Source organism: Patella vulgata, chromosome 1, assembly GCF_932274485.2.
Source record: "Patella vulgata chromosome 1, xgPatVulg1.2, whole genome shotgun sequence".
Classification (NCBI taxonomy): domain Eukaryota; kingdom Metazoa; phylum Mollusca; class Gastropoda; family Patellidae; genus Patella; species Patella vulgata.
Window position 1 is genome coordinate 36,964,417 of NC_065879.2, and position 242,840 is coordinate 37,207,256.

Sequence of the window (242,840 nt, forward strand, 5' to 3'; positions counted from 1 at the left end):
TACGTGACAAGGAGCGGGGTCGCCACTTCAACCTTGTGGGTTTTCTCCGGGTCTTCCGGTTTCCTCCCACTATTAAAGACCCCTACGCGCAAGCGAATTAATGAAATAAAGTTGAACCATATGTTAATCCCGAAATGACCTAGTTTGTGTCGAGTGGATGTTAAAGCCCATTCTCTCTCTCCATCAAGGCATTCACATAATAAACACCTACACCAAGTTTGAACATTCACCTCAGACAGACGGACAGACTGATCATATGATGGCATGTTCATGGAAGGAATATATATCGACAACCTACAAAGACAAGTGTTTATTTAAAAATATATACACTCCTATAGACAATAAAACTAGTTGAGTACATGTTGTTTGACCTATAGGAATTATGTTAACGAAGGGGGGGGGGACAGGATCTGTCATTGAGTCAAGTGGCGTGGTTTCGATTCATCGGGATTCCTATCACTGCTATAGACCCGAGCGCAAGCGTAAGCGAATTATTGAAATAAAATTAAACCATTTGTTGGTCCCGAAATGGACCAGTTTGTGTTGAGTGGACGTTAAACCTTCTCTTTCTCTCTTACAATTATGTTCACTGGTTACATTTGGCATACAATGAATGAATAAATGAAATGGGATTTAACGTCCTATTGCAAACGTATATAATACAAAACTACTACCAAGGGTTTATAAGAATTACACTGCCACAGTATCTAAAGTCTGATGCATGAATGAAACAAAATTGAATAAAATTTCTTAAAGATATCTTGAATGGTTTCTGAAATATGCTGCGGAATAATCATCGCGTGGATACTAATAATTAAGCCAAATAAGACTAACAAAATATTTCATAAAGATATCTTGAACGGTTTGTCAACCAAAATTTACAACAATTTTGAACATTTAACCGAAATTAGAAGCAGGGTTACCGTATGTCTAAATTTATATTTTCTTAGTTTTATTTATTTTTCGTCTAATTTTTATTTATTTTTCGTCTAATTTTTGTGGTAGTCAGCCGTTTGAAACGTTACCGTTCTAGCCACTAGGAGGCCCCCACTTTTAGAACGTATTTGTGATCTGACAACATGACTAGTCCAATATAATTGAGTGTTGGGTCTCTAGATATAATCTGACGACTTGTTACTCTGGTATATATCTCATCACCAACATCTAACTCAAATACACCAGAGATATAACTTGAGTGGAAATCAATGTTACTTCTACGTTGTGTTGATATCTCTGTCAAGGTGTGGACACTTTGTAATAATTTCTCTTCCCCATCATTAGGTAGATTATCATTATACCTGTCTACAATATGACTGATGATTTTTAATCCATCAGGCCAGTTAACATCTTCAATCAGTTTAAAATAAATCTGACTGTAGACCAAATAGATACCTTTAGTTTGAACAATTAGACGATCGTGTTGTAATTTAACACCTGATAATAAAGATAATGATCTGGTAGGTAATAAATTGTGGACAGGTGGAAGGTTGTCAACATCTACAAAAACAAAACAAGAAACCTTTATTCAAAGAATATGTGCGTCACTTGCACTTTTCAGAAAATATCAAATTTTCCACGGCTTAATCCGCGCTAAAATGTACTGCAATTGATTATTTAATGTTTAATTAAGAAAACAAAATCAAAATATCAACGGTAGATAATCCCCCGTCTTGGATTAGGAGGTGGCTCATTAAACGATTCTGCCACACATATAGGTGGCGCTTGCGTGTGTTGACAAGAAAGTCTATATATGGTCTACAATGGACGGGATTCTTTTTCCCCCCGGGGTTTTTTTTTTTCTATCCGCACTGATGACGCCAAACATCAGTCAGCTGGACCTGTTTTAACATGTTTTTATTATGGCAAAAGGAGAAGATGACCCGCCCTCTCTTCTCACGACAGCTATTTTATAAGTGTGCTTTATATTGACTTTTTTATATACAAGGACTTTTTATTTTGTGTTTTTACCAATTTTAAGGAGACTTTTGATATACACGGATGTTTGTATTGTATGCTTTTACCAATTTTAAACCCATTAAGTGTAAATAATTTAATAATCAACCTGTCCATCTATCTATCTATATATATATTTGTGACTGTCGTTTGTCTGTCTGTCTGTCTGTCTGTTCGGGGTTGGCGGCTACACTAGGTCTGCCCCGAGTCTGAAATTTGGGGTATAGGGGAAGCTAGGACCGGGGAGTAACATAGGCCAGGTGGCGTTAGTCTACCACTTCCAGTTTCGGAGTTATGACCCCCGAGCGAAGCCGGGTATCCTGCTAGTAGTATTATATTTAATATATTGGACGTTAAATCGTTAATAAACAACAACAACTTTCACAATATAGTGGTTTGCACGGGATTAAAGTTCGTCAAATGACGTTCATATTAGCAAATATGTCTCAAATCAATCTGTATGGGGTTATGATTGGGACATGAAAACAAAGGATGTCACAATTGCGTTGCACGTTTGAAGTTTACAACAGAAACAATAAACAGATTGTTTAGAGGGTTTTGCGTTGATTACTTTACAAGACCAATAACTACACAAATAAATGCTACACGACTTCAAATTTCTATAGGATCTTTCATGAAGAAAAAAGCGGAGGCTTCGGTGAGCAGTACCACAACTAAAAAGCGACTTGGTTCGTTCTTCAATCAATCGTAGCAAGTTTACGCAAAATAAAACCAGACTTATAGCTAAGTAAAATCGATCTCAGAAAAGGTTTGAAAACCGGTAGTGGTTACCACGCTCAAAAAATAAAGATACATTTCCGAAATAGGTTGATATACGTACCATTTTTTCTTGGATTGTTTTGATGATCAGAAAGATCAGTACCAATTAACATGTGAGCTGCTACTGGTGCCTTATGTAATAGACTAAAGGTCACGTCTTCTGTTTCTTTATTGGGATTATCTATATTGGATTAAAGAAGAAACGAGATGATGCAGCTGTTCTTTCCCCACCCCCACCCCAAAATCCTAAAGATAGGTTGCCAGGCAACGAAACATACGCCCACAGCAGCTAAATCGTCCGGGCAGTCAACATGAGTTGTCGCATATTTTTACTTTTTTCGGTAATGAAACATTTATAATACACTAAAATCTGATTAAGAGCAACAACTCAGAAAACCATTAGAATTTGTTTGGTTTTTATAAAGTTCTGCCCCATGCTAACGTTTTGTATACAAAACTTTTAATACTGTATCATGGATTTAGCTGTTCCAAGTCATAAAAATTCATTGAAAATCAATATACTTGTTCGCCTCAAGATCTTAAACTCTGTGTATCAATCCGAAGTCAATCGGATATTAACTTTGGCCTCTAGAGTGTCCACAAGATTTTTTGAAGTGATTAAGGGCCATAACTCTGGCAGTAATTATCGGAAATCGCTGAAAATCAATAGGCTTCTTCGTCTCATGACCTTAAACACTGTGTATAAATTTAAAGTCAATCGGATATTAACTTTGGCCTCTAGAGCGTCCACGCGATTTTTTGAAGTGATCAAGGGCCATAACTCTAGCAGTAATTATCGGAAATCGCTGAATATCATTAGGCTTCTTCGTCTCATGACCTTAAACACTGTGTATAAATTTAAAGTCAATCGGATATTAACTTTGGCCTCTAGAGCGTCCACGAGATTTTTTGAAGTGATCAAGGGCCATAACTCTAGCAGTAATTATCGGAAATCGCTGAATATCATTAGGCTTCTTCGTCTCATGACCTTAAACACTGTGTATAAATTTAAAGTCAATCGGATATTAACTTTGGCCTCTAGAGCGTCCACAAGATTTTTTGAAGTGATCAAGGGCCATAACTCTGGGAGTAATTATCGGAAATCGCTGAAAATCAATAGGCTTCTTCGTCTAATGACCTTAAACACTGTGTATAAATTTAAAGTCAATCGGATATTAACTTTGGCCTCTAGAGCGTCAACAAGATTTTTTGAAGTGATCAAGGGCCATAACTCTGGCAGTAATTATCGGAAATCGCTGAAAATCAATAGACTTCTTCGTCTCATGACCTTAAACACTGTGTATAAATTTAAAGCCAATCGGATATTAACTTTGGCCTCTAGAGTGTCCACAAGATTTTTTGAAGTGATTAAGGGCCATAACTCTGGCAGTAATTATCGGAAATCGCTGAAAATCAATAGGCTTCTTCGTCTCATGGCCTTTAACACTGTATATAAATTTAAAGTCAATCGGATATTAACTTTAGCCTCTAGAGCGTCCACAAGCAATTGTGGACGCCGGACCGACGGACGGACGGACGGGGGCGAAGACAATATACGACCACATTTCAATGTGGGCGTATAAAAATGAAACATTAATTTAATGAGATAAACAAACGAATAAAAATAACAGTATGCGCTTTTCTTAGAAGCCAAAGCTCAACTTTCATAAAACCAGCCGGATGAGCTAGAGCGTTAAGAGAGAGGGGCATTATTAAGAGTTCATGGAGCCTATGGCTTATAACTTCTTTATGTAATATCATAGCTGCTGTGAACTTTGTATTAGTGGTGTATTACTGCAAAGACGTTGTCAGGGAATTTCAGAGCTGTGGCCGGTATCGACAATCTTGAAGAGCATGCCAATTCCCTCGCATACACTATGCCCGGATAGTTCCAGAGATCGAGGGGCGAATTATTACGGCAGTAGACAATAGCATGGGATCAATTTAATATTTGACTACTTACATTTTCTATTTTCAAAATAATCACCAGTTGCAGTTTTTGGGCTTTTAATCGACAGGTAATCAAACAAACTAATTTTTGGATATGTAAAGTTGACCCGAGCCTTGAGGCTTTACCCTCTGGGCGCTGGTAAATATACCATAACCCGATTTCATTTTATGTAATCCCCACTCCCTCGCCCACCTCCTTTGGTTATTCTTACAGGCTTTAAGGCACTTGACGGCGAACCCCCAACTGGAACATCGCTCGCTCGCTACATACATACATGTAACCTCAATTCACGCATAAAAATCACTCCATCCATCCATTAATCCATTCGTTCTATAAAATACAGATGGAATTAAACATACTTGATACGAGCCTCTTCAGTTGGAGACTGTCCAGCATCTGCAAGTAAAAAAGGGTTCATTTTAATTACACTCCCAACTGCATTCAATATAACAAGTTTTAAACAAATGCTCAAAGAATTAAATCTTGTATAAACCAAAATAATCGATGTATCTTGAGCTCGGTCTATCATTTATAATGCCGACAGCCCTACTGAACAAACTGATGGTTACTTAAATTTTATACCTTTTTTATATATCAAGACAGCTCCACCCACCCTCTATGGCACTGTAATCATTATCGTAAAATCAAACTGAGAAAGTTTTACAGATATAAATTCGGATATGAACCCTGACCAGTAATCATGGAAATTACCCGTCTGTTGACTATTGGCGTCTGTGAAGAGTTCCACCAAAGAAATAAAAGTTCGTCCTGTTACGTTCACAAGCTGTGCTAGGATTCGACAAGGTTTGCCACATCCGTTCATTTTTGTAACATAGCTCATATAAATACAATTTAAAAACATAGGTTGTCACCCACGAAATATCAACTAAAACTGTTGAATCGTCCAAGCAATATCAGAAAGAGCGGATCATAATAAATGAAGCCTCGACGTGTTATTACGATTACCTGTATTAATACATCATACTAAATGTTAAAAGAATTTATCATAATTGATACTAACATTTAGATATTATTTGGCTTGGATATATATGGAAGACTGCTATTATTGTGCAGGTAGGGTTGATCGTACTTGGCTTAGTCAAAACATGATTGACCTAAAATATTTTATTATTTTATTCATATGGAATCAACAGAATTCTGTTTACAAGTACATGAAATTGGAATGAACAGGGAGGGTATAAAATCAGTTCTATCTCCAAAGTCACAGCAACATCTTTGGGCATTTCTGTCGTACTGTTTGAAATAGCTTAATTCATATTAATCACAAAGAGATTTCTTTACCAGCTAACTATTCTTGTACTTTCTTGGTCATAATTTTATCTTCATATTTAAACGAACTGAAACACAATAAGAAATATTTAAATGGGGGAATGAATTATTATTTTAGAAATGGCTTCGTATTATTATTATTATTATTTTTTTGCTATGCATGCTCAATTACAGTACACTATTTCTGTATTATTATTATTTTTTATGATCATTATTATTCATCGTGCATAATAAAAAAAATTTGAATATCAAGATATATTAATTCAAGACTTACCAAGTAACAGCACCATCTTATCAATCTAATACTTGTCATCTAAGATTCATGATTAGTTTGATTGATGTACATGTATGTTTAAAATAAAAATAAACTCTTTGTTTTTACGCAAAGGTTAGGTGTATGCTTCAAATAAAACTGCTTCCGTTATCCTCGAGAATATATTTCTTTCTTGTATCATATACTCAGGCGTATTTTTAGGAAATGACGCGAAGTTTTTTTGTTTCTATTATATATAGAAGAAAGCATTGACAAAGGCAACTAAACATAGTACGCCCAATAATCGTTGCCATGCGGTTCACAATGGACAAATTTCAATCTTTTTGTTCATTGTATGTGGAAATTGTTACCGCAATGGAGTTTTATAAACAGCCTATCTTGCACGCATACTTATGCAACCCTTTTTACATTCCGTTTCTTAGAACTAAGATACGTTTCTCGGAGATTTGCAATTCTCGGTGCACGCGATATGTGATTGTATTGACTGAGCTGTATATTGATTATGTGATTAGGTAATATAAGGTGACATTAACTGTACAATGTCAAAATGACCTTGAATATATAGATTGAGTTTATAGGTCATCAATAATGGGCACACTGCTGGCCTGGGGAAAGATAAGATGAACAATGATATGATTTTCAAAACAGTCACTGACGCAAGCAATCTACATATAACCTACATACTATTATACTGTTATACAGTTTCACTGTTCCAAAAGATATCCCTTCAAAATAGAAGCCGCGGTAGCTCAGTGAACCTGGAAGTCCTGCGTTCGATCCTGGTGTATATCTAGAAGGTTCATCGGGTTTTCTGGCGTGGTTTTCCCTTGGTCTAGCAAGGAACAATGTATAGTGGTTCGGATAGGGCGAAAAACCGAGGTCCTGTGTTCAAATTGGTGGGAAAAAAATAACCCATAGCACACCAGCGTATTCCCGTCTTTATTATTAGCCCAGTCGGAGTAGAACCGTAAGGTCCTAAACTCCATTCCATTTCATTTCCCAACAATAGTCAGCAATACATTTCTACAATGTAGTATTAGCTTAAAAAAGACATCCTAAATGTAGGACAAGTTCCCATGATTGGAAATGGCTAAGAAATTAATACTTTACTGGCCCTGAAATGGGAATTAATGGGATTTGTGAACTAATGGGAATTAATGGGATTTGTGAACTAATATTTTCATGGCAAGATTGGTGTTTTCCTTAAATATCAACTGTAGATAAGCGATCCATACTTTACTCATTTTAAATTTCTCAATTTTAGCGCTTCTTAATTAAAGGGGCATTAGGAAAGATTAGCTAAAGAGCTGGCAGTTCTCGCTATAATAGTTAAAAAATAGATAATGAAAACAGAATATGCTAAACATTTCAGTCGAATTGCTTCACTCTGAACTGAGATCTCAGCTATTCACTTTTAGGCTTGCCTCGATCATCATTACTAACGTTGGTAGTATAATAAACAAAGTCTCGATTACCCACTTTGGCGTTAAATTATCCACCACAAAATGTATTCAGTTCCACTAAATATCGCCATCGGAGGCTAACGATGGCATCGAGAGTTGATTATGGTCTGGATATGTTAATTAATGTCTAATTAATAATTTAAATAATATATCAGGTCTAAAGAAAGACCTGCAATAGTCAGATTTAGCTCCTGCATAATGCATGTTTAATTGTTTGCTAAAGTATGATTTCGGCTAAACTATGAATCATACGTATTTGGGCTATTTGTACAAAATATGGACTAACAATATAACAGATCATCTTTTGGGATTTAAATACCTTAAATAAACCTACCTTTTTCATCAACAATGGATATTGTTCTGATGTTCTAGCACAACATCTTAACTTGTTCTCATCTCTTCTAACTTCTACAGCGTACTTCTCATTGGTGTTAATAGAGCTGGCATATAACTCTGAACATTCAATACAAAACTCTGGTAAATCTTCTGGCGCTGAAGCTTTATCATTAGTGTGCATCTTCATAGCCACAACAATAACAACAAAACCAACAGTGACAATGAACAAACAGATAAAAACTGAAAAAAGTGTGCATCTCAAAAAAGACTGTGTGGTTCTTATAGGACTGGCTTTTGTGTATACTTCTTTTTGCGACAATAACAGAAATCCTCCATCTTCAGAATTGGTAGGGCATGTAACCTTTGGCAATCCAAGTGACGGTTTACCCATTTCATGTGCAGCTAAATACCAATTCTATTGGAGGATTTAAAAATATTTTAAGTTGCGTTCTCTGAAAAAAAAACAAGAAATGATACGATAAACGGCCTTGTCCGGCAAAACTTGATTTGGCATTTTTATTTAAAACTTGTTCAATGTTAACACTAATTTTGAGCGTCGGAAGTTGTCAGAATGATATAGGTACAAAACTTCTTGAATTATTCCACCGTGGTCGTTTTTTCTGGGCCACCGATATATATACATCATTTGAATTTCCTTTGTAAACAGATAAACACATCAACTAACATTTTCAAAAATATATAAAGACAAAAATAAGATATAATTACCAGTCCACTTAAACTGGGTTTGCTATCAGCACAGACTAATATTAAAGTGTCATTAGCTTCCTAGTTTCGATTTGATAACACATTTCTCAGAAAATATAATTTTCGGGGAATAAGATTCTGTAAATTATATTGTCATTACAGACGCTTGTCATTGTGAATTCGTTTGTCATTTCAAACGCGTTTTATTAGGTCAAGTGCATCGGTTGCATGAACACATATATAATTATGTATCTAACGATCGAAAACTAAATCTAGCGTGTCTGCTATGTTCAGAATGACATCGCGTCATTAATTGATTTAGAAATATTCTAGAAATAACAAGTGTCTACCTATTTTGGGGGGCGCCTATACAAAAACAAATCAATTGCAGTCATTGCAGAAGTAGTTTGATTATGCATGAGCTATTTATAGCCATATCGTGCACAGATACGACTTGCACAAAGTAATCTAGGCCAGTTGATATTCATTTTATTTTCAGCTATAAGCAGTCCGCAACAGCTTTTCCATACCCGATTTCCACTTTCAATGCTTCTTTCATAGCGGAATGACACTCCCTTCTTTAAACAAAATTTAATAAATATTATTTTTTTTAAAAATGACACTCCCTCGTTTCTGTGAAAGAGGATTGGTTATGCTTACCTGAAAACCGTTCTGCCTCAACCGAGCTAAGTAATATGTTAATTTACACATGATGTCACGTGACAAATTATCGTGACGCGTCCTAGTCATAGTGGCCTCTATTTTCCAATTTTATACGCCCACATTATGCGTATTATGTCATCACCCCGCCGTCGGTCTGTCCGCCAACAGTTGGCTCGTGAACGGATTATTTTGGCTGGAAGCATTGGATCATAAGAGAATGAACCATATAATTATTTTAAGGGTTTCGCAACTGTTCGTTTCGAAAATCTTGAGAACGGGATACAGCAATGACGTGGAAAGACCGTGCTAGCTGTTAAGAGTCGATGGCAAAGAAACACTGACTTCTAGCCGTGGCAGAAGACATCCAGATGGCGCCGGTTTAATATGTAGGCCTAGGCTAAACGTTACACTTGACGTCTTCTTATTCGTATAAAAATGATTCGTTTATCCTGTGCACGCGAAACCTCCGAGAATAGAAAGAAGGACATTACTTTTCGTCAGTAAGTCATTTTGAATAAGATCATGAAGGTCAAATAGGCTAGGCCGGGTCTTGGGCACAATATCCTATTGCAATGCCAATAGGGCTGTGCCTAATCTAATAACACCAGACTAATGCTACTTCCACCTTTAATGACACCATTCGCAACCAATAATAGCCAACCTCACTACATACACCATAAATATAATCTTACATTAATATTAATCAAATTTCTAGGCCTGACAATGAGTAACAAAGTCAAAACAGGCCCTATTATAATATGAATCGATTTACTTAAATGCTATCCGAATTCTACGGTTGTACAGTTCTAAATTGATGACTAGATTTTAAAAAAATTTTAAGGATTATATTATATAATTTATTTACATCCGCATATGCAATGGGCCTATTGATATAGGCCACTGTAAATGCCGGTACCAGTATCATTAATCATTGGCACAGACATAATAATATGATAGAAATAAATGTGAAAATATTAGAAATTAGTCCGTGAAAATATGCATTTGGCACATGATTGTCACTTTTACAGTGTAGCATGCAATGAAGAGTAAAATCTGTGTGCTAAAAATAAGTTGGAAAAAAAATATCCATGTGATTGTGGATTTGTACCAAAGTAATTAATTTGTCATAAAAAAAAAAATTATTGGATGTGAATTTGGTGATGGAGACTATTTTATTCTTATACGCCCACATTTTCGTGTGGACGTAAATTGTCGTCGCCCCTGTCCGCCTGTCCGTCCGTGTGTCCGTTCACAATTTGTTTGTGGACACTCTACGGGTCACAATTTTTATCCGATTTTAACGAATTTGAAATATAGTTGTATCTCCGAAAGATCTCGGTTCCTTTCGATATTGGCATGTATCGAACCGTAACTTCATGGATTATGGTCCTTGATTGTACGAAAAATTACGGTTTTAGCTTGTGGACACTCTAGAGGTCACAATTTTTATCCGATTTTGATGAGACTTGAAATGTATGTTTACAATCCAAAGATCTCGGTTCCTTTCGATATTCACGCATATCGTTCTGGATTATGGCCCCCGATTGTACAAAAAGTCACGTTGTTAGCTTGTGGTCCCTCTACATGTAGAGATCACAATTTTTATTCGATTTAAAAATCCCTTTAAATATATCATCGTCATAATGAGGTCACAATTTTGATCCGATTTTGATGAAACTTTAAATCTACGTTTATACCACAAAGATCTCGATTCCTTTCGATAATCACGCATTTTGGAACGGAACTTCCGGGATTATAGACCCCGATTGTTCGAAAAATTTGATATTGATGAAACTTGAAATGTGTGTTTATAAGCCAAAGATCTCTTGCTTTCGATATTCGTGCATATCGGACAGTAACTTTCTCTAAATTGTGCGAAAAATCAAGGTTTTTTTTAGCTTGTGGAACCTCTAAAGGTCACATTTTTTTCATCTGTTTGATATGCCCCCCCCCCCCAGTGGGAGAGTGACCCTCCCACACTCTTACTATAGCGTCACAGATTGTCAACATTTGCGCCCCCCCGCCCAATATATAATTCACGGCTACGCCTCTGGCTACTTGTACGCAAATATTGCAATACCAATGATGTGGGCAATGTGGGCCCTCTATAGAAGTCACAGTTTTTATCCGATCTTGATGAAACTTAAAATATATGTTTATATCCAAAAGATGTCGGTTCCTTTCGATATTCATGCATATCGGGTCGTAACTTTATTATGGCCCCTGTTACAAAATGACATGTTATGCCCCCTGCCATCTTGACATGTGAAAGTAATTTGAATATCAAATCCACCTGCCGACCCCTGTAGATCTTGGTAGCATTATGTAACTTATGTAACTTTAACTTGTTGATGGCATGTCTTATCTTACTTCTTTGTCTGATAAACTATACTGAACGTTAACTGATATGAAACATCATACATTATAGCAGATGCCTAATGAGATTCCTTTGTGTGTGGAAAGGTTTATAAACCCAGATTAAGAAACAAATAGACGGAGAGAGGTCCAGGCAGGACATGAGAGCAGTCGGAGGCTAGGCGACGTCTGGTAGTTAACTCCAGGCCACGCTGGTTTGGAGTTAAGACCGGACAACGGCCAACTAATGTAATTTAGTCCTGGGTGTCTTTAACATTACGATGTTTGTACATAATATGTTAGAAGCAGAATAAAAGTATTAATAGAAGCTGAAACTAGTCTTGTCATCCGAACCTGAATAAAGAACTAATACTGTCACATATTAATTGGTGCCGTGACCAGGATAACGTTTGAAGTCCACCACTAGAAGACCACAGGCCACAGATATTAGTCTACACGGGTAAGTCTTTTTCTAATCCTACCATGGCCGGTTAATAATGACATTGTGCTATAATGTATTACAATTTAACTGGGAAATCAGCAGTTTATCATCACGCTTTATTAAATATCATGGTGTAGTTACTTAATTTAATATAACGTTCAAGCTAGTAGTGGAACAGTCCTCAACTATTTGTAGGAAAATGACTAAAACAAAATTGTATATATATTGTTTGTTTTACAATGGGTCATGTTGTTTTTAAAAGATTATAAATTATAATTGTTTGTTTTGAACACATATTTTGGCATTTAAAATTAGTATTAATAGGTTAATATCGAAAAGTAAAATGTTTTGTGATTGTTTAACTAGAATTGGGTTAACAGTATCGTAATTTGAAATTTAACCCAATAACATTCACACAGTATTACCGCGTTTATCTCTAAGGTTTTTTATTTGTTTTGTCTATACGTGTATATTACCCCAAGTGTTAATGGGATGGCCCGATATTTACGGGAAAGATTTTATTCGTGTTTAACGTAGTACCCCAAATGTTAATGGGATGACCCGATATGTACGGGAGAGATTTTTTATTATTTTTATTTTGTGATACCCCAATAATATAGATTGGGAGGTCCCGATATGTTACGGGAAAAGGTTTATGTGAAACCCCAGTCAGGTGGGATTGGTTTAACCCCAGGAGAGGGTCGTGCTCAGAATTAGGAGCGAACGTATTGTCTTGTTTTGTGTTGTGTTTAAAAATTATAGAGATAAACCGTTATTAATTTTGATACGTTCTTTCAAAATATCTTATTGAAGATTGGTAAAATGTGTTCAGAAAAAAACAAAACAATATGACATCCTAATTTCAATTCTATCCATGTAAATAATAATGTAAATATCGTTAGATAGCTAATTAAAGTCTGTTCCACTTGCTAATTTGATTAACTATTAATTAAGTTCACTCCATGATATGATAAACAGATGATAAAACTTTCGCATGGGTGGCAGTTATAATACTCTTCATAGCACATGTCGCACCGTTCCGGCCAGGCGGTATGGAAAAGATAAGACTACCGAAAAACACTGACCCCTTGCTATTACGGAAAACTTATACAAGAAGAAGACGACGGAATAAAGGAAGAAGAAAAAAATGAATTTGTATCTCCCTACAGTTGACCACAACGACGATGTACGGAAGAAGAAAATGGATATAATTTCTACATTGCGCGTGTGACCATTATAATGATATATATTATATATTCGCGTGTGTTATGAAAACAATTTATATAGATGTGATTTCAGTAACTCGCGTGTGTGCAAAACAGAATAGTGTGCGTTATATGCGATTCCAAGAACTCGTGTGTGTGAACATTAAAATTATCTGCGACATAATGTATGAACATTCTAGTATATTTTCAACCAGTGTTTTATTCTTTGCCATTTAAATTTTTATTTTTGTTTATTTAACTTTTAATCAGTATATTGTAATTTTTCGTATTTTTGTTTATATTTTAATTAGGGTAGTTATTCTCGACTCCATTTATATTTAAGTTTGTAACTGTCTTAAAATAAGTTATTTCATATAATTCATAACTTTATTGAAAAAAGGGAAGGTATGTTACAAAATGACATGTTATGCCCCCTGCCATCTTGACATGTGAAAGTAATTTGAATATCAAATCCACCTGCCGACCCCTGTAGATCTTGGTAGCATTATGTAACTTATGTAACTTTAACTTGTTGATGGCATGTCTTATCTTACTTCTTTGTCTGATAAACTATACTGAACGTTAACTGATATGAAACATCATACATTATAGCAGATGCCTAATGAGATTCCTTTGTGTGTGGAAAGGTTTATAAACCCAGATTAAGAAACAAATAGACGGAGAGAGGTCCAGGCAGGACATGAGAGCAGTCGGAGGCTAGGCGACGTCTGGTAGTTAACTCCAGGCCACGCTGGTTTGGAGTTAAGACCGGACAACGGCCAACTAATGTAATTTAGTCCTGGGTGTCTTTAACATTACGATGTTTGTACATAATATGTTAGAAGCAGAATAAAAGTATTAATAGAAGCTGAAACTAGTCTTGTCATCCGAACCTGAATAAAGAACTAATACTGTCACACCCCTGATTGTACAAAAAATCGCATTTTTGTTTAGCTTATTCTTAGCGTATCTTGCCTAGAAACCACCGGTTTTATTGTTAAATTGATTTACTGCATTTTATGATCGAATTTTCATTAATTGTAAACATTTTGATTCATCGATGCTTTATAAAAAGACAAATGTGAAATTAATTCATTTGTGTCATCTATTTATTTGGGGATTGCGGCGAGGGACATCAGCCTGGCTGTTGGCTTGTTTATAGTAGACCCTGGGAGCCACGGTGGCTCAGTGAGTACAGCGCTGTCTCGCTAGCCTGTTGTATTATGCATGTATTAGCAGGGATATTAATAATTAAGATGGAATACAATTTATTATTTTTATTTGTTAATTCTCATGAATAAAATCTAATATTTGTCCATATTTGTATTCATTGTGGGTTTTTTTTTAGAAAAATCATTTTGGGTTAAGAAACATTTGCTTTCTTTATTGGAAAATTTTTTTTCAACACACTTATATTTATTTACTTATTAACCCCCGGGGCTCTTTACGCTGGCCGTTTCGGAACAAATTACGGAGTTTACAATAATCCAAGAAACCGTAATCGTAAACAAACACATGTATTATTTTGGGGGCCTGAGTGTAAAACAAATGTAATAAAGATTTCATTAAATTATCCAGTCCAAGGCTAATTAAACTGAGTGTCTCATGAACGTAGCGCTTGTAAGTCACTTTCACTATTTGTCTATCTACATGTATATATACTGAGCGCCATGGAAAACGCATCACTTTTTTTTCCCCAAATATTTTATTAGGTGGTTTTGTATGTATAATATTATGCAATACTATGAACTATTGTTTCACACAATGCTCCCAAACGCAAAAAATATCGGCCCGTGTGCAAAAAAAAAAATTGCACGAGATGCACATGAAAAACCCAATATTCGCATTGTGTGTGAGCCCTTTAAAAGCATATTTTCAACTTAATGTGCAGTACATGAACTGTGAAACGCCAATCTGTCGTAATTTGTTGTTGGACGTGTGAAGGAATCGAGCTAGAGATGCCGAGACTTACTGAAAATCAACGGAATGAAGCCATGGGAATGTCTAGGGCTGGCATGTCTACACGTGCTATTGCCAGACACTTCAATTGTCATCAGTCCACCATTGTAAGGTTGGTGGAACGTGTTCGAGTTACTGGATCAACACGTGACCGTCAACGTCCTGGTCCACAACGCGTTACAACCCAGGCTCAAGACCGCTACATCCGGGTCACATATCTGCGTGACAGATTCCGCCCAGCTACTCGAACAGGTGCAGCAGTCGTCGGAAGACAAGGTCCAGTAAGTGCCAACACCGTAAGACGTCGTCTAAGAGAAGAAGGACTCCGTGCACGACGACCTTATGTTGGAGCTATCCTCAGGGATCATCACCGTCAGTGGCGTTTGATATGGGCTCAAGGACACCAGACATGGAGAAGAGTAGACTGGCAAAGTGTGCTCTTCAGTGATGAGAGTCGCTTTCATCTTTATCACGCTGATGGCCGTCAACGTGTGTGGAGACGTCTTGGGGAACGTCTTGGAGACTGCTGCGTCTTCGAAACGAATCGATGGGGTGGGGGAAGTGTAATGGTGTGGGGAGGCTTCACATTTCATCATCGGACCGCCCTACACGTTTGCAGGGGTCGCGTTAATGCTGTAGCCTACTGTGATGATGTCTTGCAACCAATTGTTGTTCCGATGTTTCGAGCGTACCCACAACTTCAGCACTTCCAACAGGATAATGATCGTCCGCATACCGCCCGTTTTAGTATGGACTACCTGGCTGCTAACAACATCAATTTCTTGGACTGGCCAGCCATGTCTCCGGACATGGCACCGATAGAACATGTCTGGGATGAGATTGGACGCCGCCTGTATCGGAGACCACAGATGCACACCATTGCTGCTTTAGAAGCTGCTCTTGTCCAAGAATGGAACAATTTGCCGCAGGCCTTGTTTCAAACATTCAGTGCCGGACTGGTGGGTCGAAGGCCCACCTGTCAGGTCATTGACCAAGGCCCACACAAGTCCGCGCCGAATGCGCGTCACGAGCGCGCCGCAGAGGCGCGAGCGTCCAAGGGGGGTCGGTTGGGGGGGGGGTCGGGTTTCTTTCCAGGAAAGTTTTGAAAATTGACAACCGCAAACCCATTTTCCAAACATTTCAGACCAAAGCAGAAGAGGAAAATTTTTGATTTCCTGATACAATTAGATAAAAGAGTGACCTAAGAGCACTATCATTAGATGAATTTGAGAATTCTCTTCAGTGTCAAAAACAAACATCTTTTATTCTCAGTTTTTGGCAATTATTTCGGCGATAATGACTTATGAAGAACTAAGTAGAGGTTAAAAGATGAATTACACGGATCTCGGTATAATGAGGTCTAACTCATAAAGTTCTTTCCTTGTAGTACACTTCTTTTTTGTATTTTTAGTCAGTAATTTTTTTTCTATCTTGTCTTTCCTTTGTCCTGTCCTGTCCTCTCCTCCCTTCTTTCTTTTCTTTCTTCCCCCTTTCCTTTCTTTCTCTTTTCTTTCTCTTTTTTTCTTTTTTCTTTATAGGCTTAGGCCCACGTTTGTTTAATGAGATTAGGCCCACCTGTCACGGACAGGTGGACAGGTGGGCCCAGTCCGGCACTGCAAACATTGGTAAATTAAATGCGACGTCGCTGCACAGCGTGCGTAAGAGCCCGTGGAGGACACACGCGCTACTGACATCTGTGTCGTACTTTTGGTTTTGACCCCTCTGACTTTGTACCGTTGATTACAGATTAAACATCCATAAGTGTACAAATGTGTTGTTATTGATGTGTTCCCATTCGAATATTGTTCACAATAAGAAGCAAAATAAATAAGATATGTTTACAGGATCATTTTGTTATACGAAAAACTAAGTGATGCGTTTTCCATGGCGCTCAGTATATCTACGTCATTAGGATATAGAGGCTATAATGTTTAAAGGATTTTGTCAAATCTGGTGGGAAACATTGGGGTCGAAGGAGGATGAAACATACTTATTTTCACCCCTTTGCCAAAAATCTTGTGAACGGGATAGAGGGTTAATATAATTAAGTTTGTCATGTGAATAAATGTCTGATTAATAATTTATGTGAAATTTGAGGCCAAAAGAAAGGTCTGCAGTGGGCAGATTTAGCTCTTACACAATGCATCTTTAAGAAAATAAAACCAAAATATCAAAGGCAGTCCATAAAATAATACTGGCTAACGAATAGGGCCTATTTATATGTCGCGATGGCTTATTTATAAGGAATGTGTCAGAGCATATTTTTTTCTCCTATATTCATGGAAATAACGTCGAACAAACATACCTAAATGGACAGAAAATTATTGTCTCGGAGATTATACAGTCGAGGAAGAAGATGAGACAGATGAAGCTTCAGAGGGAGAGGGTGACCATTTAACTAATAACAAACGTTCTGTGTCAAGGAAAACACAAACATTCAATGACGAATTTTGTTTGCAGGCTCCTTTACCGTATCATCACAGGTTTTCGGTATCTCATCTGTTATCAAAGTCTAATACTTCAACTAAAGAATATAAACTGTTTACTCATTTCACTGGATTCAATTCTTATGATGCCTTCAAGAAGACTCTTTTATTTTTAGTTCCTGATCTAGACAGGAAGCATATAATCTATTGGGATAGTGCAACCGGAAAATCGAGTCGCATTGATACAGAAAGTTTGTACGAGTATGGATCTCCCCATGCTGACTGTATGGATGATTATATCCCTCAAACTCGGGGCTTTTCAAAACTAGACCCATGGCCCATAAACTTACGCTGGAAGACGAATTTTTACTCACTCTTCTCAAACTGCGAATGGGATTATCACACATAGATTTGGCCGAAAGATTTTGTCTTTCGGGAGGTACCATTAATAACATTATTATTAGTTGGATTAATTATTTATATCTCGTATTAGGTAGTTTGAAAATTTGGCCACGTCGCGATATAATTATTGAACATACCTCACGTGAATTTTTAGAGCAATATCCAAATAATTTAGTTATTATTGATGCCACAGAACTAAAAGTTCAAGTCCCTAATGCCTTACAGAAGCATAGTGAAAGTTATAGTTCGTATAAATCTCACACGACATTAAAAGGATTGAAATGAAATGAAATGAAATGGGGTTTAACGTCCTACTGTTTTGCTCCGAACTGGGCTAATGAAGACTCTTATATCGAATTCCAACTGTCAAGGGATCTTTTACGTGCACGCCAATGTGTACACGGGACCTCGGTTTTTCGTCTCATCCGAATGACTAGACATCTGTCCTTGTCAGGCCCTCCGTCCTGCATCACTGACAAGGGGGAACCACGCCGGAAAATCTGGATGAACTTTCTCGGCCAATGCAGGGATCGAACACCCGACCTCCAGGCTAGCGAGCCAGCGCCTTACCCACTTAGCCACCGTGATCCCCCATTAAAAGGATTGTTGAGTGTTGATCCTAATGGGGGTATTATGTTTGTGTCTCAATTATTTGAGGGATCAATAAGTGATAAACAAATTGTTAACAGGTCAGGATTTTTAGAAATGTTAAAGCAGAAACTACTTGTAGGTGAAATTTTAAATGGCGATGGTATTGTTGCAGATAAAGGATTCGAAATTGGAAAAGAACTTGGTATTCTGGGATTGCGATTGAATATTCCACCTTTTCTTAAAGACAAAGTTGGATTTAACGAGGACGATGTCATCAAAACTCAAACTATTGCAAGGCACCGAATTCATGTCGAAAAAGCAATTTGTAAGATCCGGAGATTTCGAATTTTTAATTCTATTATCCCAATTTCAATGTTTGGTGTCATTAACCAGATATGGACAGTTGCCTGTCTTCTTTCTAATTTCCAAAACCCAGTTCTTAATACGGAAATGACCGAATAAATGGATAAAGAAAAACATTGTAATTCATATCACAAATTCGTCGTATAATAGACAAAGAGTTAAGCTGTTTCGTTTTGATTATTTTAATTCAATGATACATTTGTTTATATTTATAGTTTTCAATATAACATTTTTGTGTAATAACTGCATGTCATATTTCATACTCAAGAATTGTAACCCGTGATTAAAGTAAAACATTGATAGTTTTGGTAACAACTTGTTGGTCCAAAAATTACAATCAAAATAAATTCTGTCTATGCACATTTCTTTACAGTCAGATAAAAACACACAAAAATCACACCAGTTTATACCAGTGAGTGCCAACTGACCCTGGACTTGACAATAGTATTCGCTATCGACCTTTAATTTGATGGTATCTCCTATCTTTTGCAAATAAAATCCTGGATCTAAGAGAGCTTGTTCTAAAGTTTCATTTCTTTTACTAAATGGACATTTTATTTCTAGAAGCCTATAAGGGTCTGCTGCAGTTGGATCGAAAATTGTTCCGTCGGGGCTTGCTCCCAGATATGGATACGTTGAACTTATACATAAACCTGCATCGAATATTAGAAAACCTGTCTTCTGCATATTATATTTGGCATAAATATCTTTTGCTGTACTTTCAGTTCGTTTGCCATGTGATATGGCTTTTACATAACCTAGGTCTTTAGCTTCAAAAATGGACTTTAACAATGCCTCCGTAGGCATTTTTATTCGCTTGTATAACTTGCCAAAATTGGACGCAGTTAATCTAACTTTATGTTGATTAACCCACTCTAAACAATCACTTTGTAAAACCTGTTCTCTTTTCCAAACTAATAGCATCTTCGACAGAAATCAAAATATTATTAAGTAAAAATTCCCTGCAAACATCTGAAACACGAAATACCCCTAAATCGTGGTCAAGATCGAAGACTTTATTATCTCTTAGAATCGGGATGTCGGGAAATGCTGAAAAAATATGATTTATGGAATCAGTTGGCGCAGGTTGGTTGAAAAAAAATTTAGGTGGTTCTCTACCAAAGTCTTCCAATTGATATGATAGACAGGATCCAACAGGCATGTAACCAAACACAGTATCAACTACAAAAGTGGGTTCTTGGTCAAGTAATAGATATGAAAATGGAGGTGGGGGTTCTTTATTCTTAAGATCCATTACATGGGAATTTATGTGCCCCGTTTTCAATCCACATTTTGCAGCAGGCCCCCTAGCATCATACAACTTCGATTTGACAGGATCCCGTTTTCTTTCGTTCTGATCTGTTGTGGAACGAGCAAAATGTGTTCCCATCACAGGTAAGGGGCATATGCTTTTAGCTCTTGGAATGTGCCATGTTTGGGGTTGACTAGTACATGACATGTTATTTAAGGGAATATCTTTCATACCAAGACTGGAAAAATCGTTAAGCTGGTACAAGAGGGCAAAAACATGATTGCAGTGTCCACCACTACCTCCTTTACATGAGCAGTGGGCGGTACAAATCTCGCCAAATTTACCATTATCGGATTCCAAACGACTAGACTCTTTTAAAGTTAGAAATAAATGGTGAGGCTCTTCGTTTTTCTTCATTGAACGATAACATCTAGCTTTAACATGATTACTAATATCTTTTACAGAACCGATGCAGACATCGTAAACATAGTTTTCACGGAACAATTTGTAGCTCTTTTCTCCGACGTTTTTTTTTACCCCCACCCTTCTTTAACCAGTTAGCCCACGTAACCGGACTAATTTTAGGGGTGTTTCTGAGGGATTTGGTCCAAATGATATGGTCATTCTTTAGAATACATTGGCAACATATCACATGCCATTTACAACAGGAGCATGAAGATGCGAACGGTACGCCTGGATCTGTTGACGACGGCGGCGTCGCCATGATCAACGTAGTATAATTTATAACTTGTAGTTGAATAAATGAAGTCCAATTACACTCAAGATGAAGAAATTTAAACGTTATTTGTTCACACGAAATAGTTATTAAACAGTATAAATGCTGATCAAAACAATAAAAGTTATGAATATGCAGTAATATGAAAAATAAACACGAAGGCAATCACGTTACTTTAAATGAAATTTAACGGTTCAGTCAGGACGTCACGTGACTTCTTAGCTGAATCGGTCTATCCCCTAGACCTCACGCTAAATTTAACATCTCGTGACCCGTCTTCATTAGCCCGGATGTTCGGAGGAGAACAGTGGGACGTTAACCCCCATTTCATTTACATCTCGTGAGCTATGACGAAATCTGCAATGTGCCTTAGCTTTTAGTCCTAACCTTTCGCACTCGGCAAACCTCGGCAGAAGGGTACTGGAATCTGCTGAGGTTTGCCGAATGAACCTTTCGCAAACGTAGATACTTTATCCTTGACCCCGCAACCTTTCAAGTTCCGGATGAACAGTTACACCAAACAAAACAACTTGTTTGTCATCCAATGATTCGGCGTTTTCTTACAACCATGCCGCCGGTAAGCAAGAAATTCGATTTGATAGTAATTGGCGGTGGTTCTGGAGGACTTGCAAGTGCAAGAAGAGCTGCAGAATTTGGTGTCAAGGCAGCAGTTGTTGAGGAGGGTCGATGGGGTGGCACGTGTGTGAATGTGGGGTGTGTTCCCAAAAAAATTATGTTCAACACCGCTTTGCACGCAGAAATGTTACCGAATTATCGAGATTACGGATTTGATGTGGAGATGAAAAAGTTTAATTGGAGTCATATAAAGTCTTCACGTGATGCCTATATCAAAAGATTGAATGGTATCTATGATTCCAACCTTGATAAATCGAAAGTAGAGAAAATTCTTGGTCATGCTACTTTGACACAAGATAGGGGTGTTCAGGTTGGAAATGATACTTATTCTGCTGACCATATCTTAATTGCTACAGGAGGTAGACCAATTTTTCCTGACATACCTGGAGCTGAACATGGTATAAGTAGTGATGGATTTTTTGAGCTTGAAGATCTTCCCAAGAAAACTATAGTAGTTGGGGCCGGATATATTGCTGTGGAACTCGCAGCCATATTTGCCTCACTTGGTTCAGAAACATCGATTTTTATACGACATGATGAAGTTCTTAGAACATTTGATACTTGCATTAGTCGAACAGTGACAGAGAATCTTGAAAATGGAGGGGTTAAAGTCCATCGTCAAACCAATGTCAAATCTGTCCAGAAGGAAGCAAATGGTAAATTAACCATTACAACTGTCGCAGGAGATGTTCACAAGGATGTGGAATGCTTATTGTGGGCTATTGGTCGTATACCCAATACAGATAACTTAGGATTAGAGAATGTTGGAGTAGCTTTAGACAAGAAAGGGAACATACAAGTTGATGAATATCAAAATACGACAGCTGATAAAATCTATGCACTAGGTGATGTCTGCGGTAAAGCTCTGCTTACACCAGTAGCGATAGCAGCAGGTCGACGCTTATCGCATAGAGTATTCAACAAAGAAAGCAATCTTAAACTGGATTATGATAACATTCCAACTGTGATATTTTCTCATCCACCTACCGGCACCATAGGACTGACGGAAGCCGAGGCTGAGAAGAAATATGGAAAAGACAAGCTTAAGGTTTACACCTCCAATTTTACTCCAATGTACTTTGCTGTTACCCAACATAAAGAAAAGTGTCTTATGAAGTTAATTTGTGTGTTGCCGGAAGAGAAAGTTGTTGGCCTGCATATGGTTGGACAAGGATGTGATGAGATGTTACAAGGTTTCTCTGTGGCAATTAAGATGGGTGCCACTAAGAAACAATTTGATGACACAGTAGCCATACATCCTACATCATCAGAAGAATTAGTTACTATGAGATAGTCAATCAATATCTAATTAGAACAAAAATTAACATTTATTCAATTAATTTTAACTATGTCTTAACTATATTTCAATTTATTAATTAATTAAATTTATGCTTTTTTATAGTTTCATCATTTATCCTGTGATTATAAGCAACAGCCAACATTTAATAAATTAGTAACTATAGTATCCCTAATATCTTATCAATATTATATTTAAATACAGAAAATTGAGCCAGTGTTATGTCCTCTAATGAATAGCTTTAGTGTAGTTATCTCCCTTATATTTATTAAACCATAGACCTGATTGAAAACTTAAGCTCATATTTTCGATAGTGGGTTAGTGCTAATCATAGATTTAATCTCCGATTTTCTGACCAGTCATATTCTGGAAGGCTGACTAAATTTTAAACTCCGATTTTTATAAACTTTGATTAGGCTAATCATTGAGTTTATCATTGTTTGAGAATACAATAAAATGTGATATTCTGAAACTTTAACTTGTACTTAATCATTGATTATATCACCTCAAAAATTAGTCATCTCAGGGGGCTAGTTTAAGGAAGGATTAAGTGCATGGATATGCCATTATGATGCATTCACTGTCTATAGAAATGGATATTTTTCATAGATTTCAGGCAAATTGCACTTATATTATGCCTTGAAAGCAACACATCCACACTCACCATAAATTTTGTTTGAAAAGATTTATAAAATATTATACATTATCTCTAATATGTACACATGTAAAACACGTATTATAAGTATTGTTATTTTATTAACTCAAAATGAATACACTTTTTAACAGAAGCAATCCAAGGGTACAAATCAATCTCTTAACACAATAGACTGGAGGCTCAACGCTGCAGGGGTGTCCATCAAATGGGCACAAAACCAGACCCAACTTTTCTATAGTAAAATTTTGCGTAGAATATGATGCCGAGTGGTATTTTTGAAACAGGTTTCGAAGTGTTTTGGTTCTGTTATGCAAGATCTTTTTCGAGGTTCGAAAGTAGAAGTTCAGCATAAGACCACCTAAATATACATTTTAAATGTTCCTATTATTAATTAGAACAGGTTTCGCTTTAGTTTTTTAAATTTTACGCTGATAGTTGTTGCTTTAAATCTTCCTAGTGCTAAAACAGAAAATTTCACCTTTTGACCTCCGGGGTCACAAAGAAGAAAGGTGAATTTAGCAAGTTTACATTTTTATTGAAAGGGTAATTACTTTCGATCATTTTCAGTTTATTTTCATGATACAAGAATGGCTGCGCATTCACTTTCTGTGCAAATGAACTCATTTGACCGTTGACCCCGAATATCTGGAAAACGTCCCAACAGCTGACTGATTACCACCCCGCATCGTATTCTACGCGAAATTTTACTATAGAAAAGTTGCGTCTAGTTTTGTGCACATTTGATGGACACCCCTCCGCACTGAGCCTCCAGGCTACAACTAGAGCATCCCTAACGCTGCAATATATGTTCACATTCCTGCTTTCATTGATATGGTACTTTTTAAAATGAAGAGAATGAAATATGAAATAGCTGCAATGACTGTAATATGACAAGAAGCAAAGAAGCTAGTCATTGGGTTTCTTTTGCCAAATTTAGAGAATAAATATTAACAAAAAAGTGGGTGGGTCATTCCATGTCCAGTGGGCCAGGGGTGGGAAATCGCCCCCCTCGAAAAAATCTTTACCTTTCTAGTGAAGATATACAGCTCAAATTTGGTAGCATGATAGAACTTTTTGTGTAGATTACGAATCTGCAATCAGATTACAGGTTCGCATGCTACTTGGCTCTAAAAACCGAAAATAATTGATGCAACTATATATTTTCTGGATTTTGTAGTGCTCCAGGACCTACAAAGTAATAGACCCAAATCTTGGACTATCCAGAGATTGTCGGTAGTTCTACATTAGAAACATATGAAAACGCATCAGTCTTCACTAGATACCCAGAAAACTGGCCTCGAATATGGTTTTAGACACAAATTTTCGAAAATTGCCTCATATTTTCGAGCCGATAAAACCCGGTAGATGAGCACCTAAAAATCTGAAACTTGGTGGAATTATAGTTGGTACTAATGTCTCCAACATATGTTAAAGCCATTCTTGTCCCATGTCTCAGTGTTTTTTCGATTTTTTTTTTCAAAATCTGTGTTTTGGGTCATTCCATGTCAGTTATCACCCAATGAGTTAAATCGCACCTGAACATAACCCAGTAACCGATAGGTCAAAATTGTTAGAATAAGTATTATTTGTGAATGCAGCTCAACAGTCTAATTGGATGGTTCGAATTCAGGTCGGTAAATCTAGAAATATCAGATAATTTTTTACAGAAAATGGTCCTGTGACGCATAGGCGTACGACAGTACGAGCTCGATGAATGTTTTAAAATTGAGCTGTCTCAAACGCCTTTTCCTGCTATTCAAGCCCGTGAATACAGCAACTTCAATGTGGTCCAATATATTCCACCTTAGTTGATTTACCTGAATCCCAAATCCAAAACAACCAATTAATCGTTTTTATACGCCCACATTTTCATGTGGACGTAGGGGGGTTGGATGGCTGAATGGTTAGCGTGCGCGCGGTGTATCATAAAGTCTGTCATTTAGTCGACTGGCGTGGTTTCGAATCCCCGGTTGTACGTGACAAGGAGTAGGGTCGCCTGTCGAACCTCGTGGGTTTTCTCCGGGTCCTCCGGGTTTCCTCCCACTGCTAAAGACCCCTATGCGCAAGCGAATTATTGAAATAAAATTAAACCATATGTTAGTCCCGAAATGACCTAGTTTGTGTCGAGTGGACGTTAAACCCCATTTCTCTCTCTCTCTCTTTCATGTGGACGTATATTGTTGTCGATCCTTTCGGTTCCTTTCCATATTGGCATGTATCGGACCGTAACTTCATGGATTATGGCCCCTGATTGTACGAAAATCGCGTTTTTAGCTTGTGGACCCTATAGAGGTCACAATTTTCATCTGATTTTGTTGAAATTTTATTTCCTTTCGATATTCGCGCCTATCGGACTGTAACTTCCTGAATTATGGCCCCTGATTGTACGAAAAATCACGTTGTTTAGCTTGTGCACCCTGTGGAGGTCACAATTTTATTCCGATTTAAAAAACGTTTGAATATATCACCGTTACACCTTAATGACAGTTGAGTTCGAATTTCATGAAAATCGGACCAAAACTGCCAGACAAAATAGCCGCCACTCGAACGCAAACAGTGTAAAAATATGGTATATCAATGTTCTGGACCCTCTAAGAGCTCACAATTTTGATCCAATTTTAATGAAACTTGAAATACATGTTTATAACCTAAAGATTTTGGTTCATTTCAATATTTGCGCATATCGGATCGTAACTTCCTGAATTATGGCCCTTGACTACGAAAAATCGCGTTTTTAGCTTGTGGTCCCTCTAGAGGTCACAATTATTATCTGATTTAAAAAATCGTGTGAATATATCACCGTTACACCGTAATGATGGTTGATTTTGAAAATCTTGAAAATACGACCAAAACTGACGGACAAAATGGCCGCCCCTCGTATAACGCAAATGGTGTAAATAAAGGCCAAATTTTTTTTCTGATTTTGATGCAACCTTAAATTTTATGCTTATATCACAAAGGTCTTGGTTCCTTTCGATATTCATGCATATCGGATCGTAACTTCCTGAATTATGGCCCATGATTGTATGAAAAATTGCGTTTTAAGCTTAATGTGGTCGCTCTAGAGTTATAATTTTTATCCAATTTAAAAAAAAAACGTTTGAATATATCACCGTTACACCCTAATGATGATTGAGTTCGAATTTCGAGTAACGGATAGGTTAATAAAGGGACTAGGTGATACAGACTGCAACAAACAAAAGGAATTCCTTTGACCTTATTTCGTCTTACTTCCAGTCCGTCGAAGATACGAATAGCCAAGTGAGCACGCTTCAAGTTTGATTTGTAATTAATAACGCTGTAAAATGACCAATTTATTTTCATTGGAAGGTGTATAATGATCAAATAAAGTCTCGTTGGCAATAAAAATGACGGAAAGTGTTAGAACTAGTGAGTATTCTGAGATGATAGCAGACGAAATATCTTCAACGATTCAAAACAATATGGTGGGTGATTGACTTTGTGTTATTAGTAATACTAGTGAGTCAAACAGTAGTAAGAAGTTTTATTTTAATCCCTTCAAGTGCCTGTGCCCTATAGTGATCGGCCCACGTCTGGGATCTCATTAACATAGATATAATTTATGCATAATGGACAAATAATGGTAATTTCGGATGTTAAAGGAGCTAAATCGCTAACATTTGGGACCTAGAAATTGACACAAGTGGGTCGCAACTCGTATAATACTGTAATATGAATGTATATAAACTGATATACATTCAATGGTTTCCGTTTTTACTCTAATTTCAAATCAGTTATGTTCCGCGAAATAAACCAGCAATCTCAATCGAATGCAAATTTCTAGCGCCTGGTTATTCCAGTCTACATACGCCATTTGGTTTGGTGCAATATGTCTAGCCTCATTCCTCGAGTATCTTGCTAGAACTGGGGCTGAAACGCATTATGGTACACGATTCGTGTACCAATGGTAAAATCTTTATTTTGTCTTAAATATTGGATATCAGAAGCCAATCTTTTTCCGGTAAGATCACAGCATCAATGTTGATTTAAATTGACAAAAATTTGTGTTTTCAATGTTGAAGATTTTGGATGATATTGAGTTAGAGACTTAGCTACTTTAATCCGAGATAATTTTTCATTGTAGCGAAGATAATTACATCCCCATTGTGAAATGTGACTCAGATAACAATTACTAAAATACATGTACATTGTCCAAATACTAAAAATTTCATACCGGTACTCTAATTAGCATGGCTTTCTGTTTCATGGACCCGTTTTTTTCCTGTTTACCCTTTACTGATCCCTTTGACTTCGCAAACCCCAGGTTGTGAAATGGGGAAGAATTTCATAAAAAAACAGGATATGATTTATGAAATATGCAAATGATTTTATTTCAAGTAGATAGTTCAAATATAGATAATGAAAATTTCATATGCTGAAAATTTCATTCAAATTACTTTATTCAGAACGAAAATTATGAGTGAAATCAAGACTAAGTTTTGCTTATCCATTTTATCAAATTTTCAAATCATGCGGGTTAAGTTTAAACAATATTCTATTCATTTGAAAAGGATTGAACAACAGGCAAAGCCAATATAAGTTCTTTCCCATGCGGGTGTTCTACTCTCAGCCATCTGATGATCTAGAGAGTTGGTTATATGCTTGTCGTGTGATTAAAAGTTTAAATGATAGTTCATATAACATTTGAAGCCAAAAAAGACTACAATAGTCGGGCAAAAGTGTCCACAAGCTAAAAAAAAACATGATTTTTTGTACAATCAGAGGCCATAATCCATTAAATTACAGTCAGATGCATGCCAATTTCGAAAGGAACTGCATTCCTTGGGAGATTTACCTATATTTCAAGTTTCATCAAAATTGGATACAATTTGTGACCTGTAGAGTGTCCACAAACAAATTGTGGATGGACGCGGAGCGACAACAATATGAAAATGGGGGCATATAAAAATACATACCTTATATAGGCAAGAATGGATGTCTTGATTATTCTGTCTACTGTAGATAATATCTTGAACTCAAATCCGTTACCAAAGATCATACCTCCAAGTGTTAGCAGATTTTTAAATGTACTTATTTTAACCAGGATAATATTGCTCACAATGATTACTCACCAAGTCATGACTTCCTAGTCGACAGTGATATAATAAATTCATTATCATTGTAATTATATATACTGGTATAGCAAGTACAGCCAGTTCTTTATCTAAATCTTACATAATGCAACTTTAAAGGGGAATTATGTAAGATTTAGATACAGGGCTGACAGATTTTGATATAATTGTTTTTTTTAAAAAAAAGATAATGAAAAGGGAATATATTGAAAATTTCAATGAAATTACTTTATTCTTAGCCGAGTTACCGACATTAGAAAAACAATGTAGTCTCAATTGTCATTGCTACTGTTGTTAAAGTAATAAACAAAGTCTCTATTATCCATTTTTAAATTAAATCATTAACCATCAATCATATTTAAATCTGTTGACAATGTCACGTATCCGATGGCATTGAGAGTTGATTATGGTCTTGGTAAGTTAATTAATAATTTACATTTAAGGCATAAAAAAAGACCTGCAGATTTAGCTCAATAATGGCCCTTTAATTCTAGGGGGTTTTTTTGCCAACAATTAATAACACTTCCGAGTATACAGTACACCCATTACTCATAAAGAATACAGCACTGAGTGTGTGGACATAAATATACATCCTGGTAAAACCATGGTCTAAAAAAAAAATAAAAGTCTTTGACTGTCTCTATTGCACATTTGACTGGCCCTGCATGTCAACAATGCAATACCTTCACCGTCAAAAAAAGTACATCATAGACATAGTCAAGCTAATCATCTAGGAACCGAAGGCAAGTGTGTTTGTGTTCAACTCTTCCCGTAACCTGTCTTTGTATGTTTGGATCATAGCACTTATTAATGCTTAAGACTGAGCTAGTAATGCTTAATACTGAAATATAAGTTGGGTTTAGATTACCATGAGACTAAAATATAGTAAATCTTTAATACCTTATTTTTTTCTTGCTCACACTCTTTAGTAATGAATGCAAAGGAATCCAGAATTTTAGACAGACAGCCCTCCTTCTTGTCCTATACACATGATCAGGAATGATTAAACAAGTAAAATATGAAATATAGCTTTATTATCAATGTCATGATTACAGTGATATATGTAGAAAAAGATGTTTTAACAATTTAATAATATTAAAGAAAATGATATTGATAATTGTATTGTTTCCAAAATCAATATATATAAGATAATCAGGTTTTTTTTAGAGTCTTATTTTTAAGCTATGCATTTATTAATAGGCCTGTACATCCGTGATCATATCCTGAATGATCTGAATAATATACATGTATTAATGGCTCTTTTCAACTAGGATGTAAACTTGAAAAGATCAAAAAGATCAACTAGGATGTAATCTTGAAAAGATCAACTAGGATGTAACCTTGAAAAGACCACAATATATTCTAAAATTATAATTCCAATCCTTTCATGCTCGAAGTCATAGATTGGTTTAGTCAACAAATCAGGTTTATAAAGAGGTAAGAATAAAGAACTAAAAGATGTATTTAACAAAACTGTTAAAGGTTAAACAAACACTTCCATAATACAGTTTCAATGTGGGATTTAACTTAAAACTTGTATTGCTGAGATCCACAAGGATGTATGATTTGAGAAAAATATAAATAAGTAAAAATTTCAAGGTTAAGCACCATACTTTAAAATTAGACTCTTGAAAAGACAAATTATAAATAATAATAATAGATTTCACATAAAACTAGTGAGAGATTATCAGTTTCTTATTAATGTTATCTTACAATGAAAGTATAAAAAAATGTGAACATTTAAAAGACAAATTATTTATAACTAGTTGATTGGTGAATTTTTTTCTCTAAAGATCTTTATCAACAAGCAAAAAAAATGTAATTACCACAGATTTCAGTTTAGAAAAGTAATTATTTTAAATTATAAAGATTTCACACATGTTTGAGATTGAATTTTTCTTCATTTCATTTAACATACATGAAGATAATTACTAAAGCATTTCAGCAATCAAGTCCTAATTTCAAATGATCTTTCAGTTCCTCGTAAAAGTGGAACATCAGCATTACTGTAAGGGTGATTCCCAATACGATTGGTCAGTATAATTTTATGTTAACCAATCATATTTCCACTAGCGACTTACAGTGTTAATACTGATGACACTTTATACAGATGAATTTTCTACAAATGGAGTCAATTTAAACCTCTAATAATTAAAAGTAAGCCTATTTTATACTTCAGTCATGTAGGAATTCAGTCATATACATACTATCAATGCCTTATATCATTAAAACAACATTAAGAGATGATGCATGTAAATAGCTACATATTACATGAATTAAATTAATTTAATTAACATTAAATTACAATTATAATTGTTATCAATCATAAAACCAACCATCATTATATCTTCAGGACTATTACTTTTATATTATAGGGGTATACCATAAATATATGCGACATATCTTCACAATTTGTAGAAAAAAGTTACGAGAATCTATATGTCCAGAAAAGTTTTGATACCTAAAAGGTTACAACAATCTGTATTTCCAGAAAAATTTAGATACCATTATTTGAAAATTAAGGATATTAATTACATACAACACTAGCAATTCAAGTACATGTAGTTTGTATTGCTAAAAGGATATGAAGATAATAAGTTGAGAACAGGTTTTTTCCACTAACTGTTTTATCTAGCAGGCTTATAAACTAAATACAATAGCATATGCAAAGTGTTTAATTACAGAAAAAATCGTTATTGATACATCAAATTTGGTTTTTAATTTATACTGGCAAGATATCAATAATGGAGTGGTCCACAAAATTTATAACACTAATAAACTGAAGCTTAATACTTTATAATATATCTATTAATAACAACTACAAAAAAATATATATAATATATATCTTAATAATATAAGCCTAATTGCTAATCCCCAAAAATCTCTCCAAAACTAATAACAAAAGCTCTGTGTCTATTTGTGGCAAAATGGTGCAATGTCATCTTCTGTGATATCAGAAAGCATATTCATCTGATTTTTCTTCTTGTAAATAGGAAGTAACATGGAGGAGATAGATCCATCTGCTTTACTGAGTTCACTTAGATTGACTCGATGACGTGTATATGGAATCTTTTCATCAATTACCTGTTAAATAAGCAAATAAGACCATCAGTCATTTAGCTATATATTGAATAAAACAATAATTAATGCAATAAACAAAACCTTTCATGACTCAGATTGATTTTAATATGCATTTCTGTTCTGTAACAGATTAAAATATGTCCTAGTTACAAGTACTACGTAAATAAACATGATGTCTTTCAAACCAATAAACAATTATCTGTGATAAATATTCTATAGTTGTTACATATGGGATCCCCTGAACCATGGGTTCCATGTCGACCATATATGCCGGTAAAGACCTAGGGCTATGGAAAATGACCGTGACTAGATCTGACCCATAGTCATTTTGCACGCCGGAAAAAGAGCGTTTTTTTTTCAAAACTCTAGAAAATAAGGGTCTATGTTGGTAAGTAGTGTTTACCGGTAATAGTATTATTTTTACACCTTCATAAGAAGTACCTTTATACACTTGCTGTAGTGATCATCGCAATTATGAAGTTATGTACAATGTAAATAAGTTCACAGTTATATTTCAGTGTTCGATTTAGGTACTTAAACCTACTTTAACTTCCTATCCCTGTGGAATCTGGGACCTCCCTTTAATAGTGTATACTATTTACATTACAACCAAATATCTTACTGCTTTTTTTCTTCTTCAGAAAATACAGTACCAATTTTTTTAATAATATGATAATTACTAGAAAGAATGTGGATATTTACAGCTGTTGCAAACTCATATTTAGCACTAATTCTGGTAAATAATATTAACAAATTAGAAATATTTAAATAAGGAAGCACAATGACAATTCTAAACTAAAAAAAATCATCTTCAGTAAATAAAAATAGAGACCATGACACAATGGAAAGAAAAGGGCTTCTAAATGATTTTTAAAATCAAAAAGGTTATGCATAGCAAAGCTTGCCTAGATGGGAATTAACCTAAATGTGACACAAACAAGGTCATCTTGGGATTAACATATGGTTCTATTTTATTTCAATAATTTGCTTGTGTATAGGGGTCTTTAGCAATGAGAGGAAACCAGAGAACCCTGAAGAAAATCTACGAGGTTGGACAGGTAACCTTACTCTTTGTCACGTACAAGCAGGGAATTGAAACCTAGCCGCTTGACCCAATGACAGACCTTATGAAGCAAAGCGCATGTGTTAACTGTTTGGCCACCCCCCACCCCCTATTTTCAAATACCCCTACTTATATCTGTACAATAAATGTGGAAAAATAGATTAAATTCTTAAAAACATATACATTACATAATCATATCCGCATTGACATGACATTTAAGATTTTGTCAATCTAATACTTCTATTATTCTGTAGGTAGAGCAATGTAAAACTTATATGACCAAATTCCTCCTTGAAATGGGGACGAGAAAGACCAATACCGAATGTTGAAAACGTTCCATGAAAATCAACACATGTGCATACCACAAAATTAAACCTGACCAAAAGTTGTACAGAAATACAACAGGTTCTAAAAGAAACATTAATTCAGTTGAGGTTTTTATTATCTACTAATACAACAGCAAATATATATTTTACTGAATATCTGAGTAAAAATTTTAAGTTTTCAAATAGAATTAAATAGCAATTTGAAAAAACTTTGATTTAGAAAGCTGGATTGATATTTGTAATTAGAATCACAAATAGCCTGGGATTTTTTTTAAAAAGTACACGTAGACCCAAATGAAATTGTTTCTTTTAGAATATGAACTGTATTGAATTTGAAGTGTTTTATTAATGCTCTAATCTCAAATGAATTAGATGCATTGTCCACATGGGATTTGGCTTATAAAAAGATCAAATGATGGACAGTAAAAATATACTAACTCTACATGTATAATTAAATCAACAATCATTAAATATTTGCTCCTGACTTCCATAGATGAGCAGTTAACAGTGTATGGTGTTAATACTAATTAACTGAATCCAATAATCTGTATTAGACAGTATATTAACTATAATGTGATATGTGCTGTTTTTGTAAGAATAAGAAGTACTGTATATGATCATGGAGTAAAAGTAACATGACAATTTTGATTTGAAGGAAACAATCACATAATCTGTCCACTAATTTTTGTAACATATAGTATATGGCTAATATAAGTAGTTGACAAATTTTAAAGTCTAGCTTAAAGATACATTATGTACATGTAAAACTAAATCAGCCTATTGCATGTCTTTCTTCTGACCTCAAACGTTATATAAATTCGACATTATGACAAGCCATAATCAACCCAGATGGTTGCGATTTTTAATGGACTGAAACCCGATTACCATTTAATCATTTAAATTAAAAATGTTGCATTGAAAATCGTACTACATTATTCTTATCAAAGCTTCAAATTTCACTCAGAATAAAACAATTTGACCGAAATTTTCAATATACTCCTTAACCATTATCTATTTTTAAACTATTACAGCGAGAACTGTCAGCTCTTTATCTAAATCTTACGCAATGCATTTTTTCAGTAGATATAAAGAGGATGGCATACAATTCAAAATTGAGAACGAAAATATTTCTTGGCAATCTAAAATCATTTACAGAAAGAGTGGATTTAAACCATTAAACATAAAAAAGAGTCAATTTATGTTTATAAATATGTCATAGGGATACCAATCACAAAATAAAGTTTTTTGTTAATACTGATACTGGTATGAGAGGAAATATTCAATTAAAATTATGGGATTATCTTCACTTATCAATTATACCAATATAAATATGGTATACCATAATCTCAAGTTCAACTGAATTAAAGTCTCTTATAAAGAGAATGAAAATAAAATTACTACCATGTTCTATTATTACCTCATACCTAAAACACAAACATGCTAAACATGTACACTAATATAATACCTAATTTACAATAATGCGGACGTTATATTCTTGTAATATTTCAGCTTCAAAACCATTAGTGGTAAAGCTGAAAATCTATTAGCTGTCTTGGAGAGTTCAGATATAGATATTTCATGTCGATCTTGGCCAAATGTTTGCACCATCTCCTAGCAGGGAATCAAAGTGGATGTAGAAAGTCACAACTTTCTATAAATTTGTATTAAAATCTAGACTGGCCAGTGCAAATAATTCAATATGTAAGATTGTAAAGACTATAATGATAATCATAATGATAATTTGTTTTTATTGACATATCAATCACATATTTTCTAGTTTTCTACATGGCAAAATCATTGATTATACTGGTAACATGCTATCATTTTCTTTCGATGTTAAAGATTCAGTTCTGCTTTATTGTTATAATCCCCTACCCCCAATCATTACAGTCTCTTCCTTCAGAAATTTTGATTGAGAGAAAAAGCCACAATAATAAAAGTCTAGTCTACATGTAGCTTGTGGTTAAATAACTTGCCTGTATAAATAATCATAGCATTACTAAGCAATGAATATGCTTCGACCAGCAGTTTTCTGAAGAGCGGTTTTCAAGTTTTGCGTGGTACACAACTCATAAATGGTGTTATAGTCTGAATTGTGTTAAGTTTCCTCATTATTATTATGTAAACAATCTCCACAATTTTGAAAAACAAATGAAAAAAAGTATGACCTATTGTCTTTTACAAAGTTTCAATGACAGGGCCACTAATTGCAAAAAGTTGGGTTTATTTTACGACAATCTCACAATATTTGAAATAAAATATCAAAACCTCTAACCAGTAGAGCGTTACCAAAAATCGTAGATGGACCAAACTAGGGGCGATTATACACTTATCAAATGCAGATTATATTATCATTATAAAACTTCGGAAAATATGTGATCGATTTAGAAAATTACACAGCACCAGTCAGATTGAAGGTGTTAGTACAATCAGTCACAGAAGAGTTACCTGCCCTTCTCTGATTATGGTACACCAATACAAGGCATATATGCAGTAAATGCTTCAAAACAATCGGTCTTTATTTATGGGTTAAGGTTCAGAAGAGATCAAGTTTTAATACTGGTATGTAAAGAAATCATTCTTTAATATTTGTAGGATCAAAGACTATTGGTATAAAAGAGGATGATTCTAAACATTAAATACAGGATTCCTAACATCTACACACAAAGACAACATAAAATACACTGCTACTAATGATCAACTACAAAATGGAAACTACAGGTATACTTAAATCTCAGATTCTGAATTTAATATTGGTCATTGTTATTTAAAAACTTTAGGTTATCCGATGGGTTTATTTCTGTTGTTGAAATTTCATTCGAAAGTAGCGTGTACACTGGGACCTCACTATACCATGTCTGAGCCGATTTCAATATAATTACATGTATATATGGCAAGCCCACCAACAATGGTATAGTGATGTCCTCATGTAATTCTTACATCTAAGGAATGGATTCACGAGGAACTGTTAAACTACAACATCTATTTTACAACAATCAAATATATATCTACATGAACTTTCATTTCTCCTAATTTACTGTAAATAAATATTCACAACATATAACCAAAAGTACATTCACATTCAATATTGCATATAGTGCAACCCATACAGCATACCATTGTACATTTTAAATATCATTCACTCATTTATTAATTTATATTATTAAAGTACATGTAAAGTGTAAGTCCCTGCCATTACTGCATATCAAAATTTGACACATAATGTGTATCAATAAACAATCTCTATCAAGTCTTTCCAAAATCATCTTTTTTTAAACAGAGACATACATGTACTGTATGCTTTTATATACTAAGCAACAGAAGAAACGTCAGGTTGGTATGTTACTCTGAATAGACGCATTGCATAAAACTTGCCAAATGTTTTTATTGTATATTTGTGACCACATCTCCAACTTTACCTGAGCAATAAGGCTCCTTCCCAAACACAGAATTGAACCCAGGAAATGTTCTTAAAAACGTAACCTGACTTCTGAGATGGTAATGTGTTCTCCATGATTTTCATGTAACTCATGCTGCACGTGCCGTTAACCGGAACCATCCCTATAAAATGCACCCCTATACCCGGTTGAATCATTGCCACGACTCACAACAGCTCAGGGGAACCAGGCACTTGGAAGACTCGACGCTGCCCAGACTACCCAAACCGCTGCCAATCACTTCCAGGCTTCAGCAACGGTTTTGGACCACCTACACCACGGATGATCTCCCCGAACTGGTAGACCAAGGGTTACCACAAGGCGACAATGTATATTATTATATACATTAGATGTAATATAAGCTTTACAATTCAGGAGATAACATCAAATTTTCATTGTCAAATCATATGATGTGTAAATAATTGAATGTAAAGTTATGAATTTTTCTTACTCCATAATTTTTCTCTCCCATTTCTTCTCGAGTTCTATGTATTAAACGACCATTAATATATAACATATCAACACCAGCTCGATTATCTAGATGTAGAACTCTATATGTATACTCAGCCAAACTTTGCATTTCCTAAAATAGATACATTATTGTACATATAGTTAACAATAAAATGGCACCATGAAAATAGTATCAATATTATTCTTTAATCAAACTTCTCAACAACTATTGAATTCCAGGTAAAAATAGGAGTCAGAATTAATCACTCCAGATCTATATAACATGTTAAAGGAGCAAAATCTCAATTTTCTGAGACCTGGAAATGGACGCAAACGGGTAGGAAAATATATATTAATGTAATATGGATGTATATAAACCAATTTTCATTCAATCATTTATGTTTTTACTGTAATTTCTGATCAGTTATGTTCGGCGAAATAAGTGAGCAGTCCCAATTGAATGGCTAACATAAAATATAAACAAGACTACATGTACATCAAATAGAATGTGTTTCTTATATATATTGGGCTATGCTAACCATATATTTTATTGGCTAGTAAACAGTTCTTCAACCAAATGGCTTTGTGTAAAATGGAATAACGAAAAATGAAAGTAGTCATATTTTCACGATTTCTTCTGGTTGGCAAAATTAATGCAATCTGATTAAAATACAGATCTATATTTCATACTTATACTTTCAATGGCCTACACTACATGAAGATCGGACCGGTTGTAGTAGAAGGTCACGTCAGGGGTTGTACGAGCGGCTTTTGACCCTATGACGTCAGACATTAATTAATCAATCTGTGTCGACGTTTCTACTATTTCTAGTGGTTTATCCACAGTTACGTGCATTGCACGCCAAGAAATCGCCGTAATAGACCGTTTCCTTAGTTAATCCCTCACTTCAACCAGAATGTGAGTTATATAACAACTCTTCCAGATCCTAGAGTTGTGAAGACAAGTAAAATCAAATTTTGAACTATAAAAAAACGAAACGAAATAGGATCTGTGTTTTAATCAGATTGAAATTAATGCAAAGATTTAATAATATGGGTAATAAACAATGTAAACAAATCAGTTTCAAACCTTCATAATATAATTTGCATCTTTTGTCTCAGCATCATTTCCACAACCAACAGCTACAATATTTCTGCCTGCCATATTAACAACATCTTTCAGATGTAAAAGTGTTTCACATTTACCAATTTTGATAAGATTCACATTGTATTCAGGAAAAAATTCTGCTACAGCTTGAGCACCTAAATCATTTGTTCTTTTACCAATACCAACAAATATTTCTTTACCTGTAAATATACAACATACATTATACACAACCCTTGGTATTTCTTTAGCTACATATATAGCTTAAAACTTTGACTTAACATTTAGACCGACTCAATAGTTCCTTTCGTAATCATTTCTCGCCACATCTAACAAAGGAATTTTGCAATTCAGAAACATAAAAGTCTGTGGTCTTTTGTTTATGTTTTTGAATCGCAAAATTCTACCGGAACATAGTGTTGGATTATTATGGCGAGAAATGATTCTTTTTGGCGAACAAATAAGAATTACCGTGATAAATATTCTGACCTGTAATAATACAAAGCTCACTATAGAAGGATACATAATAACAAACCAATAACTGATTTGCAGGGGGAGCTAACTAGAATATAATTGGACAATGCCCCCTTAGACTGTCCAAAAAGTCACAAGAAAAGGGCCATTTGCGCTATTCTCCACTGGACATACACTCAAGCCGACTTACTTATGATTTTAGTGTAAAGGTATGTACCATACACATTGGTGTGTGAGCTATATATAAGGTAAGTGGGTAAGATGCTGGCTCGCTAACCTGAAGGTTGTGTGTATGATCCCTGCATTGGCCGAGAAAGTTCATCCAGATTTTCCGGCGTGGTTCCCCCCTGTCAGTGATGCAGGACGGAGGGCCTGACAAGGACAGCTGTCTAGTCGTTCAGATTGGACGAAAAACCAAGGTTCCATGTACACATTGGTGTGCATGTAAAAGATCCCTTGACAGTTGGAATTCGATACAAGTGTAAGCTGTAGTGCCGCTGTCCGGGCAAAATTTCCCTCATAGCACACTGTATGATGTATGCCCGTCTTCATTAGCCCAGTTCGGAGCAGAACAGTAGGACGTTAAACCCCATTTCATTTCATTTCTATTTATAAGGTACAAGTATTCGTGGGTGTATGAGGGTTTTTATTGTTGTTGACCATTCAATGGTAAGGATATAACAAAATAATAAACTGTCAGAGATATCCCTTTCTGAAGCAAACTAACGTCCATCATAACATGTATAATAATCTTTTACAATATAAACTGTAAACAGAGATACTGTAACATTACTGGGAGAAATACTATTAATACAAAATAAACCTGTACATATGCACAAAATAACTGGGTTATTTAATATAATTACTTCTATTTCTCCTGGGAAATCTCTTTTATAAAATATATGGTTGTGGCCTTTTAGCTTTTCACCTACATGTCCATGTAACCTCTCTGAATCATACCCTAACCATGCATGACAAAAGCTATAAAACCACATGCTACATGTATATATTACAAAAACTGGGTGTTTGTTTGTTTTATTCATTAATCAGTAACTGAAGGAAACAGAAGTTTAAACTGGATATAACAAGCCAACAGTGAGGCTGATGTCCCCCGCCGAAAAGGAAAATAATTAGAGGACACATATAAATTTATCACAAATTATCTTTTACAAAGTATTGAACAATCAAACAGTATATCTTTACTTATAGTCTAACAATCAAAGTAGGAGAGTTATTGTTTTCCAAAGTCTCGACCAATCAAATTGCGTATCGCTCTGCTTACCCTGAGCAGAAAATGCTCATTATCAAACTTAGTCAAGGTATTACTGTAATGAAACTATACACCAAGTTTCATCAATCTCACTTAATTAGAACTAAAGTTATCGTGTCCCAAAGCATCAACCAATCAAATTGCTTATCTCTGCTTACCCTAAGCGGAAAATGCTCATCTTCAAACTCCATCAAGGCATTGACCTAATCAACACATACACCAAGTTTGAACATTCTAGCTCAATTAGGAAGAGAGTTATCGTGCCCCAAAGTATCAACCAATCAAATTGCTGCTTACCCTGAGCAGAAAATGCTCATTATCAAACTTAGTCAAGGTATTACTGTAATGAAACTATACACCAAGTTTCATCAATCTCACTTAATTAGAACTAAAGTTATCGTGTCCCAAAGCATCAACCAATCAAATTGCTTATCTCTGCTTACCCTAAGCGGAAAATGCTCATCTTCGAACTCCATCAAGGCATTGACCTAATCAACACATACACCAAGTTTGAACATTCTAGCTCAATTAGGAAGAGAGTTATCGTGCCCCAAAGTATCAACCAATCAAATTGCTTATCTCTGCTTACCCTAAGCGGAAAATGCTCATCTTCGAACTCCATCAAGGCATTGACCTAATAAACACATACACCAAGTTTGAACATTCTAGCTCAATTAAAAGTTATCGTGTCCCAAAGCATCAACCAATCAAATTGCTTATCTCTGCTTACCCTAAGCGGAAAATGCTCATCTTCGAACTCCATCAAGGCATTGACCTAATCAACACATACACCAAGTTTGAACATTCTAGCCCAATTAGGAAGAGAGTTATCGTGTCCCAAAGCATCAACCAATCAAATTGCTTATCTCTGCTTACCCTAAGCGGAAAATGCTCATCTTCGAACTCCATCAAGGCATTGACCTAATAAACACATACACCAAGTTTGAACATTCTAGCTCAATTAGGAAGAGAGTTATTGTGTCCCAAAAAGTGTGACGGACAGACAGACGGACGGACAGACGGACAGACAGACGGACAGACGGACAGACAGACGGACAGACAGACGGACGAACCCATTTTAATAGTCCCCTGCTTTCTTCGAAAGGCGGGGGACAAAAATATAAACTCTGAAATAGAAGAGTGAGGCTGATGTTTCCTGTCTCAATCCTAAAATAAATAGATAATGCTCATCAACTACCTACACATTTATCTTCTTAGAAAGCATGAATCAATCAAAGTTCTTATCAAGCTACTTAGTAAAGGTATTTATGTAATAAAAATATACCCCACGTTGTATCCCATGGTTAGAATTCGAGTTATCATGTTCCAAAGCGTTAACAAATCAAGCCTAACCAGAATATTACTCATCATCGAAATTAGTCAAGGTATTGATAAAAGGAAATTACAGCAAGGAAATTACAGCAAGTTTCATCACTTTCACTCAATTAGGACCAAAGATATCATGTTCCAAAGAATCAACAAATCTATTTGCTTATCTCTGCTCAGCCTAAGCATAATAATATAAGCTCATCCTCGAACTCAGCATGAACCTCTACACCAAGTTTATTATAAAATAAATTAAGATTCAGTGCCTGAGTGAAAGCGATAATTCTTTTTTAACTGAGTGATGTAGAAATTTAAATTTTATAGAAAGAAAATAAGACCAGATTCAATTCTAAAAGAAATGAAATGAAGTGAAATGGGTTTTAACGTTATACTGTTCTGCTCCAACTGGGTTAATGATGACAGGCATACGCCACAGTGTGCTAAAATGGAAATTTTGCCTTGACAGCAGGACTATGGCCTACTCTTATATCCAATATGAATTCCTACTGCCAAGGGATCTTTTGCATGCATGCCAATGTATACACGGGACATCGGTTTGTCCTTGTCAGGCCCGCCTTACTGCACCACTGAAAAGCGGAAACCACATCGGAAAATCACAATGAACTTTCTCGGCCAATGCAGGGATCGAACACACGGCCTCCAGAATAACAAGCCAGTGTTCGGTCTAACCCACTTAACCACCGTGGCTCCCAAATTTTAAAAACCTCTTGATAAGAACATGTTCCAGTACTCCAGTGGTGAACTCTAAATGTGTGAGATTGTGGAAATGGAAGATATTTTGTACATGTATGATATATTTGAAAATAGCATGATAATAACGATTATGTATTGTTGGAGATGATACATAATACTATGTAATAAATATAACCAGATATGATTAATAGCATATAATCTAATAACAGTACTTTTATATATAATCATTTGTAAAGCTATGTTTAAAGGTCCACTACATACATGTATAAATGATGTAGGCTACTTGAGAAACCATATTTCAATTTCCTTGTTAAAGTACTGTATGCTGCTGTCTCTTTAACCCATTAGGTACATATACAAATACCAAATTGCCTGCATTATTCTTCTACTTTTGATATCAGAAATTATAGAATCGCTATTTACTGACTTAAAATCTGTTTGTCATGACCAAGTGGTTGTACAATTAAATTATGACCACAGAAATGCACATACATGTACATAGTGAGTTACATGTCTTAAAAAGATATTCAAGGATTAAGCATGACAGAAAATTTACATACATGTACAAAAGAGAAATCTACAATTTCTATCAATATTGTGGCATTAAAAATATATTATACATATGTAGTACAGAAGCTTCAATAATTTTTTTAAATCCTTGTATCCCAGCATTTACATGTAATGCAGACTTTTAATATTTTCCAATGATGCTATTAATGCAACCAAAACTAATATGTGTTGTTTTTCCATTTTATCATATGTACATGTAGCGATATTACTACCATTATATAGCAAAAGAATATACCGTACTTGTAGTTGCAAGTCTGACATATAAGTAACAGAGAAATAAACAAAAGAAGCGGGAAAACCGTAAAATCTTATAACTTTTTAAAAGTTGCCATCTCATCTACATGCTTGTAACATCAAAGGCTGGGATGCAAAAATCTATGCAGATGAGGTGTTTTAGAATGTGTCATGGTTTCAAATACTCGTTAATCTCCAAAATTGTGAGTCAGTTTTGTATTTTTCGTGGGAAGTTCAGAACCAATTTAGTTCACTCAAATTTTAAAATTCCTTAGAAATTGGTTGTAACCCACTTTTAGACAATCAAAACAGGGAAATCGACAAATGTGAATACCTTTAATTTCTTCCATTTCACATAAGACATATTTGGAGCCTTTCTCATTATTTTCAATTTGTTTATGACTCAGGATATTTATAATAAATATATTCTAAAACTGCACAATACACCATTGTTGTAATTTTGGTGTTGAATTGACTAAAGAACAGATTGATAGTACATGTATACATGTATTAAAGTCAAATAATAGCAAAACTCAAATATACATGTATAATTGGTGTTTCCCCACTCTGATTAAAAACAACATTTTTCAATTATTTTCAAAGTTGTGTAAATATATCAACGATTATCCATGCAATATTATTTTTGAAACCTGGCTGAGAGAATTGGTGTCAAGTTTGTAGTTGTACTGCCAGTAATTAAATCTTTTGTTGTTACCTTTGGCAAGAGGTAATATTTTAGTACATTTCATTACTATTTCGTTGTAGAACCTTAAATCGATAGCAAAATATAAATATTCATTATTATTATTATTATTATATTGAATACGGAGCAAAACTACATTTATCATATACCTTAACCATTGATTTTTCATTAATGCTTACAAAATCGATAGATAAACCTAAAACATGCTGTTTCCAATTACATTTGTAAAAGTATGTATCTATATGTATATTAACTTTATTTGTTTTTTGTACAAATAGTTGGTCCCATTAACTAGGTGCCGAGACATGAAGGTTGTTAAAGTATGGTACCTGTAGTGTATGTAGCACAATTTTGACTAATTAGCAAAAGATGGGTTGCCAGACAACAAAACATGTGCCTAATAGCTAATTTGTCTGATGTGACTATTATTGAAGTTGTGGCATCATTGTGCTGTTGATAAATATTTGCAACAAGCACAATCTTTATACTGAAAAAAAATTGCTAGCTCGACAAGACTCTACAACATAAAATCATTGGTAACAACAACTCTAGAAGTAATTATCAGGAAATGTTCTCATAGCATAGACTTATTTATCGTAATAATCTAAGCAATGGATATTATGACTTAACTCTTGATAATAATAAGACGAGTAAAAGCTACAATGCTTTATTTTACCTAATGACCAATAACTTTACCTGAGATAATGGACTCTCATTCTTAAAAAAATATACATGTATATGTACACATATGTAAAAAGTGAGCAGACGAATTTAGAAAAAAAAGATAATTAGGAAAATCTCAATTTCTTTTAAGAATGCCATGATACCAAATTGAAAATATGTACCGGGGTGTACAGTGGATAATTTTTAGTAAAAGTAATATTCAAGTACATGTACATATTGCTTTGTAAAACACGTGCCTGGACATCAGTGGTGACTCATAAAGGACAAGCCTTATCTTTAGGTATTTTTTTTTATTGTAAGCCATCTTGTCTATTTCCTGAACAGATCATACATGTACATGTATCAAAGAAACATGTCACAACCAGGACAAATATAACTCAACAAGTTATAATTCATATTTTAAATAAAGATGTGCTTATTGTGTCAAATTGTTTAATTGTTACTTCATTTCAATTACATGTGTATTCTTTTGTAAACTTTTAATAATTTATTATAGGTTATAAATTAATGTCAGTGTCACAATGACATTTATATAGGCAACATTTTTTTTAGTACTAGTATGTGGATAAGTGTAATTTCTATTGGATTCAATTTTGTGACTAACAGTATAAGTGTGTCTGGCTTTCATATTTATTTGAAAACAGGACTCATTTTTAAAAAATATTATTAATGTGTAAACATAAAATTTGAAACCCAAGAACTACAGATACACATTGTACACATTGTAGAAGAATATTCAACAATGCTCAATAGTAGAGCACTTTTCAACATAATTCTAGCTAGGTTTTTCCCAACCTTTACTGGGTGTGTAGTATTATAATAATCATTAACTGGTAATAACAGCCAAACTCCTGGGAAAATCAAACATTGTATTCAAATAATTACCAGATATAACTAGGTTAAAAATATTTTCACACAAGATGTCAAAATAAGCCCTATTAAATTTATATTTTTGTATTTCACAGCTTACTGGTGATTATAAATAACTTAATCCATGAGAAAATTAAACATAGTTATATCACGAAGGCCTATACATGGGTGTATTAAAACAGGTATATGTTAGTAAAATTGTATACATTTGCCAGTCAATACATGGTATATGCCATCATTGACTCATGTTTACAAGAATATTTAAAACTAAATTTTCCACACAAAATATTAACTAACCCTAATATACAGGATGTTCTTTCTATCCATTACTCACCTGTGAATAAAACATCTCCCCCATCTAATGTTGCTTTTGCATCTTTTATTTCTTGGACATTTAATTTTAAGTCATTCTTTAATACCTTTCTTATTTCTCCAACCTAAAATATGTCAACATTACATTAATCTTGTTTTTGCTTTTTTTGTCAGTGATTTTCAAATTTGGTGTGGCCTTTTATAAAAAGAAATATACCCACGCTATAGCATTGGCCAGTGTACATCGGAATGTCAATACCTGCATAATCGAAAATGGATCTGTCGATGTAATAAATTTAATTTCTTGAAATCTTAGATACGTTTCAGTAACTTTAACAAATGTGCTATGTTTTTAGCAATCAATAATATATTTCTCACCTCTCCTTGCCTGGTTGTGTGACCTGGCCTGGCAATTAAAGCTGTACCCCCGATACAAACTGCACAGTCTTCAATGAAACAGCAGTCTGGATAGTTTTCGTCCTCTTGCAGTTCAATCACATTTACATCACAATTCTTTAGAATATCGCGTAAATCATCGTACTCCTTCCTCGCCCTATCTATATCTATAGGTTTTCCTGTTTTTGTCCGGAGAGCTTTGTACTGAAAAGTTTGAGGTATGCGGCATATAATCGCATAGTTGTACTTAAAGGTTTCACCGTGCGCCATGTTGAACTTTTAAAGTAGGTCACGTAACTGCTATAAAATTATCTCCCCTTAATGGGCGTGGCCAGGTATGAGTATTACTAATAGTATTTCGGCATGATAATCGAATCAGTAACACAGGAAAAGGGAGTTATATAATTTAAAGCACTTTGTACAAATATTTAAAAAATAATGCACCAATCTTTTTATACGTCTGTATCATGATTTTTTCATATTACAAATTTTAAAGCCAGTAATTGGCATCTACGACTATTCATTTAGATTCAGATTCAGAATTGTTTCCAAAGGATACAGAATTTTATTTCACGGAGACATTATTGAAATGAATGAAATGGGGGTTTAACATCCTACTTTACTGCACCAACCGGACTAATGAACAAAGTCATTTGCCTGGACTTGCAGCAAGGAAATTCCAACTGTCAACTGTTCTTTTACGTGCACACCAATGTGATGTACATAGGACCTGTTTTTTTCCTCCTTCCTGCACCTATGACCTGCAGAAACCAACACTAGGATCAAACCCCAAACACTTGGTTAGGGAGCCAGTGCCTTACATACTGAGCACAGAGGTTGCAAATATACACCACTACATGTATATCAATGTTAGTCTTAAATTTACACAATGTCTCAGACTTGCATGCTTTTTCATTACTACCTGCAAGTTGAAATCCTATATGGAAAGTGGCTCGGTAAAGCATTGGCTTGCTATCTTAGCGTTACTGTGTTCAATCCTGATGTTGGCCAAGAAAGTTCATCAGCATTTCTCGGCATGGTCTCCCTTTGTCCATGCAAAATTTCCTTCATATCACACAGTTTGACATATTCCTGACTTCATTAGCCCAGTCGGTGCAGAACAGTAGGGCATTAAACCCCCATATGGACAACATAACCTGTATACCAAAACTCAGTTATTCAAATTTTATTCTTAAATGAAAGAAGAAAGAAATAAGATCAAATGTAAACTTTTATTATTAATAAATAATATGATGATTTATAAAGTAAATATATAAGTTCTTATTCCATACAAGAGCATTATTCAACAGAAATAAAGGATATAACAAAATTTATTAGGCTTTCTAGAAAAAAGTAAAACATGCCTTGCAGATATCCTCATTTAAGACACACAACCAAATGAAACAATGATATTGCTTTGAATTTTGGATTCAACTAAATGGACATGTAGGCTACTCCAGGAGTAAAACGTTTATTAAACATACATTATGCAAGAGCTAAATCTGCCCATTGCAGATCTTTCTTTAGGCCTGAAATGTTATTTAAACTATTAATTAGACATTAATTAACTTATCCAAACCATAATCAACTCTCAATGTCATCTTATGCGTCAGATTTTCACTGGATTTGAATCTGATCTTCTGCTCAATGCTTAAATCGAGACTATGTTTTTTATCGTACCAACTTTAGTAATGATCGGGGATAGGCTTATGATTCAAAAGCTAATATCTTGGTTCATAGTGAAGCAATTTGACTGAAATTTTCAACATCTTCTATTTACGTTATATATTTTGTAACTATTATAGCGAGAGCAGTCAACTCTTTATCTAATCTCCCATAATGTATGTTTAAATAAGCAACTTTCGAATCACATATAATATATAAAATCCAATAAAATCGATAACTTTATTTTGAAATCAAATCAAGAGGTCTAGTTGTGTTACGAGAATATATATTTAAAACTAGATGTTATTTTCATTTGATGTATTTAGTTTGTCACTCATTGAACATCTGAAGACATGTTTAAGAAAAGACCACTCTGGGCCTTTGACGACAGCATAATAATTTCTTTTGATCAGACATAAATCAAATGTCTTAATAATAAAGTCTTTCAATTTTAAATAAAATGAATACAAGGCTACAGCCAAGTTCAGGTTTTGTCTAAATGATTTAAGGGAAATAACTCCTTGACTAGGAATTCTCTCCACATTGACTTTAATATTAAATCGATGACATTTCTTGCCCTATAATAATTTTATGAAACTTTCGATGATCTTAATTTTCATAACTACAAAGAGTTCAAACATGTCACAATCATCTTATAAAAATACTGAAGGGGGTTGACCATTTCGATTTTTTCCTAGGCCTGGTCAAAAGAATCTCTAGGCAGTGACAGCATTATCATTGGTGACCACCCTAACTCATGTCTGATAGCATTATGATTCTTCCGCCTCAAATCATGAATATTCACCAAAACCTGCAGAAAATGTAAATTTAAACACTTTTCTTTGATTCCAGATCAAAAAGTCAACAGAAATTGCCATGCAAAATGCGATAGAACTGCTATCAATAATTGTACTACATTCATCCATCATGCAATCAGGGGAAACAATTATTATTCTTAGTTCATTCTCATATGAAAAATTGCATTTTGAATACTACATTCATCCATTATGCAATCAGGGGAAACAATTATTATTCTTAGTTCATTCTCATATGAAAAATTGCATTTGGAATGAAATTTTTTCAGCTTAGTTCATATATTTTTCACTGAAACAAAAAATCCTTATAACAACTAAATAATGTCACTTTAACAATCCTGAAATATTAAACAAAAACTCAAAACAATTGTTACACTGATAAAGAGGTTAGAATTCATACATACTGTGCCCATCAGAAAACCAAATATACATAATAGCAATTAAATATACATATAATACATGACTATACAATGAGATCAATATATACATAATTATATTTATATATTATATTAACAATGTGAATTTTTTGTATACTTGTAAGATACATGTATCTGTTGTCTAAATGAGTTTCATTTTGAATTTGATCACAAATCACATCTTCAAGTTGCCACAAACAACCAAAGATCATTCTGAATCTGGAATAAGTTCACTTAGTCCGTGGAATATAGTTGAAGAAATGTATATTGTTCATGATATATTTCTCAAAATGATGGTTTATATTTTTTAACCTCCACCATAACATGATGAATATTTATGAGTTCATTTCTAATTTGTAGATTTCTAAATGGTCCTTGTGATAAAACTTTCTGAAATCTGTGATAGTACTGTATTAGCTGTGTTAATGCTCCCTGAAATTATACAAAAAAATACGGGACTAACATACGGTACAATTTTATTTCAATAATTCACTTGTGTATATGGGTCTTTAGCAGTGGAGGAAATCAGAGGAACCGGGTAATACCCACAATGTTAGGCAGCTGACTTTACTCCTTGTCACAAACAAATGTGGGTTCTAAATCACATCATTTGACCCAGTGATAGACCTTATGATCTAAGCCCTCAAGACCACCCAACCTCTCCATTCTACATTGTGTCCATATTCTGCATGCCACATCTGCTGATAATGATTAGATTATAGGACTGGAGGTATTTCTTATATGTCCTATACATAATAACCAGGTAGGCCACACAACCTCCCAACCTATCCATTTTAAATAACTCTTACTTTTTTTCATTCTACAGTGTGCTTACATTCTGCAGGCACCATCTACCAATGATCATTAGATCATAGACTTGTAGATATTTTATATACATCCTATACTGTAACAAACTTTAGTCGCCATAACCTAGACAATATTATTACCATTGCAAATTGAAATATACATATAGAATGGTCACTACCAACAGCCCTACCTGTAAAATTTGGGTTCCATTTTTAAAGTTAGTAAATGCTCTCATAACATCTTGATTGATTAACTCTAAAGCTCTCTTCCAGTCATTGTTAAAACCTCGAACAATCATCTGAACTCGCTCTACAAAATATAAACAAAACTGTTGTTTCTGTGTAATTAAGACCAGCGGCTGCCAGGCAGGATACGCCCACATTTTCGAGAGATGGATTGAGAACAAGATAACAAGAAAGTGATTTTTCCTACTATCAAGGGCCATAATTCAGGAAATTACAATTCAATATGCGCGAATATCGAAAGGAACTGAGATCTTTGTGTTATAAACTTACATTTCAAGTTTCAACAAAATCAGATAAAAATTGTGACCTCTATAGGTTCCACAACCTTGATATACCATATTTTTACGCTATTTGAGAACGAACAGCGGACATTTTGTCTGTCAATATTGGGTTGATTTTTACGAAATTCGAATTCAGTCGTCCTTAAGGTGTAACAGTGATATAATAATACGGTTTTTTAAATCGGATAAAAATTATGACCTCTATAGGGTCCACAAGCTAAAAACGCAATTTTTCATACAATCAGGGGCCATAATTCAGGAAGTTACGGTCCGATATGCGCGAATATCGAAAGGAACCGAGATCCTTGGGTTATAAACTTACATTTCAAGTTTCAACAAAATCAGGGTCCACAACCTTGATATACCATATTTTTACGCTATTTGAGGACGAACGGCGGCCATTTTGTCTGTCAACTCAATTTTGGGCCGATTTTCACGAAATTCGAACTCAGTCATCCTTAGGGTGTAACGGTGATATAATAATACGGTTTTTAAAATCAGATAAAAATTATGACTTCTATAGGGTCCACAAGCTAAAAACACAATTTTTCCGTACAATCAGGGGCCATAATTCAGGAAGTTATGGTCCGATATGCACGGATATCGAAAGGAACTGAAATCTTTGGGTTATAAACTTACATTTCAAGTTTCAACAAAATCGGATAAAAATTGTGACCTCTATAGGGTCGACAACCTTGATATACCATATTCTTACGCTATTTGAGAACGAACGGCGGCCATTTTGTCTGTCAATTTTGGGCTGATTTTCACGAAATTCGAACTCACTCGTCCTTAGGGTGTAACAGTGATATAATAATACGGGTTTTTATGCGCGAATATCGAAAGGAACCAAGATCTTTGGGTTATAAACTTACATTTCAAGTTTCAACAAAATCAGATAAAAATTGTGACCTCTATAGGGTCCACAAGCTAAAAACGTGATTTTTCGTACAAACAGGGGCCATAATCCATGAAGTTTCGATCCGATACAGGCCAATATTGAAAGCAGCCGAGATCTTTTGGAGATAAACCTATATTTCAAGTTTCGTCAAAATCAGATAAGAATTGTGACCTCTAGAGTGTCCACAAACAAATTGTGGACGGACGGACAGGGGCGACGGCATAATACGTCCACATGAAAATGTGGGCGTATAAAAATGAGAGCATGAAACAATTTTTATGAAGAATGAGCTGTCTTGCACAGAAAAAATAGCAGAATCATTAAGATATTTTTTGTCAAAGACATCAAATGGCCATAACTAAATATAGAATAGATTTGAATTATATTTTTACCACAAAGTATTAACCAAAGTTATTCACTGAAATATACATGTATGTTGGATTTCTGCTTTAACATGCATAATTAAGGGAGCTAAATCGCTAATATTTGGGACCTTGAAATTGACACAAATTGGTCGCAACTCGCAACGCATATAATAATGTAATATGAATATATATAAACTGATTTACATTCAATCGGTTCTATTTTTAATCTAATTTCAAATCAGTTATGTTCAGCAAAATATGTGGTAAGTCTCAATCAAATGATAACACCGGTAGTATTTATTGCACATTCTCTTCAGATAAGAATATATACAAATCTTGATAAAAAAAGAGGGAACTTACTTTCTTCACGTTTGAGATTTTCACCTTGACCTCGTTCCAATACAACCTCGCAATCTTTAACAAATGAAATCATTCCACCAAAATGAGGTGATAAAATCTCTTCTATATATTCCTGTGTTCTACCATTTAATAAATCTTTGAATACTTCTGATTCTCTAGAATCTTCTGCTGTTCTTTCCTGATTTCAAAGAAAGAGATGGCAATAATTAACACTAGAATATCCTAAATTTGAATACTAACATGGGCAAAAAGTACAGTTTGGTTCTCACGTCAGCAGCAAAGTTATGTGTATGTGTGCTAAATTTTGAAATTCTACAAGGTTTTTCCTTATATACCCTAATGAACAATCCCATTGAGCTTCAAAACATTCCATCGAGAAATTTCTCCTTTCATTAGTTTTAATATAAATGGTGAGATAAGTTTCGAATCTGAATAGTGTTTTACCCTATGACCAAAGAAACCATCCCTGCAAATTTGAACAAGCCAACAGTGAGGCTGATGTCCCCCGCCAAAATCCGAAAATAAATAGATGACACATATTAATTTATCGCAAACAAAAGTATCAATCAAACAGATTATCAACTATACACTTAGGAAGATCTCGCGGCACACCTGTGTGCTGGTTGAGAACCACTGACCTAAAGCATCGACCAATGAAATTGCATAGCTCTCACCTAATAAACAACTACACCAAGTGTGAACATTCTAGCTCAATTAGAGTGAGAATTATTGTGTTCCAAAGTCTCGACCAATCAAATTGCTTATCGCGAGGCGGGGAACAAAAAAAAAATAATCTGACAAGTGTAGAAGGACAAAAACAAGTCATTTAGAACTGCCTGAAGATAATTCAATACAATTCAATATAAGTACCATGAGAACACCCAACATCATGTCATAATTATTGATGAGGAATATTAACTGTTCTTTTCTTTGAGGGAATTCAGCTGCCATTTTTAATATAAAGTTTTCTACTTCTCCTTGTAGTTGTCCCAATATTTTATCAACATGCTCATTAGGGAAAGACTGGTTAATACCAACAATAGCGGCAGAAAATTCAGCGTATCTGCGGGTTATCTGTAATTAATGAAATAAATCTTCAGTTATTTATTATAACATTATAAATATCATTTTTTAAGCTATATCCTTTAAGATGAATAAGCAAATATATTTTCTTCTGCAAATGACAAATCTAGTGGCAATCGAAAAATATCATATTTGAAATAGTTGGTGTGACTCAATGTTGCATGATTTCAACAGTCGTAAACCTGTTCCTACTACCTTAAAAGTTAACAGTAATTTGATTCGTCAACAATCAATATGTTTCAATGTGTTGCATCTTTCAAAGTTTGTTATAGAAACAGTCATACAACTTTCTCTTTTAATAATTAATATCATCAAAATATGTCAATGCTATTTCAATGTATCATGGTTTTATGACATCTGTTTTACACAAGTTCTATAAAATTTATTTTGTGAAAAGATTCATATAAATTCTGTTAAAATATCTACAGGCTTGGTGCTAGTTAATGTCACATTAAACACATTTTACGTATAGCCATTCTTCAGTATATGCCAAGCACATACATAATTACAGAAATGGTTAACTGTGATAGTAGTCCAAATGAGTGAAACGTGACATGAATCAATCATGTCTAGAAAACGTTGCTACATACTAGATACCAAATTATACTAAAACTATTAAATGCAGACAAATTTAATGTAAGAAAATTTACAAATATCACTTAAAAATGACAACTTACATAATGAGGTCTAACATCTATTTGTCCTAATTTTTGAGGATCACAATCTCGTACACTCTGTATATTCAAGTTAATTATATATTCAAACCTTGGCCATAAAGTATTCAATATAGCATCCCAATATCTTTAGAAAATACATGAAAAATAAATAAGTAAACTGTGTATCAAAAATGGGTTTAAAAATACACAATCAATGTGTCCAAGGATTCTCTTCCAGAGGATAATCTGCTAACAGAATCATATATTAAAGGGGAATTATGAGAGATTAGATAAAGAGCTGGCGGTTCTCACTATAATAGTTAACCAATGGCTGCCAGGCAAGATACGCCAACATTTTGCGAGAGATGGATAGAGAACAAGCTAAAAACAAAAGCGATTTTTCGTACAATCAGGGACCATAATCCAGAAAGTCTGAAATTATGTGCAAATATTGAAAGGGACTGAGATCTTTTGGATAAAAAGATATATTTTAAGTTTCATCAAAATCGGATAAAAATTGTAACCTCTAGAGGGTTCACAACCTTCGTATTACATACTTTTACACATTTTGCGTACAAAGAGCTGCCAGTTTGTTGGGCAGTCCGTTTCGATTTTCCCCTTCATTATGGTGGAATAGTGATATATTTAAACGGTTTTTAAAATCGGATAAAAATTGTGACCTCTAAAGAATCCACAAGCTAAAAAGCACAAATTTTCGTACAATCAGGGGCCGTAATTCAGGAAGTTACGGTCTGATATGTGCAATTAGCGGATAACAATTGTGACTTCTAGAGTGTCCATAACCTTGGTATGACATATTTTGACACTATTTGCATACGATGGACGGCCATTTTGTCTGATTTTCACGAAATTCAAACTCAACCATCATGACAGTTTTAGAAATTGGTTAAAAATTGTGACCTCTAGTGGGACCACAAGATAAAAAAACGTGATTTTTCTTGCAATCAAGGGCCATAATTCAGCAAGTTACGATCCGATATGCACAAATATCGAAATGAACCAGGGTCTTTGGGTTATAAACATGTATTTCAAGTTTCATCAAACTCGGATCAAAATTGTCCACAACCTTGATATATACCATATGTTTACATTATTTGCATACGGGGAGCGGCCATTTTGTCTGGCAGTTTTGGTCCAAATTCAACCTACATTATGGTGTAATGGTGATATATTCGAACAGTTTTTTAAATCGGACAATTGATGTGACCTCTTGAGGGACCACAGGCTAAAAATGCAATTTTTCGTACAATCAGGGACCATAATTCAGGAAGTTATGGTCAAATATGCGCGAATAATATCGAAAAGAAACAAGATCTTTGGGTTATAAACATGCATTTGTAGTTTCGTGAAGAAAATTTTGAACGGTTTTCCGGAAGGAGGGCATAATACATCCACATGAAAATGTTGGCGTATAAAAATAATAAGTAAACCTAACCTGTCTAAACCACTAACATTACGTTTCTGCATGATAGATCTATATCTAAATACTATATGTATAGATAAAAATATAGCTATAGAATCATAACAATCATTCGTGTAATCTTCCATCTGTTTCTAAAAATATATAAATAAATAAATGAATTAATTAAAATTACAAGGAACTTTATGATATCCCATGGTTAGATGCAATGTAGACAATGTACGAGAAGTGGGATCACAAATGTTATGTAGGCCAGCATGTGGTCAGTATACTGTTTACATCGCATTAGCAAGATGTTTTTTCCAAAGAATATTTAATTCTTTAGCATTATCCCAATTTTTATATATATTTTTAAGTGTACACATTAAAGCAATAAATCTAACTGTATTTATTGTGTCTGTAGGTTAAATTCTTTGAAATTCTAATTAAATGATATGGATAATGACTGACAGATAAATTCTCCAGTGTGTCAATTTCATTGACAGTCAATCAAGATTGGCAAATAGGACTGAAACAAAAGCACAGGTGTCAGTTCTCAAACACTATGCTATGGTTGGACTTCTGTAGGGTCCTTCTAACCTATTGTAGGACATTATCATTTTCCACAGTCTGCAGATGATAATTAAAAAATAATCTGTACAAACAGGTCCCATAGTTTTTATTCTTTACTTACCATAAACATTGATAAAGTTTTCCCTACAATGGCATCAAAGAGATTCTGAGCTGATGTTCCAGACACCATAAAAAAATCCACTAAAAATAAATACTCTCGACAACAATTATCCATTAGGGAAAAATGTAGACTTCGAAATAAACTTTCAAACGAGTACTGAAATAGATAAAAACGCAATCTTTATACATAAAAATCATTTGTCAATTTTTAAATTCTTATTAAGACCAGTATGCAAAAATGCTTCAGATGATTTTCAATTCATGAAAACCTCCAGTATCCTGCACATTGACAAAAGATTGAATTTTTTATATTGTAACTTTTACAATGTTTTAGTATTTTATATAATTTACTTCTTTATCAGTTCAAATTCACGGCAATTGCTTATAATAAATCAATTTGTTTGCCAGAAGCAATTTCAGAATTGACAAATAATCTCAAACCTTGTAAAATAAAAACCAAATAACCAACCATACCAAAAATTTTACCCAGTGCAGACATACACAAGTAACAAATTACATTAAAAAAACATTACAGATATTTTAATGTACGAGCATTAATGTTAACAGGACGCATCCGTTATAGAAAATCAAATAATTAGTAAAAATAGTGTGCATAATACACTGGAAGATATGGTGGTCAATTTGAGTCTCTAATTTGATTTTTCCTTGTCAATACAAATATTATACTTTAAAATAAAGATGGGTTGCAGCTAAAAGTCTGGGCAGTCAACAAGGGTTGTTACATATTTTTTCTTTTGTCAGTAATGAAAACATATGCAACACACTAAAATCTGATAACAATTAACAACCCATTAAGTAATTATTAGAAATCATTAGAGTTTGTTTTGATTGTTTGTCTCCTGACCTTAAACACTGTGTATAAATTTATATCAACTTTACAAGATTAGGTAATTGTTAAAAATCAATACACTCATGACCGTCAACACTGTGTATAAATTTAAAGTCTATCAGATATTAACTTTAGCCTCTAGAACATCCACAAGTTATCAAGGGTCATAACCCTGGCAGTAATTATCAATAGACTTTTCTGTCCCATGACCGTAAACACTTTGTATAAATTTAAAGTGAATTGGATGAACCTCTATAGCATCCACAAGATTTTTCAAAGTGATCAAAGGCCATAACTCTGGCAGTAGTTATCTGAAATTTTTGAAAATCAATAGACTTCTTTGTCTCGTGCACAAAAAAAAACTTTGTTTCAATTTAAAGTCAATCGGATATTAAAGATACATTATGGGAGATTAGATAAAGAGCTGATAGTTCTCACTATAATAGTTAAAAACTAGATAATGTAAAGGGAATTTGCTGAAAATTTCAGCCAAATTGATCCACCCTGAACCAAGTATTTATAATTTATAGCGATTGAATTTGGTCCTAGCCTCGATCATCATTACTAAAGTCGGTACAATAAAAAACATAGTCTCGATTATCCATTTTTTGATTTAATCAGAAGCAGCAGATCAGGTTTTAATCCAGTAAATATCGCAGGCTAGCGATGCCATCGAGAGTTGATTATGGTCTGGATAAGTTTAGTTAATAATTTAGATAACATTTCAGGCCTAAAGAAAGACCTGCAATTGACAGATTTAGCGCCTGCATAATGTATGTTTAATTTCAGTCTCTAGAGCATCCACAAGATTTTTTAAAGTGATCAAGGGCCATAACTCCGGCAGTAATTATCCGAAATTGTTGTAAATCAATAGGATTCTTCATCTTAATAGATTAAGCAGAAATAACTGAACAACAAAACCCCAGAAAATGGATAATGACTCAGCCTTCTGACATAAAAATAAAATAAAACAAGCCAACAGTGAGGCTGATGTCCCCGATCCCCCGCCGAAATCCCAAAATAAATAGATGACACATATTAATTAAATGCACATTTATTTTTTTCACTAAGTTTTATCACTCTCTATCAGATAGAATCAAAGTTATCTTGTCCCAAAGCATCAACCAATGAAATTGCTTAGCTCAGCTTAGCTTTAGCTCGAAATGTTACTCATTGAACTCAGTCAAGACATTCACCTAATGAACATCTACATCAAGTTTAAACATTCTACCCCAATTAAAAGTACAGTTGTTACATTCCAAAGTCTTGACCAATCAAATTGCTTATTGCTCCTTATCCTAAGCAGAAAATTCTCATCATTGAACTTAGTCAAGGTAACGATATAATGAATCTATACTCAGAGTTTCATCCCTCTCACTTAATTATAACCAAAGTTATTGTGCCCTAAAGCTTACAGTAAGCAGACAATGTTCATCATTGAACTCCATCAAGGTGTTCGTCTAATGAATGCCTACACCAAGTTTGAACATTCTACCTCAATTAGAAAGAGAGTTATTGCGTTCCAAAGTCTCGACCAATTAAATTGCTTATCGCTCTGCTTACCCTGAGAAGAAAATGCTTATTACCGAACTTAGTCAAGGTATTGATGTGATAAAACTATACACCAAGTGTCCTCACTCCACTTATTTAGGACTAAAGTTATCATGTCCTAAATCATCAACCAATCAAATTGCTTATCTCTGCTTACCCCAAACATCTTCGAACTCCATCCAGGCATTGGCCTAATAAACACCTGCACCAAGTATGAACATTCTAGTTCGATTAGAAGGAGAGCTATTGAGTTCAAAAGTCTCGGCCAATAAAATTGCTTATCGTTCTGCTTACCCTGAGCAGAGAATGCTCATTATAGAACAAAGTCAAGGTATTGATGTAATGAAACTATGCACCACGTTTCATTACTCTCACTTAATTGGAAGTAAAGTTATCGTGTCCCGAATCACCAACCAATCAAATTGCTTATCTCTGCTCACCCTAAGCAGAAAATGCTCACCTTCGAATTCTATCAAGGCATTGACCTAATAAACACCTACACCAAGTTTGAACATTCTAGCTCAATTAGAAGGAGAGTTATTGTGTCCCAAAAAGTGTGACGGCCGGACGGACGCCCCGACAGACAGGCAGACAGACGGACGTACCCATTTTAATAGTCCCCATCTTTCTTCGAAAGGCAGGGGACAATTACTAATAAAATCAAATGTCAAAGCGATCAGGTGACCTAATTTTACTCAAGGAACATATCTTTAATTGTCATAGAATTATTTTCATTGAATACAAATGTGTAATTGTATAAGAAAATCTGGGTAGAAGTGAGAAAAGTACACCAAAAGCTTAGAGAAACCCATGATGGAAGTTCTGTAAAAGAAAACCTTATGTTGATAATGTGTCTGCTCAATATTAGTAGTAGATGTAGGAATATCGACACTTGTAATGTTACTATCAGATGTAAAAGTATAACAAGATACTGATGTCCAGTCTGTCTGAAATAATTTACACCAAAAATTATAGATTTAATGAATAAATTCTGTTGTGATGGCTAATAGACAAATTAAGGGTTAAATCGACTGTTGTTATGCTCAGATATTGAATTACATGTACAAATGGTCGATAGACAAATTGAGGATTCAATTGTTTGTTGTGACAGACAAATATGAGATTACAAATGGCCAATGGACAAATTGAGGATCACAGTAGCTGTTGTGATGGACAAATATGGAATTACAAAAGAAAGTGACTCAACATTACAAGGCAAAGTCATACAAAAAGAGAGCACAGCATGCACTAGACTTCATGACTCATCACTGGCCAATTGCTTGATGCAACTAAATAAATTTAATTTCTTATTTGCATTTCAGAATTTTGTTCTTCATCCACTGTAAAATATGCTGATGTTCAAAAGAAATATTACTAAAATGATTTAAACTGCTTTATAGGTTAGATAATACAATTTAAACTGTTCTTAAAAATATGTCATCTCTATGTTTAAATTTCCATCTATATTTCTTGCAACATGCCACATGGTTTTGGTGTTTATTGAATAGCTTCTCAAAGTCTTGGATCAAGTTTTTATCCTAGTTATGTGCAACGATCCGAAACTCTATGATACTTTTTGTGCATGATAAATACTTATAGCTACAGTACTATTTTCTACAATGAAAAAATTAAGTTTGACAGTGTATTCTCACCCTAGAATCTGATTTTTGAGCAGCATGTGGTACTATAACTGGTGCTTCTAGTTCACTAGATAAAACTTCACCTCTATTACCCAATGTAAATACAGTAGATCTATTTTTTAATGTTGGCTTGGTTGAGAAAAAACTTACATATCATTAAGGAAACAATGACAATAGGGTCAAAATATTTCTTCATTATTAACAAACACGTGTAAACCCAGATCATGATTAAAGTTGACAACACCGTGTTTTGTTAAATGCGAAATTAACGTAATTAAAAAATAAAACATTAATGTTTAAGCTGAATCGACCAAAAGTTGTTCCAGCATTTTTCTTGCCATACATTGTATATAGAAAGACTTTTTTTCATTCAATCTTTGACCAATATCCAATGATATACAGAACATGTGCCAAACCTGTGGCTACACTAAACTACTCTATCAATGTAATTCCAGATACATTACTGATCAAAATTTGATAATTGATAAACAAGGTATTAAACAGAATTACATTTATCATCCCTATATCAATACTTCAATAAAAAGATATTTTTCTTGGCTGTATCTTCATATCCCATTAGATCATCTTTAGCTGCTACTTCTTCAAACTGTAGTTTCATTAACCGACTAGCATAACTCTTGAAGTAAGAATAATATAGTTTACTCATAGTGTCTATATATTCATCTCTAATCTCTTTAGCTATATGTCTCTCATTACCCATTAAAAACTCATTGAAAAATCTGAAATATTCAAATAGATAAATAATCACATATAGGATAAATCTGATGTTTCTAGTTGAAAATTTGAAAATAACAATAGAAATAATTGTCAGAAAAAAATGAAAAGAAGGTAAGTTTAATGATTCATTCCACATTAACATACATTTTTTTTCAGGTTGCAAGTGAGCTTTTTTTGTATATTGGTATTGGTATTCTGTCACATCGAGATTACCCATCTTATAGCAAACCATGCTACAGTGAGGTCTCTAACAATATTACATAAATTCAATGTAAATTTACCTGAATTTTAGCATGGTATTCTGAGGTATTTGATAATTAGCCATAGGTTTACGGAAAGAGTAGATTTTTTGTAGTAGAAATTCTCGGATCTTAGCAATAGCCTGAAATAGGAAAAAAACAGTAAAACCCTAATGAAACTGGGCCCTGTTTCACAAAAACTTAAGTTAAAATCACTAAAATATATTTTAACTAAAATCAAAATGAAATTTTAAAATTTTTATGCATTTCACGAAGATTGATTGTAACTTAAAATGCAATTTTAATAGATTTTAGTTAAAATATTTCCGGTGCAAATACGCGTTGAAACTGAAAACTGTTGACAGGTTGAACTAACAGTTACAATACCAATGGGCAGAGTTTCATACGTTGTAGCAATGTTTGCACATGGTCAGACAGTCATAGTGAGGTGAAATACATGTGTTTATTGCATATTATTCATTGCGTAATGTATCGTTGAATTGGCCTTGAACTTGCATCTGCTTTCGTGACCTTGGCATTTAATTTACCTGCAGGCTTCATTGGAAATAATGTGTATTATAGACACAATTGCTTGAATTTCGTAGTTTTATGGTATTTTGGATACCAACAGAAACTATTGAGAATTGTCACAAACATATACTAAACAGCAAAAAAACGTCAGTACCATTTCAAAATCAGAGAGGCACTTTAATCAAATCATTCTAGAAAACGACTTACTACATGGATCAAAGCAATTTTTTGTGAACAGTATGTTGACACATTAGTGAATAATTCATTACAATTCCAAGACATTACAAGAAGGTTTAGCGTCTGTACACAGTCTATACATAAGTATCTGGTGTGTCCACCGCAAGTGTCAATAACAGCAGCGCAGCATCTGTACATGGAGTAGACCAGTAGATTGATGAACACCATTGGCAATTGGCACCAAGAACCACACTCTCAGAAAAGCCTGGCGCAATCCATCGACCGTTTTTGGTCTTGGTACAATGTTATTAAGTCTCCTCTGAATTTCATCCCAAAGATGTTCAATTGGGTTTAAGTTTGGACTAAGGGCTGGCCAGTGCATAATGTTGACACCGTTCCGCTGTAGAAAGACCCAAGTAACTCTGGCAGTGTGGGCACGGGCGTTGTCATGCTGAGAAATGTTTTTTCGATGACGTGCGAAATGTGGTATGACATGGGGTCTGAGAGCTTGATCGATGTAGCGCACTGCTGTGACTGTGATGCCGCCTCCTCTCCCGGGCCAAGATTTTGGAACACCTCAGGACCCACTCTCCGGTTCAGACCGATTCCACCCCAAACCATTATGCTTCGACCTCCCAATGAGTCTCGTTCCATGACACATTGGTCAGAATAACGCTGGCCACGTCGACGCCATATTCAGGTCCTGCCATCTGCAGTTGATATGCAATACCGACTCTCATCTGTGAACAGAACAGTTCTCCATTGCCTGTGTCGCCAGTTCTGGTGTTGTTGGGCAAACTGTAGACATTCACGTCGATGGTAAGGGGTGAGAATTGGTCCATGGTAAGGTCTACGGAAATGGATGTTCTCTATGGTGAGACATCGGCGCACTGTTTCGGTACTGATGGGTCTTCCGTGTGTTCCCACTATCTGACGTGCTGTCTCAGATACCTGTATAAAGGGATTCTGCATGTGCTGTTGCACAACATGGCAGTCTTGTCGCCTTGTGGTAACCCTTGGTCTACCAGTTCGGGGGCGATCACCTGTGGTGTTGATGGCCCAAAAGCGTTGCTGAAGCCTGTAGATGGTCCGAAAATTGTGGCGTCATCTAACAAATTGTTTAAATTGCCTTACAATAAAATAAACAGGTGGGTCGTAGCTGTATATCCCATGCAATAAAGGAAATTAAATGAATTACCTTTATTTTTAATTTTTCTAAGATATCTTTTACATCTTGACATGATCTAGCTTCACGGAATGATTGCTCTTTAACAAAATTGATCTTATGGTTTAATTCATGAAGTTGTTCTAAAAATTCTCTTTCTGTGACTGATGTCTGCAGAATATGACTGTAAAATGGAAAGAATATTCAGTTAAAAGAAATGGAAAGTATATTTATTTAGTTAAAAGAAATGGAAAGTATATTTATTTAGTTAAAAGAAATGGAAAGTATATTCAGTTAAAAGAAATGGAGAGGATATTCAGTGAAAAAAAATGAAAAGGATATTCAGTTAAAAAAAAGGAAAAGTATATTCAGTTAAATGAAATCTTCCTTTGAGATTAATCAATTTAAAATCATGTCATCAAGGACCAGGAAATATAAAATGACAGACCTAAGATGTTTTTTTTTTATAAAATAACAATAGTATTTCTGTACGTCAAACATTACAATAGCAGCCTTTTGAATACAAGGGCAAGATCAGAGACAGTACTGGTCAATACGTGTTTGGATATGGTGTAGTATAGTAAACATTGAAGACAGCACACAGGAACATGTGACGAACAGCCTGCACAACTGTTTAAAAAGGCAGTTTATCTAAAACTCTCTAAGACAATAACACATCTAATATATCTATAAATAAATTAAATTACCAGCCAAGTCTTGTCTACTTTATACCTTTATATGACTCTAGATTTACTAAGTACATATCATGTAAAACTGATGGGGAGGACAAAGAAATCAAAGAAAAGATTGGAGGGAAACAGAATATTAGACTTAATAATTTAAATTTAGATATGTTAGAGGAATGTACAAAAAGGAGATTAGGCTAATATATTTTATGCATCTTTCTCCATTCCAGACACAGTACAGGTACCTCATTAATAAGTTGATATGCAACCAGTGATATACTATGTACCTACCTGATCATATGTTCTGGTATAACCATCTCATCAACAAACTGACTTAATTCTCCACGGATAGCCTATAATATAATCATTAATACATCTGTATAATAAACAGCTTACTCATTTTTGCAGCTAATAGCTGTTACCCTGTAGTCTAATTAAGAACTTATAGACCATACACAAACAATTCTGCCTAGTGTAACATAAATGATGTACAGAGTTTGTTGATGTTACCTGTCTGTTTTTTAACTTTATGTTCATGGCTATAGACTGTTCTTGTAACGTCTGGATTTCATTACTTATACTACTTAGGTCACCTTGAAAACCATTTAACATCTGCTCCATTCTCTAAAAATATAAACAAAAAATGATTTATTGTCTTTAAAGCCCATTTTCATCTTCCTCTAATCTTGTAGACTGGGGACTGGGAGGGACGTCTTAAGTGAAATAGCCTAGGGCCTCTCTTCATCTTAATCCTGCACTGATTCCAATACAAGTACACTACAAAATTACCAAGACTGTAAACCTTATTTGGGCCCATGAAAGAAACAAGGCATGGCTTATGGGAATAGGTTTCAATGCATCTCATTAAAGAAGATAATCATACTGTCCATAATATACCAGACTGTAGGTAATGGGCAAATATGGAATCATCTTTACTACATTTTATTAAGTGTGACTTACCTCCAATATGGTATCACATGCTGATATCTGTTTATGTAAACTGGCAATGTTCTGACTTTCTTTAATATCTAATTAATAGTTCAGGGCAATTATAACCATTTCAATATTGCATAGTGCAAAAGAATTAACCTGTACAGAATGGCACCAATGACACCCAGTTATGCAATACATATTCTTTCACTGCTTTATCGAGTTAAAGCAGAAACTCTCTAATCAAGTCAGTAAGATGTATATAAAGTATGTACACTGAATTTCATATTAATTAATATCTGTACTGTTCTGGGGTTTTGTTGGGCAGTTAATGCTGCATGTCTATTACATCCATGCTACAGATTCACTTTCATTTTATTTTTATAAAGCAAAATTTTTTAAAGAACCAATAAATACATTTGTCGATAAAACTTATTGTTAATGGCATGTTAGTGTTATCAATTATTTTCAAACTAAAGGATACAATCTTTGATGGAGGCATTTTCAACTTGCAGTAAATCTTTCTCTATTTCTTTTGAATATTGTCGTAAATCAACTCCCTGTAATAGTCAAACAATAAACAGGAAATAGTAATATTAATATTAATGTTTGTATGTACTAAAACACTGGAGACAGATTAATATCCATGTCCAAATTCTATTAATAGCTGTCCAGGATTAGAATTATGGTAAGAGTAAGAGTCATATAATCACTCCTAATTTCTATTGTGTTAGTCCTGAAATGGCCTCTTAAGATGCACATTATTTAAACTATCTCGAGAAAGATCTCTCTCTCTTTTGACCTGAGTGATTAAAGCACTGGCTCACTAATCACGAGATCCAGGGTTCAACACCGGTGCTGTCCCAGAAAGTTTCCCCCGTTTCTATTTGTCAGTTTTGTCAGTGGTTCAGGACAGAGCACCTGGCAAGAAACAGTGTCTAGTCATTCAGATGGTATGAAAAACCGAAGTCCTGTGTTCACATTGGTTTTCATATAGAAGAACTTCAAACCCTATTTCAATTTCTCTTGACATAACTACTTTATTTCTCAACCTGATACATACCGTTTTCAGAGCTTCTTTCACAATATCATCTTCTAAGTTTTGTTGAATATGAACTGAAAACAGAAACATTATTATAATTTCATCAAATATTTAACACTTTCGAAAGTTTCAACATGTAGTTTCATCCCTACAATCCCACACAACTCATCTTTTCTGTAGCTTACTAAGAAGGGAGATAATTTGATAGGTGGTCAAGTTGTATGTCTACACATCTTGCTTCCGTTTTTGTGATTAAATTACAAAGATAACGTCAACAGGAGAAAATATATGATGATGGGGTTAAAACTAAATTTATAAAATTTTGATTAGCATTAATCAAAATTTAAAGTTAAACTTATATAAGTAAATTCAAATTCATTTAAAGCAAACATTTCTATATAATTTCTATATAACATAAACCATCTATCTCTTATAGTTTTATTACTACAGACCATCTTCCCAGTCCCAAAGTTATTGTCTATCAAATCACTGCATACTATAATTGGTAGAAAATACAGAATCTGGTTTGTCCTATAATTGAAAATTGTTAACTTGGCAGGGTATTATTACATATCTTAGCATAGTGAATTACTGGTGGAGATGTCCAATATCTGGTGTCGAAAAATGCCCAAAACCAAAAGGGTTTCTGACAATCTCTTTATTAAAGAAAGTGTTTGGTAAGAATTCATTTCAATCAAACACTACAGATATCCTTCAACACTCTCCATGAGCATGAGTTTTTCACAAAAGTATTTCTAAAGCTTGCGATAAAATTAAAAGACGTACCATCTACTTCATCAAGTAAAAAATCTTCTGAAGTTAAATCTAGTTCTCCAAGATTTAAATTAACTTCTTCTATACCCTTGAATATATCAAACACGAAAAAGATTAGTACTGGAAAATATATCAGCTGGAAGGTAAATTCAAGTAGTATCAGTAGTAGGCCTACAGTACAGTGAAAGTAGTCCTACACATAAGTAGGCTAAGCAACTACTGATCAAGCAGTCACTAGCTGCCATATTGTACCCGTGTCCTGTCTTGTCTGTGGCTACAATTGATACACTATTCGAGGCTTTGCACAATTAAAATTAGGTTCAATTTCAACATTTTCAACACATATCATCACAGTTTGCATGGAAATGAGTAATTATGCTACAAATAGTGAACAGTGAATTGCTGAAATCTTAATCTTATCTTACCCAACAGTTTTTCTGTATTTTCGAGGTGATGTGAAATCATGTCTGTGTTCTAATTCTGGTTCGGTGGCCATTTTAAAATGGACAGAAATTTTGCATAGCAGTAGGGATTTATAAAATCATCGGCAAGGTTTCACCTTTATTTCAGTGGGAATTGGTTTATTATGTTAAAAATACATTATGGGAGATTAGATAAAGAGCTAGCAGTTTTCACTACGGTATAATAATAGTTAAAAACTTGATACCGGTAATTTAACGGGAATTTGTGGAAAATTTCAGCCAAATTGATTCACTCTGAACCGAGAATTTAGCGATTGAATTTTGGGCCTAGCCTCATTCATCATTACTAAAGTCGATACGATAAAATACACAGACTCGATTATTCATTTCTTTATTTAATCATCAATGAGCGTAGAGCAGCAGCTCGAATCCTAATCCAGTAAATATCACAGGCTAGCCATAATGTCGAGAATTAATTATGGTCTGGATAAGTTAATTAATGTCTAATTAATAATTTAGATAACATTTCAGGCCTAAAGAAAGACCTGCAATAGGCAGATTTAGCTCTTGCATAATGTATGTTTAAGCTATAAGCAGTACAGTTTAATTGGATATTACGGGAGTTATAGGCCAGTAACTTTTTTGTCATCAAATCATGACAAAACCTGCTAAAAGGAAGTCCTTAGAATGATCCACTACTGTGGCTGGAGCAAGACGGAAGACATCAGTATAGTGAAACAATTTGTATCACTATACATCTATTGGTTAAAAATACATTAGTTAAGAGCTAAATCTATTGCAAGTCTTTCTAAAGTCTTCAAATGTTATAGAAATTATTAATTAGACCTTTATTTACATAATTAACAAGCCCAAAATCAACTCTGTAGACCCTCGGATGGCTTGGATATAACCTGGATTTAAACAGTCCATTTATTAATTAAATCATTAAATGGCTGACCAAGCTAACAATTACCGATAATCATTGATGCACTCCCAGAGACTGCCGAATTAAGGACTGATAATCAAGGGTACCGTGGGCAATGAGAATGTTACTTGATAATCGAGAATATGTGGGTGGGGTTATCATCTGTCAATCAAACGATCAGCAATTCTCGGAGAAGGTGCAGCGACAGTTGATGCCTATTTCTAGTCTAAAGCCCAACTCCATCTCACGTGATCATACGTCACTTGCCATTGCCTTCATGTCCATAATTATATGCTAATGACTTTAGCATGGGAAAAAATGCCCCAAACAATAATAGACTGTGAACAAAAGTTGATTATTGACTATGTTGTTCAGAAGTCGGATGTAATGGGCGTCTTGCCAACTGGATTTGGCAAATCTGTAACATCTGTCATGATCCCATATTCTCCGATAGTAATTACCAAGCGTAGTGACACGGCCTTATAAGGTAAGCGATGGGCGGGGTTAACTCGTCGTGGTATTTGGCGAGATTTCATCTGGCTGGTGTCATGTCGGATTTCATTATAAAAGAAATATCGCTTTGAAAATGTAGAACGCATTACCACAAAGAAAAACTGTTGGGTAACTATTTTAGTGGTCCAGTCTTCACTATTTTTGATAGAATTACCTATGTCAATACAAACTGTTATGATATGTGTTGACAATTGTGCTTTTGAACCTACATGTATTTCTACTTGCATAAAGAGTCTTATAGCCTGTATCAATTGTAGTGTTAAAAACACAGTTTAACTGTACGACATTTGTAGATTGCCATTCGATTGAGACTTCTGGCGTATTTCGCCAAATATAACTGATTTGAAATTAGAGTAAAAACGGAAACGATTGAATATAAATCAGTTTATATACATTCATATTACACTATTATATGCGTTGCCCCGTTGGCCGCATTGCGACCCATTTGTGTCAATTTCTAGGTACCGTAGCCGTAGGTCACAATATGAAATAATGAAATATTAGCGATTTAGCTCCTTTAAAGACGATAATTTCAGACGAAAGGGGTTGCCACTGGAAAAATCTTATAACTAGATTTGTTGTGTAACTATATAAATATATGTCATAATTCTATTTGTCATTTTCATTGCTTATTACCTCATCAAAATTAGAATTATGTTCAGACAGAATTTTATCATCTGCTAAAGTAGACATCTTTACCGGATATTCATTTTGCGCAGCCGTGACAGATTCTCACACTTCCTTTTCCGCTAAAACTTCCATCATGGTGGGTGAAAATATTGTTATTCGTTTCCAAAATCGACTCAATCCTATAAATTATATACAATTAAACCACTTCTTTCCCTATTGAAATAAAAATAATGTTTTATATTTATCAGTGTGTAAAATATTGAGTTGATTCGATTATGTTAAAAAGGCTTTTGTGCAGTCCAATTGTCAATGGATATTGGTTCATTTTAAATAAAATGTAAATAAATATAAGTGTAAATTTTGTTACTTGTCAGGCTTTCTGCGATAAATTTATTATATTATATCATAGTGGTGGTAAAAGCAAAAATATATTTATGGAATACGGGATGCTACTCAGCTGATGTATTCATAATAAACAGTCCTGCCTACTGTAGCTAGCCATTAGTCGATTAGAATAGTTAGAAATGGTTCCAGTAGTTCCACTTCTGATACTGAGGTCTTGCTCCAGCCAAAGTAGTGGACCGTCCTAAGGCCATCCTTTGAGCAATTTTTGTAGTCACTTGACTTAAAAAAAAGTTACTGGCCTAACACTTACCCAAAACTGTACTGTACATAGCATAACAATAACATATACTCTTCAAAAAAGGTAGGGGATATCCAAAACCAATACAAAACTGCAGAAATGCACTGCTGTTTTTATTAGAGGTGACCAGTGTATGTTAATAACAGGCCAATTGCCTACACATGAACATAAACAGTTCATATGGGCGGCTTATCTGACGACCCCATTTCACTTGCAAAGAGATACGCCGTCAAAAGTGAAAATAGACGTTTTTGATTTTTGTCTTAATATTTATTAATAATGAAGGGCCTGACAAGGACAGCTGTCTAGTCCTTTGGATGGGACGAAAAACCGAGGTCCCGTGTACATATTGGCATGCACGTAAAAGATCCCTTGGCAGTTGGAATTCGATAAAAGAGTAGGCGTTAGCGCCGCTGCCCGAGCAGAATGTCCCTCATAGCACACTGTATGGCATATGCCCGTCTTCATTAGCCCAGTTTAGGAGCAGAACAGTAGGACGTTAAACTCCATTTCATTTCTGTACTAAACCAAAAAGCTGAACTAATGTCATTGTATGTTAGGGTTTGGTCCTCACATAGGGATTGTGAAGGCCTTCTTATACCTCTGTTCTGTATAAAGTTCATATGCATTTATTGGCTGATAGCTCGTGCAATATTTACAGGTGTGAACTGTATCCAGATTCAACCACCTGTATTTATTTTTCTAAAACTTCAAAAAAATGTTTTAGAATTTAATTTGCAGATGGAAAAAAGCTGATTAGGCTGCATCAATATCATCTCTCTCAGTGATTGTAGCGGTCTAGCAAATATGCACAGCTTATCAGCATAGGTAAATTGCCTATCCGTGATGCTTTTCTGTTACTACACCAAGGGTAGGGGTCTTGCTTATGCTAGTCATGGAAGGTCAATTTATATCTTGTAAGCCATATACCAAGCAAAATCTAGTCATTGTTGAATATACTGGTAATTAAGGCCTAATTAGACTATACAATTTATATTTTTTTGTGATCTCTTAACCATTTAATTTCAGGCGTTGGTTATACCAGAGAAGTTTCAGCATATTTTGCGTGTACAAAATACCAATATTGAAGGTAAAAGGAAAATTATGTACGCCATGACAGCCGTGAAGGTAATCATTCATTATTACTATACTTCATTTATTGTAAATTCTTTTCTGGCTTTCTAGTCAATAGGCAGGACCATCCAACCCATTATTTCTGATGAAATGTATAGCAACAAATGTATGATTAGGACACTGAACTAAAATCATACAACGGCTTGACAAGTCTTGGTAATAATTCACAAGGGCTACTATCACTATAAATTTATGTTAAATTTAATTATTTCATGATTCAACAGATTATGTGGTTCTTTTCAAATTTCAGGGTATTGGTCGACGATTTGCAAACATTATGTGTAAAAAGGCCAATATTGATATTCGTTTAAGGGCTGGAGAATTGTCCGATGAAGATGTAAGTAAAATAAACATTGTATTAAAGGATAAAGAGCTGACAGTTCTCGCTATAATAGTTAAAAAATAGATAACGTAAAGAGGATATGCTGAACATTTCAGTCAAATTTCTTCACTCTGAGCCCTGAAAACCTAATTGCAAAAACACTGTTTCCTTGATTGTCGTTTCTTACGATAATAAACAATGTCTCGATTATCCATTTTTATGTGCCCACATGGAAATGTGGACGTAATTGCCGTTGCCCCTATCCGTTCGTCTGTCATCCACAATTTCTTGTGAAGGCTCTAACTCCAAAGGTTATTATCCGATTGTTTTAAAATTGATATATGTGGTTTACATTAGTGAGATGAAGAAGCCTCTTTAATTTCAATAATTTCTGTTCATTACATCTAGAGTTATGGCCCTTGTTTTACTTTATTGAACCTTGTGAACACTCTTAACGTCAAAAGTTATCACCCGATCTTTGTTAAATTTATATGCATGATTTAAATTAGTGAAACAAAGAAGCCTATTGAATTTCAAAAATTTCCGTCAATTACTTCTAGAGTTTTGGCACTTGTTTCACTTTGTTGCACCTTGGGAACGCTCTAAAATTAAAAGCTATCTGCCGATCTGTATGAAATTGACACATGTCATTTAAATTAATAAAGAGAAGAATCCTATGGAATTTGAGCAATTTCCGTTTAATATTTCTAGAGTTATGGCCCTTGTTTCTCTTTTTTGCACTTTGTGAGCGCTCTAACCTCTTAAAGTTATCTGCCGATCTGTTATGAAATTTATATGTGCCATTTAATTTAGTAAAAAGAACAATCCTATGGAAGTTCAGCAATTTCTATTTATTACGTCTAGAATTATGGCTCATGGCTCGTTCACTTTATTGAACCTTGTGAACACTCTAACCCCAAAAGTTATCATCTGATCTTTGTGAAATTTATATGCATTATTTAAATTAGTGAAACCATGAAGACTATTGAATTTCAGCAATTTACAATAATTACTTCTAGAGTTATGGCTCTTGTTTCACTTTGTTCAAACTTCTTAATGCTCGATTGATGAAAGTTATCATCCAATATGTACATATATGAAATTTATAAGCATCATTTAAATTTGTGAAAGAGGTCTATTGAATTTCATCAATTTCCGTCAATTGTTTTTTGTGGAAATTTGAAATTAAATTAGAGATATATGTGATTTTATTCTGAAAAAAACAAAGTTGATGGACCAGGACTGAACAGATGTAATTGAGCATTTTTTTTTTGTATGGTTGTCATGAAATTGTTTACACCACATGCATGTAATAGTTAAAATAGAATTCTCATAGCAGGGAGAAGGATCACAATTTTTATAAAGGACGTGTATTTTCAGGTTGAAAGACTTATAACTGTGATGGGTAACCCTAGACAATATAAAATACCTGATTGGTTCTTAAATAGACAAAAGGATATTAAGGATGGTAAATTCTCACAGATTCTCTCCAACGGTCTTGATAATAAACTTCGAGAAGATTTAGAAAGACTTAAGAAAATCCGGGCACACAGAGGTCTTCGTCATTACTGGGGGTATGTACATTGCTTTATTCTATTCTCTGTAGGCAGTTTTTGCAATTCTGGGACAAGGATCCTGAACAATTAGATTGCCCGTAGGTTTGATTTACTGAAAGGATTTGAACATCGTTTTTTTTCCAACTTCTGTTAGGCCAAAATTAAAAGATTGTCTGTTTGCCCAAACGCGACCGACCCAAAAAAAAGCCGCTGAGTCAAATTCTTTTATTGCCGTTTTTGAAGATTTTTTTTTTTTTTTTTAACAGCATTATTTTTACGCTTGGCAATGACACCCAAACGCAAAATAATCGGTCGGGAGATTGAACAGCCACTGTCATGTCTATACATAGTAACACCAAACTCGACACATGATTTTGTAAAATCTAGTTATTTATCGCGATAGTTATTGTTAAGGAACGGTATGTGTCATGGCAGACAATTACTTTACACTGTCGTCTTCGGTAGTGATAAAAACCGAAAATAAAGTAAAACCAATCGTTTCGAACAAGTTGCAGCGATTTAACAACAGTAAGACATGGAGGGAGGGACGTCTTTGATGTCACTGTTGATGAAATAGACACGAAGACAACGGACAAAATGGTTGTGACTGTTTCAACTGTTCTTGTTAGGCCTAATAAAAAAGTTAGAGTTTAAATATTGTTTTGTTTTTGCACTTAGTTCTCAAAGTCTGGTCCTCCCCCCCCCCCCCAAAAAAAAAGAATTTGCCTACTCACCTACCCATACCTAATCATCATGAGTCGGGTTTGGGCAAACTGAAATATTTTTAACCCTGGCCTTATGTATTTGGGGAAATAAGGACAGATAAGAAAAAGATGTGTCTAATAAACTGAATGGATCTAAACCAAGATTTATGTTCACATTTTGCAATGCATGAAAAATATTGTGCTACAATTGGACAAAATTTTCCAGTGAAGTGTTGAGAAGACATTAAAGGAGATGGTTCACTTATTTCTAGCAATAGATGGATAACAACGACAACTACTTGAATCTGCTTTTAACAGTTTTCAAAGAAAAACAATAAATAAAAGATAACAGAATTTGCAATGACAGTTTAAAAGGGTAGAAGCGCAACTAATAAAATTTTGACACAATAATTATACTGATTTATTACAAACATCCCCATTTTTATGACCTGATTATGAAAGAACTAGGGGTATTGATGATGTTGGTTACTTCATCTTTAACTTGGGTGCCTAAGATTTACCTATCTTTTGTTAAAATTTAGAAACAAATGGACCGATTTTATCCTTAACGGTAAATAGTATTTTTTTATTCACTCTTTTATTTCAGTCTTCGTGTAAGAGGTCAAAGAACCAAGACTACTGGACGACGAGGAAGAACTGTTGGTGTTGCCAAGAAGAAGTAAATTAAAATAAAATAAATCAAGAAAAAACAGTAATGTGTTTGTTGTGCTTTAATTCTGGTATACAGTGAACTCTGTCAAATCCGACAAGTACAGGATCGTAACAATATGTCAGATTAGCAGTGTCGGAATAGTCAGTTTTCTCAAAACCGGAGGTATTATTGTAACTTTGAAAACACGAAAGTATTATTATAATTTAGCTTCGAATCCCCAGAACGTTATTCCCTTTAAAAATGATAAACCATTCTGTACATTCAAAATTTTATTCCATTAATTTTTATTTCATTTAACATGCATAGGCATTTTGAATAGGTCAAGTCTGTCGTTAATTTATCTTCTTCATCGTCTTCAGTTGATCGCACACTTGTCTTTGGTGTCACGTGTTCATTGATAATCTGTCGTTCTATGTCCAGGTCGTCGTCACACGGTTCAGATAGATCCGTATGGTGAACAAACTTAGGTATTCAGGTTCAATCGGGATGTGCAACGAATGTTTCCAACAGGTGCTAGTGATATTTTTACGACTGTGAATAATTTGTGGGAAATTTGTGGGTATTCTTGAGTATTGGTCACAACTGTCCTACAAAAGATGGGGGGGTTGGATGGCTGAATGGTTGGATGGCTGAATGGTTAGTGGCGCGCGCTGTATCATAAAGTCTGTCATTGAGTCGACTGGCGTGGTTTCGAATCCCCGGTTGTACGTGGCAAGGAGTAGGGTCGCCTGTCCAACCTCGTGGGTTTTCTCCGGGTCCTCCGGTTTCCTCCCACTGCTAAAGACCCTACGCGCAAGCGAATTATGTAAATTAAACCATATGTTAGTCCCAAAATGACCTAGTTTGTGTTGAGTAGACGTTAAACCCCATTTCTCTCTCTCTCTCTTACAAGAGATTATAAAAATATCAAACTAATCAACAAAGACCTACGCGAGTGAGTTCTAATCTCACCGATAATTGATTGGTGATTGCTTGTTAATCTTTTGTGGCTTCACACCCACCGATTGAAGGCCGGATTATACAGTGTTGATTTAATGGAAATCGTGTGACGGGACGGTTGATTGATGTCATAAGTACGGATTACTTAAAGATTTTTTGGCTGAAATAATAAGGGAAATAAATCAGGACATGAAAATGATGTCGGATTTCACAGAGTGCCGGAGTATTCAGAGGTCCGATGTGACAGTCCATTGTATATATAAAACTTTGGTAGTGCTGCTGTCCATGCAAAATTTCCCTCGTAGCACACTGTATGGCGTATGCCCGTCTTCATTAGCCCAGTTCGGGGCAGAACAGTAGAACGTTAAACCAGACATTGTATTTCGAGACACGTGAGCTCCTGTCGCACACCTAAATGTCGACCGGGGGGGGGGGAGAGGGCAGCTCCCTCGCCTTAAAATTGAAAATCGCTCTCTTTATTTGTAAATCGTGGACATGTGTATTTTTGTCCCCCGCCTTTCGAAGAAAGCAGGGGACTATTAAAATGGGTTCGTCCGTCTGTCTGTCTGTCCGTCTGTCTGTCCGTCTGTCCGTCCGTCTGTCTGTCCGTCACACTTTTTGGGACACAATAACTCTCTTCCTAATTGAGCTAGAATGTTCAAACTTGGTGTATGTGTTTATTAGGTCAATGCCTTGATGGAGTTCGAAGATGAGCATTTTCCGCTTAGGGTAAGCAGAGATAAGCAATTTGATTGGTTGATGCTTTGGGATACGATAACTCTCTTCCTAATTGGGCTAGAATGTTCAAACTTGGTGTATGTGTTGATTAGGTCAATGCCTTGATGGAGTTCGAAGATGAGCATTTTCCGCTTAGGGTAAGCAGAGATAAGCAATTTGATTGGTTGATGCTTTGGGACACGATAACTTTTAATTGAGCTAGAATGTTCAAACTTGGTGTATGTGTTTATTAGGTCAATGCCTTGATGGAGTTCGAAGATGAGCATTTTCCGCTTAGGGTAAGCAGAGATAAGCAATTTGATTGGTTGATACTTTGGGGCACGATAACTCTCTTCCTAATTGAGCTAGAATGTTCAAACTTGGTGTATGTGTTGATTAGGTCAATGCCTTGATGGAGTTCGAAGATGAGCATTTTCCGCTTAGGGTAAGCAGAGATAAGCAATTTGATTGGTTGAACTGTTTGATTGTTCAATACTTTGTAAAAGATAATTTGTGATAAATTTATATGTGTCCTCTAATTATTTTCCTATTTTGGCGGGGGACATCAGCCTCACTGTTGGCTTGTTTTTTTTTAAAAGAGTGTGAAAGACTAATATTCCGATCGTCGCCATGCAGACTATGTTATCATTTATATAACCATGAATGACACCTTACAGACAGGGGGGGTTGGATGGCCGAATGGTTAGCACGAGCGCGCTGTATCATAAGGCCTCTCATTGAGTCAACTGGCGTGGTTTCGAATCCCCGGTTGTACGTGACAAGAAGTAGGGTCGCCTGTCCAACCTCGTGGGTTTTCTCCGGGTCCTCTGGTTTCCTCCCACTGCTAAAGACCCCTACGCGCAAGCGAATTATTGAAATAAAATTAAACCATATGTTAGTCCCGAAATGACCTAGTTTGTGTCGAGTGGACGTTAAACCCCATTTCTCTCTCTCTCTCACCTTACAGGCAGTTATTGATCTTCAGAACCATTTTCCATATACATACAACTAATCACTCTCCTTAATTTCTAAAACACTCTTCTTATCAAAACTGGGTGAGCTGTTTTAGGGGAGCTTTTTCGGCTCTTCTCTAAAATCAAAAAAACAACTGGTTGAACTCCATTTCATTTGTTTTAAAACTTCCCCTGACAAGGACAGCTGTTTAGTCGTTCGTATTGGACGAAAAACCGAGGTCCCGTGTACACATTGGTGTGCACGTAAAAGATCTCTTGGCAGTTGGAATTCGATATAAGAGTAGGCCGTAGCGCCGCTGCCCGGGCAAAATTTCCCTCATAGCACACTGTATGGCGTATGCCCGTTTTCATTAGCCCAGGTTATGAGTAGGACGTTAAACCCCATTTCATTTCATTTCCATATGGACCTCATTACCTGCTATGTGATTCTCACAACATGCACCCACAAGGGTTAATATTAACTACTTATAATGCTACAGTGGCAATTAAAACGTATAGCTGGATATCACAAGATCAACGTTTGACATGAATTGTTTAACGATTAGCCTAATCTTAAGATGAATAGCGATTCCATCTCTGTATCCCCACAGACAACTGTCTGTTTATAATGGCACGTTAGAGAGAAAGAGGTCTATAAATCTTATAATTAAACACTTTAATGTTAGTCCCATAGATAAATAAATATATTGTGCAGTATAATGTTTGTTATGAAAAAAGAACAATTTGTTGGATAAAGTAGAGGAAAATATAATGGCATGTAATACGGAGAGGTGGATAAAGACCGGTATAAATCTAATAATTTAACACTAACTTTATTTTTTGTCCCGCAGACAAATAAATTTATTGTGCCGCATGACACATTGCTGAATAAAGTTCGCAGGAAAATATTCTTCGAAATAATTAAATAAGATAAATAAGCTCGAAATGTTAATCAAGACATTCACCTAATGAACATCTACATCAAGTCTAAACATTCTACCTCAATTAAAAGTATAGTTATGTTCCAAAGTCTTGACCAATCAAATTGCTTATCGCTCATTAGACTAAGCAGAAAATTCTCACCATAAAAATTAGTCAAGGTAATGATATAATGAATCTATATTCGGAGTTCCATCGCTCTCACTTAATTATAACTAAAGTTATCGTGCCTCAAAGCATCAACCAATCAGATTGCTTATTTCCACTTACCATAAGCAGACAATGTTCATCTTCAATCTTAGTCAAGGTATTGATGTAATGAAACTATACACCAAGTTTCATCACTCTCACTTAATTAGAACTAAAGTTATCGGGTCCAAAAGCATCAACCAATCAAATTGCTTATCTCTGCTTACCCTTAGCAGAAAATTCTCATCTTCGAACTCCATCAAGGCATTGGCCTAATAAACACCTACACCAAGAGTGAACATTCTAGCTCAATTAGGAGAGTTTTGTGTTCCAAGGTCTCGACCAATCAAATGGCTTATCGCTCTGCTTACCCTGAGCAGAAAATGCTCATTATCGAACTTAGTCAAGGTATTGATGTAATGAAACTATACACCCCGTTTCATCACTCTCACTTAATTAGAACTAAAGTTATCGTGTCCCAAAGCATCAACCAATCAAATTGCTTATCTCTGCTTACCCTAAGCCGAAAATGCTCATCTTTGAACTCCATCAAGGCATTGGCCTAATAAACACCTACACCAAGTTTGAACATTGTAGCTCAATTAGAAAGAGTTATTGTGTCCCAAAAAGTGTGACAGACAGACAGACGGACGAACCCATTTTAATAGTCCCTTCTTTCTTCGAAAGGCGGGGGACAATAAACATGTCCATATTATATTCGGTTCGAAAGTTTAGTTGTGTTCATGGGACATCTCCATTTCCACAATTTACTGCATTATAGGAATCAATATTCTGTAAATAACATTTCAACAAACTAAAATATAGTAGATTTGCAATATTTTAATTCGTATATGTACATATTTTAATCCATACAAAACTAGTTTATTCTTTATTTCTTTTAAATCTATCAAGAACATGTTTTGGACCTCTTTGATTCAGTAGTTTCTTCTCACGATTATCTCGTCTTTTTTCTTTCAATATTTCCTTAATATCATCTTTAATCACTCGGTTTTTAACACCTTGTTTACGATTCTCACGTTTTAATCCACTGCTCTTACCCTTCATTCTATATTTAGGTGTATAACTGATCTTCTTTTCCTCCAAATACTGAAATACGGGGGAAAAAATATGGCATAGATCAAATACTGAAAAACACAACAAAGTCACAGAGTCACATAGAATAAATCACATGGTAAATACTGTAATACTAAGAATACATCCTGAAATACAGATAACAAAAGACTGCTGCTCAGCTCCGGGCCTAATTAACCAGGCGGCGTTGTCAAATTCCACATTTCCGGATGCAACCAGTCTCGTTCTGATGAATGAGGGGTATTGTAAGAAATGCATATATCCAGGACACCAGTGCTGTGATTTAGCCTAATCCTGATGGCCCCTCCCGATATTTTGGTACATGTACATGGGAAGAAATGTCATTTAGGCTCAACGGTTCCACTTGGACTAATTCAGAACTCCTCAGATCAAGCCCTCATTCATTGCATTTTGCGGGACTGACATTGGTTGTGGGGGTTGGAGCCCCTATCCCATTGTCAAACCAGGACTGGCTCCGCTGCATTCAGTAGACACAATTTAAAGTGTGAAGACTCCCTTATCAGATAACTACTGAAACAAGATATAAATACCAACCCTTAGTTTGTTTCTTTCTTCTAAATCTCTTCCCATGGTAACAGTATCAACCTTTGATAAAGCTGTGTTGTCAAGAGTAATCATTTCTGGTTGTACCTGGAAATTATAAATACATATCATCAGGAGTTATATTGAACTGATATCACAAGATATTAAAACTGTGTTTAATTATGCTATTTACCATGGAGAATAACAGATGATGTTAGCTAATGGTCCCAGATATAACCCATTCTCATCAAATCCCATTCTCATAAGCGATTTGTCCATATGCATCAAGCGCCATTGTCATATGTGCATCAAGCCAAGCACTTAATCAAGGTTACATGATTATAATTAATAGTTATAATGTTTTCAATTAAAATAACTCAATTTCACCTTTTCTAATAACATCTTAACTTCTGCTTGACGTCTCTGTTTCTTTGTTTGGTAAGGATTAGCTTCAAAACCATCAAAATTAGCTTCACCAGCACCTGGAAATAATTATTACGGTATATACATGTAAAGGAGTATGTTTTTAAATAAATTTCATGAAACATCAAAAAATTGGAATTTCAAAAATAACTAGCCCCTTCCCTGTGCCAACTTACACATTTGAAAATTATTTCATGCCCATTAGTCTACCTTGAATTGCATTGATTTTGTTTTTGGTGTAAACTGTTGATTGTTTAAAGATACTTTCCTGTGTACGAACTGGGTGATTTGATGATATATTCAAACTAATTAATCTATCAAAAATCTGCTTCAAATCCCTCTCAAAACTTTATACCTGCAGTGAGATACCTCAAGCTATAAATAAACTGTCGTTAGAAGCCATTACTGTCTCCTCACTTTATTGAGGGAGGGTCCATTTCTCAGAATGTATTTTTGCTAGTACACACTAAGCTGGCAGACAACAGTCGGGTTGCCAGTTAGTGATACCCTGACATTTTGCCCAATGCTTGCCCCATGGGTGTTTTTCACCAGTATTTTTCAAGTAAGATTGGGTGTCTATACTTTCCATATACAGTAGAATCTGTATTAAGCAGCCATTCACAGGAATGTTCATGACTGTTAAATTTATAACTAAAACAGTGACCACTGTCCGCGTCAGAGGAGTGACTGTTGATTAAAGAGATGAAACAACAGAATTTCTACAGGGGGGAATTAATCGTGACCGCTTACAAGGAGATATCGCTGAATAGGAGTGGTTGCTCATACAGATTCTACTGTATAACAAACTAACCATACTTTTATTGGAAATAACCACTCGATAAATACTTTCGGGACAATGTGTCTTTAACAAAAAATCAGTTATATTTCAATATGTAGACAAATACCCACTTTACAAAACAAATGGACATGTCAAATTTAATTCAACACATGTACTTTTACCGAAAATTAAAGTTTGGGGAATGAACCAGAGTTTCAATATGAATTATCTTATTCTTAGGTAATTAAACAGAATTGTTGCTTACAAACAGAATGTGAGAAAATACTACAATCAGCCTACCTGGAATTAGTAGACTACTAAAACCATTACTATGTCCCACACCTAAAACATCTTCATAATTACAATACTGTAAACCTGATATACAACTGTCTAATCTATGTATTAAATAAGGGGATTTAATCTTCTGTCTGTACGCATCACTGTATACCTGAAAATATAATTTAACATGGGTTGTAAGGCAAAGATACATATGCCCACTCCAAACTTAAATGTCAGTAGAGCCATAGAGCTTTATCATTTTGACCAGTCAAACAATCCCAGGAAGTTTGAAAAAGATTGTAAAAACATTGATCTATAGGGCATGATGGAAGATTTTAATGACTTATAAAGCTGGTATAAAATCTATTAGACTCTTTCCTCTACAGATGAAGTATGAATAAGGAATGTCTGGTATCAGTGATAGTATGTCATAGCCATAGGCAATAACTCTAGATCTCTTTTTTTCCAAAAACAGTTATTACAACAATCAGCAAGAGGCAATAACTCTGGTACTATTTTTGCGAAAATGCACAATCTATAGGGGGGGTCCTCTTTTTTGATCAATTTCACTGCAAATCAGTCAAGACTCGAAATTATGATTGAAATGGGGGCCCCATGCTCTACCCATCATTTTGCAAAATTCATCTGTCAATGAATCTTTTATATTCACTTCAAATGGCTAGAAGCAGTCTCATTTTAACTTTCTCTGGATACCTTACGTTTTACACTGGTGATAAAGACACCAATATTACTAACCTGAACAACACTACCCATAGATGCAGCTAGATGACCAGATTGACTGAATGATAAATGGCCAGCTCCTGATTGTATTCTGTATTTATGTAAACATTTATAATTTCTTAGATCCCATAACATTAACTGCCTATCCATTCCAGATGTAGCCATATAGCTAAAATAAATGTTGAGAAATACATAAAATATATAGGGTCAGAAGTTAAAAGAAAAGTTGCCAGGCAAGGAGGTGTATACCTCTTTCATCGTTACAGATTACTGAAATTGCCTATTTGAAACAGGACTCTTTTGCGTCAAGATATGCTTAAATTGACTTTTGCCCTGGGCCCTTATTCACGAAAACTTAAACTAAGATACAATCGAAATTTTAAGAAATACTGCAATTCGATTGGCTGACCAGTAAAATCACTTTGCATATATCCAATGAAGTTGCAGTATTTCTTAAAATTTTGGTTGTAACTTAGTTTAAGTTTTCGTGAATAAGGGCCCTGGGCACACCAACTTTTACTATGACACTGAACAATACCAGCACTTTTGAAACATTCTTCCTGAATTGCCACTCAGAGGGCAATAAAAATATTTAAAAATCTTTCTTGTAGAGCAATTACGAAGTTTGTATGACTAGTGGAAAAAGATTTTATGCAATACTCAACAGGGTTTATTCTTATTACCAGTCAAGTTGGTAAAAAAAAAACACCCCTAAAAACTTTGTAAATTTTGTTTTTGAACTGCTGTTATGTTATTTGTTTCGTTTTTATTGAGAATAGTAAATATGTTAAATGGAAAACTTACGTTCCACTATTATCTACAGCTACTGATGTCACACCCATATGATGACATAATAACTTCGCTAGAGGTTTTTTAACATTGGGTGACCACAATGTAACAGTACCTTAGTTAAAAGAAACAAAAAAAATATTTTGTCAACATTCTTTGAAGAGCTCCTGACTGAATTCATTCAATGTGATTTAGACCTATTGTCAAGACTTAAAATGGAGCTCAAATGTGACTCAAATATCAACAGATTCAGACATTAAAAAGAGGAAAACTAGTAACTGGTAAATCAAAACAAAATCACACAATTACACTATGTACAGATAATGACTAACCTCCTGCATGACCAAAATGTATAACAGCGTTACTAGGATTTTGACACATAACATCTAATCTGTTATAACCTGTTCTAGTACTAGTTACTAGTTTACCAACAGATACATCTAAATATGATAAAAACCCTTCAGATGACTGAAATATAAAATAAATATATATACATTTAGATTTAGATATGGTCAATCTTAAATCTTGCAGACTGTTGAGTATGTCAGACCGACAAGTTAAATTATTGTTTTACATCAATGCATGTCTTACATCAAATTATATCAATGACATTTATAATAAGCTTTACTCAAACCAGTAAGGGATATGTCAAAGTGCCACACACTTGTTACCCTGGTATCTTGGACACAGAGAATCCCATAACCTCTGCTTTCTATCAACCTATTTACTATAAATGTTTCATGCTTATTTGCACAAAATACTCACACAACTACATTTTTATACCGGTTATTACCCTTATAATCATGGTTGGTTGTTATCAAGTAAAATCTTAGACAATGAAAAAGAAATATCTGGTAGAATAGACCATTTATATTTAGGCTACACAAAAATAATATTCTGGTTTTCAGACAATCCTTCAAAAAAAAAATCTGATTCAGGAGGTAGATTTTTATTCTTGTGTTTTCATTTGTCAGAGGATCAAGACACTAATGGGCTAAATGAATTTCAAGTCACTACAAGTCACTTCCTGCCGTTTACAGGAATGTATGATTACATGTATCTAGTGTCATCTATGTTTGTCAGTAACATTTACATGAGGTCATTACTGAGAATTTTACTCTTTGAAATAAAAACGGGTCATGCAGCCCTTTTTAAGTGACACAGGAGTGTCTGAACAAGAATATTTTTTTGTATGGCCTTAGAATCAACTTACACCAGTAGCCAGTAGAAAGTGGTAAGGTAGAAACTCCATTCGTAGAGGTTTATTTAAAGCTTTTAAACAATGTAATTCAATGCCTTGATTATCGTAAATATATGTCCATTCTTTCTGTGCTACAGCAAACATAGTCTCTATATGTAACCATCTGAAACACATAGACAGTAATGAAATAAATTGATCATTCTAATCATACTGATATTAAACAGGACAGGGGTCGCTAGGGCTTCCCATTCCACACTTTTTTCAAACAGATTTTCAAGCAGAAGTATGATTTTTGGGCAAATTTTACTGATCAATTTCGACATAAATTCAGAGAAATCCTTCAAATCATGCAAGAACATAATATTTCTATTGGAATAAAATTTTGATTGTATCATATAAATTAGTATGTTCAATATTCCTTTGCGTTTCTTAATTCAGTTTATTGGGACACTCAAACCTACTGTTCTGCTCCGAACTGGTCTAATGAAGACAGGCATACGCCATACAGTGTGCTATGAGGGAAATTTTGCCTGGACAGCTGCACTACGGCCTACTCTTATATCGAATTCCATCTGTCAAGGGATCTTTTACGTGCACATCAATATGTACATGGGACCTCGGTTTTCCATCCCATCCGAACGAGTAGACAGCTGTCCTTGTCAGGCTCTCCATCCTGCATCACTGTCAAAATTGAGACCACACAAAAAAAAATTCTGGTTCTTAGACAATGCTTACCAAAAATCTGATGCAGGAGTGAGGTTTTTATTTTTGTGTTTTTATATTTTTGTCAAAGGATTACTACTTGGCTACTTCTATATACGCATCAAAGTGTTGTTTATAAGAATGTATGATTATCCAGCATCATTTATGATTGTCATTAACATTTATCGATGAGCCTATGGATTCATTCAATTTTTTTATATATAGATTTGCTTCCTGTAACCTGGATAAAAATATTTACATGCAGCAATTAATGAGTCTGTTTTTATTTTTAATTTTTTAAAATAAAAACAGGTCATGCTGCCCTTTTGAAGTGACGCAGGATTATATATTATGGTAAGTGTATACATCAATACTCACTTTACATCATGCGTTCTCTCCATCACGTTCATTTCACACATAAGTTTTTTAGTCTGCCAATCAATAGCTGCCACATGACCTTTGCCTCCACCCAATAACAGAAATCTATAAAATCAAGTTAATATCTTAATTATGTATTCCAACATAAGTTTATCTGAAATTCTTATATGTTTATTTCATCGACTAAATTCAGTAAGTGCAAGATGTCAAGGATTAAATTTTCATTGCATTAGTGATTACAAATTTTAATTTCATTTTTAGACCTCCAGTGTGGGTTTTATCTATGAAAGAATTTTCATTCATTTTCATCTCAAGCAATTCAGCAAAATGCCTCGGAATAACAATAAGCTTCTTTGTGTTACTAATTTAAATAATGCATGTAAATTTAATACAGATCAGACGACAAATTTTGTAGCTCGAGCGTTCACAAGGTTCAACAAAGTGAAACAAATGCCATAACTCTAGAAGTTCTAAGCAGAAATTGCTGAAATTCAATAGGTTTCTCTGTTTTACTAATTTAAATAATGCATGTAAATTTAATACAGATCGGATGATAACTTAAGTTGTGAGAGAGTTCACAAGGTATAAAAAAGTGAAACAAGGGCCATACCACTAGAAGTTATAATTGGAAATCGCTGACATTAAATAGGATTCTTCAAACAATATATATATATATTTCAGACTGATCAGATAATAAATGTAGTCTGTAGAGTGTTCACAAGAAATTGTGCATGACGGCCAGAAGCAACGATAATATACGACCACATTTCCATGTGGGGGTATAAAAAGAGGATACAACTCCATCAGTCTATCACTGACTTTTGATTCTCACAAATAATGTGTTACTAAAGAACTATAAACATACCTTCCATTTCTACTGTAGTTCATATGATATGGACCAAACAAGGGTAGTTTCAAATCAAAAGACTGTAAATTAAACAGAGATGATCTGTATAAATCAATAAACCAATAGATGGTTGTAGAATGGATATGTCTAAGTTGAGTCACTGTGTTGTTAGTGCAATCCCAATAATCACTAATGAACTGCACTAGGTATCTGGCCCGTCAATTTGTGTCATTTGTTAGTCCTTTTAGCAAAATAATACAAATACAATGAGTTGAGAGCATCTCTATCACAGTAACAAAGGGACCATGTACTGGATTATAAAGTGAAGGGGTTGCAAATGACCACTGAGCAAGAAATAATACTAAGGGTTTGGTTGGATGGCTCCTTTGATCCTTGATTCTGTACATTTCATACACAATCAAAATATTTTTTTTAATTTGGGAATAATCTTTTTTGCAACACCAAAGATTGGAAAGAAGGTGCTGCTTAAACTTTCCTTATTGGTAGCTCATGAATACAACCAGATGATATGTGTAGACTATGATCTTCAGTCAGCATACATGTTGTAGTGGCTTTTTGAATATGGAAAATCATAATCAATATCAAAATGAAATTATTGGTTCTTCAAGGGTATTTTACATTGTTACCTTAGAAGCACTAGTTATATCAACAGCATTTATGATGTCATACTGTTTTAAATCAGCTGTATCTTCTCCTTCTTCAGCTTCTATACCACTACAAATATATTACAACATAACAGTATAATATCATATATATTGTAAATTATACAGTACATGTATAATTGTATAAAATGTATGGTATAATATCCCACATAGTAATATTATCATCATTTTACAAATATACAACTATTTTACTTTCTCTTCAGTTTGTTTTGGATTTGTGGGATATAACTATTTTTACTTAAACTTGATAAGAAAAAAAACATACAGAAAACATTTAAATTCCAAAGATTGAATTTATTACCTACCCAGAATTATCTGGTAATAGAAAATCTGATCTAGCTGATAATTCTACAGCATAGTCTGTTTTAGCTTTAGTAAGTCTCATCTCTGGTTTAGCTGACAACATTCTAGCTTCTTTCTGTGAAACAAATTCAATAAATTCATCACATATATTTTTGTGAGCTTGACATTTGTACATCTGAATATATCAGAATTATTGCTTTTCACTACAGTATATCAAATTCAGTGGTATCAAACCATGCATTGCTTTTCAGCTCTTAAAGCTTAAGGATTACAGTCACCTCATAATCTTTCCATCTGCCTTAAAAACTACCAAAAGGTAATTCAAGACCTATAATTCTATATTAAACAGTAAATATAGACTTGAAAATTTATCAATCATAATGCAAAGTTCATATTATTTTCTACTGATTCCACTTTGCCATCTGTAATTCTTGTAATGGTCTGTCGATATGTGAACAGGAAATGAAATGGGATTTAACATCCCATTTTTCTTCACCAAGTTAATGAAGACAGGGAAGTGCCAATGACAATCTTCATCTTTTTGTTTTATTTGTCCACATTGTCAATTTCAAGATAGCACTTGCTGCATATAAAACAACACCCCTTTTCAGGCTTTCCTGTTTGCAATAAACATATTCACAATATATTTACATACTACCAGTAAAATATAATTACCAGTTCATCCGTATCAGTTCTTCTATATTTCTCTAGCTTTTTGGGATCAACCGGTGCATTTCCAGGAAATGGATCTTCTAGCTGTAAAAATCAAAACAGTGGATATTGCCAAATTATGTCATATACAATATAATATATGACGAGTCAACTTCTTACTAAAAGCCATAGTAGTGGGTGAAAAATCTCTGAAACAGTGCAAGTCAGCGTGGATCTCAGTGATACAGTAGAAGTGAGAATATAATATGATTAGAAATTTGTCATGCCTATTTTTATTTTTTTCTAATTCTAATAATAGCATACAGGTTTGTTTTCAAGCAATCGTTATGAATAATTTGAAACTTTTTTTCTGTCCCATCAAAAATACTAGAACGTATCTTTGTTATTCTTAGCCATCACTCAGGGTAAGTAAAACTTACTTCTCTACTGATTTGATAATCTTTATTCTTTTTATCTTTCCTCCATTCTGTTGCATTCTGTTTTCGCCTTTTTTTTGTTTTTGATTCAGGTTTGCCAGGTTTATCATCTGATTGTAGCCATTTCTTTCTTTTAGACCAGTTATTGACATGATGCTTGACCTTTGACTCACTTAGTTGTCCCAGATTTATAGTAAACTCCTGTACCATTTGATCATTGTCTGTAGAAGTCTTATTATTATCTGGAAATGGGTTGACGTATTTATGAGATATAGAAAACCGATGACGTCTTCCTTTGTGACTGCTGCCAAATTTATCTTCAGCACTTGTTTCATACTGCACTGATTTCTTCCCACTGGCCTGTAAAATAACATGAAACAAGGACTAGTTTTAAAGTAGCTAAGTCTCTAACTCAATATCATCCAAAATCTTTGACATTGAAAACACAAATTATTTGTCAATTTAAATCAACATTGATGTTGTGATCTTACCGGGAAAAGATGGGCTTCTGATATCCAATAATTAGGACAAAATAAACATTTTACCGTTGGTACACGAATCGTGTACCATGGTGCATTTCGGCCCCATTTTTAATAAGGGACTCGTAGAAAGAGGCTAGATATATTCCACAAGACATGTCAAATGGTGACGCCATATTCTTATCTGGAGAGCATGCGCAATGAATACTATCGGTATAGAGTGGAATAACCAGACGCTAGAGAGTGCCATTCGATTTAGACTTCTGGCGTATTTCGCCGAACATAACTGATTAGAAATTGCAGTAAAAACAGAAACGATTGAATGTAAATCCATTTATATACATTCACATTACATTATTATATGCGTTGCGACCCATTTGTGTCAATTTCTAGATCCAAAATATTAGCGATTTAGCTTCTTTAAATTATTATATAGACAAAATATCAGTTTCCTTGTACATGAGACTCGAGAGTTAACTCATTATTGTTTCCCTCATTAACGGTAATGGTACCTATTTAATAACAGCCAAGAATTGAATTATCCTGTTGCTTCATTTTATTTTCATTGTGTTATTCTCTGCTTGAATGCTTTTTAACAACCCCAACTAAAATTATTAGTATAAACCTTTGATTTGATGTTATCTATTGATATCTTTTTCTTTTTAATCTGACATACCAAGCACTGTATTATTTTAGGCCTGTCATTTAGATCTCTTAATTTATAACTAAATAACATAAGGTACCATGCCAAATATAACATGCAATATTTCCACGCGGTCATCATTTATGGCTTTTATTATATTTATCCGAAGGGTATTTTCCACTACACCAAGGGTATGTATACAACCATACTCATAGGTCACTAGGCCAAGAGACCCTCGAATGCGAGCAATCCATGAGTTGATAAAATGGACCAACTGGTCTTCTTTCTTGTATTATAAACAATAACATATAATAAAATCATTCAGTGTTTGTCATTTAGTATCTTGGTTGTCCTGAATCCCTTTTATTAAGGGTTAAGGACAGTATCTAAATGGGGAGCCTTGGTGCCTCAGTGAGTGAGAGAGAGAGAGAGAGAGAGAGAGAGAGAGATGGGGTTTAACCTCCACTCAACACAAACTAGGTCATTTCGGGACTAACATATGGTTTAATTTTATTTTAATAATTTGCTTGCGCGTAGGGGTCTTTAGCAGTGGGAGGAAACCGGAAGACCGGGAGAAAACCCATGAGGTTGGATCCGTGAGTAAGACATTGATTGACTCACTTATAACCGGAGGTCCCTTTGATCCCTGTACAGTTGACCAAGAAAGTTAATCAGGATTTTTCAGTGTTTTCCTCTTGTCAGTGGAGTGGTGCAGGAGATAGGGCCTAGTTGGCAAGTGAGAGCATATAGTCGTTGGGATGGAACGATAAACCGAGGTCCCGTGTACACATTGGTGTGTACGTAAAAGAATCCAGTTAGAATAAGAGTAGGTCCTAGTACTTCTGTATGGTGTCAGAGCAACATTTTCCTCATAGCACATATATATATATATGATGCCCATCTTGATCTTATCTTCATTTTGAACATTTTGTTCATTAGCTCAGTCGGTGCAGACTGTCATCTGTTTCAAATAAACAATAATGGCATGAATTGTGAGATAAATATACCTTAGGTTTCGATTTAAATGTCTTTGACTTTTTACTTTTGCTCTTATCCATAGTTAATTTGTTTTATTTGGAAGTGTGATCGATAAAAATATAATTGCCAAGTTGAAGTTTGTTGATGTTTTCTGCAAAACACGTGTGATCCACTTCCGTGCATGCGCTCTTCGAAAATAGAGACCGGAAGTTTATATTAATCTGGCGCGTAATTCATTTTTTACGTGTAGGTAAGGGGGTCATTGTTTGTTGTTTTATTTTTATTAGTTGCATTAATAGTATAAAAACCTGTGAAGACAAGACGACATTGACAGCAGTTGAACGGAGTTAGTTTAGAGGTAAAGCACTGCAGTCCGTAGACTATTGACCGTAAAAAATGCTCCATATATATATATGAATGATATAATAATGTCCATTGATAATAGATAATGACCAATCCGGAATCCCGAGTCTGAGTCTAGAAGGAGTAGACTTGGCCTATCTAATCCCAGTTCTTTGGAAAACTTTCGGAGGTATATGGTTTGTGTCCTCCACTATCCGGAACTAACTTCCAAGTGGTATTAAGAGTAGACTACACTTACATGTGTACAAGTTACAGACTGAGACAGCAACATACTTTAACAATCCAGTATGAGTATCCACCGAAACTAGTCTGCAGGCAGTGGATGTTACTGTGGCTTATATTAGTGGCTAGCTTACCTGCAATTTTTAGCCGTGATAATTCTTATCTACGGCTGCAATTGATACAATATTCTAGGCTTTGTTGAGCAAGTAAAATTAGGTTCTATTGCATAATTTTCAACATATCCTCACAGTTTGCATGGAAATAAGGGATGCGGGTCTGTTCATCCCATGTCGTTTCACCCCACGTCGTTTCACCCCGGGCTGTTTCATCCCAACCTAATTTTCTATCGAGCTGTTTCATCCCCCTTGTTATTATAATAGCAGTTAATTAACTGAGTTGTATTTATTGTCGAATAAACTGTTAAACACTTACTTATTGTTCAATAAACATGTACTTTATTGTTTATTATTAAATAAACATGCAATTAATTGTTATGGATTAGTAATAAAAACATGACGTGAGAGTTGAGTTGTATTTACACATTTAAGTAAGAAGATAGATACATGAACAATTAAAATTAATTACTTTGATCTAAAGCGTTATCTAGCTATAAATATGATCGAAATTGAAAGATTATCATTCATCTTTTAGATTTATACCGAAAATAAGTAATAGTGAAGGGTGGAACACTGAAATCATAATCTTATCTTAAGCTTACCGAACAGTTTTTCGAGTAACATGACACCCTGTGATTTTAATCTGAACAGAAATTTCGCATAGCAGTTGGGTTTAATCAAATCATATAATTATACGTTAAGGTTTCACCTTTACTTCAATGGGAATTGGTTTATTATATGTTAAGCTATATACAGTACAGCTTGGGGTCAGTGTTATTGGAAATTAAGGGAGTTACAGGCCAGTAATGAGTAACTTTTATTAGTCAATTGACTACAAAACTTGCTCAAAAGAAGGCCTTAGGTTGGTCCACTACTGTGGCAAGAACAAGACGGAAGAAGATCAGTAGGGTAGCGAAGGCATTATCGCTCTTATCGGAGTGCTTGATTGACAGTCCAAAGCAAATTTGGAAGTTGTAACCAACATAACAAAACATGAATGTCCATTTGAAAAACACTCTGATTTTAAATACAAAATGTCAATTTGGCATAAAGAACTGTAAATTATCAAGAATCAATATAAATTAATTATTAATGTGCTAAGATGTATTCAAACATTTCAGCTACTGTATGTTGATTGGTTGAGATGGTAATAAGTAGCACGGCATTTCAGTCCTGCAGCATTTCGGACTCAACAGTTTGACGATGGTCACGATGGTTCAGACTTACTTGATGACTTTTCGGACTCAGTTGAATTATCAAATTATCAAAGACTGTTGAAAATTTATGGGATATATAATTTAAACATCTGTTTTTTATACGCCCACATTTTCATGTGGAGGTATATTGTGATTGCCTCTGTCCATTCATGTGTCTGTCCGTCCATTCGTGTGTCTGTTCACAGTTTGTTTGTGAACACTCTACAGGTCACAATTTTTATCCGATTTTGAAGGAACTTGAAACATAGGTCTATCTCCCAAAGATCTCAGTCCCTTTCGAAATTGGCATGTATCGGACTGTAATTTCATGAATTATAGCCCCTAATTGTACGAAAAATTACGTTTTTAGCTTGTTGACACACTAGAGGTCACAATTGTTTTTGGTGCATGCCCAACCCCCAGAGACAAAGCCACGTCCATTTTCTTTTTGTGTGTTTGTCTGTCGCCTACGGACCGCAATTCTTAATCGATTGTCTTGAAAACTTTTCATACTTATTCCTTATGCACTAAGGATGATCTCTATTATCTTTGGTGCATGCCCGACCCCCTGGAACAGGGCCACACCCAGTTTTTGGGTGTGTCTGTGTGTTGCCTCCATACTGCAATTTCTAACAAATCCTTTTGAAACTTTGCATACTTATTCCTTATACCCTATTGTTTGTAGTGCATGTTCAACCCCCAGGGACATAGCAACGTCCATTTTCTTTTTGTGTGTCACCCACAGGCTGCAATTCTTAAAGATACATTATGTAAGATTTAGATAAAGTTCGAAAATAGATAATGTAAAATGAATAATTTGAAAATTTCATTCAAATTACTCTATTGCGCCTGAAGATATTAGCCTTACTGGTTGTTCAAAGCTAAGTGTCGCTCCTCAATGTCACCTGCCCAAGTCCAAAACGTCAAGGCCATATTTTTTTGAGTTTGAAAGGTTGTAAGTCTGAAATGTTTCAGGATCGAAATGTCATGTAATCGTATAATATGTTGTTGAGGCATGCCTTGGTACTCAGAATTCTAATGTTTAGTTGATTGAGGGATTGAGAGAATTCAATTCCAACTTGTTCAATCACTTATAATATTAATATATATTTCATTAGTAGTTCCATTCAGGGGGTTGAGTGGCCGAATGATTTAATACATTCACAGTGTAAGGTTGTGTAGATATAGGGCTCAGCAAGCTTACCAAGTACTTTACAAGAACTGTATCTGAAAATATTATAATAGAATATTTATATTGTTTTCGCCAGGTTAATTAGAAGATATATTATATGAAGAACTTGAGGTGTACCAATAAATTAATTCTTCACAGAGAAACACTACAATATAATCCAAATCAGTCCATATGTCGAGTACATCTATTTTAAGTTCAATAAGTATTCCAGAAGGTGCTTATGGTCAAGAGTGTGGCATCAAAAGGCAAAGAGAATCATTCCCTTCTTCTCCAGACCCTTTACCTGGTAAGATTTGTTTTAAACTTTTATTAATAATCCAATAAATGCTCAGTAGACATAGCTTCAGTATGTGGCACAAGAATTATTGTTTGAAATTTAAAGAAGAAATGAACTCTGTATCCCATATCCCCAGTAAGTATTGTACTTAAGTTATATAAATGAAATCAGATCATGGTTCTCATATGTAGCACAATAATACAGAGGTTAAAATTACACTCGTCTACTTGTGGAATCCAAGTGATATTTTCAAATGACAAGTAGAAAAATAAGATGTTAAACCCGTTTTCCTCTCACTTTATCAACTGCTGATATTATACATGTACATGTGCCCTGTACTAACTGTACTAAATCATTTTGAGCGTTAAATAAAAAAGTACAGCAAAAATTGTTAGCAATAAGTAGTCCTCAAACAAGAATCTAACACATTCCAACATTACATAATTAATTTTCTTACCATGAAATGATTATTTTATATTTTAAGTTGATGTTCAAGAAGAAATAGATTGTTTATATGAGTTTGTACCTGAAGTATCTGAACATTTTATAGTATTAAACAAGATAGGAGAAGGTTGGTATCCATAGTATATGTATCTTATTTGTTAAATAGTAAAGTTAGCTTCATAAATACTGAATTTGGTGAATTAACATTAAACCAGTTATAATTTGTATTATAGGATTTAACTGAAAATATTTAATTAATGAAACCAACTTGTGATCCATCGCGAGCCTTGGTGGATCAGCGCGCAAGACGTCTCTACACTTGAGGTTATATGTTCGATCCCTGTGTTGGCCGGCAAAGTTCTTCAGGATTTTCTAGCATGATTCCCCTTGTCAGTGGTGCAGGATGGTGGGTCTGGCAAGGGACATTGCATAGTTGTTCGGATGGGAAACAAAACAGAGGGAGGTCCTGTGTCCACATTGGCATGCACGTAAAAGAACCCTTGACATTTGGAATAAGCTCTATAAGTAGGCTGTAGTGCTGCTGTCCGGGCAAAATTGCCCTCATAGCACACTGTATGGCATACATCCGTCTTCTTTAGCCCAGTCGAATCAGAACAGTAGGGCGTTAAACCCCATTTCATTTCATTGTGATTCATCGTTTTTCAAAACTATTATAGACCATACAGGACAAAATACAGACCAAATAAACAATACAGGAACATCTTACAAAAGGTTACAGATACTGACAGAAAGAATTAAATGAAAATTATTTGATAAGAAAATCATCTATTATCAGGGAATGTTAGAATAAGACATGTGAATTGAACTTTCTTGTATTTTAGGTACTTTCAGTTCTGTTTTCTTAGCTAAATTAAAGAAATATCCTGATGTAGAAGAGAAATTTGCTTTAAAACATATTATACCTACTAGTCATCCATCTAGAATAGAAGGGGAATTAAGATGTTTACAAGAAATAGGGTAAGCTCACAAAATGTTCAATGAATAAAAATTGATGGATGAGTGATAAAGTGTCATGGTTGTGATATTGCTCTTCTCCATGACCTGTTTCCTTACACAGCTAAAGACCCTCTGTGCAAAAGCGAATCATAGTTAAAAATGACCTGGTTCATAATGTGAATGTCAAATCTCTCTCATTTGTATACCAGTCTTATGAAGCTCAGACCAAAATCTTTGAAGGTAGAGATGACAGGGATCAAGAATTTAGTTCAATAGAAGGCTTGATCTCGCTTTAACTCAGTAAATCTTATCAAGCCCTTCACATAATACCCTGCATATTTCAGCACTGATTTCGATTTGCCACCGATCTAGCTTTCCAGCTAAAATGTCTACCTGTGATAATAGAGTTGCAAAGTTCAAGGTTCGTTCAATGTCAAGGTTTCCGTGGAGGTCGCCATGTTTCATTTGAGTGTGTTTGTGTCACAACCTCTGATTGGCACTAATTTTGATTGGCCACCGACCTAGCTTTCCAGCTAAAATGTCTACCTGTGATAATCGAGTTGCAAAGTTCAAAGGTTCGTTCAATGTCAAGGTTTCCGTGGTGGTCGCCATGTTTGATTTCAGTGTGTTTGTGTCACAACCTCTGATTGGACTCTACTGTTCACATGTCTGCGGTAAAAGGGAGATAATGTAACTATTAGTTCGAAAATTGTATACCAGTCTAGCGACATCTAGATGTTTTAAAACTCGCAGTGGTTGCTTCAGGAACATGGTAATTGAATCCAAATAATTTTGAAAAATGAAAAGTAGATAAAAAAAAAAATCTACCCCTGAGATGAGATGTTTTTACATTAAGCTCCATTGAAATAGGACTTGCCTTTACTAGCATATAAATCTAGCAACTTTATATTTTAAAAGAACAAGAATATACTGTAAGTGACAATAATTTTACATTATTTCACTTTATGATATTGGAATTTTTGTGTACAAGTAGTTAATTAAATAATGTTATATTTTTGTACATAGATAACTAAATAATGTGATTATTTTGTTTACAGTGGATGTGATAATGTTATGGGTGTAGAATTATGTCTAAGGAACAGAGATCACGTTGTTATAGTGATGCCATATTTCCCACATGAAAAATTCCAGGTATGCAAAAATTCATTTTACATGAATGAAACTAAGATAATGTGCTTTTACTATGTCAACTTTTTGTTTGCCGAGAGTTTAAATTGTGGCACTGATTTTAACACTTAAGCTAATGAAAAGGCAATATCCCATATATATATATATATATATATATATATTAAATCTATAAGACCTGAGATCCTTTTCTGTAAAGCATGAAGCAATATATATTCCTATTGTACAATTTAACTGAATTATTTATCCAAGCAACATAAATTATTAGCAGTGTGAAACCTGTCAAATATATTCTGATACTAAGTATACCCTGTCTGGTGTATGATACATGTCAGTAAAAGTATTAGACTGTGACTAATTGGGATACTGGTATATTATTATTGTAGAATTATGTAATGAACATGAGTACAGCAGAGGTAAAGAATTATATGAAGAATTTATTATTATCATTACAACGAGTACATCAGTTTGATGTTATACATAGAGATGTTAAACCTAGTAATTTTTTATATAATCGAAATACAAAACAGTACGTACTTACTTTATTATTTGGAGATTTGTATGCACATGTCTGCCTTTCAATCTAGAATTTGTTTTTTCACAGTAACTTGATGAAATAGACATCGACACACTAACTGCTCAACTTGTGTCGAGATAACACATATTTTTTACATGTCGGCCGTGAAAGTTCATCAGAATTTTCCATCATGGTTCCCCCTTGTCAGTGGTGCAGGACAGAGGGTCTTGCAAAGGACAACATATAGTCAGTCCAATGGGACGGAAAACCGAGGTCTGGTGTAGACATTGGCTTGCACGTAAAAGATCCCTTGACAGTAGGCCCTAGCGTTGCTCATAGCACACTCTATGGCATATGCCCTTCTTCATTAGCCCAGTCAGAGCAGAACAGTAGGATGTTAAACCCCATTTCATTTCATATTTTTTACTCAGTTTTCTATAAACCTGGCATTAAAGATAACAAAATAGCCATGATCTTCATCTAATGCTATTCCATAACCTTTATTTTAAACTTTGATTTTAACACCCGACCAGAACGGGTTAATTCAACAGTGTTTTATATACCCGACATCTGCCATATTGTGCAAGAATATTAAACTAAAAATCGATTGTTAATGATGGATAGATCAGAATGTCTATAAACACAATCACTGCTACGTCTACTTTTTACTTTCTTTTGTTTAAACAAGAAAGATTACTTTATGGCACGATCCCTAATATAATATATCAAGTATATTCTATTTTCAGATATGCTCTGGTAGATTTTGGATTAGCTCATAAAGCTCCTGTTTTACTCAAATCTGATAATGCAGGTGGTGAAAAGATAGATGAAAAAACATGTTTACGACAACCTCTGTCCCCCACGAAAGTTTCCAATAAAATGATCACATCAAAGGTAGATTTAATAGATATTGAACTCCCTTTCACTGAAAACCATTTGAAGTGATATGTAAACATGCAAAAACATTTTGAAGAAAAAGCACAAATGCCAGATGCGGATGTATATTGCCCTCGCGTCTGTCCGCCCCTCGTCCAAATTAGTGAGATGAAGAAGCCTATTTAATTTCAATAATTTCCGTTAATTACTATTAGAGTTATGTCCCTTGTTTAACTTTGTTGCACATTACGTCTAGAGTTATGGCCCTTGTTTCACTTTGTCCAACCTTGTCAATGCTCAACCGACAAATTTTATCATACGATCTGTTAGAAATTTATATGCATCATTTAGATTAGTGAAACGAGAAGTTTATTTAATTTCAGCAATTTCCGTCAATTACTTCTAGATTTATGGCTCTTGTTTTACTGTGACCCCTGTGAATGTTCGATCTGTATGAAATTTATATGCATTATTTAAATTAGTAAAACGAAAAAGCCTGTAAATTACTTCCAGAGTTAAGGCCCTTGTTTCAGTTTGTATAACCTTGTGACCCTCAAACGATGAAAATTATAATATGATCTGTATGAAATTGTCTTGTAAATGCCCCCAATTACCTACAAAAGAATAAGTATGCGACAACCCTTGTCGACCAGTTGGACAATTTAACTGCTGTGGGTGTATGTTTCGTTGCCTGGCAACATACCTTTGCATTTATTATTAATATTATTTTGCTCTAGATAGAATTTACGATGTAGAGAAATTGAATTTCAAGGAAATATTTTAAAAAATTGAGCAATATTGCTGTTTCAATATAGATTAAAACTATACAATATCTTTTATTAATTGTATTTTTGTTTCTGCAGGGTGAAAGTTTATCATCAAAAGAAATCTCTAATAAAAATAGTCGATTGGGATCAAGAGAGAACAAAGTGACCCCACAGATAAAGAAATGGTCAGCTAATCATAAGCCATACACACCTCCTACACCCAACATGGATTCTTTAGCTTTTACCAAAAATGTCAAATCACCCAGGCGATATCTTCTCGCTAAAAGAGCTCTTATGGTTAAAGATAAAGAAGTCACATCACAGTCAAGAGTTTCAAGTAACGGTGCTATGGCAACCAATACGTGCCACTGCCATGGTCAGCCTATGATATGTAGTATTTGTACATCTAGGTAAATATGTATGACAAAAAGGTTGATTTTATATTATATTAGCTTGTTGTATTCTGAAGGCCTACAAATTGCTAATGCCTTTTTTAAAATAGAAAATGAAATCCAAAAAAGAAAATTTTAATAGAGACAGACCTATTTTACATTTGATGAACAGACATTCATATACAGAGGGTTTGAATAGAATCTGGAAGTACAGGTACAGAAGATTCATGTTTATGATTGAGCACTGTTACATGTTGCCAAGAATTTGTTTTTGAAGGGTTTTGCAATTGGTACTGATCATAAAGAAATGTGTTAACAAATATCAGGAATCTAGATATGGTAATTATATTTATGATTGCTACAATAGTAATATATATCTTATTATATTAACAGAAGTAACCAGACAGCACCTAGAGCGGGTACACCCGGTTTTAGATCACCAGAAGTTTTAATGAAATATCCTGATCAAACAACAGGTACATATTTATATACTCCCATATTTATGTGTAAATAAATGAGAACTCAAATGAGTTTCAATTTGAACAAGATTTATCATTTACACATTCCAATGTGTGAACACGATTTCATTAGCTCTGACTTCTCTCTCCATACTAAACTTACCTGCCTGTCTACAGTTAGCTCCGCTTGAGAACAGACACTAAGCTTGTTGACCGACACTCAAGAATTATGAGCAGTTTTAATTCTGCTTCCATGTTTATTTAGTCTATATGCGTACACCAGATTTGAAACAGAGTAGAACCCACATTACAAAACAAGATACTAATTTTTGGATATGGAGGCAGATATTTATCAAAAAAATTTGGAATACGGCGACAGATATTTATTCTGGGAGTGTGAAGTAGATGGATCACTATGTACAGAATGTTCTCTCTCCTTACATATGGTATTTCCCAGCGAACTAATCCTTACTTGACCACTACAATTTCCAAATCTAAACAGGCAAACACACATCTACTGTCTGAGTCTTGGTAAATTTTAAACGGATTTCTTCGATTATGAACAAACTACTTAACTTTGGTTATTATAAACTTACCTGTGTGTTTGTAATGAACTCCCGTTCGATAAAATCCATTGCACAACTAATTATAATAACGATGAAAACAAGTTCTCTCTTGAAAAATTGAAATATAACAAACTTTTCCCAGAGAAAAATACCAATATGGAAGATGGTTACGTCACTCTGCGGAAGATATTATTTCGTATTAGGGGTGACAGCATAGGAAATTCAAGTACAATTACGACAAGAATCCATGACCACTCGGACCAAAGACCACTCGGTTCAAGACCAGTCGGACCAACTGATAGACCACTCAGCCCAAACAAATAGACTACCCGGACCATACAAAAAGACTATTCGGACCCAACAGAAAGACGACTCGGACCAATAATAAAGTGTTGTTTTAATAAATTGATAATTGCGTTTGTTTTAAAGGGACAATAACACTCTTGCTGGCTTGAAAGCTCCAGAAAATAAATAATATCTCTATCTAAGTACTAGATGTTTAAGTGTCCTACCTGTTGTGTAAATTATCCATTACATCCTATTTTACTTGTCCAGAGGGTTCGAAAATATTTTTAAATTGAAGTTTCATTTGAAAAGGTTTATGTTAGACGTTTCAAACCATTATGTTGAATATTTCAAAAATTTTAAATGAGGTGTGTTAAGATGAAATTTGTATCATCAATTAATTGAAATATTCTAAAATAGTACAATTTGTTGACCAGAATAAAGATTGGGACATATTATTCAGTTCAGTTAACGCATCAAGGGCGGATAACTTGAAAACGTGTCTCTCTCTCCCCCCCCCCCCCATATATAGTAACCCAGGGGTTAGTGGGGTAGAACGGAATGAAACCACTGGGGATACCGCGAATGTGGAAAAAGTAAAATTAGGCTATCAGACAAGAACAGTATACCCGTATATGTAGAAACTGTCAAAAGTCTGGACATACCGAGTCTCATTGCAAGAGTAAATAAGAAAAATTAGATTGATAACGGTGAGAGTAACCTCATTGAAACGTTGCAGTTAATAAACCTAGTGAATGTCATCCATAAAGCTGTCTGTTATTATATATCACTTTCACTAAATGCCTTTCAAAGACAACATAAAGAAGATAGGATATTTATAGTTTATACATGACTTTATTTTTACGAGTATCCGTGCAATCAGTGATATTTTAATTGTGAAGAAAATTTGATAGACTGGCGATCAATGGTTTCCATATAAATCTCCTATGTAATTGCCTTCAATTGATATTTTTCGTCGCCCAAACCCACATACGATCAAAAATGATCGCGCTGTCAAACTATCTTTCAATGTTAACCAACCCCCGCAACAGGTATATTGGAATCGACCAATACGTCACGAAGACATTGTTGACATCGACTCTGTCGAAATTACAAGTAAATTTTCAAATTTTTCAAGAGAGAACTTGTTCTCATCGTTGTGATAATTAGTTGTGCAATGGATTTTATCGAACAGGAGTTCATTACAAACACACAGGTAAGTTTATAATAACCAAAGTTAAGTAGTTTGTTCATAATCGAAGAAATCCGTTTAAAATTTACGATGGTTCACACAGTAGTACCATTCTACCACCTACCATTTCATGAACAGTCTACAAATAGTTTTAGCAGCAAATGTTCATAACAATTTGACACTAGTCCAGCTACTCATATTTTCCTCTCTGTTTTTTATACGCCCATATGGAAATGTGGACGTATATTGCCGTCGCCCTTGTCCGTCCGTCGTCCTCCTCAATTTCTTGTGAACACTCTACCTCCAAAAGTTATTATCCGATTGTTTTAAAATTGATATATGTGGTTTACATTAGTGAGATGAAGAAGCCTATTTAATTTCAAATTATGGCTAGAGTTATGGCCCTTGTTGAACGTTGTGAACTCTATTAGGCCAAAAGTTATCATTTGATCTTTGTGAAATTTATATGCAGTATTTAAATTAGTGAAACGAAGAAAGCTATTGAATTTCAGCAATTTCCGTCAATTACTTCTAGAGTTATGGCTGATCTGTATGAAATTTACATGGCCCCTGTTTCACTTTGTTGCACTTTGTGAACGCTCTAACCTCTAATGTTATCTGCCGATCTGTATGAAATTTATATGTGCCATTTAAGTTAGTAAAAAGAACAATCCTACTGAATTTCAGCAATTTCCGTTGATTACGTCTAGAATTATGGCTTGTTTCACTTTATTGAACCTTGTGAATGCTCTAACGCCGAAAGTTTATCATCCGATCTTTGTGTAATTTATATGCATTATTTAAATTAGTGAAACCACAAAGCCTATTGAATTTCACCAATTTACAATAATTACTTCTAGAGTTATGGCCCTTGTTTGATGAAAGTTATCATCCGATATGTATGAAATTTATATGCATCATTTAAATTTGAATTTCAGCAATTTCCGTCAATAATTTCTAGAGTTATGGCGATTGTGAACCTTGTGAACATTTGAATGACAAAAGTGATCATCTGATCTGTATGAAAATTATATGCATTATTTAAATTAGTAAAACGAAAAAGCCTGTCAAATTTCAACAATTTTTGTAGATTACTTCCAGAGTTGAGACCCTTGTTTCAGTTTGTAGAACTTTGTGAACCCTCAAACGACAAAATTTATAATCTGATCTGTATGGAACTGTCTTGTAAAGGCCCCCATTTACCGACAAAGGAATAAATATGTTTCGTTGCCTGGCAACCTATCTTTTTTTCGGTGAGATGTATTTTGTCTTGAATTGAGCTACTCATATTTTCCTCTCTGTTTTGTTTTTTTGGTGAGATGTATTTTGTCTTGAATTGAGCTACTCATATTTTCCTCTCTGTTTTTTTTTTCGGGGAGATGTATTTTGTCTTGAATTGAGCAGATAATACAGTAAACTTCGCATAAGTCGGATCTAAATGGACTGACCAATTTTATCCGAGTTATGCGAAGACCTAGTTCAGCTCTGAATGTAGGTACATTCAGGAACCGTCCTATTGAATCCTTGTTGAAATAAAATCAATTCCCAGTCAATTTTACTGGGCAACTTTTTACTGCTAAACACTCGTGTGTCAGTCTCTGTGAACACCTGAACAATGTAATGAAACATTTTAGTGAGAAGATAAGACCTTGCTTACCTCGCTAGAGTCAGTATGTGCAACACAACATGCTGTTAAAAATGCGTCCCCTTCTGCTAAACGGCTTTGGCGGACGCCATTGAGGTCTAGATGTGGGGTGGCGTACGGATTTATGTGCCTCGGCCATGTAAGATGAAACGAAATTTTGGTAAGCTGGGGGGGGGGGAAAATTAGAATCGTTGAAAAGCTGAGAAACTTTAGTCAATTATTGTTTGCCTAGCCCAATTACCATCAAATTTTTTCAAAAATTCCAATTTCGTTTCGTCTTATATGGCCATATGGCACTGTATTTGGATTTCAATGGCGTCAGCCAGGCCGTTTGGCGGAGGGGGAGTATTTTTAACAGCATGTTGTGAACATACTGCCAATCCGTCTTAGGTGAAGGAAAAAAGCCAGAATTAGATCAAATGGACCGAAAAACGTGCCAGATCAAAGGGTCCAAACGATTTTATCCGAGTCGAGCAAAGATCCGACTTATACGAATCTGACTTATGCAAGGTTTACTGTATAACATAAAAACAAATTTGCAACAACATTTTCATTGTTATTTATTTCAGCTGTAGATATATGGTCAGCTGGTGTAATATTTTTGTCTTTACTAAGTGGAAGATATCCTTTTTTTCGTGCAAATGATGATGTTACTGCTTTAGCTCAGATTGTTAGTATTTTTGGCAGCGAAGAAGTCAAAACGGCTTCAAAGTCATTTGGTGAGTAATTAACTAAAGGCATTTATTTCCTTTTATTGTGTGGTTGTTTGACTTTGATATGGTAGAATGGCACCTGTAGCCACTAAAAAGGTTTAATGTTGGCGCGACATATCGTTGAATCGATCTATCACGATTCACCTTCTCACGATTCGCTTATTGAATTACAAGTCGATATATCGCGATTCTTTTTTATGTTTTTTTTTGCTTCATAATCATGTCACACATTATCATAAACACTCTTAAATTGTTTTGGTCCTTATTTTAATCAACATCAATATTGTGATATAAAACAGTTTTATTTCCTTGACATCGGTAGGACTAAAAATATCAATTATTCATTTATCCTGATGTTTTCTTGGTAAATATTGACCTGATTATGAATCGTGATACAAATCGTATCGTAGCACCTGACTTCAGTGGCAATACCCAGCACTAAAACGGTTAGCAATCATTGTAGTCTGTGCCCATAACAAAATTCCCATCCAAACATGCTGTTTTTGACCTGACCCTCGGTTCTTCACCACAGCGCTGGAAAATTCAGGGAAGCTTTGTCTACAAGACCGGGATCGAACCCCTGACCTCCTGGTTATGGCCCTCGACATTAAATGTTTTGTATGCAAAGCGTTAGTATAGGGCAGAACTAGAAGCCAAACAAATTTTAATGATTTCTGATAAGTACTTAATGGCCAATGGGTTGTTACTCGTAATCAGATTTTAGTGTGTTATAAATGTTTTCATTACTGACAAAAGAAAAAATATGCGACAACTATGTTTCGTTGCCTGGCAACCTGTCTTCACGTTTTTATTTTGTTTTTCAGGTAAAATATTAGTATGTAATCCACCTACCTCAGCTCTTAATCTACAAACCTTATGTAATAAATTACGTTCAGTCGCACCCTTCAGATCATCTAAACATCAACGTAAAGACATGTCACAAAATAAAGAAAATATTAAAGACTGGGAAAATATTTCCTCAAATGCTTTTAATTTATTGTTTAAATTATTGGATTTAAATCCAAAAACAAGAATAACAGCAGAAATGGCATTGAAGCATCCTTATTTTAACAGCAGTTAACAAGAAATGTATTTAGCAGTTTGAAAAAATAGTGTTTGTCAATTGTCTCTGAAGACAAATGATCTATATAAAGCTCAATTTTATTTTCTCTCAAATGAAATAATTATTTGAATGTTAAAATTGGGAAGTTTTAAATGTAATTATTAAGAATTTTAATAGAAAATGAAATATTAGCAGATTGGTGGATTGTTACATTGATGACATTTGCAAATGACACAATATTAAAAATTTCAAACTTATTATTTCACGACTTAGAAATAAAATCTGAGAAGAAAATATAAAAATAAAAATTCGATAGAATTAATTTATATGACCTTAAATTATTATTACAGATATTCAAATTTTAAACTTTTATTTCATCGTCAGATGCAAATTTTGTCAAAAGATAAACTACATGTCTTGTAAATAGTCTGGTATTACAAAGGAAAGGGTGAAACAAAAGTTTATATAATTTTGACAATGAATTTTCAGTGTTATATTACAAATAACATCTAGACAGTAAATTATTTTTTCAACAAGTTATTGTTATATTCTTTTCAACATAGATAGTGGGAGCCACGGTGAATACCTCACTGGCTTACTAAGCAGCAGTTCCTTCGTTATTACAGACATCAGACTGCATTGCATATAACCCATTTTCCTAAGATTGTTTACACTGGATACTAATTGCTATTGGTAATGGTACCTACAGAAACTTGTCTGTGGTCAAGTCCACATACTTTCACCCCAATTTCTCATTTTGTTTTCATGGAATTTATTGCCATCAATTGTTCACCATTATTCCTAGAATACTTTGATTTATCTCACTCTCCATAAAAATGGGTTTCTTAACTTCACCGAGATTGTTGTTAAAAAGTAATTAATGAGCACAAGTTGAACCATGATTAGAATCTATACGGAATGTAAAAACCCTATCTGTTAAAATCTAAAATGTTTTAACCTATGCTCATCGTCCAAACTCCAGCAAATGGCAGTATTTTTATATGCCCGTAATTCTGAATGATTATCTTGGAACTTGGTATACTTATTCCTTATACCCTAAGGACGGCAACTATTGATTTTGGTACTTGGATCCCCGCCACACACACACTTTTGTCCACAGGCTGCAGTTCAGAATGAATCTACCTGGAACTTGGCATATTTATTTCTGTAATAAACAACTATTTATTTTGGTACATGTCCTGACCCCCAGGGGTGTGGTACCACATCCAATTTTTTGTCTGTAAATACTCTACAGGTTGCTATAATTAACAGATTTTGTTCAAATTCAGCGTATCAATCATTTCAATAACAGGGTGGAGCCTATTTATATTGTTCCAAATCCAACCCCCAGGGGCAGAGCCATGCCCAAGGCTGCATTCCTGAATGGATCATCTTGGAACTTTGTCTATTTATTCCTTATACCGTAAAGACAGCAACTATTTATTTTAGTGTATGCCCCGATCCCCTGGGGCGGTGTCACACCTATTTTTTTGTTAATATTTGGTCTCAAAATTTGGCAAAACAAACCCAAAGCGTAGCCTTTTTTGCCTCTTGTTATATTACAGTCATTGCAGCTATTTTATATTTCATGCTCTTCACTTTAAAAAGTACCATATCAATGAAAGCAGGAATGTGGACATATATTGCAGCGTTAGCGATGCTCTAGAGGAGCTAAACCTGTAACTCTATTTATGCACAATATTCAATATTAAATATATGAATTAAAGAGTTATCTTGCCGTGAAAATACGGTATCCTAATATCCCACATTTAAGACACGTGATTATTTTGAAATCGGTACAGGAGTCCTGTACTCTTGTGGGTTTTTTGTTGCCATTAGTAATGAACAAAACAAAACATATCCTACAAGACAATGCAGAAATAATTAGTTATGTGATCTTTTGTACAATCAGGGGCCATTATCCAGGAAGTTAGGTCATAAAAGACAGCCTGTTAATTAACTGCCGACGACCATCAAAATTTTCTAAAAAAAAAACATTAACACAATCCAGAATAGGGACTATTATTTTTTTGCACACACATAAAATCTTAAATATTTATGATTATAAATTCCATAAAGATTGAAGATTTTACGTTGGTGCAAATGTAATAGTCCCTATTCTGAATTGTGTTAATAATATCTTGTATTTTGAGAACAGTCGGCGGTTTCTGTTTGTCGTCGGCGGTAACCAGAGGTGAAAAGGCACCCTGTTTTCTCCGGTTTCCTCACACAAGCAAGTTTGGAAGTAGTAACCAAATCCACCATTATTTTAAATCATATGATAATAATTTATATCGATATTTGATAATACATGTATACCGTTCTTTATGCTAAATTGTCATTTATAATTTAAAATCGTAACGCTTTTGTGTCAAAATCCCCCCTCAAACAAAATACGATTTCTCAGCAAGTTTGGATGGTGTACCAAGGGACATAACTCGTGCATTGCACGAAATCACTTGCTTGGAAATTGCATTTTGAAGCAAAAATGTTATGAGTTTAAATTAGAAATGACAATTTGGCATAAAGAATGGTATATTATCAAATATTGACATAAAATATTATTTTATGAGTTGAAAATAATGGTGGATTTGGGTGTTTTGGGTAAATCGTGCTACCGAAATTTCATTGCTTCGCGGCTCAAAATGTTCTCAGACACTCTGGACTAATGAATTTGCTATTACAGATGGCTTAGGCCTACCAAAGATGCCTGACACATATATTTTCCACGTCAACATCACTTTATGTTTAACATTTTAATTTTCACGGGGATAGGGGTGTTTAGGCGAACGCACGATCTCCTTGGGCTACACAAACTTTAGCTCCACTGCGCCTATTAGGCCTAATTATGATTTCATATACTTTTAGATATTTAATGTGTATCTTTTTGTTATGTTAAGGCCAATATATTTTTTATATCTTCCCTTTAGTGTATAATTAGTTGTGTAATAAAGCAATAATTTGTGAAACGTGAAATAATGATACTATAGTCTATGACCGAGCGGAATCTCTCACCCGGACTCGAAATGAAATTAACAAACATATTCCTAGGTTATATATCTCGAAAAGCCAGTATAGGAGGCTTCTGGAATTTTACAGTCTAATAGTTTGTTCATCCCTTGATTCTCTGTGAAATAAAAAAAAAACATTTTGCCACAAAAGCTGGTTTGTGTATTTTGAGATGCAGCTTGAGCTTACCCTTTGTTTATTGAGCCCACGAACCTCGCCTCGAATCCGGGTGGCGCTAGGAACTTTGCGATGATAAAACCTGATACGCCAACATAAAAAGTTAATGAAATTTGGCTTATTCATACCTTATGCATCTGTCGAGTTGGTGAAATAAAGATCTTGGAGCCATCAAAGCTAGTTTAGGGGTTATTGTGTGTGCAGTGAGCCTACCCTAACCCGATTCCCCCATATTTTTAGTATGTTTTACGGGTTATATATCTCGAAAAGCCAGCATAGGAGGCTTCTGAAATTTTGAAGTCTAGTATTTTATTCATCCCTTGATTCTGTGAAATAAAAATTATTTTGCCACCAAAGCTGGTTTGGGCGCTTTGAGATCCAGCGTGAGCGTACCCTTACCCTTTGTTTATTGAGCCCACGAACCTCGCCTGGAATCCGGGTGCTAGAAACTTTGCGATGATATAAATCGAAACGCTAACATAGAAAGTTAATAAAATTTGGCATGTTCATACATTGTGCATCTGTCGATTTGGTGAAATAAAAATCTTGTAACCACCGAAGCTAGTTTAGAAGTAATTGTGTACGCTGCAGTGAGCCTACCCTAACCTGATTCCCCCATATCTTTGTATGTTTACGGTAATATATCTCGAAAGGCCGGCATATATAGGAGGCAACTGGAATTTTGCAGTCTGGTAGTTTATGTATCCCTTGACTCTGTGAAATATAAACTTTTTTCGATATTTTAGTATGTTTACGGTAATTATTTTTGTGTGGGGGGCGGGAAGGAGTCTATTATATATACACTTTGCATTAATATGTCTTGAAATGTTTTTTTTTCTAATATAATTTAGGTTTTTGTTGACGCTAGGAATATTTTTGTTAACTTCATTTCGAATCCGGGTGCTGGAATATGGTGAGAGATTCCGCTCGGTGGTACCATGTGATAAAAGTGCTATATATTGCTTAATGGCTGGAAATCGTGTAATAATGGGAAATTGTTGACGGTATATACAATTACTTTGTAAGATATCTTCTGTTTCAAATTAAAATAAAACTGTCCTGTAACTGTTCATTTATGGAATAAAAGTTCCATAATTGACATTGAGTCGTGGACTATGTTCATGCGTGATCTGAACCCGTGACTCTTCAATCAAAGTAATCAAGCAAGCCAAGATGTCGCAGACTGTTTCATTTCTCGGCCCTTCGTGTCCAACTTTTCTGACTTCTAATTTCCTATATCGCTTTCTCTTTATTTCAACTTTCACTCATTTTTTCTCAAATTGACAAAATACTTGACGTTCCCATAGCGATATGATAACTGCCAATAAAAAAGGAACGAAGGAACACCGAATTCAGTCAACCGTTAATGATCTACTTGGAATAATTAAACTGAAAATAGACCGTGGTGTCACTTTATCACGAGTGACGATACGGTTGTCATCTAATCATGTTCGTTAATTATTAAAGAGGGAGTGGCACCAGAAATTAAAAAGGTTTATGCCACTCCATTAGCCTACACAAAATTCGTATCATAGGCATTGAACATGTTATGTTGTGAAGAGACATTTTGAAAATGGTTGGTACATTCCAAGTATATACATGTATACGAGTATAAAATAATAAATCTCCCCTATTGGAATAAGGCTGCTCATTTTATACTCATGTCGTGGGCGAGTTTCGACTGGTAGATTCTGTACCATTTTTTTTGTTAACAAAATATAGACCATCGGTCTACATTTTAATAGACAAGAAATACAACGGTAAATCATTGATGTTTTGTAAGATTAGATGTTCGGTTTTTGAAACAAACAAGTTTTAAATAGAAGCAATTAAAACAGAACGCTAAACATGAATGATGCTCTTACGCTCCAATCACATGAACAAAAAATAGATACCCTTACCTTTTTTTAATAATGTGATGATATCGTATTTTGATTAAATACATGTCTCTTGACCAGCCAGTGGCATAATCCGCTTATTCTTTTTGAAATTCCTACGGGCTACGGTCGATGATGAACAATTAAATGGTACAACAAAACACTTTAGCTTTGCAACAATAAGATTCGAATGTACAATTTCGTTGTCGGGTGAAACCCTGTCTTTGTGATAACTCCAATTATGCGAAGGTTTTATTTTTCTTTCATTTTAGGAATTGTCCTTAAACCGCAAGGCTATACAGTTGTGCAGAGGCATCGATCGTGATTGTGTTATTAAATAGGCTAACGTCCACCTCGGGACTCTTTTGTCAAATGATATAAAAAAAACATTTGTTAATGACCAATAATGCCACCAATTACCTTGAATGTGGCCTAAATTTATGAATGTAAAAATGTTATGGAGGAGGCAATAAGCGGTAATGTTAAACTTTGAGAATACGAACTGTAAATGGTGATAATAATTGATCAAATGCTAATAATAATTGATTAATTGCTAATTAGAACTGATCATTGCTTATAATAACATCCAATCTAATTCAAATCGCGTTTATAATACACAATATCCAGACGTGTTAATTAAAAATACCAATAAACATTGATCTAGTGTGTATACCCCGATAACTCGCAATGATTACATATAATACGTCTTCAAAAAGGCGAGGCTACATCATATCCTGAATTAGTCCTTCGTATAAACAAATAAAAAGTACTATGGGCCCTGTCCAATTTTCAGGAATCAAAGAAATATAGAAACTGGATATAGATATTTAAATGAAAAGCTCAAATATTTGAAATACGGTACAAGGGGTTCTCGGAAATGGTAAAATTTATCGAGTCTCATAGGAGTCACAACGAATTTACTACATTTACTAACTTCTTCCTTTGAATTCTTTTCGAATCATCCATTATTCGAATGCCTTTAGAATAAATAATCAATTCAATTCAAATGACAAATCTTTGGAGTGTTTCTGGTTAATTTTAGATTTACTACATTGTATTTCTAACTTCTTCCTTTGAATTCTTTTCGAATCATTCATTATTCGAATGCTTTTAGAATAATCAATTCAATTCAAATGACAAATATTTTGAGTTTTTTGGTTAATTTTAGATTTTTAAAATTTGTGAATATTTCAAATGAACATATTTTCGTTTGTCTGTTACGAGTTTTGGAATATTAGTTGATTTCATTCAATTAATATCGTTAAGTGGCATCGATTAATCAATACCAAGTAATTTGTTCTAATACTGTGTCAAGTCCTTTAGATGGTACGAAAAATCCGTGTACACGTTGGCATGTACGTAAATTAAACTGGACGGTTAGAATTCGATGGAGAGTAGGTGGAAATGCCGTAGTCTGGGCACACTGGATGGGAGAGAGAGAGAAATGGGGTTTAACGTCCACTCGACACAAACTAGGTCATTTCGGGACTAACATGGTTCAATTTAATTTTTATAATTCGCTTGCACGTAGGGGTCTTTAGCAGTGGGAGGAAACCGGAGGACCCGGAGAAAACCCACGAGGTTGGACAGGCGACCCTACTCCTTGTCACGTACAACCTAGGAATCGAAACCACGCCAGTTGACTCAATGACAGACTTTATGATACAGCGCGCACGTGCTAACAATTCGTCTTCATTGGTGCGGCTGGTGTAGAAAAATAAGACGTTAACCCCCATTTCACTTCATTTTCATTAAACAAAAACCAAAAATAAACCGGGACTCTACTATCAATAATATCGAGTGTTAAATTCATAGATAAGAGAGAATATCTTGACTGTGGTTATACGCATACATACACACACACACACGCATTTTATTACTATTTAGTAAAAATCGCCTCTAAATTATCGGATTAACTGTAGACTAGATGCAATAAATACTTCTCAATGTTGAATAATTAATAAATATCAAACGGTCGTATAAGTATTTCAATCCATTATTTGTGAATAAAATAAAGTTCTAGAGAGATATCTCCCATTATTCTGCTTTGTTAAAAAATAACAATATTTTTTTAAAAGGATGTCATGGAATTCTGTGAATGTGATAAAAATTATAATCCTGTCTTTGGGATAATAATAATTTATACTTTCTTTTGACATTTAAAAACATGTCGGTAGTATACATTATATTATATACATGATCACAACAACCAATGTATTTACTACTGAAGGTTAGCCTATCATATTATTCAAAATTGATAATATCTATTTTTTGGGTGAGAGTGATACCGCCTGTTTAAAATTTAAATACACTCAAGTAAATAATAATTCATGGATGCAGGTGCCCATAGAAGCTAAGAACCTCCGCGACGCAATAGTATTAAGTCCCGCCTTCCCTATGTATGTTGTTTACTAGAATATTTAGGTTGCGCGTATGGAGTAGGTCAATTTTGTAAGAAAAATATATACGGGAAGTTATGAAACAAATTTACGATCAAAATGTAGCTGGTTTAATTCCAGGAATAAATATCGCGCTTGCTGCACTCTGGTGGTGGAAAATCCGTGCACAGCAGGTGCTTGTTCCACTAGTTACCGTTAGACGGCGCTGGCATAGAAGATCATGACGTCAGAAATCCATATATGGAATGAGGTTAATTAGATCCTAAGCAAATGACAACAGTGTTCGAGGGAATAACATACTGAAAAACGCGTTTTAGATGCAATTCACAAGTTGACAGTTATTGTTTATTGTCAATTATTTAGTGAAGTACATATTGAAGAGGTTATTGTTTATTGTTGTGTTTCAATGTGACTGGGATCAATGTGAATACACGTGGTCCACCAAAAAGTCTTTTTTTACCGCTCAATGTATTTGGGGCATCGGAGGCAAAATCCTCAAGTTGATAAAGGTTAGTTAAGTTGTCAAATTGTTTATGTTTGTGCGTGTTTGCATGTTCAATGAATACGTTATCGAGTATGTATGTACTACTTATGATTTATTGGGTAGCATGCAGAATGTTTTGCAAGCGTAATTCAGTAAGAATAAGACGTAGTTAATCGTTAACGGTCCATTTTGCGGTCAAGCTCCGCCATGTTTTTCTTCATGACCCCGAGAACTTGGAGAAGCCTCGATTCTGATGTGTTGACGGGCCTTATATTATTTTTTCTGTTTATCCTAGCCATTTCAGATCTTTGCTGTATATTTTAATTACGTGCGAAGCAAATAGTTTTTTTTATATATATATATTTGTATTCTACAGAGTTTATTATTTTGTTTTCTCCTTTTTTTAAGAGGACGATCGCGGCATATCGAGTGGTTTCTTCCTTGCTGGCCTATGTCTTTATTATTGTTATTGTTTACAAAAGGACACATTCCTTACAATCCAAATATTTTTTGTGTTTCTTTTCTTCTTTTACAATGAGTATTGGTTTAATGTGTCTAATTATAATCAATGGTATATAGATCTGTTTAAACATAATGCAGAAAAATAGTATTTCTTTTTTTCTTTAAGTTACTTTAAGGCAAGGATAATAAAACATTTCATCACCCCATACAATGACAAGTAAAATTCAAATCCATTCAAAGCTGGATTATCCTCTTACAATGTCTGTATTTGGTTTATTTGACAAAATTATTCCAGTTATATTGGCATTGCATTAAATTTAAACTTTACTTAGGCCTGCTGGCTAGCTGGGCATGGTAATTGAGACAATTTTATTAAGACCCATCTAAACAAAATCCACACCCTTCAATGTTTACAATTGACAGAATGTTTACATTCTCATCTCTCATTGAGATACATTGTATCACAGACAATATTAATCGATAACTAATTTTTACAGAAAATAGCTGTGTATTAATATATTTCAGGAAACTTCAAAAAGGATTTATCATTACACTTTATTTATACCACCAGATTATTTATTGCATTTGAAAATTATTTTGTAAACAAAAAAATAAGAGTATAATCTCAAAATTATAAAAAAAAGTTTTCACGAACTAAGGTTATTTATCAGAATATAATTAAATTTTACATCATTGAAATAAACCAAAGCTGCCTTAAGGTTGAAGTCTAATGCTTACATTTTAATTAAGACACGATTGACAGTAATACATGTACCTGATACATGTACATGATGTATGTATCTCTATAAAACTTGAAACGAGATTTGCACTTCATTGATTGCATTTTACAAGGTATATATATAAGGGGTTATGGACATAACGGCCATAAACAAAACATGTGGTAAAAACGGTCAAACATTTTAGCCAAAACAGCCAAACAAAATTCAACCAAAACAGCTAAAGCTAATGTAATATTTATTTAAAAATTAGACAAGGAGGATTATGTTAACATTTCTTGTGAACTACATTTACAGTATTTAGCAAAATATGCCCAGAAGAAAATGATATGGGTTTTTACCAGTATATGTACATCACTTAGTTCTTCTCTTTAATAGTTTAATACCCTCTCTTTAATATTCCAAATCTTTTTTTATTTCCAGGAAACCGTCTTATGCTTCAGAATTTACTTCATGACTCACTGTTTGTGCCCTAGCAAGGAGCCAGGGCTGACTGTTTATCAAGGGCAAAATGTTGTCCAAATATCGATGTTTACTTTTAATATTGTATTGGAGTATTGTCTATGTGGATTGTGCTAAAGGTATGTTTTTAATTTTATTAATTAACTTAATTGGTGCCATCTTTAGAATAATGTTACATTTGCATTCAACAGAATATAAGTAACATTGGCATCCTCCCAAATTTGATCAACTCTAGTCTGTGGAGTAAAGGCCATTGACCCAGAGTTCTGTATGATCACATGTTGTTGCTTATTACATGGTAAAAACTGGGAATGTATAGATGCAAAAAGTGAGTCGGCCTTGGAAATAATGATTATAGTAGGCATAGTACCTAATATTTTAAACATTTTGTGGGGCATTTGAAAAAAGCATTAAGACACAGAGAAGGGGAATTTGTGCCAGATAGCATGACAGGCACCAGTGGAATAGGCACTGACATAGTCTGACAGAAAGAGGGGAATCTTTAGTATTATCAGAAATAAATTTTCTGGCGAATGGTCACTATTTGATAATTGCCATCTAGGTTAACTGTTTTGATAAAATGCATCCTTTGCTTTTCACTCCAAGAAAATTGAATTTCTTTGGCTCCGAACCATGTTGATTAACACTTGGTAGGCTACACACTTTACTAATGTCTTTTATACGTACAGCGTAAAAAATAATCTCAAGTTACTCTTTGTACGTTTACAGTGCATAATTTGAATGCAAAATGATTCATTAATAATAAAAAATGAAATACTACTAAACCTCGATACTAACCATTGATAACCTTTTGTTATTGATAAAGTAAGTATACTCACCAAAGATAATGAATTTTCACAAAGACAAGTCTGGTAGTTCTTCTTGATTGTCTGAAAAGTGCTGAACTTGTTTAATTCGGGTTAAATTAAGAACTTGAACCAAGCTATTCATTAAAATCAGACAAGAAATGTACTTCTACCATTTCTTTGTTACATGTATGTATTGTTATTGTAAACTTGTCAGACTGAGAAATAATAATTTTATTTGTATGGTACTAGACAAAATGTCAGTCACTGTGACTATTGAACTAGTACATGTTATTTTTATACACCCACATTTCAGTGTGGGTGTATCATATTTTCACCCTGTTCAGCCATGGCCATCTTTAGCTTTGTGCCAAATCTAAATTATAAATATTAATAAATATCAATAATACACAGAAAAATGACAAGTTTGTGTCGGACATACATGTACTGACAGCCACTAGAGGGATGGTGTCGGACATTTTCTGTGACCGGTGCCTTATTTCCAGGCTTAACACTTTCATGTACTACAGTAAAATCTAATATATTTACAATATTTGTATTCATTTGACCTGACCCGAACTTTCATCTACCCAAATAAAAAGTACAGAAATTGTTTAAAAGAAAACCGAAAATATAAGGAAGTATTGTAGGCATATTAAAGTAACGGTGCATCATTGCATTTTTTGCTAAATATCAAATTTCTCACAGCCTAATCAACACTAATATGTACACAAATTGATTGTTAAGAAAACAAATCAAAATACTAATGCCAGGCATGGATTCAATCAGATTTAAAACAGGCCTACTGGTACCAATAGATTTTTAGATTATGCCAGGTTACCACTGTCATGCATTGCGTTACGATAGGAGTGTCCCTATTGGATCCATGATCTGCTATGTGCAGATATGTTAGGATATTATTCGATACAGTCAACACGTTTGCTACAACTGACCTAAGTATATGATAATACCTTATAGTTATCACCATGATTACTTCACAATTAAAAACACAATTTCAATTGTAGCATGAATTGTGATAGTGGGAACCTAGCTTGACAATAAAAATGGCGACAGACTTGTATATAGAGAAGTACAATGTAGCATAGGTGGATGAAAGACCAATGGCATATATCTGTAAATACCAAACAGAATATTCAACCATTTTTGTGCTGGAATTTTAATTAGATAATATTGTGTTTTGCAAGTGATACATGTAAATGTACCTATAGTCGTAAAATTGCACACCAGGACTCAGATACTCATTATCTTTTAAATATTTCTTGGATAGACATTAATCAATCTGTAATACACAATGTTTTCATTACATGTAGCTACTAAACAATACCCTATTCTGTCCCTTTTTATACGCCCACATTTAAATGTGGTCGTATATTGTCGTCGCCTCTGTCCGTCCGTCCGGCGTCCACAATTGCTTGTGGACGCCCTAGAGGCTAAAGTTAATATCCAATTGACTTTAAATTTATACACAGTGTTTACGATCATGAGACGAAGAAGCCTATTGATTTTCAGCGATTTCCCATAATTACTGCAAGAGTTATGGCCCTTGATCACTTCAACAAATCTTGTGGACGCTCTAGAGGCCACAGTTAATATCCAATTGATCTTTAATTTATACACAGTGTTTAAGGTCATGAGACGAAGAAGCCTATTGACTTTTCACTGATTTTCGATAATTACTGCCAGAGTTATGGCCCTTAATCACTTTGAAAAATCTTGTGGACGCTCTAGAGGCCAAAGTTAATATCCGATTGATCATGAGACGAAGAATCCTATTGATTTTCAACTATTTCCGATAATTACTGCCAAAGTTATGGCCCTTGATCACTTTGCAAAATCTTGTGACGCACTAAAGGCTAAAGTTATCATCCGATTGACTTCGGATTGATACACAGAGTTTAAGATCTTGAGAGGAACAAGTATATTGATTTTCAATGAATTTTTATGACTTGGAACAGCTTAATCCGTGATATTAAAAGTTTTGTATACAAAACGTTAGCATGGGGTAGAACTTTATAAAAACCAAACAAATTCTAATGGTTTTCTCAGTTGTTGCTCTTAATCAGATTTTAGTGTATTATAAATGTTTCATTACCGAAAAAAGTAAAAATATGCGACAACTCTTGTTGACTGCCCGGACGATTTAGCTGCTGTGGGCGTATGTTTCGTTGCCTGGCAACCTATCTTTATACAGATAAACAAGTGAAACTTTTGTAGTTTCCTACTTTTCACACACAGGAATTTTTTAAACTTTTGAAAAGATACATTGGTTGGACACTGGCTACTGGTCTTTGAGCTAAAAATCCTTAATTTAAGGTAAATATTTGTGGGTTGCATTTGTATTCCCTCACCTAGGAAATAATATTCAATACCTTTTTATTGTTCAGGACTGTTAATTATTTATGACAAGTCTAATACTGGAAAGATTTATTGTTTATAGAAAACCAGACAAAACAAACAAAGCTTTTCATAGATTTCACCATTTCTATTTATGTCTGATTTATTTTTATATTTATATTTTTATGTGTACATTATCATCTGAAATCAATAATTTAACAACTTCATTAATTTTAAAAAATATCATACAAGGCACAAAGTATAAAATCAAATAAATTATTTTCAACAAAATGTATTAACATTTACCTGAACATTATTTTATACAGCTGAACATCGCTTATACATGTACATACATGTAATGTATGTATACTTATGTCCAAAAGAAAGTATACACAATAAAAAATTGACTAAGTTTTATTTAGATTAAAAACATTTGATAAAACATTACTGAGTTTGTCTCTTGCGTCAAAACTCAACATTTCTAAGCAAAATAAAAAAGCAAAACAAATTGACATTGTACCCAAATGCGGCATACGATGGAAAACGACTTTGGTTGATGCAGCACGAAATGCACAGTGTATACTTTCTTTTGGACATTAGTATATACATGTATTACAAGATGGTGCTTCAGATGCATGTGTTACTTTATAATGTACACGTAAACTCTATCACCCATACAATTGAAAACTTTCAATTTTGCTAGATAATTGATAAGGGAGATTTATACATGTACCCCTTAGATTGAACAATCAATCACCAATGTTTACACGTATGTTTACATGTATGTGATGAGCACAAGGTATCTAGAAAAGAAATATAGTTTGTCAAATTTACTTCAATTGCATCTTATTTCAATAACATCAAGTAGTGTGAATTGGTCATAGTTTACAAATTAAATTCGAGAAATAAAATGAAATGGGTTAATGAAGACGGGCATATGCCATACAGGGGTAATTTTGCCTGAACAGCAGCACTACTGCCTACTTTTACATGTATATCAAATTCCTACTTTCAAGGCTTCTTTTAGGTGCAGGCCTGTGTGTACACACAGGACCTTGTTTCTTTGTCCCATCCAAAAGACTAACCTTTGTCCTTTGCCAGACCCTCCGTCCTGGTTTATTGACTTGATTTTGAAGAAGTTCAATTTTGAGCCATGACAGGCACAATTTATAATGAACACAACTCTTATAATCTATTGGAATCCTGTTTATTCAATCACAGAATAATTTCAAGGAGTCAGTAGGCTATGTCTATTTTGTATTAGTTTTAGTGCACCAACACACAACATTTTGGTTAAAAAGAAAATAATTAGATAGATGATATGATATGGCCTACATTCTTTAGAATAGAATTTGACCTCCAGTGCACTGACAAAAAAAAGATGGCGGGTGTGTGTGTGTAGCCTACTTGCATGTAAATACATATAATTGTGAACATTTGGTTTGTTTGACTCTCATCATAAGTGTGTTATAACTCAACCCTTGTAAATTAGTAAACCACTCGATGAATAAAAAGCTACATCTAACTGCTTCGTAATTAAAGAAATACTTCAAGTTTTGATTAAACAAAAAAATAGGTTATGAATGATCTTTTCATGTGAAAATGTACTGTGACATGTATCCCATTTGATAATCTTATGGTGTGTAGGCTACATGTAGATATCCTGTAATACATGTAATGCAATAAAGGGAGTATAGTTGTAGATTGAATCTCCCTTATTATCCTTGTAATTATGCCTTTAGAATTCCTTTGATTAGAAAACAGTCCTTCACCCATCCAGTATAAAGATTTCCACTCTCATTTCCTCAGAAATGTTTGGATTTGCACCAAGTTGTTCGGATGGTATGGAAAACTGATGTACATGTACTGTGGTGTGCTCATGAAAGAACCCCTGACAGTTGTAATTCAATTATGTTTGTCTTCGTTAGTCCAGATGGAGCAGAACAGTAGGAATTTAAACTTCATTCATTCATACAATAATAAATGAATACATTATCAATTTTGAATTATCATAGGTTGGGAGTCAGATATTTACATACGGTAAATCAATAGCTGTAGCCTTTTTGTTATACGCCCACATTGAAATGTGGTCGTATATTGTCGTCGCGTCGGTCCGTCCGTCCGTCGGTCCAGCGTCCACAATTGCTTGTGGACGCTCTAGAGGCTAAAGTTAATATCCGATTGACTTTAAATTTATATACAGTGTTTAAGGCCATGAAACGAAGAAGCCTATTGATTTTCAGCGATTCCCGATAATTACTGCCAGAGTTATGGCCCTTGATCACTTCAAAAAATCTTGTGGACGCTCTAGAGGTCAAAGTTAATATCCGATTGACTTTAAATTTATACACAGTGATTAAAGTCATGAGACGAAGAAGCCTATTGATTTTCAGCGATTTCCGATAATTACTGTCAGAGTTATGGCCCTTGATCACTTTAAAAAATCTTGTGGACGCTCTACAGGCCAAAGTTTATATCCGATTGACTTTAAATTTATACACAGTGCTTAAGGTCATGAGACGAAGCAGCCTATTGATTTTCAGCGATTTACGATAATTACTGTCAGAGTTATGGCCCTTGATCACTTTAAAAAATCTTGTGGACGCTCTACAGGCCAAAGTTTATATCCGATTGACTTTAAATTTATACACAGTGCTTAAGGTCATGAGACGAAGCAGCCTATTGATTTTCAGCGATTTACGATAAGTACTGCCAGAGTTATGGCCCTTGATCACTTTGAAAAATCTTTTGGACACTCTAAAGGCTAAAGTTAATATCCGATTGACTTTAAATTTATACACAGTGTTTAGGGTCTGAGATGAAGTCTATTCATTTTCAGTGATTTTCGATATTTACTGCCAGAGTTATGGTCCTTGATCACTTTGAAAAATCTTGTGGACGCTCTAGAGGCCAAAGTCAATATCCGGTTGACTTTAAATTTATACACAGTGTTTAAGGTCATGAGACAAAGAAGTCTATTCATTTTCAGTGATTTTCGATAATTACTGTCACAGTTATGGCCCTTGATCACTTTGAAAAATCTTGTGACGCTCTAGAGGCTAAAGTTATCATCCGATTGACTTCAGATTGATACACAGTGTTTAAGAGCTTGAGACGAACAAGTATATTGATTTTCAATGAATTTTTATGACTTGAACAGCTAAATCCATGATATTAAAAACCAAACAAATTCTAATGGTTTTCTGATAATTACTTCATGAGTGTATTATGAATGTTTCATTACCGAAAGAAGTAAAAATATGCGACAACACTTGTTGACTGCCCGGACGATTAAGCTGCTGTGGGCGTATGTTTCGTTGCCTGGCAAACTATCTTTTGGTCTGTAGACACCCCCCCCCCCCCCCCCCAATTTCGATTTTATTGAAGGTGTGCTATTTATTATTTTATAGCTACATGTAACAAGAGATCTTAGCGGCTTCAACACACTCATTTATTAAATATAAAAACCTAAAAGCCTTTTACTTCTATTTGTTATTTGATCTTTTCATTGATTCGGGTCAGAATTATGAATAGTGTCTAAATTAAAAAAAATATTTGCCATTTCTCTATAGTTCTATTGAATGGTGTTAACACAATGTCAAAATCTAACTTTATACATTTACCGTACCCTCATTATATTGATATACATGTACCTTCACAAACGGTTAAAGGTGGACCCATGGTTTAAATCCTTGATAATTGAGTGCACCTTATTAATGTATTTTGTGTACATTGTTACTTCCTTTTCACAGGTAAACTTTTTATGCATATTATATTAAGCATCAGCTGATTCATTTGTGTGATTTATTAAGAAACATGTACCTGTGTGGTACTATCGCAAAATATAATGTACATCTACAGATATTTAACATTTACTGGCACTCCATGAAAGGATTTTTAAAAATTTTGATAAGGATTTAAGTTAACCCAAATCATGGGTCATTGATGATTCAAATTAATGTTTCATAAATAAATTATAAAAACAATAAAGTTAACTTATTATCAACTATTATTTGAACATTGTAAAATGCTGATTGAACAAATATGAATCCGGTATTGCTGTTGATATACCTAAAACCGGTCCGACTATACGTGTACATGTATGTGCCATTCAGTATTGGGTGAATACTGATCAATGGTAATTTGTTTCTCTAAAAACAATCACATTTTTTATTCACATTTGTACAAAGAATTTGTAAATTCAACTCCTATATGGGTGAATGGACAGATTATGAAGAAAACTGTTCTTATAGAAAATGTGTAAATAATGTAAAACAGTCAGTGTATGGTTATTTATTTCCATCCTATTGTCCACCAATTTGTTTGCATTGGTCAGTTGTAGGGTCAGTTTTGCTTGTACATGTATGTACTCCAACTAACCAGTGTAAAATGCTTGCCTAAACTAATTCAACTTCCTCTCATCCTGGCCCTTGTTTGTTTAATGAACTGGTCAGATTTGAACATCGGCCAACATTTTGTTTCCAAAAAGAAAAGAGATTGTAACACATTATGTAAAAAGTTTTCTTTTTTGTTAAAGTGGAGTTGGCCTATTTGCCAACAAATATATACAACCCTGGTACATGTACATGTACATTTGAGTGCCATTAGTTACTTGCTTTTAATGTACATTTTGGACAAGTACAAATAGGTCATATTCCTAATGAAAAGTACAGCACACCTTTATTACATCCTCTGTATCCATAGTGGTGTCGTTCCGTTCTATTCCACTCTGGGCCCATTCACAGGGGAGACACATCGTCAGATTACACATGATAATGTGATTGCTGATATGGGTTAGGCTTTCTGTTAAATTTATTTTGAATTTGACAATGTAAGTAATAAAACAAAAAGCAAGGTTATTTATCTTTCATGTACATGTACATGTTTAATGGTTGTCATTCACTGTGTTAGGTGAATTTAAATTTTCTTCAAAACTTCAAATAGTAAGCCTGTCAACATAACACTTTAATGTCTCAATAAAACATGCAGATCTCTGTATGTGTAAGCTTATCACTACAATTAATAGTTGATGACTGTGAATCCTGGTGAAAAACCACCAACCTTGTTGATTTTAGACTGTATACATTATACATATAATAACCACTTCGAGATGACAGAGAGCGATCATAGCAATTTCTTAATTTATAACAAAAGGGTACATGTAAGACAAAATGTTCATTGATAAGCCAAATACAGTGTACATGTGATCTATGACAGCAATACATGTACATGTATATAATGTCTTGATAAATACAATCAACAAGAAATTAGGACTATTAGTTACCGGAGCTGGAACTGTGTGGATAATATAATAGAAATTACTCACAGATATTGTTTTATTTACATGTACTACTGTTATTTTGTTAAATCTGTGTTGGGTCATTTGTTTGATCATGACAAAATGTCCTTGCCTATTGCCAGCATACATGTAGATTGACTTCTGAGAATTCTGTAAAAAATAACAATTCTTATTAATTAATCTTTATGTCCATGTAATAACAGTCTTGGTTAGTTTTGATATGCTGTTTGTTACAATGTACATATACTTCAACTTTGAATGCAATCCTTCACATTTAAGAAGCGCTTTCGCTCTTGCACCTCCCGGAGCAAATCGTATATTGTTGTCACCCCCGTCCGGCCGGCATCCACAATTGCTTGTGGACGCTCTAGAGGCTAAGGTTAATATCCGATTGACTTTAAATTTATACACAGTGTTTAAGGCCATGAGACGAAGAAGTTTATTGATTTTCACGGATTTCCGATAATTACTGCCAGATTTATGGCCCTTGATCATTTTGAAAAATCTTGTGGACGCTCTAGAGGATAAAGTTATCATCCGATTGACTTAAGATTGATAAACAGAGTTTAAAGTAGCTAAGTCTCTAACTCAATATTCATCCAAAATCTTCAACATTGAAAACACGATTTATTTGTCAAATTAAATCAACATTCATGTTGTGATCTTACCGGAAAAAGATGGGCTTTTGATATCCAATATTTAAGACAAAATAAACATTTTACCATTGGTACACGAATCGTGTACCATAATGCGCTTCGGCCCCAGTTGTATCAAGAGACTCGAGGGACGAGGCTAGACACATTGCACCAAATCAAACAGAGTTTAAAGTAGCCAAGTCTCTAACTCAATATTCATCCAAAATCTTCAACATTGAAAACACGATTTATTTGTCAAATTAAATCAACATTCATGTTGTGATCTTACCGGAAAAAGATGGGCTTTTGATATCCAATATTTAAGACAAAATAAACATTTTACCATTGGTACACGAATCGTGTACCATAATGCGCTTCGGCCCCAGTTGTATCAAGAGACTCGAGGGACGAGGCTAGACACATTGCACCAAATCAAACGGCGTATGTAGACTGGAATAACCAGACGCTAGAAATTTGCACTCGCTTGAGACTGCTGGCTTATTTCGCCGAACATAACTGATTTGAAATTGGAGTAAAAACGGAAACCATTGAATGTACATGTAAGTCAGTTTATATAATGTACATTCATATTACAGTAATATATGCGTTGCGACCCACTTTTGTCAATTTCTAGGTCCCAAATGTTAGCGATTTAGCGCCTTTAAGATCTGGAGGCGAACAAGTATATTGATTTTCAATGAATTTTGATAACTTCAATGTTCAGCTAAATCCATGATGTTAAATGTTTCGTATACTAAACGTTAGCATGGGGCAGAACTAAAAGCCAAACAATTCCTAATGATTTTCGGATAATTACTTAATGTGTTGTTACTCTTAATCAGATTTTAATGTTTCATTACCGACAATAGAAAAAAATATACAATAACTCTTGTTGACTGCTCAGAGGACTTAGCTGCTGTGGGCATATGTTTCATTGCCTGGCAACCTATCTTTACTCTTAATTTCAAATCAGTTATGTTCGGCAAAATACGCCAGAAGTCTCAATCAAATGGCAATCTCTAGCATCTGGTTTTTCCAGTCTACACCGATAGTATTTATTGCACATGCTCACCAGATAAGAATATGACGTCACTGTTTGTTGACATGACTTGTGGAATATGTCTAGCCTTGTTCTTCATATCCTTTGTTACAAATGGAACTGAAACACATTATGGTACACGAATCGGGTACATGTACCAATGGTGAAATGTTTATTTTGTCTTAAATATTTGATATAAGAAGCTCATCTTTTCCCGGTAAGATCACAACATCAATGTTGATTGAAATTGACAAACAATTCATGTTTTCAATGTGGAAGACTTTGGATGATATTGAGTTAGAGACTTTAACCTCGGGGGAATCATTAAATACGCTTGCAAATTAGCTAAATCGCTCTCCTAAATATTGAGATTTATAAACTACTGTACTTGCATGTGTTTGAGTATAGTGACCTACTCCAAGCAATGAGCGTTTCCATGGTAAAACTAGGGCTTTCATAATTATTCACCAAACCTATTGAATGCTAATGTAAGGCTCGTTTTAATTGGATAGAAATCTGAAATTCGCCAATAGAATACGATGTTACTTGACAGCCAAATATGTCGCCGGATGTTGATGGAGAATATCCACGGGAATGACACGTCTAAAAATAACATTACGTTGTTTAAAATGTTTTCATGTACTGCTTGTCCCATTGGCATTGCGTTGATTATCGCTATCAATACATCTGGAGATGGTCAGAACTGTCAAGTATGCAACATTTTTATATTGGAATTACTGGAGGACAAATAATCACAGTGGGGCAAAAATGGGTTTGCAAAATTGAACTGGTCTTTAGTGCAATTTGTGCTCTAATCATACTGACAAAGTGATCAAACTGACGAAAATTCGAGAAAATTTTTGACCTACATGTATGACGTCAGACATTTGATTAACCAATCAGCATTGATGTTACTAGTGGATTACCCACAGTTTCGTGCAAAACACGCCTAAAGCACGCGTAAAGGACTGTTTCATTGGCTAATACCTCACACTATACACAACACGTCAATGATAACAAATAATCTTCTAGATCCTAGTGTAGTCAAGACAAGTAAAACGAAATTTTGAATTATAAAAACGAAACGAAATAGGATCTGTGTTTTAATCAGATTGCATTTTATGGCAACTAAGATTATTGTTGTGAATGAAAACAATGACACTAAGGCTAGTATGTAAACTGTTTTGATTGGTTCGTAGAATCAACCTACGATCAAGGGCAGGTAATTTGAGTTCTTGAAAACCCTAAGGCTATCCATTTTTTATACGCCCACATTGAAATGTGGTCGTATATTGTCGTCGCCCCCGTCCGTCCGTCTGTCCGGCGTCCACAATTGCTTGTGGACGCTCTAGAGGCTAAAGTTAATATCCGATTGACTTTAAATTTATACACAGTGTTTAAGGCCATGAGACGAAGAAGCCTATTGATTTTCAGCGATTTTCGATAATTACTGCCAGAGTTATGGCCCTTGATCACTTCAAAAATTCTTGTGGATGCTCTAGAGGCCAAAGTTAATATCCGATTGACTTTAAATTTATACATAGTGTTTAAGGTCATGAGACGAAGAAGCCTATTGATTTTCAGCAATTTCCGATAATTACTGCCAGAGTTATGGCCCTTGATCACTTCAAAAAATCTTGTGGACACTCTAGAGGCCAAAGTTAATATTCGATTGACTTTAACTTTATACACAGTGTTTAAGCCTTTGGTTTTTATACGCCCACATTGAAATGTGGTCGTATATTGTCGTCGCCCCCGTCCGGCCGTCCGGCGTCCACAATTGCTTGTGGACGCTCTAGAGGCTAAAGTTAATATCCGATTGACTTTAAATTTATATACAGTGTTTAAGGCCATGAGACGAAGAAGCCTATTGATTTTCAGCGATTTCCGATAATTACTGCCAGAGTTATGGCCCTTGATCACTTCAAAAAATCTTGTGGACGCTCTAGAGGCCAAAGTTAATATCCGATTGACTTTAAATTTATACACAGTGTTTAAGGTCATGAGACGAAGAAGCCTATTGATTTTCAACGATTTCCGATAATTACTGCCAGAGTTATGGCCCTTGATCACTTCAAAAAATCTTGTGGACACTCTAGAGGCCAAAGTTAATATTCGATTGATCTTTAATTTATACACAGTGTTTAAGGTCATGAGACGAAGAAGCTTTGGTTTTTATACGCCCACATTGAAATGTGGTCGTACATTGTCGTCGCCCCCGTCCGTCCGTCGTCCACAATTGCTTGTGGACGCTCTAAAGGCTAAAGTTAATATCCGATTGACTTTAAATTTATACACAGTGTTTAAGGTCATGAGACGAAGAAGCCTATTGATTTTCAACGATTTCCGATAATTACTGCCAGAGTTATGGCCCTTGATCACTTCAAAAAATCTTGTGGACACTCTAGAGGCCAAAGTTAATATTCGATTGATCTTTAATTTATACACAGTGTTTAAGGTCATAAGACGAAGAAGCTTTGGTTTTTATACGCCCACATTGAAATGTGGTCGTACATTGTCGTCGCCCCCGTCCGTCCGTCGTCCACAATTGCTTGTGGACGCTCTAAAGGCTAAAGTTAATATCCGATTGACTTTAAATTTATATACAGTGTTTAAGGCCATGAGACGAAGAAGCCTATTGATTTTCAGCGATTTCCGATAATTACTGCCAGAGTTATGGCTCTTGATCACTTCAAAAAATCTTGTGGACGCTCTAGAGGCCAAAGTTAATATCCGATTGACTTCAGATTGATACACAGAGTTTAAGATCTTGATGCGAACAAGTATATTGATTTTCAATGAATTTTTATGACTTGGAACAGCTAAATCCATGATACAGTATTAAAAGTTTTGTATACAAAACGTTAGCATGGGGCAGAACTTTATAAAAATCAAACAAATTCTAATGGTTTTCTGAGTTGTTGCTCTAATCAGATTTTAGTGTATTATAAATGTTCCATTACCGAAAAAAGTAAAAATATGCGACAACTCTTGTTGACTGCCCGGACGATTTAGCTGCTGTGGGCGTATGTTTCGTTGCCTGGCAACCTATCTTTAGCTATTTCATGATAATTACTGCCAAAGTTATGGCCCTTGATTTTCAATGATTTCCAGTCTAAAGGCTAAAGTTATCATCCGTTTGACTTAAGATTAATACACAGAGTTTAAGATCTTGAGACGAACAAGTATATTGATTTTCAATGAATTTTTATGACTTGAACAGCTAAATTCATGATATTAAAAGTTTTGTATACAAAACACTAGCATGGGGCAGAACTTTATAAAAAACAAACATATTCTAATGGTTTTCTGATAATTACTTCATGAGTTGTTGCTCTTAATCAGATTTTAGTGTATTATACACTACAGTGCTGGAGTTTGGGACTATAATCGCGGAAAAACACTCTATTTCACGATGGAATCTTGGAGAATCGCTAGCGAAACAGCAGCTAGCCAAATCACCGCGAAATAGGGTGTTTCGCGGTGAATTATGGTGTTTCGCGGTGAAACACGGTGAATCGCTTGAGTGCCGATATCATCCCGATGTAAGCATGTTGATGAAAAATGTTATTTATTTAAGTTGAATACAAGATATGTTAACTGTTGGCGAGGCAGCTACGGTCATATTTATAACACACTGTACATGTATAACGTGGTGCCACAATGTACGTGTATGCAAACAATGAATAACTTATAATTTTTTAAACGTATCATTTCATCTTATTGGCTGCTATCAAATCCAAACTTTAAATTATATTCGATGAGATTTTACACATAACTTCATTACTCGCAGCTTCAGTTAATCTAAATCAACCATTCATAAATCACAGTGCCATACATGTAAATCACTCCGCAATGCGGTTAACCGTACGTCACGTGGTCAGAAACGTGCGAAAACATGAGATGTTGGGTTCGACACGGGGACTATTACGCTGTGTTACTTGGCGAAAAGTATTTAGCAAATCTTGATTGTCACCGGTATATGATAATAATGTATTATGACGTATTAAAATAATATGGGTGGGAGGGGGTACACTGCAAAAGTCACAAAAGTGACAAATAGAACTTGCAACGGGAGTCGAAAGCGCTTTCAAATCAGACATAAAAAGTTCGTACTTACCGCAAAAATGAAATGAACGCGACACAAGTCTCCGATGTCAGAGAATATTAGTAAAGTATAACCGCTATCAAATCCACACAAAAATCCAAGGCACTCATTTTATTTTAGAAAAGAATAACTGTGGGCTCGATAGAAGAGCCTATTCCTTATGAACCCCAAACCAATGGTAACTGTCAACTTGTATGTTGTTATTTTCCTGCAGATTTGTTTGAATAACAGAAATGTCCCGTGTTATCAAAGATCAAAGAATAAAATCGCACATAGCCAATCTTTGTTGTTTTCATGCGAATTCAATTAATCTAAAAGGGGCTCCGGCGCAATTTAAGGAATTATTTTTGACCCAATATTAACCATCGCCAATTTTTTAAATCATGGGATAAAGTCAATTAACAAACAATACGGGTCTACTTTATTACAAAAACATTGGTGAACTTACCATTTTGTCTAAAATCATAACGCTAATCAACAAACAATACTATTGTTCTTTATTACAAAAACATCGGTGAACTATATTGTTTTTGTACATATTGTATTTATTTGTGTACTATATGTTATACCTGATGAGTCTTTGGCTTAAATGAATAAAGAATTTGAACTCGAACTAATCGCTGTCAGGATGGCGAGCCAAGCTAGTTGATTATTAGGTAAGTAAAACAATATAAACAACCAATGAGTAAAACTGATCTATTCTAATCAATTAAATAATATACAAGTCAAGTACCGGTATTACCTTAACCGTGGACGGGTTTGCTTGTGGACGGGTTAATGGACACTCAACTTACAAATATTAAATCATCGCCGTATTGGCACTGACTGACGGCACTTCGTGCACGGACTGTTGAATTCTCGTTTAATTTATTGTGTTAATTTCACTATTGTTTAAAATGTAAACAAAATCTTATCTCGAGTACGTAGTACCGTATATCGAGCTAGTCTAGTAAGTAGTAGGCTAGGTTAATCCAGACTAAGACGAAAGTCCTTTTATTGTATTAATAACATTGGCTTCTGGTAGACTCGATTGTCATCTAAGGGATTACATTTTCTTTACGCGGTCTATTTATAGAACAGTAAAACGATTGTAAATATTGGCGCGATAAAAATTTAGTTATAAGTCCAAGCTATTGTTGATAGAAAATAATAATGATTTACGTGTATCATAGATAATATTAAGTAACAATAGAATGAAAATACTGTTTGTTGTTTTTCGAGTTTTAGGCCATTATTACTTATTTTATGCATATTTTTGGTATGAACTTTTTTGGACCAGTAAAATCTCATTCGGTCCAGTAATAGTTGGAATAATACCTGCCCAAATGCCAGTAAAAAAAATATCATTTCGCATGGACTGCAGGGTACATGTATATGCAGTAAGAAATCGACAAGTTGGACGTACAAAAGAATGGAATCATTTAGAAAGTGTACTCAAAATAAGTAAATCATAACGGGGTGAAGACGAGAATTAACACACTCGTGGATATTGTATAAATATATGAGGCGCATGTAATGTACACGTATGTGTGTGTAAAATGGCTTTATTCAATATCTGCTCCCACTGAAATGAATTGGGTGACATAAAGTAGATGTATATTGTCACAGCGGATATTATTCGCCGAGTAAAACAGCGTAAGAACATACATGTAGTCCCAATCTTTTGGCGCGTTTCTGACCACGTAACATACCGTTAAGCGACCCGCAGAGTGATTTACTGTACGTGCTGTATGGATGATTGATTTAGATTAATCGAAGCTGCGAGTAATAAAGTAATGTGTAAAAGCTCATCGTATATAATTTAAAGTTTGGATTTGATAGCAGCCCCAAATTGACGGATTACATCTAAGTTATAAACGAAGATGAATTGATATGTTTAAAAAATTGTAAGTTGTTCATAGTTTGCATACATTTTGGCCGGCGTTATGTATGTATAAAGTGCGTTGGGGAAAAAATCCTAACCGATACAGAATGCCGGTAAATGTCTTCCCGAGATTACCTAACTTATTTGTTATTCAAACCTGCCTGTACATTATACATGTACACGTTTCCCGGGAGCATTACTATATTACAACTCCTTTAATTTATTATAGACAATATTAGTTCGACCCTAGCTTAAGGTAGGCTCGCGAATTCCTTGCGGGAAGCACGGCAAAACACGATGTATTCTTATCGAAACACGGTGAATTCCTAGAGAAACATAGCGAATTCCTAGAGAAACATGGTGAATTCCTAGCAAATCTTAGAGAAAAATCGCCGCGGAATCAAGCGAAATTTCACCGTGAAATCTAAGAGAATTCCGAGAGTTTTTTTTCACCGCGTCGCGGCGATTCGGTCCCAAAAATTTGGGAGGAACTGTAAATGTTTCATTACCGAAAAAAGTAAGAATATGCTACAACTCTTGTTGACTGCCCGGACAATTTAGCTGCTGTGGGCGTATGTTTGTTGCCTGGCAACCTATCTTTATCTGATTTTGATGAAACTTGAAATATATGTTTATAACCCAACGATCTTGGTTCCTTTATATATATTGGACAATAACTTCTGGTATATGGCCCCTAATTGAACGAAAAAATCATGTTTTTAGTGTGTGGTCCCTAAAGAGGTCACAATAGTTATCCGATTTTAAATTTTTTTATAAATATTTCACCGTTGCACTAGTATGATGGTTGAGTTTGAATTTTGTGAAAATCAGACCGAAACTGCCAGACAAAATGGCAACTCCCTGTATGTAATATCAAAGTTGTGGACCATCTAGAAGTCACAATTTTTATCCAATTTTGATGAAACTTAAAACATGTGTTTATATCCCAAAGATCTCAGTTCCTTTCGATATTTGCGCATATCCATGTGGGCGTATCTTGCCTGGCAATCACTGGTTGCCTTACTCACTGAGTCACTGTGGCTCACTAATAACCTGTACGGTACATGTACATGTACATGATGTGCCGGTGGCTCCTGTAATACTGTATTATATACTACTTATTGCATGTTAACCCTTTCACTGCGTATACCCGGTAGTACCGGGTATTATAAAATGTCGGTAAAATGCCCGTACCCGGTATTACCGTGTACTCAGTAAAGCCCTCGCTAAAATTAGTACCGTAACTGCAAGTGCCATCTATTGTATTTTCTATACACTAGAACATATTTCCACGTGTTTCAAAGCGGCAAACCGTAAAATGGCGGAGTGCATTGTGACAACGTAGACGATGCACTCTCGACGAAGTCGTGAATGACGTCTTGCTGACCAACATGTGGACAATTTCGAGGCGGGTGATACACATAATTCGTTTCCAGTTACTTGATAATGATAGTAGTCAGGACAGTGATTGGTATTATGAAGTGTGTGATTTGTTGCGCGACGTTCCGCCCATGGCTAGCTATGTCTCCCGTGCATGATGAACAAGCCCAATGTGAACACGCTAGCCCTGTGTCTGCAGTAGATTCTGACAATAATTCTGATGTTTATAATAATGCTGGCCTGCTGGATCGTAAAATACGTAGGTAATTCCTGATTCCCGAACGTGTAGATCTATTGACTGACTATATTGATAATGATATAGGACTTGGGGATGAAAGTGAAAGTGAAAGTAAAATCAAGGTATTGCAATCCGCACGTGGTCATGGCAGCGGGAGACGTGATGCGCGTGTTCGCGGCGGCATTGCTCATGGCTGCTATTGATATTTTTGTTCATTTTATATATCTTTATCAAAATCCAGTAAAAAAAACAATATCTTTTAAGTATTTCATGGAGAAAAATTCGTTTTCGTGTTAGCTTTAGTGTGAAATGAGAAATCCAAAATGGCCGCCATGACGTCACGTGACTACATTATTATGCAAATTTCCAAAATTCTATTTTTTCCTCTTAGCCCAACCTCATGCCCATCCCAACAGACAAAAAGATTTTTCATAAAAGCTTCCATAAGTACTGCTTGGCATTCAGTTCCAACCTCCCTTTTTTCCTCAAAAAAGGGTCTAGCACAGGCAGTGGATTTACGTCTAGCATTGAAAGGGTTAAAATGTGCAGGTTGTGAAAAGAACTTTCCTTGAAGCATTTTCAAACCTGTTTTTCGTAACAAATATACTTTTCTATATGTACATGTAAAATGTACATGCCATTTACATGCATGTTTTCTAATCAATGCATATGTATTTATTAAGATGATGACCCGAGTAAATATATATACATGTTTATATATATATATCTTTTAAGTTTAAACTGGCTACATATACATGTAAATACCCTAAAGATTCACCAGTACTTGTAAATGAAGGTCTATTGTAAGCAATGAAAGCTTTATTCATCCAGTAATTTAGTGTTTGGGTTCACTCAAACTTATTTTATTAACAAGGCTGACAAGAAAAAAAATGAAGTCAGAAAGTCAATAAACTTACATGTACATGTATTTCCATTGAGTGACAATGAACTTAATACATGTTTAAACTCAAGTATGTGTACAGAAATTTTGAAATGGGGGTGTAGACCTTGGAAATAGATGTATTTCACTGGTATACTGTAACTTAAAATAAATATTGTAATTTGACAAAAAAAGGAGCTCACCCTTAAACCCAACCCCAATTCTTCTCATGTTGTCATGATAATTGATATTCTTCTAATCTTCTTGATAGCAAGTCTGAAAAAAATATATGACAACTATATACATGTAACTTCCTATACCTGTTATCTTCCTAGTCTATATTTATATTATCAACATCAAATTTAAACCTGCAGTAAAAGTATTTTGGAAGAAAAGATCATTTTCATTGGTGAGGCCTTGATTTATTGCTTGGCTTGCTTTCTTAGTGGCATTCCATTCATTTCCTAACCTCATAGTATGAGAGGAGAGTAGGCTGTACTAGCAAACATGTTTATAAGAAATGGGATATTATATACTGTTCAAGGTCAACACAATATAAAAACTCTATGATTATTATTCATCATTCATCATATATTACATTAGATGTAGTCACGTTTCTTAATACTATAGAATTATGAAATGTGCATGTAGTTATACTTTTCAGTTTTTTGGGTTACAGTAATTAATATTGCAGGATATGGTCGTGTGATATCTTACACACTACACATGAGTGACATGACAACATTTGATATACATGTTCTAAAGATCTAGCCTTTGTTTATTCACACTTCTATTAGTTTTTAATGTCCACTTGCACAGATGGTGATATCGCAGACAAGTTGTCTTATTTTTATTATGTTATACATGTATTTTTCATTTATCAATTACATGTACCAGTGTCAGAAAGAAATTTACATCTTATTTTCTGATGTTGTTTTAAGCATACATGTAGATGTATTTTATTACCTGTACTGTACTTTAGAGAACATATGTATGTGTACTTTAAAGCAATGTACTTTTACATTTCTCTGACATTATTAAATGTAACCTTAACATAACTCACTCTCAGGAATCAGGCTAGGAAAGAATGTTTTCATCTGTCTTGTGATTATTGTAGATTTCCACTTAATTTATTGGACCCGACTTTATTTTAAAGAGGGGATATTAGTGTATTTTAATTAAGAAAACTTATTGTACATTTAATTACCGAAAATGCAAGCATTTTGCACCACATTTGCTTCAGTCCTTGAAAACAAAGTATAATGAATCTTATAAGGTCTATTTTCGAATGGATTAACAGATATATCTCAAATTGTGCACACAATCTAATTTGAACACACCTAGTAGAACAAAGCATGGTTTTAGCAATATTATTATCAATCTGTATTTTCTCAAATCATGTACAGTCTTTGAACAGTGTAAAAACATACTATGGCCATTTACAGCTTACTGTATCCAAAAACGTCCCATATGATCTCAGATATGATCTCAAATAAATGTGTGAAAAAAACAGAAATTAAATCAGTTGGCTACCAAAATAGTGTCTGTTCACATTCAACGATGGTTATTTGAAAGTGCTTTATATTATGAAGGTTAAACTGTCAAAATTTCTAATTGATATACATACATTTAACAATTAGTTAGTAGGATGCCATGGTGGATCAGTGGGTAAGATGTTGGCTCGCTAACCTGGAGGTCCTCTGTTTGATCCCTGTATTGGCCAAGAAAGTTCATTGCGATTTTCCAGTATGGTTCCATGTTGTCAGTGGTGCAGGACTGAGAGCCAGACAAGGACAGCAGTCTAGTTGTTCAGATGGAACGAAAAATATTCATTCGAATGGGACAAAAAACTGATGTCTCGTGTACACATATTGCCGTGCAAGTAAAAGATCACTTGGCAGTTGGAATTCGATATAACAATAGGCTGTAGTGCCGCTGTCCGGACAAAAATTCCATCCTAGCAAGCACACTGTATGGCGGGCATATGTCCATCTTCGGTAGCTCAGTCGGAGCAGAAAAGTAGGACGTTAAATCCCATATTGCCGTGCAAGTAAAAGATCACTTGGCAGTTGGAATTCGATAGAACAATAGGCTGTAGCGCCGCTGTCCGGACAAAAATTCCATCATAGCAAGCACACTGTATGGCGGGCATATGTCCCATTTCGTTTCTATTCTTGGGCCCCTGGAAATGTACACAAATGGGTAGCAACTAGCAAGGCATATAATAATGTACTATTATAATGTATTATAATCATAATGTAGGATTAAAGGTTGGTTAATGACTGCAAGTTGTTCAGACAAGTGTAAGCTCCTTTTACCCTAAATTGAGAGAGCTAGATACATGTTATGGGCGACAAAGTTGTTGAAAAACACTTCTGTGAATGCCTGTTAAATGGTGCAGTTTAATGCACTTAATAATGATTTACATGTAAAAATGTTGTATCAATTTCATGATGATTTGTGTTGAATTTGGCTTGTAATTTGAGCATTTTTGGTGAAGGATTTTGTTTTGGGTGGACCAGTCTGAAATTGATATGTAAATTATTCCACCATATTATTGAAATACATGTAATAACCCATTTTTACTCACATTCTGTAAAATGTCTGCAATTGCATTGAAATATTTTGGAATAGTTAATTTAGTTCCATGTACATGTATACATGTATTATCATTTTTCGTATTTCTTTTTATGTTACAGAACCCAAAAAGAAACCCAAATGTGAAATTACCACCCCTTACAACTCTGCTTATATATCGGCTTATCTGAGACATTTTACAGCGGGAAGAGGTTGCAGCACGAACAATACCTCTCCAAGTAAACAAGCTGTACATGTGGTTAATCTGAATGTAAAACAACAACTAGCTGATGGAAAACGAAGTAAAATTCATCTCCGGATTGAACCCCTTACTACAGGTATAGTAGAATTACTTGGACATTCATTTTTGGGTTTTTTTTTTTTTTTTTTTTTTTTTTACTTTATGGTTTTAATTGTCTACATTATTTTTTCTAAGAATAATTTAGACTTATTGAAAAGAGAAATTGCCAGTGTTTTAAACTACAGTAGTTGGCGGTGGTTACAAAACCCACCCCATTGAGCCTTCATAGATGGCAAATATTATTATTACATGTACACCTGTATCGAGTGGTTGAATCCACCACACCTCAGTTATTCCAGCTGTAGGTAGTATCTCACTGAACTGATGGTTAGTGCCCTGTAAAATTATTGGAGCTTGAAAACCATTTGATAATAATTATGTGACAAGCTGCATTGTAAACCTAAAAGAGTTTTGTGCATGGTACATGTATTGCATTACCTACAGTCTACAGAATAATAGTCTTTAAAATCAACAATTTTTGTCTCTGAGTCTTTGGTTGTCGTATGTCAAAGGTAAATGCACTGGGGGCACGGTATTAAACTCATTATTGTAGATTTATACATTGAGTTATTTGATAGAGAGATAGAGAGAGACAAATGGGGTTTTATGTCCACTTGACACAAACTAGGTCATTTTGGGATTAACATGGTTCAATTTTATTTCAATAATTTGCTTAAGTGTAGGGGGTTTTTAGCAGTGGGAGGAAACTGGAGGACCTGAAGAAAACCCAAGAGGTTGGACAGGCGACCCTACTCCTTGAAATGTACAACCAGGGAATTATTTGATAGACGACTGGTAAAAGTTCGCTTTATGTGAAATTCTACATGTATTAATATTTTACTCAATTAAGTCCCTTTGTTAGTTTAAATATATTTTATGGCATCAGGTCCCTTTGTTACTTTAAACAAATTTTATTGCATCTTTGTTACTGGGTACACATGTACATGTATATGATAAGAAAAAAAAATTGATTAGCAACTATTGGATGTTTAAGAAATTGATTAGCAGTTCCTCTTTGTTGAATAGCAAATAAGTTAATTTTTATGATATTATATTGAATGATCTCTAAAGGCGATAATTTCTACCGATATTCAACTAATGTTTATGTGGGATAACCACGAATTGTTTTATGTTATGTGTAGTATACTGTGTTCTGAATATTCAATTCCCTTACAGTATTCCAATTTATGTCTATAATATTCTTTCAATATTAGATGTTTTTGTAATACGATAGAATGAAAGCGTACCAACCTGTAGGCTACCTTCTTCAAATTTACGCCAGTAATATTTCTCCAACATTATGTGTCTTCATTTACACGGCAGAAAATGAAAGCAAAATGTCTGTGATAAGAAAAGTTTGTGATATCGAAACCTTGTTTATCTTCATTAAAAAACGGTATTTACATCGTAGCATCGACAAGGGTATGCAAAAAAAAATCATTGTTGCCATTTTGTTGTTATCCGCCCACGTTACTTCTTTTCTCGCCAAAATGAACCACATGCCATTTGAGTCGCGAATTAGGTTGTTAAACGAATAAAAATTAGACTGGCGTACATACAAATGTAGCTAATAACAGTGCGCTCTTTCGGATGGATTTATTTTTTCGTATGATTATAGTCTATGGAATATTTTGTTGTTAGTGAATGGAAAACGTTTAAAATTTTGTGTGATGGCAAATGGTATGCCAGATGGAAACACATGGTCAATTCTTACGGAGGGAAATGGCTACGGATAAAAATTATTGGTTTGTCAATAATTATCAAGCTTGTACTATTTACGGAATTATTAAATTTAACGTTTATACTAAATACTTACTTAGGTCATGAACTGAATGACTGTTAAAAGGTTAGCTTACAACTAGTTTATTGACTAATACTTTTAATCTTGTCGACCAAAATCAATGTGATTAAAATATCACCTTTAGTAAACATTTTTTCACACTCAATTCGGAACAAGAAACTTGACCAAAGATTCCTTTAAATTTGATATCTTTCTGCTAATCAAATTAATAATTGATTCGCATCTACGTTGTTTTTGTTTACCAAACTGTGATACGATACCGCTTATCATATTCTCTGCTTTGTATCTTAAAGATACTTTCCCACAAAAGTATTTATTGGGTGGTTATTTTCAATAAAAGTATGGCAGTTTTGGTATATACACATATGGAAAGTGGAGACACCCAATCTTTCTAGAAAAATACTGGATTCCTTGAAAAACACACATGGAGCATGCACAGGACAAAAATGAGAGAGTGTCTGGCAATTAAGGGATATCTGCTCAAGTGACATCAAGGGTTGCATGCAGAGATTGTCTGCTCTCACAGCATTAGGGAGCACTTGATGTATATATTGATAAACTTGATAGTGAGTGGACTAGGGAAAAGTTTCTGAGATAAAAACAACGGAAAAAGATGTGGCGCAGTGGATAATCCGAGAATTTAATTAGGCTTCAATATTTACATGTATGATAAATGGACTGCAATTAAAGACAGCATTGAATTTTATTTGCAGTAATTCTCCACCGGCTTCGCCCCTGTTGTTACATGTAGTTACTGCGACAGCCAGGTCATGTGACACAAACTTGACTTCTATTAATCAATTTTTTATAGCTCGGGGTATTTCTTCATGAGTACAATGTTTTGAGATGGATTTGAAGCAAAATGTTGATAGATTAATTAGTTTGAATATGTTTTTAGTCCAAATATATCAAATCGCCCAGTTTGTATGTGGGAGGGGTGTCTTTGCATGTAAGTCTCTTTGTTAGTTAGGTTAAACATATTTTATCAGACTCTTAAATATACACAAATGTACATGCCTTGTAAAATTTGTTGGGGCCCGTATGGGACATGTTTAATGCTTGTTTAATTTATTGCAGAATTGAATGGTTACAATTACTATGGACGACCACTTGTATTTGTGTTGATTTCGAACAAGCCTGTGAAATGGAAGGTAGAATTTGCAGATATTGGATCAGCCAAAATAAAACACTTGTTTGTGGTAAGTTGTCTATAACAAATTCCATAAGAGATATTTACTTATGAACCTTTACAAGGGCTTTATTTAATTCATAGTCTACATACCTAAATAAAACAATACAACAAAGAATCTACATTTCACATTTCAAACAAAATTTAAAATAAAAGTTCATGTATAATAACCTACAGTACAAGATCAAAAAAAGAGTTCAGTACATTTAAGGAGCTATTCTTTGGCACCTTTTAATGGACACAAATGGGTCGCAACACATATAATATAAATGTATATAAACTGATTTACATTCAATCGTTTCTGTTTTACTGTAATTTCTAATCAGTTATGTTCGTCGATATATATGCGAAGAGTTCAAGTCTTAGGCATCTTGTTATTCTAGTCTACACCAGTAGTATTCTCCTGTGGAATATGTTTAGCCCATTCATCGAGTCACTTCATTACAAATGGCACCTGAAATCATTCTGGCATTCATTTTGTCTTAAATATTGGATATCTTTTCACGGTAAGATAACATCAATGTTCATTTAAATTGACCAATAAGGTGTGTTTGCAATGTGGAAGGCTGTGAATGATATTAAGTTAAAGACTTGCTTTCTTTAATATTGGGTTGTAAATATGTGGAAGTAGGTGTCACACATAAACATAATGATATTTATAGTCTCTTAACCTTTGTAAAAGGATATTATATACATTTTGTTTTTATGCCAATATCTTTTGCTATAAACAGCCAACATATAAAACAATATTATCTAAAAACTGAAAGTAATTACAGGACCACTTTGATTTTGGCAAAAAAGTGTTAATCTGATGTATAATTGAAATGTGGTCATACATGTACATACATTGTACTTGATTGCTATCTCCCCAGCATCTTGGTCCACCGTCCACGATTTCTTGTGGACGTTCTAGAATCCATAGTTATTATCCAAAAAAAACCAATGGATTAAACATTAAACTGCCGTCAAATTACAAATACAAATACCAAAAAATAAAAACAAAGTATTTGAATTCAAATATTTGTAGGAGCACAAAACCCAAATTGACAATTGAAATGGAATAAGATCATGAGATCAACTCAATCATTTTCCAACCAAATCATTGGTAATGTGTCCTATTAACCCCAGGATGATGAGACGTGGGTGGGGTGGGGGCTTCATATGCCTAGAATACAGGAATAAAGTATGGGTGTAGTAAAATATATGAATTTTAGTACCTGTATAGTTTACATAATTCTTTGGGATGCAATTTATGTTATAAATGATCTTAGTTTGTTTTTAATAAATGCATGCAAACATGTACTACTATTACTAGATTTTGGCAAATCCCATATAATCTGTTGCATACTGGTAAGGACTATACGACATATGATGATTATATTAACCAAGCAATATCAGGTTCAATACTTAAAGGAGAACTTAAGCTTATGCAGGTTTCTATATGGTTTCCATTATCTAGTATTATAAACTAAATAGATAAACAAACCAGCAGTACATGCTATTTAGCTATTTGTTGTACTCTGTAAACATATGGTAGTAGGTGAATACACTGTAAGAAAGTACACTATCATACCTTACACTGCTACCAGTTTGTTCATTTACTTTGACAATTCCTACATATATATGCATCTTGACATCACATATTGGGTATCATTTTGTTAAAGGCAAAACAATTTTCACTGTGGGTTTTGCTTTGTTGGAACTATGTACAACAAGATATAACTATAAGGGATAAAATGAAATCTGTAATGAATGGATTCTCCTTCAACTGTGTATTGAGTTAATGTGTCCTTGAATAGTACACTTGAAAAATGATTGGTATAATTTGTGTTTGTATAAAAAAATCTCTATCCTTGATACTATACTGTCGAGAATATATCTGGTGTTTTGATTGGGTCCCTTCATTGTGTGGAGTCAAACACATTATAAATGCCCTTATGTTCATAGCATAGGCTTTCAAACACAGGAAGATTTGCCTCAGTTGGATTTCACTCATTTCACACTGCTGTCTTTATTGTGGCCCGCATTTTGAAGAAAGCAGGGGATATTCAAATTGGCCTGTCTGTGTCGTTCCGTCACACATTTTGAGACACAGTAACTTTCCTTCTAATTGAGCTAGAAGGTTCAAACTGGATGTAGGATGTTTATTAGGTGAATGCCTTGATGGAGTTCGAAGATGAGCATTTTCTGCTTAGGGTAAGCAGAGATAAGCAATTTGATTGGTTGATGCTTGATTCTAACTTACATGTATGGAGAGTAATGAAACTTACCGTAGAGTTTCGCTACCAGGTACTTCAAAACCTTGACTGAGTTCGATCGTGAACGTTTTCTGCTTAGACTAAGATTAGATAATCAGTTTGATTGCTCGATACTTTTTAAAAAGATAAATGTGCAATTTATTAATATGTATCATCTATTTATTTTGGGATTGTGGCGGGGGACATCAGCCTCACTGTTGGCTTGTTTTGTCTTAAAAACATACATGTAGTCAGCAGAATTGTTATTCTCGGATGTGATGAATTACATAACATAAGTATTTACATTAAAGTAGTACATATCTTTTACTTTTGAGATATGTGTGAACCATATGGCCTTTGATATTTTACATTTGAAATGTCATAAATTTAATTTAATTCAGTTTAAACAAAAATAGTTTCATACTGAAATCAAAACCAAAAGTACCCCCCCCCCCCCCCCCCCCCCCCCCCCCCGCCCAAAACAACAAGAACCAATTCAAATATTATGAAGCGATGTACAGTAATAATATTGACTAGAATAAAACAGTAAAAGTATAAGCATCGATAAATGTAAGTACATGTAATAATTATGGTCGGATTTAACAGTAGGTTGCGACAAAGGCAACTCGGGATATTACAGCATTCTGAAACTCCTGAAAAGTTTTTTCATTTTGGAAATTTTGATAAATGTATTCCTGAAAAGGTTTTTCATTTTGGAAATTTTGATAAATGTACTCCTGAAAAGTTTTTTCATTTGGAAATTTTGATAACGTACAACATGTAGATACATGTATGAACAAATTATGTTATTAGAAAAAATAGTACTTGCATATGTAAGAGAAAAAAAATAATGATTTGAAACGACAGTCACTTATTTCTTATGCGATCACAAATAATAATTGCTTTAAGTACTGTATGCAAATCAAAATGTGAAATGGGACGGAATAACATCATGATGATAAATTACTTAATATAGTTATCTAGACACTTACATATAGTGTTTCTACCTCACATGGAAACTAAATAAATTATTTTCTCTTCAAAAAGTATGACGGTGTTTTAGATAGTTCCACAGGACTAGGATGAATATTTCCACGAGGCTTTCATACAGAATTAAACAGTTCTATTCCTGAAAAGACTTTTTTTTCTAAAAAAAATACCAGTACATGTATTTCTAATAGCAAAATAATTGCAATACATCTGCTGGATTTAATTTTCCAAACAGTGTGATTTTATGACAAATTACTCAGTTTCTTCCACAGTTAATTGTATTTTAATTCCTATTTTATTCAAAATACAATATATTGATAGTGGACTTCCGTCCCTGAAATTACATGGCAGCAAAGTCCCAAAACGAACATATTATTTGACTTGATTGATAACAAGAAAACAGATTTTTTTAGTAACATATATTTATACACTCATATTGAAATGTGATCATATATTATATATTACTTTTGCTCCTCTTGTTCCTTCTAGGAATTGCATTAAATTCTGAATTTATGTTCAAATCTAAGAAATCTGGTTAATTATACAGAACAAGTTTTTGAAACTTGGTGGGTGGGATATGGAGGAACTCTATTGAAATTCAGAATAATTTGATGGTATAATTTTAATGAACCCCCAATTAACTGTCAGATGAAAAATTCTGAACAGGATATTGGACAAATTTCTCAATAGAGGAGGATGGACAAGGACAAAATCTGTGTTTACATCCATTTATAGGAGTTTTTTTGTTTTGTTTTTTTTTTGTTGTTTTTTTTTAAAGCACTTTCACCAAACTCTGAAGTATTACCATACAAACCTCTGGTAATGTCTAATGGATCGATAATTTGTCGCATAATTCCTATTAATATTTCTCTGTATGAACACCAACATGATATTAACCATGGAAGAATCAGGGTGTGTGCCCTGGGAGTAGAATGCTCCAGTGAGGTTGTCTTGTAAATAAGATAAATTAATCTAGATAGAAACTATATATTGAGCAGACAGGTTAAAGCATTTAATGAGGTTAAAAATACCCATCAAGTATATTTTGAGTAAAATATAAGGCATATGTTGAGTAGAAGCACTGTGTTTTATATTATATAATGAAATAGTATTACCACCTGCCTCTCCTCCCTGCTTATCTCACTTTTAACTCCGCTACAATTTCTTAAACAGACCTATTTTCATATACATTACCAATGATCTGCATTTTAACACAAATTAACCCATTTCACAACTGACTTTACTGCCGCCCAACGTGTCCCGAATATTCCATGCGTGAGATACGCGTACAAGCAACTGCATGTTTTTCTCATTAAAATATTTTTGTACACTTGCAAAGATGTAAAATCGATTGAATTTAAGATAAAAAGATGAAGGTTAATTTTGGATGTTTTAAGAAAAATATTTGTGATATCTATCGTGTTTTCAAATGCAAAATAATCAATGTGTGAATGCCTTTAGATCATAGTATGACTGTCACTAATTGATTTGCACAGATAACATTTCAGATTTGTTTTTAGATAATTTTTTTGATACAAAAGTGTCAGGATTACAGAGATTGTCACTTTCCATTTATCACTGATGATTTTGAGTATTTTTATATATTAAAGTAGCTAAGTCCGTAACTCAATATCATCCAAAATCTTCGACATTGAAAACACGAATTTTTTTGCAATTTAAATCAGTATTGGTGTGATCTTACCTGGAAAAGATGGGCTTCTGATATCCAATATTTAAGACAAAATAAACATTTTACCATTGGTACACGAATCGTGTGCCATAATGCGTTTCAGCGCCATTTGTAACAAGGTGCTCAAAGAATGGGACTCGACATATTCTACAAGTCATGTCAAACGGTGATATCATGTTCCTATTTGGAGAGCATGCGCAATAAATAATATCGGTGTTGACTGGAATAACCAGACGCTAGAAACTGACTTGCGGTTGAGACTTCTGGCGTATTTCGCCGAACATAACTGATGACAATTCACAGTAAAACGGACACGATTGAATGTAAAATAGTTTATATAAATTCATATTACATTATTATATGTGTTGCGAACCATTTGTGCCAATTTCTAGGTCCAAAATATTAGTGATTTAGCTCCTTTAAACATGTTAATTATCAACTTGTGGTACTATGCACTGGAGATTTGGTGTTCACAAGAAAAAAAAGTAATCACAGGCTCATGTTTTTTTTTCCACAAAAATAGAAATCTAACCATTTAGAAATAATATCATAGACAATTTAATACCATTTCTCATTCAGCTTTATAGGTTAGTATCTAGTGAAAAACGACCCCTGTGGGCAGTTTTGTAAATTTAGTCACACTGTAATTCAATAGAGCAGTTTGTTTCAGAGATAAAAACATCCAATATCCAGGCCAGGAACTTGGAGTTTCATTGAGAAATATCCCCAAGGAATTGATTAACATTGTTAAAATGTGTAATATACATGTACACATACGATAATGAGTGTTTTGTAGGGGTAGAAACCAGTAATTGCAATTGACAGAACTAACTAATACAGAAAATCCTATCAATAATTTATTCTCTTCTGCAAATACATTTTTTCCCCCCACTTCAATAATAAAAAAAAATGCACTTCCAAGAAACCAGCTATTCTATTCATTCGCACCACTACTACAACACAACTAGGTTGGCTTCATCGAATACAGCTGAAGGCAAATCCTATTGATTTTTACACTAATAATCAGTTGACAAGAGTGGAGGCGGCCATTTTTATCTGACCTACAAAGAGTGGGGGCTTTATTTGATTTGCTAGATAATCTTGACTAAGATAAGTTTCTAGTGTTTTAAGCGTGACTGTTATTGATCCAATCAATGCTATCACTAACATTTCAACACTTGAACATACTTAATGATGATATAAGTTTCCAGTCCTACTATAATATCATGTCAAAACCTACCAGACCTTAAACAAGATTTCCATATATTCCATTTGGGGTAATTTCTACTTAAGTAGCTTTTTTTTTATCTTACAAAATATTAGAATTGTGAGAAAACAATACTTCAATTGGATGTGACAAATATGGATCCTTTAATCATAAACAAATTATTAGTTTCAGCCACTCAGATTTGGATAATAATTAAAGTCTCTGAACATCATATGAGGGTTTGTGAACATTGAATCTCTAAAATGATATCAGTCGAAAAATTGTTCAATTCTGTTCAGTATTTACAAAGATATGATAAATTGAAAATTTGTCAACACTCAACATCTACTGTAGATATAGGATATAACCAACATACACCAGCTGAATCTTAAGATAGCCCCTTTTAATCCAAGCTGGGAGATTATCTACCGCTGATATTTTGATTGTGTTGTCTTAAAAGTCTTGATGCATCATTAAGCAGTGTAGGAATCTCTTGCAAACTACAATACTGGGAAGATTTGATCTCTAATAGAAATATCAGTCCAAAAATGGTTCACTTCCATTCAGTATTTACAAAGTTGTGATAAAGTGTCATGGTATTATTTTAAAGGAAATGAAATGTAATCAGGATTAACGTCTTAATTTTCGGCTCCTTCTGGGCTAATAAAGGAAATAAAAATCTTGGGTAGTGGTCCAAATGTGATGCTCCAAAATCTTCTGCCAAAATTGTTTGAGGAAATAAAAGATACTGAGGAACAGGGAAATGTGAAATGCCTTGGTTCGTCCTTTGCAGCTTGAATATTACTCTGCATATAAAGTAAATGTTTGGTCAAGTGGTGCAAAGTGCCCTCCTCAGATCACTCTTGGAAATACAGAATTCAATTCCAGTGTTCTAATTTGATTCTACAGATGCTACAAGTTTCATGAATTGTGTTTTCTCTCTTCATCTACATGTATGTGCACAGTTGGAGAAGAGAAGTTTTACAAGGAGCAATGTTTAGTTCTGATGAAAATTATTTCCAACATTTAAATGTAAAGTAATTATTCATGGTGTTTAATTTCACAAGTTTTATGAATAGAAATGCAGGAAATATCTCACTTAATAACTACTTTCTTATATCCTTTCATCACTTGTACAAATTTACGATCATTTTATTAAAGTAACAAGAATTTTTTTCTTCAGTGAGGAATTTAATTGCTGTCAAAGGTGTTTCAAGTCATAAAAATGACCTTAGCTATTTTCTGAGAGAGTGATTACATTCCTTAGGCTTTGTCAGACTGTATATTAAGTGACAACTTCAAATAAAAAAGAAATATTTCATTGATAAAGCTGACTTTTATACAAAGGACAAGAGTTAATATTCTCTGTGAATGTAGGGCACATATATAATAAAATAGAATCGGGTTGAATTGAAAATAGATAAGGGAAAATAGTAAAACATTTTATTGTACATTAATGTTTTTACTTGTCAGATTTTTGTAATTGTTTGGTAATTAGGTATTAAAGGGTAATTCACACCTATTACAGAATAATTCACATTTTTTAAGTTTTATTTAGAACTTTTGTTTACTTTCGTTTGAATTCCTAAAGCATAAATTCCAAACGCATATCAAATGTGTGGTAGCTTTGTGAACTTCTCAATAGAAAGAGTTATCATACCCAGCCTTGTGCACAACCGATTTGAATTGTAGGGGTTTAAAAGATAGAATGTGTTATAGAAATAGACGTGGTTTGATAGATTGGTACCTGAATCAGTACTGGCCCCTTTTGCATTCAAAATATATCTACATAAAATCATGTTGAAGTGCAGCATCAAGGACTAGATTTCAAATTTGATTGGGATTGGTTAGTACACTTGAAATATGGATCTGCAGTAGTTAATGAATTAATTAGTAAATAAAGTGTAAAGTTTTCATTTAAAATTAAACCACAGATACATGTACACAAAAACAAAGGGTTCTACTTGCACTTTGAAAATGACACACTTATTAAAGGTGTTTTTTTTGTTGTTTTTTTATTAATTTGGATGCTTAAAATGTCAATATGATACAAAAATTTACCCTTATACCGGGTGACACAAAAAAAGCGTTCATCAAATTCTGGACAGCACTTAGTCAAAGGAGAGGGGTCGTCGAAACCTCCAGTGGTTCCAGCAGGATGGTGCCACCCCCCACACCTCAAACGAATCATTGGCATGGCTACAGCAGCGTTTCCCCGACTGACTGATCAGCCGCAGGTGTGACCCGGAGTGGTCGCCGCATTCACAGGACTTGAACGCCCCAGATTTTTATCTGTGGGGATACCTTAAGGACAGGGTGTATGGCAACAACCCCCAGACTATCCCTGATCTGAAGGCAGCAATCACAGCAGCAATAAAAAGCGATCCCAAGGGAAGAATGTGGGAGGGTCATCGAGAACTTTGCCCGCCGGATCCAAATGTGCTTGCAGCACCGGGGAGCTCATTTAGAGCACATTTTTTGAGCGCCAGTTATACAAAGAGTTTTTGTGGTACAGACTTGAAACTTTGGAGATGTCTGCTACATAGACTTAACCTAATGTAGCTGAATTTTTGTGTTAATCTAAATAACATTTTAGAAGTTATTCGATTTTTATTGATGAACGTTTTTTTTTGTGTCACCCTGTATCAGAATGACACCCTTAAATAAGTAGTTTAAAATTTAGGAATATAAAACGTGTTCTGATTTAAATTTCAAGTAAAAGACAGATATATTTGATCTATTTCATGTCATATGAATATATATTTAAAATAAAAAATACATCCAGTAATATATATGAGCAACTATATGACAAATAACATGATTTATATTCTATTGTGTCACATCAGTTGGTTATTTTAACAGATTATACTTAACGGCATTCAATATATACTACCTGGTAGTAACATTTTTAACAAAAAATTCATATTTTTTATTTAGTAGCTTACAGCAAAAGATTACTGATTTATGGATTGTATTCTGCATTTAAGTGAATTATTACGAGTTAGTCTGTCATTATTTGAGAACAAGTATATTTATTGAAGAAATTCAAAAATATTATACAAGTTTAATAGTTGAGGCATTCATATTTCAAACTTCTCCTTCAAAGATCTTTGACCTCATGTTTAATTTTATGTACCTGGCGTATGTAAATGAAAAGTACTTGTTGTTGGACTTCAATATAAATATATTTTCAATTTTAAACAAATGCTACATGATATTCATGAAAACCACAATAAAGAACGGTATTTGGACAATAATAATAAGTTAAAGGCTAAAATATATGAATAGATGTTACCACTTTTATAAAGAAAAAAAGATGGTGATCTAGACTACAAGAAAAAAACTGCAATAAAACTATTTTAAAGATGCATTATATAAGAGCTAAATCTGCCTATTACAGGTCTTTATTTTGGCTTCAAAAGTTATATAAACTATTATTTAGAAATTTATTAACATGACAAACTAATAATCAACTCTCTAGGATATAGAATGGCAGAGATTACAACACCTGCGATATTTATTAATTTAACAATAAAATGGATCGAGACATAGTGTTATTTGTCCAGTACCATTGCTACGATAATAAACCATCTACGCTACACCTTTCAACACTCCTAACTTCGCTCAGAATAAAGTGATTTGAATGAAGTTTTCAATATATTCATGTTTTATTATCTATTTTTGAACTTTTATATCTAGAACAGCAAGCTTCTTATTGTAAATCTTACATAATGCATCTTTAAAAACAACAGATATACTTATGTAACTAAATGGTTTCAAATTCACTGGCATTGTACTAAATGAGGCCTAAAATTTTCTCTGGGGATCACTTAGCACACCCCCTGAAACTCTGCAATTTTCATGAGTTTCCTTCATTTAAGGCAGAACACCTGGATTATCAGTGTCTATTTATCTACAGTCTGTCCCCACTAATGGCTACAGCGGACAAAGGAAACAGAAGTTTTTTAGAACTGACATGCTATATTTATAAGGGAAAGAAATTCATGGTTCAAGAAACCTGCACAGATAGAATTTTAACAATATTAAATTTCCTTCAACCACACCCTACAACCAGAAACCAGAAACTTTCTAGTAAAACTGATAAAATATTTTTAAAATCTAACTCAGAATATAAATACATTATCCTTGTATGCACTGCTGAGTTGAAATATCTCTTTCGCTCACTGGTTGATGTATAGCCTATCAGAGATACAATTTAGAAGGATTTGTTTTTTTCAAGGTATAAGAATACATCAACCGCATAAAAATCCACTACATAGAAGAAATGCGATATTTTTTAATAATGAGATAGTTGAAAAATGTATAGTTGTAGTAAAGTTAGCTGGATGACTAGGTAAAAGAAGAAGAGTTTCATAATATCTTTCTTGCCCTATGTTGATTAGGTGCAACGTGGGTCGAAGAGGCTAAATTTGGCTTGACTAGAATTTAACATCTGTTACACGCCTTCAAGATACTCTTCAGATGTGAATTTAGATATTAAGTGTTGTCAGAAAGTGAAGGATGGGGGCTTGGTGTCTGGTGAAAGACAGGATTCTAAAAAAGAACATTCATTAGTTTTGCAAAAGGAAAAGACAAGGTTAGGTTTTTCTGATAAAATCTGTCCATTTACTGAAGGTTTGTTTTTGTTGAAGGATATCAAGAATTTTCTACATCTTAGTGCATTTGATATCAAATCATGTAAGGTGTGAAACTTCATGTTATTAATAACTAGTATATACATGTATATCTCATTAGATTCAAACACGAACATTATTAGAAATAAAATATGTACATGTAACATCCACAAAACAAAATATTTTACTAAAAAGTCTGTCAATAAAGTTATGTACAGTTCAGACGCTTATTTTTAAACCAGTTCAAAATTGCCGATTTTATATGCCTGTTGCGTTCTCACATACTATAATCCAAACCAGTTTAACTATTCTGACAGCTGCGGTCGGAGGTTATGGTTAACCAGCATGGGTAGCTTCATATTCTTTATTCAATTTTCACAGACTTTCGATAACACTGACACTGCCTGACTCCATTATTTTCCCAGGAATGTAACTTACTGCGTAATGCACATGCTCAAAGTGAGCTCGAGCCGGGGTTTTTAAGCCAACTGGTTTATTTGCCCCACATTTGCGTTCAGACGACAAAGTTAAACTGGTTTAACGATCCCCTGGGTTTTTAAACCAGTTCAGCTTAAGTGTCTGAACGGGCAATATGCTCAAAGTGAGCTGGAGCCAGGGTTTTTAAGCCAACTGGTTTATTTGCCCCACATCTTGTGGGGTAAGTGGAAGTTCAAATTGTGTTTTGTATCTTCAATGGATGTAACATGAAAATATTCACAGTTTTATAAATGATGGCCCTGGGAGGAAAGAATGTGACTTTTCCTTTAAAATTTCATCTTTGGAGTTGATGTGGAACAGCTGGTATTGATATACTTACATGTAATCTATATAGAATACAAGACCCATCTATATACATATATCGGTACATGTACCTCACCCCTCTTAATCAATATTAAATAAACATAAAACTCTTCTATCTCACCTGATGATATTAAAATAATTAGTAAACACTGCAGAGAATACCTCAAGAAGTTTTGAACACACCTTTTACATAAAACTTAGTTCATATTCCAGTGTGAATATATCTTATATAAACTGTGAATTTAATAGTTTGAAAATTTTACCAGTAAACAGATGTTTGCATTCTTGATTTAAAGTGGCAACCACAGAATAAATATTTGTGATCTTTTACCATTATATACATGTTTGGTTCCTTACAACTACATCTACATGTATACTGACATTTTTGTGGAAAAAAGCAAATCATGTCATGGTATTACAGACCTCATAAAAAGAGAACAGTCACTTGCCCTCACTTAAACTCTCCTAATTTTGAAAAATAGGAAAGTAATCCATCCATTCACTCATTTCAGACATGTGACAAGAAAATGACTAGTATACACTTTGTAGGCTATAATGCTTTGCTTTTCTCATATTTTCTTATGGCAAGGTTTGGTATTACAACATAACATTTTACTGAGTTAGCTGATAGTATCCTACACTTTGATTCAACATACATTTTACTGGGTTAGCTGATAGTAACCTAGTTGGTTAAAATCCTCTTTGTAACAAGCACCGTAACTGCTGCAAGTAGTAAGCAGCTTTCAGTTAGCTTTCATTATCCAAACAACATGATTAATTCAGTCAATATGGGCTACAATACCTTGATATTGTGAAGATGAAAAGCCAATTGAAATTAATCAGGTTTAAGGGTTATGGGTTGCCCAAGTTGATTAATTGAAATTGTTCATGTCAGACAAATAATTCTGTGGTTTGGATCATTTGGACTAATTTAAACAATTAATTTACTGAATAACATTTACTGCTGAAAGTAGGTTGGGTCATTCATAATGTGGACTTTAATTGAGTCTACACTAGTCAATATACTTTTATATCATTTAATATTTATGCAGTAGTAGAAAATAATGCAAAATAAATCTTTCTAGACAGTTTTCATACTCTGTTAATTTCACTTTTTTGTGTTTATTGCATATGTTCTTTTATTGCATATGTTCTAATCTAATCTAATCTTATCACTTAAAAGCATTATCTTCCAGACTAAAAGGCAAATGTAGACTTCCGGATGACACACAATAAAAAGGAAAGTCGATGAATTGCTTACTGGTCCAAAAAACTATTCAAAACTAACAATCCTAACGAAAGTTACACCCATGTAAAGTTCTCATTAATTTCTTTTGATTATTTTCTTTACCTCAGATAAGCAAGATATTTTTTCTAAAGGATATGACAATTACACTATTTTGCCGATACTGTATTTTAGGACTCTGAATTTTGTCGAATGGTTTGGATTGTTTGTACTTGGTTTTATTTTATTTTTAGCATTATCCAAATATTACACATAAATAAAAACTAGACATATAACTGTACTTATTGTGTTTGAATGTTAAATTCTTTGAACTATGTTACTGTACTCTATGGCCTATAAATTAACTGACAGGTAAATTCTCCAACTGGTCTATTTCAACAACCTGTCCCAGTCATGACAGGCAAACATAACTAAAACGTGGGCTCTAGCCTGGTCTAGCATATCTAACTTTTGGTAGAAAAATAGTAACGGGTGTGGGAGAGGAAGATTTTCTTCTGGTACTAAAGTTATCTTCAAAACGGGTATAAATTCTCCTGTTTGTGATAATGTAGACACTTGTGTTGTAAGAGCAGACAGTTAAATTGAAATAACTCTGTGTAATTAATTACAAGTGTTGGAACCAAAATACTCCTCCTTCATGTAAATAATGTAATTTTTGGTGATAACCATTAATGTACAGACAGTACCGGTATAACTCCTAACATACTCATCTTGAAAACACTTCTGATAAAAAAAAATTAATATATATATATTTATAGACCCATGTCTTTATTAAAATATATGTATAAACAGTGAATATATAACACTAATAAGGATTTTTCAAAGAATTCGGGAGTTGCAGTGGCTCAGTGAATAATATGCTGGTTTCCCTTTGTCAGTGATGCAGGATGGATGCCCTGGCAAGGACTGTCCAGTCGGTAGGATGGTACAAAAAATGAGGCCCCATGTATACCTTGTTCTGCACGTAAAAGAACCCCTTGCCAATTGGAATTCAGAATAAGTGCAGGCCGTAGCATACCATGCTCAAGGTGATTCACCAACGCTGAATTACCAATTCCAATATCAGGAGATAATGGTCTCGAAAATTTATTCAAGATGTGTTCTATTTCTATGTAAATAAAGAGGTCGTATCTAGTGCATATTAAATATAGTTAACGTATTTGTAAAGATTTAGAATGAACAGCGAGCATGTGGTAACACTGGTTGTAAATTGTTTAAATGTGGAGATCAGAGGTACAATCAACATCAGCAATAAAATTATATAACAAGCGTTGGGCGCTAACACACAGAGTACATGCACACTATGCATAGTTTTAAATAATAAAATGTGTTACTGTTAAGTGACCACAGACATTCATCTGTATCAGTTGAGAAACAAGTACCGGTAGTAATCATAGCTATCCTTTGACAGATTGTCATCCCACCAAATAAATCAATATAAAAAAGTCATAATTTGTAGTAATGGATGTCCTACATAAAGCTAGAATACCTGATATCAATTTTGTTCAAGTTACCAAACTGTTGTGCAAAAATTTACGAGAAATGGCAGCTTTATTGCCAGTGAACGAACTGTTGGGATTTTGGCTGATTTAAACTTTAAGCTGCTGAATTGTTGACGTCATATATGAAGTCGTCAACTGAATTGTTTTGGGAATACATGCATGACGTTGGGTGCCTCTACTAAAACTGATATAGCTGCCAGAATCTGCAAATCAGATTTTTAGCACTGACAACTGTGACCAGATTTTCACAGAGTTCACTGTCTTCATCGTTAAATAATACGTCCAACACTTCCTAGGCAGTTAGCCGTGACATAACGTCACATTTTTTTTGGACATGTATCATAACATATGTCCCCCAAATCTTTGGAAAATTAGCGAAAAAAATGTAAACAAAGCAACAAGAATGGCAGCAGACTGCGCTTCTTTCGTTTAGTGAAATTCCACCTATCGAACATGGGAGTTAACTCTATTAAAACGCCTGGAAATAATTACAATCGGTAATCCCAGAATATTACGGGTGCCGTATATGGAGGGCTTGTGCCGATCCCGGAATAATCCGGGTACCGCAGGACAAGGGCAACATGATCAATTATTGAACGAAAAAATTAATTAACTCCATAGAAAAAGACCATGAGTTGTCATAAAATTATAGATAATATACTTGCAATTAGCTGTTGCTCTTAAATAGGACAATGAATATTTGTTCACATTTATTAAAAAACAAAATTCATAATTTGTGATTCAGCTCTTCAAATTTTACGGTAAACATGCAGTGAATGAAATACGGATGTTGATTTTAAACTTTACAAGTTTCTTGGCAACTTCGTGATCAAAGGTAGATTTGAGAGGAATTTTTTTATTCTTTTCTGTTAATGGTGTGTAACATGGCTGTTAGTGGATATGATGAATATAGTTAAGACATGTGGTGGAGGAAGAAAACAACTATAAATATATAGAATTCAGCCAGGCAACACACGAGTCAATAAGTGTAATGGATGTGTTTTCATTCATAGTCAAATTTATTTCCTCCTCACCTTTTTAAAGTTACTAATACACATTTTAAAAGTTGAAAATTGTCCTTTGATATGGTTAGACTTGGGTATTGTGCAGTGGCTTTGGATTTACACTAGGAGGCTATATGCTCCCTCTTTCTAGAACATCTGATACCACTTTTCATTAATTTAGAAAGTTCACATAGGTAACAGTAAACTGTTACATTCATTTAGAAAGTTCACATATGTAACAATAAATGGTTGAAATTTTTTGCATTTTTATCCTTTATAACCAATTGCCTGGCCTGAAGGCTTGTGTTGTCACTTCCATTATATGTACCGTATTTACGCGTTATAACTATAAGTCCATGTGGAGTATAAGTCAAATCGTCATATTTTACTGTTTTTCCGACCTGGTATATAAGACGAATGTTTTTCGACTTCATGGTAGCCATCTATTATCGAGTTTCGGGACTGTTATCCTAGTCAAATAAGCCTACCGTGCCGGTGTACGCCAAGAAAAATTGGCCCATAATATTAATTAATGTAAATGTAAAATAATCAGTTTATAAATGTTGGACTAACTCGATTAATATTCCAAGTTGTGTTCTTGGTTCATTTGAACCAGTTTTTATTTCAATATATCCGATAAATATAAGACAATGCAGGCTCTATTTATAATTGCACTGGTTATAAAGTATGTTACTAAAAATAGAATAAAACAACACAGTATAGTATGATTGGTTAATTTAAAAGTAGAAATCTCCTGATACGTGTGAAATGAAAACCTGCCAATTTTGACAAATGTCGGAGAAAAGATTCTATTTTGATGACATATTTTCTCGGGTTGATGATAATATTTGAAAGGGGGGGGGGGTGTTTTTAAATAAAGAAATAAACAAGCTAAGAAACGTCTACAAATATTTCGATTGGAATAGCGTGAGAAGTTTTGTTTTAGACGATAGTGCGTGCAGCATTGTGGAGCGACGGTAACTGAATTTTTTTTTTTCGAGATGTCATTTTTTTTTTTACCTTCATCCGCATATAAGTCAAAGTGGAATATAAGACGAAGGCCGGACTTCAGCGGGAAAAAGTAATGACTTATACCCCGAAAAATATGGTACTTCCATCATAAACAACTTTTATTTTTTGATCAAATTTTATACATATGGGTGATCAGAATTTATGAAGAGTCCAAGTTCCTATTTAAAATTCGATATAGTTACCAGTAACTGGTAGAGTAGGATATTATTACGCCATAGATTTGACTGCTACCACTTGGAAGAAAAGGTTCACATCTGGCACAACTCAACGCCATAACTCTTTGGATTCTCTGCATATTGTTGGCTGCCTTGATAATATTGCCAACAGTTAAACTATACACACTGGAAGGTGTGACTAAATACCTACTATTAGATATACTACATATGGTAACCTAATGACCTCAATAATTACATATATTACAATTTCCTTTATTTTGTGACTCTGGAATATAGAATAACCTCTGTCTGGCTTAAAGGAGCTAAATCGCTAACATTTGGGACCTAGAAATTCACAAAAGTGGGTCGCAACGCATATAATACTGTAATATGAATGTATATAAACTGATTTTCATTTAATGGTTTCCGTTTTTACTCCAATTTCAAATCAGTTATGTTCGGCGAAATAAGTCAGCAATCTCAATCGAGTGCAAATTTCTAGTGTCTAGTTATTCTAGTCTACATAACTCCATTTGATTTGGTGCAATGTGTCTAGCCTCGTCCCTCGAGTCTCTCAATACAACTGGGGCTGAAGCGCATTATGGTACACGATTCGTGTACCAATGTTAAAAAAATTATTTTATCTTAAATATCGGATTCAGAAGCTCATCATTTCCCGGTAAGTTTACATCATCAATGTTGATTTAAATTGACCAATAATTCGTGTTTTCGATGTCGAAGATTTTGGAGGATTTTGAGTTACGGACTTAGGTCCTTTAATAAAACAGTTCAGGTTGTCTTTTACACATCTATAAGAACATAAATATCAAGTGATATGATTCCAATTTCAGACCGTAAATAACGAAAAAAGCAAATTGTGATCAATTAAGCAATTAATCACTCAAAAGCCATTTGCATTTGTCAAACAATATCTAATATTTCATGGCTTAGTCCACATTAAAATGTACCCAGATTGATTGTTTAACATTTAATTAAGAAAACCGAAATCAAAATATCAATGGTAGATAATCTTTCAGCTTGGATTCAGTCTGATAAAAAAGAAATTTTATCCAAGATTTTAGGTACTGCTGGCTTGTTTTCACCTCAGTTTGTTTATATCACCTGGAAATACTAGATGGAATTGAACCATTTTCTGGCTGGTACATGTTACATATGTGTTTTAGACATTCAACGCTATGTTCCAAACATTTTCCAAAAGGCCCAACAAGAAAAATTTTGAAATCCCATCACTGATGTAAACATATTTAACAATGGATATATACTGAGGCCTAATTGATGATCTGGTGATTTTCATGAAACATGTTAAAAAGAATACTTTACTGTAAGAAAAAGTCAGTTCTTTGATTTTCGATAACAGTTGTTTTGAATATTATGCAAAGTTAATTACGTATATTTTGTTAATAAGTGTGACAATGCCTTTTTTTTTTTTTTTTTTTAATGTCTCTTTAAATTAACTACAACCTTCATTTATCTGTTCAGTGATACTGATGTCTCTCATATATTTTGAAAATTTAATGAAACTGTTTCGTGAAGTTCGATAATTGATTGCAAGATTAAAAAGACTTGATATGATCGAATCTGATAGGTTCTGTTCTTTTACAGATCGTGATATATTCCTACATTTCTATGTAAGACTGTTAGACCACAGATTAATAACATGCTAAGAATAACTGGTTTAATTTCAACTGAAAAATAAGTGCCAGATAAGTGACCAAATATCACATCATATCAAACTTTAATTTACACTTAAAGTAGCTAAGTCTCTAACTCAATATCATCCAAAATCTTACACATTGAAAATACGAATTATTTGTCAGTTCAAATCAACATGATGTTGTGATCTTACCAGGAAAAGGCAGGCTTCTGATATCCAATATTTAAGACAAAATAAACATTTTATTATTGGTACACGAATCGTGTACCATAGTGCGTGCGCAAAAGACTGGAATAACCAGAGTCAAAACAGAAACAATTGAATGTAAATCAGTTTATATACAATTACATTATTATATGCGTTGCGACCCATTTGGGTCAATTTCTAGGTTCCAAATATTAGCGATTTAGCTCCTTTAATATAAATCGTTCCTGCCCTATTTAATATTATATTAAACACTATACATGTATCTACATGTTTATAATTAAAAAGTCAAGTATTATATACTATAAGTACTTGTAGGCTACAAGCCAAATGAAGTTGTATTTGTTGTATTAGAAATAATTTAATGTTGTATAGCTTCAATATATATATATCTTTATATAAGTATGATAAGTAAAACACTACAAGCTACATAAGATATTTATCTATATGTCAGTTTACTGGGGTTTATATGATTTATTACAAACAAGAGATGATTTAGATAATGATATAACAACATCTTCATTATACTGTTGATGTTTTATAAGGCAGAAAGATCATAAACACAAATGAAACAAAACAACTATGTTACTTGTATCAGAATTTATAGGCATCAGATGAATGGCTAAGGCAACAATAATGTTTATTGAAAGTGCGGCCAACCTCTTGTTTGAGAAACACTTTTACCTCTACTCTAACCCCATGCCTTTCATGTGAGTTTCATGAATGAAAATGTTTTCATACCAGGTATATAGCTGACATGATATAGTGTCATACAAAAATACCTTTGTTAATATCTAGTTCAAGGCTGTGATGTGTTCTTTTTTAAGATATTAAACTACCTGTAGTGAGCATTATATAGAAATACTGATGAAGAGGTAATTGTGATATTGCAAGAAGACAACAATAAGCACACTTAATTTATTCTTTTACTTCAAATGCATACACATTCGTTAAGTTTATAAGACGATGAATCATTTATTTTCACCGATTTCCAATAATTACTGCCCCTTCATTACTTTGAAAAATCTTGTGGACACTGTGAAGGCTAATGTTAACATCTGATTGACTTCAAGTTTATATATATTAGTTAAGTTCATAAAACAAGGACACCTATTGTTCGCTTTAAAAATTTTTTACAGTGTTTAAGGCCATGAGACGAAGAGGTCTGTTGATTTTCAGAGTTATTGCTCTTGATCACTTTGAAAAATCTTGTGAACACTCTTAGTGACCAAATTATCATCTGATTGACTTTAAATTTATACACAGTGTTTAAGGTCATGAGACAACAAAGCCTATAGATTTTCAGTGATTTACGATAATTACTGCTGGAGTTCTGGACCTTGATCACTTTGAAATATCTTGTGGCTGCTCTAGAGACCAAATTTATCATTTGATTGACTTTAAATTTATTTGCAGTGTTTAAGGTCATGGGACAAAGCCTAATTGATTTCCAATAAAAATTGCCAGAGTTATGACCCTTGATTTTCAACTTTTTCTGATAAATAGATCAGCTAAATTCATGATATTACATGTTTTGCATGCTAAATGTTAGCATGGGGCAGATTTAGAAGCCAAACAAATTCTAACTGATCTGATAATTACTGAATGGGTTGTTTGTTAAACAGATTTTGGTGTTTTGTGAGTGTTTCATTACTGACAAAAGAACAAATATGTGACAACCCTTGTTGACTGCACGGACGACATAGATGTTGTGGGTGTATGTTTTGTTGCCCGACAAACTATCTTTATTTACCTAAAGAATAACAATGAGTCAAGTTTATGAACTGACTGGATCTGGATGTGAGAGAGAGACAGACAGAGACAGAGAGAGAGGTTTAAGGACCACTCAACACAAACTAAGTCATTTCGGGACTAACATGGTTCAATTTTATTTTAATAATTCACATGCACATAGGGGTCTTTAGCAATGGGAGGAAACTGGAAGACCCAAAGAAAACCCATGAGACTGGACAGGCGACCCTATTCCTTGTCACGTACAACCAGGGAATCAAAACCACGCCAGTTGACTCACTCACAGAACTTATGATACAGTGTGCACATGCAAACTATTTGGCCATCCAACCCCTGACTAGATGACTTACCTCTTGTGATTGTATGTAATCATGAATACTAAAGGAATATATTTTAATGAATTTAGAATACAGAAAGCGCAAAAAATAACTTCTTGTTGTTTTGGCAGTTATTATTTCTCTGTAATAATTTACATATACCATATATTGATTTCATATTTGTCTGATAAATAATTTAGCTTTCAGTCTTGGAAGATTAAAAAAATGGCAGTAAAACTATGGTACATGACAGTGGATAAAGTAATCTCATATAAAAGAGAGATTTTTATACGATATATTCAGTACAATAGCCCATCACTCATCCATAATACTCTAAGTGTCCAGAATTAAGATCATATACCAAATTATGTAACTTAGTAGAGGCAATTTCTACTAAAAGCTGCCTCTATTGTGAATAATCGAACTGGTAACCTAATTGCACGAGAGAGCGTAAAAGCTAAAATGCGGTCGTTTATTACATTTGAATGAGAAGTATAGTTACAGTGTATCTGTAGCACCGCTTCAGATAACATTTACTGGTAAAATCGATAATGAAAATGAACAATATTAGAAACGATGTGATTTTTCAAGACAACATCTTAATGGCGTATTGACCACAGGTCTTTTATTGGTCAGTTTATCAGTAGAATTACTCGATATCTGTGATTACAGCTCTATTAATAGGGATTTAAGGCTCACTACTTTGTTAATGAAAAACCTCACAGCTGAAGTGGAATTAGATGTTAAAGAAATCTATTGTAATCAAAGAGGGGGTGGTAGATTTATAAGATACATAAAAGTGTTTAAATTTAAATTTGAAAAGATGAATAAAGGTACATAATAACAAATAGTATAAAGGTAATATTTACTGGGTATATCACCATGGTAGAAGTGGATGTTCAGTAAATCTGTCCAAACACTGAGGAGAAAAAAGTCATTAGAAGCTATTAAAGAAGAAGAAACTTTATTGCATAAAAAAAACTTTAACGGTTATGTGCATATACATGTATGATTAAATGACTATACATGAAATAAACAAACATACATACATAATATAAACTTACAATGATATAGATGATTGGTATACAAAATCTCAAAGCAATTTAATGTTTCTACTTTTTTTTCCTGCATCAGTATTTTTAAATCTGATTTTTAAAAAAAGGTACAATTTCACTTTCTGTAATAAACAGTGGGTGCTTATTCAATAAAAAGAGAGCCTTAAAAAAAAGAGAGTGTTCATTGATGGAAAATCAGGGACAAATACTCCATGGTGATTGTAGGCCTTGTGGAATAGTTAATCATTCAAACCCTACTGACATATCTCAACAATATGAGAGAGAGAAATGGGTTTAACGTCTACTCAACACAAACGAGGTCATTTTGGGACTAACATGGTTTAATTTTATTTCAATAATCGCTTGGGCGTAGGGGTCTTTAGCAGTGGGAGGAAACCGGAGGACCCGGAGAAACCCCACGAGGTTGGATAGGTGACCCGCCTCCTAGTCACGTACAACCGGGGATTCGAAACCACGCCAATTGACTCAATGACAGGTCTTATGCTAACCATTCGGCCATCCAACCCTCCTCTCATTGAATTGTAATCAATATCTGAAAAAAAAAGTATCAAAATCTTTATCTTTTATGACCTTATGTAGCGTAAAAATTGTAGATCATAAAAAGTTAAGGAATGTTTTAAGAAAAAAAAAGAGTTTTCAGCTCTTTTCTAAAAAAAATTATAGCAAAGTATTTCTGCTTGCAACCTAAAATCAATAGATTATAACATAAATTATAATATGTATGTAACATCACGTCAATATTTTCTTTTTCTTTAAACCCCGAAAAAACAAACAATGAAGTAGTTTCAAAATAATAATTTTGATATTACTTAATTGGCCTACATTCAACTTTAGAAATGCAATGAACTAAAAATAATCGAGTTGTCTTTATTGGTAACCATGATGGACAGGACAAAAGTGAATTGGATTAAAAAGGAAATTTCTATCTGATAACTAATAACATTTACTAAAGAAAAAAAAGGGTTTTAAATAATTGTCTTGTTTTCGTTTGGAAAAAATGGGAATTAAAAAAAGTAATTATGTATCGATATGGATATGTTCTTAGGACGAAAACCAAGACTTGGGTCTGTATTTAAGATTTCACAATTCAGACAGGCCCTGGAGAATGAAACATAAGTGTGCCGAATAATCAGTAGAGAATAGGCTGCAAAACATTAAACAGAGAATATTGTAACGAAAATTACAATACAGGTTTTTATCTGTATTAAGGTTCCATGTTGAATTATCGTGTATATTCAATCATAGAATAATTTCTGGTATTGTTGATTCACTTGTATTAGAAATTCAAGAAATACATGTAGGTATGATAGTTTTTGTGATCAGGTTCAAATTATTATCTTTTAGACAGAGTTATTGTCCCCCGCCTTTCGAAGAAAGCAGGGGACTATTAAAATGGGTTCGTCCGTCTGTCTGTCTGTCTGTCTGTCCGTCACACTTTTTGGGACACAATAACTCTCTTCCTAATTGAGCTAGAATGTTCAAACTTGGTGTATGTGTTTATTAGGTCAATGCCTTGATGGAGTTCGAAGATGAGCATTTTCCGCTTAGGGTAAGCAGAGATAAGCAATTTGATTGGTTGATGCTTTGGGACACGATAACTCTCTTCCTAATTGGGCTAGAATGTTCAAACTTGGTGTATGTGTTGATTAGGTCAATGCCTTGATGGAGTTCGAAGATGAGCATTTTCCGCTTAGGGTAAGCAGAGATAAGCAATTTGATTGGTTGATGCTTTGGGACACGATAACTTTTAATTGAGCTAGAATGTTCAAACTTGGTGTATGTGTTTATTAGGTCAATGCCTTGATGGAGTTCGAAGATGAGCATTTTCCGCTTAGGGTAAGCAGAGATAAGCAATTTGATTGGTTGATGCTTTGGGACACGATAACTCTCTTCCTAATTGGGCTAGAATGTTCAAACTTGGTGTATGTGTTGATTAGGTCAATGCCTTGATGGAGTTCGAAGATGAGCATTTTCCGCTTAGGGTAAGCAGAGATAAGCAATTTGATTGGTTGATGCTTTGGGACACGATAACTTTTAATTGAGCTAGAATGTTCAAACTTGGTGTATGTGTTTATTAGGTCAATGCCTTGATGGAGTTCGAAGATGAGCATTTTCCGCTTAGGGTAAGCAGAGATAAGCAATTTGATTGGTTGATACTTTGGGGCACGATAACTCTCTTCCTAATTGAGCTAGAATGTTCAAACTTGGTGTATGTGTTGATTAGGTCAATGCCTTGATGGAGTTCGAAGATGAGCATTTTCCGCTTAGGGTAAGCAGAGATAAGCAATTTGATTGCTTGATGCTTTGGGACACGATAACTTTAGTTCTAATTAAGTGAGATTGATGAAACTTGGTGTATAGATTTATTATATGAATACCTTAACTAAGTTCGATAATGAACATTTTTTGCTGAGGGTAAGCAGAGTGATAAGCAATTTGATTGGTAGAAACTTTGGAACACAATAACTCTCCTTCTAATTGAGGTAGAATGTTCAAACTTGGCATAGGTGTCTATTAGGTGAATGTTTAAACTTGATGTATATGCAGATGTTCATTAGGTGAATGTCTTGACTGAGTTCAATAATTAACATTTCGAGCTGAAGCTAAGCAGAGCTAATCGATTTCATTTGTCGATGGTTTGGGACAAGATAATCTTGATTCTATCTGATAGAGAGTGATGAAACTTAGTGAAAAAAATAAATGTGCGATTAATTAATATGTGTCATCTATTTATTTTGCAATTTCGGCGGGGGACATCAGCCTCACTGTTGGCTTGTTTTATATTTGTATTCATTCTTTTGACAGACAGATTTGCAGGAAAATTTTTCCCATACTAATTTCTTGAGGTTGTGAATGTGTAATAAGATTATTTATTTTATGATCAGTAGTGGAATACCGCGTTTTATCAGTGAAATAAAAGTGTTATTCCACTGGCTAGCAGTAGTCCATGTTGTTTTTACCTAAAATGATTGTAAAATCATAAAATAATAAGAACATTTGTCGTTTTGTCGTGAATAACATATTTTATTTCATCTCTAAGCAAGAAAACGTTTATATTTTCACGAATGCGTAGTTTTCTTGCTTCTCGATGAAATAAAATATGTTATTCACTCTAAAACGACAAATATCCTCTATATCTAATTATGTAGAAAAGAAGTGTTGTTGATCATTGTGATCGTTGGTAAACTAAATAATCCTCCAGTTAAGCAGTTGTTTTCTTCCTTCCAAAAGTTTGAGGTGTCTACCATACTTTTAGATAATAAAAGCATGCTATAGCGATTTTGGGCTCCAAAATTTGAGACAAAATGATTGAGACTAATAGTAATACACACTTTCATTTCATTGTAATAAGTTAATATAAAACTTGAGGCAGTTGGTGTAAAAAATACATTAGCGGTAAGACTTCCTTTAATAACAAGTATTAAAAAAAACCCACAATAACTCACTATCAAAGTAATTATTTCAATTATTAAATTTTTTATAACGACCCCGCAGACACTATAATATTAATAATTGGTTGGCATAAATGGTGCAGCATAACTAGAATTTATATTATACAATTACCAGATCAAGGACAGAATTTAAATAAAGAAAAAATAAAACTTTGAACTACGTATTGCACAGACTAGAAGTCAATTTGCATGTTGGGTTACTGGTCTAAAACCTGTTCTTTAGATCATAAGATCTGTCATTGAGTCAAGTGGTGTTGTTTCGATCCCACTCTGGTACATGACAATGAGTACGATCGGTACTCCTGGGTTTACTCCAGGTTCCTCAGTTTCCCCCCCGCTGATAAAGTGATAAAGACTCCAATAAGCAAGCATATTATTGAAATAAAATTGTATCATACATGTATGTTATTCTGAAATGACCTAGTTTGTGTTGAGTCGATATTAAACCCCATTTCTCTCTTTCTCTCCTATTTACCTCAACTTGATTTTAGGTAGTGTACTATAAGTGTAGTATACAGATAAGATAGCAAACTAGGTTTACAGATATATATTGAAAGCATTTTTGTCACAAAGCCAGATGGCTTGCTAAATGCTATGACCTTTCTGGTGGTAAAATAATGGTAGAATTTGTACCCTAAATATGATTTTTGAGATGCCATTAAGTTATTCTTGCTTAAAATCTGGCAATTTGCTACACCCTTACTATTGTAATAATGTTAATATTTCTGGCACTAAATGTATCACATAATATTTGGGGTTATTTCTGTACTCTAATGGAGTAAGAGGTTACCAGTATTTATTTATGCCAAACAAGAATAGATATGAGGATCATAGAAAAAGATTCAAAACAAACCCCTGAATTTTTTTCAAAGGCATTCGACTTATTCTTATTTATGACGATGAAAATATGTATTATGATTACAATACCATATTATATAATTTCGAACCTATGCCATTTAAAGTTACAGAAGATATTGGGTTTATTTTGCAAATATAAAAACATCCCTTTGATTTCATATTTTTATTGGTAAACAGAGTTTGGTTTTACACTAATTTGAGAATACTTAATATTGCTCAAAGAAATTGTAAAATTTAATACTATGTCTTGGCCTTGAACATTTTCGGTCTGAAAAAAGCAGGTCAATTAACACATCTTAGCATAATTTTTTTATCAAAAATGTCTCCTTAAATTGAAAATATTATGCCAATTTAATTTGGCTTGTACTGTACAGTATATTTTGTGTTTTTTGGAAGGAATTTATGCTCATAAACATTATGAACCTAGACCTGTGATGCAGATATGACCCTTTAATCTTTAAGTCACTTCATGCCCATGGAACCAGTGAACAAATATCTAGAAGCCTGAAACCCTAAACCGGACAATTTGACCTTTATCTGATTTACAATGATGGTCTTTACTGATTAAAAAGATATTGCTTTGTAATGTAATAATAATTTTATAGAGCATCTGGGCTGTGACACAATTAGATTTTATATAATAACATACATGTAATAACAAAAAAATAGCAGACAGAACATATTTACATAAATAAACATATACTCAGGTGAACAGTGTTACAGTGTTAAGTAAATAATTATGTTTTATTTTTCAGGTTCCAAGTCATTCAAGTATAAGGTTTAAGAAGTCTGTTATTAAAGTGAGAGGGCGTAAAATGCCCATAAAGGAGAATATCAACAAGACTGATTTAGTAAATTGGGCCAGACGGCGATTCAAAGCAGTGACAACCTACAGTGAAGTAGAAGGGACCAGTATATTCTTTCGTGTTGGAACAGGTAATTTGACTTTATGAATTGTATATGGGAGCAACAGTGGCTTGGTAATTAGTACAACACTTGCTCAATAAGGAGACGGTTTCGGGTTCAATCCTGATGTTAGCTGAGACAGTTCCTCAGTATTTTCCAGTCTGGTTTCCACTTGTCAAAGGTACATGGCAAGGCATGGCAAAGAAAAACATTTAGTTATTCAGATTTCAGATGGGACAAAAAGTGAGGTGCCTTGTAGAACATTGGGAGCAGATTAAAACTCCCCTAAAAATTTAAAGAATAGTAAATCGAAGCATTGCTTTCTTGGCAAACATTCCCTCATAATACGCTACATTGTGTATGCTGGTTTCCATTAGCCCAGTTGGTCAGAAATGGAAGACATCAAATCCCCATTTCACTTCATTTTGAATTAGATATTGCATAGTTAAACAATAGTCTGGAACCCATCTTGATTACAATGTTAAAAAAATTTCCACATTGTTTGGGTGGCATATTAATTTTGAAATCTCAAAATGGTGAACTGGTATGTGAATGCTGTTTCTTATTGTATAAAAATCCCACTTTATTTGTAGAAGCCGAATCAGGAAGGAATTGTGATCTGAATGATTTAAGTGAAACAAAGTTTGTAATGACATCATATAAAGATTATCAGACTATAACAGGATGTACCACACAAGGCAGACGACACTTTTTGTCGAAGTAAGTCTAGCTCTGCTTTTGTATTCTAAGTTGACACATAAGGCTTTCCCTTCAGATGTTTGCTGCTAACTTTCCCTAATAAACTGTTATTAGATGTCTAAAATGGGGTTAAGCAACTTACATGTACATGATTAGCAAAACTATTTCCAGGAGGAAAAAATTGCATTAGGGTTAACAATCTTTTTCATGAAAACAGAAAACTTTTATGAATAAAATTTACTAGGTTTATTCAATGCAACATTTCAATGAGGGTACTCTTACCGTTATCAAGTAATGATACAATTAAACTTGTTATAGATGGTTATATACAAACGGGTAGCAATAAACTAATTAACAGACCAAAGCCAATCTTTTTCATCATGTTAATCAGTTAGCAGAGGGTTGTGTCACATTTTGGACATTGATTAAATTTGATAATTGCTCATGCTTACATTCTTAACGTTGCCTGGGAAATCTTGTGCCATAAACCTATTCAAACTCTTATTGTCTGTGCATATTGTTACAAAGATCTAGAAATTTTATGATTGCCATGTTGCTACATGAATTATGTTTATTTTGTAGGCCTGTGTATATCATTGAATTACAACAAGCACCTCAGCCATCCACCTCAGAGGCCCAAATAGATCTAGAAATCACCTCTTTTAACAACGAAGCACTAACTAAAGATTTCTACCTCATTTTGAAGTCCCCAAACCACATAAAATGGAAGATCCGAAGTCGCAAGATTCAAGGATGGATTGACATAGTGGTGAGTTATATTGTGTCTTTTATTGTGGGTCATCGTTTGTACCCCATGTGCGAAGCATAATATTTCGACAGATAGTTTATGCAAAATTTCACCTTTGACAATGTGGAGTGAAAAAAAAGAATTTGTTTATCACAAGCCAATGAACTATAATTAGTTAAGGATGACGAAAAGCAAAGGAACATAAGTTTCCATTTTTATTACATCTTCCTTATATTTAATGAATAGCCCTATTGTTTCTAACCCATTATGACTTTCATCATATTACATTTTACATATGTTTTTGACAGTAATTTTTTTATTACATTGTTTTTATTTTTTCTTTCTTTTACTTGCCATACATGTATGTAAACTGATTGATTTAAACAGTATTTGATATTTCCAAGATATTGAACTTAGAGTAAGATACAAAAACAAACCAAGGAGGTTTATATTGATTAGCTTCCTTGGAGGGCCTGGCAAGGACGATATATAGTTGTTTGGATGGGATGAAAAACAGAGGTCCTGTGATCTCTTAAACAATCCTTGACAGTTGGACTTCGATATAAGTGTAGGCTGTAGTGCGGCTGTCCAGGCAAAATCTCTCTCATTTCAGTTCATTTCTTCTTTCTTTGTTTGCTATTGGAAATCAAATGGTTGAAATTATACATTTTTTACAAGACATTGAATGGTGCTATTCATTTTGTATTTGGTGCAGTACATGTATTTAGTGATGTAATTGACAATTACTGTTTTTTTGCTTTATTATGAATGTTATTTATTTCGGGGAGAAATCTTTTAACATGAATGAATCAGACCCATTACTTGGAGGAAAGCTTCTTTTTTGTCAAATTTTTGATTCAATATAAAAATAAAGACATTCGCTGGTGCAATTCCGGTTAGCTAAGCTAGTATATGATTAAATATTTCTGTGTAAATACATAGGATGTTGTGAATCGTTATCAAATAATACAATTTGTTATCAATATACCCACTGCTCTGCCCCATTTGAATTATTGAACTAAAGATATAGCATATGATGTAAGTTGAATTGAGTGGATGCTAAACCTTCTCTCTCTCAAAATCTTTTCTCTCACAATGGTTGTAATATATCTATGAATTGGGTCTGTTGTAATAGATAGGTCTATTTTTTGCATCAAAACATCCACTTTGGACAATATTCATAAACAAAAATCATATACAACAATACAGTATACATTATTACATAAAGGTTGTACTAGCAGAAGTCAAACAAGAAAATGCATGTATTTTTTCTATTTTACTTTACTAGACATACCAAATAACATTCTTAATCAACCAAAATAATGCTGCAAACAATTCTGTTAGCAGGGATGCACCATTGTATATCTATAGATAGTAGCTAGGATGACAGGTATTTTATATTTTATAAATGTGTGTTTGGTGTAAGTTAAGGTTAACAGAGTAGTACTTTAATAATGTCTATACTTTCAGACGGACGCTGAGGCTGATTTAAAGGATATTCGCATGCAGACGGTGGCATCAAGACAAGAAATAATGACAAATTTAACAGGCGATAAACTAATAGAATGGGCTGAGAAATATATTGCTGCTGTGGAAACATATATATCCATCAAAGTTGCTAATCAGATTAAACTTATTCTGCCATCAAGTGGTATGAGTTATATATTTGTTACTATTTGTAGTTTATGACCTATACTAGTCAATATTATTTGACCTCAGTTGTTGTTTAAGTAAAACACTAGACTTGATTATCTCAGACTTTAATCTCAGTATACTTTGTAATATCAGGGTGCAAAAAGAAAACCAAATTGGGTGCTGTTACAAATTGATAGTGTAAAAACAAAGGACCCAAGAAAATTGCAATTTGAAGAATAGGCCTTGCTAATGTTAAAATGAAATTCTCCTGCTTGCATTTCATATGTACCATAACTATTCTTTTCGTTCTGATTATTATATGCAATTTATGCATACAGTTCTTGCCGAAAAGTTTGTTCTGTTTATTATATGCAAAATTATGCATACAGTTCTAGCCGAAAACCTTGTCAGTGGGAGCGTGGTCATAAAAGTTATTTTCTGTATACCCCCTGGTTCATTTCTTTAACAGTAACTATTATTTAATCAGGTAAACAAAAATTACATTTTTAAACCAAAATAAAAGATGTTTTTGAGGATGGATTTTATTGCTACCTGAATATTTTACTAGGTGGGGAAGAATCAAAGAAGGAAAGAAATCAGTTGTTTGATTCAAATGACATGAAGGTTAATCTTCATAAAATTATACAAACCCAATGTGCTGGTGGTAAAATGACGATCTATATACCCAACTATTTATTACAGGTAGGTACCTCTTTCTTTATTGTCAAATCATACTCCATACCCAATATAGTACAGTGTTCCTGACTCACAAATTAGATGATCTTAGGAAGAAAACAGGCTAACAAATTCTTATACTGATAAAAAATCACTGATATGTACTTTAAGAGCACACAATAAAATTAAGGAGAGAACATAAGCCTGCCGCACACTATGTGACAACTTAAGTGACAAGTTTGGTGACAAATATCACCACAATGTAAGTGGAGTAAGCACACTTCACAACAACTTTGGTGATCACACAAAAAAAAACCTATGTCACTTGAATTAATATTTTTTGGTACATGATGATCAGGCGGTGGTGTAGCCGTCTTAGTTCAACACTGTTCGAGTGCAGTGCATTTTTAGTATTCTAAGTAATGAGCTGAAATTGGGCGACTCTTGTATGTATAGAAAACAGGCTAAGTGAGGATGAGTCCAGAAATATTTCAGAGAATCCTAAATATTAAGTGCACACATTAAGCGAGTTTTTGATTTTTCATTGTTGGCGACTGAAATCGCCTATGTCGTTGCCTAGTGTGCACCAGGCTTTACATTAGGAATTGTAATTGACAATTTCTAGGAGTAAACATTGGGCGATTAGTATTACAAGAAAATTGTGGTCTAAGGGGAGACAATGCAATCTAATAGTTATCTCCCTTTACACATTATATTAGTTAAAAACTTTGTTATAAAGTATTATATTATTATATTACAGGAATGGGCATTAGTGAAACAACAGATAACTCTATTAGATAAAAGCTGTGGTGCTGAGCAGAATGACACACATATTATATTACAGACAAGTTTAACTGGTTGTAATACCAAATATATTCAGATAGATGATAATTATGTCTTCTCTAATGCTGTAAGTTTCCTTTTCGTTCACATATCTCTTTAAACTCATCATTATGAACTGTTTTTACGTAATTGAGCACAATAGAGTATAAAAAAAAATTTTGTAATAGCCTTGTAAAGCTATTCAAATTTGTATTAGAATATTATAACGTGTCCATGTGGTGTAAAGCATAAATCATGTGCTATAGAATATAATATCTGTCATTGAGTCAAATGGTGTGGTTTCAATACCAGGCTTGCACTTGACCAGGAGTAGGGTCTCCTGCCTGACCTTATAGGTTTTTCATGATTTTCTCCCACCGCTGAAAGACAACTTCACGCACAAGTGTAAAAATGATCCCAAGTAAACTGAGGACAAGAAATTGAGTAAAAGTTTTAAGAGATATTTATGTTTGATTTAGATTGTCATCCATGCTGCCAGTGTCACTGATAATTTGTTAGAAGATCTCGGAAGTGGTTGGATGGATCCGACAGAAATGTCTGGGTCTGGAACCAATGATGACAGTCCTGCTACTTATGTTGATGATGAAGATTACCAATCACGTAAAGTTGAAATAGATGTCCAATGTGAACAAACTATTGCCCCACCTTCAAGAGTTAGTAAAGAAGTTTCATGTTTCTTATTGTTACAAATGTATTTGAGGAGAAAGTTATTGAGTTGCTAAAATACTTGCTCATTCAAAAAACTTCAAATATTTCAAGAATCGCCTATTTATTTATACATTCTAATTAAATTATTTTTAGTTCTTTTATTCAGATAGTCACGCCATTAATATCTAAAACCAAAGTCAGAACTATTGAAAATCCTACTTGTATTAGAAGTATACTTTAAATTTAATTTTATTTCTTTTTAATTTTTTCCACCAGAAGCCAGACACAAGCATTGTAACAGACAATACTGATTATAAACTAGAGTTGTTTGCATCAGAGTTCTTCGCCAATCCTCTAAAAACAGCCTCATCATCACCCGTGCCAATTGCTGTTGATACAAGAGTCTATATACAGGCATCAATTATAAGTGGTACATAATTTTAAAATTATTTTGTTAAAATACAATCTTTATTAAAACACAGATCCCATTTCGTTTCACATTTCAACATTATGTTTTACATGTCTTCACAAAATCAGGATCTGGAAGAGTTATTAAATAACCTGCGGTCTGGGTGATATGAGGGATTAGCCAATCATATGGTCTGTTCAGTAGAGTTCTTATCGTGCAGAGCGAAGAACCATTGCTAGAAAACAAAACAAAGCAAAAGTTGTAGTTCGAATAATTGAGGTCATTGGATCAAAAGTCGCCTGTATGACCCCTGACGCGACCTTCAAATACAACCTGTGGGATCTTTATGCAGTGAAGGCCATCAAAAGTATAAGAATATACATCTGTGTTTAATCAGATTGGTTTAAATAGATTTGCCAAACCTAGATGGCATACCTAACCCCTCTCTCTCTCTCTCTCTCTCTCTCTCTCTTTCTCTGATTACAACACTGTTTACAGGAATCTGATAGCAGAAGCATTTGGTTTGCAATTGTCTTTTGTGTGGCTGGCACCGCTAATAGAATTATGTGTGGTTTGGAGGTATTTGGTATTCATTAATAATAAACAAAATCATGATGCCAAATTTTATGGAGTGCAGAACCTAATAATTTCTGTTTCAATTGCGTTTTCACTTCATTGACTCTATGGTTGTTTCAGACATACCGCTTAAGGTAGAAGTTAAGAACTGCTGGCTAAGTCCATCTGATTCAAAGGCAAGCAAAAGTTTGATAGAAAATGGTGAACAGCTAATTATTAATGGGTAAGATTATGATGGAGATTTGGAATTATATGATGGTAAAAACTAAGATGACTTCTGCTTGTTGGATTATTAGACGTTTCACGCATGCTTTTATATACAGTCTTCAGAATGTCTTGAGCTTATACAATCATATATTTAAAAATCCCAATTCAATTACAAAGTACCAATAATGAATTTTTTGATTTTCTTCTATTTTGTAGGGGGGGGGGGGGCAGTTTTCATGCATTGTAAATTAAAGAGAATTTAGTTATTCAGACAAACAATTCAGTTAGATTGTTCTCTTAAATTTTTACTCATAAATAATTAAATCTTGGGAAGGGGGGGGGGGGGTGTCATGCACTTTAAATTAAAGAAGATTTAGTTAGTCAAACAAATAATTCTTTTAGATTTCTCTCTTAAACTGTTATTCATAAATAATTGAACCTGGAAAGCTAATAAGTGTTTAATGTTTGAACAGGTGTGCTTATGATGAAAGTCTTCACTGGAATAATTTCAATCCTGGTGGAAGTGCAAATAAACACTACAGACATCTTGATCCATACAGTCGATTTAGTTTTCCTCTACGTGATTATTTCAATGGGCAGGATACATATCTGTATTGTGAACTATCTCAGTGTCAGATGCATGTCTTAGACAGCAGTATTGATATACCTCAGGTACTGTTGTTTATATCTACATTTTATTCCAGTTTCTACTAATTTATGTAGGTGTATAATACCAAATGTATTTTAATATCTTTCATTTAAACATCAAGTTTTTCCAGCCTGCGAGCTGCGCTTGCTCCCAACTTTGGCCGAGAAAGTTCTTCAAGATTTTCCGTCATTTTTTTCACTTGTCAGTGGTGCAGGACTGAGGGCCTGAGAAGGACAGCGGTCTAGTCGATCGGATGGGACAAATAAATAAGGTCCTGTGTATGCATTGGTGTGAATGTGAAAGAAACCTTGATAGTTGGAATTTGATATAAGTGTAGGCTGTAGTGCCGCTGTCCAGACAAAATTTTCCTTATAGCACACTGCAAGGTGTATGCTGGCCTTTATTAAACAAGTCGGTGCAAGAGGACCTAAAACCCCATTTCGTTTCATTTTTCCACCCTGGTTTTCCCTTATTAGAGATGAAGGCTGTAGGGCCTGGTTCAGAACAACAACTTGTCATTTGGACAGAACGAAAAACCTAGCTCCTGTGTACACGTAACTACATGAATTATAATTTGATATTATCAAAATGATATGTAGTTCATTCGTTTGGACTGTAAAATGTTTTTTCTATTTTTTTAACCCTATAAACTCCTCCCCTAAACTGGTGTTTTACCACTGGTATCTGTTACTGGGCAAATGGTAAAAAAATAATTCTTAGAAGAACCACATGTTATATGTTTCTGATTAGGGCATTGGCAGTACTTTCTATAAGGGATCAGTTCGTTGACCCCACGTGCATAAACTTTGACCTTGACCCCTTTTTTGTCTGACCTTGACCCCCAAAATAAGTTTAACTTTTCCATTTGGCCTCAAACAGGTCACAGAGATTATAAGCTGGTAGGTTTTTTTAGTAAGATTCAAAGAAAACAACTATTTTGCCACAAATCTGTGTATTATTCATAATTGTGGCATTAAAATCAAAAAAGTTATGAGACATCAAAAATGATAAACATTGGGAAAAAATACAGCAACGAAGGTTTAAGTATGCACATAGTAGTAATTGTGATTTAATGAGTGGATTTAAAGATAACAAAATTAAATATCACAAATATATGATTAGAATTAAAAAATAGAGACATAATCAAGTAATTATGCAAATGACCTTTGACCCCACTATTGACCTTTGACTCAATGGGTTGACCTTTGACCGGACACACTGACTTATGACCCCAAAATTAGTATTTCTATACTATTGCTGTTAAAATGTTACCCACAGCTGCTATTATGCAAATACTATAGCATTTGTCATAAGGTAAACACCTTCCCAAAGACAATAGCACTTTTTTACACAGAAATATGAAAGTAGGCACAAGGCTGATAAGAAAAATTCAGAAGGAATACATAAAATCAAATAGATACATGTACATAGGTCTAGGAAAATCATGCAACGATCAATAATTATAATACAGTATTAACAATAAATATAGCAATGTCAAAAAATCTTCTATGTTGTCTAGTTTTCACCCTAGTTGAAACAGATCAAGTTCCATTGTGCCAACTGTCAACTCATGAAACTCCAGTTCTAGGTCTCGAGTAAACTTTAGTATACTGGGCTCTGTGTCTATACACTGTTCATGCTTCCATTCTTCTGTGCTAATATTATGACTAATCTTCTCATGACGACAAGGCTGGGATGCAGATGGCTGTGTTCTCTTCAATGGTGAATTTTCTTCAGAAGAATTTTCTGCATTGGAATGTTTCAGTGTTGATCGACGCCTTGACCTGGTGGTACATGTACTTTTGTTATTCTGTTGCACCAAAACTTCCTCAACAATATCTTAGGCCTACCACTATTTCCATCTTCAGATATGGACCTTCAAATATAAATAAATAAATCTAAGGCATTCAGTACAATAAAAAAAAAAAAATAACAAAAGACTTCTACAATGAGTAACATTTGGTAAAATAATTGGAAAGAGGAAGATCATAAATCAATATTTTATGCTAGTAGTAGTAGATCTAGGCATACAATCTAAAGTTGTAGAACATTTAGACAGTTTTGGTTTATACTTGTTTCGGATGTAAAAACATGTACATTATACTTAACAAACAAAACTCACTCATCCAAATCAATGCTTGTATCAGTAGGCTACCATAGGCATAAGCCTAAAACATCATCACCATGTCCATGTGTAGTATCTTCAGCTGAGGTTGAAGGCCTAAAAAAAATCAAATAAAATTAAATAAGACACACATAGGGTACATGTAGAACACAGAAGGCTAGTCAGACAAGCTTTCATTTGGAATTTATAATAAAATGTAATAATGTATGTATATCATTTATGTTTATGGAACGAAAAAAACCAAACGCAAACTGACAATAATTAGTGGCCAAGCCTTTTTGAAATTTAATACTAAGCGTGGGTTTCTGCATTTCATATCAATAGTCTAATTGAAATAGAAAACATCTCCTCTTCATCAAGGGCAGCCATTCACACGTATGACGTGGCCGACTAGCTGTCAAAATGCCATTACATTTTAGGCCTACATATTTGGGCTAATTTACCGATAATTCGATGCTAAATGGATATTTCATGCTAGAAATGGGCATACAATCTACAATTAAATAATTATCATCATCAAGTAAAATAGTAAACAAAAGTCACTCAAATAGTCAAATCTAAATCGGGATCGATTCTCTCGTTGACAAATTCTTCGTCGGCCGATAGGTCACCTCTTTGAACTTCATCGGCATCGCTCACAGTCACATATTCAAGATCAGACGTGTCTAATCAATGCAAAACTTAACAACACTACTATTCTTAATTTTCGGTTTAATACTTTCTCTTTTAGACACAATAAACTAAATTTTTACGGCTATAAAATTGAAGTATAAGTACACAAAATAATAGGACTTCTGCTCTAAATAAATAACATGACGTCATTTGTTTACGGTCACAGAGTTATCCATCTTTGCTAGAATCTAGACTCGTATAACACGACTTCTATGTTGAATAGTCACCCGTTCTTAGTCTCATTTCAAAGGGAATTTTCGTGGCTTTCGAATGATATAAATTATATTCGTTTACTATGAATACTTTTTCGGATATGACGTGATTAATTTATCGATCGCCGGCGATCGATTTTAAGAAGGGAGGAGTTGATAGGGTTAAAGTATATGGAAACTGATATCTGTGCGTTTTGTATTTATGTTATGTTTTATATTATTGTAGTGTTCAGCATCACCCAGGGAACATTGTAACCAACATCTACCTGGAGAATTATCACGAGCTGCCAATACCCATAATACAGCTTATAGTAAGATACTAGTGATAGGACCCATAGCAATCACAGGTATCCCACTTTCTTCAGGTGAGTTACATACCCTCTTTTCTCATCATTCGCCAGGTAAATATCTAGCCAGTCACATACCCTCTTTTCCTGTTATTCTTGCAGAAAAGGTTCTGGAAGTTGAATAGTTACGCTGAAAAGCTAGTTGCCCTTCATTGGCTATGTGGAAGACAGGGTAGTAGAGAGGCTATATTTTTCGACTTAGCCCCTATGTATGTGAATAAACTCTTTGGAGTCTATAAAAAGAGATAGAAATGGGGTTTAACGTCCACTCGACATACAGTAGACCAGTTTGGGACTAACATATGGTTCAATTTTATTTCAATAATTCGCTTGCGCATAGGGGTCTTTAGCAGGGGGATCACGTGGCTAAGTGGGTAAGACGCTAGCTCGCTAGCCTGGAGGTCGGGTGTTCGATCCCTGCATGGGCCGAGAAAGTTCATCCAGATTTTCCGGCGTGATTCTCCCTTGTCAGTGATGCAGGACGGAGGGGCTGACAAGGAAAGCTGTCTAGTCGTTCGGATGGGACGAAAAACCGAGGTCCCGTGTACACATTGGCGTGCACGTAAAAGATCCCTTGGCAGTTGGAATTCGATATAAGAGTAGGCCGTAGTGCCGCTGTCCGGGCAAAATTTCCCTCATAGCACACTGTATGGCGTATGCCCGTCTTTATTAGCCCAGGTTAGGAGCAGAACAGTAGGACGTTAAACTCCATTTCATTTCATTTCACGGGTCTTTAGCAGAGGAAGGAAACCAGAGGACCCGGAGAAAACCAACGAGGTTCGACAGGCAACCATACTCTTTGTCACGTACAACCGGGGAATCAAAACCAAATATCTGTGCTAGACCACTGAACTTTTTGTCAAGTGGTCACAAATGACTTTTAGACATAATGTAGATGTACCGAAGACAAACAGTCTTTATTATAAAATATATGGTAGATATTTTATTTACCGGGTACAATTCAGGGCATAAAATGCTTAGAAATGACTTTTAGACATAATTTAGCGCTTTAAAAGACAATCATTTTTATAGGCCCACATGAAAATGTGATCGTATATTCCTGTCGATTCCGTCCGTTGTCCACAATTTCTTGTTAACACTCTACAGACTACATTTATTATCTGATCTTTTTGAAATTTATATATGTTGCTTACATTAGTGAGACGAAGAGGATTATTTAATTTCAACAATTTCTGTTGATTACTTCTAGAGTTATGGTCCTTGTTTCACTTTGTAGAACCTTGTGTTTCATTGCCTGGCAACCTATTTTTTTTATTAACATTAATATTTCCTTTATTGAACTGTTCATAGTTAATATATATGTTAAATATTGTATTTACAGGAGACAATTCGGGGTATAAAACAGATGGAGCCACTAGCTCTACTGAAAGTAATAATAATCAGCCTCAACAAAGTGTTATTATAGAGGGTTTAGATTCGGAGACAGTTGTTGGTATTGCATTTGCAGCATTTGCGATTGGTATATTGTTGACTGGTACATTGTGGTTCATACACACACATACAGGTAAGAAGAAACAATAGTTTAATACCTCAATTTTCGTACAGTTATTGCCATAATAAATGTTCACTATAAAGTTTAAGACCATATACTATCACTGGTACATTTATTGAACAACATGATTTGATGTATAAGTCATTTTGGTTCCTTGTCATTAATTTCTGATATGAATTCTGTAACTAAATTAACACCTAGTGCCTACATTTATGATAATGGTTATAATCTTTTGTGAACAACATCATTGATTTAGTTGTATTTCATAAAAAAAAAACATTTTTGAAATAAATATGTTTTAAAGTTAGTCTCAAAGCTCTGGATGGAAGAGGACTCTCGCAGAACGTTTATTATATTTAGGAATCTTCAATATGCTACCCAGAAGCGGACGTAAAATACAACTAACACTCACATGCTACCCAGACATAACTCTATGAATAGAGACTATTAAATAAAGAATCAAGTAGGCCAAGTACCGCTCATTTTGGGAGACATGTCAATTTCGTGTAATTGTATCAGTATTCAAATTGAAAAATAAATCCACTGTGTCCTCCACATTTATAAATAAAAAATAAATATGGTAAAATGAGAAATCAAAGTAAGAATTCCTGTAAAATATTTTTGTTTTCCTTTGTGTGTCTAGTTAAACGAGTTTATTCATAAATTTCCGCATATCTCTGATTGAACAAAAATAGTAACACATGATAAAAAGCAGACGAAATTAAACTGTAACATCTACATGTAGCAGTGCTAAAAAATCTAAGAATGAATTGAAAACTAAAGAATAATAAAATTTGATCATATTCATATAGTAATTTGTTATGAATTAAAGTAAAATCTTGTTATTTGGGTGTTTTATGTTGAAACTGAAAAACTGCTAATCAATTTTTGAATTTGCTAATCAGATTTAGCAAAATTAGACTTTTGATCAACTTCAAAAAATTATCGACAGCCCAGGTCCCACAGCAATCTATTATTATTTATTAACACTTCTTTAATATGGAATAATAAAAAAAATCAATAATTATATTTTTTTTTTAGGACCAGCCAAACATGTTTTAAGTTCTCATGGGTCAACAGAAACAACAGGAGAAATAACACCAAATACACAGCTACCAATGTCTGCCTAGTTTCTTACCATTACCTCACAATCATTTATGCTGTCGTTTGAGAAGCGCGGCAATGCAATTATCTTCGGAGATACGGGTAGATGTCTGCTGTTAGACTGATATACTGCTGAAAGTGGATAAAGCAGACAAAACAGCATTAAGACACATAATGATTTGTAATGTTTTAACCCTTGAAACTTTTCTTCTAAATAATCTATTATTATAGACTGAATCGTTAGCCAGCAACATGATTCTTTAATCCTACGCAGCAATTATATAATTGAACAGTCTTGATCAAGCGATAGGAGCCAAATGAATAAACACGTATTATTTTATGTGAAAACTAACAGACCGGACTGTCAAAAACCCTAAATTCTCAGGAGTTCGAAAAGTTATACTTGCGGGTTTATTTTACGTGTGAACTAGTGTCATTCGTTATTTTAACGGGTGATAACTGATTTGTGAATTTGAATATTTATTATTCAGTTAATTTGTTTGTTTCATAAACAGACGCTTAATGTGATTTTACTCAAAAGTGTTGAGCGTATAGAGGAGGTAACCCCGAGAGGATTTCTTCAAATCAAGTGATACTTAAGGCAGCAGTGATGGAAGACACGTCTTGACAGACGTGTTTTTGGAAAAGGGTACTCGATTACCTCGCAGAACACGAGTAAATTCTTCTTATTCTCTGTACGTGTATTGTGTTGTAAATTACGGGATTTTGTTGTAGAACTATTTGAAGAGAAAACCATGTATTGTACCCTTGATACCGGTATGAAATATATATATCAAACAGACAGTGCAGATTATATTATCTGGGAACTGTATTTAATATGACTATAACTACTTCAGGGATTTTGTATATCAATTTGCTGGTTAAAGAACGGGTGAAAAATATAACTACAGCTAAATTTTGTGTGTAATGGTGGATGAGTGGCCGATAGTTTGGCCAGTGCTTTACTTAGGGACAGTTAAACCTTGGGGGTTTTTTTAAAGGAAAAAAATACACTTCAATATCAGTTTTTTCTTTTCAGATTTTCTCGAGAAATAATTAAGAAGAAAGAAACCAATATTTTTTTATTTGTAAATTGTAACCTGTTACCTCAAAGACTTAAACATGTAAAGCACAATTGAAAACATAAATTCTAGTTTTGCTGACAGAGTTACTCAGGGTGAATAATTTAAAACTATTTTAGTTTTAGTTAAAACAAATGAAAAGTCATAATCTCAGATTTCATTGATATGTTGTTTAGTTAAACTAGCTTGGCTTTTGAATGAAAACAGTTAAAAAGAAAGCGACAGACCCAAATGAAATGGGGTTTAACATCATACTTTAAAGCACTAACTTGGCCAATGAAAATGGGCATACGTGTCCACCATGCAATGTACTATGAGAGATACTTTGCCCTGACAGTGGCGCTACTGTAATAAATTTGAAGTTTTGTTTAATTTGCTGATTGATTAAGTATCTATATGATGGTTTTTGCGCAATGATTTCCATAACTGTGGTCCAAGTCAAATTTTATGATTTGGAGATCTCTTATAAATAGATTTTCAATTTTAATTTTCTTTTACAGTTAAACAGTTAAGAATCTATGTCATTGATATTTAATTTTAAAAATATCTTTGAAATCTTGGGGGTTTTCTTCAGAATAATTTGGGTCTGTTGCCGACTATGAAATAAGCCATGATTCACCTGCTAAGTAATAATACCAGCTTTTATACATGTTAAAAGAGAAATAAAATATTTCTCTCGGTTTTAGCAACATGATACTATGCTGCTATGTTAACTAATTTATTCTTTTAGTATATAAATTCTGTTAAGAGCTGCACCCTGAGAATTTTGCTATACATGTGTACTATATATTAAGGGGGCGAGACAATGAATTGTATAGTGGTAATAACTAAGAGAGAGGAAAAACATCTAAAATCTACTAATTGTGAACTATGAGCCTGTTAACTATTGTACATTTTACACTGTACTTTCATTTTGTTGTAAGATTAATTAGGATCAATTGGTATTACTATTGGTGGAATAATTATAGGTATTTAATGTTCGAAGAGAATGCTAATTATTGTACTCACCCGGTGAATTAAAGGGACATCAGAAGATATAGGGTTGTGAGAAAACCCTACATAGTTTCCCTGGTGGCCATTAATCCTATCCATTATTCTCTCAATAATCTTCTGAGTTTGGTGTTTTATTAAATATTTAAACACTTTTCTTAAATTGTGAGCCCTTCACCAATATTTAAGATAAGATTTTTAGATCTGGCTTTATTAAGAATTGTTTGTATTATGTGGGAATTAGATGGAAACCACCAGCAATTGACAATGTCTGGATTTTGTCCAGTTATTCATTTCCACCATGATAAACTTATGTAAAGTGCATACTTTAATAACATGTAAAATGGCAGCTGAAATTATAATCTTGTAATGTAGCAGATGTGAAGTAAGTTTATCTACACTAGGCTTAAAGTCAATTTATCGTGGAGCAAAAATGCACAAAATAGTTTCAAAATTTAAAGATCAAATAAGTTTGTTAAAAGAAGTGTATTGTGCAGTCCAATATGAAATGAAATAAAATAGGGTTAAACGTTCTACAGTTCAGTTCCGACTGGGCTATTGAAGACAGGCATAACAGTGTGCTATGTGGGAAATTTTGCCCAGACAGTGGCGCTATAGCCTACTCTTATATCAAATTCTAACTGTCAAGGGATCTTTTATGTGCACGCCAATGTGTACACGGGACTTCTGTTTTTTATCCTGTCTGAATGACATACCTGGTCCCTTGCCAGGCCCTCTGTCCTGCACCACCGACAAGGGGGAACCACGCCGAAAAATCCTGATAAACCTTTTCCCCCAATGCAGGGATCGAACACGGGGCCCTCCAGGTTAAAGAGCTAACGTCTTACTCACTTGGCCACCTTGGCTCCCCGAGTCCAATATGACATTTCAAAGGTAAAAGAATCACATGTAGTACCTCTGACGATGAAAACAACTTCAAAAATTATTTCTCTTTGCGAAATGGTCTTGGTATCATTTCTTACATTTAAATGAGAATTTAAAAAGAGATTTATTTTGATTCTGCAGATTTTGATGAAACTGGACATAAAACGAACATTTTTGTGAGAATTAAATGTAATTTCTGCTGTTAATATGGTCAGGCTCAAAAATCTAAATTAAGTGGAATTTGTGGTATTTGCATCGTTATATATATCCATGTATATAATAGATAGATTTTATTTGTACCATGTGACCACTAGGTTTTTTTCTCTCTTTTTGTTGCATATTTATTTCAAGATTTCAAGACTTGAACAATTTGATGTGTGTACACTTGTAAAGTTTTGGTTAAGTTATTTTTATTATTTGACTATAACTTGTTGATATGGTTGACCATAAGTCTAGCTGGTTCTTAGTTATTGTTCTTGATATAATTATTATTGTATCTTTTTAATTTGTATGCCTTCATGTATACTTTTTATATGTCTTATATGGCTAGGATTAGATGCATATATATATATTGGGATATTGCTTGCATCAACAAATACTAAAGACAGATATTTTTTTGAAAATAATAAAACATTGCGACAAATTTCACAGCAAAGCATTTGCTTCAGTGACGGAAGAATTGTTTTACTTAGCCAAAGCTTAATTAAATGAGTTCTTCTTCCAGACAGAGAAAGGTACTTGCTTGATTCGTGTTATTTTTGTATGTAAATATGTGTTAATTTAAAGGGGCTATGTTTTTAATGATCAGGATTTGTTGATGCAGTTTTATTTATTTTTGACATAATTTACCTCAGGCCTACATCCTTACCTCAGTAAATAAAAGGAATACAGCATGCAACGTTCTCTTCTAATCACATATGTCATCTGGAAATCACCTCAACTTATTTCTCTGATATTTTCTTTTATCTTATAATAAACTGTGCAGTGTTAGATCATCTTTTGATATGTATAATACCTATTCTATTACTTATCATTAACATTGCATATTTAAAAAAGTGAAAATCAATTTGTATATTACTGGTGAATTATAAAATTACAAATTCGATTCATTTTTTTGTGCGAAAACAAAACACTTTGAAATTATTTATGTTGTGAGAAGTATTGTAAATGTTAAGAATTTTATTTTTGTATGCAATAAAATTAGTGCTAAAAGAAGAAATAAATTTAAAAATGGTGAAATATAATTAGGAACCATATAACGTGGTTGTATTCCTTTCATTTTTATCAGTGCATGAACGAATCTCCATAATACTGTGTTTTGTATCTTAGTATACCTAATTCATTTTTGTCAACAACAATGATATATCGTTATTATTATTATTTTATTATCTATTACATTGATAGGTATGTATATTCTTTATCCATTTTTAAGTCAATTTTGTAAAATAAATTAAGAGAAAATTCTCTGTAATACAATTTTAAATTGAGAAAACATGAAATGAAATCATCAAATAAATGGTAAATTCTATAATGATAATAGTTTAAATTATTAATCATATATGGTTTTTATATAGGAATTTTATCCTGGTAATTAATTGAGAGAATATTATGTATTGGTTTATAATTTTACACTTAAATCTTTGATATTTTTTTCTTAACTATCATTTTGTAGTTTTTGTCCACTGCCTTTCGAAGAAAGAGGGGTCTATTAAAATGGTTCGTCCATCTGTCTGTCACAATTTTTGGGACACATAACTCTACTTCTAATTGAGGTAGAATGCTCAAACTTGGTGTAGATGTTCATTTTATGAAGGCAAATAAGTTTGATTCTAATTGAGTGAGTGATGAATCTTTGTGTATAGTTTCATTATATCCATACCTTGATTAAGTTTGATTATTAACATTTTCTACACAGGTCATGATAAACAGTTTAATTGATAAATGCTTTATAAAAAGATAACAGGTGCAAGTTGTAATTAATGAGTGTCATCTGTTTATTTTGGGATTGAGGCAGGGGACGTCTCACTGTTGGTTTGTTAACTTTCAGTATTGATAACAAATATTTTCTTTGATAATTTCATCTTTCATGATCTTTTGGAATTCTTCGAAAAGGTGTTCTGCTATTTAAGTTGAATCGAATGCATTTAGTGTCGTGTTTATACAACACAATATTTGATGGCGGTCAAAAATCTCTCTTATAAAAATGTGCCATTTTACCTGCTGTCAATGATTGATACAGGTGATTGTACCTGTTGCCAATGATTGATATAGGTTATTTTACCTGCTGTCAATGATTGATGCAGGTTATTTTACCTGCTGCCAATGATTGATAAAGGTTTTTTTTACATGCTGTCAATGATTGATATATGTTATTTTTAAAATTATTTGTAGGGTCTTTTATTACATACCTCAGTAAACATTAGCCAACAGTTGTTGAGCAGAATGAATTCTATAATTTTGATTGGTGCAGATGAAAATCTCAACAATGAAATACGCAAATGTGATTGGAATTCATAAAGATGCATTATGTAAGATTTAGATAAAGTGCTGCCTGCTCTTGGTATAACAGTTGCAAAATAGATATTGACAAATGAATATATTGAAAATTTCAGTCTAATTACTTTATTCTGAGCAAAGTTATGAATGTTTGTCAAGAAATGGCAACAATAGTCTTGATTGTCAAGTACAATTGCTACGATAATAAAGATTAACATTTACGAGATATTGCAGACATTGACTAATCCACTTAATATCTAGGCCATCCAATGGGCTTGTCATGTGAATAAATGTCTAAATAATAATTTATATAACATTTGAAGCTGGAAAATAGACTTGTAATAGGCAGATTTAGCTCTTGCACAATGCATCTTTAAACCCTGGCATTTAATATAGGAGAAACTATATGGAAGAAGCAGATTTTGTGTCAAATAGAAACATTTTTCAATAAAATTTATTATATATTACAAAGAAATGATATCTTCTCATGGTAGGATCCAAAATTTTGTAACCCTAATTATCTTGATTTTGATTTGTACCAATTTAGTCTAGAATTTGAATGTGCATCTATGTCTCGTGCTTATCTGGTTAGTAAGTAATACTGATAATGTCAAATGATACTTAGTCTTGGGGTTTGCTGTATGTGACATTTTAATCTGAGGCATAATGTTCTGGTGTAAATATCTTAATAACTCAGGTACTCTCTAACCATATAATGTAGTTTTATTTCATTATCAGGTTGCTTTTTATTTTTCATGTCTTATAAGCCCATTTCTCACAATAAATGTTTTAATAGCACCATTGTTTTTTGTGAATTAAACTGACTTAGAATAGATTGAACAATATCATTGCTGGCAGTCTAGTATTTACTGTGAGAAACAGGTTTCAGACAATCATGTTCAAATGCATGTACATTTCTATTTCCTTTTCCCTTAATAGTGTCTCCACGTGCCAAAATATTGAAACAACTTAGAAAAGGGAAACTGGGGGTTAAAGTTTGGATTTTTTTCCATGAAATAATATAATCTTTCAGTTTGAATAGACTTTCTTCTTTTTTTTTTACATTACTAGAAAAATATTCAATTTAGATTAATTACTACTTCAAAAACATAAATAGTTATGAATAAAATAGATAAAATTGTTAAATAAAGATGTTAGATATATTTTGTGGGTTCAATTTATGTTAAATGCATAAAGATGCATTGTGTAAGATTTAGATTAAGATCTGACAGGTAGTTTAAAAATTGATATATTGAAATTTTCAGACAAATTACTTGTTTCTGAGCGATGCTCTGATGCTTTAAAGTGTTCAAAATATAGTATTGATTGTCAAGTACCATTGTCACGATAATGAACAAAGTCTCACTTATCAAGTTTAAATTAATTTGTTAAATGGCAATCATGATTCAATCCATTGAAAATTGCAACCATCCGATGATCTATAGAGTTGATTATTGGCTTGTCATGTTAATGAATGTCTAAATAATAGTTTATATAACATTTGAGGCCAACATAAAGACCTGCAATTGGCAGATTCAGCTTGTACATAATGCATCTTTAATGAGGAAACTCTTATATGCATTGGTAAATGGGAAAATTGAAATTATGAATTTTAATTGTATAATTCTTTTTATTTATCGTGACTCTTCAACACATTAAAAGCGAAGTTTTAACAGAGTCTTTTACTCTTAAGATAAATAATTGTTATTTTTAAAGATTAAATATTAACTAAAATGAAAAAATCTTGACCGGTAATTAATCTTGTTGTTTGTTAAAGTAGAAATGATTTTATTGATTGTTAGTAAAATGGCTAATTAAAATTAAAAAGGGCATATATATATATACTCTTTTACTTATTTATTTACTAGAATTGTTGTTCTAGATGTCATTGAACAAATTAAAAATGAAATTTTATCCACGGATGAATTAAAACTTACTATTATATAAAATATAACATTTATTTTATAAGCTAAATTGATATTGTGTTAAAACCATTATTGGAGGCAGGAAAATTCAGGGTATACATTTTCTTAGTGTCTGTAATCTTGGATTGTTGAACTATTTAGTAAATTATTGATGTAATTTAGTTGGCTTGATGAGAAGTGCTAATTTTCATAATAAATTTACAAAGATGCAAAATTTGTTTGTAATTCATGTGGATTACAAAGGGAAGTTACCCATATTTGAATAATTAAATTAAAATGAGTACTTTACTCTTAAAATGTAAACTTGATGAATTAAATGTGAGATAAAAATGGCATTATGATTTACAATTATGTTACTTCTAAACTTAAATTTGGAAGGTTTTTGAAAAGTTATTTGGATATATTAAGTCAATGACATTGAAGAATAATTTAAAGAAGCTTTGTAAAGATTGATGCTTTATCAATGGATATCTTCAGACTTTCTTCTTTTCAATTTAAAACAATGTCGACTTAAGAGTGCATTGGGGTTAATATTTAGAGCACAAGACAACTTCTACCATTTTTTTCCAAACATTTCTTCGACATCTGACAGATTTTACAATATCCACTAATAAATGCATATTTTGGGGCTGTCCTAACTGCCCAAAACCGAGATGGGGATAAAAATTTTGTGGTTTTAGTTGTCGATGTAGGTTGTTTCTAAGTTCCTGATAACTTACAGAAGACATTTTACTGTATCTAATTCTATTCATTATTATGTACATAATTTCTTTCCCCATCATACTTGTTCATTATATGCATGTCTACAACATACTTTTTTTCTGGTGCATTTTACTGGTTCAGTTTCTCATATAGAGCACTTTCAAGGTCTTAAATAATTTCAAATAGAAATTTTGATAAAATAAAACCATTTCTACCATAATTTTCAGATTATAAACTTCAAAAAATGAAACATTGCTAAACATTAGACCACTATTCCTCAGTTGTTATCTTTCTGAGGCACACCTTAAAACTATTTTCAATACGTATTTAAAAGGCAGCATTCTATTTAGCTAGTATAATTACCAGAAGAAATAGCTGTGAGTGCCAGCAGTTGTGAAACGTATATTAATCTCTCACCATCTCTATAGATCATTCATGTGTTTATTGTCATTGTACATTAATTAACAATAAACTGAATAAAAAAAATGTTGTGTGAAAAATGTGTTTATGTAATGTTTATATAGGAAACAGAAAGTAATCAGTGTCCCCAACCCACGGCTCTCGAGGCCCATCCTCCAGACCCTAATTTTATTGATCCCCAAAATAGATCAGGGCTGTGTTCTGATATGATGCGCCTGGAAGGGTTTGCAAGAGTAAAATAATAGTTTATTCAAAATGGCACTCTCAGTGATGCTTTAAGCGGATGTAAAGGAAACGCTTGGCTAGTCAAAACATGACATAATTATATGTAACACATATTAATCATTGGAGAAAAGGCAGAGAGAAATTTAATTTAATTTTTATACCTCACATGGAAATGTGGTCGTATATTGCCGTCTATCCGTCGGTCGGTCCACCCGTCCACAATTGCTTGTGAACACTACAGACTACATTTATCATCTGATTGTTTTGAAATTGATAGATGTTGTTTGCATTAGTGAGATGAAGAAGCCTATTTAATTTCAATAACTTCCGTTAATTTCTTCTGGAGTTATGGCCTTGTTTCACTTTGTTGCACCTTGTGAACGCTCTAACGACAAAAGTTATCAACCGATCTGTATGAAATTTATATGCATCATTTAAATTAGTAAAACAAAGAAGGCTATTGAATTTCAGCAATTTCCATTAATTACACCTAGAGTTATTGCCCTTGTTTCACTTTGTCGAATCTTGTGAACGCTCTAATGACAACAGTTATCATCCGATCTGTTCGAAATTGATATGCATCATTTAGATTACGCCATGAGTTATGGCCCTTGTTTCACTTTGTTGTACCTTGTGAATGTTCTAACTACAAAATTTATTATCCGATCTGTATGAAATTTATATGTATCCTTTAAATTAGTAAAACGAACATGCCTATTGAGTTTCAGCAAATTTCCGTTAATTATATGTTGTCCCTTGTCAGGCTCTCCGTCCTACAGCACTGTCAAGTCTACGCATCAAAAAACCTGATGAACGTTGATGAAGTTAGAGCAAAGAAAAGATTTGACTGAAGACTTAAAATCGATTAAAAAATACAATACTGTCTGTGCAAGAAGAGATTAAAATTGTTTAGGAGTATTAAATTTTCTAGAACTTCAAACATTTCCGTCTATTTGAATCCATGTCAAAATATAAATGGCGATACGGTAGTCAGTGGACATGTGCATAAACTGCATTTCCGAGACGAGAAGATGAGAAGTCGAGATTGTGAGAAAGCTATGGAGCGAGAACACGAGAGGACGAGATTAACTCAAAGTCGTGAATGCGAGGGAGCGAGAAGTCGAGAATTTTCAAAGGCGAGAACACGAGGGAGCGAAAAGTCGAGGGCGAGAAGTCGAGGTGAAAATAATCTCATGTTCTCGCACTCTTGCCCTTGACTTCTCGCTCCCTCGTGTTCTCGCCCTACGGCGAGAAATCGAGATTCTGAAATGGCCGCAATAGGCTTCCATACTTTAGACTCTCGTGTAGATTTAGCAAGAAGCGGTGGCTCATGAGAGACCATCATTTTACTACCATGGCCATGGAGAGGCATTAGCATTGGATTCTTCCACTAGCGGGTTCTAGTCCAGGAGCTAGCAAAGATTTATAATTACTAGCTCGATAGTTACGAGAACGTAGCTAAAAACGTTGAGATATACTGATGTGCTTGTATTTAGCTACGATTGGATGCCCCCCTCCCCAAAATCCGCGCCTTGTGTCAGGCGTAGCTTAATTGTAGTTGGATGTGGCAGAAATGTAATCAATAACAATTATCAATCGTTTTGATTATTGTAGTACTATCTGATTCGCATCGTAATTTGTTTGGTGAAACGATATATACTATTCAAAAAAAGTAGGGGATATTTGATTTTTAAGTGTTATTAAAGTCACCTAATGAAACTGACGAAGAAACAAATGACAAAATGAAATGAAGTTCACATTCATCGATTTATTCCAAATGATCGTTAGACTAAGTAAGGCACAGACTGACCATTATAAGGGTAAAATGATACCCGGGGTCAAACAGCAAAGTTACCACAGCATCACAACCAAGTCAGTAACGGGTAAATCCTCCTCTGTTTGCCAAACAAGCATTGATCCGACGTGGCATACTCCTATTGAGACGATTAAGGTCATTTTGGTCCAGATTGTCCCATTCCTGTTGCAACGCAGCAGCAAGTTCTTGGACATTGGCAGGACGTTGTTGACGTTGACGTAACCTCTGTCCAAGCATGTCCCAGACATGCTCGATGGCGGAGAGGTCGGGACTCAGTGCTGGCCAAGGTAATGTGGTGATGTTCTGTTGTTGGAGGTAACCTGTAACGATCCTGGCCCTGTGACATCTTGCGTTGTCATCCTGGAAGATGAAACGGCGGCAATGACGTCGTGCGAACGGCACAACATGGACTGCCAAGATGTTGTAACACGCCCTGCAACAACATGTAAAGCCGTTCTTCCAGCAACAGTGATGCCTCCCCACACCATAACAGAACCACCCCCAAATCGATCATGTCTGATGACGTTAACGTCTTGGAAGCGCTCGTTTCGACGACGCCACACCCTCCTACGTCTGTCCAAAAAATCAACAGTGAACCTTGACTCATCTGAAAACATCACATTGCTCCAGCGTCGATTATCCCAGTGTTGACGATCCCTACACCAACGACGTCTTGCCTGAATGTGATGATCTCTCAAACAAGGGATCATGCGAGGACGTCGGGCGCGAAGGTGACCCCTATGCAGTCGATTCCGAATCGTCTGGCCACTCACTCTCACACCAGTGTCTGTTTGAAGACGAGCGCTGATCTGATTTGCTGTGATGACACGATTTCTCAAGGCCAAGGCACGGATAAATCGATCCTGGGCTTGAGTTGTCGCCCTTGGTCGACCTGAGCGTGGTCTGTCCTGTACAGATTGTGTATCACGGTATCTGGACCATAGCCTGCTTATGACAGACTGAGAAACATTCATCGTCCGCGCCACAACCGCCTGTGTTGTGCCGATCTGTAGCATGCCAAGGGCACGTAACCTTTCATTTTGGGTAAGCCGACGCATATCAAAATTTATTTTCTGGTCACTAAAACAATTAAACTGATGTTTCCACCCTGGAATTCAATGCCACAATGACTGTAACATTCAAAGTCAGAGTCGTGCAAATCTTGGGTTGGACCCCCATGATGATCCCAAGCATCACATGCATTCCATGCGGTAGCTATTGGTGCGTTTGGGCGTCACATGTAACTGGAAATGTTTCTTCTGTTAGGTTCTATAGTGACTTTTTTCGTAGTCATTTGCATATTTTAGTATTATGCCCCCAAAATCAAATATCTCGAGAGCGAGACATTAAGTAATATATTGTAACAACATGAGGGCCGTAGGCCCGAATGTTTTTACAATATATTACGCAATGTCGGAAGCTCGAGACCATTAAACATCTTAAAATACCGACACTCCGCACGAGCTTTTACGTCACACTAGTCCAATATCTCACTGGTATGAATAAAGTACTATTGGCAAGTTGCCCGTCCGATTATTTGAAATAATGGTACGCCAACATCAAAGGGTGACGTCACATCTGTATTTTAAATATGATTCTCATATACTTCATGATGTTTACCAGGTGGTAATCTACACCATTCAATATCATCTCGGTTAATATTACCATTCATGTCAGTATTACACCCGTGTTCTCCTGTGGTTTCTAACAACTGGAAAAAAATTATATATTCTTCTTAAATGATAAACATGACATTTTGCTTTATTCGTGATCTTGTGGAAAGGATACTGAACAAAGCCCACCGGAAACTCCTCAAAATGCCATTCTCTAAGTAGGCTCTTGCTTGGATACTATTAATTATATAATAGGTGATTAAATTTAAATAAAATAAAATTAATTGTTGAGAATGGTAATACATGTATACAACGAATAAATATTATTTCTCTAAAGGTATATTTCTGCAAATGAAGGAGCAGTTCCAACAATCAAAGAACCTAACAAGAAGGACAACAAAACAGTGATCTCCATGTTGATTTTCCGTGAAAATTCTAGAAAAATTCAAATAGTTAAGATATTTAAACATACATTATGCAAGAGCTAAATCTGTCTATTGCAGGTCTTTCTTTAGGCCTGAAATGTTATCTAAATTATTAATTAGACATTAATGAACCTATCCACACCATAATCAACACTAGATGGCATCGCTAGCCTGCTATCTTTAGTGGATTATGAGCCGATTTACTGCATAACTTTATTTCACGATTTAACGATTAAATGGATAATCGAGACTATGCTGTTTATCGTACTGACTTTAGTAATGATGATCGAGGCTAGGCGGAAAATTCAATTGCTTAGTTCTCGGTTCATAGTGGATCAATTTGAATGAAATTTTCAGCAAATTGCCTTTACATTATCTAGTTTTTAACTATTATAGTGAGAACTGCCAACTCGTTATCGAATCTCCCATTATGTATCTTTAAATACAAAATAAATGTGAAATTTGAGTAAAATTCGAAATAGGTAAAAACAAAGCATTTTATTTACTACGAGGAATGTTTGACAACATGCTTAAAAGGTTTACAGCCAGTGGAGTGTTTTTTTGACAATTATTTTTGGGGGTGGGGGCGGGGGCGGTAGGGGAATTCTTTTTTAAAGACATTGATATCGGTTTGGAGGTTTCAAGAGTCTTTACAACCTTATTCGATACAAGTCATTTAGCCAAATTTCGCACTTTTGTTAAGATGTTTAAGATACCTAAAACAGCCAGGGGGTGGGCGGGGGATTTTGTTGGTTTGTTTTGCTATCCTACACTTCTGACTCTTATAAAACAAAAAGATGCCAAAACTGATATCGTAATTCTGCAAACTATATTCTTGAAACTAGCAGAGAACTCCGGTACTGTTTTCCTTTTCTAAGAATATATCAGTTTCTAAGTACATTATACGTTTTTTAAACAACAACATTTAATGTAATCCTGGTTCTGTTATTCCCCTTTGCCTTCCTAGAAAACCCTAGAAAATGCAGAATTATTAAATCGTTTTTTTGTAATCTTTTTGTTTTATAAGAGTCCCCTCCAAAAAAAAAGAAAAAAAAAAGCATAATTAAAATCGAATCATAATACTCAAAATCTTTTAATGTATAATGTTTAAAATCTTTTCTGTTATGTCATTTTTGCTTTAGTTTATCAATTTCAAGAATTTCTTTACCTGTTTGTGTAATTGCTATAAACATGTATTAAAAGGTCGATCTCGAATATATTTGGGAGAATAAAACTGCTTTATTTTGTGTTAAAGGCCCTTAACATCCTCTAACTTGGGGCCGAGCAACTCACTCAATGTGTCATCTGGAAATGGAGACCAGTGTCCCAAAGCTGTACACGTATTATATGGTGTCTGGATTAAAACTTTTATCTTATAAAAATAACGTGTAAGTGAAATTTACCTTTCGTTCCCAAGTACAGCACGTGGGTCATGCACTGTATATGCCTCAAAAGGAACGACAATAGATTATCAGGTCACACAACGAAAAAATAGACCCGAGTTTTTATTTCATAGATTGGGAATGGTCCCTTTAAAATGACAACATGATATCTGGTAATTCATGTACAATCTTTTTTACTTTGGAGATAATTATGGACGATACCATCAAAACTGGACGTTTTTATACATCATCTTGACTAACTCTAATTTCACCGCCATTAGGCTCCCGTTAACAAAGTTTGAGTACCACCACTGCCAAGCTTGATGCCTATATTTGGAACACGATTCCATGAAGCTATATTTTTTAATTGCGTTTGCTTTTTTCCATGAATTGATGAAACATGTTTCAGCTGTTTTCAGAATAACTGGCATCAGACTGATTGTAACATCGGTAAGATTTAAACTTTATGGAACACCATGTAGAAATCTTTTTCTACCGGACTCATGACGGTTTGATTTGTAGAATTATTAATACGTGTTATAAAATAAAACTGTGAAATAGAGAATCTAATATTATACAACTACAATACAATGTTAGTTCTATTTGTAATGTCTGACATTGCTTATATAACCACCAGAAACATTCAAATGGAAAACGCATCACTTAGTTTTTCGTTTAACAAAATGATCCTGTAAACATATCTTATTTATTTTGCTTCTTATTGTGAACAATATTCAAATGGGAACACATCAATAACAACACATTTTGATCTTTTAGAGGCATTTAGTAACTGGATAGAGCAATAAACTATAACACATACTTATGGAAGAACAATTACTGATTTATTTGGGCGACGTTTCGAAGAGTATTCTCTCAACGTTTTCAAGCAAGTACAGTAACAAGTGTGTAGAGCACTTGTTACTGTACTTGCTTGAAAACGTTGAGAGAATACTCTTCGAAACGTCGCCCAAATAAATCAGTAATTGTTCTTCCATAAGTATGTGTTATAGTTTATAACAACATATTTGTACACTTATGGATGTTTAATCTGTAATCAAGGGTACAAAGTCAGAGGGGTCAAAACCAAAAGTACGACACTCCCCCCACCCCATCGATTCGTTTCGACGACGCAGCAGTCTGCAAGACGTTCCCCAAGACGTCTCCACACACGTTGGCGGCCATCAGCGTGATAAAGATGAAAGCGACTCTCATCACTGAAGAGCACACTTTGCCAGTCTGGTGTCCTTGAGCCCATATCAAACGCCGCCGACGGTGATGATCCCTGAGGATAGCTCCAACATAAGGGGGTCGTGCACAGAGTCCTACTTATCTTAGACGACGTCTTACGGTGTTGGCACTTACTGGTCCTTGTCTTCCGACGACTGCTGCACCTGTTCGAGTCGCTGGGCGGAATCTGTCACGTAGATTAGTGACCCGGATGTAGCGGTCTTGAGCCTGGGTTGTAACGCGTTGTGGACCAGGACGTTGACGGTCACGTGTTGATCCAGTAACTCGAACACGTTCCACCAACCTTACAATAGTGGACTGATAACAATTGAAGTGTCTGGCAATAGCACGTGTAGACATGCCAGCCCTGGACATTCCCATGGCTTTATTCCGTTGATTTTCAGTAAGTCTCGGCATCTCTAGCTCGATTCCTTCACACGTCCAACAACAAATTACGACAGATTGACGTTTCACAGTTCATGTACTTCACATTAAGTTGAAAACATGCTTTTAAAGGGCTCACACACAATGCTGCACGTGAATATTGGGTTTTTCATGTGCATCTCGTGCAATTTTTTTTTTTGCACACTTGCCGATATTTTTTGCGTTTGGGAGCATTGTGTGAAACAATAGTTCATAGTATTGCATAATATTATACATACAAAACCACCTAGTAATAAAATATTTGGGAAAAAAAAATGATGCGTTTTCCATGGCGCTCAGTATATATACAATCAGTGTAGTAAACTAGCGCCACTATACAGTATACAGTAGTCAATCTGCCAAATTTTCTTTTTGGCATTGTCATCATTTATTTCATCAATTTATTGGACCACTTTCAAGTTGCACAGAAACGCATTAGCGATCGTTTAACTTTCATAAATTGTCTGGACAAATAAGGCTGGATTGGACTATTTTTTTAGTCGTGTTTTGTCTTTAGCATAAAACTATGATGTATCAGGTTGGTAAGTCTATAACACATGATCAATCATTGCCATTATGTTTTTTTTATATAGCAACATGTCCGGTAGGTAGTGCATCTGTTGATGACAGTTGTGTCCAGTGTAGTTGGAACTCTTATCAAGATGAGACTGGACAAACTAGTTGTAAGCCATGCCCAGGCAGTTATACCACTCTCTCGTTTGGAGCTACGAGAAGAAGTCAGTGTTCAGGTAAATATACTATTCAAAAAAAGTAGGGGATATTTGATTTTTAAGTGTTATTAAAGTCACCTAATGAAACTGACGAAGAAACAAATGACAAAATGAAATGAAGTTCACATTCATCGATTTATTCCAAATGATCGTTAGACTAAGTAAGGCACAGACTGACCATTATAAGGGTAAAATGATACCCGGGGTCAAACAGCAAAGTTACCACAGCATCACAACCAAGTCAGTAACGGGTAAATCCTCCTCTGTTTGCCAAACAAGCATTGATCCGACGTGGCATACTCCTAATGAGACGTCTAAGGTCATTTTGGTCCAGATTGTCCCATTCCTGTTGCAACGCAGCAGCAAGTTTTTGGACATTGGCAGGACGTTGTTGACGTTGACGTAACCTCTGTCCAAGCATGTCCCAGACATGCTCGATGGGGGAGAGGTCGGGACTCAGTGCTGGCCAAGGTAATGTGGTGATGTTCTGTTGTTGGAGGTAACCTGTAACGATCCTGGCCCTGTGACATCTTGCGTTGTCATCCTGGAAGATGAAACGGCGGCCATGACGTCGTGCGAACGGCACAACATGGACTGCCAAGATGTTGTCCCGGTAGTACTGGCCTGTAACACGCCCTGCAACAACATGTAAAGCCGTTCTTCCAGCAACAGTGATGCCTCCCCACACCATAACAGAACCACCCCCAAATCGATCATGTCTGATGACGTTAACGTCTTGGAAGCGCTCGTTTCGACGACGCCACACCCTCCTACGTCTGTCCAAAAAATCAACAGTGAACCTTGACTCATCTGAAAACATCACATTGCTCCAGCGTCGATTATCCCAGTGTTGACGATCCCTACACCAACGACGTCTTGCCTGAATGTGATGATCTCTCAAACAAGGGATCACGCGAGGACGTCGGGCGCGAAGGTGACCCCTATGCAGTCGATTCCGAATCGTCTGGCCACTCACTCTCACACCAGTGTCTGTTTGAAGACGAGCGCTGATCTGATTTGCTGTGATGACACGATTTCTCAAGGCCAAGGTACGGATAAATCGATCCTGGGCTTGAGTTGTCGCCCTTGGTCGACCTGAGCGTGGTCTGTCCTGTACAGATTGTGTATCACGGTATCTGGACCATAGCCTGCTTATGACAGACTGAGAAACATTCATCGTCCGCGCCACAACCGCCTGTGTTGTGCTGATCTGTAGCATGCCAAGGGCACGTAACCTTTCATTTTGGGTAAGCCGACGCATATCAAAATTTGTTTTCTGGTCACTAAAACAATTAAACTGATGTTTCCACCCTGGAATTCAATGCCACAATGACTGTAACATTCAAAGTCAGAGTCGTGCAAATCTTGGGTTGGACCCCCATGATGATCCCAAGCATCACCTGCATTCCATGCGGTAGCTATTGGTGCGTTTGGGCGTCACATGTAACTGGAAATGTTTCTTCTGTTAGGTTCTATAGTGACTTTTTTCGTAGTCATTTGCATATTTTAGTATTATGCCCCCAAAATCAAATATCCCCTACTTTTTTTGAATCGTATATACTGACATTATTTTATATTTTTATACAGTGTATACCAATTTGACTAAAACACAGATCCTATTTCGTCTAGTTTTTTTATAGTTCAAAATTTCGTTTTACTTGTCATTACTACACTTCTAGTAGTGTAGGCCATCGAAAGTATAAAAAACGAAACGAAATATTGATCCGCAATTTAATCAGATTAAGTCTATATCATAATTTATTATTATACAGTATATCACAGTTAGTGATATCATTTTATATTATTATACTGTATAATATAGTGTATAATAGTCATAGGCGTACGGACTCGATGACAGTTGGGGAGGGGGGGGGGAATCCGAAATGTCCGAAAAATTGTCGGGTTACATAGACGGCGGCGCCGATCTTCTGCGACAGCGGAGGAGCGGAGCTTAATAATAAATAATAATATAACATTTATATAGCGTCAATTCCACACTTAAAGTATGCTCTTTTGATGAACATTTTGATGGAGCAAGAAAACTAAAAGCTCTTGTCCCAAATGTTTTCATTCTCCACCTCGGGGTTACCAACTGTATTTGGTCACATGAGCGTAAACTCCGGTAAGACTTGAAACTTTGAATTAGTTCAGTTAAATAAGAGGGGATCACGGTGGCTAAGTGGGTAAGGCGCTGGCTCGCTAGCCTGGAGGTCGGGTGTTCGATCCCTGCATTGGCCGAGAAAGTTCATCCAGATTTTCCGGCGTGGTTCCCCCTTGTCAGTGATGCAGGACGGAGGGCCTGACAAGGACAGCTGTCTAGTCATTCGGATGAGACGAAAAACCGAGGTCCAGTGTACACATTGGCGTGCACGTAAAAGATCCCTTGACAGTTGGAATTCGATATAAGAGTAGGCCGTAGTGCCGCTGTCCGGGCAAAATTACCCTCATAGCACACTGTATGGCGTATGCCCGTCTTCATTAGCCCAGTTCGGAGCAAAACAGTAGGACGTTAAACCCCATTTCATTTCATTTCATTTCAGTTAAATAAGATGGTGCTGGGTTATTAACACATTGATAGGTCAGCGATAGAATCTTGAAATCGATCCTTTCCTGTATTCGCAGCCAGTAGAGTTTAATATTGGTGAGATGTTTGTGGGGCACGAGATATCCTTTGTAACTTCTTTATGGACTCTATTGACACACCACTAAGAAGGCTATTGCAATAATCTAAACGGGATAGGATTAAGGAGCGGGCAGGTGTACTTGTTGCTTCGACTGATAGTTTTTACGTGAAAGTAGCATTTCCTGGTAAGATCATTGATGTGACTGTTAGGACACCTAAATTTCTCACTGACGGGGAGAGAGTAATTTCGGATTCTTCGACTACATGGTTAAATTAAGTTTGTTCACACGAGTCTGTGGTCCAGTGACTATCGCTTCAGTCTTGTCACCGTTTAGTTTCAGGATATTTTGTGTCATCCATGCTTTGATGTCTTGGATACAATATTCCATATTGGAAATATCACGCTGCTGAGCTAACAGGTCTAAGTTGTCCATCAGTTGCGTGTCATCTGCATAGAGGTGGTGGTTTACATCAGTGTGTGTTTTGATAAGACTCCCTAACTTTGACGTGTACAATGTGAACAAAATTGGACCAAGCACGCTTCCCTGGGGAACACCACATGGTAACAAAACCTCCTTTGAGAAAGAATCGCGAACTCAAATAAACTGTCTACGACCTGTAAGGTACGAGACGAACCACGATAACACACAACCATCCAATCAAAAATATGTCTGGAGGCGGTTTAGGAGAATTTGGTGGTCGATAGCGTCAAATGCGGCTGAAAGGTCGAGAAGAACCAACAGTCCAAGATTGCCATCATCCACCATCAGATTTATATCGTTTAAAACGCAGTTTCAGTTCCATATGATTGACGGTAAGCGGATTGGAATTTATGTAGCAGATTGTTTTCAAGCAGATGCCCCAACAGTCTCTTAATTCTTACCTTCGAAAGGAATGGCAAATTTGAAATTGGTCGATAGTTTTTGAAAATGTTTTTATCAAGTGAAGGCTTCTTTATCAAGGGTTTTATGACAGCAACTTTAAAGGGTTCAGGAACAATACCAGATTGGAGGCTAGAATTGATTACTTCAGTTGTCGCAGGAAGAAGGGTATCAGCACATTGCAATAAAATCTTGGTAGGAAAAGGATCCAGCAAGCACCAGGTTGGTTTAGATTCCATCAAGAGAATTGGTATCCCGGCCTCTGAGAATGGTTTGAAATGATCCAATTTTCTACCTGAGAAATATTTGTCCTGCCCAGTTCCTTTCGAAGTTGTGGTGGTACCGATGTCATTTCTAATTTTGAAAATCTTATTCGAGAAGAATTAACTGAATTCATTAGCTAGACCATCGTCAATATCCTTTATTTGTGGAAGAACGACATCTGAAGATTTTCCCAATAAAGTAGATAAAGTTGTGTACAAAGCTTTGGGGTCTATAGATTTTTATAATATACTATTCAAAAAAAGTAGGGGATATTTGATTTTGGGGGCATAATACTAAAATATGCAAATGACTACGAAAAAAGTCACTATAGAACCTAACAGAAGAAACATTTCCAGTTACATGTGACGCCCAAACGCACCAATAGCTACCGCATGGAATGCAGGTGATGCTTGGGATCATCATGGGGGTCCAACCCAAGATTTGCACGACTCTGACTTTGAATGTTACAGTCATTGTGGCATTGAATTCCAGGGTGGAAACATCAGTTTAATTGTTTTAGTGACCAGAAAACAAATTTTGATATGCGTCGGCTTACCCAAAATGAAAGGTTACGTGCCCTTGGCATGCTACAGATCGGCACAACACAGGCGGTTGTGGCGCGGACGATGAATGTTTCTCAGTCTGTCATAAGCAGGCTATGGTCCAGATACCGTGATACACAATCTGTACAGGACAGACCACGCTCAGGTCGACCAAGGGCGACAACTCAAGCCCAGGATCGATTTATCCGTACCTTGGCCTTGAGAAATCGTGTCATCACAGCAAATCAGATCAGCGCTCGTCTTCAAACAGACACTGGTGTGAGAGTGAGTGGCCAGACGATTCGGAATCGACTGCATAGGGGTCACCTTCGCGCCCGACGTCCTCGCGTGATCCCTTGTTTGAGAGATCATCACATTCAGGCAAGACGTCGTTGGTGTAGAGGGATCGTCAACACTGGGATAATCGACGCTGGAGCAATGTGATGTTTTCAGATGAGTCAAGGTTCACTGTTGATTTTTTGGACAGACGTAGGAGGGTGTGGCGTCGTCGAAACGAGCGCTTCCAAGACGTTAACGTCATCAGACATGATCGATTTGGGGGTGGTTCTGTTATGGTTTGGGGAGGCATCACTGTTGCTGGAAGAACGGCTTTACATGTTGTTGCAGGGCGTGTTACAGGCCAGTACTACCAGGACAACATCTTGGCAGTCCATGTTGTGCCGTTCGCACGACGTCATGGCCGCCGTTTCATCTTCCAGGATGACAACGCAAGATGTCACAGGGCCAGGATCGTTACAGGTTACCTCCAACAACAGAACATCACCACATTACCTTGGCCAGCACTGAGTCCCGACCTCTCCCCCATCGAGCATGTCTGGGACATGCTTGGACAGAGGTTACGTCAACGTCAACAACGTCCTGCCAATGTCCAAGAACTTGCTGCTGCGTTGCAACAGGAATGGGACAATCTGGACCAAAATGACCTTAGACGTCTCATTAGGAGTATGCCACGTCGGATCAATGCTTGTTTGGCAAACAGAGGAGGATTTACCCGTTACTGACTTGGTTGTGATGCTGTGGTAACTTTGCTGTTTGACCCCGGTTATCATTTTACCCTTATAATGGTCAGTATGTGCCTTACTTAGTCTAACGATCATTTGGAATAAATCGATGAATGTGAACTTCATTTCATTTTGTCATTTGTTTCTTCGTCAGTTTCATTAGGTGACTTTAATAACACTTAAAAATCAAATATCCCCTACTTTTTTTGAATAGTATATTTCGTTGTTGTAATACATTTTTCTGGTATTTCGAAGAAGATTGTTCACTCACATAAATTTGTCGATAAACTTCTAAATGTCCCGACTTTCTCCACTTACGTTCTGCTGATCGCCTGCGGGCCTTTGTATCACGAAGTTTGTCGCAATACCATGGTGAATTGGGCTTCTTTCTAAGGAGTTTGACACTTTGTGGTGCATGTTTATCCAACAAATCTTCGAGCGTTGCATTAAATAGTTGAACTAACTCCTCAACATCTTCAGGCGGATTTGAACAGAGTTTTGATGACTCGAGGTCATCTTATAAGTCAGATAATATAATTTTCTTAAATTGGCGACATTTCACCTTTGATTTAGATGGTAATGGTTTCTTAAAATCTAATTTAAAGTTCGCATAAAAATGATCAGAAACTTGTCTGTCTCCTACTGAGATGTCATAAACTGCATTTTCTGTGGTTCTTGTTATAATACAGTCTAAGGTGTGGCCCGACTTTAGAGTTGGTTCTGATACATCCTGCCCAAAACCATGAGATTGTACAAGGCTAGAGCTTACTATGTAGAGACAGCCAAATTTTTTTGGGAAAATTTGACGGCCGCAAACACGTTTTCCTGCTATTCAGGCCACTGAATACACAACTTCAAAGTCGTCTAATATAGTCTCATTAAGATGGCTTAAAATACAGACACCCCTAATATGCTTTTACAGTGAAATGTGTCACGCGAGTCCAATATTTCTCTAGCATAAATAATGTACGATTGACAAGTTGCCCGTACGATTATTTGAAATAATGGTACGCCAACATCAAAGGGTGACGTCACACCTGTACACCTGTATTTTAAAACATTATTAATTGTATTTCAGTAAGAGTCCAGGAATAAACCAAGAAGAAGCTAGATGCATGTAGAGTAGACGGTTTAAGTATTGGGTGTAGTTTAGTCGATAGAAAAGTCTATATTGTTGTATGTTGTTCAGATATAATACTACTTTCTATACCCGACTGTTAAAGAGGCATGTCCGAATAAAAGATCGTATACGAACACTAGGCCTTTCCATACCCACAACCCCCATTTTAAATGCCCCCCCCCCATTCTTAAGTGTCCGTGGGGGGTTTGAAGCATTTGAAGCATATTTGTTTGGATCCGCCTACATCGATGAAAAGTCAATATAAGCTAATGTAAAACTACCGTCCTCGCGACACCAAATAACGGGACGTCACGATGTCTGGCGCCATACTGTCACGCCTATCCCTATCCAATCGTATTGGTCGGTCAGAAGCGTCTTAATTCCCAAAATTGACAACTCAGAAAGATTCATATTGCCCTAGAGAGTCCCAAGGAACAGTTTGATACCCTACCTACTTTTACATTTAAAGTAGATTGCTCTTGGTCGACGCAGTGTGACATTAACCTGCTCAGAAGTGGGTTTATTGCCAAAATTCACTATTGTCATTGGGAACCCTAACGAAATTTTGACACAGGTTTCGTTGATGTAGGCTACTCAATGTGTGTTATAAAACCAATTTTGGCGGTATTGTGAACAGTGTCCCCTGGTGGTGTCCTCAAAAGCACAAGAGTTGCCTTTTTAGGGACCAGATCACAAGGGGGGGGGGGGGGGGTAACGTCCACTTGATACAAACTAGGTCATTTCGGGACTAGCATATGGTTCAATTTTATTTCAATAATTCGCTTGTGCGTAGGGGGTCTTTAGCAGTGGGAGGAATTCGGAGGATTCGGAGAAAAACCCGCGAGCCTACTCCTTGTCACGTACAACCAGAGAATCGAAACCACGCCAGTTGACTCAATGACAGACGGTCACAGACCTTATGGTACAACGCGCAAACCATACAGGAATATCAACCTTTAATGGTAATAAAGCTTTTTATTTTGCTTCTAGATGTACAAAAATATATAAAAAAAAAAACCAAACGTATACAACAAGTAAATAACCCTTTTTTTCAAAGAAATTTAGAAATTACTACGCCTTCATACAATTCCGTACCTCTGAAAGCTTTAAATCTAGATATACACATTTAGATATTGATTTAAAATGACAACTGTAGACTTCATTCCATACATAATGGGCATAAAACGAAACGCATTGATCCCCAAAGTAACGCTATTTCCAAATATTAAAACGAACATCGAGGTTAAAAGGGCATCTTCCCATATTATTTTGTTTTAATCAGCTGTAGTATAATATACAGAACACATTTCGAGTGCTTGAATTTTGAAGCGATTGACAGATTCAAATATTAAACCGTGCGACTGCGCCTTTGAATTGAAGATAAACTTGAAGACTATTAAAAGGAAAGATTCGCCATAGATATCAAATGTAATAGGTTATTCCTTAACACTATAAAGTTTATCTTTTGTTGTTCTGCAAGCCTTTCCGTAAAACCATCTGATTCTTATAATTTACAATCTTCTGGACTGGATTAATTATTTTATTATCTTCGATCTACGGGGAGATTTTTACCATCTTGTGGACTCGGCCTTCTTATTCTCTGCTACGGCATATTCAAACACGTCTGGAAAGAACTTTTTATCTCTTCACTCTGCTAAGTTACTTCTTGTGTTTGGTTCTGTAAAGTAAAGGATACAATGCAGTAAATATACAGCGATTACATGCCAATTTACGACAGATATAAAGCGGAATAAAAAAAAAAAGAATATTAGAGACTGACGTTGTGTGTGGTCAGTGATCCAACTATAACACGTTGTAATGGTATCTGAAGGTCTTTCATCTTAATATATATCGTCACATCTTGGATCTGACACGTAATGCTGGGTTACACGGTAATAATATCTGAAACACGACTAAGATCGTGTCTTGTCAAATGTCTTTAACGCACCTAGGTAATACTCTAGTATTTATTTCCTAAACCTGACAAAATTCTTTTCCTGATAACATTTGGTTGGGGTAATAACCAAATTACATCGTAGAGCATGAAATCAATATTAAAATAGCTCAAGATTTCCAAATATTTACCAAGATTTACACCATTTCTTTTTTTCCAAGGGTGTTCAATTGAGTTCACTTTAAAGTAGCTAAGACCGTAACTCAATATCATCCAAAATCATCAACATTGGAAACACGATTTTTTTTGTAATTTAAATTGGTGTTGTGATCTTACCTGGAAAAGATGGGCTTCTGATATCCAATATTTAAGACAAAATAAACATTTTACCATTGGTACACGAATCATGTACCATAATGCGTTTCAGTGCCATTTGTAACAAGGTGCTCAAAGAATGAGGCTAGAGCTAGACATATTCCACAAGTCATGTCAAACGGTGATATCATGTTCTTATTTGGAGAGCATGCGCAATAAATAATATCGGTGTTGACTGGAATAACCAGACACTAGAAATTGACTTGCGCAGGGGCCATGCTAATCTATGGAACCAAATACATGTTTATATACTGAATGAGAAAAGGATGGTAATCTTATATTGAACACAATGTTTTTACATAATGTTATAATACAGATAAATAGTTCAGCAAATGACTTGCTGTTCAGACTTATGGCGTATTTCGCCGAACATAACTGATGACAATTCACAGTAAAACGGACACGATTGAATGTAAAACAGTTTATATAAATTCATATTACATTATTATATGTGTTGCGACCCATTTGTGCCAATTTCTAGGTACAAAATATTAGCGATTTAGCTCCTTTAATGCTTGGGATATGGATTATCTTCTTCCAGGTATCGATCCACAACATCATTCAGATCGTGGTTTTCTTTCCAATGGCAGCGTCGTATACCATAGTCTTGGTGAATTTGGATTTTATCTTTGTTAAAATTTCGTGAAACAGCCCCTATAAGGTGTCGCAAAGATTTTGCTTCACAACCAATAGTTGTAGACTTGTCTGAATGCTAGTCGGTTGGCTGTAAATGTAGACGAGGGTACTGGGCTCAAAAGGAACTATTCTGTCAGATGGGTAAAGTGGAAGTGGTGTGGTGTTTGTTAATATTATGTGCTGTCCGTGTGTTTGTCTTGTGAACAGTGAAGTAATTTAATATTAATAATTATCTGCGCGTGATGCGGTCCCCCTCTTTTACTAACTCCTAAATAATACAAGCTTTGTTGTAATCAGGTCCTAATTACAATTGTGTAATATAGTTCAAGGGAAGCGAAGGATGTGCATTTTGGTAGTCACATTTTATGTGCAAGGTAATTCATTTTGTAGCTCGGTAATCATGTTGATTTACGAATAATTATCGAAGCCGGAGATTACCGTTTGACATTCGGGCAGATAACTCCCAGCCACGAGGAAATTACGTCAGAGTAGTCACACATGTTCGTGTTGTGGTGAAATTACTGAAATACATTGGGGTTTTTTTTCGCTAAAAAGAAATTTTATTTATTAAAAATTGAATATCGCTACTGTTTATAAATAAAGAAAGAAAATATGCCGAAGAAAACAAAGATTAAAGGTTGTGAAGACGATGATTGGAAAGATCCAGACGCCGAGAATGAGATAGCAGCTGGGATAAAGAAACTGTCAACAGACGAGGTGAGACTCCAGTCACAGTCTCGTATCATCATGATGTATTATTTAAAGGAGCTAAATCGCTAATATTTGGGACCTAGAAATTGACACAAATGGGTTATAACGCATATATTAATGTAGTTACAAATGTCGTACCGTTAAACATTTAACGCTACAATTGATACAGTCTAAGACTCCTTACGCAAGTACAAATAGGTTCAAACGCACAATTGACCTGTCATCAACACATTGAAATAAGTAATTCTATCACTAAATAGTGAAGATTGAACCACTAAAATAGTTATTGAACAGTTTTTCTTTGTGGTAATTATGCGTTCTACGTTTTGAAAGCAACATTTCTTTTAATGTAACTGTAAGCCCCCATGACACCAGCCAGATGAAATCTCGTCAAATTTCGCGTAACACTAACAGTTGGGTTTCATAAAATCATATAATTATGTGGCAAGACTTCACCTTTATTTCAATGGGAATTGGTTTATTATATGTTAAGCTATGTGCAGTACAGTTTGGGGTCAGTTTATGTGTAAATTAAGGGGGCTATAAGCTAATAAACTTTTTATAGTCATTTGACTAAAAAACTTGCGCAATGGAACTCTGTCGGACGAGCCTTTACTGTGACTGGAGTAAGACGGAAGACATCAGTAGTGGAACCATTTCTAATAATAAAATAATACGAATATATTTATAAACTGTTTTACATTCGATCGTTTCTGTTTTTACTGTAATTTCTTATCAGTTATGTTCGGCGAAATACGCCAGATGTCTCAATCGATTGGCAATCTTTAGCGCCTGGTTATTCCAGTCTACACGATAGTATTTACTGCGCATGCTCTCCAGATAAGAATATGACGTCACCATTTTACATGACTGGTGGAATATGTCTAGCCTTGTTCTTCGAGTCCCTTGTTACTTGACTACTTTAATATTCCGGGACATATTCTGAAATATTTAACCTTTCAGGGAGGTTTGTAAAGGGAGTAGAAGGTCCTTTATGATTCATCATTTTTTTTTCTTTAAAGATGGGTTCCCGCATACAAACTGCGCTACCGGAACTTCAACCTTGTCGTAAGAATAGTCCATGAATAATTCTTACACCTCGTCGTAAGAATAGCCACAGCATTGTTTTTAACATATATAATTCAATTTTTTGACAACGTTTATATTCTAGAATGCAGCAAATGGAACAGAAGATGCTGGAGACAAAAAGAAAAGTAAGAAAAAGGACAAGAAAAGTAAATTAGCCAAATTGAAAGAAGAATTAGAGAAAGCTGCAGCCGTAGAAGATGAAGAGGATGTCACATCAAAGGCAGATAAAGAAGATAAAATTCAGTCAGATACAAATGATGAGGACCAAGAGTATTATTTGAGTGATGATCCAGGTGATGAAGATAGTAAAGGTGCTAATAAAGAAGAAAGTAAGTATGGCTGAAATTGCCATTATCAGTTATGATATTATCCAGGGTACCCATCTGGATACAAAAGAGTACCCAATTGACTAAAAAGCTCTTTAATGGTAACCGAGTTTGTAAAATCTATTAGGTGACCACGTGGTATTGTCAAAAAATTATTACTACATGTACCTCTGTATGATTTTGGAATTTGCAGGAAATATTTCTTCAATCACCAGAAACCGCAGCATAATAGCAGTCATAATAAATCAGAACAATCTTCATGATAATTTATAAAGTATTGTAGTAATAATAATAATATGTACATTTATATAGCGCTAGTACTCCATGCACAGAGGCATGCTCACGACACATACAATTAGATTAATTTGATTAATCCGGATAACAATGTTATTAACATTTCTCAAAAGGATTGTTTGTAAGTCTAGATGATTTAAGTCTAGAGTTTGAGATGATTTAATGATTTCTGGTAGATTGTTTCAGCACATTCACTGAGAACGATCTGTATCTGAATGATTTTAACTACAACCTTGGGCAACACAACTGATGAATTTTGTTGGGCCAGAGGTAATGCGAGGGAACATGTACATGTATTTGCATAAGCTCGGATAAGTATTTTGTAGCTAAGCCATTCACACACTGAAAGTCAAAGTCAGAATTATGTAACACTTAATCTTGTTGATAAATGTGTGGTCAGGCCACAATGAACATTCGGGTACCCTTACATAAAGTCAGGTGCTATGCTTTTCAGATGATCTGGTACTCTTCTGTGTAAAGTTATAGAAACTACTAATAATAGTTCCATAATAAAAAGATAACCAGATGTATAACTGAGATCTTCTTTGTTCCTCACTCACAACTCAAATATTTTGGAAGAAAATTGAAATGAAGAGGGTGAAAAAGTTTTGACTGTGTTTGGAACAGTTTTTGAAAGTGAAAGTAAACCATAGTTTACACAATAACTCTCTTTCTTATTGAGCTAGAATGTTCAAACTTGGTGTAGGTGTTTATTAGGTCAATGCCTTGATGGAGTTCGAAGATGAGAATATTCCTTTTAGAGTAAGCAGAGATAAGCAATTTGATTAATTGATGCTTTAATTGGGACACAGTAACGTTAGTTCTAATTAAGTGAGAGCGAGGACACTTGGTGTATAGCTTTATTACATCAATGCCTTGACTAAGTTTGATAATGAACATTTTCTGTGGAGGGTAAGCAGAGTGATAAGCAATTTGATTGGTTGAGACTTTGGAACACAATAACTCTACTTCTAATTGAGGTAGAATGTTCAAACTTGGTGTAGGCTTTCATTAGGTGAATGCCTTGATGGAGTTCGATGATGAACATTGTCGGCTTAAGGTAAGCACAGATAAGCAATCTAATTGGTTGATGCTTTGGGGCACGATAACTTTGGTTATAATGAAGTTAGAGCGATGAAACTCTGAATATATACTATTCAAAAAAAGTAGGGGATATTTGATTTTGGGGGCATAATACTAAAATATGCAAATGACTACGAAAAAAGTCACTATAGAACCTAACAGAAGAAACATTTCCAGTTACATGTGACGCCCAAACGCACCAATAGCTACCGCATGGAATGCAGGTGATGCTTGGGATCATCATGGGGGTCCAACCCAAGATTTGCACGACTCTGACTTTGAATGTTACAGTCATTGTGGCATTGAATTCCAGGGTGGAAACATCAGTTTATTTGTTTTAGTGACCAGAAAACAAATTTTGATATGCGTCGGCTTACCCAAAATGAAAGGTTACGTGCCCTTGGCATGCTACAGATCGGCACAACACAGGCGGTTGTGGCGCGGACGATGAATGTTTCTCAGTCTGTCATAAGCAGGCTATGGTCCAGATACCGTGATACACAATCTGTACAGGACAGACCACGCTCAGGTCGACCAAGGGCGACAACTCAAGCCCAGGATCGATTTATCCGTACCTTGGCCTTGAGAAATCGTGTCATCACAGCAAATCAGATCAGCGCTCGTCTTCAAACAGACACTGGTGTGAGAGTGAGTGGCCAGACGATGCGGAATCGACTGCATAGGGGTCACCTTCGCGCCCGACGTCCTCGCGTGATCCCTTGTTTGAGAGATCATCACATTCAGGCAAGACGTCGTTGGTGTAGGGATCGTCAACACTGGGATAATCGACGCTGGAGCAATCTGATGTTTTCAGATGAGTCAAGGTTCACTGTTGATTTTTTGGACAGACGTAGGAGGGTGTGGCGTCGTCGAAACGAGCGCTTCCAAGACGTTAACATCATCAGACATGATCGATTTGGGGGTGGTTCTGTTATGGTGTGGGGAGGCATCACTGTTGCTGGAAGAACGGCTTTACATGTTGTTGCAGGGCGTGTTACAGGCCAGTACTACCGGGACAACATCTTGGCAGTCCATGTTGTGCCGTTCGCACGACGTCATGGCCGCCGTTTCATCTTCCAGGATGACAACGCAAGATGTCACAGGGCCAGGATCGTTACAGGTTACCTCCAACAACATAACATCACCACATTACCTTGGCCAGCACTGAGTCCCGACCTCTCCCCCATCGAGCATGTCTGGGACATGCTTGGACAGAGGTTACGTCAACGTCAACAACGTCCTGCCAATGTCCAAGAACTTGCTGCTGCGTTGCAACAGGAATGGGACAATCTGGACCAAAATGACCTTAGACGTCTCATTAGGAGTATGCCACGTCGGATCAATGCTTGTTTGGCAAACAGAGGAGGATTTACCCGTTACTGACTTGGTTGTGATGCTGTGGTAACTTTGCTGTTTGACCCCGGGTATCATTTTACCCTTATAATGGTCAGTCTGTGCCTTACTTAGTCTAACGATCATTTGGAATAAATCGATGAATGTGAACTTCATTTCATTTTGTCATTTGTTTCTTCGTCAGTTTCATTAGGTGACTTTAATAACACTTAAAAATCAAATATCCCCTATTTTTTTGAATAGTATAGATTCATTATATCATTACCATGACTAAGTTAGATGGTGCGAATTTTCTGCTTAGGCTAAAAAGCGATAAGTAATTTGATTGATCAAGACTGTCCTCAACAGCAAGTTGAAAATGAGTATCATTTTCTCATTGACTTTGGAACATAACAACTCTGCTTTTAATTGAGGTAGAATGTTTAAAGGAGCTAAATCGCTAATATTTTGGAACCTAGAAATTAACCCAAATGGGTCGCAACACATATAATAATGTAATCTGATTGTATATGAACTGATTTACATTCAATTGTTTCCGTTTTGACTCTAATTTCAAATCAGTTAGGTCCAGCGAAATACGTCATGAGTCTCAACCGAATAGAAATTTCTAGCGTCTGGTTATTCCAGTCTATTGCGCATGCTCTCCAGATATGGCGTCGCCGTATGACATGAGTTGTGGAATATGTCAGCCTCACTCTTTCTTGTCACTTGTTACAAATTATGATGCAATGCACTATGGTACACAATTCATGTACCAATGGTAAAATGTTTATTTTGTCTTTAATATTGGATACCAGAAGCCTGCCTTTTCACGGTAAGATAACAACATCAATGTTGATTTGAATTGACAGATAATTCGTTTTTTCAACGTGTAAGACTTGATATTAAGTGAATGTCTTGACTGAGTTCAATGATAAACATTTCGAGCTAAAGCTAAGCAGAGCTAATCGATTTCATTGGTCAATGCTTTGGGACAAGATAATCTTGATTCTATCTGATAGAGAGTGATGAAACTTAGACTTAGTGTATAGTTGGATTGCTTGATGCTTTTAAAAAAAATAAATGTGCTATTAATTAATATGTGTCATCTATTTATTTTGGGATTTCGTCGGGGGGGCATCAGCCTCACTATTGGCTCGTTTAGAAATAGAATCTATAAATCTTTAATTGGTTGCATGTTTATATTAAAGGTGGAGCAGAGGCACCAAAACTCAGTAAAAAAGAACTAAAAAAGATCAAGAAACAGGTACATGACTTTCAATCAATTTTGTTCAATTAAGCCAGAACATAGTACTGCAAGGATATATTGAGATAGAGAGAAATGGGGGTGTAATGTCAACTCTACACAAACTAGATCATTTCAGGACTAGCATGGTTTAATTTTATTTCAATGTTTTGCTTGCAGTATGGGTCTTTAGATGTGGGAGGAAACTGCAGGACCTTGTGAAAACTCATGATGTTGGATAGGTGACCCTTGTCATGTACAAATGAGGAAATGAATCCAAGTCACTTGACTGAATGACATATTGACATACCTTCGGATCTAAACCCCTACCCCCCCACAAGGATAGTACAATTATGACCTCTTTTGGCTAAAAGATAATTTTCCCTTCACTGTTTTGAGGATATTTCTACGTGTGGTGGTGACAAGTAAATCCATTATTATAAACATTAGACCTAGAGTTAATTTTCTGTATATAATGATTGTCCAGATATAAGTCGACAGGTATTTTTACTTCAAGCTGATACACTGTAACTAAGAAAATATTTTGGATAAAAGAAGGAATAGTATGAATGACTTATTTTAGGCCATCACAAAAATATATTCTGGTTCTCAGATAATTCTTAATAAAATTCTGATGCAGGTGGGAGGTTTTTGTTTAAAGGTTTTTATTTTGTCAAAGGATCACTACTGGGATAAATGACTTTTCTTATAAACACCATGTTTCAATGCTCTACATTTGTCTCATCATGTTTGATTGTTAATAACATTTATCAGGGTTGTATACTGGATAACTGAGCGGGTGATACATTCCACTTCCAGTATTTTTCAAATTTTTTTATAAAGTTATTTCCTATAACCAGGGAAAATATGAATGTGCAGCAATTAATGAGACAGTTTTTTATCTTTAAAAAAAACAAACTTGTCATGCAGCCATATTTAAGTTTAAACAGGATTATCTGATGAGAACCAGAGTATTTTTTTTTATGTGGGCTTATATGTCTTATCTAAAAGATATTTTATTTCAGATGGAATTTAAAAAACAATTGGAGGAAATGGAAGAAAATGGTCAGTTTTCACTTTCTCAAGCTATGAAAACTGGTAAAGCTGCCATATTAGATAATGTAAAAGATATTAAGGCAAGTAAATAAATTAGGTTACTATTTTATAAATATCTTCATGTCATTCGGACTTGAAGTTTTATCTTAACTTTCAACTAGTGATTGGCTGATATAAGTCATATTTAGTGTACTATTAGTATTAGATATGATTTCAGAAAATATTTTTTCTTATAAGCTGAAATTGGGTATAAACTTCTATATTTATGGCAACCAAACTTATCAATTACAATTTCAACTTCAACATGCTAGAAACAAAATGTACAAATGTAGTTGTAACATTGAAGTTTGGCATTCTAGTTGACCCATGTCAACAGAACGCGCCATGATACAATGGCAGGAAAACTGCAGATAATCAGAGTGATGGAATTAGAAATGATTTTATCCAGTTTTCTGGTGGACGTATATTGTCATTGCCCCAGTCCGGATGTCTCGAAGTCCGTCCGTCCACAATTGTTTGTGGACATCTACAGGTCACAATTTTTATCCGATTGCAACGAAACTTGAAGTATAGGTTTATCTTCCTAAGATCTAGATTCCTTTCGATACTGGCATGTATCGGACCGTAACTTCATGGATTATGGTCCCTGACTGTACGAAAAATCGCATTTTTAGCTTGTGGACCCTATAGATGTCACAATTTTTATGCGCCCACATTGAAATTTGGCCGTATATTGTCGTCGCGTCCGGCGTCCACAATTGCTTGTGGACGCTCTAGAGGCTAAAGTTAATATCCGATTGACTTTAAATTTATATACAGTGTTTAAGGCCATGAGACGAAGAAGCCTATTGATTTTCAGCAAATCTCGATAATTACTGCCAGAGTTATGGCCCTTGATTGCTTCAAAAAAATTTGTGGACGCTCTAGAACCTAAAGTTAATATCCGATTGACTTTAAATTTATACACTGTGTTTAGGTCATGAGTCGATAATTACTGCCAGAGTTATGGCCCTTGATTGCTTCAAAAAAATTTGTGGACGCTCTAGAACCTAAAGTTAATATCCGATTGACTTTAAATTTATACACTGTGTTTAGGTCATGAGACGAAGTAGCCTATTGATTTTCAATGATTTCCGATAATTACTGCCAGAGTTATGGCCCTTGATCACGATAAAAAATCTTGTGGACGTTCTAGAGGCAAGAGTCAATATCCGATTGAGATAATGAGACGAAGAATCCTATTGATTTTCAATGATTTCCGATAATTACTGCCAAAGTTATGACCCTTGATCACTTTGAATAATCTTATGACGGTCTAGAGGCTAAAGTTATCATCCGATTGACTTCAGATTGATACACAGAGTTCAAGATCTTGAACAAATATATTGATTTTCAATTAATTTTTATGACTTGAACAGCTAAATTCATGATATTAAATGTTTCGTATACTAAACGTTAGCATGGGACAGAACTTAATAAAAACCAAACAAATTCTAATGGTTTTCTGATAATTACTTCATGAGTTGTTACTCTTAATCAGATTTTAAGTGTATTATAGATGTTTCATTGCCGAAAAAAGTAAAAATATGCGACAACACTTGTTGACTACACAGACGATTTAGCTGCTGTGGGCGTATGTTAGGTTGCCTGGCAACCCTATCTTTGTTTAGCTCGTTCTCTATCCATCTCTTGCAAAATGTGGGCGTATCCTGCCTGGCAGCCACTGGTTTATTGTAAAAATTCTCTCTTCATGGGCCATATCTATGTTTTTTAAATTAATTCTAATTCGTCGTTACGATTCATGTTTGTTTATATTAACTCAAGAAATATGGGATTTATTGTGGGAAGGGGTACAACTCTTACTTGACTTGTCCAAAGATACTGGATAATCAACCACATTCAAAACCAAACTCCCGCTTATGCATAGGCAACAGACTTTATGTCAATTATTGACAACGGTCCCAAATCCTCCGTAGGTTGAAGACTAGGAGGTTCTGGGTGACAGAGACTATCAATACGATTGTGTACTAAACTGTATACTGAAGAATTGCTTTGACAATTAATTATTTGCAGAATTTTGTTCTTGGTATGAATTAAGATCGCTGTGAACTTAAATATCCAAATTATCAATCACAAATAACGTTTTCTTCCTTGATTACAATGTGAGTTGCTATGCTTTTCACATTGGCTTCAGAGAATTATGACGAAATCTGTACAGTTGTTGCTCAGAATGGTCATGAATCTTGATCTGTGGTTGTCACAAAGTGTAGTGAGGACTTTTTGTGTGCTTATATAATTGTGTTATTATCGTGTACATAGATATTGGGCTAAGTTATTATATTATTGTTTTAAGGCAATCTTCTATATTTTTAGGTGGAAAATTTTTCTATAGCAGCCCGAGGTAAAGAATTATTTGTAAATGCCATGTTACAGATCTCTGATGGTCGTAGATACGGATTAGTGGGACCTAATGGGTAAAGTTGATTTATTATTATGTAACCAATATCCTGTTTAGAAATAAAGTTGTTTTAGGAAAGAAAACTAGTTTTTTGCGAGCACTTTCCACTAGCGAGTACTTTCCTAAAACAACTTTATTTCTAATATGTAACAACTGAGAGTAGCTTTAACTATAACCCTTTACTATATATATATATATATATATATGTGTGGTTAAAGTACGGAACCATACTTACATGGTGTACATATTTATGTGAGAGAGAGAACAAGATCATTTGAGACTAACATATGGTTCAATTTTATTTCATAAATTACTAGCGCGTAGGGATCTTAACCAGTAGTAGAAACGGGAAATCAAAACCATGCAACTTGACTAAATGACAGACCTTATGATATAATTCGCACGCATTAAACCATTCGGCCACTCAAACCCCTGTACATGTTTGTGCAATACATAATGTTCTACAGATTTTATATATGGAATTCATTATGTTAAAACAGATTCTAAATATATATTTTATTCACAAGAAATGATATTATAGTTACAATATCTTACAATATGTCCAATAAAAGTTGTTTGCAATCAATGTTATAAATGATTTCTTTCTAGTCATGGTAAGACAACATTATTAAAACATATAGCTAGTCGTCAATTGCAAATTCCCTCCAACATAGATGTATTATATTGTGAACAAGGTGAGAGTCATTATGAATAGACAGTTTGTAAAGAATGATGAACTTTTATAAATAAGAAATCTATAAAGAATGATAAACTTTATATAAATAACAAATAGGTAACGAATGATAAAAAGTATTTCGTCTAAGGAATGTGGTCCGATATTTTTACTTCGCATATTAAAACTTATATCTTTTATACATCACTCAAATAAGCATCGATTAGACTTTTTGGGAATGAAAATTTCATTTCACTCTTTGCTGTTCTAGCAAAGAAATTCTTGCAGTGCCTGTTTCAATTCGGAACAGTTTATGAAAAACAACATTTCTTTGTTCCTAGAGAAGGTTTATATTTCTGTTTCGCATTCCGTTTCCATTGGCACCAGTTGATGCAAAGAAGTAGGACATTAAACCCCATTTCATTTTGATGTAGAAACCAGAACCAGGGGAAGACAACAAATCAGAAACACCAGTAAGTGTAGCTGAAAATGCTCATAATCATGGCTTCAGCAATATGATTAAATCCATGATCTTCTGAGAAATAAGTTATAATAAACCAGCCTATGCTTTAATTGAATTTTAGATGTGGTTGCTAATGAAACAAAAGCTATTGATGCTGTACTACAATCAGATAAAATCAGAGAAAAATTATTGAAAGAAGAGAAAAAGTTAACAGAAGAAATAGAGAAAGGCGATGGAAATCAAGACAGATTAAATGAGGTAATTGGATGGCCGAATGGTTAGAATGCGCGTGCTGTATCATGAGATCTGTCATTAAATCAACACGCGTGGTTTCGAATCCCCGGTTGTACATGAAAAGGAGTAGGGTCGGCTGTCCAAGCTAGTGGGTTTTCTCCGGGTCCTCCGGTTTCCTCCCACTGCTAAAGACCCCCCAATTATAGAAATAAAATTGAATCATATGTCAGTCCCGAAATGACCTAGTTTGTGTCGAGTGGACTTAAACCCCATTTCTTTCTCTCTCTCCCATTTTGATTTTATAGGAGGAGTGTGGGGGGGGGGGGAGGTGTGTGATTATAATTACTATACTACCAAACTATAATTCGGTGTGTTTTTGTCACACATGTCTGTTTGTTCACATGTTTTGTAGACAAGCAAGCATGAAGTTATTTCTTTTTTGATCAAGTTGTGTTGAGTGGACTATAAACCCATTCTCTCTCATGTATATTTAAAGGTATATGAAGAGTTAAATGCTATAGGATCAGATGCAGCAGAAGGTAAAGCTAGAAGAATGTTAGCAGGTTTAGGTTTTACAGCAGAAATGATGGAAAGAGCTACCAAAAATTTATCTGGTGGTTGGCGAATGAGAGTTTCATTAGCCAGGTATTCATTGCTTATATTTCAAATATGAAATTAGTCAGCAGACGTTAACTTTGTTATTTAACCTCACAGGCCATAAATTTTTATGTGAATGCTTGTTCTGGTCACACAAAACAATGTAAAAGGGCCAAAAAGATGTTTGGTGCAAGAGACAAAACAGTTTATGAAAATGATGATTTCAAGATTACCCTGCAACAAATTTGTGTAAAGGATTTCCGTAACACAATGGCGGAATCAAAACTGTTGGTTATCCAAAGAATGTAATTTCACAGGAACGAAAAAATGGTGCACTTTGAATTTTTAAGGCATATGGTATACCTATCACAAAAGCCATGTGCCATTATTATAAGACAATAAGGAAATGAAATCCAGCTTAAATATGAAACATCTATCAGACAAATAGGATTATTTTATGTTTGACACATCAGCTGCTTTATTATACTAATATATCCATGTTTCAGAGCATTATTTTTAGAACCTACATTACTGATGTTAGATGAACCTACAAATCATTTAGATCTGAATGCTGTAATTTGGTTAGACAAGTAAGTCACTTATTGCTAATGTATAAAAAATCAAAACTATGTATAAATTTAATTAATAAAGGGCATATGGTTCTATTTTTTGGTCCCTTTAATTTGATGAAAATGGGTCTAAAAGCATTAATGACGCATTATTAAGTAAGATTTGGATAAAGAGCTGGTCGTTCTTGGTATAATATTTTAAAAATAGATAATGCAAAATAAATATATTGAAAATTTCATTCAAATTACTTTATTTTGAGCGAAATTATCAGTACTGGTCATTCGAGTCTTAGTCGCACTTCTTCATTTTGAAATGAAATCATTAAATGGCTGACCCATTCTAATCTACTTAAAATCAGGGCCATCCGATGGCATCGAGAGTTGATTATGATCTTGTCATGTTACAAATGTCTAAGTTATAGGTTTAACATGTATTTTTCAAAATAGCTGATATAATTAGATCTGAATTCGGTATACACCATAAAATTAAGTTTCACCAAAAGTCACTTTACTGAAGTAATTACTGAAACAAAGTACAACATGATTTGTTGGTTATTCATGAGAACTTATAAGTGTTGTAGTGATTGGTTTGACTTTCACTATGTATTGTTTGTTTTTTTCCTCCACAGTTATTTACAACAATGGAAGAAGACATTATTAGTCGTATCTCATGATCAGAGTTTCTTAGATAATGTTTGTACAGATATAATACATTTAGATATGCAGAAACTCTTCTATTATAAAGGAAATTATGGTAAGTTTGCTTGGGATAGGTATTCATTTTAGACAAGTAAAGATTTGACGTACATGCCAATAATATACTGAGACACTGTAGCACCATGGGCCTTTCTGTCTGACGTGGAAAGCAGGGTATTCCAAAACCGGTGGCCACATCCTACGTATGACCCATGCATCTTTTCTTACTACATATCTTAGTAGCCTTGTGATCGTCTAGTATTTTCACTTGTCTTTGCTTCCCCTTCACGTTGTGTATTAACTTCTTACTGTTTTCTCAGTTAAGACATTTGTCTTCTCAGTAGGAATAACAATGCAACAGTTCGTTTTTACATTTTATATATCATGGCTGCTTAAATGTGGTACAATGCATAATAGAATAAAGTCATTCTCTCAAACCTCATCCAGCCAGACTCGCTGGGCGAGTCTGCTGATAGAAACTGCTACATCTTTTCCCTTCCAGAATCTGTCTGCTGTCTGGCAATTGCTCACAGATATGATAATTTTGTAGTTTTGGACCTTCAATTATCTAATTGGTCAAATATGATGTAAATAAGTATAGAGATTGGTTAAACAAGCCAAATTTTGCAATCGTAATTTTCCTATCACATGTAATACATGATATTCTTATTCCCACAGAACCAGCTAATGTTTACCAAATTATAACTCTTTTTTATGTAACAATATGCGATTCATTTGCTAACTTGATTTAAGCACATATATGTGAATCTAATAATTTGCCAAAGATATTAATTAATACAATATGTAATGCCATCATTTTTCTCTATTCCTTGTCTATAAATTTGAAAAGAATGTCGCAATGACAATATTTCTACAATACAATGAAAATGCATCACTGATATCAGTGATACGACTGGAAGTGCTGGTGAAACATAATGCAGCCGAAATGTGATTTTTGGTTTGATTCTATAGCCTCAATGGAGGCTATACCAACCTTACTTTTACAGTGATTTTTGCAATTACTAGTCATTCAGTTCTGATATTTAACTGATTACTGGTTTTTTTCTGGGTATGGGTCCTTACATGTTTCCGTGGAAGTCAGGACTTTATACTCCACATTGACTTATATATGGATGAAGGTAAAAAAAAAAAAAAATGCCCCCCCCCCCCCCAAAAAAAAATGTCAGTAACTCTCACTCAAAATGATGAGTGACATCATTTGCTAAATAATAGCACTTGCGTAAAGCACATTTGTCATTGTTCGAACTTATCACTCAATTTCTACTTTATTCTATTTTTAGAAATCTTGATCATGTTATTATTACCACGCGCGATTAGAAACAGGGCGTTTCTTGTCCAGTACTTATCGTGTATTTTGGAATATTACTCAAATTAGTTTTACATATAACAAAAAATAATTTTATATAAATTGATTTATAGACTTTTCTAACTTGACGTACAGTATTAGACTAGGATAAAACACTTGTGTGTCTCGATAAAAGATTGCTACCGGGCAGTTGAAAAACATTTCTCATATACACTGCTTTGACCTATTTGTGGATCAAGGTTGGAAAAAGTACAATATGATGAATCGACTTATACTCCACATCTACTTATTTCCGGTAAAATACAGTAGTTGTTTCTGACTTTCCTACTTTCTGCTCTTTTACAGCTGGATAGTTGTGTATAGAAGTTTTGGTCACATGAAATTGTAGCTGGAATTAGTTAATTTATTAAAAATATTAGGTGAAGTTAATAGATTAGCCATATATATATAAGTCAATGCACATCATCAGTGATCCTCTGATGATCTTTGACTGATAATCGGCTGAACATTAATAGCATAAGGCGTTCTTCTGACTCAAATTATAATTATATATGCAAAATTTGTGTAATCTGAACATATCTATATCAGCTAGATAAATTAAAACATGTTTTTTTTATTTTTTTACAGCTAATTTTAAGAAAATGTTTATACAAAAACGTAAAGAACAGTTAAAAGAATATGATAAACAGGAAAAGAAATTAAAAGATATGAAAGCATCAGGCAAATCAACAAAACAAGCTGTAAGATTGACTTTAATTTATTTAACTGATTTTGATTCCCTTGCAAACTACAATATTATCAAGGTTGAATCTCCAAAATGAAGATCAGTCTAAAAAGTTTCATTTCTGATCAATATTTACACCAGTGATGGGGTTTCGGACATATATGCCAAACATGTCTGTTTACAAAAGTCCTAAATTGTCCGATCCGGATTATGCCCAATCAGACATCAAGACATGGTGAATAATATTCAAAATTCCAAAATTAATATAGTGTACTGAGTGCATATCTACCACTCAACCTGATTATCGATGATAATAGGCTGGATTGATTAATTAAGAGATCAACCTATTTACCATGTGATACCGTCTATACACCTACCTTGATTAACTACTTAATCTGCCTTGATTGACTGACTTAATCCTTTGTCGAACTATGCAGACGATATAAACAAACCAATGCCACCTATGTGTGTTTAATCTTTTGATGAGCCTCTTTTTCATCTGGTTGGTTCCAAGCCGGAAGATCATTTACGCTTATTATGGTTGTTTTGTGTATTTGATTAAATGTTGAATTATATAAAATTGCATTTATCTTGGAGAAGACATCCAAGAGATATTGCCCATAAAATGCAAATGATGGTCAGCGACTTTAAAATTCTCTTAATTGTATTCATTTATCCTAATTCATTAGAGTCCTTTTCTGTGTTTTTTGGTTTCAATTTTAATCCTTTTCTTTGGAGACATTTGGTTGATTTGAATCTTTAAGCAAGGGGTGGGGTGTTGTTAGCAAGTGATGTTCAACAGACATTAACTTGTACTAAGTCTGTAAATGTCTATGATGTATAATTCATTGTAGGAAGCCAAGCAGAAAGACATGATGAGTAAAAAAAATAAAAGTAGTAAATCCAAACAGTCAGCATTTGCTGAAGATGAAAAGAAGACAGAATTAATGCAGAAACCTAAAGATTATGTTGTTAAATTCCGTTTTCCTAATCCTGCACCACTAAGTCCCCCTATATTAGGTTTATACAGTAAGTCATATAGTTAATCTCTACATCATGGATTTATTTATTAGAATTTAATAGATTTACATTGTGTTGATTGAATAGCCACTTTTTGATTGGCTGTTGACAGTACAGAAGAAGACTACATCAAAATAATAATACTAAATTTAGGCTGCCTATCTACAGTTAGCTCCGCTTGAGAACAGACACTAAGCTAGTTGACCAACATTTTAAGTCCTACATGACGATTTTAGTCGAATACTTCGAGAATTTTGTTGAGTATTTATTCTCACTCCATTTAATAAAATTGAAAAAGTTTATTTAGTCTTTGTGTGTATGACAGTAGAAATGCATTACAGAACAGTATACTAATTTTTGGATTTGGCAGCCATTTAGGGCAGAGATCTGTGCTCGAAGTATGAAGTAGATGGATCTATGTGTGCAAAATGCACAAACATAAATTTTGTCAGACAGATGTTAAAGGAGCTAAGTCTCTAATATTTGGGACCTAGAAATTGACACAAATGTGTCGTAACGCATACAATAATGTAATGTGAATGTATATAAATTGATTTCATTCAATCGTTTCTGTTTTTACTGTAATTTCTAATCAGTTAGGTTAGGCGAAATATGGCAGTATTCTCAATCGAATTTCAATCTCTAGCGTCTGGTTATTCCAGTCTACGCCGATAGTATTTATTGGGCATGGTCTCCAGATAAGAATATAGCGTCACCGTTTGACATAACTTGTGGAATATGCCTAGCCTCGTTTTTCGTGTCCCTTATTACAAATAGCGCTGAAACACGTTATGGTACACGATTCATGTACCAATTGTAAAATATTTATTTTGTCTTTAAATATTGGATATCAGAAGGCCATTTTTTCCCGTTAAGATCACAACATCAATGTTGATTTAAACCGACAAATAAATCGTGTTTTCAATGTCGTAGATTTTGGATGATACTGAGTTAGAGACTTGGCTACTTTAAGTAAAATTGAATTCAGTAAAATATAGAATATGGAAAGAACACGAAGAAAAAGAAAAACAGATTGAACACATCAGATTTTAAATTAATTGCTTCTGTTATAATCTAGTTATTATAACCTTTTGTAATCAGTAATAGTTGACATTATTGTTTTCTTCAGGTGTTTGGTTTGCATATAAAGGTCAAGACAATTTGTTTGAAAATGTTGATTTCGGAATAGACATGCAGACAAGAAGTAAGATATTTAGCTTTTTTTTAATCCATAAATTACTAAATTAAACCTTTAACCGGTCTTTGTCGACTATAGTCACCATGACGTTATACGTCTGAGTGGCCACGGTCGACCGCAGTCGACCACAATAAGAACCTTTTTTATAAGCCGCATTTGAGTATTTAGTTTCGTATTTAATTGATATGGCCATGCATGCGTGTCAGGCAGGAACTTGTCTTGTCAAAGGCATTGAGAAAAACATGTCTTTGTTCAAAATATTGTTTTTAACGATGTCGAGAAGGTTAAAAACTGGCAAAGTGGTTGAAATGCTTAGGAATGATTCCGACTCGGATTATATCGATGAAACAGATTCTGAAGACGACATTTCTGATGAAAACGATTTAGAAAACGAGAGACAACTTGCAAATTATACATCAACTTATCCCCTTCAACTTTTTTATTTGTGTCAAGAGTCTATCATTTATAATTATCCAGCAGTAGTCTTTTGAAATAGGCATACAAAATATTTCACTTTAGCCTTTATTTAGCCTGACCACTTGACGTCATGAAGTCAAAATGACGTAGACAGGTTAAGGGTTAAGAATATCGTTATCAGTAAAATTGTAATTTTATTATGCTTTTGAGCTTTTGGCCTGTTTTCATCCAACCTATTTAACATATTAAAATCTAGTTTTAGAGATAAGAGTTTTAGATGTTTTAGGAGCATGCTATGTTGTAAAATTCTTGAATTCTTTTAATCCTAAAACTTGTTGGGTTAAAGGTTTTTATTCAGTGCCTATTAAAAGTTAAGAGATGGATATTGAAATGACCAAGTCTTATTGTTCATTTCAGTTGCTATTGTTGGACCTAATGGAGTAGGTAAAAGTACATTATTAAAACTCTTAACACAAGAACTTGAACCAGTAAGTTTATAATTCTTTATGATAAGATAATAAATCTAGATTTTATATGTTTTCATTGAAATGTGGTCGAGGATTGTCATCACCCATGTCCTTCGGTCTGTCCATCTGTCCTTGTTGACTCCCTAGTGGTTAAGAAAATCATCAAATTAAACTTTTCTGTCTTGTAGTTTAAATTATAATTATTACTTGCCTTAAAGATGGGTTCCCGCATACAAACTGGGTGATTTAATGGTATATATGGACCAAAAACATATTCAAACTAATTAACTTGTCACAATTGTGCTTCAAATCCTTCTCAAACATTGTAATTGGGAAGGAATGCCCTGCTATTAAAATTCGATCAAACCAGGTCATGTTTACGTCACGTCTTGGGAGTCAGAGGAGAATTCATTGCATACATAAGACGATGTTGTCTTTAATCGCTTACTATTTATTACAAATATCGAATCCTAATTAAATTCTCAACTTGAACATCAAGCGCTCAATGTTCGCTTGTGACCTTTGACATCACGCATGCAGAAGTTCCTTATCGTCGGGCTGTTGATTAGGGGAACCCTTACATTTTTGTCCTGTATACGCTCCACGAGTGTTTTTCGGGGAATCAAGTATTTTTCTAGTAAGATTGGATATCTCTACTTTCCATATATACCAAATTTGCCATACTTTTATTGGAAATAACCACCCGATAAATACTTTTCTGGGAACCCATCTTTAAAGATGAGTGATGTAAGAGCTAAATCTGCCTATTGCAGATCTTTCTTTTGGCTTCAAATGTTATATAAGATATTAATTAGACATTTATTCACATGACAAGCCCATAATGAACTCTCTTACCATCGGATGATTGTGCTTTTAAACAGATTAAAACATGGTCACCATTTAATAATTTAATTTAAAAATGGATAATCAAGACTATTATTGTAATAACGGTAGCAATGAAAATTTAGACTACACTATTCTTCAAACATCACTCAGGAATTTTCAATTTATTCCTCTTTATCTAAATCTTACATAATGCATCGTTAATAGCACAAAGTTGTAAAAACTTTTGTACTAGATTTATGTAAAACTTAACAACAGTTATTTTGAGACTTACAAATGACAATTTTAACATGTTATTACAGGTCAAAGGTGAATGTCGAAAAAATCACAGATTAGTAAGTTTGTTTTTTATCCATTGCAGACGTCTTAATTATGCTTAAGGACAAAAGTTACGATATTGACAAAACTTTGCTAGGTTTCTAAGTTTTTGAAACTTGTGCTCAATCCTTTTGATATTTGTCAATAAAATATGTTTAAAGTAGCTAAGTCTCTAACTCAATATCATCCAAAATCTTCGACAGAGAAAACACGATTTATTTGTCGGTTTAAATCAACATTGGTGTTGTGATCATACCGGGGAAAAGATGGCCTTCTGATATCCAATATTTAAAGACAAAATAAACATTTTATAATTGGTACACGAATCGTGTACCATAATGCGTTTCAGCGCTATTTGTAATAAGGGATTCGAAAAACGAGGTTAGGTATATTCCACAAGTCATTCAAACGGTGACGCTATATTCTTATCTGGAGAGCATGCCCAATAAATACTATCAGCATAGACTGGAATAAGCAGACGCTATAGATTGAAATTCGATTGAGAATACTGGCGTATTTCGCCGAACCTAACTAGTTAGAAATTACAGTAAAAGCAGAAACGATTGAATATAAATCAGTTTATATACATTCACATTACATTATTATATGCGTTGCGACCCATTTGTGTCAATTTCTGGATCCAAAATATTAGCGATTTAGCTCCTTTAAACTAATGTTGAATACTGTCATTAGCCTTTAGAACTTAATATGTCCATTAAAATCAAATATACATGCATGATTCTATTAGTATTGTAAAAGGTAATTTCTGACTGATGGTAAATTTGGCAAAGTAGAACTATTTAGTATGTGAATATTTAAAATCTGATATTCATAGGGTATCTGAGACTAAGTATGTGCTCTCTGATTAAAGCACATTCTAATGCTTAGAAATTATAAATGTAACATCGTCAGATAAGTGTAGGATTTGTTATAAATGTTAATATACACTGTAACCCAGGTATTGTTTAATCTTGTGTATCTAGCACTAATTTCTTTCACATTTGTTTAAAAATTCGTAAAAATCGTTTAAAATCACCAAAAATCATCTAATTTGTACATGTGTCCAGTTTAAAGCTGACTGATTAATTTTGATAATGAGTGTCCAATTTACAAGTATTTAATTTCCTGACTGTTCAAAAATTAATCATTATACATCATTAATCAATTGGGTTGTTTATTTTTTAACAATGATTGAGAAATTAAACGCTTGTAAATTGGACACTCATTATCAAAATTGAATGGTCAGCTTTAAACTGGACAGAAGTACAAATTAAACGATTTATGGTGATTTTAAACAGTTTTTACAAATTTTTAAACAAAGATTGGATATTAAACGAATGTGAAAGAAATTAGTGCTAGATACACAAGATTAAACGACACCTGGGTTACAGTGATAGTAGCCTTATTATCAGTAGATTTTGAGATTTTTTTTTATTGTGGTGTACTGTAATATTGTTTTATCATTCCAACAAAAACAATTATTTAGACAATGTTATTGTTTTTTTTCAGCGTTTAGGAATATATAATCAACATTCTGCTGATCAGTTGAATTTAGAGGAAACACCAGTAGAATATTTACGTGTAAGTATGTAATTATAGTTATCTTATATGAAATGAAATGGGGTTTAATGGCCTGCTCCCACTTCGAAATCAGGGAAATTTTGCCTGGACAGCTGCACGACGGACTACTCTTCTATCGAATTCCAACTGGCAGAGAACTTTTGCGTGTTCATCTTAAAACAAAAACACTCTTTATTTGTGAATTAGAATTTTTTGTACTCCTTATACTATTGGAATAGGGCAAAGAGAGGATCTCCAAGGTTCTTCATTGAGAAAAAGAAATTTTATTGCAGATGCAGTTAATATAGTATACTAAATACTGCATTCACATTTGATTAGACATTGTCCACATAAAATATATCATAGCAATATAATGACATTTGTGTGACTAGATTTAGCATGCTTTGCAGTGCAACCATTAAATACCAAACTGTCTTTGTTCATTTAACAGCCTTATGTTTTTGTTGATATTACATATTTTTTCAGTGTCATGATTAGATTCATTGCCTTACTTTAACGATTTCTCTAGGCTATCTGGTCTTCTTGTACTACTTTAATCAGCGAGTTTCCTACTGCTGTTAAAAAGTCCTGTAATAATTATTATCTGTATTTCAGAGATTGTTTGATATGAATATACAAGATTGTAGAAAGACATTAGGAAAGTTTGGTTTACCAAGCCATGCTCATACTATATTAATACGGGATTTATCAGGTGGACAGAAAGCTAGAGTAGCATTAGCTGATTTAACATGTAGAGCTCCGGATGTTCTTATTCTCGTAAGATAATTTTAATTTTTTGTCTTTAAAAATAAAAATAACCTGGTGTAGAATGATCATTAATTTACATTATTATATGAAGTTGACATTTCTAATGCTACTAATAGTACAAGCTTCAGTAACAGCTCGAAATCTTAGCAATGAAAAAACCCTGCAATGTTAACAATTATAATCCCCCTCTCATTTGAAGCAACAAGACCCTAACATTTGGTTGTAACTTGTTGAGCCCATGATCATCTTGTACTTTTGTACAATGATTTCTTTTTTCCCTTGAGACACTGCTTCTCTGTTCTACAATAAAATGGAAATTGGACATTCTTTATCCAGTTTAAATAACTTGAACTGTGTGTAATATATGTTTATATTATTTTTGTAGGATGAACCTACTAATAATTTAGATATAGAATCTATAGATGCACTGGCTGAAGCTATTGGTTTTTTTGAAGGAGGTAAATACTCTTAACAATGTTGCAATTTAATAATGGACACATCTTCTTTAGTCAACATTACACACACAATTTAATATTCAATATAAGAATATATTAATATAAGGAGATATTCAGAATATATCCTGCTATCTTTCATATACTATGGGTTCTGTTCAGAAATCACAATCTCTAGACAGCCTATATAAAGTTAATAACCATATTATATACAATGTAGTGGGATAGGATCCTCCCAGCTTAAACTGTCTGTATTATTACAATACATCCAAGGCTAATTCTTTTTCATTGTTTCATTATGAAAGACCTTTGTATGAAGGTTAAGCATTACGCATTTTTCAATTAAAGAAACTAGTACCATAAAATGTATTTGTCATATTTATGGCATTCACAACGGTGTCAGTTTAAGCTGATCGTGACCAGGGGTATGTAGCGTTAATATTTAATGTCATTTATTCTAGGTGTTGTTATAGTTAGCCATGATGAACGATTAATTCGTGACACAAATTGTCAACTATGGGTTGTAGAAGATAAGACAGTTAATGAAATAGAAGGGGGATTTGATGATTATAGACATGAACTGTTGGAAGCTCTGGGTGAAAATATTGTTGCAGCAACTAAATAGTGACATAAAAACAAAAGACTTAAAGAATGATAAACCTTAGATAAAGATCACAACTAAAAAGAAAGGTCCAAATCAACCTGTATATTTGAAAACTACTATGAACTATTGAAGCAAATCATCTTGAATAAATTTAAAAAGGCACGAATTCTGTTGCATAAAAAGTATTTTTTATCTGTGGAGAAAAAAGGCTACAGTTGTTACAAATTGGGTCCCCACTTGACAGTATTCATTTGACTTCTAAAGAAACTAGTATTGGGGCTGAAGATGGTCTCTGTCAGTTTTCAAAAATATTTTCAGTTAAAGATGGGTTCCCAGAAAAGTATTTATCGGGTGGTTATTTCCAATAAAAGTATGGCAATTTTGGTATATATGGAAAGTAGAGATATCCAATCTTACTAGAAAAATACTGGATTCCCCGAAAAACACTCATGGAGCGTATACAGGACAAAAATGTAAGGGTTCCCCTAATCAACAGCCCAACGATTAAGAGTTTCTGCACGCGTGATTTCAAAGGTCACACGCGAACATTGAACGCTTGATGTACAAGTTGATAAACTTTATGAAGAGTTAGACGTACAACACTTTCTGAGATAAAAATGATGGAAAAAGACGCGGGTAGTGGATAATCCGAGAATTTAATTAGGATTCAATATTTGTAATAAATAGTAAGCGCTTAAAGACAACATCGTCTTATGTATGCAATGAATTCTCCTCTGATTTCCAAGACATGACGTAAGCATGACCTGGTTTGATCGAATTTTAATAGCAGGGTATTCCTTCGCAATTGCAATGTTTGAGAAGGATTTGAAGCATAATTATGACAAATTAATTAGTTTGAATATGTTTTTAGTCCATATATACCATTAAATCACCCAGTTTGTACGCGGGAACCCATCTTTAATAAGGTCCCTGACCGTTAATAACATAAATTTTCATCAAACTTTCAGGAATAATTCACTCACATTGAGGTAAAAATGGTCCCTATTTAATTTGAGAGTTTGGCTCCTGTCTTGAGAAGATTACATACTTTACTACAGAGTTTAATTTTTCTTTGTGATTTTTATAAGATTTTCAAAAATAGTTCGAATTGAGGTAACGAGAATGGTGATTGATTTTGAGTGTTTTCGCAAAAGTAATTACAGTGTTAACTTCTTAACAGATTTTCAGCAAATGATCAGGAACAGTTAAGACTCACAAGTTAATTCCTCTGACTTATCTTGCTCTTAATCTATTATGTACTCGCTCTGTATTGTCAAGTTCTTAACAAATTTTCACAAAATTTGGATCATAATCATTATTTACAGTACAGGTCTGTAATATTAAAAAAAAAACCTGGAAATTTCATGAGTCAAAGTCTTTGTACAGTGCGGAAGTTGCTGGTGGGCATATGCAACCATGCTGTACAAATGTAAATACTATTATAAACCATTCCAGTAATAATGGTGTGTTTGTTACTGATCATAGAATATAAATAAAGACACAGCTCTCTCTGTAGATCCATTGAACATACAGTTTGCTGATCATGGACAATATAAAGTTCAAACCGTAATGATGTATTGAATTTTATTTACAAGTTGCCAAGTGATGTATATAGTAATCACTAACGAACGCACCACAAGATACATTAAAATTATGTTTGTAAATTATACAAGTTATATTTGATGGTGACCGGTATATATAAGTGATATTGTGTACTATATAATTAAACGGGTGCATATTTAGTCTTTTAATCACTTTGATCCCAGGTTCTCACTTCAAACTTTGGCCAGCTGGGTGATGTTTTTCTGTAGTTAGTTTACCAAGAAGTGTTGGGGGTATAACTTGGAATTCTGTACTAGTATCATCTGGTGGGAAATTCTTAAAATTATGATGAGTTGATGCCTCAAAGTTGACCACAGTTATCATTTTAAAATTCAAATTTTGAATGAGAAATACTAAAATTGTACAAATTACAAAGTCACCGCCCAAGGGAGAAACCATCGGGGAGCTCGCACAAGGGCCACCGAGCGCCTATTTTTCGACTGCCACAGTCGCCGCCCAAGGGCCTCCGAGTATTTCCTTTTCGACTACCACAGTCGTCACCACAGGATTCCCACCAGAAAGAATCTCTTACACTCCTCGCCGTAGCAATAGCTCTACGTATATCAACAGCGCTCTGTTCCCAACCTTCAGCCACTGGGATTTCCACACATCCCCAAACCAAATCGGAAGGGAAAACTGGACCACCTTAGCCACAAGCAGGAGCGACATCTGGAACAACCAAGCCTAGAGGACGCCTTTCTAGAGGACCCCCTCCTCTCCACCCAGCTTTCCGCCAGTGATTTGTTTAACTCTCAATTTTTATCTGGCTTGGGCCTTATTTAAACTTTTTATTTAACCTTACTTTCTTGTTGTCTTTCCTAGTCCTACCACCCCCCTTCTGTGGTCTTCCCTAGACCCTTTCCCTTTCCCGTCTCTCCCCATACACACACCCCTTTTATTTTTGCATGCGTTTTTTTCTTGCCCCCTACTCTACTTAGTTTATTTGGGCATACTCATATCTGTAGACCCCGGTCACACACCAACCCCGGTAAACCCAGCCAAAAATAATCTCTCATTAACCCCAGTCAATTCCGAAACCCCGGTAAAATACCAAACCCCGGTATTGAATACCCCGGTAAAACTAACAAACCCCGGTGAAATCTCACCGGGGTTTCCCCACAGTATATATAGAACCTCACTAAGAGAGATAAATCAGTCTGAAGAGTTCAATTCTGAACGAAACTAGTTACTGCTAAAAGGGATAACTGGTGAAATCGCCCACCTCTATCTACCTACTATTATGGAAAGCTATCTAATTTTATGTCATGTAAATGAACTACCGGTAAATTTATTTGTCAACTGTAGTTTTGAAATAAAACAAAGAAACAGCATTTCTAGGTATTTTTATTGAATATGTTAAAAGCATGTATACATACTGGCTTTTCAATGGATATTGTGATTATACACTACCACATATTGAAGGGCATTGTTCATTTTCAAAAAGAGGTTCAGAAGCAAATATTCTTTGTTATTAATATCAAACATGAGGTACACAGATATGACTGGCCAATAAACATGCTATTCAACAAATTAAACATAATATAAATTATACTAGTATTTATTGTAAAAAAGATGGTAAGAGATTAATAATAGATGTTACAAAAATCATAAATACATGTACTTTTTAAATATAAATATGGTCAAATTTTTAATAAATCAAAATTTAAGAGTTTGTTTTCTTTTTATATAATTATAAAACTCCATTATTTATACTGGCCCTCAAAACCCAAACCGTATTCAACTTGACAATTTGTCAAACTTTTCAGAGAAAATGTTAATTTAAGTTGGCTACAGTTAAAGATACACTATGGGAGATTAGATAAAGAGTTAAAAACTAATAAGGTACTGAAAATTGATCCACTCTGAACCAAGAATTTAGGCCTTGCCTCGATCATCATTACTAAAGTCAGTACGATAAAAAACATAGTCTTGATTATCCATTTTTTGATTTAATCATCAATTAGGGATGAGCAGCAGATCGGATTCCAATCTAGGAAATATCGCAGGTTAGTAATGACATGGGAGTTGATTGTGGTGTGGACAATTGTATAAATTAATTCATGTCTTATAATTTTAAATCATTATGGTCCCCAGTTTCCTCTATTAATACAAGTAACAGATTGGAGGTCTAATAATTTAGATAACGTTTCAGCCTTCAAACCTAAAAAAAAGACCAGCAATAGGCAGATTTAGCTCTTGTATAATGTATGTTTAAGGTCACTATTAAACACAAGTGCAGTGGTACTGAAATAACCTGGCCTTGTCCTGTTAACATTCGCCTACTTGTTCTGGAGAAAGACCACCTATCGGTAGCTTCAGGGTGCTAATTTTGATTCCGACCGAGTACGGTTTGATGTGTTTACAGAGAATTTTGTGATACCTTTCAAGATTGTACCAAGCTATTATTATAGCGTAAATGGGCTTAAAAGAAAATCACTTAATATACTCTTAGATACTCATCAAATTATCTCTCTGGATTGGTGATAGAAAATCTGTCTCTTTCTCCTAAGAACTTAATGACCCACATCTAGTTTTACTTAGTACAAGTCAACAACTTTTTTTCTTTATTCACCCACCTGCCTACTTGTGTGTTGATTTTAAAAACAAAATAATTATATTCTAATTGGTCAATTACATTTAGCCAAATTCTTTTTTACTGCAGTGGCCAAGGTCAAAATTATTTGTGGAAATGAAAATTGTGAATTTTATATCCTGTCCAACGAACCCTTTTTTTTTTATTCAAAATAGAAATTAAAGTAGATATTAATCTAATATATTTTGATTTTGGTGACTAATAACATTGTAATCAGCGGAAATGGAAATTAATTGATAATGGGCCTGGAATAATTCATGTTTTAAGTCTTCAAACATGGGGAGATGTGTTATTAATAGACTCCTGATCGCTGGTGTCAGTATTTCTGGATGAAATAAGACAACATCAGTGCCGGACTGGACCCACATTAAAAAAAAAGTGGGCCTAAGCCTATAAAGAAAAAAGAAAGGAGAGGGGGAGGAAAGAAACAAACAAAGGAAGGAAGGAGAGGACAGGAGAAAGAAAAGATAGGAAACAAATGACTGACAAACAACACAAAAAAAGAAGTGTACTACAAGGAAAGAACTTTATGAGTTTGACCTCATTATACCGAGAACCGTGTAATTCATCTTTTAACCTCTACTTAGTTCTTCATAAGTCATTATCGCCGAATTAATCGCCAAAAACTTGCCAGTTTTGAGTTTTTCGTGAAAAATTAATCATTTCCCGGTTTGGATTTCACTTTCAGTTTCACTTTCGATTTCTGCCTGGAGACCAGGCAAAATAGTGTCATGAAAGTTTTATGAAAGTTTTACTTTTTGGGTAAGAAAAACTGATTTATTTGGTCTATTGCTGATCAGAAATGCGTCAAAACATTATGATGAAATGAAGAATTCCACTGATGTTAGTTTTCAGTTAAGAGCAGTTTTGGAATTTGGCGGGATCTGCCTAAAATCGACCAATTTTAGTGGTGACGAGAATTTGGCTGCCACCACCATCGACAATGACCTCTGATCATGGTCTGGTCATTGACTGTGGTCCCTATTCCTATGTGGCTGGAATACACTGGTTCGGATATCGGTTTCATGCCAAATGGAATTAGGATTATGGTTATGATTTTCTGCGGAGAAATTTCTCAGCAGAATTATACGACAACTTCTCCAGGGAGGCAGAGCACCCTAATGGCATGTAAAGACATCCGAACTAGTGTAATAGAGTGCATTATTAGTGAAAATCATGATGGATGGTGAGCATAAATATGTAACATTACAGCTGGTTGGTGGCTAAAGATAAGACAGAGCATGTCCAATGTACTGTAGTTTTTTCAAGTCTCAATGTTCTTTGTGGCAATATTTTATTTGTGATTCAGCAGATAAATTTTCTTGTTAAAAATGTGTGAAAAGTACACGGCACAATCACAACTAAGATTTATTTATTTATCATCATGAAGGGACCCTGGGATCTAAAAGACCTGAAGATTACTTTGGCTATCCTTGAAGAAATAATTTGTTACTTCTTTAGAGAACAATTATCAGTTATCATCACAGAGGTAAACAAATATCATCATAAGCTTGTGAGGTTATTGAGCTTATGATGATATTCGTTTACTTCTGTGACTTCGAAGATTCTCGCTATACTCTGTGATGTACGTCAACAGAACTGTCAAATACATGTACTGTATGTATATTATAATTTGCATTATTTTCATCACGTTTTTGTTTTTGACACTGAAGAGAATTCTCAAATTCATCTAATGATAATGCTCTTAGGTCATTCTGTTATCTAATTGTATCAGGAAATCAAAAATTTGCTTTCTTCTGCTTTGGTCTGAAATGCTTAGAAAATGGGTTTGCTGTTGTCAATTTTCAAAATTTTCCTGGGGGGAGACCGACCCCAGCCCCCCCTCGGACGCTCGTGCATCTTCGACGCCAACTTGTGTGGGCCTTGGTCAATGACCTGACAGGTGGGCCAAACGCCACTGAACAACATAAGTTCTTACATGAATTATCTTACTAGAATAAGAACATCCGGAGCTCTACTTGTTAAACCAGCTAAATTCTATAAATATATCACAATTAAGCTTTCATTATTTGATTTATAAAATATAAACAGTAAACAATAAAAAAAAGTTGGCCCCCAAAATATGTATTATGAATAACAAAGCATATAAAACTGAAAAGAAATGAAATGGGGTTTAATGTCCCACTTTTATGCATCAACTGGGCTAATGGAGAATGGCATACACCATGCAGTGTTATACAAGAGAAATGTTCCATTTTTAATGGAGAGTGGTGTTTCTGCCTACTTTTCATCAAATTCTAATTGATGGGTACAACAGGTTAGGTCTAAATATTAAGGCCTACTGCAGATTTCATCAAGGTTGGGAGATGTAAATAGGGTTAAGGCAGTTTCACAATGAGATAGTGGGTTAGGGTTAGCAAAAGCCCTGTTTACATCTTGTGACCTTTGACCAAATCTGCAGTTGGACTTAATATTTAGACCTAACCTGTTATGCCCATCCAAATGACTTGAACCTGATCCTTGTCAGGTCCTTTCGGTCCTACACCAGTGTGATCAAACCCTGGAACCTGTTGGTTAGTGAGCCAGCATACTCAACAAGCCACCACTTTTTTCCCTATAAACCAGAGATTTCTACCCTATACAAGTATTATAAATAAATATAGTATAAATATAACTATTATATAATGCAGTTATCAGAGATCCTAAATGTGACAGTATAATTAAAATCCTTTGATATAAATATATCATTGGTCTTATAACCAGAATTGTCAGACTACCTTTGGGTGGAAAATTAATTTATTGAGACACTACCACTATACTCATACACTGAAAATCCAGTTACTTAAAGAGGCGTTCTTTACTTTGGAAATACGTAAAATAAATAATCTTGATTTTATGCAATTTCACTATACAAGCATAGTTTGTGTATAAATTTCCAGGCCTATCCCAAAATAAAAATATACCGGACATCAATCATAAAGCAGTGATTGTTTAACATAAATTTCTGAATTATTAATACATGATTATCTGTTTTTAACTTGTGACAACTTCATGCCTCTACACGGAAGATTATTTTCTATATGACTGAAATTAACACTGGGTGTATATGTACCTCCCTGACTAAAGATAATTAATTTCTTTGTGAAGGTACTTCTGTAACATTGAAAGTACATAAGAAGATTTTATGCAACTGAATGAATACATATTGCACATGTACCACAAGCACATTTTTCTGCAATCTGATTAAAACACAGATCCTATTTTGTTTCGTTTTTTATAGTTCAAAATTTCATTTTACTTGTCTTTATATAACCCACGTTCTGGATGATGCGAGGGAGTTTTTGGCGTGAGGTGCAAGGAACTGTGGGTAACCCACTAGAAACATCAACGATGATTGGTTAATCAAATGTCTGACATCATAGGGTCAAAAACCGCTCGTATGACCTTTGAGGCCATCGAAAGTATAGATCTGTGTTTTAATCAGATTGATTTTTCTGAGGAAAGATATCAAAGATTTTCAAAGTAGGATGGGTCTTTAAAATCACAATCATGAAGGCTAAGGTAATTCTTCAGTGAATTGGGTAAAGGTAAAAGTTCAATGCTTGTCTTGATTTCACGATCGCACGTAATATCTGATAAAAAATCACGTATCTCGTTACGACAACAATGTTTTAACGATCTGGTATTGTATGTTATTTCTTGAAAAATAAGATGAAGTTTAGCTTGCTGGGGTCGACTAGGTTTTAGATTTACCCAGAATTCACAAGACATATCCCATCCTGCCTGTACTAGATACTCGGCTACTTGAAGTTGGTTGTTCCAAGTTAGCCAACACAGTGGAGACTGACTGAAAAATAAACAAAATTATCAAATTATTCAAACCTTTGACCTTATTTACTCTTCTGAATTCACTAAAAGTAATTTATAAATAAATTATAGAGGATAATGTTGATGATGAAGCTAATGTACTCGTAATACACAGCATTTCTCTTACAGATGTTCGATTGCAATCCAACTTTGAATGGGTATGGATTATGGAACCAATTTTAATCCACCTACATTAATTTAGATGTTGGCGTATATAATCATCTTCCTATTGAAGTTCAAACTTTTTTGATAGAAAATTTTAAAGTCATCTCCCCATTTACATTCAGACCTATATCTTGTGAATACAATACAGAATATTGACCGGAGTTCTGTTCTGAACAGAATTTTTCAAAAGTTGGGTAGTCTGTATTGTCTCTAAAATCACTGTAAACAAATTCTGCAAACATGTTCAAAACAAATGGGGTGACAACTTTCTATTTTTAAATTTCAATAGGGTTCCATCTATCCCAATGAAAAATCCTGCCAAAACAAAACAAAATATGCAAAATCTTTTCAAAATTTGAATGTAGAAGTTTGATCAAACTTTAGGTTCCTGAAAACAATCCCACCCACCCAGTATCACAGTCACAAGCTTTAAAGGTAAAAATATGACAGAAGGATATTATGTTTGAAATTTAAGGTGTCAAAACTTTAAAATTCCAAAGGATTGTAGATGGGAAAATAAACTGTGAAGTTTACAGAATCAAAATATATTCTAAATATTCACCTATTTAATGGTCAGCCTTTATCTTATAAATAATCGAACAATGCTAAGTTTCTCAAAAACTCTGGTCAATATAACACACAGAATAGAATGTGAAATCGACATGAATTACATGTATGACAGAAAATTTATGTGGGTGTACAAAAGCATGAACATCCACTTAAAGCGGCATTATGAAAGATTATAATTATATAAAGAGCTGACAGTTCTCGCTATAATAGTTAAAAACAATAGATAATGTGAAGGGAATATGCTGAAAATTTCAGCCAAATTAACTCACTCTGAGCCGAGAAATCCTCATTTTAATAACATTGTACTTGATTGTCATTGTTACCGTTGTTACGATAATAAACAAAGTCTTGATTATCCATTTTTACAGTTAATCATCAACCATAGTTGAACCATAGATCGGATTCAAATCTGTTGAAAAGTGGACCGACCCATCAGATGGCATCCAGAGTTGATTGTGGTCCTGTCATGTTAATAAATGTCTAATTGATAGTTTATTTAACATTTAAGGCCTAGAGAAAGACCTGCAATAGGCAGATTTAGCTCTTGCATAATGCCTGTTTAAGTGGTGTATCTAAAGCTTACCTATTTCTATTTTGAACGGTTGGTCCCGGCCACAACCGACTGCCAGCTTCTACCAGTAATTTAATACAAGGTAATGCTTGGCTTGATCTTATAACATTAGTAAATATAGCTCTATGTAGTGGTGTAAACCCGTCTTTATCAAGGGCATTAATTTTAGCACCAGCTTTTATCAAATTTTCTGATAGTTCAATCTTGATAGAATCAGGAGCTGTAAATAAAGAGTATGTTCATGAAATAATCTCTACAAGTACAACAAAATTAAATCATAAAATGTAGTCATTTCATATATCTGCATTTTATTAATAAAATAAGGTTTAATATCATAATCTTCTGCACCAACTGTCAAGGGTTCTTTTATGTGCATGCCAACAGAATCCAAGTCATTTTGGAACCAACATATCGATCAATTTTATTTCAATAATTCGCTTGCGCCTAGGGGACACCCGGAAAAAAACCCATAAGGTTCGAAATAAAATGGGGGTTTAATGTCCTACCGTACTGCACCGACTGAGCTAATGGAGACGTAACATCAAGCAGTGTGCTATGAGTAAGAGGAAAATTTTTCCCGGAAAGTGACGCTACGACCTACTCTTATTTCGAATTTCAAATGTCAGGGTTTCTCTTACATGCACAGTGCATGACGTCGACAACGGCTACACGGGACCTCAGTTTTTTGCCCCATCTAAAAGACTAGATGCTGTCAGGCCCTCTGTCCTGCTGGAAATTCCCGAAAAACTTTCTTGGCCAACATCACCGAACCACCATGGTTCCCAATTTAACTTTAAATATGACCAGTACCATAAATAAGAGTGAAATATAAAAATCATGTAGTATATCACCTTTTATAATCTGTACACGATGTAAGGGTGTATACATCTTAATATCCCCTAAATTAACATCAGCATTATTCTGGATCAAATATTTACTTCTTTCCATGTCTGCCAGTCCCACAGCAACCATTAATACAGATTCAAGTGTATCTGGTTTCCTTTCATCTATGTCTGCTCCTGCTTGAATGACCAACTCAAAAATTTTAATTTCTGGCCCAGTAAGTGCTGCAAATATGGCAGACATGGTGTCACCTCCTTGTAGGGAGACATTCGGTTCCCATTGTAACAATAATCTTACAGTTTCAACATGACCTTCAAATATGGCATTTAATAAAGCTGTGTCTCCTCGAGAATCTTTAACTGACACATCTGCAGCAAATTCTAGTAAGAGTTTTGTTGAAGTGAGTTGACCATAATAGGCACTGAGATGTAAAGGCGTGTGACCTTTTGAACTTTTCATGTTGACCATTGCTCCTTGACTACACAGAGCTTCCACGACTTCCCATTTACCATTTTTGACAGCAATATGTAGCGGAGAGTAACTATAACAGGGACTCTTGGCCAGATCTAATTTGGAATGAATATCGGCACCATTTTTCAAAAGAACCTTGACAACTTCAACATGTCCTGCCCGGCAAGCGACATGAAGTGGGCTTTCGCCAGTGGAGTATATCTTAGAGAAAGTCACATGGGCTCCCCTTGTTAATAGATATTGAACGATATCAGCATGACCATTTTCACACGCATAGTGAATAGGACAGTAAGACATCGCATCATAACAATTAACAGATGATCCTCCTTTTATTGAAAGCTGGGTGATCTCCAGCGACCCAATGATGGCTGCATGGTGTAAAACCCGTTTTCCTTCTAAATCTTGAAAATTTAAGTTTGGACGGAGTGTTAACAAGCTTTTTAGCATCTCTACTCTTCTATATTTACAGCATTCAATGGCAGCTATCTGTATGTCTATTGGATGTCGTCTGTCTTTCCGCTTGATTCCAATATGGCGAAAAAATATATCTTCGTTATCAGTCTGAATGGCATCCATAAATATAGCATGGGGAGATAAGTCTATTTCATCATAAGTTTCTTCCTCCATTTTTAAGGTAGAGTGATCTTAAGTTATTTCTGAAGATATCGTACTTTCAAATTGATTATACTGATTTACTTTTGATAATAACTGTAGTTATTCTGTACATTTTGTATCTGAAAAAAGAAAACAATAATATGGTCATATTGAAACACACGAATGATATTTACAATATGAAGTAATATATTAGTATAAGTATCAGGTTTTGGTTCCTACAAAAATTCTATCAGAAATGTGGATCAGACCACTAACAATTGAATTCAGAATATGTGCCACTTTAATATTTTACATGGTAAAAAATAACTTAAATATCCTCGCATCTTTTGAATCAGAAAATTCCCTAAGGCTTTATCTAATGTTGACATATTGTGAAATAGTCAGAACTATGTACGGAAGAGCGAGTACCAGTAAAAGTCTTCATTATCTACTTTCAAATAATAAACAAATGTCTTCTATTAACAACCAATATTAATAAAAACAACCAATATTTATAAAATGGTTTAATAATTGGAGATCCCTAATCATTGACCAATCTACTAGAATCTGTATATGGAATTTATTGTCTTGATAAGTATTTTGGGGGTTTAAAACCCTCCCATTTATCCCCATTTTTTGTCCTCTCTAAATGTCAACATGATAATTAGTTGACTGATTGTGAATACTGGACTCTCTTTATTCTCGCCAGCCTTTTTTTTAACTCGTCAATATTTACAAGACGGTCAGGATCAGGTCATTTGAACCATGTCTACCTATAACGTAGTTCTTTAGGAACGGTCTGTGATAGTTTGGTCCTCTCACCGTTCCTGTTCGTCCCTATTTAAAGCTATGAAAATACCACACTACCATCTATTTTTCACCATGATTCTTCTTTGTTCGTCAAAAGGAATCATTTCTAGCCAAATCTGACAAAAATCTATAAATAATAATTCAACAGTATTTTCAAGTAGAATTTTTCAATTCAAAATAACCTAGTCTATGCCTATACTATAGACAGAGGTGGGGGTAAAGCGGTATTTTCATATTGCAGCTTACATAGGAATGAACAGGAATGGTGAGAGGACATCACCAGATCAGAGAATTTCCTTTGGAACTACCTGTAATGTAAATGACTATATTCGTACTAGTTGATGTATTTAATATAATGACAAATTTACAACTAATAGTAAGTAATGGCAGTAAATGGACAATATTATTATCTATTCTCAGATACATGCCAATATTGGTTTCGTCACCTCTTGCCCATTAAACTCACTCTTTTTAAAACATTCGCCCCGAGCTAGAAATTATCTTTTAAAAGGACATCAAAAAGGTGTCACTAAATGACTAATTTAGCTGCATTTTTATCGCTGTCGGTGATTAAGTAACCAAATAGCGCCATATTCATTCACAGACTGACAGAGTGAGTCTATCTGTTCTAGGATTCTATGTCATCGTAATCATTGTCAGACAAGGTCTTATTTCGCATACTTACACACACAACCTTGCCCATAAAAAACCTTATCTGTGACCGCGAATCTTACATTCTACGTGTCTGGTTAAAATAATATGATTATCAATATTATTATTATTACAAACTTATTCAAAAACAAAATATTAAACAAAAATGTAACCTGTTCGTCGCTGCAATATTATACTTGATGGAAGCGACTGGGTTAGCAATAATCGGTCGCTCATGACATTGGAAATGATGAACACTAAATGTGGATGAACACCACTGCTGCCCGCGTGATTTAAAAGTTCTCTTTTTAATCGCTCTCCTTTGAAAACAATCACCGACCCTTTATTTTTCTTTTTTAGCCTACAAATAGAATATCTTTATCTTATGTTATCTTAATGTAAGTTTATAATAGACCCCCATATATTTAGCCTAATGATAATTAAGATATCACAGTATAGAACAGTACGTAGGACGTTAAACCCCATTTAATTTCATTTTTTTCAATGTTGATATTTGTAAAATGACAAAATTAAAATTGCAAATCGTCAAAAACCTATGTGCTATGACACTAAAATATATTCCAAACATACAAATATATACAATTTCAAAACAACAAGATATACTAATTATAATTTCTACATTTTAAATCAATAATACACAGATATTAGCTTACAACTAACTAATCGATTTTCATTAAATATGACATATATTCGGTTAAACGTATTCGACGAAAAATACATAATAGCTACTGCGATTCATTACCTACAAACTCGAAAGCAAGTTTGTCCCTTCTAAGCCCCAAAGCTCCGTTTTTATTATCTAAAATGACATAACCTGGATACCACAAAAAAAATCTCATTTTTGCGCAAAAAGCGATGTGGTTATGGACCGAGCACTTCATTTGGTAGTGGCATTTTATATTTATTTTGGAAGACTTATATTCTGTGCTGATGTTCTGTAGTCTACAATATCGATTACACTTTAGCAACCCAACAAACGGTAAAAAATGGTTGTGTAGTTCATCCAAAACACCCCACAATTACACATGTTCGGGTGTTCAGTAGAATATCGAGTACACTTGTTGAGCGTAGCTCTTTTAGTTGGTTACCCCTGCGAAAGTGTTACATTTTAAAAACGCTGGTTGTGGTGAACAGTTTACACTTCTTAACATAGCTAATATAGTTTTTTTTGTTTTTTTTTTAAAACAAACTATAATTACACTCACTTTTAAAAGTGACAGAAACAATCCAATCGCATTGACTATATGCTTTCGAATGCACTTTTAAACTGGATATATTCGTTCTTCAAGCGAAATATAGTATGAAACAGTTTAGTATCTTACATGCCCAGAGAAGAAGAAAACAAGAGCAAGAGGATTTCTGGCATATTCAAACCGCGTTAAAATTTCATTGTAATAAAGTCAAAACAGTAATTATGACCATTCCCAAATTTATGAACTAAAGAATAAACTTGAACAGTATGAAACATAGATATTATATGAAAGTGGACATACTTAAATCAAAAACTCGCAATGTTCTTGATACAGACAAATTTAATGCTCACATTATTTTCTTAATTTAGAGAAAATTAAACTGAAGAGTAATAGTGCTAAAACTTTGAAACCATTTCTATTGTCAATTCACCTCCTGAAATTCTTAAAGAATGTGTTAAATTTTATAGAAAATTATTTACAAGTGAATCAATTTATGAGACCAATCAAAATAAGTTATTTGGTTTAGTTACTGAACAGTTAGATGAAACTAAATTAAAATACAAAATTATACAAATGAACCAAGGCCAATCAAAATAAGTTATTTGGTTTAATTACTGAACAGTTAGATGAAACTAAATCAAAATATTGTGAGTCTGATATTTCCATTTATGAATTATACAATACCATAAAGGGTATAAAGAAGGGGAAATCTCCTGGTCCGGATGGACTTACTGTCGAATTTATCTGCATTTTGGGGACATTTTAGGCAAATATTATTTTCAAGTTTTCTAATATACAGAGGTTAGGAGAGCTCAGTAATTCCATGACGAGAGGGACGATTTCCTTATTTTTCAAAAAGCGTGATGATGATAAAGCAGAATTACGTAATTGGAGAGCCATAAGTCTCTTAAATGTTGATTGCAAGATCTTCTCCAGGACACTAGCTCTTAGATTAAAAACTGTAGTAGCTGATCTTGTAACGTCTAATAAGTTTTGTGTTCCCGACAGGGAGGATTGCTACCAACATTCTTAACATGCGTGACCTCATTTCCTTTGCTTAACTTGAAGATCCTCCCTTGTATCGTTTGAAATCTGATGCCGAGAAAGCATTTGACGGAAATTTATCAATTCTGTTAAAATCTTGTATAAAAGAATTAGAAGTTCGGTATCATTCCCTATCCTTCGATCTGTTCGCCAAGGATATGGAATTTCGGCCTGATCAAATATCATGAGAACATTAAAGGTTTTGCCGTTACAGGATGTGTTTATAATTCAACCGTGTTTCAACAAGCTGATGACACAACTTTGTCTTTATCTATTTTGAATCCGTAAATGAAGCCCTATCTACAGTTAAAATTTATTGTTCGGCTTCGGGAGCCAAAATTAACGACGTTCCAAATCCTGATTGTTTACCAGTAAAAGTTTTACATGGAGCGGCAAAATTCCTCGGTGTGTATTTGGGTCCTTACGAAGCGATATGTGAACGATTAAATTGGGATTCCAAGGTTAATAAAATTAGCAGAATTCTCAATCTCTGGAGGTATGTGTCTGTCAACTTTATGGTAGCTAAGAGCTGTAGAAATTCCACAATGGACTGGGGGATCACGTGGCTAAGTGAGTAAGGCGCTGGCTCGCTAGCCTGGAGGTCGGGTGTTCGATCCCTGCATTGGCCGAGAAAGTTCATCCAGATTTTCCGGCGTGGTTTCCCCTTGTCAGTGATGCAGGACGGAGGGCCTGACAAGGACAGCTGTCTAGTCATTCGGATGAGACGAAAAACCGAGGTCCCGTGTATACATTGGAATGCACGTAAAAGATCCCTTGGCAGTTGGAATTCGATATAAGAGTAGGCGATAGTGCCGCTGCCCGGGCAAAATTTCCCTCATAGCACACTGTATGGCATATGCCCGTCTTCATTAGCCCAGGTTAGGAGCAGAACAGTAGGGCGTTAAACCCCATTTCATTTCATTTCATTTTCACAATGGACTCGGAGTCGTATAGAACAGTCTATTAGATCTATCAGATGCTCGAACAGGGCATTTTGTTTTCTCTTACATTCATCTAAATAACATCGAATAAACGAACGTTTTGCCCCCACTACACTCTAATCCTTACCCGTATGCACCTAAATGGACAAATATGTGTCAGAGCATCCGATTTGATCAAATCACGGATAATATCCCGGTTCTTTATGTTGTCAACCCGGACCATCCTCTGCTAAAATTCATGAACACGCCCCTACATTACTAGGTAAGGTTGGGGTGCCGAGAAGATTGGCACATACTATTGCAGTTGAAAATTTCACACTACTGGTTAGTTAATTCTTTAACTATTAATCAATAACACGATGAGATCTATTTTATACTCTTTTTACACCACTGAATATCATACTCCTTGCAGTGTTTCGTTTGATTCGACCAATCCCACTCAAACACTGCTGTAATGAAAGCAAATTTCTGTTCCAAATTATGACTTGTCAATAGTCCGATTAAGAACCAATACCTAACTGCGTAACAATATCATTAGCTCCTAATATGTTTACATAACGTTACGTCATGACTCAATTAACCAGTGCATAGTAAAATATTGCAGAAAACCTAATTGGGTCACAAACGAGGCTATCAAAACTGTTACAATGTAAACAATACTGTTTGGAGACGAACAATACTTTCGCCGTTTTCAATACCTTAAATCACTGTCCAAAGTTTTAGGGAAGACCCCAGATTAAAAGAAGGGCTGTCATGTTGCTGTACTTAAGAGAGATTTGATTGAACGGGAAGAATAGACACTCCCGCAAAAGCTCAAGTATCAGAAGTCAATCCAGCATTGACCGAGTGGGGGGTATTGGATGGCTGAATGGTTCGCACGAGCGTGTTGTATCATAATGTCTGTCACTGAGTCTACTGGCGTGGTTTCGAGTCCGCGGTTGTGCGTGACAAGGAGTAGGGTGGCTTGTCCAACCTCGTGGGTTTCCCCCGGGCCTCCGGTTTCCTCCCACTGCTAAAGACCCCTACGCGTAAGCGAATTATTAAAGCAAAGTTGATGAATATGTTAGTCTCGAAATGACCTAGTTTGTGTCCGGTGGACGCTAAAACCCATTTCTCTACCCCCCCCCTCTCTCTCTCTTTCTCTCTCTCAGCAATGACCAGAGAGGGATTTCTCGGGTCATTGCTTCAGGAATATGCTAAATAATATGAACTTTTCTATTTCTTTACTTATCACGGGGGCTTGGTTGGTCTCATAACGCGTGCGCTTTAGATCATAGGTCTGTCATTGGGTCCATTGGGTTTTCTTCGGTTCCTCTAGTTTCTTCCCACTGTTTAAAGCCCATACGCACAGCAAGTTATTGAAATAAAATTGAAC

The 242,840-nt window shown here is 34.6% G+C and overlaps 10 protein-coding genes across 14 annotated transcripts; 4 read left to right on the forward strand and 6 right to left on the reverse strand.

The window, feature by feature from the left end:
* Positions 1 to 295: 295 nt before the first annotated feature.
* On the reverse strand, positions 296 to 28,798 carry LOC126832240 (tumor necrosis factor ligand superfamily member 10). Of its 3 annotated transcripts, none has more exons than XM_050562955.2 (5): positions 28,672 to 28,798; positions 8,046 to 8,499; positions 5,044 to 5,080; positions 2,795 to 2,914; positions 296 to 1,497 (listed from the first exon to the last, which is right to left on the reverse strand). In XM_050562955.2, exons 2-5 carry the CDS (start codon positions 8,436 to 8,438, stop codon positions 1,037 to 1,039), a joined length of 1,011 nt encoding a protein of 336 aa, XP_050418912.1. In that variant the 5' UTR covers positions 8,439 to 8,499; positions 28,672 to 28,798; the 3' UTR covers positions 296 to 1,036. The 3 variants fall into 3 exon arrangements, with proteins under 3 accessions (XP_050418912.1, XP_050418930.1, XP_050418921.1); XM_050562973.2 differs by lacking the exon at positions 28,672 to 28,798 and adding an exon at positions 9,413 to 9,458; XM_050562964.2 differs by lacking the exon at positions 28,672 to 28,798 and adding an exon at positions 8,774 to 8,889.
* Positions 13,734 to 20,082, reverse strand: LOC126810050 (uncharacterized). The gene is made up of 3 exons (XM_050534994.1): positions 19,954 to 20,082; positions 19,530 to 19,641; positions 13,734 to 13,771 (listed from the first exon to the last, which is right to left on the reverse strand). Exons 1-3 carry the CDS (start codon positions 20,080 to 20,082, stop codon positions 13,734 to 13,736), a joined length of 279 nt encoding a protein of 92 aa, XP_050390951.1.
* LOC126832228 (glutathione reductase, mitochondrial) lies at positions 21,634 to 23,786 on the forward strand. The gene has a single exon (XM_050562946.2). It carries the CDS (start codon positions 21,691 to 21,693, stop codon positions 23,074 to 23,076), a length of 1,386 nt encoding a protein of 461 aa, XP_050418903.1. The 5' UTR covers positions 21,634 to 21,690; the 3' UTR covers positions 23,077 to 23,786.
* Positions 28,799 to 29,844: 1,046 nt separating the features above from the next.
* On the reverse strand, positions 29,845 to 46,143 carry LOC126809830 (N(G),N(G)-dimethylarginine dimethylaminohydrolase 1). Its single transcript, XM_050534630.2, has 5 exons — positions 45,825 to 46,143; positions 45,469 to 45,571; positions 38,275 to 38,492; positions 37,186 to 37,317; positions 29,845 to 31,911 (listed from the first exon to the last, which is right to left on the reverse strand). The coding sequence occupies exons 1-5, from the start codon at positions 46,110 to 46,112 to the stop codon at positions 31,741 to 31,743; spliced, it is 912 nt and encodes a 303-aa protein (XP_050390587.1). The 5' UTR covers positions 46,113 to 46,143; the 3' UTR covers positions 29,845 to 31,740.
* A 6,376-nt stretch (positions 46,144 to 52,519) lies between these two features.
* On the reverse strand, positions 52,520 to 68,435 carry LOC126810044 (vacuolar protein sorting-associated protein 52 homolog). Its single transcript, XM_050534981.2, has 15 exons — positions 68,369 to 68,435; positions 65,885 to 65,960; positions 65,120 to 65,172; positions 64,541 to 64,616; positions 64,087 to 64,154; positions 63,637 to 63,750; positions 63,418 to 63,479; positions 62,474 to 62,624; positions 60,610 to 60,710; positions 60,140 to 60,330; positions 59,603 to 59,736; positions 55,551 to 55,706; positions 54,893 to 55,011; positions 53,458 to 53,581; positions 52,520 to 52,771 (listed from the first exon to the last, which is right to left on the reverse strand). Exons 1-15 carry the CDS (start codon positions 68,423 to 68,425, stop codon positions 52,520 to 52,522), a joined length of 1,734 nt encoding a protein of 577 aa, XP_050390938.2. The 5' UTR covers positions 68,426 to 68,435.
* A 9,522-nt stretch (positions 68,436 to 77,957) lies between these two features.
* LOC126816314 (WD repeat-containing protein 46) lies at positions 77,958 to 89,256 on the reverse strand. Its single transcript, XM_050542724.2, has 15 exons — positions 89,108 to 89,256; positions 86,982 to 87,338; positions 86,566 to 86,646; positions 85,893 to 86,005; positions 85,552 to 85,639; positions 84,923 to 84,984; positions 84,058 to 84,162; positions 82,990 to 83,140; positions 82,109 to 82,244; positions 81,792 to 81,891; positions 81,003 to 81,156; positions 80,268 to 80,415; positions 79,154 to 79,248; positions 78,779 to 78,874; positions 77,958 to 78,238 (listed from the first exon to the last, which is right to left on the reverse strand). Exons 1-15 carry the CDS (start codon positions 89,156 to 89,158, stop codon positions 78,014 to 78,016), a joined length of 1,962 nt encoding a protein of 653 aa, XP_050398681.1. The 5' UTR covers positions 89,159 to 89,256; the 3' UTR covers positions 77,958 to 78,013.
* Positions 89,257 to 89,281: 25 nt separating this feature from the next.
* On the forward strand, positions 89,282 to 104,001 carry LOC126810039 (cell division cycle 7-related protein kinase). 3 transcript variants are annotated; one of them, XM_056098744.1, is made up of 11 exons: positions 89,282 to 89,328; positions 92,244 to 92,453; positions 92,929 to 93,015; positions 93,731 to 93,866; positions 94,904 to 94,997; positions 95,378 to 95,520; positions 96,255 to 96,402; positions 97,248 to 97,561; positions 97,937 to 98,019; positions 102,259 to 102,408; positions 103,227 to 104,001. In XM_056098744.1, the coding sequence occupies exons 2-11, from the start codon at positions 92,339 to 92,341 to the stop codon at positions 103,481 to 103,483; spliced, it is 1,527 nt and encodes a 508-aa protein (XP_055954719.1). In that variant the 5' UTR covers positions 89,282 to 89,328; positions 92,244 to 92,338; the 3' UTR covers positions 103,484 to 104,001. The 3 variants fall into 3 exon arrangements, with proteins under 3 accessions (XP_055954719.1, XP_055954716.1, XP_050390925.2); XM_056098741.1 differs by having other exon boundaries at positions 89,314 to 89,436; XM_050534968.2 differs by lacking the exon at positions 89,282 to 89,328 and adding an exon at positions 89,526 to 89,610.
* A 7,196-nt stretch (positions 104,002 to 111,197) lies between these two features.
* LOC126816149 (transforming growth factor beta receptor type 3) lies at positions 111,198 to 185,918 on the forward strand. The gene is made up of 17 exons (XM_050542378.2): positions 111,198 to 111,436; positions 113,034 to 113,191; positions 134,376 to 134,591; positions 137,433 to 137,554; positions 164,132 to 164,312; positions 164,876 to 165,002; positions 165,564 to 165,750; positions 167,200 to 167,380; positions 167,933 to 168,066; positions 168,800 to 168,949; positions 169,341 to 169,535; positions 169,807 to 169,960; positions 170,636 to 170,738; positions 171,196 to 171,394; positions 174,607 to 174,745; positions 176,070 to 176,252; positions 177,282 to 185,918. Exons 2-17 carry the CDS (start codon positions 113,122 to 113,124, stop codon positions 177,368 to 177,370), a joined length of 2,430 nt encoding a protein of 809 aa, XP_050398335.1. The 5' UTR covers positions 111,198 to 111,436; positions 113,034 to 113,121; the 3' UTR covers positions 177,371 to 185,918.
* A 17,582-nt stretch (positions 185,919 to 203,500) lies between these two features.
* Positions 203,501 to 228,839, forward strand: LOC126816160 (ATP-binding cassette sub-family F member 1). Its single transcript, XM_050542405.2, has 19 exons — positions 203,501 to 203,760; positions 204,926 to 205,172; positions 209,090 to 209,145; positions 210,150 to 210,260; positions 212,554 to 212,654; positions 213,248 to 213,333; positions 213,896 to 214,032; positions 214,505 to 214,653; positions 215,112 to 215,195; positions 215,804 to 215,928; positions 217,825 to 217,937; positions 218,776 to 218,950; positions 220,071 to 220,145; positions 220,974 to 221,044; positions 222,169 to 222,201; positions 223,694 to 223,765; positions 224,360 to 224,521; positions 224,898 to 224,970; positions 225,426 to 228,839. Exons 1-19 carry the CDS (start codon positions 203,656 to 203,658, stop codon positions 225,587 to 225,589), a joined length of 2,139 nt encoding a protein of 712 aa, XP_050398362.2. The 5' UTR covers positions 203,501 to 203,655; the 3' UTR covers positions 225,590 to 228,839.
* On the reverse strand, positions 228,498 to 238,579 carry LOC126816249 (serine/threonine-protein phosphatase 6 regulatory ankyrin repeat subunit A). Its single transcript, XM_050542534.2, has 4 exons — positions 238,440 to 238,579; positions 235,749 to 236,945; positions 234,910 to 235,117; positions 228,498 to 233,571 (listed from the first exon to the last, which is right to left on the reverse strand). The coding sequence occupies exons 2-4, from the start codon at positions 236,836 to 236,838 to the stop codon at positions 233,232 to 233,234; spliced, it is 1,638 nt and encodes a 545-aa protein (XP_050398491.2). The 5' UTR covers positions 236,839 to 236,945; positions 238,440 to 238,579; the 3' UTR covers positions 228,498 to 233,231.
* Between the last annotated feature and the right edge of the window lie 4,261 nt (positions 238,580 to 242,840).

Coding starts and splice junctions, on each gene's coding strand:
- LOC126816249 (XM_050542534.2), bottom strand. CDS start 236,838: ATGGAGGAAGAAACTTATGATGAAATAGACTTATCTCCCCATGCTATA. Junction 235,118..235,748: donor TCGTGTACAGATTATAAAAG/GTGATATACTAC, acceptor CTTTATTTACAG/CTCCTGATTCTATCAAGATT. Junction 233,572..234,909: donor ACCGTTCAAAATAGAAATAG/GTAAGCTTTAGA, acceptor TTTATTTTTCAG/TCAGTCTCCACTGTGTTGGC.
- LOC126832228 (XM_050562946.2), top strand. CDS start 21,691: ATGATTCGGCGTTTTCTTACAACCATGCCGCCGGTAAGCAAGAAATTC.
- LOC126832240 (XM_050562955.2), bottom strand. CDS start 8,438: ATGGGTAAACCGTCACTTGGATTGCCAAAGGTTACATGCCCTACCAAT. Junction 5,081..8,045: donor ATCCATTGTTGATGAAAAAG/GTAGGTTTATTT, acceptor TTTTACTTGCAG/ATGCTGGACAGTCTCCAACT. Junction 1,498..2,794: donor AAACAATCCAAGAAAAAATG/GTACGTATATCA, acceptor TTGTTTTTGTAG/ATGTTGACAACCTTCCACCT.
- LOC126816149 (XM_050542378.2), top strand. CDS start 113,122: ATGTTGTCCAAATATCGATGTTTACTTTTAATATTGTATTGGAGTATT. Junction 165,003..165,563: donor AGACGACACTTTTTGTCGAA/GTAAGTCTAGCT, acceptor TTTATTTTGTAG/GCCTGTGTATATCATTGAAT. Junction 169,961..170,635: donor ACAGGCATCAATTATAAGTG/GTACATAATTTT, acceptor TGGTTGTTTCAG/ACATACCGCTTAAGGTAGAA.
- LOC126816160 (XM_050542405.2), top strand. CDS start 203,656: ATGCCGAAGAAAACAAAGATTAAAGGTTGTGAAGACGATGATTGGAAA. Junction 209,146..210,149: donor TAAAAAAGATCAAGAAACAG/GTACATGACTTT, acceptor ATTTTATTTCAG/ATGGAATTTAAAAAACAATT. Junction 215,196..215,803: donor GCTGTAATTTGGTTAGACAA/GTAAGTCACTTA, acceptor TTTCCTCCACAG/TTATTTACAACAATGGAAGA.
- LOC126810050 (XM_050534994.1), bottom strand. CDS start 20,082: ATGCTATTAGTTTGGAAAAGAGAACAGGTTTTACAAAGTGATTGTTTA. Junction 19,642..19,953: donor GAATAAAAATGCCTACGGAG/GCATTGTTAAAG, acceptor TATTTGCAAAAG/ATAGGAGATACCATCAAATT. Junction 13,772..19,529: donor TTGTGTGTTTTTATCTGACT/GTAAAGAAATGT, acceptor ACTTATTTTAAG/ACAGTTACAAACTTAAATAT.
- LOC126809830 (XM_050534630.2), bottom strand. CDS start 46,112: ATGGCGCACGGTGAAACCTTTAAGTACAACTATGCGATTATATGCCGC. Junction 45,572..45,824: donor ACACAACCAGGCAAGGAGAG/GTGAGAAATATA, acceptor GACATATTTTAG/GTTGGAGAAATAAGAAAGGT. Junction 37,318..38,274: donor ATGCAAATTATATTATGAAG/GTTTGAAACTGA, acceptor TATCTATTTTAG/GAAATGCAAAGTTTGGCTGA.
- LOC126816314 (XM_050542724.2), bottom strand. CDS start 89,158: ATGGATAAGAGCAAAAGTAAAAAGTCAAAGACATTTAAATCGAAACCT. Junction 81,157..81,791: donor GCTGTAGATAATAGTGGAAC/GTAAGTTTTCCA, acceptor CATTTATTTTAG/CTATATGGCTACATCTGGAA. Junction 78,239..78,778: donor AAGAAAGAAACAAACTAAGG/GTTGGTATTTAT, acceptor CCCGTATTTCAG/TATTTGGAGGAAAAGAAGAT.
- LOC126810044 (XM_050534981.2), bottom strand. CDS start 68,425: ATGTCTACTTTAGCAGATGATAAAATTCTGTCTGAACATAATTCTAAT. Junction 64,617..65,119: donor TGAAAGAAGCTCTGAAAACG/GTATGTATCAGG, acceptor TGACTATTACAG/GGAGTTGATTTACGACAATA. Junction 60,331..60,609: donor AATACCATGCTAAAATTCAG/GTAAATTTACAT, acceptor TGAATATTTCAG/ATTTTTCAATGAGTTTTTAA.
- LOC126810039 (XM_056098744.1), top strand. CDS start 92,339: ATGTCGAGTACATCTATTTTAAGTTCAATAAGTATTCCAGAAGGTGCT. Junction 93,016..93,730: donor ATTAAACAAGATAGGAGAAG/GTTGGTATCCAT, acceptor CTTGTATTTTAG/GTACTTTCAGTTCTGTTTTC. Junction 95,521..96,254: donor TATAATCGAAATACAAAACA/GTACGTACTTAC, acceptor TTCTATTTTCAG/ATATGCTCTGGTAGATTTTG.